Source organism: Nomascus leucogenys, chromosome 17, assembly GCF_006542625.1.
Source record: "Nomascus leucogenys isolate Asia chromosome 17, Asia_NLE_v1, whole genome shotgun sequence".
NCBI lineage: Eukaryota > Metazoa > Chordata > Mammalia > Primates > Hylobatidae > Nomascus > Nomascus leucogenys.
In genome coordinates this window covers 38,801,153-39,020,517 of record NC_044397.1, presented here as the reverse complement: position 1 = coordinate 39,020,517, position 219,365 = coordinate 38,801,153, and the positions used below count along the sequence as shown (strand labels likewise).

Sequence of the window (219,365 nt, the reverse complement as noted above, 5' to 3'; positions counted from 1 at the left end):
GGGGCGGAGGTTGCATTGAGCCAAGGTTGCACCACTGCACTTCAGCCTGGGTGACAGAGTGAGACTCTGTGTCAAATTAAAAAAAAAAAAAAGTGAAATTGTTTTTAAAAAAAAAAATAGTAGGGGATTGAATGTGGATCTAGGGGGCAGGCAACAGCTGGCTGGGTCTGTGGTTCAGCAAGATCAGCCTGGATTGGGGCTCCGATCTGTTCCGTTTTCTCACCAGCAGTTCCGCTGTGCCTTAAGGCATTAGTAAAGGGATGAGTGAAGGTTGGAGAGTGCTCTTATCTGCTATTATCCCTCGCCTTCACCATGATTCTGACATCTAAGGCTGAAGAAAATGACAAGACTGTCCGGGCGGGGAGGCTCATGCCTGTAAACCCAGCACTTTGGGAGGCCGAGGCAGGCGGATCACTTGAGGTCAGGGGTTCGAGACCAGCCTCGCCAACATGGCGAAACCCTGTCTCTAATAATAATACAAAAATTAGCTGGGGGTGGTGGTATGCATCTGTAGTCCCAGCTACTCTGGAGGCTGAGGCAGAAGAATTACTTGAACTCGGGAGGTGAGGTTGCAGTGAGCTGAGTTCTCGCCACTGCACTCCAGCCTGGGTGAACAGGTGAAACTGTGTCTCCAAAAAAAAAAAAAAAAAAAAAAAAAAAAAACAAAAAAAAAAAAAAAAAAACAAAGCAGAAAGAAAGAAAAAAATCCCATGGGATTCGCCACACAGCTCTGTCCAAGCCTGTAGTTCTCAACCAGAGATACTTGCCCCCTAGGGGACATTTGGCAATGTCTAGAGACGTTATTGGTGGTCATAACTGGGGCATGCTACCGGCGTGTAGGGAACAGAGGCCAGGGATGCTGCTAAATACCCTACGATGCATAGGACAGAGCCCCGGAACAAAGAATTATCCCACCTAGAACCTCAGTAGTGCAAGGTTAAGACAGTGCTCTAAAGCAATTCTCCTCGCTCATTTTTTCTCATCATCAACAGCTGGGGCCTCCTTTTATAAGTTCTGATGTAGGTGAATTGCCTAGTACTGCCTTGTAACTCACAGGACTGTAGATTTGTGATCAAGAGGCAGCATCAGCCAGGTGTGGTGGCTCATGCCTGTAATCCCAGCACTTTGGGAGGCCGAGGTGGGAGGATCGCTTGAGGCCAGGAGATTGAGACCATCCTGGACAACATAGTGAGATTCCCATCTCTACCAAGAAATATATATCTATATTTTTAATATTTTATATATATTTATATATTTTTAAAATATTTATATATGTATTTATATATTTTTAAAATATTTATATATATTGATATTTTAAAAAAATATTTTATATATGTATATTTTGTTTCCCAGGCTGCAGTGCAGTGGTGCATTCTTGGCTCACTGTAACCTCCGCCTCCCGGGTTCAAGCGATTCTCCTGCCTCAGCCTCCTGAGTAGCTGGGATTACAGGTGCCCACCACCACGCCCAACTAATTTTTTTGTATTTTTAGTAGAGACGGGGGTTTCATCATGTTGGCCAGGCTGGTCTCGAACTCCTGACCTCAGGTGATCCACCTGCCTCTGCCTCCCAAAGTGCAAGGATTACAGGCGTGAGCCACCACGCCTGGCATATATATATATATATATATATATATATATATATATTTTTTTTTTTTTTTTTAATTGGCCAAGCACAGTGGCACACTCTGTAGTCCCAACTATTCAGGAAGCTGAGGCAGAAGGATTGCTTGAGCCTGGGAGGTCGAGGCTGCAGTGAGCTATGATTGTGCCACTACACTCCAGCCTGGGCAACAGAGCAAGACCCTGTCTCAAAAAAAAAAAAAAAAAAAAGGCAGCACCTTGCAGTGGCTGAGACCCAAGTTCCAACTCTGACTTGAGCAGTAACCAGCCTGTGGCCCTGGGCAAAGCCCTTCCCTCCCTAGCTTCAGTTTTCTCATCTATAAAGTGTGAGCGGCCAGGCGCGGTGGCTCACGCTTGTAATCCCAGCACTTTGGGAGGCCGAGGCAGGCGGATCACGAGGTCAGGAGATCGAGACCACGGTGAAACCCCGTCTCTACTAAAAAATACAAAAAATTAGCCGGGCGTGGTGGCGGGCGCCTGTAGTCCCAGCTACTCGGAGAGGCTGAGGCAGGAGAATGGCGTGAACCTGGGAGGCGGAGCTTGCAGTGAGCCGAGATTGCGCCACTGCACTCCAGCCTGGGCGACAGAGCAAGACTCCGTCTCAAAAAAAAAAAAAAAAAAAAGTGGGAGCATAAGCCCCAGGTGTGGGAGTCACAGCGGGAAATGTTGGGAATCATGGTTTGGGTAGGGGTTGGGGGGACATCCTTCTTTGGGTCACTCCTGGAATGTGGCCCTGGGTCTAGCTTTGGGAAGAAGATTAAATAAAGCTTGGAGCATCAGTGTTTTGAGGGTGGGGATTGAACCAGTGTGGTCTGAAGCAGGGGGCGGGGTGTCCTCATGACCCTTCCACCCCAAGGTGCGCAGCACTGGCCTTTGGAAGGCATCTCCATGGCATGGGATTATGGTGACAACCAGTGCTGCAAGCCTCCCCCTCCAACGCTGTGTCTGTCTCATGTTGAGGGAAGCTCAGAAACGGGGACTTCTAGGCCAGGCGCGGTGGCTCACGACTGTAATCCCAGCACTTTGGGAGGCCGAGGCGAGCAGATCACCTGAGGTCAGGAATTTAAGACCAGCCTGGCCAACATGGTGAAACATCTCTACTAAACATACAAAAATGAGCCAGGCACAGTGGCTCACGCCTGTAATCGCAGCACTTTGGGAGGCCAAGGCAGGCCGATCATTTGAGGTCAGGAGTTCAAGACCAGCCTGGCTAAAAGGGTGAAACCCCATCTCTACTAAAAATACAAAAATTAGCTGGGTGTGGTGGCAGGCCCCTGTAATCCCAGCTACTCGGGAGGCTGAGGCAGGAGAATTGCTTGAGCCCGGGAGGCAGAGGTTGCAGTGAGCCCCCACTGCACTCCAGCCTGGGTGACAAAGACTCCATCTCAAAAATAAAACCTGGGACTTCTCTTGCCCTACTTCTTCTTTTGCTCTGCCTGCGGGGGAGACATTGATCAAACCCTCCAGGTCCGATGGGAAAACATTTGCCTTCTCCTTTTGTGGGGTCCTGGGGTGAAGAACAGGAGGGGAGGCTGGAGGGTGGGTGACACCACGCCCCCAATGGGCGGCAAGAGAGCCAACAGCCAAGTCTTGCCTGTGATGCCTCCAACTCACCACCAGGTGTCACTCTCGGCCCTCTCACCGCGGCTTGTCCATTCCACCCTCTGGTCTAGGCTGGGCTTTAGGGCTGCAGGGCTGGAGACACAGGCCAGCTTTACACGTGGGAGCAACAACGGGAACCCAGGTTTCCCGGCTCCTGGTCCCAGAGCTCCCTGTCCCTGTTGCCCCCCAGACTTGGTTCAGGTCTCTCTGTGAGTATCCGTGTGTGTCCACACTTCCATTCCTGGGAAAGAGGCCGGCCAGGGTGGGGACATTCATTCCCTCTCTGGGATCGCGCCAGGCCAGGACTGCCCTGGCCTCCCTCCTCCCGCACAGTGCTGCGTCCCCTCCCTGCAGGCTGGGCTCCCTCCACAGAGCTGACCCTGGCCTGCCTTCCCGGTCCTGAACCCTCCCATCACGTCCCCCTTGCCAACCTCAGCTGGGCACTCACCCTGGTCCCACTCCCACTCCCCAAGAGAGGCTGGGAAGTGTTTTGAGACTGAAGTTGGGGTCCAGTGTAAATTCAGAAGGAACATGGTATAGGACGAATAACCAGGATGCTCAGTTCTAGAAGCTTCTCTGGAACCTTGGGTAAGGCGTTGGGCCCTTTCTCTGGAGCTACCAGCAAAGGGAAGGACTTGCTGCCTCCAGGGTGGTTCCAGCCCCGTCTAGACCCGCTCCCAGCCGCCCTCTCCCACTGCCACAGGTTCCAGCTGGCCCCACGCACAGCTGTGCCTCGGTTTCCCAGCAGCTCCAAGCCTGGAGTTCACCAGGAGCACCTTCACAGCCCCGCACCGGGTCCACAGCCTGGGTCCATCATATTCATCACACTCTGGGCCCTGTCCCCCACCCCCAGCTCAGGCCTCAGATCCTGCCTCCAACCCCACACCCCTAGGCCTTTCCAAGTGACCCACACACATGCATACACACACACACACACAGATACATATACACATACACAGAGACACACATACATGTACACATCATATATACACACACACACAGAGACACATATACACACATACACACATATACCTGTACACACGTACACACATGCATACACATATACATACACAAACACTACAGACACATCTACACAGACACACACAAATACATACACATACACACAAACTCATACACATACACACACAAACACATAGACACATACACAAACACTACAGACACATGTACACATGCACAAATACATACACATACACACAAACAGGCACACACAGACATACATGTACACATATACACATGTACACAGGTACACACATACACACATACACGTTACACACAAAGATGTATACTCACACATACACATATATACATACAAATATACACATAAATACTTATACACATACACACATGCATACACACATACACACACGCATATACATGCATCTACATCCACACTTGTGCACACATATGCACATGCACACACACACTTTTTCTTCACAGCCTGCAGAGACGCGCCCATCGGGGACTTGGTTCTCACCTCTCTCCCTGGAAGGGAGTGCGCTGTGTGCCCCGCAACATACCTCTAACCTCTTTTTCTAAATTGACAAAAATTGTATCTATTTATGGTGTGCAATATGATGTTTTGAAATATGTATAAAGTGTGGACCAGCTACATCAAACTAATTAGCATATGCATCACCTCATTTGTCTTTTTGTGGGGAGTGTGCTGAAAACACTTAAAATCCACTCTCTTGGTACTTTTCAAGTTTAGAACACATTGTTATCAAGGATAGCCACCATGTTGTACTTGGATCTCTTGAACTTATTCCTCCTAACTGAAATTTTTGTGTGTTTTTCTCCTTGTGTGTGTGTGAGACAGGGTCTCACTCTGTTGCCCAGGCTGGAGTGCAGTGGTGCAGTCAGCTCACTGCAGCCTTCATCTCCGGGCTTAAGCCATCCTCCTGCCTCAGCCTTCCAAGTAGCTGGGAGTACAGGTGTGCACCACCATGCCCAGCTAATTGTTTGTATTTTTAGAGAGATGGGGTTTTGCCATGTTGCCCAGCCTGGTCTGGAACTCTTGGGCTCAAACGATTGGCCTGTCTCAGCCTCCTAGATTGCTGGGATTACAGGCATGAGCCACCACTGCCACCCCCATATCTCTGACTCTTAGCCCAGGTCGTGGCACACAGTAGGTGCCCATGAGTGGCTGTCAGATGGATTGATCAATTCCGCCACTGCACACACTTCCACCTTCAATCTTGCGCTCCTCCTTAACTGCTTTCCCAGAGCTCCAGACACTGCCAGCTTGCCCCCGCATCCTGACAAACTGTCCTCTTTCTGTACCCTTTCCAAGTCACCTAATTGTCCTCATTTTTGTCTTCTTTTTTTGTAATTTGAGTTTATTTTACCATCTTGATCTGAAATGTTCAAGCTTTTGGCTATTGTTTTCTTCATTTATTTATTTAATATTTTTAGTAACTCTATTAATTAATTGATTTCCTTCCTTCCTTTCCTCCCTCCCTCCTTCCCTTCTTCCTTCCTTCCTCCCTCCCTGCCTCCTTCCTTTCTGCCCTCTTTCTTTCTTTCTTTCTCTTTCTTTCTTTCTTTCTTTCTTTCTTTTTCTTTCTTTCTTTCTTTCTCTCTCTCTTTCTCTTTCCTCCCTTCCTTTGTCTCTTTTTTCTTTCTTTCTTTTGCCTTCTTTATTTCGAAGTGGAGTCCCACTCTGTCACCCAGGCTGGAGTGCAGCGGCGTGATTTCTGTTCACTGCAACCTCTGCTTCCCGGGTTGAAGCGATTCTCCTGCCTCAGCCTTCCAAGTAGCTGGGACTACAGGCATGAGCCACCATGCCCAGCTAATTTTGTATTTTTAGTAGAGAAGGGTTTCACCATGTTGGTTAGGCTGGTCTCAACTCCTGACTTCAGGTGATCCACCCAGAATTGTTTTCTTTAAAACAACTTTTCTGTACTGGACATGGTGGCTCACACCTGTAATCCTGGCACTTTGAGAGGTCGAAGCGGGAGGATTGCTTGAGCTCAGGAGTTCAAGACCAGCCTGGGCAACATGGTGAAACCCCAGGCATGGTGGCACATGCCTGTAATCCCATCTACTGGGGAAGCTGGCGTGGGAGGATCACCTGAGTCCAGGAGGCCAAGGCTGCAGTGAGCTATGATCACACCACTGCACTCCAGCCTGGATGACAGAGTGAGACTCTGTCTCAAATAAATACATAATAAATAAATAAATAAATAAATAAAGCAGTTTTTCTCTTTCTTTCTTTCTTTCGTTCTTTCGTTCTTTCCTTCTTTCTTTTATTTCAGTCTTCTTTACTTGAAAGTTTATCTCTTGTTCAAAAAATAAATATGGGCCAGGTGCGGTGGCTCATGCCTGTAATCCTAGCACTCTGGGAGGCTGAAGCAGGAGGCTCACTTGAGCCCAGGAGTTGGAGATCAGTCTGGGCAACATAGTGAGACACTGTATCTTTTTGGGATTTTTTTTTGGAAGGAGTCTCACTCTGTCACCAGGCTGGAGTGCAGTGGCGTGACCTCGGCTCACTGCAACCTCTGCCTCCTGAGTTCAAATGATTCTCCTGCCTCAGCCTCCTGAGTAGCTGGGACTACAGGTGCGCGCCACCACACCCAGCTAATTTTTTTGTATTTTTAGTAGAGACGGGGTTTCACCATGTTGGCCAAGATGGTCTCAATCTCTTGACCTCGTGATCCGCCTGTCTCGGCCTCCCAAAGTGCTGGGATTACAGGCATGAGCCATCACACCCTGCCTGACCCCCTGTATCTTCTTAAAGAAAAAAGAAGAAAAGAAAAGAAACATGATATTCTTTCTCCCTAACGCCGGTTCTTCATCTGTGGTCCCGTTCTCTGCACCGTCTCTCCGTCTCCTGGGTGGTCATCTCCATCTTCTCAGACTTACAGCTTTAATGTTTGTATTTTTAATCTTTTAATCCCAGACCTCAGGCACTGATCATCTATCTTCTTAAATCACATTTATTTTGTCACATTATCATTATTTTAAACCTCTTAACTTTTATCTCTTGTGGAGAGTAACTTTTAAGACCAACTTCATAGCTGTTCATTTTAATTTTATATTTGCTGATTTTAACTTTGTAATACACATTAGCCCTCTCGTTTATAAAGTATTCATCTTATTGGTGCTAGTCTTTTAATTTCTTTCATCTTAACTATTTTTCATGATTAAAAAGAAAACTCTTTTTTAAATCTTTGTTGTCTTTTTTTTTTTTTTTTTTTTTATTATTATACTTTAGGGTTTTAGGGTACATGTGCACAATGTGCAGGTTTGTTACATATGTATCCATGTGCCATGTTGATTTCCTGCACCCATTAACTCGTCATTTAGCATTAGGTGTATCTCCTAATGCTGTCCCTCCCCCCTCCCCCCACCCCACAACAGTCCCCGGAGTGTGATGTTCACCTTCCTGTGTCCATGAGTTCTCATTGTTCAATTCCCACCTATGAGTGAGAACATGCGGTGTTTGGTTTTTTGTCCTTGCGATAGTTTACTGAGAATGATGTTTTCCAGTTTCATCCATGTCCCTACAAAGGACACGAACTCATCATTTTTTATGGCTGCATAGTATTCCATGGTGTATATGTGCCACATTTTCTTAATCCAGTCTATCGTTGTTGGACATTTGGGTTGGTTCCAACTCTTTGCTATTGTGAATAGTGCCGCAATAAACATACGTGTGCATGTGTCTTTATAGCAGCATGATTTATAGTCCTTTGGGTATATACCCAGTAATGGGATGGCTGGGTCAAATGGTATTTCTAGTTCGAGATCCCTGAGGAATCGCCACACTGACTTCCACAATGGTTGAACTAGTTTACAGTCCCACCAACAGTGTAAAAGTGTTCCTATTTCTCCACATCCTCTCCAGCACCTGTTGTTTCCTGATTTTTTAATGATGGCCATTCTAACTGGTGTGAGATGGTATCTCACTGTGGTTTTGATTTGCATTTCTCTGATGGCCAGTGATGATGAGCATTTCTTCATGTGTTTTCTGGCTGCATAAATGTCTTCTTTTGAGAAGTGTCTGTTCATGTCCTCTGCCCACTTTTTGATGGGGTTGTTTGTTTTTTTCTTGTAAATTTGTTTGAGTTCATTATAGATTCTGGATATTAGCCCTTTGTCAGATGAGTAGGTTGCAAAAATTTTCTCCCATTCTGTAGGTTGCCTGTTAATTCTGATGATAGTTTCTTTTGCTGTGCAGAAGCTCTTTAGTTTAATGAGATCCCATTTGTCGATTTTGGCTTTTGTTGCCATTGCTTTTGGTGTTTTAGACATGAAGTCCTTGCCCACGCCTATGTCCTGAATGGTATTGCCTAGGTTTTCTTGTAGGATTTAATGGTTTTAGGTCTAACATATAAGTCTTTAATCCATCTTGAATTAATTTTTGTATAAGGTGTAAGGAAGGGATCCAGTTGCAGCTTTCTACATATGGCTAGCCAGTTTTCCCAGCACCATTTATTAAATAGGGAATCCTTTCCCCATTTCTTGTTTTTGTCAGGTTTGTCAAAGATCAGATAGTTGTAGCTATGTGGCATCATTTCTGAGGGCTCTGTTCTGTTCCATTGATCTATGTCTCTGTTGTGGTACCAGTACCATGCTGTTTTGGTTACTGTAGCCTTGTAGTATAGTTTAAAGTCAGGTAGCGTGATGCCTCCAGCTTTGTTCTTTTGGCTTAGGATTGACTTGGCGATGCGGGCTCTTTTTTGGTTCCATATGAACTTTAAAGTAGTTTTTTCCAATTCTGTGAAGAAAGTCATTGGTAGCTTGATGGGGATGGCACTGAATCTATAAATTACCTTGGGCAGTATGGCCATTTTCACGATATTGATTCTTCCAACCCATGAGCATGGAATGTTCTTCCATTTGTTTGTATCCTCTTTTATTTCATTGAGCAGTGGTTTGTAGTTCTCCTTGAAGAGGTCCTTCACATCCCTTGTAAGTTGGATTCCTAGGTATTTTATTCTCTTTGAAGCAATTGTGAATGGGAGTTCACTCATGATTTGGCTCTCTGTTTGTCTGTTATTGGTGTACAAGAATGCTTGTGATTTTTGTACATTAATTTTGTATCCTGAGACTTCGCTGAAGTTGCTAATCAGCTTAAGGAGATTTTGGGCTGAGACAGTGGGGTTTTCTAGATATACAATCATGTCATCTGCAAACAGGGACAATTTGACTTCCTCTTTTCCTAATTGAATACCTTTTATTTCCTTCTCCTGCCTGATTGCTCTGGCCAGAACTTCCAGCACTATGTTGAACAGGAGCGGTGAGAGAGGGCATCCCTGTCTTGTGCCAGTTTTCAGAGGGAATGCTTCCAGTTTTTGCCCATTCAGTATGATATTGGCTGTGGGTTTGTCGTAGATAGCTCTTATTATTTTGAGATACGTCCCATCAATACCTAATTTATTGAGAGTTTTTAGCATGAAGGGTTGTTGAATTTTGTCAAAGGCCTTTTCTGCATCTATTGAGATAATCATGTGGTTTTTGTCTTTGGTTCTGTTTATATGTTGGATTACATTTATTGATTTGCGTATGTTGAACCAGCCTTGCATCCCAGGGATGAAGCCCACTTGATCATGGTGGATAAGCTTTTTGATGTGCTGCTGGATTCGGTTTGCCAGTATTTTATTGAGGATTTTTGCATCAATGTTCATCAAGGATATTGGTCTGAAATTCTCTTTTTTGGTTATGTCTCTGCCAGGTTTTGGTATCAGGACGATGCTGGCTTCATAAAATGTGTTAGGGAGGATTCCCTCTTTTTCTATCGATTGGAATAGTTTCAGAAGGAATGGTACCAGTTCCTCCTTGTACCTCTGGTAGAATTCGGCTGTGAATCCATCAGGTCCTGGACTCTTTTTGGTTGGTAAGCTATTGATTATTGCCACAATTTCAGAACCTGTTATTGGTCTATTCAGAGATTCAATTTCTTCCTGGTTTAGTCTTGGGAGGGTGTATTTGTCGAGGAATTTATCCATTTCTTCTAGATTTTCTAGTTTATTTGCATAGAGGTGTTTGTAGTATTCTCTGATGGTAGATTGTATTTCTGTGGGATCGGTGGTGATATCCCCTTTTTCGTTTTTTATTGCATCTATTTGATTCTTCTCTCTTTTCTTCTTTATTAGTCTTGCTAGCGGTCCATCAATTTTGTTGATCTTTTCAAAAAACCAGCTCCTGGATTCATTAATTTTTTGAAGGGTTTTTTGTGTCTCTATTTCCTTCAGTTCTGCTCTGATTTTAGTTATTTCTAGCCTTCTGCTAGCTTTTGAATGTGTTTGCTCTTGCTTTTCTAGTTCTTTTAATTGTGATGTTAGGGAGTCAATTTTGGATCTTTCCTGCTTTCTCTTGTGGGCATTTAGTGCTATAAATTTCCCTCTACACACTGCTTTGAATGTGTCCCAGAGATTCTGGTATGTTGTGTCTTTGTTCTCGTTGGTTTCAAAGAACATCTTTATTTCTGCCTTCATTTCATTATGTACCCAATAGTCATTCAGGAGCAGGTTGTTCAGTTTCCATGTAGTAGAGCGGTTTTGAGTGAGTTTCTTAATCCTGAGTTCTAGTTTGATTGCACTGTGGTCTGAGAGACAGTTTGTTATAATTTCTGTTCTTTTACATTTGCTGAGGAGAGCTTTACTTCCAACTATGTGGTCAATTTTGGAATAGGTGTGGTGTGGTGCTGAAAAAAATGTATATTCTGTTGACTTGGGGTGGAGAGTTCTGTAGATGTCTATTAGGTCCACTTTATGTAGAGCTGAGTTCAATTCCTGGATATCCTTGTTAACTTTCTGTCTCGTTGATCTGTCTAATGCTGACAGTGGGGTGTTAAAATCTCCCATTATTATTGTGTGGGAGTTTAAGTCCCTTTGTAGGTCACTCAGGACTTGCTTTATGAATCTGGGTGCTCCTGTGTTGGGTGCATATATATTTAGGATAGTTAGCTCTTCTTGATGAATTGATCCCTTTACCATTATGTAATGGCCTTCTTTGTCTCTTTTGATCTTTGTTGGTTTAAAGTCTATTTTATCAGAGACTAGGATTGCAACCCCTGCCTTTTTTTGTTTTCCAGTTGCTTGATAGATCTTCCTCCATCCCTTTATTTTGAGTCTATGTGTGTCTCTGCATGTGAGATGGGTTTCCTGAATACAGCACACTGATGGGTCCTGACTCCTTATCCAGTTTGCCAGTCTGTGTCTTTTGAATGGAGCATTTAGCCCATTTACATTTAACGTTAATATTGTTATGTGTGAATCTGATCCTGTCATTATGATGTTAGTTGGTTATTTTGCTCGCTAGTTGCTATAGTTTCTTCCTAGTCTCGATGGTCTTTACAATTTGGCATGTTTTTGCAGTGGCTGGTACCGGTTGTTCCTTTCCATGTTTAGTGCTTCCTTCAGGAGCTCTTTTAGGGCAGGCCTGGTGGTGACAAAATCTCTCAGCGTTTGCTTGTCTGTAAAGTGTTTTATTTCTCCTTCACTTATGAAGCTTAGTTTGGCGGGATAGGAGATTCTGGGTTGAAAATTCTTTTCTTTAAGAATGTTGAATATCGGCCCCCACTCTCTTCTGGCTTGTAGAGTTTCTGCTGAGAGATCAGCTGTTAGTCTGATGGGCTTCCCTTTGTGGGTAACCCGACCTTTCTCTCTGGCTGCCCTTAACATTTTTTCTTTCATTTCAACTTTGGTGAATCTGACAATAATGTGTCTTGGAGTTGCCCTTCTCGAGGAGTATCTTTGTGGCGTTCTCTGTATTTCCTGAATCTGAATGCTGGCCTGCCTTGCTAGATTGGGGAAGTTCTCCTGGATAATATCTTGCAGAGTGTTTTCCAACTTGGTTCCATTCTCCCCATCATTTTCAGGTACACCAATCAGACGTAGGTTTGGTCTTTTCACATAGTCCCAAATTTCTTGGAGGCTTTGTTCATTTCTTTTTATCCTTTTTTCTCTAAGCTTCCCTTCTCTTTTCATTTCATTCATTTCATCTTCCATCAGCGATACCCTTTCTTCCAGTTGATCGCATCTGCTACTGAGGCTTCTGCAATCTTCGCGTAGTTCTCGAAACTTGGCTTTCAGCTCCATCGGCTCCTTGAAGCCCTTCTCTCCATTGGTTATTCTAGTTATCCATTCTTCTAATTTTTTTTCAAAGTTTTTAACTTCTTTGCTGTTGTTTTGAATTTCCTCTCGTAGCTCAGAGTAGTTTGATCGTCTGAAGCCTTCTTCTCTCAACTCATCAAAGTCATCCTCCATCCAGCTTTGTTCCGTTGCTGGTGAGGAACTGCGTTCCTTTGGAGGAGGAGAGGTGCTCTGTTTTTTAGAGTTTCCAGTTTTTTTGGTCTGTTTTTTCCCCATCTTTGTGGTTTTATCTACTTTTTGTCTTTGATGATGGTGATGTACAGATGGGTTTTTGGTGTGGATGTCCTTTCTGTTTGTTAGTTTTCCTTCTACCAGACAGGACCCTCAGCTGCAGGTCTGTTGGAGTTTACTAGAGGTGCACTCCAGACCCTGTTTGGCTGGGTGTCAGCAGCGGTGGCTGCAGAACAGCAGATTTTCGTGAGACCACAAATTCAGCTGTCTGATAGTTCCTCTGAAAGTTTTGTCTCAGAGAAGTACCGGGTTGAATGAGGTGTCAGTCTGTCCCTACTGGGGGGGTGCCTCCCAGTTAGGCTGCTCAGGGGTGAGGGACCCACTTTAGGAGGCAGTCTGACTGTTCTCAGATCTCCAGCTGCGTGCTGGGAGAACCACTACTCTCTTCAAAGCTGTCAGTCAGACAGGGACATTTAAGTCTGTGGAAGTTCTTGCAGAGTTTTTGTTTGTCTGTGCCCTGCCCCCAGAGGTGGAGCCTACAGAGGCAGGGAGGCCTCCTTGAGCTGTGGTGGGCTCCACCCAGTTGGAGCTTCCTGGCTGCTTTGTTTACCTAAGCAAGCCTGGGCAATGGCGGGCGCCCCTCCCCCAGCCTCGCTGCTGCCTCGCAGCTTGATCTCAGACTGCTGTGCTAGCAATTAGCGAGACTCCGTGGGCATAGGACCCTCCGAGCCAGGTGCGGGACACAATCTCCTAGTGTGCCGTTTTCCAGGCCCGTTGGAAAAGCGCAGTTAGGGTGGGACTGACCCGATATTCCAGGTGCCGTCTGCTTCCCCTTTCTTTGACTAGGAAAGGGAACTCCCTGACCCCTTGCGCTTCCCGAGTGAGTCAATGCCTCTCCCTGCTTCGGCTCGCGCACAGTGCGCTTCACCGACTGTCCTGCACCCACTGTTAGGCACTCCCTAGTGAGATGAAACCAGTACCTCAAGCAGAAATGCAGAAATCACCCGTCTTCTGTGTCGCTGGGGCTGGGAGCTGGAGACTGGAGCTGTTCCTATTCGGCCATCTTGGCTCCACCAGAAAACTCTTGATTTTAAATCTTTGTTGTCTTTTTTTTTTTTTTTTTTTGAGACACGGTCTCACTCCATTGCCCATGCTGGAGTGCAGTGGAGTGATCTTGGCTCACTGCAACCTCTGCCTCCTGGGTTCAAGCAATTCTCCTGCCTCAGCATCCCACATAGCTGAGGATACAGGCACGCGCCACCACGCCCAGCTGATTTTTGTATTGTTAATAGAGGTAGGGTTTCACCATGTTGGCCAGGCTGGGCTCCAACTCCTGACCTCAAGTGATCTGCCCTCCTCGGCCTCCCAAAGTGCTGGGATTACAGTCGTGAGCCACCGTGCTTGGCCTGGCTCTTTCATTTTCTGAGCCTGAAAAGTCCTTATTTTTCTCAGTGATTACTTTTTAACCTTCCAGGCATTCATTCAATCCTCACAAAACTCTGTGTGGCCAGCCCTGTTTGTGTGTTGTTGTTCTTGTTGTTATTTTTTTAGAGACAGGCTCTCACTCTGTCGCCAGGCTTGAGTGCCATGGTGTAATCATCATTCTGCAGCCTCGACCTTCTGGGCTTAAGCGATCCTCTTGCCTCAGCCTCTTGAGTAGCTGGGACTACAAGCACGCACCACCACGCACAGCTAATTTTTAAATTTTTTGGCCAGGTGCAGTGGCTCATGCCTGTAATCCCAGTGCTCTGGGAGGCTGAGGTGGGAGGATCGTTTGAGCCCAGGAGTTCAAAGCCAGCCTGGGAGACATAGCAAGACCCCGGTCTTTATGAAAAAAAAAAAAATTATATGTATAATTTTTTATTCTGCACTCCAGCTCTGTTGCCAGGCTGGAGTGCAGTGGCGCAATCTTGGCTCACTGCAACCTCCGACTCCCAGGTTCAGGCGATTCTTCTGCCTCAGCCTCCCGAGTAGCTGGGACTACAGGTGCGTGCCACCACGCCCAGCTAATTTTTACATTTTTAGTAGAGATGGGGTTTCACCATGTTGGCTAGGACGGTCTTGATCTCTTGACCTCGTGATCCACCCACCTCAGCCTCCCAAAGTGCTGGCATTACAGGTGGGAGCCACCGCGCCTGGCCTTATAATTTTTTTAACTTCCTGTAGAGATGGGGTCTTGTTCTGTTGTCCAGGCTGGTCTCAAATGCCTGGCCCCAAGCAATCTTCCCACCTCAGCCTCCTGAGTAGCTGGGATTAGAGGCATGAGCCACTGCACCTGGCTGAGGGAGGGCTTTGGAGAAGAAAGGGCAGAGGTAAAGGGAGAGAAGGACTGGGGAGCCACTCGGCTCCCTCTTCAAGGAGAAGTGTGACATTCCGTGGCAAACTGTGACAAATCCACCTCTCCAAAACCCCGTTCAAGTTTGCTGTTCTCAGAGAAATAGGAAATTCTGCCATCTTGGTTTGGATTTTCCAAAAGCAGAGCCAGAGAATTTGGGTGCCGTGGTTTGGGAGGTGATCCCAGGACACTGGTGAGGAGTGGGACAGGGAAGAAGCCACTAAAGGGGGCATTTATGACCAAGCATGGTGGCTCACACCTGTAATCCCTGCACTTTGGGAGGCCGAGGTGGGAGAATTGCTTGAGCTCAGGAGTTCAAGACCAGCCTGGGCAACACAGTGAGAACCCATCTCTATTAAAAATTTTAAAAATTACCTGGGTGTGGTGGCTCACACCTGTGGTCCCAGCCACTCAGGAGGCTGAGACAGGAGGATCGCCTGAGCCTATGAGGTTGAGGCTACAGTGAGCTGTGATCACGCCACTGCACTCCAGCCCGGGTGGCAGAATGAGACCCTGTCTCAAAAAATAGTAACAGTAATAAATAAAATTTAAAAAATAAAAATAAAGGCCGGGCGCAGTGGTTCACGCCTGTAATCCCAGTATATTGGGAGACCAAGGTGGGCAGATCGTCTGAGGTCAGGAATTTGAGACCAGCCTGGCCAACATGGTGAAACCCCATCTCTACTAAAAATACAAAAAATTAGCCGGGCCTAGTGGTGCATGCCTGTAATCCCAGCTACTTGGGAGGCTGAGGCAGGAGAATCGCTTGAACCCGGGAGGCAGAGGCTGCCGTGAGCCGAGATCGTGCCACTGCACTCCAGCCTGGGCAACAGAGCAAGACTCCATCTCAAAAATAATAATAATAATAATAATAATAATAATAAAATAAATAAATAAATAAAAATAAAGAGTGCATTTATGGGCCGGGCATGGTGGCTCGCGCCTGTAATCCCAGCACTTTGGGAGGGCCGAGGCAGTTGGATCACCTGAGGTCAGGAGTTTGAGACCAGCCTGGCCAACATGGTGAAATCCTATCTCTACTGAAAATACAAAAATTAGCCGGGCGTGGTAGCGGGTGCCTGTAATCCCAGCTACTCAGGAGGCTGAGGCGGGAGAATTGCTTGAACCAGGGAGACAGAGGTTGCAGTGAGCCTAGACTGTGCCACTGCACTCCAGCCTGGCCGACAGACGGAGACTCTGTCTCAAAAAAACAAAAACAAGGCCGGGCGCGGTGGCTCACGCTTGTAATCCCAGCACTTTGGGAGGCCGAGGCAGGCGGATCACGAGGTCAGGAGATTGAGACCATGGTGAAACCCCGTCTCTACTAAAAATACAAAAAATTGGCCGGGCGTGGTGGCGGGCGCCTGTAGTCCCAGCTACTCGGAGAGGCTGAGGCAGGAGAATGGCGTGAACCCGGGAGGCGGAGCTTGCAGTGAGCCAAGATCGCGCCACTGCACTCCAGCCTGGGTGACAGAGCAAGACTCCGTCTCAAAAAACAAAAACAAAAACAAACAATCATAAAGAGTGTGTTTATGAGCAGGTGAACTTTGGGGGTAGCTGGGGATGGGTCTTGCTGGGAATCCTCCATGAGGCTGGGGACGGGATGCCTCAGGCTCGTAGCTGGGATGTGTTTGGTTGCCAACTCCACCCCTCAGTGGTTGAGGTTCCCCTGGCATTCAGCCAGACTCCCTCTGAGAGAACAGATCTGTTTCCTCTGTGCCCAGGGTCTGCCGCTGTGCCCTGCCCAAAGCAGGTGCTCTATGTGATGCTAGCGGAGACGTGGACCTCAGAAGCAAAGTGACTTCAGATCCCCAAGTGCCTTATGGAGCACCAACAGTCACTTCAGCCCCACACAGGGAACTCCTGGGGAAGGAGTCATGGGTCACATAGAGAAGACAACACAGTCCCTGCCCTCTGGGAGTGCCCAGCCCTTTTGAAGAAAGGTGACCTGTGTCAGCGCCCACTGGCCAGGTGGTCCTCCTATAACCTGTCATCCCAGCACTTTGGGAGGCTGAAATGGGAGGATCGCTTGAGTTCAGGAGTTTGACACCAGCCTGGGCAACATAGCAAGACCCTGTATCTAAATAAATAATAATAATAATAATAATTGTTTTAAAGAGGAAATGCAGGTATTCAGAGACTGCCAGTCCTCTTTGCCCAGGTCTGTGCCAGGCCACATGTGGGACTAGGAGGCACAGGGGCTGAGAAAGAAAGGGACTCGGCTGGGTGCAATGGCTTAAAGCTGTCATCCCAGCACTTTGGGAGGCCGAGGTGGGAGGATCATTTGAGGTCCGGAGTTTGAGACCAGCCTGGGCAACATAGTGAGACCCGTATCTACAAAAAACTAAAAAATTAGGTGTGCATGGTGGTGTCCACCACTAGTCCCAGCTACTCGGGAGGCCGAGGTGGGAGGATCACTTGAGCCCAGGAGGTTGAGGCTGCAGTGAGCTGAGATTGCATCACTGCACTACAGCCTGGGTGACAGAGCAAGACTTTGTCAAGAAAAAGAGAGAATGAGAAGAAAAAGAGGGAGGGAGGGAAAGAGGGGAGGAAGGAGGGAGGCAGGGAGAAGGAAGGAAGGAAGGAAGGGAGGAAGGCAGGGAGGGAAGGAAGGAAGAAAGGAAGGAAGTCCATCCTAACTCTTTTTTGTTTTTTTTCTTGAAACGGAGTCTCTCTCTGTCGCCCAGGCTGGAGTGCAGTGGCTCGATCTCAGCTCACTGCAACCTCCTCCTCTCAAGGTCAAGCAATTCTTGTGCCTCAGCCTCCCGAGTAGCTGAGATTACAGGCATGCATCACCATGCCCTGCTAGTTTTTTTTTGTAGAGACGGGGTTTCACCATGTTGGCCAGGCTGGTCGCGAACTCCTGACCTCAAGCAATCTAGCCGCCTCAGCCTCCGAAAGTACTGGGATTACAGGAGTGAGCTGCCGTGCCTAGCCACTGTTTTTTTTTTTTTTTTTTTTTTAATTGAGATGGGGGTCTCGCTATGTTGCCCAGGCTGGTCTGGAACTCCTGGGCTCAAGCAATCCCCCCACCTTGGCTTCCCAAAGTGCTGGGATTACAGGCATGAGCCAGTGCACCCAGCCTCCATACCAACTCTTGATGAAGCCACAGTCCAGGGAGGGAGATGGGAGCTTCCTGAGAGAAGGGAACCACCTGAGAGGTTCAGGTCATATGGTCAATGCAGACAGGAAGGGAGGAAGTAGCTCAGAGAAGCAAGAAATCTAGGAAGACTTTCTGGAGGAGGCAGTTTGGGGCTGAGATCTGGAGAACAGAAAGTAAATGTTTCCTGGTGGCCCCAGCCCTCAGGGACCATGGCCCTGGCTTGCCCCACTTTTCCTCTTATTGTACTCCCGTGAGGATCTGCTCTCTCCAAATACTGCAGGAGTTCATAAAGCCTACATGATCCTGCTGTGTGAGATACAGGGACCAGGTCTAATTCCAGCACTGAAGCCCTGAATGGCCTTGGGCAAATCTGTCCCCTTCTCTGAGTCTCCATGTCCTCATCTGTTAAATGTGCTCATCAGGCACTTCACCCTTACACATTTGTTGTGAGGCTAAGGAGATCACATGTGGTTTCTGAGCCAGAGGTGAGCAAAGCTCTGTAGTGATCACACCACCCAGCTCCCTTAATTCACTGATGGGGAAACGGAGGCCCAGAGAGGCAAAGGTCACCAGGACAGCTACATCATCTTTCAAGCCTTGGCTCAAAGGCACTTTCTGGTGCCTCCAGGCCAAGCTGGTTGCTTCTGGCTTTGCTGTTTTGTTTTGTTTTGTTTTGTTTTTCTTTTTTGAGACAGTCTTGCTCTTCTGCCCAGGCGGGAGTGCAGTGGCAAGATCTCAGCTCACTACAACCTCCATCTCCCAGGTGCAAGCAATTTTCCTGGACTCAATCAGGCTCCACAAGCTGTGCCTGCGACTGCGCCTTCGGAACGAAGGGAGTGTGCACGTCTCCTGAGAAGCTGGGTTCCTCCCAGGGTTGGTGGTGGAGGGGGGTGGGGGGTCCCCACCTGGGGAGGCGGGGGCTGCTGTCTTCTTTGGCACCTCGGAAATGTTAATTGAGTGAAATTATACAAAGGAGCCCAGATTGGAAATGCTCATTTGGACCTCAACAAGGTGGCTACATTAAAAATAGCAAGAGGGGCTGGGCGAGGTGGCTCACACCTGTAATCCCAGCACTTTGGGAGGCTGACGTGGGTGGATCGCTTGAACCTGGGAGATCGAGACCAGCCTAGGCAACAGGGTAAAACCCCGTCCCTACTAAAAATTAGCTGGGCGTGGTGGGTGCATGCCTGTAATCCCAGCTATTCAGGAGGCTACTCAGGAGGCTGAGGCAGGAGAATCGCTTGAACCCGGGAGGCAAAGGTTGCGGTGAGCTGAGATTGTGCCACTGCACTGCAGCCTGGGCAACAGAGTGAGATTCTGTCTCAAAAAAAAAAAAAAAAAAAAAGTCAAGAGGAAGGAGTTCAGTTTGGGATTGGAGAGAGGATGCCAGGCCCTTTGTCCTAAGAGGTCCGGGCTCCTGGGCCCCTGAAGGGTCATCAGGACTTGGAGCCTGAGCATGGACCCTGGCTTTAACAGCCTGTGACCCCCACTGCACTCCTGCCCACTGTAGTTCCTGCACTACAGCCCTTTCACACTCTGGACATCCAAGCAACAAATCTAACAATCAGATTGGTAGCTGACACCTGTAATCCCAGCACTTTGGGAGGATCGCTTGAGCCCAGGAATTCAAGACCAGCCTGGGCAACAGAGACCCCCTGTCTCTACAAAATAAAATACAACAATTAGCCGGGTGTGGTAGTAAGTACATGTATTCTCAGCTACTCAGGAGTCTGAGGCCAGAGGATCACTTGAGCCTAGGAGGTAGAGGCGTCAATGAGCTGAGATCACACCACCGCATCCAGCCCGGGTGACAGAGCAAGGCCCTGTCTCATATAAAAATATTTTAAAAAATTTTTAATCAGATATGACCATGTCAATCCTCTGTACATAACCTGCGAAGGCTCCCCATTGCCCTCAGGATAAAGCCAGGCCTCTTAGTCCTGCACTCAAGGCCTGTCCTGCTGGGTCTCTTAGTCTCATCTCCTACCACATCTCACTGCTACCAGGAGCTCCATCTGCCAGCACCTCCCTTCCGATCCCCCAGCCTCACCCTGACTCTGAGCCTTAGCACAGGCCGTTCCTACCGCCTGGAACAGCAGCTCCTCTTTGTCACCAGAACAGCTACATCATCTTTCAAGCCCCGGCTCAAAGGCACTTTCTGGTGCCTCCAGGCCAAGCTGGTTGCTTCTGGCTTTGCTTTTTTTTTTTTTTTTTTTGCTGTTGTTTTTGAGATGGAGTCTCACTCTGTTGCCCAGTCTGGAGTGCAGTGGTGCAATCTCAGCTCACTGCAACCTCCACCTCCCGGGTTCAAGCGATTTTCCTGCCTCAGCCTCCCATGTAGCTGGGATTGCAGGTGTGCACCACCACACCTGGCGGATTTTTATATATTTATTTATTTATTTATTTATTTATTTGAGACAGAGTCTCACTCTGTCACTCAGGCTGGAGTGCAGCGGTGCTATCTCAGCTCACTGCAACTTCTGCCTCACGGGTTCAAGCGACTCTCCTGCCTTAGCCTCCCGAGTAGCTGGGATCACAGGCATGCACCACCATGCCCAGCTAATTATTTTTTATTATATATATATATTTTGTATTATATATATATATTGTGTGTATATATGTATATATATATACTATATATATACATATATACACACAATATATATAATACAAAATATATATAGTATATATATATACATATATATACACATACTATATATATAGTATATATATATACATATATATACACATACTATATATATATATAGTATTTTTAGTAGAGACAAGCTTTCACCATGTTGGCCAGGCTGGTGTCGAACACCCAACCTCAAGTGATTCACCCACCTCAGCCTCCCAAAGTGTGGGGATTACAGACGTGAGCCACTGCGCCTGGCCTGGGTTTGCTGTTTCTCCAGCACCTTCCAGAGGCTTCTCCTGTAGCACATGCTCTTGGGATTGAGGTGTCTGTGGGTTTGGATGTCTTGGACTACATGTTCCCTGAGGTCGGAAGCTGTGTACAGGACATCACCTGGACCTAGCCCAGCTGACAGCCAGCTCCTCTATCCTGCCCAATGTATGGGGCATCTGATGGCAAATGACCCCAGGGCTGCCTCCCCGTGCCCTGCCCTGCATCTTCCCTTCAGAGACAGCTGAACCAGGCCCTGTTGACTTGCCCCCCGCCCCCGCCCACACCTCATCCTGTCCTCAAGGGCGCTTGGGGGACGGGAGGGACGTGTGGAGGGAGGCTGGTTATTAATTAAAAACCAAGTCATGCACAGATCCTGCTTCATTCCAATAAAAACCGTCAAGGGTATTAATTACCAGATCTGGCGATAGACGCGGGTTAGGTTTACTCAGGCCCGGTAAGGATGCTGGTGGCCAGAATATCAATGAACACCCGGACTCCTCGGCTCAGGGCCCTGGGCTGAGCATGGGCTGGGCAGGCGCAGGGCACCTTGGGGAGGACGAATCGTGATGAAAATAACATCGACGCCACTAAATGCTTCTCAACCAGCACTTCCCAAGTTCCAAGCAGGGGGCCACATACCACGGCTACATGCCTGATATCATCTCACTCCCGAAAGCCTTGTGAAATGGATTCTATTTTTATCCCCATTTTGCAGCTAAGGGCATTAGGGTACAGAGAGGTTTTGTAATTCGATGGGGTCACACAGCTGGCAAGGGGCAGTGCTGGGATACCAGCCTGGGCTCTTTTTATTTTTGTTATATTTATTTATTTATTTATTTTTTAGGACAGGATCTTGTTCTGTCACCCAGGCTGGAGTGCAGTGGCACAATCACAGCTCACTGCAACCTCGAACTCCTGGGCTCAAGTGATTCTCCTGCCTCCACCTCCTGAGTAGCTGGGACTACAAGGACATGCCATCGCGCCCAGCTAATTTTTTTTTTTTTTTTTTTGAAACGGAGTTTCACTCTTGTTGCCCAGGCTGGAGTGCACTGGTACAATCTCGGCTCACTGCAACCCCCACCTCCTCGGTTCAAGTGATTCTCCTGCCTCAGCCTTCCGAGTAGCTGGGATTACAGAAACCCACCACCATGCCCAGCTATTTTTTTGTATTTTTAGTGGAGACGGGGACGCCATATTGGGTAGGCTGGTCTCGAACTCCTGACCTCAGGTGATCTGCCCACCTCGGCCTCCCAAAGTGCTGGGATTACCTGCATGAGCCACTGTGCCCGGCCACACCCAGCTAATTTCTTAGTAGAGATAGGGTCTCGCTATGTGGCACAGGCTGGTCTCAAACTCCTGGCCTCAAGCGGTCCTCCCCCTTCAGCCTCCCAAAGTGCTGGGATTACAGGTGTGAGCCACCATGCCTGGCAGCCTGTGCTCTCAAAGTCCCAGAGGAGCTGGGCTGCGTCATCAAAGCAGCCCTTCCTTGGACAAATGGGGAAACCGAGGCAGGAGAGGGCATCGCTTGCAAAATCACACTCCACATTGGAGGAATGTCGACCATGTCCCCTGAGGCCCAGTATTGGACTCTCCTCCCACCAGACTAAGTGTGTATATGTGGGGGTGGGGATCCTTGCCAGAAAGGGAGGGGTGAGGTCGGGCGTGATGGCTCATGCCTGAAATCCCAGCACTTTGGGAAGCCGAGGCGGGTGAATCACCTGAGGTCAGGAGTTTGAGACCAGCCTGGCTGATGTGGTAAAACCTCATCTCTACTAAAAATACAAAAAAAAAAAAAAAAAAATTAGCTGGGCATAGTGGTGGGCGCTTGTAATACCAGCTACTCGGGAGGCTGAGGGAGGAGAATTGCGTGGACCCAGGAGGCGGAGGTTGCAGTGAGCCGAGATCGCGCCACTGCACTCCAGCCTGGGTGACAGACTGAGACTCTGTCTCAAAAAAAAAAAAAAAAAAGAAAAGAAAAGAAAGAAAATAGAAAGGGAGAGGGTGTAGGGGTCCCAGATAGGCCAGGATTTGGGGGTCAAGGCCACCTGCCACTTCCTGCCTCCCTCCTCACTTGCCTCCCTCCTCCCTTCATCCATCCATCCTCTCCAAACCCTCAGCAGCCCAGCACTCCTCTGTGTCAACCCTGGAAGGCGGTCTCAGCCCGGCACAAGTCCCCAGCGGCATTAAAATAGGCCTGACCTAAATACAAGCACAATGCCAGCGCTGAAAACACGGCTGTGTCAGCGGAAACTCCAGCTGGGTAGGAAAAAAAATACACTTTGGGATTCGCGCCATCCCCCCACCCCAGAAAGGGGGCCGGGCTGCCCCAGGGCCAGGGCCAGTGCCACCTACAGGACCCTGAGCACCAATAGTTTCCCTAAACGTCCCCAAGTGTGGCAAAGTGGTGGATGAGAGAGGACTCTGCTTCTGTGGCCTGACAGACGGCGAGCTCACAAGGGGGTCAGGCAGCCCTCAGCAACCACTGCTGTCACTCTGGGGAAACTGAGGCTCTCAGAGGGGAGGTGGCCACCCGAGGTGGCACAGCTTATAAGCAGCGGGAGTGGGGCAGCTGCTTGATTTCCAGGCAGGAAGAGGAGAGGGACAGCAAACAGGCTCCTAATGCAGAAGCTTGGGCCTGTGACTCAAAACAAGTATTAGGTGAACATGTTCTATCAAGAGGCCATTCATGCCTGTAATCCCAGCACCTTGGGAGGCCGAGGTTGGGGATCACTTGAGGTCAGGAGTTCAAAACCAGCTTGGCCAACATGACGAAACCCCTTCTCTACTAAAAATACAAAAATTAGCCAGGGGTGGTGGTGCACGCCTATAATCCCAGCTACTTGGGAGCCTGAGGCACAAGAATTGCTTGAATCCAGGAAGTGGAGGTTGCAGTAAGCTGAGATCGCGCCACTGTACTACAGGGTGAGACTCTGTCTCAAAAAAAAAACCGAAAAATAAAAACAGGCCCTTGACAGCCTTGAAGACCTTACTTTTAATTTTTATTTATTTATTATTATTATTGTTTTTGAGATACGGTCTTGCTCTGTCACCCAGGCTGGAGTGCAGTGGTACGATCATGGCTCACTGCAGACTCGAACTCCTAGGCTCAAGTGATCCTCGAATCTCAGCCTCCTGAGCAGCTGGTTCTACAGGCACATGCCACCACACCCAGCTAATTTTTTGTATATTTTGTAGAGACGGGGTCTCTCTATGGTGCCAAGGCTGGTCTCAAACCCCTGGCCTGAAGCGACCCTCCCACCTCAGCCTCCCAAAGTGCTGGGATTACAGGCATGAGCCACTGCGATTGGCCTGAAGGCTCTAACTTTCTATTCAAACCAGAACTTGGCCGGGCGCAGTGTCTCATGCCTGTAATCCAAGCACTTTGGGAGGCTGAAGCAGATGGATCACCTAAGGTCAGGAGTTCGAGATCAGCCTAGCCACCATGGTGAAACCCCATCTCTACTAAACATACAAAAAAATTAGTCAGGTGTGGTGGCACACACCTGTAATCCCAGCTGCTCGGGAGGCTGAGGCACGAAAATTGCTTGAACCTGGGAGGCAGAGGTTACAGTGAGCCCAGAATACGCCACTGCACTCCAGCCTGGGTGACAAAGTGAGACTCCGTCTCTAAAAAAAATAAAAATAAAACCGGGCAGGGCACGGTGGCTCATGCCTGTAATCCCAGCCCTTTGCGAGGCTGAGGCAGGTGGATCAGGAGTTCAAGACCAGACTGGCCAACACAGTGAAACCCCGTCTCTACTAAAAATATAAAAATTAGCTGGGCATGGTGGCACACGCCTGTAGTCCCAGCTACTCAGGAGGCTGAGGCAGGAGAATCACTTGAACCTGGGAGGCAGAGGGAGCCTGTGCAACAGAGCCAGACTCTGTCTCAAAAAAAAAAAAAAAAAAAAAAAAAATACATTATTTGCACACGAGGCACAATATGAATTGTGTAGATTTGGCGATTCTGCTCACGAGTGAAATGCTCTTATAGCTACACTTAAAGCCAGCATTGAATGATATAAAGATAAATGGTAAAGAATGAAATGGTAAAAGACTAATCATTTAGCATTTTAATGTTTCTGTATTAAGAATGACATTAAATAGCAAATAGCAATTTTTTTCAAAATCCTGATGTCAAGAGAGTCAGCCCAAGGATGAAAGGAAAAAGTTTTGTATTTTAGTACCTTCGAGGACACATTTTTCCTGCTTTTTGAACAATGTGCCCCACAATTTCCTCTTGCGGTGATGTAGCCAGCCCTGGCCCTGGATGTGCACCATTCAGGGTAGGAAAAGAGAAGCATGTCTTCAGTGGTTTTCTTTTTCTTCTTTTTGTTTTTGTTTTGGTTTGGTTTGTTTTTTGAGACGGAGTCTTGCTCTGTCACCCAGGCTGGAGTGCAATGGCGCGATCTCGGCTCACTGCAACCTCTGCCTCCTGGGTTCAAGAGATTCTCCTGCCTCTGCCTCCTGAGTAGCTGGGATTACAGGGCACCTGCCACCACGCCTGGCTAATTTTTGTATTTTTTTGTAGAGACGGGGTTTCGCTATGTTGGCCAGGCTGGTCTCAAACTCCTCACCTCAAGTGATCCACACGCCTCGACCTCTGCCTCGACCTCCCAAAGTGCTGGGACGATAGGCATGAGCCACCACTCCCGGCCGGGTGGTTTTCTTTTTCTTCTTTATTCAGTTCTTGGCAAACTAGGATAAGGAGGGGCCTCCTGCCCCCAGACCCACCCTGTCTTGGGGCTTGTAGTAAAGAGGTGGCAAATTTTCTGCTACATTTCAGGCAGGCTGGGATCCGGAGCACCAGGGAGCCCAGACATGCGAGCGGCAGAGCTGAGGCTGGCTGAGGAGGAGGGGCTCTGTCCTCTTTACAGAGCAATCTCGTTCTTCTGGCCTTGTGGCTGGCCCACCTGACACTCCCCAGATGGCACAACCATCCCCATCCTGAGTATAGGAAACGAAGGTTTGAGGACTGGGTGCGGGGCGCACGCCTGTAATCCCAGCACTTTGGGAGGCCATTGCAGGAGGATCGCTTGAGCCCAGAATTTCGAGACCAGCCTGGGCAACCTAGTGACTCTCCATCTCTACAAAAAATAAATAAATAAAATTGGCTGGGCACATGCTTGTAGTCCCAGCCACTCAGGAGGCTGAGGTGGGAGGATCATTTGAGCCTAAGAGGTGGAGGCTACAGCGAGCTATGATTGAGCCACTTTACTCCAGCCTGGGTAACAGAGTAAGACCCTATCTCTAAATAAACAAATGAATAAAGAAACTGAAGTTTGGGCAGAGAAGGTGATAGGCAGAAAATCCCGTGACTGCATCATATATGCAGATGTACACAGGACAGGTGGGGTCCACAGAAATGGGTCACACACAGGGATGACTCCATCTAACCCAGCACCTTTCCCAGTGGTGGCCCAGTTAGGGAGCCCAGCCAGGTAACACCAAGCATGTGAGGGCCAGGGCAGCTGGGAACCTGAGCCTGTAGAACCCCGGGGCTTCCAAGAGGCCAGCCCAGGAAGGTGAGTGGGGCTGGTAAGTATTCCCAGGGGTTGGGCCTGATTTTTTGTTGTTGTTTTTGTTTTGAGACAGAGTCTCACTCTTGTCACCCCGGCGGGAGTGCTGTGACTCAACCTCGGCTCACGGCAACCTCCGCCTCCCAGGTGCAAGTGATTCTCCTGCCTCAGCTTCCCGAGTAGCTGGAATTATAAGTGCCCACCACCACGCCCAGCTAATTTTTGGATTTTTAGTAGAGATGGAGTTTCACCATGTTGCCCAGGCTGGTCTCGAACTCCTGACCTCAGGTGATCCCCCTGCCTCGGCCTCCCAAAGTGCTAGGATTACAGGTGTGAGCCACCGTGCGCGGCCTCATTTTTAATTTTAAATAGAGATGGGGAGAACACCGACTCTTACTAAGGTATTCCGGGGAGGAAGCTGAGCCAGCCGGCAGTGGAGACAGCTCCTGGACAGCAACCTCTCTCCGGGCCTTCTGAGTTGTTTCTCCCGAGTAGACAGCAGGACCTGAGAGTCACAGCCCCCCCCGGTGTCCCTCCTGAGCCCCCAGCCCCTTCGCCTGCCTCTCACAGCTCCTGCCTTTAGCCACTTGCTCCAGCAAAGCCCTGGCAGCCTTAGACACTGGGTCAGGCCGTATGCTGGGTACAGGGACTCAGAGAGCCCTCAGACAGGGCCCCTGCTGGAGAACCTCATGGTCCAATGGGGAAGGCAGATGGTTTCAAAGCACTGTGGGCTTGGGACACCCAGACAGGCACCTGACCAGCCTGAGATCAGGGGCTCCTTCCTGGAGGCAGTGACCTGGGAGCTGAGCCTGCAGAGGCGAACAGAGCATTGCCAGGCAGACAAGAAGGCAGGGAGGACACCTACCCAGGTGGCCACTGTCTAAGACCCTCAAGGTTCTCTGAGTGCTGGCTGGTGTTGACTTGTATATCTGCCCAACAGCATCTCCAGGACCAGCCCCCAGTGATCCGTGGAAGCTCATGCCTCTCTAGCGCTCTGAGTTCAGGCTGTTTGTGCTGCTGTAACAAAATACCTGAGACTGGGCACAGTGGCTCACACCTGTAACCTCAGCACTTTGGGAGGCCAAGATGGGGGATCCCTTGGACCCAGGAGTTTGAGACCAGCCTGGGCAACATGGCGAAACCCGTCTCCACCAAATACAAAAATTAGGCCGGCATGGAGGTGCATGCCTGTAGTCCCAGCTACTTGGGAGGCTGAGGTGGGAGGATCCCTTGCACCTGGGAGTGGGAGGTTGCAGTGAGCTGAGATCATGCCACTGCACTTCAGCCTGGGTGACAGAGTGAGACACCCATCCCAAAAAAAAAAAATTATATTTAAAAAAAACATAAAAATAAAAACACAAAATAAAAAATATTTTAAAAGACAAAATACCTAAAACTGGAGAATTTATAAAGAGCAGAAATTTATTTTCTCATGGTTCTAGAGGCTGGGAAGTCCAAGATCAAGGAGCCAGCAGGTTCACTGCCTGGGGAGGACCCTAGTCTCTGCTTCCAAGATGGCACCTTTTGGCTGCATCCTGCGTGGGGGATGAACTCTGCTCACACATGGCAGAAGGTGGAAAGGCAAAGGGGCCTAAGCTAGTTCCTTCCAGCCCTTTTATAAGGCACTAATCTGTAGGCTTATGCTTTCATGACCTAATTACTTCCCAAAAAGGCCCCACCTCTCAATACCACCACCACCATGAGTAAGTCTCAACATGAATTTTGGAAGAGACATCATCATTCAAATCATAGCATTCTGCTCCTGGGCCCCCAAAACTCATGTCCTTTTCACATTCACATATGACATACATTCATTCCAGCCAGGCACAATGACTCACGCCTGTAATCCCAGCACTTTGGGAGGCCAAGGTGGGAGGACCACCTAAGCCCAGGAAGTCGAGGCTGCAGTGAGCCACGATTGCGCCACTGCACTTTAACCTGGGCAACAGAGTTAGACCCTGTCTCAAAACAAAACAAAACAAAACAAACAAACAAACATACTAGTCATTTTATCCCAGTAGCCCTGAAAAGTCTTAACTGATTCTACCATCAACTTTAAAGTCCAAGTCCATAGTCTCATCTAAATATTATCTACCTCAGATATGGGTAAGATGCTAGGGTGTGTTTCATCCTGAGGCAAATTGTTCTCCTGCTGAGTCTATGAATCAAACAAGTAAAGTGTTTCCAAAAGACAACAGTGGGCCAGGTACAGGACAGATGTTTCCATTCCAAAAGGAGGAAGTAGGAAAGAAGGAAAGGATTGAAAAAAAATAGAACAAGGGAAGAAGGATAGGATAATAGATCCTAAGTAAGTCCCAAACCCAACAGGACAAACAACATTAAATTTTCCTGCTCTGTCACCCAGGCTGGATTGCAGTGGTGCTAGCATAGCTCACTGCAGCCTCAGCCTCCTGGGCTTAAGTAATCCTCTGGCCTCAAGTGGCTGAGACCACAAGAACATGCCACCATGCCCAACTAAATTTTTTTTTTGGTAGAGATGAAGTCACACCATGTTGCCCAAGCTGGTCTCGAAATCCTGGGCTCAAGCAATCCTCCCCGCTCAGCCTCCAGAGCAGCTGGCACTATAGGCGTGTGCCACCACACATGGATAATTTTTTTTTTTTTTTTTTTTTTGAGACAGAGTCTCACTCTGTCGCCTGGGCTGGAGTGCAGTGGTGCAAGCTTGGCTCACTGCAACCTCCGCCTCCCAGGCTGAAGCAATTCTTGTGCCTCAGCCTCCTGAGTAGCTGGGATTACAGGCATGAGCCACCACACCCTGCTAATTTTTGTATTTTTAGTGGAGACAGAGTTTTGCCATGTTGCCCAGGCTGGTCTCAAACTCCTGGGCTCAAGTGATCCACCTGCCTTGGCCTCCCAAAGTGCTGGGATTACAGGTGTGAGCCAACGTGCTCAGCCTCTTACTAATCTTATTACCCTTGATATTTTCTCTCTCTCTGAATGCAATGGTGCGATCTCGGCTCACTGCAATCTCCGCCTCCTGGGTTCAAGCGTTTCTCCTGCCTCGGCCTCCTGAGTAGCTGGGATTACAGGCGCACACCATCACACCTGGCTAATTTTTCTATTTTTGGTAGAGACGGGGTTTCACCATGTTGGTCAGGCTGGTCTTGAACTCCTCACCTCGTGATCCACCCACCTCAGCCTCCCAAAGTGTTGAGATTACAGGCATGAGCCACCGGGTATTTTGTCTTAAACACACTTTTACAACCTGGCCAGTCTGAGAATTTTTCAAATCTTTATTCTGCCTCCCTTTTTATTATAAATTCTGTCTTTAGTTAATCCCTCTCTTGTTACATTTTACTATCAGCAGTTAAGAGCAACCATGTAGCACCCTGAACACTTTGCTTGGAGATTTCTTCCAACAAATATATTAGTTCATCACTCTTAAATTCTACTTTCCACAAAGTACTAGGACATGGACAAAATTCAGCCAAGTTCTTTGCCATCTTGTAACAAGGATGACCTTTTCTCCAATAAAATATTTCTCATTGCTGTTTAAGACCTCATCAGAATTGCCTTTACAATCCACATTTTTACCACCGTTCTGATTATGACCACATAAGTAATCTCTAAAAACATTAAGGCTGTCCCTGCAGCTTTCCTTTTCTTCTGAGCCTTCACCAGAATAGCCCTTTACAGACCAGCCTCTACCTATTAGCCAGTTTCAAAGCTGCTTTCACATTTTTAGTTGTTGGTTATATAAACACCCCACTCCTGGTACCAATTCCTGTCTCACTCTGTTTGTGCTGCTATAGTAAAATACCTGAGACTGGATAATCTATATAAATAATAGAAATTTATTTCTAATAGTCTGTAAGCTGGGAATGCGAAGATTAATGCGCCAGCAGGTTTAATGTCTGGGGAAGGCCCCAGTCTTTCCTTCTAAGATAGTGCCTTGAACACCATGTCCTCACATGGCAGAAGAGCTGGATGAGCAATAAAGGGCCTACACTAGTTCTTTCCAGCCCCTTTGTAAGGCACTAATTCATTCATAAGGGTAGAGCCCTCATGAGTTCACAAGCATAAAGCTCTCAACCATTTACCCCAAAAGGCCCCACCGCCCAATACCACTACAGTGGAGATGTTCAACTACAATGGAGAGACCCACACACCACCCCTCATTTAATCATTAAAAATCTATTGAACTTGGCCGGGTGTGGTGGTTCACACTTGTAATCCTACCACTTTGGGAGGCCGAGGCAGGTGGATTTCTTGAGGTTAGGAGTTTGAGACCAGCCTGGCCAACATGGCAAAACTCCATCTCTACTAAAAATACAAAAATTAGCTAGGCGTGGTGGTGCACGCCTGTAATCCCAGCTACTCGGGAGGCTGAGGCAGGAGAATCGCTTGAACCCAGGAGGCAGAGGTTGCAGTGAGACGAGATCATGCCACTGCACTCCACCCTGCGCAACAGAGCAAAGCTGTCTCAAAATCTATTGAAAAATCTATTGAGCTTCTTCAAGCAGTGTTTTAGATGCGAGACATAGATCAGAGAACAAGACAGATCAGAGCTCTGCCCTCATGGGGGCACCCAGCTGGAAGGGTGTGAGAAGTTGGAGAGAGATAATTTCAGCCATCAGAGGTGACAGGAACCCCCAGGTCCCACAGGGCTTCAGATGGAGAAGACCTAGACAGACTGTCTCTCAGAGTTGAATGTTGCTTTCAGGGAGCTTGAGCAGGAGACCCAGAGGTCCAAAAGAATTATGGAGCACCTCTAAGGAGGTTCCAGCAGTCAGCGGACTGGAGACCCAGGGCAAGCTTCTGAACAAATTAGAAAGTGGCCCTGCTCGGCTGGGCCCGGTGGCTCACGCCTATAATCCCAGCACTTTGGAAGGCCGTGGCAAGCAGATCACGAGGTCAGGAGTTCAAAACCATCCTGGCCAACATGGTGAAACCCCGTTTTTACAGGTGCGCCTGTAGCCCCAGCTACTTGGGAGGCTGAGGCAGGAGAATCGCTTGAACCTGGGAGGCAGAGATTGCAGTGAGCCGAGATTGTGCCATTGCACTTCAGCCTGGCGAAAGAGTGAGACCCGTCTCGAAAGAAAGTTAGAAAGAAAGGCCGGGCGCGGTGGCTCACGCCTGTAATCCCAGCACTTTGGGAGGCCGAGGCGGGCGGATCACAAGGTCAGGAGATCGAGACCATCCTGGCTAACACAGTGAAACCCCGTCTCTACTAAAAATACAAAAAATTAGCCTGGCGAGGTGGCGGGCGCCTGCAGTCCCAGCTACTCGGGAGGCTGAGGCAGGAGAATGGCGTGAACCCCGGGGGGCAGAGCCTGCAGTGAGCCGAGATCACGCCACTGCACTCCAACCTGGGCGACAGCGAGACTCTGTCTCAAAAAAAAAAAAAAAAGAAAGAAAGAAAGAAAGAGAAAAGGAAGGAAGGAAGGGAGGGAGGGAGGGAGGAAGGGAGGAAGGGAGGGAAAGGAAAGAAAGAAAGAGAAAGAAAAGAGGCCCTGCTCTAGGCAGATACTGTAGTGGGGTGCCAAGCCTGATGAGCTGACCAGTGGGGGCAGGTCCACTCCACTGAGACTTGGTGAGCTGAGTGTATCTGCACTTGAGCTTCCAGTTTGACCCTGGAGCACAGTCTGCCTAACCCCTAAGCCCTGGCTCAGCAGGTCCCCAGGCTGAGGTCCAGGCATTCACTATGTCTGTCCTCTCAGGTTCCTGGAATGCCTTCCCCCTGGGCCACTTAAGATACAGGGGTCTGGGGCCGGGGCCAGGTCGTGCTCCTGACCTCAGGTGATCTGCCCACCTTGGCCTCCCAAAGTGCTGGGATTACAGGCATGAGCCACGTGTCCGGCCTAAATTAACACTTTCATCTTTGATGCACCCTCTGGTCCCATGACTGCCTGGGCATTTCCAAGGTCCCTCCCCCAAAAGTTTCCTTTTTCCTTTTCTCAGGAGTCCCCTTCTACACTCTAGTTATGTCACTGCAGAGGCCTTCTCTGTCACATGTGCCTCTCAAGGGGCTAGTGGAGAGGGGCAGGCAGCTCGGGGACAGGGGGGCTGTAGGGACAACTTCCAGATCATAGAGACAGGAGCATTGTGCCTCTTTAAAAAAAAATTTTTTTTTTGACCAGGCATGGTGGCTTATGCCTGCAATCCCAGCATTTTGGGAGGCAAAGGCAGGAGGATTGCTTGAGGCCAGGAGTTCAAGACCAGCCTGGACAACATGGTGAGAGCCCATCTCTACAAAAAATACAAAAAGCTGGTCATGGTGGTGTGCATATGGTCCCGGCTGCTCAGGAGATTAGGGTGGTAGGATGGCTTAAGCCTGAGAGGTTGAGGCTGCAGTGAGCTGTGATCACGCCACTACACTCCACTAGGTACCCGAATTGAGACCCTGTCTCAAAAAAATTTATTTTTTGGATTGGAAGCAGTGGCTCATGCCTGTAATCTCAACACTTCAGGAGGCTGAGACAAGAGGATCACTTGAGGCCAGGACTTCAAGACCAGCCTGGGCAACATAGCCAGACCCTGTCCCTAAAAAAATTTTAAAATTAGCCAGGCGTGGGGATGCAAGCCTGTAGTACCAGCTACTCAGGAGGCTGAGGTGGGAAGATCACTTGAGCCCAGGAGTTTGAGGCTGCAATGAGCTATGATTTCGCCACTGCGTTTCAGCTGGGATGATGGAGCGAGATTCTGTCTCTAAAAAACATTTTAAGCCACGAAAGCAGCAGTTAAGTGTCTGTCCACCCCTGCGAGTTGCTGAGGTGGTCCCTGTAGTCCTAACCAGCTTCCTAGTTCCTGGAGGATCCCCAGGTTGGGCTAAGTCCCCAGGGCCAGGGTCACCTGGGAGAGTAGGGAGTAGGCTGTCCCTGGGCTGGGGGCCTCGGCCAAGGGATCAGAAACAGGTCGTCTGCAAGCTTTCCCAGGGCTCTGAGAAGTCACGGCCCCACCGCCTCCATGTGAGCCTGCATTCTCTGCTCGTTTATTTATTTTCAGAGCAGGAAAGTGGATTTGAAACGCTCCTTCTGAATGTTTACCCCTGGGGGAATGTCGGGTTTATGAATAATGCACCACGTCAGGGACTGGGGGCCCCGTCGGGCTCCATCCTGTCCCAGGAAGGCTGCAAAGTTGCCACAGACAGGCCCTGGACAGATTCCTGCCCCACCACTTGCTGCTCTGTGAGTCTCGGCGAGTGTCTCTAAGACTCAGCGTCCCCAACTGAGCCGGGGCGTAGCCGGGTGCAGTGGCTCATGCCTGTAATCCCAGCACTTTGGGAGGCCGAGGCAGGTGGATCATTTGAGGTCAGGAGTTGGAGACCAGCCTGGGCAACATGATGAAACCCTGTCTCTACTAAAAATACAAAAATTAGCTGGGCGTGGTGGTGCGTGCCTGTAGTCCCAGCTACTCTGGAGGCTGAGGCAGGAGAATCGCTTGAACCCAGGAGGCAAAGGTTGCAGAGAGCCGAGATCACGCCACTGCACTCCAGCCTGGGCAACAGAGTGAGACTCTGTCTCAAAAAAAAAAAAAAAAAAAAAAAAAAACAGGGGTGTCTGGCCAAGCATGGTTGGCTCATGCCCGTAATCCCAGGACTTTGGGAGGCCAAGGAGGGAGGATCACTTGAGTCTAGGAGGTCAAGACCAGCCTGGGCTGGCCAGGCACCGTGGCTCACGCTGGTAATCCCAGCACTTTGGGAGGCCAAGGCAGGAGGATTGCTTGAGGCCAGGAGGTCAAGACCAGCTTGGGCAACATAGCGAGACCCCATCACTACAAAAAATACAAAAATTAGCTGGGCATGATGGCATGCATGTGGTCTCAGCTGGTCAGGGGACTGGGGTGGGAGGATGGCTTTAGCCTGGAAGGTTGAGGCTGCTGTGAGCTGTGATTGCGAGGATTGCTTGAGCCTAAGAGTTTGAGACCAGCCTGGGCAATAAAGCAAGACTTCATCTCTAAAAAAAAAAAAAAAAATTATTTTTTAAATTACTTTATTTTATTTTATTTTATTTTTTTGAGACAGTCTCACTCTGTCGCCCAGGCTGGAGTGCAGTGGCACTATCTGAGCTCACTGTAACCTTCACTTCCCGGGTTAAAGTGATTCTCCTGCCTCAGCTTCCCCAGTAGCTGGGACTATAGGCGTGTGCCACCGTGCCTGGCTAATTTTTGTATTTTTTATTTTTTAATTTTTTTAGACAGAGTCTCACTCTGTCACCCAGGCTGGAGTGCAGTAGCATGATCTGGGCTCACTGCAAGCTCCGCCTCCTGGGTTCTTGCCATTCTCCTGCCTCAGCCTCCCGAATAGCTGGGACTACAGGTGCCCACCACCATGCCCGGCTAATTTTGTATTTTTACTAGAGACCGGGTTTCACTGTGTTAGCCAGGATGGTCTCAATCTCCTGACCTTGTGATCTGCCCGCCTTGGCCTCCCAAAGTGCTGGGATTACAGGCGTGAGCCACTGCGCCTGGCCTAATTTTTGTATTTTTAGTAGAGACGGGGGTTCACCATGCTAGCCAGGCTGGTCTTGAACTCCTGACCTCAGGTGATCTGCCTGCCTTGGGCTCCCAAAGTGCTGGGATTACAGGCATGAGCCACCATGCCCAGACAAAAGAAGAAAGAAAGAAAGAAAGAAAGAAAGAAAGAAAGAAAGAAAGAAAGAAAGAAAGAAAGAAAGAAAGAAAGAAAGAAAGAAAGAAAGAATCCTTTGGAGCAGGGTGGAGAGTCAGGCTGGGAGCAGTGGAGGAGCCACAGGGCCACAGGACCCCAGGCACACGGCACTCCTGTCTCCACCCGCTCCTTCAAGCTCTGAGAGGCAGTGACCTCACGCTACTTCCTATCACAATATTTACCAACAGCGCCGCAATTGAGCCAAGCAGCTTGGCAATTATAATCATGTTATCATTATTGCTGATAATTCTGATCATAAGCATAAATTATAAACAGGATCAAGGCACAGCGGGTAGGAGCAGGCGGCGGGGACACCTCTGGGAGGGTGTGGGAGTGAGACGGGCCTCCCTTCCCACTCAGCCCCTCCTGCTTCTGGCCAAGTATTCCCTCCTGAGGTCCGGCCCAGGGATACTGACCATGACTCCAGGTGGGCCTTTTCCTGCCAGGGTCCCGGGCTGTCCTGACCACCTCTCACAGAACCCTGCTATGCCTCACACAAACTATTAAGGTGCAATTATTGCGGAGACGGTCGTTCCAAATTGATCTTTCAGTTACTCCACAGCTGCAACCATGGAGACGGCCCCAGCTCAATTACATGCCTCTCTCTGTTCTTTAAAGATTGCAGCGGAGGAGAATTGGAGAAGAATAAGGCAGTGGTATCGGGTGCAGGGACGCCGAGAGCCAAAGGCGACGGAGCCAGAGACGCGGGTTGGGGGCAGATAGAAAGCAGGGAATATGGAGACCCCCAGAGACAGAGAGACAGAGACGGCGGAACTAACCGAAATGGAGAGAGAAGCTCAGAGATACCCCAGGAGAGACACAGACCAGAGACAGAGAGAGACAACAGATCTGAGGTAGCTGGGAGAGATACAGGCTCAGAGATGGAGGTTGGGGAATGACAGAGAGCTGATGTAGACAGACAGACAAAGGCAGAGAGATTGGAAGCAAGAGGGCTGGACAGGAAGGATCAGAGGCCAAGGCAGAAACAAGAGACTAGAAACAGAACCCCCTCTATATCCCCCACATCTTTTTCAATTTTTTTTCTTTGGAGATAAGGTCCAGATTTATCGTCCAGGCTGGAGTGCCATGTTGTGAATTTGGCTCACTGCAGCCTCCACCTCCCGGGCTCAAGCCATCCTCCCTCAGCCTCCCAAGTAGCTGAGATTACAGGTACGTACCACCATGCCCAGCTAATTCTTGTATTTTTAGTAGAGATGGGGTTTCACCATGTTGCCCAGGCTGGTCTCAAACTCCTGGGCTCAAGCAATCCTCCTGCCTCGGCCTCCCAAAGTGGTGGGATTGGAGGCGTGAGCCACTGTGCCCGGCCACCCCGCTGCATCTTACATCATGAGAGGACTGCATAAAAGACGGCAACAAACAGGTGGAGAGAAACAGAGAAAAACAGACCAAAGAGTCACCCGACAGCAGACTGACGGAGACTTTTCACTCATTCATTCATGCATTTGTTCATGCAGCAAATGTTTGCAGAGTTTACCATAGCTGGCATGGGGGACACCAAGGTGCTCACAGACTCCTCAAATCTGCCCCCACATGGAGCTTAGAGTTTAACGGGTGAGTCAGACAGGGATCAAATAGGCACTCAAGCAACATAAAATTTTCACTGGGGTTGGGCGCGGTGGCTCACGCCTGTAATCCCAGCACTTTGGGAGGCCAAGGCAGGAGGTTTGCTTGAGGCCAGGAGTTTGAGACCAGCCTGTGCAACATGGTGAGACCCCATCTTTACAAAAAATAAAATAATTAGCTGGACGTGGTGGTGTGTACTTGTAGCCCCAGCTATTAGAGAGGCTGAGGCAGTAGGATCACGTGACCCCAGGAGGTCAAGGCTGCAGTGAGCCATGATCATGCCACTGCATTCCGGCCTGAGCAACAGAGGAGCTAAGGCTTGGTGGAGTGGCCTGGGGAGGCGGTCAGGAAGGCCAAAGAGGACATGGGTAGAGGCAGAGTGAACGCAAAAACATCGTGCAAAGGCCACTGTCACTCACTAAAGGAAAGCAAAGGTTTGGATCCAAAGTTCTGGGATCACAGGCATGAGCCACCGCACCCGGCCTTTGGAAATAAATATTCTCACAGGCCGGGCGCAGTGGCTCACACCTGTAATCTCGGCACTTTGGGAGACTGAGGCAGGTGAGGTCAGAAGTTTGAGACTAGCCTGGCCAACATGGTGAAACCCTGTCTCTACTAAAAATACAAAAATTAGCTGGGCATGGTGGCAGGCACCTGTAATCCCAGCTACTCCGGAGGCTGAGGCAGGAGAATCGCTTGAACCAGGGAGGCAGAGGTTGCAGTGAGCTGAGATCGTACCAACGCCCTCCAGCATGGGTGACAGAGTGAAACCCTGTCTCAAAAAAAAAAAAGAAATATTCAATTACCTTGATTTGATTATCATAGTGTATATATGTATTGAAACATCACATTGTACACCATAAATACAATCATTATGTGTCAATTAAAAATAAAATAATTACAGGTGTGAGCCACCAAAAAAAAAAAAAAAAAAAAAAAAAAAAGAAATATTCTAGCATGTGCTGAAACTCCTGGCCCAGTGGGTCTCTGGTGTGGAGGGGAGAGCAGCATATTGAGTTGGTTCACGATTCGCATAGGGCGGGAGGGACGTGGCCTCGGCATCCCCCACTCCCTCCCCAAGCTGAATAGGGTGCCCTCTCTGGTCGCCGTGCCCAGAACCCCTTCATCACTGCACGCACCCCACCTGCTGACCCAGAGCTCCCAGGGGCAGGGACTGGGTCTACGTGATGCCCAGCACAGAGAGGGTGCTTGGTGGAATCATGTCTCAAGGCCAGCGTGGCCCAGCCAGATGCCAGACCTGGCTGCTGGTCTGGGCCTGGGCAGCCGGTGTCAGAGGAGCTGGTGCTGGGAGCTTGCTGCCTCAGGGGACGTGGCCCCAGTAGACATGGCTGTGGGCTGGTGCTGCACAAATGTCAACGTTTAAATGGCCCTCCAAGGACATGGAGGTCCATGTACCCCAAACTTTAATGTGCATTGGAAAAATCTGGGGACTGTGTTTTATTTTATTTTATTTATTACTTTATTGAGACAAGGTTTTGCTTTGTTGCTTAGGCTGGAGTGCAGTGGTAGCACACTGCAGCCTGGAGCCTCCGGGCTCAAGCAATCCTCCCACCTCAGCCTCCCAAGTGGCTGGGACTATAGGTATGTGTCACCATGACCAGCTAATTTTTTCCTTTTTAAATATTTTGGGGCTGGGCATGGTGGCTCACACCTGTAATCCCAGCAGGAGGATCACTTGAGGTCAGGAGTTCGAGACCAGCCTGGCCAACATGGTGAAACCTCATCTCTGCTAAAAATACAAAAATTAGCCAGGCGTGGTGGTGTACGCCTGTAGTCCCAGCTACTTGGGAGGCTGAAGCAGGAGAATCGCATGAACCTGGGAGGTGGAGGTTGCAGTGAGCCGAGATCGCGCCACAGCACTCCAGCCTGGGTGACAGAGCGAAAGTCTGTCTCGCAATCTGCCAGCCTCGGCCTCCCAAAGTGCTGGGATTATAGGCATGAGCCATGACGCCCAGCCGCATGTAAAGTTTTTAGCAGCAATAAATTAGAGTCAGCATTCAATAATTGTCAGTTGCTACTTCAGCATTTTCTTTTCTTTTGTTGTCTTTTCTTTTCTTTTTGAGATAGGGTCTTACTCTGTTGCCCAGACTGGAGTGCAGTGGTGTGATCACAGCTCACTGCAGCCTCAAATCCTGGGCTCAAGCAATCCTCCTGCCTCAGCCTCTCGAGTAGCTGGGACTACAAGCATACGCCACCATGCCTAGTGAATTTATTTATTTATTTATTTATTTATTTATTTATTAGAGGTGGGGTCTCACTATGCTGCCCAGATAGGTCATGAATTCCTAGCTTCAAGTGATCCTCTCACCTTGGCCTCCCAAAGTGCTGAGCTTACAGGCATGAGCCACCACTGCCAGCCTCAAGTCTTATTTTTAAAGAATAAATAGCAATGTATCAAATAAACTTGTCATCCTGAAAAGACAGGGAAAGCCAGGGAGACAGGAAAAAGGAATGGCAGGTGTCTGGCCAGGAGCCTTAAGGGCCACACGCTGCCTCCACACACTCCTGGGCTGCTGTGGGTTTGGCCTGCTTTTGCGGTCCTGCAGTTTGCTCCCCTTGAGGGCATTGAGTTCACCATCCTCACCTTTGGTCCTTTGTGGTCACATCTGGGGCAGCAAAACCCAGGTTCACTCTGAAGTTGCCCCCAGGTGCAGAGAACGGTTACCTTGTTAGAGATGATGGGGCGATCCATCTACCTGCTCCTAGGTCCCCTTGGCATGTTTCCTTCAAGGAACCAAGCGAGAGGAGGGAAGAAGTGGTCCAGGATTGGGGGAAATAAAGTGACGCTTACAGGAGGTCAGGGACCCAGCCGTGAGCCCGAATGCCAGAGGAGCTGAAGGCTAGGTTCATATAAGCATTGCTTCCTGGTGGCCAGTTCTGCACTGGGCCAGGAGGAAGAGGCCAGCTCGTCCTTAGGATGCCCAGGTACACACTCACTTCTGCAAATGACCTGCATCCTGCATTCCCATCTGTGAAATGGGATAGTCCCACCCACTGGCCAGAAGGTCCTCAGTAAGGTTCAGTGAACAAGAGTGTGGATAGCAAAAGCTTTACCAGGCCTCAGTTCCTGTGACTGTGAGGCAGCAGAGAGGAAGGCATGAGAGGGGCCTCAGTTTCGATATCTGCCTAGTAGGGGGAACCTGGCCAGGGCCCACAGGAGAAGAGCTGGGGCCTGTGAGGGGCAGAGGTGATTGGAGTCTGGCGATGTGGGGTTCTTTGTGGTCAAGGGGCTTGACAAAAGGAAAAACTTCTATGGATGGGGACAAGCCACTGGCAAGAATTTCTCTTTTTTCTTTTTTTGAGACAGAGTCTTGCTCTGTCACCCAGGCTGGAGCACAGTAGTGTAATCACAGCTCACTGTCATGACAGCCTTGACTTCCCCAAGCTCAAGCCATCCTGTCACTTCAGCCTCCTAAATAGCTGAGACTACAGGCACGCACTACTACACCTGGCTAATTTTAAAATTTTTTGTAGAGATGAGGACTCGCTCTGTTGCCCAGGCTGATGTTAAGCGATTCTTCCGCCTTGGCCTCCTAAAGTGTTGGGATTACAGGTGACAGCCAGTCCAAAACCACCTTATCTTATCTTTCCTTTCCTCTCTTTCTTTCCTTCTTTTCTGTCTCCCCTCCCTCCCTTCTTTCCTTCCTTCCTTCCTTCATTTCTGTTTTCGACAAGTTCTCACTATGTTGCCTAGGCTGTTTTCAAACTCCTGTGCTCAAATGATCCTCCTGTCGCAGCCTCCTACAGTGCTGGGATTACAGGTATGAGCCACTGCGTCTGGCCAGAATCTCACCTCTCTTCTCTTCCCTTCTCATCTCTTCTCTTTTCTGTTCTCGTCTCTTCACTTCTCTTTCCCTTCCCTCCCCTCCTGACCCCTCCCTCCCCTCCCCTTCCCTACCCTCTTCTTTCTTTTTCTTTCTTTCTTTCTTTCTTTCTTTCTTTCTTTCTTTCTTTCTTTCCTTTCTTTCTTTCTTCTTTCTTTCTTTCTTTTTTCTTTCTTTCTTTCTTTCTTACTTTCTTTCTTTCTTTCCTTTCTTTCTTCTTTCTTTCTTTCTTTTTTCTTTCCTTCCTTCCTTCTCTTTCTTTCTTTTCTTTCTTTCTTTCTTCCTTCCTTCCCTCCTTCCTTCCTTCTTTCCTTCCTTCTTCCTTTTTCTCTCCTTCCTTCCGTCCTCCCTCCTTCCCTTCCTCTCTTTTTCTCTCTCCCTCCCTCCTTTTTTCTTTCTCTCTCCCTCTCTCTCTTTCTCTCTCTCTCTTAGAGACAGAGTGTCACTATGTTGCCTAGGCTGGTCTCAAACTCCTGGGCTCAAGCGATCCTCCCGCCTCGGCCTCCTAAAGTGCTTAAGCCACTGTGCCCGGCAGTGTTTGCTACCGTGGGTTACAGTAACAGAACATTTTTCCACTAAACTCCTCTCTCAGTGAAGGGAGCCATTGTTGTCCTTCTCAGGAGAAGGAACTGAACTCAACAACAATGTGAATAATCTTGACCTTGTCCTTAGCAAGAGCAATTCAAGCTAAAACTCTGAATTGGACTTAGTTACTAGATGAAGCCAACCAATAAAACAATCAAGAACTATCCTTGATCGTTTACTATGCACCAGACACCACGCAAGACATTTTTCCTCCATTGTGTGTCATTTGACCCTCACAGCGATCTTACAAAGCCAGTTCTATCTTAACTGCATTTTACAGATGAGGAAGCTGAAGCCCAGAGAGGCTGGTTGACTTGGCCTAGGATGCATGTGGAGCCAGATGTCATTCCCAGATGTGGCCGAGTGGGGGCTGGACGTGCCAGTGTTGTACCACACTGCCCCCTGCTCTCTGCCTGGGTGAGGCTGGGGTCATGCTGGCTGTTTGGCTCCCAGGGAGCAGAGAGGTCTCCCAGAGGCTGCAGGGAGCACGCCCCTTGAATCACCCCTGTTCCGGATTCTACCTGCAGAGGGCAGTATTGAGCATACACTGATGCTTCCCTACCAAGCCTCAGTTCCTCCAAGCCCTGGGGTGTAGGACTTGGGGTCAGGGAAACATTCGGCCTTCAAACCAACTGGGCCCACGGAGGGCGTGCCCTAGCCCTGACACCGCACAGGCCGGTACAGACATCATGGGGGTACCACAAGTCAGTGTGCGGCAGCTCCATCCTTTCGCCCAGACCCAGCAGCTCCACTCGCAGGGCCGCATGTTTTTTGTTTTTTGTTTTTTTTTTGGGGGGGTGGGGAGACAGAGTCTCGCTCTGTCACCCAGACTGGAGTGCAGTGGCACAATCATAGCTCCTTGCAGCCTCCAACTCCTGGGCTCAAGCAATCCTCCTGCCTCAGCCTCCTAAGTAGCTGGGAATACAGGTGCGCACCACCACCCCCAGCTATTTTTTTTGTATTTTTAGTAGAGACAGGGTTTTGCCATGTTGGCCAGGCTGGTCTCGAACTCCTGACCTCAGGTGATCCACCCACCTCGGCCTCCCAAAATGCTGGGATTACAGGTATGAGCCACCACACCCGGCCAGGGCTGCATGTCTTTAAGTACGTGACTTTACCCCACTGTAACATGAGGCCAATAGTACCCACCTGACAGGCTCAGCGCAAGGCTTAGAGAACTTAAATGCAACCAACCCAGCACCTAGGAGATGCTTGACAAGCAGGGGCCAATCACCAGTGGTATCTACCATGGGGGCCACACTGTGGTCCAATGAGAAGTTGCAGGAGGAGGGAAGTGGAGACTCACAGAGGAAAACTGACTTGCTCAAGGTCATGCAGGTGATTAGACAAAGAGGCAGGGGCCAGGTGCGGTGGCTCACACCTGTAATCCCAGAACTTTGGGAGGCCGAGGCGGGCAGATCACGAGGTCAGGAGTTTGAGACCAGCCTGGCCAACATGGTGAAACCCTGTCTATACTAAAGATTAAAAAAAAAAATTAGCCCAGCGTGGTGGCGCACGCCTGTGATCCCAGCTACTCGGCAGGCTGAGGCAGGAGAATCGCTTGAAACTGGGAGATGGAGGTTGCAGTGAGCCGAGATCATGCCATTGTACTCCAGCTTGGGTGACAGGGTGAGGCTCCGTCTCAAAAAAAAGAAAAGAAAAAGAAAAAGAGAAAGAGGCAGTGGGGGAGAGGACCTGGGTCTCAGGGGGCCACACAGGAGGGTGCCTTGAGATGTCCCAGGCCTCCTTACAACAGGAGGGTGGTGCGGGATGGAGGGAGCATTGGTGACCTCATTCCCAACCCTGACACTGCCCAACATCCTCTGTGGGCATGAGGGCCCCTCTACGCCCTGCTTTGTGCTGGGCACTGCAGATGTGGCCTGCCTGGGAGGAGCTCTCAGTCTGATGGGCTTGTGGGTTTCCTATAGGAGACCTGGTCAGCCAAAGTTAACCCTCACTAAGTTCCTGGTGTGTGTCCAGGAGAGACCCCAGTGTAATTGTCTGATGGGTATTCCTGCCGCTGCACAGGAAAAATTCACTGAGACCATGGTATTGCAGCAGAGAAATAGTTTTATGTTTCTTAATTTTTAAAATTTTTTAGACAGTCTTACTCTGTCGCCCAGGCTGGAGTGCAGTGGTGCGATCTTGGCTCACTGCAACCTCCACCTCCCAGGTTCAAGCGATTCTTATGCCTCAGCCTCCTAAGTAGCTGGGATCACAGGTGCCTGCCACCACGCCTGGCTAATTTTTGTGTTTTTAGTAGAGACAGGGTTTCACCATGTTGGCCGGGCTGATCTTGAATGCCTGACCTCAGGTGATCCACCCGCCTTGGCCTCCCAAAGTGTTGGGATTACAGGCGTGAGCCACTGTGCCTGGCCTAATTTTTGAAACAGAGTCTCACTCTGTCACCCAGGCTGGAGTGCAGTGGCTCAATCTTGGCTCACTGCAACCTCCACCTCCTGGGTTCCAGTGATTCTCATGCGTCAGCCTTCTGAGTAGCTGGGATTACAGGCATGCACCACCACACCCGGCTAATTTTTGTATTTTTAGTGACCGGGTTTTGCTGTGTTGGCCATGCTGGTCTTGAACTCCTGACCTCAAGCAATCCACCCACCTTGGCCTCCCAAAGTGCTGGGATTACAGGCATGAGCCACTGAGCCCAGCCAAAAGCATCTTATTAATGCAGAGCTAGCCAAGCAGTAGGACTGGAGTTATTACTCAAATAAATCTCCCCAAGAACTCAGAGGCTAGGGTTTTTATGGATAATTTGGTGGGCGAGGGCCCAGGGAATGGGTACTGCTGATTGGTTGGGGATGAAATCACAGGGGTGTGGCAAACGGTCCTTATGCACTGAGTCGGTCTCTGAGTGGGGGCCACGGGATGGGCTGAGTCATGAGTCACACAGGTCCAGGTGAGTCAGTCGGTTGCCAGAATGCGAAAGTCTGAAAAACATCTCCAAAAACCAATCTCAGTTTCCACAATAGAGATGCTATCTATAGGAGGAAGTGGGGAACTCACAAATCTTGTGATCTCTGGCCACATGACTCCTGAGCAGTCAGATTATAAAAACGATGCGTAGGTTTTAGCAGCGTCCAGGCCCCTCCCGTAATCCTAGTCTCACGGCCTTTCGTTAGTTTTACAAAGGTGGTTTTGATCTCTTGTATAAAAAGCAGGTTAGGTTTAAGGAGTAACTATTATCATCCTTGTTTCAAAGTTGAACTATAAACTAAATTCCTCCCCCGGTTAGCTTGGCCTATGCCCTGGAATGAGTGAGGACAGCCAGCACGTGAGGCTGAAAGCAAGATGGAGTCAGCCACGCTAAACTTCTCTCACTGTCATAATCTTTGCAAAGGCAGTTTGGCCAGGAGGCTGTGGGGAGACCTTGTGGGTTTTGCTAGGACCTGGGAGATTCTCGATCTATGTTTGGCTGTCCTTCTAAGCCAGAAGCTCCCTGGGGTTGGGGCCTGCCTGGGGTGAGTCCCTCCCTCCCTGCTATGCCCAGTCTAGCCAAGGCCTAGTTCAGGGCTCAGGGCACCACGTGGGGGAAGGACTGTGTTCCTTGTGCTGAATTAGGATTTATGGCTTTGGGGCCGGATGGGAGGCGTGCGCACTGATTCAGTAGGAGCGCTGCTGTGGTGTGTGTGTGTGGTTGGTGGGAGCGGGGCGGGCGGGGGACGGGGGCGCTGGTTGGGGGGACAGGGGTAAAAGCCTATCAGAGGGAGGTCCCATCAGACAAGATGGGACCAAGAGTCCAGTTGGCTCTGCTGCGACCTTCGGCATGTCACTGCCTTCCTACACATCTCAGGAATGGGAGGGGGACAAAGGCTGTAAGAGGTACCTGGCCCAAGCCTTAGGACTAAAACCTGGGCCAGGCGGGAGTGACCAGCCGGGACACTCAGGGCCTCCGCGCGTTCCAGCTGGGTGACCTTGATCCTCCAACTTCAGCCCCCTGCGCCCGGCTGCTCTCCCAGTGGTGGTGGGGGGCGGTGGGGGTAGATGGGGGCGCGCCCAGGCTTTTCTAATCCGGCGCTGGTCGGGGGGAACCGAGGGCGCCACCGCCCCTCCCAGCAGGTCCGGGGCCGAGGGGTGGCGGCGCGCTCTCCCCACCGCGGTGCCCAGGTCCCTGGGACGCAGGGGCGCTGGGTAGCAAGAAGGGGGGCGCAGGGGCGCGGGACGCGGGGCGGGCTAATCCCGTATGTAAATGGCAGCCAATGGAGGGTGGTGTTGCGCGGGGCTGGGATTAGGGCCGGGGCGAATGGCTGGCAATCTTACTGGGATTACAGAACAAAGAGCCTCCCCGCGCTCCCGCTCTCCGCTCCGCTCCCCGCGCCGCCCCGCCCTCCGCCGCAGCCCGCGCCGGGGGTGGGGGCCGCCGAGCGCCAGCCCCCCGGCCGGCCGATCCCCCCCGCGCCCCCTCCCCGCGCCTCCCTCCCCGCCCTCGCCGCGCCGCCGTCCTCGCCTCCCTCTGCCTCTCCTTCCCCCATTCTCCCGGATTAATTAAGGAGGCAGCGGCAGGAGGCTGAGTCCTGGCCGCGGGCCGGGGCCGGGGCGCCGCTGGCAGGAGCGCTTGGGGATCCTCCAAGGTAGGAGAAACTTTTGCGGGGGGCGGGCACCGAGGCCCTTCTCCCCTTCCCCCCCACCCCCGTCCCCGATCCCCTCCGCCTCCCCCGGAGGGGGGGTCCCCGCCCCTCCCCCTCTCAAGGTGTTACAGGAGCTGGGGCCGGCTTTTGGGTGCCCGGGGAGGCACGTGACTGAGATTATAATTCGGGCCCGGGAGAGGGGAGGGACGGCCGCCCCCCACCTGCCCGGGAGGGGCCGGGAGCTGGGAGCTGTCACCCCCTCCCTCCTTGCCACTGGCTCTTCTGGAGGTGGGGGGCGTCCCGGGCCGGCTCCCGCAGGCTGCTGCAGTTGGCGAATGAGGTCAGTCGCGCTGCCCGCGGTGGCGGGCGCCGGGGTGGGAGCAGAGGGGGCTGGGAAGGCCGCGGTCCCCGCCTTTCCCCCCCTCCACCTTCTCCCGGGCTGGGCCAGCCCCTGGCCCGCGCCCCCAACTCCCAGGCGGAGTCCAGTCCAGCCAGGATTGCCCCAGCAGGGTGGTTTCTGTTGTGGACCACCCCCCCTCCGCCCCGGGGAGGGGGCTGGCCTGTGTGGTGGTGGCCTCTGAATCCCGGGTGGAGGGGACTCAGGAGGTGGCAGTGGGGGGAGCACAAAGGGTTCAGAGGAGTAAGTTGGGGGTACTCGGTCTGTGGGTGGTCTCTGAGTTCCTGCAGATGGGTGGAGAGGACAGAGGAGGGGCCACAGGGTGCTGAACACCCACCCGCCCCATCCTAAGTACCCTGGGCATGATGGGCTTGACACCTCTTCTGGGCTCCGCACCCCGGCCAGCAGCCAGGGAGTGAGACCCTGCCCCACCTGGCGTGGGCCCAGGGAAGGGGGCCGCTGTGCCGCTGAGAGAGAGTTCCACCCTCCTGGCAGTGCTGGCGGGGGCTGGAGCTCTGGCGTCTGGCCTAGTGACCCTGCCTCCCAGGACCAAGGTCTTGCGGTGGGAGTCTCCTGTGTCCCCATCCCAGCTGAAGCAAGGGTGCTGGGGCACAGGGGTCTCGCTGCAGGGCCCGTGGGGGGAGCACTGGCTCTTGGATGGAGAATGTGCCAAGGGGTACCCCAGGATGGCCCTGGGCCTGGCGGGTGGGAGTGGAGGGCAGGCCCCCACAGTTTTTGGAGGAGTGGGCATTTGCGGGGGTTTCTCTTAGAAGAGGAGAGGGGTGTCTAGAAGCCACCCTGGCGCGCCACTGCCATGGTCAGCCTCTGTGTGTCTGGCTGCCCCGTGGCCAGGACTGTTGACTCCTTGGCACTGGCCCGGGGCCTTGGGGCTTGGAAGGTGCCCCAAGCAGCTCATTTATTTCAGCAGTGTCATTCCAGAGGGGAAGGGCACCAGCATCGATTATTTATTCTAAGCAGGAGGAGGTGGCTGGAGGCTGGTGGCTGCTGGCAGGGAGGGGCTAGGTATAAGGTAGTTAGGTGGCCGTCATGAACCGCCCTATTTGGGGCCCAGGAGGGTGTGAGATAGACTCTGACCTCTTCTGAGCAGGCACCTGCGGACCAAGGGACAGGCTTGGCCCCAAGGTGACAGGGTATCGGATCCCCCATCCTGCCTCTGGGGTGTGGGAGGCTCAAGTCCACACCTCGTTCTTCCACAGCCTGTTCTGAGGGTGACCTAGAAATTGGCAGTTCTGACTCAGAGGGTCCCACAGGACCCCACAGAGGAAACTAGGAAGGAAGTGTTGAAACTCCACAGCCACTCAGAGCCTGCACTCTTAAAATGTTCGAGAACTTAGGGCCGACGGTTGTAAAACTGGGTCTTGAAGACAGCTTTGTAGGGGGCACGCTAAACCTACTTAAAAGGACTGTTCTCTCGATGCTGGGAGAAGGGTCATTTACTTGCAATATGCTAATCACAAATAATTTTTATCTGTTCATCGAAGGCAGCCTCCCGGGAGCCCAGCTAGCCTTCTGATGAGGCGGTAGTCATCAGCGCTTGGTGTTTGGCAATAGTCTGAGTGGCAGCTGTAATCTAGGGTCTTGGAGGTAGCTGTTTTTGCAGCCTGCTTGACTCCAGAGGCCAGGCCATCCACGGTTTGGTGACAGCTTGGTTGTTGGACCTGGGGTCTTGTGGATGGTGGGCGATGGCTTGGGACATTCATGTCCTAAGCATGACCTTGGAACCACAGACCGCAGCTCCCAGATGATTCTCATTCGGGGTCTAGTGTCTGACCACTCACTGCTTCCTCAGCCCACTCATAAATCCTGTAGTCTGGCTGGGCGCAGTGGCTCACGCCTGTAATCCCAGCAATTTGGGAGGCCGAGGTGGGTGGATCACGAGGTCAGGAGTTCGAGACCAGTCTGGCCAACATGGTGAAACCCCATCTCTACTAAAAATACAAAAAATTAGCTGGGCGTGGTGGCAGGCATCTGTAATCCCAGCTGCTCGGGAGGCTGAGGCAGGAGAATCGCTTGAACCCGGGAGGCGGAGGTTGCAGTGAGCCAAGACCGCGCCACTGTACTCCAGCCTGGGCAACAGAGCAGGACTCCATCTAAAAAAAAGAAAAGAAAGAAAAAATCCTGTAGTCTTGCCGTTTTCCTGAATGGCCTGGCTTCCCCCCACCCCTGGCCTCTGCACACACACTGTTCCTCTTCTCTCGAAGGTTCTTCTTGCCCCCCTGAGGAGGCTGGGGGGCTTCCTTTAATGGCCCTGCCTGGCTAGGGTAGGGGGTCAGGATTATAGAATTTGCCTCTTTTCCTCTCCTCCTTCAGGACTTGGCTTGGCTGTGGTATCTTTGGGCTGGAGACTTCCTTGTCCTCAGGGCTGGCCATGGTACCACCTTTGTATCCGCATGATGTCCTCTCTTTTTTGTCTTTTTTTTTTTTTTTTTTTGAGACAGAGTCTTGCTCTGTGCCCACGCTGGGGTGCAGTAGTGTGATCACAGCTCACTGCAGCCTCAAACTCCTGGACTCAAGCCACCCTCCTACCCACCCCAGCCTCCCAAGTAGCTGGGACCACAGACAAGGGCCACCACACCTGGCTAATGTTTTATTGTTTGTAGAGATGGGGTCTTGCTATGTTGCCCAGGCTGGTTTCGAACTCCTGGGCGTGAGCAGTCCTCCCACCTTGGCCTCTCAAAGTGCTGGGATGACAGGAGTGAACCACCGTGCCTAGCCAACATCCTTTCCTTCCTTTGTCCCAACATTGATCTTACTCAGATATTTACATCTCTCTCCCCAGTTGCACTAGGGACAGGTAGGGATGGAGGCTTGCTCCTCAAATACTTGTTAAATGGCTACATGTTTGAATGAATGAATGAATGAATGAATGAAATCCTGCTCTTGAGCCTTGACCTAAATGGCTAAGCAGACTCTCTCCTATTTTTCTTAAATGCTCATCTCTGGGGCAAGTTCCCCACCCTGGTAGGAGTCCCAGGGTCTCTCCCTGAACTTCCTGGGGCCCCCTCTCTCCCCAGGACCCCAGCCTGTGTCTTCTCCCAACCTTAACCCTGGGGGCTTTGCTCCCCTATGTCATCCTCTCTGTATCTCTCAGTTCTCTGACTCTCGCCGTTTGTAAGTATCTCTCTCTCAGATGCGTGGCAGCGAGGGTCACAGCCAAGTTCTTTGGGACAAGCCAGGGGTGTATGCCTAGCTCCATGGGGCCTGCAGAGGCTTCAGGGGACACCCATGGAACAAGACCAGCAGGGCCAATTTATAAACAGAGGAGCAGAGCAGGACCCAGGGCGTGGAATCCATGCTGAGTTACAATTTTTTTTTTTTTTTTTTTTTTTTTTTTGAGAGGGAGTCTTGCTCTGTCGCCCAGGCTGGCATGCAGTGGCGCCATCTCGGCTCACTGCAACCTCTGCCTCCCGGGTTCAAGCAATCTCCTGCCTCAAGTAGCTGGGATTACAGGCATGCTCTACCACGCCCGGCCAATTTTTGTATTTTTAGTAGAGATGGGGGTTTCATCATGTTGGCCAGGCTGGTCTCGAACTCCTGACCTCAAGTGATGTACCCGCCTCTGCCTCCCAAAGTGCTGGGATTGCAGGCGTGAGCCACCACGCCCGGCCCTGAGTTCAATTTTGACTGAGGGGCTTCCAGGATAATATGGGGCTGCTAGGACAGGGACCCTTAGTGTGACTGGAAGGGAATTTCCTGAAGGAACTCATAGCAGAGGTGAAGTGGTGGGAAGGATGGTTTCTGGGAGAACGGGATGGACGAACCTGGCCAGAAGACAGTATGTTGTGACAGGTGATTGCTGGTGAGGGGGTAACAGTCTCCAAGGTGTAGATGTTGGGGGCTCTAGATAGGGCAGGAGGGGCCTGGCCTCTCAGAATCCCCTCAGCCCCATCTCATAGAAACATGTGCTTTCTGCCCAGGCTCCATACTCCGGAAGGGAGGCAGGACCCTGTCACTTTCTTGGCCTACTTTGGATGTTCTCAGCCAGGTATCTCCAGGTGTGGCAGAGGGGCTTTGGCCTGTAGGGGGTGTGGTAATGTGGGTTTTGGAGGCAGAAAGCTTTTTAGGAAAGCCGCCTGGTCCATCACCCCTTTTTTTTTTTTAGATGGAGTCTTGCTCCGTTGCCCACGCTGGAGTGCAATGCCACAATCCTGGCTCACTGCAACTTCCACCTCCTGGGTTCAAGTGATTCTCGTGCCTCAGCCTCCCGAGTAGCTGGGATTACAGATGTGCACCACCACAACCAGCTAATTTTTGTATTTTTAGTAGAGACAGGGTTTCACCATGTTGGCCAGGCTGGTCTTGAACTCCTGACCTCAAGTGATTGGCCCTCCTTGGCCTCCCAAAGTGCTGGGATGACAGGCGTGAGCCCCCAGGCCCAGCCTCATCATCACTTCTTCATCCACCCTATTTTGGTAGCTCTCTCTCCACTCGTCCTGCAGAACTGATCCATTCCCGGTCCCATTCCCTTCTCTCTGGGCCAATCTGCACCTAGGTTTGTGGCTTCATGAGTATGGAGGGTCGTGCAGAAAGGGGCCAGGTCTGTAGGAACCTGGGTTCCTGCCCTGGAAATTTGCCTATTTAAGATAAGTTAGGGTGCGGTGGCTCATGCCTGTAATCCCCAGCACTTTGGGAGACCGAGGCGGGCGGATCACCTGAGGTCAGGAGTTTGACTAGCCTGGCCAACATGGTGAAACCCCATCTCTACTAAAAATACAAAAATTAGCCAGGTGTAGTGGCGGGTGCCTGTAATCCCAACTGCTCGGGAGGCTGAGGCAAGAGAATCGTGTGAACCTAAGAGGCGAAGGTTGCCGTGAGCTGAGATCGTACCATTGCACTCCAGCCTGGGCGACAAGAGTGAAACTCCGTCTCAAAAAAAAGAAAAAGAAAGAAAGAAAGAAAGAAAGAAAGATAAGATAGGTGTCCTGAATAAGACAGGTGAAATGGGTGAGGATGTACTTTATCTTACATGGTCTTAGGGAGTGTCTCAGGCGGTGAACAGAACTCTCTCGCCCCGAGCTGGGGACTGGCTGACCCAGAGCTATTTGTGTGACCACCTGTCACCCTCCTTCAGGACCACCTGCTTCGGGTTGCCAGATTTAGCAAATAAAAATAAGGATGCCCAGCTAAAATAGGATTTCAGACAAGCAAGGACTAATGCAATATTTGGGATGAACTTCTAGCTAAAAGTTACCTGTTGTTGATCTGTAGTTCAGACTGAACTGGGGGTCTTGCATTTTTTCTGCCAACCCTACAACTGCTGCCTCTGGGGTGGTGAGATGGATGGGGTTTGGGGAGGGGCCAAGGTGTGTGTGGCTGACCCTGGAGTTGGGATCAGGGCTCAATGGAGGCCCCAGGGATGATCTGGAGCGAGTTTGAATCAAGTGGAGCTGATTCACTGAATCATGGCCCCTTTTTTTTTTTTTTTTTTTTAATTTGTATTGAAATGAGGTCTCACTCTGTCACCCAGGCTGGAGTGCAGTGGCACAATCTCAGCTCACTGCAGCTTCTCCCTCCCCGGCTCAAGCGATCCTTCTGGCTCAGTCTCCCAAGTAGGTGGGACCACAGGCACACACCACCATGCCCGGCTAATTTTTTGTATTTTTGGTGGAGACGGGGTTTTGCCATGTTGCCCAGTTCCTGAGTTCAAGTGATCCCAAAGTGCTGGAATTACAGAAGTGAGCCACTGTACCCGGCCAGCAGGGTCCTTTTTCATTTTTATTTTATTCTATATTTTTTGAGACAGTGTCTCACTCTCTTTCCCAGGCTGGAGTGCAGTGGCGTGATCCTACCTCACTGCAACCTCCAACTCCTGAGCTCAATGTGATCCTCCCACCTCAGCCTCTGCAGGTATGCACCACCACACCTAGCTAATTAAAAAAAATTTTTTTTTTTTAGAGATGGGGTCTTGCTGTGTTGCCCAGGCTAGTCTCAAGCTCCTGACCTCAAGCAATCCTCCCTCCTCAGCTTCCCAAAGTGCTGGGATTACAGGCCATATCCTTCTAATGTCCTTGGTCAGGCCTCCTCCAGCCTGTGGCTCGAGGGTCTAGATCTCCTACTGGCCTGGGTGGCACGGAGGGTGTAGTCTAGGTGGCCTGAGGGGTGCCCAGGGATCCCCAGTTTGGGAAGTCCTTGTCTTCAGGGATTTCTGGCCAATGTGGTCCATATATTTAGAGATGCTGGGAGGAGGGAGTGGGAAATTGCTGGAAACACTCTATTATACACCAGATAAGATTTTCATGTAGGATTGGCAAGGCCTGAGCGCTGGGAAAGTGTCTGTAATGCCTACCTTTCAAAGCTGGAAGACCCCGCCGTGGGGATGGTTATGGACTTGAGGGGCTGACCCCATAGCACGGAGGCTGCTGGGAATTCTTGCACCTTTGCCATGCTGCCGCCTGAGGCAGGTTCCCAGCACCTGAGCTGCAGCCTCTAGAGTGGGGGTAATTGGGGGGCAGGTAAGGGGCCGGGGTCATGGGGTCCATGTCCGCCTTCCACCCACCTGGGCAGTTTGCTTGGATGTAAAAGGGAGATGGCTCTCCCCAACCTGCCTCGGTCCCAGGGCGGTGCTGTAGTCCAAGGGACTCAGTGTGGCCCCATGGGGACACCACAGAGTGGGTGTGTGGGACCCCTGGGGGCAGGTCTGTGGTGGAGACAGGGTGGGAGGGCCTGGTTTGAGGGCTTGTGGTCCTGGGCACCTGAGGATGCAGAAGAGGCTGCGTGGTTGGGGAGGGCGGGTGAGTCGGGGGCAGCTTGGCCCTTTTCCCTCCTGTTCCCTGTCGCAGAGGGGAGACCCTCCAGGCTGCTTGTGTCTTAGATGGTTGGCCAAGGATAGGCCTCTTTGCTGGCTGGGGTCTAGCAGGGTCTCAAGGTGCATTTTCTGGCTACTGGCGGAACCACCATCAAAGCAAGTCCGTATCTTTTCGTCCATCCATCTGTTGTTCCACCAGCCAGTGAGAACCTTACAGGGGAGTTAGGCCTCAGGGGGTCTCATTAGGTCCTGGTCCCCAGCCCCCAGTTGGCACATGAGAAGGGCCCACTTTATATTTTATTTTATTTATTTATTTGAGATGGAGTCTCACTCTGTCACCCAGGCTGGAGTGCAGTGGCGCGATCTCGGCTCGCTGCAACCTCTGCCTCCCGGGTTCAAGCAATTCTCTTGCCTCAGCCTCCTGAGTAGCTGGGATTATGGGTGCATGCCACCTCACCCAGCGAATTTTTGTATTTTTAGTAGAGATGGGGTTTTGCCATCTTAGCCAGACTGGTTTCGACCTCCTGATCTCAAGTGATCCGCCTACCTCGGCCTCCCAGAGTGTTGGGATTACAGGCGTGAGCCACCATGTCCAGCCCCACTTTATATTTTATGATAAATATCGTTGAGGATTGAGGGCTATGCTATACCAGGAACTTGCCTGGCTCACACCCTCCTGTCGTCCAACCCCCATCAAGACATAGAACGGCACTTTGGGAGGCTGAGGCGGGAGGATGGCTTGAGGCCAGGAGTTTGAGACTAGCCTAGACAACATAGTGAAACCTCCATCTCTACAAGAAGTACAAAAATTAGGCAGGTGAGGTGGCTCATGCCTGCAGCCCCAGCTACTCAGGAGGCTGAGGCAGGAGGATCACTTGAGGCCAAGAATTTCAGACCAGCCTGGGCAACATAGCAAGACCCTGTCTCTTAAAAAAAAAAATTAGCCAGGTGTGGTGATGTGTGCCTGTAGTCCCAGCTACTTGGGAGGCTAAGGCAGGAGGATTGCTTGACCCTAGGAGTTAGAACAATCCTGTAACCCCTAAAAGTTTTTGAAGCCCGTTTGTTCATCCTTGTCTCTTGTCCCAACCCCAGCAACCACTGATCTGTCTTCTGTATATGGTTTTCCGTTTGTACAATGTCACATAAATGGAATCCTACCGTCCACAGCCTCTGAATCTGGCTTCACGCAGCGTAATGCATTTACGGCGTTGCTGGGTACACGGGTAGCTGGTCCCTTCTGGTCCCTGAGTAGTGTTCCATGGTGTGGATATGCCACATACCTCTAGCCACTCTCCTCTCTAGGGGAATCTAGCAAACTGGCTTGGCCGGCCCTGCATCAGCTCGGGACCCCCCAGAAGAAGGTGGTTCCTCTTTCTCATTTTCACAAAGGCACCATCTGGCTGGCAGGGGGCCTGTGGCCTGCACCCCATCACTACCCGCCCCCAACATCGAGAGCTGACCCCAAGCCGGGGGAGCCGCTCGTCTCCGCCCTCAGAGCTGGAATTTCATCTTCTGTTTCTGGTGACTCATACTGTGAGCCCCGCGATGAAATTACACCTGCCTGCCGCTGCCCTCCGGGCCTCTGGCCCCATGCGATCTTCCCGCCGCCATCCAGGTGGGCTCTGGAGTAATTGAGGCTACGGGGCCAGAACAGCTGGAGGTTGAGGGCGGTGCCAGGGAGGGGAGCTGTCTGTGCCCTGGGGTGTCTTGCCCATCATCTTATGTATGCCCACCCTCTGGGAGTCTGGGGGTTCCTAGTGGTGCGTCTCTGGTCTTCACTCCCACAGCTGTTTCGCTTGGGGTAGAAATTCCATGTTTGCCTGAAATAAGAGCAGGACTTCTGAGGGTAGGGAAGGAGGGTGGTGAAGCCGCTGTTGCAGGCAGGAGCATGAGTTAGGATCAAACGGAACAGGGCTGGCCAAGTGATGTCACATCTCTGGGCTTTGGTTTGTTCATCTGTTCTTATTATTATTTTGAGACAGGGTCTCGTTCTGTCACCCAGGCTGGAGTGCAGTGGTGCAATCATAGCTTGCTGCAGTCTCGAACCCCTAGGATCAAGTGATTCTCCCACTTCAGCCTCCTACGTAGCTGGGCTTGCAGGCACTTGCCACTACACCCAGCTAATTTTTTTATTTTGTAGAGTTGGGGGTCTCGCCATGTCACCCAGGCTGGTCTCGAACTCCTGTGTTCGAGTGATCCCCCAACCTCAGCTTCCCAAGTGCTGGGAACAGGCCACTGCGCCTGGCCTGTTCGTCTTTAAATGGGAGAACAGAACACTAGGTTTGCAGGGCTGTGAGACTCAGCTGAGGGTAATGTGAGCGTGTGGATTACCACAGAGCCCTGGAGGGCCCCAGGGGCCACCAAGGAGTGGGAGGTGGGGACATGTGAGGCTCAAGCCTCCTGTGCCCCTTTGGGCCAGAGTAGGACCTTTTTTTTTTTTTTTTTTTTTTTTTTTTTAGACAGAGTCTCACTCTGTCACCCAGGCTGGAGTACAGTGGCATGATCTTGACTCACTGCAACCTCCGCCTCCCGGGTTCAGGTGATTCTCCTGCCTCAGCTTCTCGAGTAGCTGGGATCACAGATGCGTGCCACCACACCCAACTAATTTTTGTATTTTTAGTAGAGGCAGAGTTTCACCATGTTGTCCAGGCTGGTTTCGAACTCCTGACCTCAAATGATCCACCCATCTTGGCCTCCCAGAGTGCTGGAATTACAGGTGTGAGCCACCACGCCCTGCCCTAGGACCACTTTTACCGGAGTTACCTGTTAGAGCTCTAAATACAGTTCTGGTTGCTAAATGTGAGGAACCCACTGCTGCCTGAGGTGGGTCCTGTGTGAACAGTGGCTATTCTGGTGAATGTTTGTGTGGCCAGCGCCTAGATTATGGTGGTTCATGGACTCCAGCCTGTCACTTGCCTGAGGCTGAGCCTCAGTTTGACCCTCTAGAAGATGGAACCACAGCAGGTACCTCCACAGGGTTGCCAGGTGGGCATGAATGAAGCAGGGGACCCCAGCAAGAGTTTGTCAGTTTCCCATTGGCAAATCCATGAGTTTCCCAGGGCTCTCGGCGTCCTAAGGAGACAGAGCTTCCTGGGTGATCACATGTCTTGCATGGGCGTCTTGAGAGATTTGGGGGGTTTTTACTTTGTTGTTTTTGTTGTTGTTATTTGTTTGTTTGTTTTTGAGACAGAGTCTCCCTCTGTCACCCAGGCTGGAGTGCAGTGGTGGGATCACAGCTCATTGCAGCACCCTCCTCCTGGGTTCAGGCAGTTCTCCCGCCTCAGCCTCCCGAATAGCTGGGATTACAGGCACCTGCCACCACGCCCGGCTAATTTTTGTGTTTTTAGTAGAGACAGGGTTTGCCATGTTGGCCAGGCTGGTCTCGAACCCCTGACCTCGAGTGATCCACCTGCCTCAGCCTCCCAAAGTGCTGGGATTACAGGCATGAGCACGAGCCACCGCACCCAGCTGGTTTTTACTTTGTTACTTAATTTGTTATTTGTGAAATCGTTGTGGCCCTTCTCTAATGAAGGTTGCCCCAAGCACCTTTCCACTGTACCCCACCCTTGCCTCCCACCCCTATTGGGTTCCCCAGAGTCCTCAAAGGCTGGACCCTGGGGCCAGCACTCGGTGGGAAGCCTGGAAAGAGGTTAGCCCTGTGCAGGAAGGAAGGCCCTTGGGTGCTCCTGGGTGGCTCTCTGCAGCAGACAAGACCCCCCGCCCACCCACCTGGCTCCAGGGTGGTCCTGGCAGCTCCAAGGGGTCTTGTGACTCTCTCAGTCTGATGTCTCTCTCATGTTTATCCAGGAGCTGGTTTTTCAGGCATGGCCACTTCTTGCAGTGAGGCCAGGTGGGGAGAGGCAGGGCTTTGGGGAAGGAGGTAGTTACCCCTGCTCCCAGTGCACACCCTGGCTCCCAGCTGTGGGTGCAGCCCTCTGGGCAGGTGGGCAAACCACATCCTCCCTCTTTGATCCTGGTCCACCCCCCGACCTGCCCCGGGCCAGCAGCTCCCTGAGATATTCTCTTCTCAGCATATCCAAAGGAGAGATGCTCTTGGTGGCCCTGGGTCAGAAGCCGGGGCTCCCTCACTTCACAGCAGGGTGCAGTGGAACCATCAGGGTCTTTGAAGCCAGACACACCTAGGTTCAAATCCCAGCCTGACCGCTGAGCTGCTGTGTGACCACAGGCAAGTGACTGTACCTCTCTGAGCCTCATCTGAACAAACAAGGATAGTTTTCTTATATAGTATTGCCAGGTTCTTGGGAAAATCAGTGTATTCAGTTGCGGGGAGCTAGCTGCCATCTCAGTGAAGAATACTTTTTCAGCTTGTCACATGATGACCCCAGAAGCTGGCCCTGTGGGAGCCCCACTCCCCTAGACAGTGAACCTTGGACCCCATCATTCCAAGATCTGTTCTTATCTTCTGCCTGTCTGGGACACACCCCCTCTGTCCCTGGGGTGTGGGGTGTGGGGTTGGCATGCCTCAATTTATTTATTTTTTTTGAGACAGTCTTGCTCTGTTGCCCAGGCTGGAGTGCAATGGCAGGATCTCGGCTCACTGCAACCTCCATCTCCTGGGTTCAAATGAGTCTCCTGCCTCAGCCTCTGGGATCACAGGCGCCCACCACCATGCCTGGCTAATTTTTTGTATTTTTAGTAGAGACAGGGTTTCACCATCTTGCCCAGGCTGGTCTTGAACTCCTGGCCTCAAGTGATCCACTCGCCTTGACCTCCCAAGGTGTTGGGGTTATAGGCGTGTGCCACTGCGCCCGGCCAGCATGCCTCGGTTTCTGCTTCTGCAAACTGGGAAAACCTTAAAGGTAGAACTGATTGGTCCCCTTGGCCTGCTGACCCCTTAGCCCCTCAAGGTCACAGTCAGCCATCCCACTCATTAGAGGCCAGGCCCTGTTCTGGGGCAGGGGATACCTGTGGCTGCTTAGGGGACGGGAGACAATGCCACTCCCAGGTGTGTTTGATGGCAGCCTGCAGAAGTGGCTTTCTGCACGGCCCTGGAGGACGGGGATTTGGACAGAAGTGTAGGGACAGAGACAGGACGTGACGGTGGGGCTGCTGCATTGGCTCCAGGTGAAGATCTGTATCTGATGGCCTAACTCCCAGGCAGCTCAGGGGTTCCCGTGGCTCCTGGAAAAGCTGCAGACTAGGCATGGCCAGGCCCTGCCTGTGCCTCTCTGTGCCAGCCACGATGAGCCTCATCATTTCTAAAACGTACTGTCCTCCGTCTCGCTTCCCGGAACGCTGCTGCCTCTCCCCCAGAGCGTGCGTAATGCTCCCCGGCTGTGTCCCTGGGCCGATTTCTCGTTGCAGGTCTCAGCTGGGATGTCACTTCTCGCTGCAAAGCTTCCCTGACCTCATCTCCCTCTCCAGGTCACGTTAGGTGCCTCTTGTCTGTGTCCCCAGCCACAGCCCACATCACAAACAAGATTCTAATTGCCCTTGTGCTTGTCTGTCACCTTCACAGACAGAGTGTGACTTCCAGTGGGTCACGGCCCCATCATCATGTTGTCCTCCACATCCCTGCCCTTCTTAACACCCTGCCTGGTGCGGAGTGGGCATCCTGTGCAACCTTGTCAAATGAATTAGAAGCGAGCTCGGGGTGGGGGCCCATGAAGGGTGGGGGCCTCCTCCACCCTTTTTCTTTCTTTCTTTTTTTTTTTTTTTTTATGGAGACAGGGTCTCGCTCCATTGCCCAGACTGGAGTGCAGTGGCGTGATCTCGGCTCCGCCTCCTGGGTTAAAGCAATTCTGCCTTAGCCTCCCCAGTAGCTGGGACTACATGCACCTGCCAACACACTCGGCTAGTTTTTGTATTTTTAGTAGAGATGGGGTTTCATCATGTTGGCCAGGCTGGTCTCAAACTCCTGACCTCAAGTGATCCACCTGCCTCAGCCTCCCAAAGTGTTGGGATTACAGGGGTGAGCCCCCGTGCCCGGCCCCCCTCCATCCTTCAATCCCAGCTCTCATTGGCGCTCCTCTCCCCACCCCAAGAGCTGCTTCTGCCGGCCTGGCTGTGGCGTTCAGAGGCATCTGGAGGGCAGTGGCTATGGCAGTGGGGGCAGCTTGTCTCTCTGAGCCGGGTACAGCCCAATTTGGGGTGTTTCCCTCCAGGAAAGGCAGCTGATGTGTGCAGACAGCACAAGTGTGGAGTGCCAGAACAGTTAATCCTCTGGGCTATTTATTTATTTATTTATTTTGTTTTGTTGTTGAGACGGAGTCTTGCTCTGTCACCCAGGCTGGAGTGCAGTGGTATGATCTCGGCTCACTGCAACCTCTGACTCCTGGTTTCAAGCGATTCTCCTGCCTCAGTCTCATGAGTAGCTGGGATTACAGGCGCCCGCCACCGCTCCCGGCTAATTTTTGTATTTTTAGTAGAGACGGGGTTTCACCATGTTGGACCAGACTGGTCTTGAACTCCTGGCCTCAGGTGATCTGCCTCTGGGCTATTTAGACACACATGCTTGTGTGCACGCATGGGTGTGTATATGCACGTGTATGTGACATTCCTGAGGCCACCGGCGGTGATGAGGCCTGATTACTTGACATTCTGCTGAATCCTGACTGCCAGCCTGGAGCTTTACTCCCCAGTGTACAGAGCTCCCCGAGTCCTGGTTAGTGGCAAAGAGGGGACCGTCCCCTGTCATTTAGGGCTGCATTTGGCTACAGGTAATAAAACACCCAACTGTAAATATAGCAGATATCTAAATATTAAGCCAGGTCAGGTGCAGCGGCTCAGGCATGTAATTTTAGCATTTTGGGAGGCCGAGATGGGCAGATTGCTTGAGCTTACGAGTTTGAGACCAGCCTGGGCAACGTAGTGAGACCCTGTCTCTATAAAACATAAAAATAATTTAAAAGAAAGAAAGAAAGAAAAAAAACCAGCCAGGCCACAGTGGCTCACGCCTGTAATCCCAGCACATTGGGAGGCCGAGATGGGCAGATCACGAGGTCAGGAGTTCAAGACCAGCCTGGCCAACATGGTGAAACCCCATCTCTACTAAAAATACAAAAATTAGCCGGGCGTGGTGGTGCATGCCTGTAATCCCAGCTACTCAGGAGGCTGAGGCAGGAGAATCACTTGAACCTGGGAGGCGGAGGTTGCAGTGAGCCAAGACTGTGCCACTGTACTCCAGCCTAGCGACAGAGCAGCGAGACTCTGTCTCCAAAAAAAAAAAGCTATATATATATGTATATATAGCCTGGCAGACTTTAGATATTAAACCTGACAGTTAAACAAAGAGGAGTTTATTTATTCCTCATAAGAAAATATGGAAGGGCCAGGCGCGGTGGCTCACGCCTGTAATCCCAGCACTTTGGGAGGCCGAGGCAGGTGGATCACGAGGTCAGGAGATCGAGACCATCCTGGCTAACACGGTGAAACCCCATCTCTACTAAAAATACAAAAAAAATAGCTGGGTGTCATGGTGGGTGCCTGTAGTCCCAGCTACTCGGGAGGCTGAGGCAGGAGAATAGCGTGAACTCGGGAGGTGGAGCTTGCAGATCGCACCACTGCACTCCAGCCTGGGTGACAGAGCGAGACTCTGTCTCAAAAAAAGAAAGAAAATATGGAAGATATTTGGAGGATAGGATGGGTACTTATGAGTAGGTATTTGGAGGCTGGGATGGGTACTTGTGAGTAGGTATTTGGAGGCTGGGGTAGGAGCGTGGTGATGCGTTTCGGGGTTCAGTGATGTCTGCAGGGACTTGATTCTATTCTTCTCTACCATGTTGGATTTTTTTTTTGTAAGTTTATTTTAAAACTATTCCTTTAAAGTGTGTATAATTCAGTGTTTTTTTAAAATATATTCACGGAGTTGTGCAGTATTCATCACTGTCTAGTTTCAGAGCATTTTTATCATCCTAAGAATCTCCCCCCATTAAGCAGTCAGCCCTCATTCCCTCCTCCCCCATCCCCTGGCAACCACTAATTTACTTTCCATCTCTGTAGATTTGCCTATCCTGGACGTTTCTTGTAGATGGGATCATGTAATATGTGGTCTATTGAGTCTGGCCTTTTCTCAGTGAGTATAATGTGTTCAAGGTTCATCCACGTTGTAGTGTGAGTTAATGTGCCTTTCTTTTTATGGCCAAATAATATTCCATTTAATGGATATATCATATTTATCTGTTCATGAGTTATGGACATTTGGGGCGTTTCTCCTTTTTTTTTTTTCTGAGACAGGGTCTTGCTCTGTCACCCAGGCTGAAGTGCTTTGATGGGATCATGGCTCACTGCAGCCTCAAACTCCTGGGTTCACAGGATCCTCCTGCCTCAGCCTCCCAAGTAGCTGGGACTGCAGGCACCAAGCCACCATCCTTGACTAATTTTTAAATATTTTTTTGGTAGAGACAGGGCATATGTATTAGCAAGGCCCTGTCTCTACCAAAAAAATATAAAAATTATCGTATTCTTTATTATGATATCATTATACCATAAAATTCACCATTTTATTTATTTAGTGTTTTTAGAGACAGGGTCCTGCTCTGTTGGCCAGGCTGGAGTGGCAGTGCTGCAGTCATGGCTCACTGCAACCTCCATTTCCCACCCTCCAGCTATTCTCCTGCCTCAGCCTCCTGAGTAGCTGGGACTACAGGTGTGTGCCACCATGCCTGGCTAATTTTTGTATCTCTTGTAGCTGTGTTGCCCAGGCTGGTCTTGAACTCCTGGACTCAAGCAGTCCACCCACCTCAGCCTCTCAAAGTGCTGAGATATATAAGCATAAGCTACCACACATGGCCAAATTCACCATTTTGAAATACGCTGTGCAATATTTTTAGTATCTTCATGAAGTTGTGTGACCATCGCCACCATCTAATTCCGATCATTTTCATCACTCTGAAAAGAAGCCTGTTACCTCATTAGCAGTCTCTCCATTCCCCAGCACCCCCCACTCCAGCCCCTGGTAATTGCTAATGGTTGTCTCTCTGGGTTTTTGACAGCTTCTTTATAACGTTAAGCCTTCACCTGCCATATGACTAGGTATTTACCTATGAGAAATGAAAGCTCAAATTCACATAAAAACCTAAAGAGGAATATGTATAGTGGCTTTATTCATAATTGCCCCAAACTGGAAACAATTCAGATGTCCAACTGCCCAGTGAATAAACAAACTGGAACATCCATACTGTGGAGTATTAGTCAGCAGTGAAAAAGGATGAATGATGGCTACCACACCACCACGGGGAAACCTCACAAGCATTGTGCTAAGGAAAGGAAGCAGACTGGAAAGGCCACTTCCAACCTGGTTCTGTTCTTATGTGGGTTTTTTTTTTTTTTTTTTTTTTTTTTGAGACGGAGCCTTGCTCTGTTGCCCAGGCTGGAGTGCAATGGTGCGATCTCGGCTCACTGCAACCTCCGCCTCCCAGGTTCAAGCAATTCTCCTGCTTCAGCCTCCCAAGTAGCTGGGACGACAGGTGTGCCACCACACCTGGTTAATTTTTTTTTGTATTTTTAGTAGAGATGGGATTTCGCCATGCTGGCCAGGCTGGTCTTGAACTCCTGACCTCAGGTGATCCGCCCGCCTCGGACTCCCAAAGTGCTGGGATTACAGGTGTGAGCCACCGTGCCAGGCCTCCGGTTCTAGTCATATGATGTTCTGGAAAATGCAAGATTAGGGACAGGGTTTGCCTGGGAGTGGGAGAGTTTTTGGGGAGATGGAACTGAAATGCGTTTTGATTACAGTGGCAGTCACCTGACTGTATGCATTTGTGAAAACTCATAGAAAACTCTGGCCATAGAAATATGGCCAGAGGCAGTGGCTCATGCCTGTAATCCCAGCACTTTGGAAGACTGAGGCAGGAGGATTGCTTGAGGTCAGGAATCTGAGACCAGCTTAGACAGCAAAAAAAAAAAAATTAGCCGAGTGTGGTGGCACACGGCTGTAGTTCCAGCTACTCGGGAGGCTGAGCCAGGAGAATTGCTTGAGGCTGGGAGTTCAAGCCTGCGGTGAGCTATAATTGTGCCACTGCACTCTAGCCTGGGTGACAGAGCGAGACCCCATCTCTACAAAAATATTTAAAAATTAGCCAGGCACCGTGGCTTGCACTTGTATTCCCAGCTACTCAGGAGGCTGAGGTGTGAGGGTGGTTTGAGCCCAGAAGTTTGAGACCAAACTGTGTTGCCTGGATAACATAGCAAGACCCCTGTCTCTTATTTTTTTGAAATATTTAAAAAAAAAAAAAAAAAAAAAAAAAAAAAAGGCCGGGTGCGGTGGCTGACATCTGTAATCCCAACACTTTGGGAGGCCAAGGCGGGCAGATCATGAGGTCAGGAGATTGAGACCATCCTGGCCAATGTGGTGAAACACCGTCTCTACTAAATTTACAAAAATTAGCCAGGCTTGGTGGCAGGTGCCTGTAATCCCAGCTGCTCAGGAGGCTGAGGCAGGAGAATTGCTTGAACCCAAGAGGCGGAGTCTGCAGTGAGCCGAGATCGCGCCACTGCACTCCAGCCTGGGCGACAGAGTGAGACTCTGTCTCAACAACAAACAAACAAACAAAACAGAAAACTCATAGAACTGTATGTCAGAAAGAATGAATTTGTTGCATGTATATTACACTCCAGGTAAAAAGGGGCCTGGACTGGAACTGGCCTTTCCAGAGTAACTCCATTTGGAGTTCACCATCTCATTTGTTCTAGTTGGTGCCACCATCCCTTCTACGGATAGTGAGTTTTGGTCTGTCAAGTTGGCCAACCTGACTTGTGCGTAGGGCCGAGGCCAGGTGCTGCAGTGCGGCCCCCCTCTTTCCCCTTCCTTGGGCATCCTAACCCCTCTTGGGGTTTCCCGAGCCTCTTGGATGGAGGGAGCCATAGAATGTTAGAACTGGGCCGGGCGCAGTGGCTCACGCCTGTAATCCCAGCACTTTGGGAGGCCGAGGCAGGCGGATCACTTGAGGTCAGGAGATTGAGACCATCCTGGCTAACACGGTGAAACCCCGTCTCTACTAAAAATACAAAAAATTAGCTGGATGTGGTGCCAGGGGCCTGTAGTCCCAGCTACTTGGGGGGCTGAGGCAGGAGAATGGCACGAACCTGGGAGGCGGGGCTTGCAGTGAGCAGAGATCACGCCACTGCACTCCAGCCTGGGCAACAGAGAGAGACTCCGTCTCAAAAAAAAAAAAAAATGTTAGACCTGGAAGGAACCTCAGAATATACTGGCCTCTTCTCTATTTCGGATGGGGAAACTGAGGCCCAGGGCTGGGAAGACACTTGACTAAGGTTCTAGAGTTATGAGGATCAAGATCTAAAACCACACCTGGCCAGGCGCAGTGGCTCACGCCTGTAATCCCAGCACTTTGGGAGGCCGAGGCAGGAGGACCACTTGAGGTCAGGAGTTCGAGAACAGCCTGGGCAACGTGGTGAAACCCCATCTCTATTAAAAATACAAAAAAAAATTTAGCCAGGCATGGCGGGGGGTGCCTGTAATCCCAGCTACTTGTGAGGCTGAGACATGAGAACTGCTTGAACCCGGGAGGCGGAGATTGCAGTGAGCTGAGATCTCACCACTGCCCTCCAGGCTGGGCAACAAGAGCGAAAATCTGTCTCTAAATAAATAAATAAATAATCAATCAATCAATCCACATCCATGACTCTTGGTCTAGGCCTCCTTGCCCTCCTGCAGATGCCTCTGGAGCCTCCCTCGTCTCCTGCTCCTGGTTCGGGAGGCTGGACAGGCCCATGCTGGCCCCACAGCCGGTGAGAGGCTTTGCAGCAGCGTACCCTGGACAGGGCAGAGGTGGGTAGGGAAGGGAGAGTGGTCAGAGCATCTGCAGCACCGCAGCGGAGGAGAGGAGAGAGTGCAGTGAAGACTGGCAAGTGGTTGATTGTGGGGAGCTGTGAGAATGGTTGATGGCCCCCCAGGGACAGACAGGAGAATGGAGCACTGGTTTCTGCTCTTTGGAGCTCCTGACGTCACCTGAAGTAACCCCCAAGCCTCGCGATGTGTTCAGGTAGATCCCAGCAAATGCAGAATTGGGGTCAGCCTGGTTGGGATGACAACCAGAAGAGCTTCCTAAGGGAAGGACCCCAGGAGAACCTGGTGGGGGCAGGGGAGAGATCTTGGCCGGTGTCCCTTCCCAAGGGAGGAACCCAGTCTCAGGGACATAGTCCCCCCCGCCGGTTTATTCTGGTATTGCTGTGTCCACCAGCTTGGGGCTGCCAAGAGCTCTGGAAACTTCTGTGAGCATGGGCGTGGAGGTTGCATGGTGGCAGCTCAGGCCTTTTTTTTTTTTTTTTTGAGATAGGGTCTTCCTCTATCACCCAAGCTGGAGTACAGTGAAACAGTCATAGCTCACTGCAGCCTCAAACTCCTGGCTTCAAGTAATCCTCTCACTTTGGCCTCCCAAAATGTTGGGATTACAGGCATGAGCCACTGCTCACGGCTTTAGGGATTCTTATTGGCTGTGAACCCGTGACTCATTGCTCCTGTTTTCTTGGTTTAGTGCCCACTCCTGCAGATGAGGGGAGGCAGACTGAACCTCTTGGAGTCTGGGGTCTGGGTGGTGAGCCTGCCCATTTCCAGGAACCGTCCATAACCCACCCACCATCCCGGACAGCCCGTGAACTTGGTAGCACAGGACAATTTTGCCTCAGAAAACGATATCTTCAGCTGGGCGCAGTGGCTCATGCCTGTAATCCCAGCATTTTGGGAGGCCGAGCTGGGTGGATCACCTGTCAGGAGTTCAAGACCAGCCTGACCAACTTGATGAAACCCCGTCTCTGCTAAAAATACAAAAATTAAGGCCGGGCGTGGTGGCTCATGCCTGTAATCCCAGCACTTTGGGAGGCCAAGGCGGGTGGATCACCTGAGGTCAGGAGTTCGAGACCAGGCTGGCCAACATGGCGAAACCCCGTCTCTACTAAAAATACAAAAAAAAAAAAAATTAGCTGGGCATGCTGGTGGGCGCCTGTAATCCTAGCTACTTGGGAGGCTGAGGCAGGAGAATTGCTTGAACCCGGGAGGTGAGTTCAACCAGTGAGCCGAGATCGTGCCACTGCATTCCAGCCTGGGCAATGAAGTGAGACTCTGTCTCAAAAGAAAACGATATTTTCATACCTATGCGGTCCCTCTGGTTTTCAGGACCCACAATGCCTGCAGGAAGCCCACCTCAGGTCTCACCGTAGCCCCCCTGGTGGGGAAACCCCTCTGCCTCTAGCAGGGCAGGCAGAAAAGATGTGTTTGGAATAAATAATGAGCCGGTGGGAGAGCACTCCGCCATGGTGCAAATATTTGTGTGCGAATCACTGATCTGGACAGTGGGACTGGATTGTGGGGTTGACAGCCATGCCTGGGGGGCTGTGCAGGGGACATTGTAGGGGCGCAGGGCCATGTTTACTCCAGATCCCAGCAGACTTCACTTTGAAGCTGGCCCCTGACTCTTTGTGCTGTGTGACCTTGGGCGAGTTGCTCAGCCTTTCTGAACCTCTATGTCCTCATCCGTAAAATGGGGAGAGTACTGTTGTGTTTGTAGGATTGCTGAGGGGGGTTGCAAGGTGCCCATCAGCAGCACAGCTTCTGCCACTGATGGCTGCAACGTAACTGTGGTTTCTTGGAAATGTCATCCCAGGCCCAGCTAGCCCTGAGGCCCAGGTAGGGTTTTGAGGGAAAGGGATCTGGCCGGGAGCAGTGGCTTGGGCCTGTAATCCCAACACTTTGGGAGGTTGAGGCAGGAAGACTGCTTGAGTCCAGGAGTTTGAGACCAGCCTGGGCAACATAGCAAGACTCCATCTCTACAAAAAAAAAAAAAATTAAAATTAGCCAGATATGGTGATGTGTGCCTGTAGTCCCAGATACTCAGGAAGGAGTTGGGAAGATCACTTGAGGCCAAGAGTTTGAGACCAGCCAGGGCAACATAGCAAGACTCCATCTCTACAAAAAATAAAATAAGTAGCTGGACGTGATGGCACACACCTTTAGTCCCAGCTACTTGGGAGTCTGAGGCAGGAGGATCATTTGAACCCAGGAGTTGGAGGCTGCAGTGAGCTATGATCACACCACTGCAATCATAGGCTAGGTGACAGAGCAAGAGACCCTGTCTCTTAAAAAAAGAAAGAAAAGAAAAATGATCCTCAACCCCTGTCCATTGGGCCTGACTCTCACCTCCCACCTCTACTTTGTGAGGAAGGGACAGGGTGTTATTATGTCTTCATTGGAGGGTTCTGGGGCCCAGAGAGGGGAAGGAAGTTCTCCAGCATCACACAGCCACTCGAGGCTGAGCCTCCACTAGACCCAGACCTCCTGGGGCCTGGCCCCATGTGGGTTCCTGAGACTACAGGGTTTTGGTGAGGGGCTGCCCTGCCATCTGTTGCTGTACCCTAGGGAGGGGAGAGTGTGGCCCAGGCTGGACACCTCCAAGTTGCTCTGTCCCTGGGTTTTGGAAGGGGAGGGGCCGCTTCATGAAATTGCACCACCTGGCCAGAGGCTCGGGCAAGCCCAGGTTGGATGAAGGTGGCCAGGCTTTTCTGACAGGTGAGGGCAGAGGTGGAAGTAATGCAGGCGTTCAGAGAAAGGGCCGGATGTGTGTGCATGCGCACACCCAGCTACAAAACAAGGGGTGCCATTCCTCGGGGACCAGGCCGTTAACGTGAGCCACCCGTCTGATGCGCAGTCACCCGCCGGGGTGACGGGGGACTTCCTGGACTGTGCGGCCCGATCCTGCCTGTCTGGTGACATTCCTGATCTGGAGTACACATTGGGCCTGCAGTGGGTGCTTTGGTGTTTGTGGAATGAATGAATGGGCTGGCGGCGCCCACTGATGAGCATCTGCCGAGATGTCTGTGTGCGTGGAGGTGGTAGGTGTGGTCCAGATACCCAATAACGGATAGACACCTGTACAAAACAGCCTCTTCTCCAATGTGTGGTGGTGGTGAGGGATGGGGGTGTGGCTATTTTGCAGTTGGACGGTGTGGACACTTACAAGTCAACTAATCCCGATGCTCTGGACTCCTGTCTGTAAAATGGGATGGCGTAGGTGTGGGCTGGTGGTGCCTGGTGGGTCCCGCCCAAGCCCCAGAGAAGGGGCTGATGGCAGCTAGTTGTTATTTTTATTACTAAATCATGGCTCAGCCCAGCCTGGCCTGGCAAGCCCAAGTTCCTGGTGGATATCTGCCTCTTCCACGCCCGCTTGGAAGCCTTCTGAACCTCCCTTTTTTTTTTTTTTTTTTTTTTTTTTTGAGACGCTCTGTCGCCCTGGCTGGAGTGCAGTGGCGCGATCTTGGCTCACTGCAACCTCTGCCTCCCAGGTTCAAGCGATTCTCCTGCCTCAGCCTCCCGAGTAGCTGGGATTAGAGGTGCACGCCACCACGCTCGGCTAATTTTTGTATTTTTAGTAGAGACGGGGTTTCACTGTGTTGGCCAGGCTGATCTCAAACTCCTGACCTTAAGTGATGTGCCTGCCTCTGAGCCTCCCAGATTTCATCGGTTCCCCACCATATTCTCCTGCCTCCAGCCTTTGCCCAAGCTGACCCTGGCCCCAGTCTTCCCCACTGAACGGCCACCCAGCCTTTGGGGCCAGTGCTCATGGGCCAATGCCAGCCATCCATCCTGGATGTGCCCACGCCTGGTCACTCCCCACATGAGGAGCTGATGATCTTTGGTCACCGTTTATAAACTTCAGCTTCTCTTTCCTCACCCAGGAGCTCGGGGGCAAGGAGTGGGCCTGATTCACCCCCGTTCAGGGTCTGGGTCCTAACAGGTGTGGTGAAAATGAGCATTTAGTCAGCGTCCCACAGCATCTAAAAGACGAGAACAAGGGCTGGGGATGTGGGCAGGCCCAAGACTGGAAATGGGGAAGCCTCTGGAATGGGGACTAGAAGATGAAAGGGCTCTGGAAGATGTGGCATCCAAGTGTTTAAAGCAAGAACGGGGCTGGGCGTGGTGGATCGCCCCTGTAATCCCAGCACTTTGGGAGGCTGAGGGAGGATCACTTGAGGCCAGGAGTTTGAGACCAGCCTGGCCAACATGGTGAAACTCCATCTCTACTAAAAATACAAAAATTAGCCAGGCATGCCGGTGCACACCTGTAATCCCAGCTACTCAAGAGGCTGAGGCAGGAGAATCACTTGAACCTGAGAGACGGAGGTTGCAGTGAGCTAAGATCGCACCACGGCACTCCAGCCTGGGCAACAGAGTTTTGTTTTTTTGTCTCTAAAAAAAAAAGAGGCATGGGGAGGGCCAGAGGGCATTTGGGGTGGGACAGGGTGGGGCAGGGCTGGGTGACTGGAATGGGGTGACTATAATGAATGCTTTGGAGTAGGTCAGGGCAGGTGGGGAGGCCAGATGCCAGGGGAGGGAGGAGACATGGTGATCCTTCCATCTGGGGCTAAGGATGGCAAGGCCCTCGGACAACTTCTAGCCCAGATTCTCCACTGACAGATGGAGAAACTGAGGCCCAGGGAGGGGCAGTGCCAATGCTGAGGTTTTACATAGCAGGTGGGCTGTTCCCCCACCCACTGCAGGGCATAGCCTTCCCTGGGACACCTGTCTTCACCCCTGTTGGCTCAGTGGTTGCAGGGGCATGGGTGAGTAGAGGTCGGGGAGTGAGCCGGCCCAGGCAGGCAGGGCTGGGGGCCCCGTGAGCCAGCGCCCCAGGATTAGATCACCCACGAGTAATGGGCTTTTTTCCGTCCAGCCTTTTCCCGACAAGAAAAGGCCTGATGTTCCTCATCCGTGTTGTTCTGAGAAGGCATGTTTATGTCTGGCAAGCGAAGGGTTCTTGGGAGACAGAATCCCAGGGCCCCCCCCTGCGCTGCCTGGCCCCAGGGGTTGGCACCGCCCCGGAGCTGGTTTCCTCCCACCATCTCCTGACACCCAGCCCCCACGCTTTTCAGATGCCTGCCTGAGAACAAATAAATACTTCTGCACCATGCACATGAGCTCAGATAAGCGGCCGAGGCTCAGCCAGAACTGGGGGCACAAAATGCCCGGGTTCCCTGACCCCTAGCTGGGTGCCAAGCCTGCATTTCCCACCCAGCACTCCCCAACCGCCCCATGCGTGGAGGGACAGAGATATACTGCGAGCAGCAGGGGACCTGATGTCAGGGGTAGACAGCAGTTCGGCGGGTGATGTCAGCGTGAGCAATCGTCCCCGTCATCACTGCTGTTAAGTGAGTGGGCACTTGGCGTCCCCAGGCCCAGCGCCAGGCCCTATTCACGCATTCTCACGTGGGGCTCTCACAGAGCTGAGAGCAGTAGAATTACCGTCACCCTTTTGCTCAGTGGGGCCAGGAAAGTTTGAGCACTGGGTGTGTGTGTGCGTTTAGAGACAGGGTCTCACTCTGTCACCCAGGCTGGAGTGCAGTGGTGCGATCATAGCTCACTGTAGCCTAGAACTCTTGGGCTCAAGCGATCCTCCACCTTATCCTCCTGAGTAGCTGGGATTACAGGCACATGCCACCATGCCCAGCTAATTTTTATGTTTTTAGTAGAGATGGGGTTTCACCATGTTGACCAGGCTGGTCTCAAACTCCTGGGCTCAAGTGATCCACCCGCCTCAGCCTCCCAAAGTGCGGGATTATAGGCATGAGCCACCAGCCCCACCTTTTTTTTTTTTTTGAGATAGGGTCTTGCTGTATTGTCCAGGCTGGAGTACAGTAGCGTGATCATGGCTCATTGCAACCTCTGCCTCCTGGGCCCAAGCAACCCTCCCACCCCAGCCTCTGGAGTAACTGGGACTACAGGCACATGCTACCACACTAGGCTAATTAAAAAAAAAAAAAATTGTAGAGATGGGGTCTCACTATGTTGCCCAGGCTGGTCTCAAACTCCTGGGATCAGAAACCTGGTGGTCATTCCAGGTGCCTCCCTTGGGAACCTCCCTTCGCCAGCTCCTGATCCCAAAGCTCTGCCCTGTCCTCCATCCCCTGCTGCTGTCTGCTTCATGCCCAGCTGTCTCTGGCCTGGGCTGTCACAGAGACTTGGCAACTCGTGGCTCCCTGGCTCTGAGCATGACCCGACAGTTCCTCTGCCGTATCTTCCTGGGATCCCCCACGATGCCCACGTCTCACCCCTGCCCCACACCCTGCAGTGAGGCTGACCTTCCGAGGTCCTTGGCCTCACCCCAATGGCCACGCTGGTCTCTGCCCACCACTTCCTGCCCTGCCCTGCACACTCCAGCCATGCAGAGCTGGATTGGTTCCCCACCCACCCACCCACTCCCACAGCCTCTGGCCCCGCTCAGGCCCGACCAGGACACGTGGGCGGCCCAGGCTGGCGGTTGGGTTTCCTGGGCAGCCAGTAATTTGGCACTCCTTCAAACAGGTCTTTATTTATTCAGCATTTATTTCTAGGGGAGGTGGGTGCTGCGGCAGGGCAGGGAAGGCGCCTCCCTTATAGAAGAGCTGGGCCTGGGCACAGTGCCCGTGTCCCCTCCTCACCTGCAAACGCAACTCCCCTGGGAGGCTCCCAGCAGCTCAGGTGTCACCTCCTCCAGGAAGCCCCACCCTAACTGCCTCACCCGCTGTCCTGGGCTTCTTCCATGCCACTTATTTTTATCTTTCACTGAAGCATAATTTACTTCCAGTAAAGTACATGAGTACATGAATCTTTTTTTTTTTTTTTGGAGACAGAGTCCTGCTCTGTCATCCAGGCTGGAGTGGCGCGATCTTGGCTCACTGCAATGTCCCCATCCTGGGTTCAAACAGTTCTCCTGTCTCAGCCTCCTGAGTGGCTTATAGGCGCGTGCCACCACGCCCGGCTAATTTTTGTATTTTTAGTAGAGACGGGGTTTTGCCATGTTGGCCAGGCTGGTCTCAAACTCCTGACCTCAAGTGATCTGCCCCCCTCGGCCTCCCAAAGTGCTGGGATTACAGTCGTGAGCCATCGCGCCCGGCCCAAGTACATAAATCTTAAGCATCCCCCGTGATGAATTTTCCCCCGACTTGTATACTCATGTAACCATCACTCAGCTCAAATCCTTGCCCTGTGTTTTAATCTTTTTTTTTTTCCCCAGTAGTCTATTTTTTTGGTCATTTTCCCTGCCAGCCTGGGAATCCTTCAAGGGCAGGAGCACCTGCTGTTGGGCCCTGTGCGGTGTGGGACACAGTGTGAGAGCGTATGGGTGCCTGTGAGCCGGTGGCTGTGTCCCCACCCGTGTGATTGTCCCCACGTGTGTGTGTGACGGAGGCTGTGGCCGTGGGAACATGTGGATCTGTGAGCCTGGCCAGGCGCCCCCTCCTCCACTGGAAGAGAGCCTTGTCCGATCCCCCAGCCAAGGGCCTTTGCAGGGAGCCATGGCCCTGCTGGAGAGTCCCTGCCGGCTGACAGCCCGGAGATTAGTCTCCAAGGCCACGACGCCAGTTGCCATAGGCACGCAGGCCCGCGTCAGGACTGCGATTTCTCATCCTGGTCACGCAGGCAGGCGGCCGCCCCTGCCCGCCTGCCAGGAGCCAGGCCCAGGCTTTAAATAACAAGGGTGGAAACCTGAACCGCGGAGCCGTCTGCCTGGCAGATCCTGGCCTCCCCTCCTGGTAGAGCAGGCATGGGGCGGCCTGGACCCCCGCATACTGCTGGCGGTGGGGGAGTCCCTCCATGCCCACCCTGGGGGACACGAGAGAAATGGAGAAACCTGAGTTTGGGGGCTCTCTCTGAGTGCTCCTAGTACCTGATGCACGGCCCTAGCTGAGAGGAGACAGCCTGTTTTCCTAAATCCCGTCCTCCACGTGGAGGAAGGACGCCCTACCTTCCAGAAGCCTAGATGAAGGGCAGATGGGGCTTCGCATGGCCGGGCCTCAGATCGGCTCCCCCCAGCCCCTCCAGGGAAGAGACAGGCAGCCTCACTTCCCCTTGGAAGGCAGCATGAAGCCCTGTACTTCCTGGAACTGCCCTTTTGCCCGGGCCTGGGGCCGACTTTCCTGTCCTGGGGTGGAGCAGCTGTGTTGGATGGTTGGTTTTGCTTTTTGTTTTGCTCTATTTTTTATTTAAAAGAAAAATTTTTTTAGAAATGAGGTCTTGCTCTATCGCCCAGGCTGGAGTGCAGTGGCACAATCCCAGCTCGCTGCATTCTTGAACTCCTGGGCTCAAGCCATCCTCCCACCTCAGCCTTCCGAGTAGCTGTGACAACAGGCGCGTGCCACCACACCCGGCTCATATTTTAAATTTTGTGGTAGAGATGGGGTCTTGCGATGTTGCCCAGGCTGGTCTCAAACTCTTGGCCTTAGGCAATCCGCCTGCTTCTCTGGCTCCAGAGTGTTGGGATTACAGGAGTGAGCCACCACGCCCAGCCTGGTTTTGTTTTTAAAGGATGAGGTTTCTGTTGTTTCTTTCCAAATTGTAAAAGTAATACTTACCCTAGGTGACTTAGAAAATACAGAAAAGTAGAGGGAAGCAAAGTCAGGCATGGATCCCAGCCTGAGATGCACGGTCTGGAGTTTGCATCCTGGGCTGCACTGTGTATGCTCCTGAGGTCATCCTGTCCAGTGTTGGAATCAGCCTCTGCTGGGCATCGGGTTGCCTGCACCTTCTCCTTGTTTATACGTGGGTGTGTGTATCCGTGGATGTACCAAGTGAAAGCTTTGGGGAAACATCTTTGCATGTAAATCTTTGCATTTGGGATAATTAACTCAGGATTAATTTATAGAATTATAAGTCCTGGAGCGAAGGGTGGGAACAGAGTTAAAATTGAACTTCCTGAAACACGTCACAGCATCACCAAATCGCTTCGCTGGGAGGACTGTGTGCACCCAGGGTCCTTCTGTGGGGTGGGCTGGGATTTAGTGTGAAACTCATGGCTGCTGGGCTGCTGGGCTGGGAAAAGCTTGACCACAGGTGTGGGGTCTTGTCTCCAGTGACATTCCCGGCTGGCTCTTGCAGCCCCTGCCCTGGTGACAGGATGGGGTGAGGGGGCTGGAAGAGGCTGGAGGTGGAGCCCTGCCTCTAGGTGGAACTGTACCATCTGTACTTGCAGGGCAGGATTAAAAAGGGGACAGTTTTGCTGTTTGTTTGTTTGTTTCTGTCATCTGACTGGGTGTCCCAATACCTGATGTCTTCTAAAACTTTTTTTTTTTTTTTGAGATAGGTCTCCTTCTGTATCCCAGACTGGAGTGCAGTGATGCAATCTCGGCTCACTGCAGCCTCAACCTCCTGGGATCAAGCAATCCTCCTGCCTTAGCCTCCCGAGTAGCTGGGACGACAGGCATGTGCCACCACACATGGCTAAATTTTAAATTTTTTGTAGAGTCAGGGTCTCTTTATGTTGCCCAGGCTGGTCTCAAACTCCTGGGCTCAAGTGATCCTCCTGCCTCAGCCTCCCAAAGTGCTGGGATTATGGGTGTGAGTCACTGTTTCTGGCCTTAGGCACACTTTTCATTGAGAACAAAGTTATTTGTTGTAAGGGAACACCTTGATAACTGTTCACACACTAAACTACCCAGGTAACCAGCACCCAGATTAAGAAACAGCATTGACAAGCCCCTCTCACCCCCTTCCAGTTACTACCACTCTCCCTGACCCACCACGATAACCGCCGTTCCATCTCCTGGCTTCAGAATTTGGCCTCCTTTTGAACCTTACATAAATGGAATTCTACCGTGTGACCTCAGATTCTTTCATCATCCTTGCGAGATTCCGCCGTGGTGTTGCGTGTCTTTGTGGTTTGCTCGTACGTCTGATGCCATTTCCAATAGACGGGGCACCTGGGAGGAGTCAGTGGAAACACGTGGAAACAGATCAGGTCTTGCGCTGAAATTCGGATACCTCTGAATTATTGCCCATCATCAAAGAAATAAAGTTTATTTCCCTAAAGGATGTTTTGTGGTGAATAGGAAAGAATGTGCAATCAGCGTAGCTGTTAAGCCCACAGGAGAGCATGTTGTATTATGTTGTGAGCCTGGGTTGGGTGTGCAGAGATCTGGGGTTCAGTCTGACCCCTGTGGGCCTTGGTTTCCCTAGGTGGACATGCAGGTGGTTAGATGAGGGGCCCATCTAGCTCAGTGCTGCGACGCTAAGCATATACTTCGCAGTGCTAAGAGGTTGTTTTCCAAAGTGTTTGAAGTTTGCTCTTAAGATCTTATTTAGGCCGGTCACAGTGGCTCATTCCTGTAATCCCAGCACTCTGGGAGACGGAGGCAGGATTGCTTGAGCCCAAGAATTTCAGCCCAGCCTGGGCAACATAGCAAGGCCCCATCTCTCCAAAAATAATTTTTTTTTTTAATTAGCTGGGCATGGTGGCATGTGTCTGTAGTACCAGCTACTTGCAAGGCTGAGGAAAAGGATCGCTTGAGCCCACGAATTTGAGGCTGCAATGAGCTATGATTGCACCACTGCACTCCAGGCTGGGTGGCAGAGCAAGACTGTCTCTACAAAAAAATGTTTAAAAACCAGGCGTGGCAGCGCGCACCTGTAGCCCCAGCTACTTGGGAGGCTGAGGCAGGCGGATGGCTGGAGTCCAGGAATTTGAGGCTGCAGTGAGCCGTGATTGCGCCACTGCATTCCAGCCTGGGTGACAGAGCGAGACTCCATCTTTACAAAACATTTTTTAAAAAATTAGCAGGGAGCTACTCGGGAGGCTGAGGCTGGCGGATGGCTTGAGTCCAGGAGTTTGAAGGTGCAGTGAGCCATAATCACGCCATTGCATTCCAGCCTAGGTGGCAGAGCAAGACTCTGTCTCTTTAAAAAAAAAAAAAAAAAAATCTTATTTACCAACTTGGCTCATTTCTAAGTGGAGCAAAAATGCACTGTCTCACTTCTGCTCTGCCTGAATTACCCCCAGGCCAGATTTCTTGGTGCAAGGAAGGAGCCGTGTAGATAGAGCCAGAGTCTCCCAGATGCAAAGACCCTCTGAGAGGCCTTGATAAGTGGGCAGCTTCCACTGAGCAGCCCCCAGAGATGGAGTCCCAGTGCCCACACAGCAGCTTGTTCTTCCATTCTAGGACAGTTCTTCCCATTAGGAATGTTCCCTTGTGTTAGCTGAAAGCCTGTGTCCCTAAATTCTCTATCAACGTAATGGCAATGAACCTGGACTTGGGTCTTCAGGAACCAAAGCTGTGGAGTCAAGGATTTGGAGAGATGGTATATGCATCACCGGGCCTAACATGATGGTCTTTTGTTTATTTTTAAATTGAGACAGGGTCTCACTCTGTCACCCAGGCTGGAGTGCAGTAGTGTGACCTCAGCTCACTGCAACCTCCACCTCCCAGGCTCAAGTGATCCTCCTGCCTCAGCCTCCCAAAGTACTGAGATTACAGGCGTGAGCCACCACACCCGGCCATCCTTCTTTTTTTTTTTTTTTTTTTTTTTTTTGAGATGGAGTCTCACTCTTTCACCCACCCAGGCTGGAGTGAAGTGGTGCGATCTTGGCTCACTGCAACCTCCGCCCCCCGGGTTCAAGCAATTCTCCTGCCTCAGCCTCCTGAGTAGCTGTGATTACAGGCACCTGCTGCCACACCCAGCTAATTTTTGTATTTTTAGTAGAGACGAGATTTCACCATGTTGGCCAGGCTGGTCTCAAACTCCTGACCTCAGGTGATCCACCCGCCTCAGCCTCCCAAATGTGAGGATTATAGTCATGAGCCACTGCGACCAACCTGTCTTTCCTTTTTAAGGCTCAGTAATATTCCATTGTATGGATAGACTGTGTTTTTTAATCCATTCATCATCGGACGCTTGGACAGGTTCTGCCTTTTGGCTATTGTGAATACTGATCCTATGAACATGGCGGTACAGATGTGTCTTTGAGACTATTACTGTTTTATTAACAACATTGCTATAATGAGGGATCTCAAATCTGGAGTGGATCTGAGAAATCGCCTCTTTCAACCCCTTATCCAATGCTTGAGTCCGTCCTTCCAGAATCCCACTGAGACTTCTTCTGGCCTCAGATGCGTGGGTGGGAGGCATGCCACCTCCTGACACCTCTGACCAAGGGCCCGGAGCTGGGTGGCTTAGGGTGCAGGAAAGAGGCTTGTGAGTGGGATCATGGCAGAGGGATGTGCATCAAGGCATCCTCTAGCTACAGATGCCCCAGGGGAGGCAGCAGTGGGACTGCTGCAGGAGAAACCTAGAATGGATGTTTGGACACACTTTCCTCAATGGCCAGGATTGATGGACAGTGGAATTCATCAGAGGAGTCTTGGAGACCGAGGCCTTTAAAAATAGATGCAGCTGGCCAGGCGCGGTGGCTCACGCCTGTAATCCCAGCACTTTGGGAGGCTGAGGCGGGCGGATCACGAGGTCAGGAGATTGAGACCATCCTGGCTAACACCGTGAAACCCTGTCTCTACTAAAAATACAAAAAATTAGCCGGGTGTGGTGGCGGACGCCTGTAGTCCCAGCTACTCGGGAGGCTGAGGCAGGAGAATGGCATGAACCTAGGAGGCAGAGCTTGTAGTGAGCCGAGATAGTGCCACTGCAGTCCGGCCTGGGCGAAAGAGTGAGACTCTGTCTCAAAAAAAAAAAAAAAAAAAAAAAGATGCAGCTGGGAGCAGTGGCTCACACCTATAATCCTGGCACTTTGAGAGGCCAAGGCGGGTGGATCACTTAAGGGCAGGAGTTTGAGACCAGCCTGGGCAACATAGCAAGACTCCGTCTCTACTAAAAAATTTTTTAAAAATTAGCCAGGTGTGGTGGTGCACTCATGTAGTCCCAGGTACTCGTGAGTCTGAGGCAGGAGACTTGCTTGAGTCCAGGAAGGTGGGGCTGCAGTGTGCTATGAAAGTGCCTCTGCACTCCAGCCTGGGTGACAGAGTGAGACCCTGTCTTAAAATTAAAAAAAAAAAGAAAGAAGAAAGAAAAGAAAATGCATCCCGTGGAATCTGTTTCTTTCTTTTTTTGAGATGGAGTCTTGCCCTGTCGCCCAGGCTAGAGTGCAGTGGCATGATCTTGGCTCACTGCAACCTCTGCCTCCCAGGTTCAAGCAGTTCTCCTGCCTCAGCCTCCTGAGTAGCTGGGATTATAGGTGCCCAACACCACACCCAGCTAATTTTTGTATTTTTAGTAGAGATGTGGTTTCACCATGTCGGCCAGGCTGGTCTCGAACTCCTGACCTCAAGTGATCCGCCCGCACCACCGTGGATTCTATTTCTGTTAGGAATGTGTTTGTTGCAAGCAATCTGAGAAACAAAGGCTTAGGAGGGAGGGGTATCTCGTGTAACAGGAGGCATGGGTGGGTGGTCCAGCCGCGGGCAGCTGCTCAGGCACATCAGAGGGGCCTGCGCTGTCTCTCTCTCTCCTCTGGCCGAGGGCTTTGGTCATCCTGGCCTAAAGCGGATGTCAACCACCAGGCAGGGCATAGAGAGTAAGGGATTGAGCCCCCCATTGCCTCCTTCCAGGGAAACTCTGCTCTTTTGTTTGGGAATGCCTCACTGGTTAGACTGTGTCTTGTGGTCATCTCTGGCTGCAAGAGAGTATAGGAACGGGAGGATTTTGTGTTGTGGCCCCTACAGAAGAGGAGAGCAAGGGAGAAGTTGGTTATATGGGGATCGAGGTACCAGCCACACAGCGTCTGTCTGCCTCACAATCCCGGCACATTCAGCTGGGCATGGTGGCTCACGCCTGTAGTCCCAGCTACTCAGGAGGATCGGTAGAGCCTAGGAGTTCAGGACCAGCCTGAGCAACATAGTGAGACCCTGTCTCTACAAAAAAAAAAAAAAAAATGAAAAAAATTAGCCAAGTGTGGTTGTGTGCACCTGCAGTCCCAGCTACTCAGGAGACTGAGGGTGGCATGGGGAAGATCCCTTGAGCCCAGGAGTTTGAAACCAGCCTGGACAACATAGCAAGACCCTGTCTCTAAAAACAAAGAAATGAGACACATTAGACAAAAGTTATCAAAGGTTGGACTCAGTGATGTAGATGACAGAATTATAAGATAATTTTTTTTTCTTTTTTTTTTTTTTGAGATGGAGTCTCTGTGAGGTGGAAGTGCAGTGGCGTGATCTCGGCTCACTGCAACCTCCGCCTCCCAGGTTCACGCGATTCTCCCTGCCTCAGCCTCCCGAGTAGCTAGAATTACAAGCGTCCAACACCATGCAGGGCTAATTTTTGTATTTTTAGTAGAGATGAAGTTCCGCCATGGTGGCCAGGCTGGTCTTGAACTCCGGACCTCAGGTTATCAGCCCGCCTTGGCCTCCCAAAGTGTTGGGATTACAGGCGTGAGCCACTGCACCTGGCCGAGATAACTTTTCTTTGTCTCTATTCCCTTTCTGAATATGAAATCTTTCCAGTTCTACTTGATATTGTAAGAAACACTAAGTCACCCAAAGTATAACACCTGTTTTTTGCAGTCTCCTATCTAAGAACTAAGCAGACCCCACTCTGCTTAGCTTCTGAGATCAGATGAGATCAGGCTCTTTCAGGGTGGTGGGGCCGTAGACTGTTTTTGTAATCTCTAGGAAATTTTTTTTAAAGCCAGAGAAAGATAAATTATCCACATTACTTAAAGAATTTTTAAAAATATACAAGAAAGCCTAGCTTATTTAAAGCCCAAAACACTGTAATTCCATTGGTAACAAAGATGTTAAACATTTAAAATGTGATTAAATCTAAAATTGGTGACTTCTGAATAAACTGTAGTTTTGAATTTGATATAGCAAATCTGTGGCAGTGTTGAACAAAACAACTTATACATAATGCATTTTTATATTTTAAACTAACAAAGATGCTTCAGAAATATAGAGGACATTTTTAAAAGAATTACTTATATTTTAATCTTTTCAAATTTTCCATTTTGTTTCCATCACTTCCATTTTTTTCAGAATATTGTGCCTCCTCAAACATCATGGTAAGAGGGTGGTGGGACTAGAGATGGAGCCCTCAGCATAAAAAATAAAGTTAGCCAGGTACAGTGGCTCACACCCATAATCTAGCACTTTGGGAGCCCAAGGTGAGAAGATCACTTGAGGCCAGGAGTTCAAGATCAACCTGGGCAACATAGTGAGACCCTATCTCTAAAAAGTAAAAATAAAAACTTAGCCGGGTGTGGCGACGCACGCTCTGGTCCCAGCTACTCAGGAGGCTGAGGCGGGAGGATCGCTTGAGCCCAGGAGTTGGAGGCTGTAGTGAGCTATGATGACATCACTTCACTCTAGCCTAGAGACAGAGCGAGACCCTGTCTCAAAATAAAGAATTGTAGCACACTCAGAATCTTAGAATCTTGCTCTGGGTATCAAAATCGGATGTAGGCTCTTTAGCTGCAGTTGGAAAGGAAATTGTAAAATAGACCTGGAGTCAAAAACAAATGGGTGGCTTTACAACTGGTAAAGACTGACTTAAGTAGGATGCTTTTAGCTGCAAATGAAAGAAACCTCGGGCTGGGCACGGTGGCTCACACCTGTAATCCCAGCACTTTGGAAGGCCAAGGCAGGAGGATTGCTTGAAACCAGGAGTTCAGAACCAGCCTGGGCAACATAGTGAGACCCTGTCTCTAACAAGATTTTTTAAGTGAGCCAGGTGTGGTGGCAGGTGCCCGTAGTCCCAGCTACTTGGGATGCTGAGGCTGGAGGATTGCTTGATTCCAGGAGAGATCAAGATCGAGGCTGCAGTTAGCTATGATTGCATCACTGCACTCCAGCCTGGGTGACAGAAAAAAAAAAAGAAGAGAGAGAGAAGAAAAGAAACTGTAGTCCTGGGGAAAAAAAAAAAAGGAAAGAAGAAAAGAAACCTCTACTAAGAGTGCCTTAAGAAATACGGACTTTTGCCTGGGCACGGTGGCTCATGCCTGTAATCCCAGCACTTTGGGAGGCCAAGGTGGCGGATCACCTGAGGTCAGGAGTTCAAGACCAGCCTGGCCAACATAACAAAACCCCATCTCTACTAAAAATACAAAAATTAGCTGGGTGTGGTGGTGGGTTCCTGTAATCCCAGCTACTCAGGAGGCTGAGGCAGGAGAATCATTTGAACCTAGGAGGCAGAACTTGCAGTGAGCCAAGATCGTGCCACTGCACTCCAGCCTGGGCAACAGGGCGAGACTCTATCTCAAAAAAAAAAAAAAAAAAAAAAGACTTTTACTGTTTCACCCAAAGCTTAGAGATGGCAGATCTGGGGTCATACAGGACCAAGTTCTTCCATGAGTTCACCCTGCTGTCCTCAGATACCCTCACCTCCCGGGCTGATTCTTTTCATGTCTCTAGTTGGCTGTCATGGTTGGGGGTGTCACATGCAGGAGAAGGACACCCCTGGTTTCAGTCCCTTTTTTTTTTTGAGATGGAGTCTCGCTCTGTCGCCCAGGCTGGAGTGCAATGGTGTGATCTCGGCTCACTGCAACCTCCGCCTCCCGGGTTCAAGCGATTCTCCTGCCTGAGCCTCCCAAGTAGCTGGGATTACAGGCGTGTACCACCACACCTGGCTAATTTTTATATTTTTAGTAGAGACAGGGTTTTGCCATGTTGGCCAGGCTGGTCTCAAACTCCTGACCTCAGGTGATCTGCCCACCTTGGCCTCCCAAAGTGCTGGGATTACAGGTGTGAGCCACCACTCCCGGCCTGGTTTCAGTTCCTTTCTAAGGGCAAGGATAGCTCTCCTAGAAGTCCCTAATGTCTCAGTGGCCAGAATTGGGTTCTGGCCTCTCCTTACACCTGTCCCAGCTAGGGGAAAAGGAGTGCCTTGCTCTGAGCCTTGGAGAATCACCAAATTTCCTCCCAGGGACTGGGAGGGCCTAGCTGCCCCAAGCACTGGTTGTTGGGACAATCCAGCAAAGATTGTCCCATCTTTAGATACCAGGACACGACGGGGGGATTCTGTTAGCAGGGAGTGGGGCAGAGGACTTGGAGGACAGCTTTTGGGGTCAGATACAGGACTGGAACTCAGATTATTAGTATTTTTTTTTTTTTTTGACAGGGTCTAGCTCTGTCCCCTAGGTTGGACTGCAGTGCTGCAATCATAGCTCATTGCAGCCTTGACCTCCCGGGCTCAAGCTATCCTCCTGCCTCAGCATCCCGAGTAGCTGGGACAACAGGCACGCACCACCACACCTGGCTAACTTTTTTGTTTTTTTGTAGAGGTGGGGTCTCACTGTGTTGCCCAGGCTGATCTTGAACTCCTGGGCTTGATCCTCCTGCCTCAGCCTCCCAAAACACTGGGATTACAGGCGTGAGCCACTGTGCCCAGTGAGACCCCAGGTGTCTTAACCATGACCCCAGACTGCCTTCTACTGCACTGCGGCTGGGTGTAAGACCCCCTCCCGCTGCCCAGCCCAGAGCCTGGCCTGAGCAGATACAAATGGAAGGCCAGGGCTGTGACTGGCAATGTTCTTCCCAGCTACAGTGACAGTGGGGGTGGGGAGGGCAGGAATCCAGGACCCCCAGGCCACTCTACCCCACTGGGGAGCCTCTGGGACTAGAGAGGGAGTATTCAGTGGGAGGCTGAGGCTGCTGGGGAGAAAGGATACCCCCCCTTCCAGAAGGGGAGAAATTTCTTTTTTGTTTGTTCTCTCAAGCTTCTTTTTCAAGAAACAAGCATATGGCAGCGGATGGTGCGGGGGCCGTGTTTGGGTGGGGTGTGTGCCTGCCTTTGCCTTTTACGTGGTTGGGTGTATTTTTTTTTTCTCCATCAGCTCCAACGCCCCAGCTGGTCCATAGGGCAGTGAGACTCGAATCACAGAGGCACTTCCCTGGTGTCCAGAAAAATCCGGCTCTTTCTAGTGGTGCTTCCAAGAGGGAAGAGATTGGAGAGCTCTCCAGCAAACCCAGGCCTGAGCTTTGCAGAGGTCTGAGCTGAGGACTGAGTGTCCAAGGGGCTGAGGATGTGGACTGTCTTTGTGAGGTGGGGTACAGCCAGTGAAGGAGCCGGTGTTAATTTCCTGAAGCTGCTGTAACACGGGCCACAGACTTGGTGCCTTAAAACAACAGAAATTTCAGGCTGGGCGCAGTGGCTCATACCTGTAATCCCAGCACTTTGGAAGGCTAAAGTGGGCAGATCATGAGGTCAGGAGTTCAAGACCATTCTGGCCAACATAGTGGAACCCCATCTCTACTAAAAATACAAAAATTAGACGGGCGTGGTGGCGGGCACCTGTAATCCCAGCTACTCAGGAGGCTGAGGCACGAGAATCGCCTGAAACCTGGAGGTAGAGGTTGCAGTGAGCTGAGATCCCACCACTGCACTCCAGCCTGGATGACAGAGTGAGGGAGAAAAAAAAAATTCTTTTTTTTTTTTTTTTTTACTTTAAGGTTCTTGGGTACAAGTGCAGGTTTGTGACATAAGTAAACTTGTGTCATGGGGGTTTGTTGTACAGATTCTTTTTTCACCTAGATATTAAGCCCAGTACCCAACAGTTATTTCTTGTGATCTCCCTCCTCCCACCCTCCACCTTCTGAAAGGCCCCAGTGTGTGTTGCCCCCCTCTGTGTGTCCATATGTTCTCATTGTTCAGCTCCCACTTATAAGTGAGAACATGCAGTATTTGGTTTTCTGTTCTTGTGTTAGTTTGCTAGGGATAATGGCCTCCAGCTCCATCCATGTCCCTGCAAAGAACATGATCTCGTTCTTTTTTGTGGCTGCATAGTATTCCATGGTGTATATGTACCACATTTTCTTTATCCAGTCTATCATTGATGGGCATTTAGGTTGATTCCACGTTTTTGCTGTTGTGAATAGTGCTGCAGTAAACATACGTGTGCGTGTGTCTTTATTGTAGAATGGTTTCTATTCCTTTGGGTATATACCCAGTAAGGGATTGCCGGGTCCAATGTTATTTCTGTCTTTAGGTTTTTGAGGAATCACCACACTGTCTTCCACAATGGCTGAACTAATTTACAATTCCAACAGTGTATAAGTGTTCCTTTTTCTCCACAACCTCACCAGCATCTGTTATTTTTTTGTTTGTTTTTGTTTTTGTTTTGAGACGGAGTCTTACTCTGTCGTCCAGGCTGGAATGCAGTGGTGCAGTCTCAGCTCACTGCAACCTCTACTGCCTGGGTTCAAGCACTTCTCCTGCCTCAGCTTCCCGAGTAGCTGGGATTACAGGCATGCACCACCATGCCCAGCTAATTTTTTTTGTTTGTTTGTTTTTGTTTTTTTTTGTTTTTTTTGAGACAGAGTCTCACTCTGTCGCCCAGGCTGGAGGGCAGTGGTGCGATCTCGGCTCACTGCAAGCTCTGCCTCCCAGGTTCATGCCATTCTCCTGCCTCAGCCTCCTGAGTAGCTGGGACTACAGGTGCCTGCCACCACGCCTGGCTAATTTTTTGTATTTTTAGTGGAGACTGAGTTTCACCATGTTAGCCAGGATGGTCTTGATCTCCTGACCTCGTGATCAGCCCACCTTGGCCTCCCAAAGTGCTGGGATTACAGGCTTGAGCCACCGTGCCTGGCCCAGCATCTGTCATTTTTTGACTTTAATAATAGCCATTCTGACTAGTGTGAGATGGTATCTCATTGTGGTTGTGATTTGCATTTCACTCATGATCAGTGATGTTCAGTCTTTTTTCATAAGATTGTTGGCTGCATGTACATCTTTTGAAAAGTGTCTGTTCATGTCCTTTGCCCATGTTTTTCTGAGAACAAGAGAAATTTCTATTCTCACAGTTCTGGAGGCCAAAGGTCCAAAATCATTACCACTGGGCCAAAATCAAGGTGCCAACAGTGCCATGCTCCCTCCAGAGGCTCTTGGGGGGAATCTGTTCCTGGCCTCTTCTAGCTCCTGGGGGCTGCCAGCAGTCCTGGGCTTGTGGCCGCATCACTCCAGTCTTCAAGGCCAGCATCTTCCAATCTCTCTCTACTTCGTCTTCACTTGGACTTCTCTTCTATATGGATGTTCAGTCTTCCTCTACCCTATGTTTAAAAAATTTTTGTAGAGCCGGGGTCTTGCTGTGTTGCCCAGGCTAGTCTCAAACTCTTAGCCTCAAGTGATCCTCCTGACTTAAAGTGATCCTCCTGCCTTGGCCTCCCAAAGCACTGGGATTACAGGAATGAGCCACTGTGCCTGGCATGACCTCTTCTTCTTTTTTTTTTTTTGAGATAGGGGTCTCACTCTCTTGCTCAGGCTGGAGGGCAGTGACATGATCTCAGCTCATAGCATCCTTGACCTCCTGGGCTCAGGTGATCCTCCCATCTCAGCCTCCCGAGTAACTGGGACTACAGGCATACTCCACCACACCCAGCTAATTTTTTTTTATTTTTTGTAGAGATGGGGTCTCACTATGTTTCTCAGGCTGGTCTCAATCTCCTGGGCTCAAGCAATCCTCCCACCTCGGCCTCCCAAAGTGCTGGGCTTACAGGTATGAGCCACCATGCCCGGCCATGACCTCTTCTTATAAGGATGCATGTGATGACATTTAGAGCCTACCCGGCTAAGCCAGAATAATCCCCTACCTCAAGATCCTTAATCACACCTGCAAAGTGATTTTGCCATATAAGGTAACACAGGCTCTGGGGATTAGGACGTGGCTGTCTTTTGGGGGTCATTTTTCTGAGCCTACCTCAGGTCTCTAAGGGCAAACTCCAGCAGCCATTCTAGTAGACTGGTTCTCCTGTGATAGATGCCGGCCAGGTAAAGGAGACAAATGGAAGATCCCAGCTGACCCACCTCGGCTCTGTCCCCTCTGAGGGGACCTTATTCTCATTTATGTGGACTCCCTAAGCCATATATCTAGGCTGGAGTGCAGTGGCATGATCTTGGCTCACTGCAGCCTTGACCTCCTGGGCTCAGGGGATCCTCCCATCTCAGCCTCCTGAGCAGCTGGGACTACAGGCATGTGCCACCACACCCAGCTGATTTTTTTATTTTTTGTTGAGATGGGGTCTTGCCATATTACCCAGGCTGGTCTCGAACTCCTGAGCTCAAGCCGTGTCCACTCTCCCAAACAGCTGCCCCACCTTGGGGGGGTACGGCAGCGTCAGCCTGGTGTGCCCTCAGGGTGTATCCATTATTTATCTTGACTGCATAAACCAATAGCCCAACATTAGCAGTGTCAAACAATAGTCATTTCTTCTTTTACTCTTCACAGTGTGAGAGTTGTCTGAGCTTAGCCAGATGGGTCTCACTCAATCTCTCCTACAATTGCAGTCAAAAGGTTGCCAGCAGGAGCTGGAGGCTGCAGTGAGCTACGATCGCACCACAGCACTCCAGCCTGGGCAACAGAGCGAGATCCTGTCTCTAAATAAAAAGTTAGCAGGGCTTGCGGTCATTTTGAAGATGTTTCCCTTGCTGGCCCAGGGCCTGAGCCGAGGAACAGCCGGGGCCCCTTGGGCTTCTCTGATGCCCCTTGGCCCCTCCAGCACGGTGGCCTCAGGATAGCCGGGCTTCCCACATGTCAGCTCAGAGTCCAGGGGCAAGGGTCTGAGAGTGAGTGAGCGGCTGGGGGAAGTCTAGCGCCTTTGGGGACCTGGCTGCAGAAGTCACATGTTGGCGCTGTCCACACATTCTGTTGGTTCAAAGTGGGTCCTTATTCAAATCACGTTCAAGAGGAGAGAATTAGATGACACCACTTGTTGGGAGAAGTATTAAAGAACTTATTTATTTATTTTTTTCACTTTGGGAGGCCGAAGTGGGAAGATCCTTTGAGCCCAGGAGTTCGAGACCAGCCTGGGCAATATAGGGAAACTCCCATTTCTATTTAAAAAAAAAAAAAAAAAAAACTTATTTATTTATTTTTTAGAGACAGGGTCTCGCTCTGTCACTCAGGCTGGAGCGCAGTGGTGTGATCACAGCTCACTGTAGCCTCCACTTCCTGGGCTCAAGTGGTCCTCTTGCCTCAGCCTCCCCAGTAGCTGGGACTACAGGTATGCACTACCATGCCTAGCTAATTTTAAAAATTTTTTGTAGAGATGGGGGTCTCACTGTGTTACCCAATCTGGTCTTGAACTCCTGGCCTCAAGCAATCCTTCTGCCTCAGCCTCTCAAAGTGCAGGATTACAGGCATGAGCCACCACACCTGGCCAAAGAATGTATTGTCAGATTTAAAACCACTGCAGGAGGATGGACCAGAGAAGAGGGCCCTGGGGCGCCAGAATGGGAGTGTATCTGCCAGCTGGATTCCAGGGGTCTGAGTACCCAGGTGTCTGGGGTGGGAGAGTGGGTGCAGGCTCCAGGTGGGCATGTCCCCTTTGGGAAGGGTGGGACAGGGCCCTCCAGAGCCCAGGCCCAGGCTCTGGGCTGAGGCTAGGAGAGTCTCAGAGCATTTCCCGCTGTACAGCCCCAGAATCTGACTGCAGTCTGTGCCAAGAGCACTTAGCGTTCTGCTCCACTGCCTGCCAGCCCCACCACAGACGCCACACCCCATCGGGCTCATTCGTGCCTTAGTGCCTTTGCCCGAGCTGTCCCCTCTGTCTGGACTGCCCCATCCCTCGACATTCACCTTCTTCATGTCTCATGATTCTTCCAAACTTGCATCAACGGCCCCTCTCTTCGGAGGCCTTTCCAGGCCTTGTTATGTGTAGCAGCCCGGGCACACACAGATGAAAGCAATCAGCCCTGTTCTCCAGGAGGCAGTGCATGGGGGCTCTGACGCCTCCACATCCTGGAGGAGGAGGGAAGGAGGGGCTGAGGGAGCCCAACCAAGGGGCACAACGGGAGGTGCTGACGAGCCCACAACAGCTAAGAGGGAGCCAGCAGCGGGGAAGGGGATTTCTTAAAAAGGGCACAGCAGGTGCAAAGGCTTGAGCGAGAGTGCAAGGCCCACCCAGGGGCCTGCAGGCTGGAGTGTGGGGCTCTGGAGGGAAGATGGGTTCAGCTTACTCTGTGGTGTGACTCCTGATGGGACAGTGAGCCTTTCGAGGGTGAGGTCATGCCCTGCACATCTCTGTGTCCCAGCATGACTGCGGCTGGGGCCAGCCACCTTCTCTGTGAAGGTTTTCACTGCATTCAGACTGTGCTGGGACTGGCCCCAGGAGGACTTGGACTAGCGTGTGTGTGTGTGTGAGTGTGCATATGTGCACGCATGTATGTGTATGTGTGTGGACATGCATGCGAGTTTGCATGCATGTGTGTGCGTATGTGTGTATGCTTGTGTATGTGAGTGCATTGTGTGCACAAGTATGTGTGTATGCATGAGTGGCTATGCGTGCATATGTGTGTGGGGGTGTCTGCGTGTGGGTGTGCATGCACGTGTGTGGATGTCTGCATATGTGTGTATGCATGTGAGTGGGTATGCGTGTGTGTATGTGGGTGTGCATGTATGTGTGTGTGGGGTGGGTGTGTGCATGTGGGTGTGCCTGTATGTGCGTGCGTGTGGGCGTGTGTGTGTGTGCATGTGCATGTATGTGGGTGTGTGCATGTGGGTGTCAATGTGTGCATATGTGTGTATGCATTTGAGTGTGGGTGTGCATGTGTGTTCATGTGGGTGTGCATGTGTGAGTATCCATGTATGTGTGGGTGGGGGGTGTGCACATGTGGGTGTGCATGTGTGTGTGCATTGTGGGTGTGTGCATGCGTGTGTGGGTGTGCATGTGTGTGTGCATGTGGGTGTGCATGTGGGTGTACGAGTGGGTGTGAGTGTGCATGCATGTGTGTGTTGAGTTGCTAGTGCTCGCACTTACCTCTGGGGCAGAGATGTGCTTGTTAGGTGGCCCCTCCCTCTCTCCACTCCATTCCAGCAAAGGTCACTGAGTATCCTCTCTAGTCTTAGGAATGACACTCGACAGTGGACAATGAGAACAACCAAACACTTCCTTCTCTTCCCCCCTCCCCCCATTTTGAAAAATTATATTAAGGCCAGGCATGGTGGCTTATGCCTATAATCCCAGCACGTTGGGAGGCTGAGGTGGGAAGATTGTTTGAGGCCAGGCGTTCAAGGCCAGCCTGGGCAACATAGCAAGACCCCATCTCTACAAAAAAATTTAAAATTAGCCAGGCATGGCGGTACACACCTGTAGTCCCAGCTGCTTGGAAGGCTGAGGTGGGAAGATGGCTTGAACCCAGAAATTTGAGGCTGCAGTGAGCTATGATCACACCACTGCAATCCAGCCTGGGCAACAGAGTGAGACCCTTTCTAAATAAAATATAAAAACGGAAGTACTATACAATTCAACAGTTCCACCTCTGGGTATATACCCCAAATCATTGAAAACAGGTTTGCCAAGTGATTTGCATACTCATGTTAATAGCAGCATTATTTGCAAGAGCGGAAACGTGGAGTGCAGTTGCACAGTCACAGCTCACTGCAGCCCCAACCTCCGCAGGCTCAAGCCATCCTCCCACCTCAGCTTCCCAAGTAGCTGGGACTACAGGTGTGCACCACCACACCCAGCTAATTTTTGTATTTTCTGTAGAGATGGGATCTTGCCATGTTTCCCAGGCTGGTCTCGAACTCCTGAGCTCAAGCAATCCTCCTGCCTCAGCCTCCCAAAGTGCTGGGATTACAGGCCTGAGCCACTGGACCTGGCTGGTAGTCCTATTTTTAATTTTTTGAGGAAACGCCATGCTGTTTTCCACAGTGCCTGTACCATTTTGCATCCCTACCAGCAGCGCACAGGGTTCCAATTTCCCCATGTTCTCACCAGCCCTTGTTTTTTTCCTGTGTGTGGTTTTGTTTGTTTTTTGTTTGTTTGTTTTTTGTTTGTTTTAGACAGAGTTTCACTCTTGTTGCCCAGCCTGGAGTGCAATGGCATGATCTCAGCTCACTGCATCCTCCACCTCCTGGGTTCAAGCAATTCTCCTGCCTCAGCCTCCCAAGTAGCTGGGATTACAGGCATGTGCCACCATGCCCAGCTAATTTTTGTAATTTTAGTAGAGACGGGGTTTCACCATGTTGGTCAGGCTGGTCTCAAACTCCTGACCTTAGATGATCCGTCTGCCTTGGCCTCCGAAAGTGCTGGGATTACAGGCGTGAGCCACCGCGCCCTGCCTTCTTGTGTTTTTTATAGTAGGTATCCTGGTGGGTGTGAGGTGTTTAGATTTGCATTTTGCTAATCTTTAGTGATGCTGGACATCTTTTCATCTGTTTTCTGGCCATTTGTATATCTTCTTAGGGGAAAGGTCTACTTAAGTCATTTGCCTATTTTTTAATTGGATTATTATTGTTAATGGAGACGATGTCTCGCTCTGTTGCCCAGGCTGGTCTCGAGCTCCTGGCCTAAAGTGATCCTCTCACCCTGGCGTCCCAAAGTGCTGGGATTACAGGCGTGAACCACTGCACCCAGTCTTAGTTGTTGAGTTTTAGGAGGTGTCTGCATATCCCGGATATTAATCCCTTACCGATATGCTATTTACAAATATTTTCGCCCATTCTGTGGTTTGCCTTTTTATTCCGTTGATTCTGTCCAAAACTTCTCTTTACTCACAGAGCAAAGGTTATATAGCTCTAAGCCAAGCTTCTTCCCTTTGCTTCTCTCCGTGGAAACAACAGTATATTATCCTTCCACTCCTGTACCCAGAGAACTCCTATTCACTCTTTTCACTCTTCAAAACCCACCTCGACAGTCATCAACTCAGGGAAGCCTTGTTTGTCAGGCCCCTCCTCCCCCAAAACTAAGTAAATAAAACATTTAAATAAAACATAGGTAACCCCTTTCCCCAGTGTCAAGCTCTGTGCCTGGGCGAGCTTCTCTGCTTGTCCTTCTTTCATGGTCCTGTAATTCTTTTTTTTTTTTTTTTTTTAAATAAGATGGAATCTCACTCTTTCACCCAGGCTGGAGTGCAGTGGCAAGATCTCAACTCACTGCAAACTCCAACTCCCAAGTTCTAGCAATTCTTCTGCCTCAGCCTCCCTAGTAGCTGGGACTATAGGCGTGTACCACCACCCCCGGCTAATTTTTTGTAGTTTTAGTAGAGATGGGGTTTCACCATGTTGGCCAGACTGGTCTCAAACTCCTGACCTCAAGTGATCCTCCCACCTCTGCCTCCCAAAGTGCTGGGATTACAGGCATGAGCAATCGCACCCAGCCTGGTCCTGTAATTCTCTCTGGACACACTGGCCCTGTGAGCTGGAGGAGGGCAGGTGGAGCCTGGCACAGAGCAGCCTCTTGGTAGGTGTTGAGTGAATGAGTGGGGGTGGTGAGGGGAGGCCAGGGAAGGCACCCAGGCTGTGTTCCTCCCACCCCCAGCCTTGCCACGACCTACCAGGCTTCCAGCTCCTGCTGAGCTCTTGCAGGGTGGCCCCTCCCCACTTACAGCTCACTGCCTTGGACTAGGTCCCAGCCAATGGCCCGGCGGAGGTGTCTTCACTGTTCTTACCCAGTACGACCTAGGCGGGAGCCAATAAGTACAGGGAATGAGTATCACCCTGAGGGTTCAAAAGTGTGCAAGGAAGGAAGGGAGGAAGGGAAGGAAGGAAGGAAGAGAGAGAAGGGAGGGGGGGAGGGGAGGAGAAGGGAAGGAAGGAAGGAAGGAAGGAAGGGAGCAATGAATGAATGCACACATCAAGGAATGAATGAATGCATATACACAAAGGAATGAATGCACACACCAAGGAATGAATGAATGAATGCACACAAAGGAATTAATGAATGTACACAAAGGAATGCATGCGCACACACCAAGGAATGAATGAATGCACACATGAATGAATGCATGCACACGAAGGAATTAATGCACACACCAAGGGATGAATGAATGCATACACCAAGGAATGAATGAGTGAGTGTTCACACCAAGGAATGAGTGAATGAATGAATGCACACAAAAGAATGAGTGAGGCCGGGCGCGGTGGCTCAAGCCTGTAATCCCAGCACTTTGAGAGGCCGAGGTGGGCGGATCACGAGGTCAGGAGATCGAGACCATCCTGGCTAACAGGGTGAAACCCCGTCTCTACTAAAAATACAAAAAATTAGCCGGGCGTGTTGGCGGGCGCCTGTAGTCCCAGCTACTCGGGAGGCTGAGGCAGGAGAATGGCGTGAACCCCGGGAGGCGGAGCTTGCAGTGAGCCGAGATCGCGCCACTGCACTCCAGCCTGGGGGACAGAGCAAGACTCCGTCTCAAAAAAAAAAAAAAAAAAAAAAAAAAAAAAAAAAAGAATGAGTGAATGTACACACCAAGGAATTAGCGAATGAATGCACACACAAAGGAATGAATTAATGTACACACCAAGGAATTAGTGAATGAATGCACACACAAAGGAATGAGTGAATGAATACACACAAAGGAATGAATGTACACACCAAGGAATTAGTGAACGAACGCGCACACAGAGGAATGAGTGAATGAATGAACGTGCCACTTGTGAAGAGTGAAAAAAGCCTGAGAAACCCCCAGGTGAGGGAGCCCCCAGCTGTGCCCCTGCTGTTGAGAGGCCTGGACATGCTGGTGCATGGGGGAAGGGCTTGGGCTTGGGCTGAACTGGCTCACAGGCGACCCATCAAGTGTCACAAATGACCGTGAACCGCTGCCACAAATGACCTTGAGCAGCACGCTTCCCCTCCCGAGCCTTAGCCTCCCCAGATGTAACATGGATTAGAAGAACCACCTCATGGTGCTTTTCTGAAAATTTGGTGGGCCTAACGTGGTGGCTGACGCCTGTAAGCCTAGCACTTTGGGAGGCCAAGGTGGGTGGATCGCTTGGGCTCAGGAGTTTGAGACCAGCCTGGGAAACATAGTGAGACCCTATCTGTTTTGTTAAAAAAAAAAAAAAAAAAAAAAAAGGAAAAAGAAAATTCGGTGGGGTGATGGGTGTGCCAGTTGGAGAGCTGTGACATTTGTTTTTTTGGTTCAACCCCAAGCCAGTGCAGACAAGTGACCCTCCCCAGCCAGCGAGCCAGGCCTCTCAGTGTCACCCTGGCTGAGGTTGTTCGTGTATGTGTGTGTGTGTCCCTTTCTTTACTGTCCTCATTCTTTGCATCACGTGTGTGGTCTTTTCTGTCTCATACACACACACCCGTCGTATTTGCATGCTCTGACACACAGACACACATTGATGCTTCCTTTTTAAATTTTTTTATTTTTGGAGGCACGGTCTTGCTCTGTCGCCCAGGCTGGAGTGCAACAGCATGATCACAGTTCTCTGTAGCCTTGAACTCCTGGGTTCAAGTGATCCTCCTGCTTCAACCTCCTGAGTAGCTGGGACCACAGGTGTGGACCACCACACCTGGCTAATTTTTTTTATTTTTGTAGAAGTGGGGTCTTGCTATGTTGCCCAGTCTGGTACACTCCTGCTTCTTTATGTATGTATGTATGTATGTATTTATTCTCTTTTTAGAAAATTATTTCATTGAATCCTCCTTTAAGCACAGACTTTTCTGAAGCTCTGGGGACACTTGGGGAGAAGAGGAGGGGAGGGTTCTAGATGCCCTGTAGGGCCACATTGGCCCTGGGTGCAGGACAAGCCCACGCAGGAGAAACGGACCCTGCTGAGGGGTCTCCTCTTTGCCTCTTCCCTGAGTCCCAGATGGGTGGTCTCCCCTGTTCACTGCCGGGCAGGGTTGGGCAGTGCAGAGCCGAGCCCACCACTGTGCCATCATTCCAGGGGGGAAGGGGCTTGAAGGCTGCGTCGTGGGGTGATGGGAACCCGGATTTAGTTGGTATGACCTGAGCTCAGGTTTCGGCTTTGCCACATCCTTGTGGTGGGGTCTTCAGGTGGGAATTCCTCCGTAAAATGAGAGCTTGTGAGAATTAAACTGGTCCCGGCGTTTAGGAAACAGCCCTGTGACTCCTTCCGTCTGTTCCCTCTGGAGGGGGCAGTCCTTGAGCTCTACTGAGCCCATGCCAGTGAGAGTCATGGCCGAGCCCCTGGGCCAGATGCCAAGTTCCATGCCACCTTGGCACTTAACTTTTTTGGCTCTGGGCCTCTTTGGCTGTCCCCTCTGTGAAGGGCATCTAAGGTGGTGGGTGGGGGAGGGGAGTTTGGTTTTTTTGTTTGTTTGTTTTGGTTTTTTCTTTTTTCCAAGGAGTCTCACTCTGTCACCGGGGCTGGAGTGCAGTGGCGTGATCTCTGCTCACTGCAACCTCCACCTCCTGGGTTCAAGCGATTCTCCTGTCTCAGTCACTTGAGTAGCTAGGACTACAGGCACCTACCACAGTGCCTGGCTAATTTTTAAATTTTTAGTAGAGGTGGGGTTTCACCATATTGGCCAAGCTGGTCTTGAACTCTTGACCTCAAGTGATCCACCCACCTCAGCCTCCCAAAATGCTGGGATTGCAGGTGTGAGCTACCGCGCCTGGCCTTTGTTGTTGTTTTGAGACAGGGTCTTGCTCTGTCTCCCAGGCTGCAGTACAGTGGCACAATCATAGCTCACTGTAGCCTCAAACTCCTGGCTCAAGCGATCCTCCCGTCTCAGCTTCCCGAGTAGCTGGCGCCACAGGCATACACCCGGCTAATTTCTGTATTTTTTGTAGAGACAGGATTTTGCCATGTTTCCCAGGCTGGTCTCGAACTTCTGGCCTCAAGCCATCCTCCCACCTTGGCCTCCCAGAGTGCTGGAATTAATAGGCGTGAGCCACCATGCCCAGCCAGGAAGGGGAGTTTATTTAAATGGGCCGAGCCGGGAGCTTTGTCTTAGCCTTGCTCTTTTGTCTACATGCCCTTTTCCCACCTCCCACTAGGCTGCACTTCACTGGGGTAAATCGGTCAGAACCAGCCCAGTGGGAACAACCTGTAACACCTGTTTCCAGACATCCAGGCTTTGGGCTGCAGAATCGGCTCGCGCCTGTTAGCTCACTCTCTGCTAGCCTCCTAGCTGGCCCTGAGCACCGGGTGCAGGGTGTTTGGGATTGGAAATCACAGCTGGATTTCTGTTAGTTCACTGTCACCCTGGCCCCAGGGCTGGAGAAAGTGGGCTCTCTGGGCCGGACTCCTATGGGAGTCCTCCAGCCTGGAGGCAGCCCTGCCTTGAGTCAGGGCAGCACTGATTCAGACGTGGCCACAAGCGCTTGGCTAATTTTTGGCTTAGGGTCCGGGCAGGCCTCCAGCTCTCGGCGGCCGGCAAATCTGCTGCTGTCTGGGCAAGGAGTCCCTGGCAAGACATGGGGCAGGCGGCAGGCAGGCAGGGAAGCTGAGCTTCTTGGAGTCTGGAACAGGGAACATCCCTGAGGATGACCCAGGCCCTGCACCTGGCTGGGTGTAAGAGTCCCCTGTGAGCTTAAAAATACAGTGTCCAGGGCCGGGTGCAGTGGCTCATGCCTGTAATCCCAGCATTCTGGGAGGCCGAGGCGGGTGGATCACCTGAGGTCAGGCATTCGAGACCAGCCTGACCAACATGGTGAAACCCTGTCTCTACTAATAATACAAAAATTAGCCGGGTGTGGTGGCGCACGCCTGTAATCCCAGCTACTTGGCAGGCTGAGTCAGGAGAATCGCTTGAACCTGGGAGGTGGAGGTTGCAATGACCTGAGATCATGCCACTGCACTCTGGTCTGGGCAATAGAGTGAGACTCCATCTCAAAAAAAAAAAAGAAAAAAAAATACAGTGTCCAGGGCCCCGCTGCCCAGGGAGCAGTCACCTCTGATGAGGTGGGGTCCAGGAGCCTGGGCACTGAACAGCAGGTGTTGGCAGCAGCTGGGCTACCAGCCGTCCTTGCTTCACAGGTGGGTGGAGCAAAATCGAGAGCTGGGTGATGGGACAGATGTGACACCGGCTCTTCCACAGTTCTTGGACTGTAACCTGGGATCTTACCAGCGGACTTCCTCCACCCATCCCAGCTCTGCCTTTTGGGGGCTTCAAGTCTCTCACATTATTATTATTACTTTAATAATTTCAACTTTTAGGCCGGGCTGTAATCCCAGCACTTTGGGAGGCCGAGGTGGGTGGATCACTTGAGGTCAGGAGTTCGAGACCAGCCTGGCCAACATGGAGAAACCCCGTCTCTACTAAAAATACAAACAGCCAGGCGTGGTGGTGGGCACCTGTAATCCCAGCTACTGGGGAGGCTGAGGCAGGAGAATCTCTTGGACATGGGAGGCGGAGGCCGCAGTGAGTCGAGATGACACCACTGCACTCCAATCTGGGTGACAATGAGACTCTGTCTCAAAAATAATAATAATTTTAACTTTTATTTTAGATTCTGGGGGTACATGTGCATGTTTGTTACAAAGGTATATTGCATGATGCTGAGATTTGGGATACAAGTGATCTCGTCACCCAGGTAGTGAGCATAGCACTCAATAAGTAGTTTTTCAGCCCCTCCTTTTCCCCTCTCTCCCTGCTTTTGGAGGCCTCATCGTCTGTCATTCCCATCTTTATGTCCGTGAGTACCCAACGTTTAGCTCCCCTTATAAGTGAGAACATTCGATATTTGGTTTTCTGTTTCTATGTTAATTTGCATAGGATAATGATGTCCAGCTACTTCCATGTTGCCGCAAAGGACATGATTTTGTTCTTTTTTATGGCTGCATAATATTCCATGGTGTGCATGTACATTTTCTTTATCCATTCTACTGCTGATGGACACCTGGGTTGATTCCATGTCTTTGCTATTGTGAATACTGCTGCAGTGAACAGACGCGTCTCTCACCTTATTAAGGGAAGTTGACTTTTTGAACCCAAAGGATGGACATTTGGGACATTTCTCTTTCTTGCGAGTGTCTGCATTTTGGGCTGCTGAGAGAGGCTTCTGGGCTCCTGTTCCCGTTGCTCCCTGTGTTGTGGTGTGACCAACCATCCTAGGTGGCCTGGGACTGAGGGGTTTTCCAGGAGACGGAACTTTCTGTGCTAAACCCAGGAATGTCGAGTTGGGCCCACTTGGCTGTGTGTCAGCTCTGCGTGTGAGCAGCTGGTCTGTTCCCTGCATCCCTGTGAATGTGAGAAGCGTGGTCTTCCTACCGCATGGTGACAGCAAGGACACCAGCAAGGTTGGAGACAAGACAGCCTTCTTCCCCGCTGTGCACTGGCTGAGGCCTGGGGCAAGTGTCTTTCTCATCTCTAAAATAGAGTGATGCTGGAGGAAGGACAGTAGCTCATGCGGGCCAATGCTGCCATCAGAATTTTTACTTTTTTTTTTTTTTGAGGGAGTGTTGCTCTGTTGCCCAGGCTGGAATGCAGTGGCACCATCTCGGCTCACTGCAACCTCTGCCTCCGGGGTTCCAGCGATTCTCCTGCCTCAGCCTCCCAAGTAGCTGGGATTACAGGCGCCCGCTACCATGCTCGGCTAATTATTGTATTTTTAGTAGTGTTGGGGTTTCATCGTGTTGTCCAGGCCGGTCTCAAACTCCTGACCTCAAGTGATCTGCCCGCTTCACCCTCTCAAAGCGCTGGGATTACAGACGTGACCCACTGCACCCAGCCCTGCTATCAGAATTTTTATTTTTTATTTAAAAGACAAGGTCTTGCTCTGTCACCCAGGCTGGAGTGCAGTGTCGCCATCATAGCTCACTACAGCCTCAAGCTCCTTGTCTCAAGCAGTCCTCCCGCCTCAGCCTCCCAAAGTGCGGGGACTATAAGTGTGAACCACCGCACCCGGCCTCTGCCTTCATTTTCTGTTTAGAACCATTCCCACTTTACAAATGAAAAATCTCGGGGTTTCAGGACTCATCCGAGGTGGTCCTAGCAGACCTAGGCCTGGGTCTCATCTTCCCCCGCTTCCCCCGCTGCATTCTTGCTCCAGGCACGTGGAACCTGCCTCTCCCTCCATCTGAGGTCCTTTGCAGGGAGTGGCTGTCTCTCTCTGTGCTCCCCAAGTGCACCCACCTGGGCTGTGGCTCGGGACAGAGGGTCCTACAAGCCCAGATGACTGGGACAAGGAGCCGGGGATGGCCCACAGCCCAGCCCCTCTTCCCTGTCTCTGTCCCTCCCTCCTGGAGTCCCTGGTTCCTTCCTAAATGGATTAGAGCCTTTACCGGAAGGAGCCAGCCGCTGTCTGGGGCAGCTGGGGGGCCAGGGCTGGATGGCTGTCTGGTGCCTCCTGCTTTGCCCTGATTCAATTTGGGCCTCAGCAGCTGGGAGGCTGGCAGCCCTAAGGCCTTTCTGGGAATGGTTCAAGGGACCGGCTGGCAGAGGGTGGCTGGGGGGAGGGGGACACCTTCCAGCCCCCAGGCAGGCAGACCTCTCAGCTGGATCTTTTATGAAGTCCAGTCGCATGCAAGACCCTCCAGCGGGCTTCCTGCCATGGAACATCCCCAGCTGTGGCCACTGGCCACTTCTTGGTTCATCAGCAGGTGTCATCCATGTGTCCCATCCATGGCCTGTCACCCCCTCCGCATCCCTTAATACAGCAGATTTCAAACTTCTATAAAATTGCAACCCAGAAGAAGAAATGTCTTTTATAAACATTTAGCAGCAAACTCAACATACATTTTGGCCAAACGCCCACCGGCCGGTTGTTTAAATCAATATTTATCCACAGCCAAAAGCAGAGGAGAGCCAGAACTGAGGCCAGAGCCGAGCTCTGATGCGTCTCTCATTTCTCGGGATGTTTCTGTCCCTGAGGTTGGACACCTCTGGCCTTGTGAAGTATGATGCACTCTCACATCTCCTATTCTGTGTCACTGGCCAATGATCATATATCATGACCTGCTGGAAGGCCTGTCTGTGGCTGGGACCGCACGCCTTGGGCCTCATGCACACTGGGCACTGATTGGGGTCCTGGAGTGCAACAGTGACAGGCAGACCTGGTTTCTGCCCTCAAAGAGCTTACAGATGGCAGGGGCACCCGTGGCGGCAGAAGACACCCCAGGCCTGGTGCCCTTTGTGGCGCCAGCCCCACAGTCCTCCTGCCTGGGCCTTCCCTACCCCATTGGGTGCAGAAACTCCTTGTCTGCAGGTAGGAGACAGGGCAGGTTTTCAGGCTCCCTTGGGACCTGCAGCCCAGCTCTCTGCCGTCAACACCCAGCAGGGGCCACACAGAGAGCACCGGGACTGAGCCCAGAGAGGGGAACCGAGAGTCCCCTGCCTCTGGTCTCTGCCTTCTTTGCTTGGATTGGTGCAGGGACAGCTGCCTTGAGAGCAGGCCCTGGCACTGGGACAGCCTGTGGGTGCCCCCTGGGTCGAGAAGGAGAGGGGCAGGGTAGAACCAGGAGCCGAGGGAGGCTGATCTTTGTATCTCATGGGTGCCCAGCTGGGCACTGTCATACCCAGGAAGCCTGTGCCATGCCATAGGGACCCACAATTGGGGGCCCTGGACTTCAGGGGGAGGATACAGCTCTGTCCCCAAGGAACCCCATTGCAACAGGACACAGTCCTGCCCTGGGGAGCCCCCGACCTGAGAAAAAGCAGCCTCAGCCCTGCTGTATCTTTCTATACCCCTGAGGTCAAGTCTCCTGGCTAGTAGGGAAACTGAGGCTAGAAGGCCTCGGCGGGAGTGGCATTGGCCTTGGGAGCATGTGACTTGATGCAGAAATGTGACGGCAGAGCTCAGAGGCATGTGGAAGGGAGGGGAGGACATCACCGGATCCTCACCCAGCTGGGCTTCAGGTTGGGGGTACAGGAGGAGGGCTAGCAGGTTGGACAATTAAAAGCTTCGATGAGGCTGGGTGAGGTGGCTCATGCCTGTACTTCCAACACTTTGGGAGGCTGAGGTGGGTGGATCAACTGAGGCCAGGAGTTCAAGACCAGCCTGGCCAACAATGGTGAAACCCCGTCTCTACTAAAAATACAAAAATCAGCCAGACGTGTGGAGGCACCTGTAATCCCAGCTACCAGGGAGGCTGAGGCAGAAGAATCACTCAAACCCAGGAAGGGGAGGTTGCAGTGAGCCAAGATTGCGCCACTGCACTCCAGCCTGGGCAACAGAGCGAGACTCTGTCTCGAAATAAAATTAAATTTAAAATTAAAAAAAGCTTCAAGGACCACCAGCAGATGATGGCAGGCCCAGGAAGGGTGCTTGAGGCAGGAGGAACTGAACCCGCACAGACTAGGGAAGCACGAACATCGGTACATCTGGGAGTGGCACAGCTTAGAGGGCCTGGAGCATGGAGTGTGAGGGGGAACTGGAGTGAGGGACAGGAGACCAGGTAACTAGAATACCAGGCTGAAGAGTTGAGCGCTAATGTGGGCAGTAGGGGGCCATGGAGGGTGTGTGAGTGAGGGAGGGCTGTGGCCAGAACTGCACACGGTGGGAGAGGTGGCATTTGGGGCCTGCCCAACAGACTGGTCCTGGTGCTGGGCTCAGCTTGGGTCAGCAGACTTAGGAGGGTGTGCCACAGGGTATGAGTTATCCTGCCACCTGTGCCCAGGCCTGTGCAGGCCCTAATCCCATCACACATAAAGCCCTTGGGCCCAGGGAAGGTCGGCCCTGGATACAGAGGTGGCCCTGGGAGTCCGGGGGTCAGGTGGATTGGGGTGGGCGGCCACCACATGAGCCAAGCCCCCTGCCTTGTGCCCACCACTACTACCTCCTCCCTCCCCACAGGCGACCATGGCCTTGCTGGGCAAGCGCTGTGACGTCCCCACCAACGGCTGCGGACCCGACCGCTGGAACTCCGCCTTCACCCGCAAAGACGAGATCATCACCAGCCTTGTGTCTGCCTTAGACTCCATGGTGAGTGTCCCCACCCACCCAAGAGGAGGGGACAGGGTGAGCGTCCCCACCTGCCTTGTAGCTCAAGTCCTACCTCAGCCACTCAAAGGAGCTTTCACTGACCTGAGCCTCAGTTTATCTGACTGCAGCTAGGGCCACGATGCCTGTGTCAAAGGTGTGAGACTTCAGTGAGATCCAGTACATAAAAATCTAGCCCTGGGGCCGGGCGCAGTGGCTCATGCCTGTAATCCTAGCACTTTGGGAGGCCGAGGTGGGTGGATCACGAGGTCAGTGGTTCAAGACCAGCCTGGCCAACATGGTGAAACCCTGTCTCTACTAAAGATACAAAAAATTAGCTGGGCATGGTGGCATGCGCCTGTAATCCCAGCTACTTGGGAGGCTGAGGCAGGAGAATTGCTTAAACCTGGGAGATGGAAGTTGCAGTGAGCCGAGGTCGTGCCATTGCACCCCAGCCTGGGTGACAGGGCAAGACTCCATCTAAACAAAAAAAAAAATCTAGCCCTGGAATAAACACTGGCTCCCAGCCCTCGTCCTCTTGTCCCTTCACCCCTCTTGCCATTCCCACTTTGTCCCTGGAATGAACAACGTGCCTGTCTCCTAGCAGGTGACCTGGGGGATACTGTGTGGGGAGCCATTCACTAGAAAGATGGAATCCCCAACGTTAAAGCAAGAGTTCTAACTGCATCTCGGGCGAGAAGAGAGAAACCGGACTTTGTATAATACGTCACTCCCGTGGCGCTATTGCCTACATACCTAGACCTATAGCAATTTATCCCAAATGAGGACATCGTAATATCATTTTCCTCCAGCCTTTTCCTGGGGGAGGTTCTGTGATGGAAGTGTTAAAAAAAAAAAAAAACTAGCCCAGCACGGTGGCTCACGCCTGTAATCCCAGCACTTTTAGGGGCCGAGGCAGGTGGATCACTTGGGGTCAGGAGTTCGAGACCAGCCTGGCCAACATGGCAAAATCCCATCTCTACTAAAAATACAAAAGTTAGCTGGGCGTGGTGGCGCATGCCTGTAATCCCAGCTACTCGGGAGGCTGAGGCAGGAGAATCACTTGAACCCTGGAATTGGAGGTTGCAGTGAGCAGAGATTGCACCACTGCACTCCCACCTGGGCAACAGAGGGGGACTTCGTCTCAAAAAAAATAAATAAAAATAAAAAAATTAGACTGGCATGGTGGCACATTCCTGTAATCCTGCCTACTCAGGAGGATGAGGCAGGAGAATTGCTTGAACCTGGGAGGTGGAGGTTGCAGCGAGCCGAGATCGTGCCACTGCACTCCAGCCTGGGCAACAGAGCAAGACTCTCTCAATTAAAAAAAATTTTTTTAATAAAAATAAAATTAAAAATTTGTCTAACATCAGTTAGCTGCTGTGCCCCTGCATTTTAGGATGATGAAGCACAGAGAGGGTAGTACCTTGCCTGAAGTCACACAGCATGACCAGTTTTTTTTTGTTTTGTTTTTGTTTTTGTTTTTGAGACGGAGTTTTGCTCTGTTGCCAGGCTGGAGTGCAGTGGCATGATCTCGACTCACTGCAACCTCCACCTCCCAAGTTCAAGCAATTCTCCTGCCTCAGCCTCCCCAGTAGCTGGGACTACAGGCCCCCGCCACCACACGTGGCCAGATAATTTTTGTACTTTTAGTAGGGACCGGGTTTTACCATGTTGGCCAGGATGGTCACAATCTCTTGACCTTGTGATCTGCCCACCTCAGCCTCTCAAAAGTGCTAGGATTACAGGCGTGAGCCACTGCGCCTGGCCCAGCAAGACCAGTTTTTAAAGTGAATTTCTGGGTACAAAGTCTCCCCCAAAAATAAAGGACCTCCTTCAAGCTGTTCCTGCTGTAGGTGGCTCAAGGGCTGCTTAAGTGGTGTTTGGGGCAGTGGTGGGAGACACCCCTGGAAAAGGGGCTGGGTGCCACACTCTCTCCATGACGACCCCTCCCCTATGCAGAGTGACATTCATGAGGAGGGGGCCCCAGGAGCTCAGCCCTGTGTCCGAAAGCACTGTGAGCTTGGCAGTGATGGAGGTGTGGCTGACGTGGGCAGTGATGGGCGATGCCATGGCCACTAGCGACATGTGGCTATTTGCAAGTTTTTTTTTTTTTTTTGGAGAGAGGGTTTTGCTCTGTCACCCAGGCTGGAGTGCAATGGCGCGATCTTGGCTCACTGCAACCTCCGCCTCCTGGGCTCAAGTGATTCTCCTGCCTCAGCCTCCCTTGTAGCTGGGATTACAGGTGTGTGCCACAACACCTGGCTAATTTTTTTGTATTTTTAGTAGAGACAGGGTTTCACCATGTTGGCCAGGCTGGTCTCAAACTCCTGACCTCAGGTGATCCACCTGCCTCAGCCTCCCAAAGTGCTGGGATTACAGGCGTGAGCCACCGCGCCTGATTCATTTAAATTTGAATTCGTTAAAACGAAATAAACTCAGTTCAGTTGCACCAGCCTCATTTTATGTGCTCAGTAGTCAGAAGTGGCTGGTGTCTATGGATTGGACAGTGCAGACGTAGAATGTTTTCATTGTCGTAGAAAGTTACACTGGGTTGGCCACGCGCAATGGCTCACGCATATAATCCCAGCACCCTGAGAGGCTGAGTGGGGCAGATCACTTGAGGCCAGGAGTTTGAGACTAGCCTGGCCAACATGGTGAAACTCCATCTCTACTGAAAATACAAAAATTAGCCAGGCATGGTGATGCACGCCTGTGGTCCTAGCTATTCGGGAGGCCGAGGCAGGAGAATCGCCTGAGCCTGGGAGGCGGAGGTTACAGTGAGCCGAGGTCGTGCCACTGCACTCCAGCCTAGGTGACAGAGCAAGACTTTGTCTTAAAAACAAACAAACAAAAAAGTTCTACTTGGCAGCAGTGGTCTAGCGAGTGTTTCAGAGCCTCCTTGGAGGAGCACATGACCCTATAGTTATCCTAGCAGTGTGAACAAGACAGGCTCCGCCTGTCCCTGGGCCTTGTAAGGATTTCTTGAGGGACCCTCATGGGTGACAATGACATTTGCTTAGCAGTGACCTAAGTCCAGCCTCCTCCAAATGCCAGGGTCTTTTGGTGGCCTGTAGGGAGGGTGGGCTGAAGGGATGTGCCTTCGTCACCCGCCCCCAATCTCAAATCCTCTTCCCCACCCACTCTGGATGCCTTTAGGTGGGTGAGTTTTCTGCCATGGTCTCGGCGTCTTCAGCTGAGCGGTGACTGTGGGATGAAGCAGCTCTTTCAGCTGTGATGGATGAGAAACAGCTGGATTTATTTGTTTTATTTTTTGTTAATAGTCTACAGTGTTCCCGCGCAGAAAGGGAACAGCAAGCTTTTGTTTTCATCTTAGAAGAAAATGAATGCCCTGTGTTTTAATTTTCCAATAGGGACCCTGGAGGACAGGCCTCCTGGCCCCACGCCGCCCGCACCTTCCTAAGCAGAGCGACTCCAGGCTGGGGCTGGCACAATAGGCAAGATTATGGCCCAGAGAGGTTACCTGGCCCAGGCCACACAGCACAGAACTGCAATTGGAAGCCAGACTTTATAGCTGCCAGCACTACCTGACTCAGATGAAAACCAGCATTTATTAGGCACAACTGCCTGCCACAGGCTTCACAGTCAGGGTTTTCCTGATGGGGTAGGTCAGAGACCTGAGATGCTGGTGGTCTTGGTTGCAGGGACCCCCTATATTAAGGCCTTTGAGCTATGGGGCTGCAGACCTCGACTCTGGGGCCATGAGGATAGCCAGCTGCTTGTGTACCCATACAGGGTGTCCCAGTTTAGAGATCTTTTTCCTCCAACCATTGAATCCCCATACCCAAGCCCAGTGGCACTGTGGAACTGGGCTGCTTGTCCCCAATTCTACAGATGTGGAAACTGGCCATGCAGAGTGGCTCACGCCTGTAATCCCAGCACTTTGGGAGGCTGAGATGGGCGGATCACCTGAGGTCAGGAGTTTGAGACCAGCCTGGCCAACATGGTGAAACCCCATCTCTATTTATAATACAAAAATTAGCGAGGCGTGGTGGCGGGCGCCTGTAGTCCCAGCTACTCGGGAGGCTGAGGCAGGAGAATCGCTTGAACCTGAGAGGCAGAGCTTGCAGTGAACCAAGATTGTGCCACTGCACTCCAGCCTGGGCGACAGAGTAAGACTGTGTCTCAAAAAACAAAACAAACAGATGTGGAAACTGGAGCCCAGGGGAGGGATGTGACTTGCTCAAGTCCCACAGCAGAAGCGGCTGAGGTGGGATTGCAGCCCCAGTCTGCCCAATCCCCGCCTCTCCTGCAGTTCTTCCCACCTCCTCCTCATCCAGGACTTGAGAGGGGCCAAGAAAACCCAGCACGGCATTGTCCCTGGGGCTGGGGCTAAGGTGAGCTTACCCCAATGAGGAGGACCTTGGAGGGAGGAGCAGAGGACACTTGTCCTCCTCCAGCCCCCCATCGCCAATCCCTGCAGGGCCATTCATTCAGTCCCACTACAGAATCTGAGACCAAGAACAATAGAGGGGCCGTCTGTCCCTGGAGCTGCTGCTGGGGTCTCAGGCAGCTGGGAGCTCACATCCCACCCCCAAAGTGGGTACTAGAGGTGTTCAGAGTCTGGGGAGCCCTTCCGCTCACACACCCTGCTCTTCCCACAGTGCTCAGCGCTGTCCAAACTGAATGCCGAGGTGGCCTGTGTCGCCGTGCACGATGAGAGCGCCTTTGTGGTGGGCACAGAGAAGGGCAGAATGTTCCTGAATGCCCGGAAGGAGCTACAGTCAGACTTCCTCAGGTTCTGCCGTGAGTACCCCAGGGCTCCAGAGGGCCGGGCCCGCCCTTTCCCGAGGGCAGGCGCTCTAGCCCATCTCTGGGTCCCCAGCCCTGTCTAGCCAGGGTGGCGGTGTGTCGGGGGTGAACCTAACAAGCTAGGTTGTCTGAGATTCCCGATGTGGTGTTATTGAGGCAGCCACGGTTTTTGCTGGAATCATTCAGCAGCCCCTGAGTTGAGAGAGACTGGCTGGGTGAACCCCAGTGTAGGCCAGAGCCAGCCACTTCCATCCGCCTTTTCCAGATGGGGACACCAAGGCCAAGGTTGCTGCTCAGTTCTTCCCCTTAACTATGTATTTCTGAACACAAGGACCAAATGCGCTTATTCCAACACAATTTTTTTTTTTTTTTTTAATGAGACAGAGTCTCGCCCTGTCACCCAGGCTGGAGTGCAGTGGCACAATTTTGGCTCACTGCAACCTCCGCCTCCTAGGTTCAAGTGATTCTCCTGCCTCAGCTTCCCAAGTAGCTGGGATTACAGGCACCCACCACCACGCCCGACTAATTTTGTATTTTTGGTAGAGACGGGGTTTCACCATGTTGGCCAGGCTGGTCTCGAACTCCTGACCTCAGCCTCCCAAAATGCTGGGATTACAGATGTGAGCTGCCGCGCCTGGCCATGTTCCAATAAGATTTATTGAATGCCTGCTGTGCATGGCATCTTTTCTGATGCTAACTCACCTACCCTGACATCAACCTGAGGGGGCAGGCACTGTCATGGCTATAGTCACGGTTCACATCTTAGGCCAGGTGCAGTGGCTCATGTCTGTAGTTCTAGCACTTCGGGAGGCTGAAATGGGAGGATCACTTGAGCCCAGGAGTTGGAGACCAGCCTGGGCAACATAGCAAGGCCCCTGTCTCTACCAAAAATTAAAAAATTAACCAGGCTTGATGGTGCACACCTGTAGTCCCAGCTGCTCGAGAGGCTGAGGCAGGAGGATCACTTGAGCCTGTGCGTTCAAGGCTGCAGTGAGCTACGATGGCACCACTGCACTCCAGCCTGGGTGACAGTGAGTCCCCATCTCACAAGAACCATGGTATAGCATGACTTTAAGAGAACGGGCCGCCTGGGTCCACAACTGCTGTGCCTTGACCCGCTCATCTGTGAAAGGGGAGAACGGGTGGGCCTGAGGGTTAAACGAATTTGTACCTGACAAGCACTTAGGGCAGTGTCTGGCACTTGGTTCACACTCAGTAGACACCAGCTGTTGTTACTATTATTAGTATTCACATCACACCCCTAAGATCAGCTGTTTCAGGGACGGGCATCCCCCAGGGCTGGGCCTAGCATTACTGGTGTGCAGCCGCATCCCCAGCCAGCCCCCACCCCACTCAGCCCTCAGAGCCTAGACCTTCTCCAGGGCCAGGATGGGGGACTGGGCCGGGTAGAGTGGACAGCAGCAGGTTGTGTGGCACCCCAGCCGCCCAGAGCCTGAGGCAGTGCACCTGCCTTCTAGAGCCACGCAGAGCCGCTATTTATAGCACCAGGAACTCGGCTGGTTTATTTCAAGCTCCGCAGATCCCAGAGGAGAACAGGCTCCAAGCTGGGAGGGGGCCGCAGGCCCCTCCTCTCATCTCCTTTCCAGTGCAGCTTCTAGAACATTCCCCAAGGATCCACCAACACTCTCCGGTCCCCACCCTGGCCCAGCCTGGCATGAACCTGCTGTTTGCAACCCATGGCCTCCTCTGAGCAGGGGTTGGGGGGTGCCTGTTTTCTCTCCCTCCGGCAGAGCAGAAAACGGGGGCATAGATTGGTCAAGACAGTGTTCGTGTCAGAGCACAGAAAGGCATGGATGGGGCCGGGCACGGTAGCTCACGCCTGTAATCCCAGCACTTTGGGGGGCCGAGGCGGGTGGATCACCTGAGGTCGGGAGTTCGAGACCAGCCTGGCCAACATGGTGAGACCCCATCTCTACTAAAAATACAAAAATTAGCTGGGCAAGGCCGGGCGCGGTGGCTCACGCTTGTAATCCCAGCACTTTGGGAGGCCAGGCGGGCGGATCACGAGGTCAGGAGATTGAGACCATCCTGGCTAACACGGTGAAACCCCGTCTCTACTAAAAATACAAAAAATTAGCCGGGCGTGGTGGCGGGCGCCTGTAGTCCCAGCTACTAGGGAGGCTGAGGTGGGAGAATGGCGCAAACCCGGGAGGCGGAGCTTGCAGTGAGCCGAGATCGCGCCACCGCACTCCAGCCTGGGCGACAGAGTGAGACTCCGTCTCAAAAAATAAATAAATAAATAAATAAAATTAGCTGGGCATGGTGGCAGGCACCTGTAATCCCAGCTACTCGGGAGGCTGAGGCAGGAAAATCACTTGAACCCTGGAGGTGGAGGTTGTAGTGAGCCGAGATTGTGCCACTGCACTCTAGCCTGGGCGACACAGTGAGACTCCATCTCAAAAAAAAAAAAAAAAAAAAAAAAAGAAAGACACAGATGGAACATTCATCGAACCTCAGTTCAGAGCTGGAATGTGGCCTCCTGTGAACATTCACAGACTGAGGCTCAGAGAGAGAAGGGACTTACCCAAGGTCACACAGCAAATTGGAGGTGACCAGAGGTGAGGCCCAGCCCTGGGCCAGGCACTGGGAACTCTGAGATGACCAGCCGTGGCCCTCAGTGGGGTGGTTGGGATAGGGCTTGCTCACTCATTAATTCTTCATTCATTCATTCACTTGTGTATCACATTGTGTGCCAGTCTCCGCGGCTCAGCACAGGGCAGAGACATCCCAACTCGAAGGCCGGGTGGTGAGATGGGTGCTCACTGTGGCCTCGTGTGCTCTGTGTCCCACAGGAGGGCCCCCGTGGAAGGATCCGGAGGCAGAGCACCCCAAGAAGGTGCAGCGGGGCGAGGGCGGAGGCCGTAGCCTCCCTCGGTCCTCCCTGGAACATGGCTCAGATGTGTACCTTCTGCGGAAGATGGTAGAGGAGGTGTTTGATGTTCTTTATAGTAAGATCCTTCCTCATTCCATTTGGGGGCCCCAGGGAGGGTGGGAGCCTGGGTCCCCACCCAGCAGAGGGGGCCCCCTCCTGTCCCACTACGGGCCCTGGGCAAAGCCAGACCCCAAGGCATGGGGGTACTGGCTACCCCAGCCCTTCCTCATCGCTGCATTCCCAGACACAGATGTTCTGCTCCAGCCGTTTTCCAAACCTCCACCCCCACTGTCCCTGCCCTGGCTCAAGTCACTGCCACCTCTGGCCTAGAAATAGCCCCGGGCTTGCCACGGTCTCCCTGCCTCCAGACCAGCTCCCCATACCTGCCCTGCAACCAAGGGCATCTTCTCAAAGCACAAGCCTGACCATGAATGAAGCTCTTCTCTCCACAGCCTTCAGGGGCTCCCCATCTCCCTGAGCATGGCACAGGGGCCCACACACCCATCCTCATCCCCTCCACACCTTCTTCTCCCACTAGGTGACAGGGCCCTACTGACCTCCCTACAGAATCACTTCCTGTTCTCCAGCACTTGCTGGTTCATTTCACATGCCCTGGCCTTCATGCTGTTGTATCTCTTGAGACTGCCTTTCCCCTCCTCTGTCTGGCGGACACCTGCGTGGCACTGAGGCTCTGCTCCTGGAAGCCCCCTCACAGTGGGTTTAGGCCCCTCTCTTGGCACCCACAGTGCCCCGTCCCCTCACCAGCCCAAGAGCTCTCCAGGGTCAGGGGCTGTGTCTGCCCTTTCTAGCTGTCTCCAGCCTACAGTTCAGAGCCCAGAAAAAGTAGGTGCTCGGAAAATGTTTGTTGAATGACTAAGTGAAGGCTGATTGCTCAGCCATGTCTTTCCTGCAGGGGAGAGGAGACCTGGCCTCCCTTGGGAAGCGTCAGGTTGCAGAGGGCCTCAGGGCCCTAGTGGTGGCCTTCACATGCCCTGGGAAACTTTGGGCAGAAACCTTGGGCAGGTCCCTTTGGTCCTCAGGGTCCCACCTCATTCATTTCTGATTTGGTTTTGTCCCTTCTCCTACTGTAGCTTTTGGTTTTATGGAGCAAAGGTCTGCGAGGAAACTTCTGCTCTTCTTATGTCAGAAGGAGGGGTACCCAGTGGCCCTAGGTGGTCACATTGGCCACCCTGGGATGGGGGACTTGCCATGCATGGTTGGCTGTGCCCCTGTCGACACTTTTGCCAGCTGCAGGGCCCATGCGCAAAGCCCCCCGTACCCCTGCCCGCCTTGCCCTGGCCCCCCTTGTCCACTTTCGGCAGAATTCAAGGAGGCTATGAGAGGATGGGCCTCTTTCTGGCCCAGGGTGGGGGCTGTAGCATGGAGGTGACAACAGATATCCCAGTGCCCAGTCCTCAGTCCCCAGCCTGCCTCCCCTCCTCTGTGCCCCCAAGCCCCCATCTTTGTTCCTGCGTCTTCTCAGTCTGTCTCTTCCTCCTCTCTCCTGTCTTTTTCTGTTGCTGCTGCTGTTGTTGTGTTGTTGTTGTTGTTTTGAGACAAAGTTTCGCTCTGTTGCCCAGGCTGGCGGGCAATGGTGCAGTCTCGGCTCACTACAACCTCCGCGTCCTGGGTTCAAGCGATTCTCCTGCCTCAGCCTCCTGAGTAGCTGGGATTACAGGCGCCTGCCACCACACCTGGCTAATTTTTGTATTTTTAGTAGAGACGGGGTTTCACCATGCTGGCCAGGCTGGTCTCAAACTCCTGACCTAAAGTGATCCACCTGCCTCGGTCTCCCAAAGTGCTGGGATTACAGGCGTGAGCCACCACACCTGGCCTCTCCCATCTTTTTCTGAATCCCCTATTTTTGCTCCCTCTCCACTTCCTCTTCTTCTTGCTTTCTCTCCCCACTCTTGGTCCCTCTGGCCTTAAACAATCCTCCCACCTCAGCCTCCCAAAATGCTGGGATGACAGGCGTGAGGCACTACGCCAGCCCTTACAGCTTTTTCCTTGCAGCCTGGCTCATGCAAGTCCCCACTTCTCCATCCCTTCTACCCTCTTTTCTCCCACCGGATTGTCTGCCTCTGCTCTGTCCTCTGGGCCCTTGTAGTCCCCGGTTTCCCCTCCAGCCAGGTGCCCAGAGTGGAGAGGGGCTTGGCCGGGGAGGGCAGCAGGGAACCTGCTTGGTGGGGGAGCCCCAGCCCCCCAGATGCAGACAATGGGGCCTTGTCCACAGCACCCACCCCCAGCCTACAGGCAGTTATTCTGCACAAAGTCTGCAGTTATGAGGGGTCCATGGGAACCCCGCACCAAGGGGAACCACTCAACACTGCCCCCACTCTGGGGCACAGCAGCCCTGACCCCAGCCTGGCTGCCCTCTCATACCAGGCCCCTCTCCTGGACTCTCCCCTACAGGCGAGGCCCTGGGAAGGGCCAGTGTGGTGCCACTGCCCTACGAGAGGCTGCTCAGGGAGCCAGGGCTGCTGGCCGTGCAGGGGCTGCCTGAGGGCCTGGCCTTCCGAAGGCCGGCCGAGTACGACCCAAAGGCCCTCATGGCCATCCTGGAACACAGCCACCGCATCCGCTTCAAGCTCAAGAGGTGAGTGAGGCAGCCGGCCCGGGGCCGGGCCAGGGCCAGGCCAGGGCCGGGGGCTGGAGGCAACTTAGCCAGAGGGGAAGGGACTTGAGATGCCCATGGGGGACCCTGATGTTGAAAGCTCCCAGTCTGATGGTGGAGGTGAAGTGAAAGCGAAGTCATAGAACAGGATCTGAGCCAGGTCATTAAGCCTTGAAGTCTTCCCAGTGAAGTTGCATTGCAGAGAGACTTGAAGAGACATGACTTGGGACAAAATAGCACCAAAGTGGTCGGGTACAGTAGCTCATGCCTGTACTTTGGGAGGCTGAGGTGGGAGGATCACTTAAGGCCAGGAGTTTGAGACCAGCCTGGGCAACATACCAAGACCCTGTCTCTGCCAAAAAAAAAAAGAAAAATTACCCAGGTGTGGTGGTGCACAACTGTCATCTCAGCTGTTCAGGAGGTTGAGGCAGGAGGCTTGCTTGAGCCCAGGAGTTTGAGGATGCAGTGAGCTGTGATTGCATCACTGCACTCCAGCATGGGCAACAGAGCAAGACCCTGTCTCTTAAAACAAAAAATGTGGCATTTTAGGCGTCAGAAATGGGAGAACCATGTCCTGTGCTTGCTCAGGTTGTAAATCTAGTGTTAATTAGGGACCCAGGGAGATTAGGTTGTTGAGGCTGGTCTGAGGCAGTACTAGTTGTCAGGAGAGCCAGGAAGGCAGCCTGAGGGCTTAAGGTTAAACCCATCTCTGCTAAGTGCCCCAGGCAGTGCAGAGGCAGGAAGGGGAGGGGTGCAGCGGGAGACAGGAGGCAATCAGCTGCACCTGGCGGGATCTGATCAGTGGATTGGAGCAGAGGGGCAGGGCCCAGGTCCTCCGGTGGCCTAGCTCTGTGGCCCTGGGCACACCATTCCCACCTCTAAGCCTGCATCCCCACTTGTGAAGTGGAAGAGCAGCTCCTGTCCTGCCCTCCTTATGGGGCTGTTATGTTCTGCAGAGGGCAGGGATGCGGGGTTGCGGGGGAAGAGCTGCAATATGTGAAACAGATGTACAAAGCTGTCCATGTGTCCTCTCCTTTACTCAGGCCACTTGAGGATGGCGGGCGGGACTCGAAGGCCCTGGTGGAGCTGAATGGTGTCTCCCTGATACCCAAGGGGTCACGGGACTGTGGCCTGCATGGCCAGGCCCCGAAGGTGCCACCCCAGGACCTGCCCCCCACCGCCATCTCCTCCTCCATGGCCAGCTTCCTGTACAGCACGGCGCTCCCCAATCACGCCATCCGAGAGCTCAAGCAGGAAGCACCTTCCTGCCCCCTTGCCCCCAGCGACCTGGGCCTGAGCCGGCCCATGCCAGAGCCCAAGGCCACCGGTGCCCAAGACTTCTCCGACTGTTGTGGTAACATTGCTGCTGGGATCTCCAAGTCTAGGGGGTGGGGACAGAAGTCACTCATGCAGGGGACATCCTCCAGGGGCAGGTCAGGATGCCTGGGCCCTCTTAGGTTGGAAGGAGCCATGTCTGGGCATGGGGGTGGGACTGGACAGATGGTGTCCTGGCTGAGACCCCTTGGACCTTGGGTCTCTGCTCAGCCATCTGTGAATGATGTCCTTGGCCTTGGACTAAGAGGACGCCTGTGAGGACTCCTTGGGTCCCAGCTACTCGGGAGGCTGAGGCAGGAGGATCGCCTGAGCCCAGGAGTTTGAGGCTGCATTGAGCTATGATTGCACACCTCTGCACTCCAGCCTGGGTGACAGCACAGCTCTGTCTCAAAAAAAAAAAAAAAAAAAAAAGCACCAGCAATATTTCAGGTGTCAAAAGTGGGAGATCTACATCACATGCTATAAAGGAAGTAAGCATACTAGTCATCCCCATGCATTCCGTGAGGACCCACTCCAATTGAATGAGCACCCACTGCATACCCAGCCTGATTGAGGGCACTGGGGGAAGTAGGTCCTGGGATGGACAGGACAAAAGGAACAGCTGCAGGTAAGGAGCACCTGGATTCATATCCTGGCTCCTCTACTTAGTGGCTATGCATCCTGGGGCAAATCTCTACTCTCTGAGCCTCAGTTTCTTCCTCTATAAAATGGGGGTGCTAGCGGTACCTGCTTCCCAGAAGAAGTGTGATCATAATTAAATGACAGATCAGTGGCAGTAGCATCTCCTGAGAGGGTTAGAAATGCATATTCTCAGGCCCCACTGCAGTCTTGCTGAATCTGAAGCTTTGGGGATGGGACCCAGTAGTCTTTTTAGATAACTCTGCCAAGTGGTTCCAATGTGCTCAAGTTTGAGAGTTGCTGTATTAAAGCACTGGATCTGGCCAGGCATACCTATAATTCCAGCTCTTTGGGAGGCTGAGGTGGAAGGATTGCTTGAGCTCAGGAGTTTGAGACTGGCCTGGGTAACATAGCAAGATCCTATCTCTACCAAAAAAAAAAAAAAAAAAAGCATTTGGGTCTAATGCTTGGCCTGTAGTAGGTGCTTGTAAGTTATATATACTCTTATTATTATTATTATAAGGGGGAAAAAAGCCCAAATATGTGGGCTGACCAGGGCTTCGAGCTTATACACGTAAAACAAGTGTTCTTCCCTGGAAAAGGTGACCTCCGACATCCCTTTCTTGTTAACCTGGCGTTTGGCTAGCAGATTCTGGTGCAGAATGTCTTAGGCCTCTGGCCAGGGGCCTTGCCTTGAGTTTGTGATCACAGGAATCAGTTATTGGATGTCCCTGGCAGATGAGGCTGTTACCCCAGAGCCAGGGCCTGTGCAGTGGGGCCAGATCTGGGGAACCCTCTTGGGTCCCACCTGGAACCTGCTTCCTTCTCTCCCTTGTCCAGGACAGAAGCCCACCGGGCCTGGTGGGCCTCTCATCCAGAACGTCCATGCCTCCAAGCGCATTCTCTTCTCCATCGTCCATGACAAGTCAGGTAGGACAGCGCCCATGCAGCACCCCGGACTGAGTGGGAATCTGAGGTTGGAGGTGGTGCTCATTGAAATGGAAGTGTATCTCCTGGGTCTTTGTAAAAGAAAGGAGGAACAGCTCTGCTCAAGGGGCTGCAAGTAAACTGGGGTGTAATAGTTATCTACTGCTGTGTGATAAACTACCCCAGACTAGGCATGGTGTCTCATGCCTGTAATCCCAGCACTTTGGGAGGCCGAGGCAGGAGGGTGGCTTGAGGCCAGGAGTTTGAGACCAGCCTGGGCAACGTAGCGAAATGCTGTCTCTACAAAAAATAAGAAAAATTAGTGGATATGGTGGTGCCTACCCATAGTCCTAGCTACTTGGGAGGCTGTGGCGGGAGGATCACTTGAGCCCAGGAGTTGGAGGCTACAGTGAGCTATGATCGCACCACTGCACTCCAGCCTGGGCAACAGTTAGACCCTATCTCTAAAAAAAAGTTGTAACAGAAAATAAAATAAATAACCCTAAAATGGAGCTTAAAACATCAAGTGTTTATTACCTCACAGTTTCTGGGGGTTGGGAATTCAGGACTGGCTGAGCTGGGCAGTGCTGGATCAGGGTCTCTCATGAGGATGCAGTCAAAATGTCAGCTGGGGCTGCTGTCATCCAAGAGCTCAACTGGGGCGGGAGGAGACGTTTCTGAGCTCATTCACATGGCTGTTGGTAGGAGGCCTCAGTTCCCCACCACGTGGGCTAGCCTTGACGGGGCTGCTTGAGCATCCTCACAACATGGCCGCTGGTTTCCTCCAGAGTTCTTGATCCAAAAGAGAGGAATGAGGAAGCCACATGGTTTTTATGACCCATCCTTAGAAATTGCTGTCATATTCTATCTGTTAGAAGCCAGAAACATGATCCAGCCTACCCTCTGTGGGAGAGGAATTAAACTCCACCTTTTAAAGGCAGTGATATATTAAAAAAAAAAAAAAATGGACAGATTTTTAAAGTATCACACAGAAGGCCTGAATGTAGGAAAGTTTGGGATTCAGTTGTACCAAGAAGGAATGCAGTAGGACTTGCCAGCAGTTTTGCTTTGAGGGCCTCAGCCTCACCTCCAGGAAGAGGTTCTGTAAGAAAACCCAGTCCTAGGCCAGGTGTGGTGACTAACACCTGTAATCCCAGTGCTTTGGGAGGCTAAGGTGGGAGGATGGCTTGAGGCCAGAAGTTCTAGACCAGCCTGGGCAACCTAGTGAGACCCCATCTCTACAAAATTTTAAGAAAGAAAGAAAAAGCCCAGTCCCCTGGGATCAGAATGGAGGACCACCCCCACAACAACCCAACCTGCCACTGCCCCAAACAAGGGCCAGCCCTGGCAGGGAGGAGACGTGAATGTCCAGATGGAACAGCATCATGACAGGCCCATGGGCCAGGGGCACAAGCTGGGATAGAATCTCACTGGGTTATCGCAAGCAAGATACTCAGCTTCTTTGAGCCTCAGTTTTCCTATCTGCAAAATGGGAATAATATCTCTGTTTAAAACTTGTCATAAGGAATTAAATAGGATATTATTATATATATAAAGTACTTAGCACAGATAAGCACTTAACAAATTAAAGTTGTTACTTTTACTGATTATAAATGAACCAACGATCACTTGTTATTATTCAATCAAGACAGAGGTTTTGAGAGAAAGACCAGCAGAGCTGAGAGTTTGGGGGAAGCCAACAAGGCCAGTGCTGAGTGAGACCTCAGATGTAGGAGGTACAAGGGTTAGATTCTCAAGATCAAGACTCAGCCCTTAGCCAGACATGGTGGTGGGCACCTGTAGTCGCAGCTACTCAGGAGGCTGAAGCGGGAGGATCGTTTGAGTCCAAGAGTTGGAGGCTGCTGTAGCTATGATCACACCACTGCCCTCCAGCCTGGGCAACAGAGTGAGACGCTGTCTGTAAAAAACAAAAAAAAGAAAAAACACAGCCAGGAGTGTTGGCTCATACCTGTCATCCCAGCTGCTTGGGAGACCGAGGCAGAGGGATCACGTAAACCCAGGAGTTCAAGGCTACAGTGAGCTATGATTGCACCACTGCAGTCCAGCCTGGGCAACAGAGTGAGACCCTGTCTCTATTTTTTAAAAAAAATTTAAATTAAAAAATAAAATACTCGACCTTAGGCTGGACATGGTGGCTCACACCTGTAATCCCAGCACTTTGGGAGGCCAAAGCGGGCGGATCACCTGAGGTCAGGAGTTCGAGACCAGCCTGGCCAACATGGTGAAACCCCATCTCTACTAAAAACACAAAAATTAGCCAGGTGTGGTGGCAGGTGCCCTATAATCCCAGCTACTCGGGAGGCTGAGGCAGGAGAATCGCTTGAACCCAGGAGGCGGAGGTTGCAGTGAGCCAAGACCACGCCACTGCACTCCAGCCTGGGTGACAGAGTGAGACACCATCTAAAGAAAAAAAAAAAAAAAAGTAAGACTCGACCTCTTTTTCTGCTGAAGGGACTGCTCTTCCAGCCTCCTGTATGTCTTGGGCAGGATGGGCTTAGGATGGGCTTGGGATGGACAGGCTGAGCCTGTTCTGACACCACACCCGTGGGAGAGGCCAGAGACAAATGTTAGGGCAGGAACGGGCAGACGGGAGACCATCAGAGCACCCTGAATTGGTGTATGGTCCGAGGTGGGAGAGGGTGGAAGGACTGGGGGCTGGGGCTGGCCTCGGGGGCTCTGGGGTGAAAGCCCAGTGGTCATGACCGGTGGAGTGCATGTGACCGTCCCGTGGGGCCCTGCTCACTTGTGCCTCCTGTGTTTTGATAGAGAAGTGGGACGCCTTCATAAAGGAAACCGAGGACATCAACACGCTCCGGGAGTGTGTGCAGATCCTGTTTAACAGCAGATATGGTGAGTGGGCGGCGCGGCCCGCCGTGTGGCCCCAGCAGCCGTGTTGAGCATCTCATTACGTGGCAATCACTCGTGTTCCCCAACACGGCAGCGGGAGCCATATGCTGGCTCCCGCGCGCCGGCACCACTAATGTCATCCGTCGCGGGCTCCTCCTGTCTGGGTAGGGGGTGGTTGTGTCAATATTTCCCTTCCAGATTCTTCAGGGGGCGGAACTGATGGCAAAGCCCCAGACCTGGGCTCAGTGGTGGGGAGCGGGGCAGGTTGGGGGCAGAGATTACCCATCTGGAGGCCGGGCGCGGTGGCTCATGCCTGTCATCCCAGCACTTTGGGAGGCCATAGTGGGAGGATCACCTGAGGCCGGGAGTTCAAGACCGGCCTGACCAACATAGTGAGACCTCCCATCTCTACGAAAAAATATTTTTAAACTAGGCTGGGCGCGGTGGCTCATGCCTGTAATCCCAGCACTTTGGGAGGCAGAGGCAGGCGGATCACCTGAGGTCAGGAGTTCAAGGCCAGCCTGGCCAACATGCCGGAACGCTGTCTCTACTAAAAATACAAAAATTAACTGGGTGTGGTAATACACGCCTGTAATCCCAGTTACTCGGATCCTGAGGCACGAGAATCACTGGCACCTGGAGGCGCAGGTTGCAGTGAGTCGAGATCGTGGCACTGCACTTCAGCCTGGTGACAGAGTGAGACTCTGTCTCAAAAAATATAAATAAATGCAAATTAAAAATTAAAAAATTAACCCCACACCTGTGGTCTTAGCTATTTGCAGGCTGAGGTGGGAGGATTGCTTGAGTCCAGAAGGTTGAGGCTACAGTGAGCTATGATTGTACCCCTGCACTCCAGCCTGGGCAACAGAGCAAGACCCTATCTCTACAAAAAAACAACAAAACAGATTGCCCATCAGGGGAACTATCCAGAAAAATCTCTGTTGGCCTCATGTGCAAGTCCCCACAGTAACACACCATTTCCCACCTCCCAGCCTTTACCTGTGCTGTGCCCTCTGCCTGGCACAGTCTTTTCACATTTTAGGGACAAATTCCTAATTGTTCTTTGAGACTCGCAGGAAGCCTTTGGGTCCCCAGCTTGGGCCAGGTAGGCCTGGGTACCCTGGTGGTTCCCTCTCTGTGACACATTGGGAGCTTGACGCCCCCTGCCTGCTGCTGTCTCCCTGAGAGCCAGGACTGCGCCCAACCCCTCTCTTTGTCCCTAGCACCCAGGACAGAGTCAGGCTCATAGCAGATGTCAGCCCACCGCACTCTGGAAAGAAAACACAAGTGGTGGGCGCTGTGGCTCACGCCTGTCATCCCAGCACTTTGGGAGGCCGAGGCGGGTGAATCACTCGAGCTCAGGAGTTCAAGACCAGCCTGGCCAACATGGTGAAACCCCATCTCTACAAAAATACAAAAATTAACCGGGCGTGGCATGGTGGCATGCACCTGTAATCCTAGCTATTTTGGGAGGCTGAGGCAGGAGAATCACTTGAACCCGGGAGGCGGAGGTTGCAGTGAGCTGAGATCATGCCACTGCACTCCAGCCTGGGTGACAGAATGAGACTTTCTCTCGAAAAAAAAAAAAAAAATCATTAAGAAAAGAATTTAAAAAGAAAAAAAAAGAAGGGAGGATAATTCCAAGGAAGAAACAGCCTCAATAGGCTGGGAAGTCAGGGGTGGCTTCACGGACGAGGTGTCTTGTGACCACATCTGGGGCAGCCTCTGTGTGTGGGCTGGACCTTCCATATTGACATGGGGCTGAGCAAGACTCTGGAGGCCTTAGTGAGGAGCCTGGGATAGCCGGCTGCCTTTGATGTGGCCACCCTGGCCCAGCCACACCTCCTCACTCCTCAGCGCTGCAAAGGGCTGTCTGCACCTGCCCCTGAGTCTCTCCCCACCCCAGGCAGGTGTGAGCCAGGCGGAGGCTGGGGGAGGGGAACCAGGGAGGAGCCGGCTCTGCCTGCCTTGGGAGGGTTCTGCCCAGGCCAATGTTCTGGCCTGTCCCACGCTCTGGACTTTCCAAAATGCCAAAAGCCTTTTCCAAATGTCAGTTCCTGAGTCACATCCAAAGAGTGTTGGGTGTGGAGTGGTCAAGACCTTGTTCCCCATAAAGCCAGAGCTCCCTCTGGGGAGCTGCGTGGGGGAGAAGGCAGCTGCCCAGGAGTACTGGGGACCCCCCCGGATGGTGGCATCGGCGTTTGGCAGCCCAAGGCATCCCACAGATCGTGGGTGAGCAACCCCTGCTCCCAGCTCTACCAGCCACCAAATCTGGGTGAATTGGGCCAGTGACGGTGTGGGTGGTGCAGAGGAGGAAGAAACAGAAAAATAAGAATTGGGGGAAATGTTAGGCTTTAGGAAGCCTTGAGGACATGTCCTCTGGGAAGATGCTGGGACCAGGTGAGGGGCCGAGGAGGGTGCAAGGTGGCACTGCATGAAGGCAGCCCCTTCCCAAGGGGCAACAGCAGGGTTGGGGGGTTGGCCCTCTGTCCACTGAATCTCTCCACTGCTGAAAAGACAGGCCCCAATAAACCAGATGAACCAGATGGAGATGAATTCACAGGCACTCAAAGGACCAATCGCTCAAGGGCTGGGGCTGGGGGTGGCTGCTGATGTGGGAGGTGGGGGGGTTGTGGGGAGAGATGCTTTGCCAGCTGTTGAGATTTCAAAGGTTTCATTTGACAATGAGCTAAGTGTGACATCTCAGTGGGATCTGGATGCCAAAGCCACCAACGCAGACCTGGGCCGCTGCGTCAAAGGAAAACTGTCAGAGGCACCCAAGGGAGGGCCCAAGTGGGGCTGGACGGAGGTCCAGCTCTGGGCTGGCACTTACAGGAACACAGACAAAGCATGGTGTGGCCAGAGAAGCAGGGCTAGGACAGGGAGGGGCCTGAAGAACAGCCAGGAGATACAGAAGCTTGGAGGGAGGACAGTGTGTGGAGGCCCCATCCGTGGTCACACGGGGAAGCAAGACTGAAGTGGATACTCAGGTCAGGGGAAGGGGGACCCATGAAAGCACTTGCTTAAGGCCAAGAGCAATGGCTCATGCCTGTAATCTCAGCACTTTGGGAGGCTGAAGCAGGTGGATCGCTTGAGCCCAGGAGTTCAAGATCAGTCTGGGCAACATAGCAAGACCCCATCTCTCAAAAAATAAAAAAATAAATAGCTGGGCATAGTAACACATGCCTGTAGTCCTAGCTACTCAAAAGGCTGAGGTAGGAGGATCACTTTAGCCAGAAGTTGAGGCTGCAGTGAACAATGATTGTGCCACTGCACTTCAGCCTGGGCTGTTAGCAAGACCCTGTCTCTAAAAAAGAAAGAAAGAAAGTACCAGCTTGTATTAGGAACATAGCAGGTGCTTAAAAAGTATTTGGTGTGGGGCCAGCCACTGTGGTTCATGCCTTTAATCCCAGCACTTTGGGAGGCCAAGGCAGGCGGATCACCTGAGGTCAGGAGTTCGAAACCAGCCTGGCCAACATGGTGAAACCCTGACTCTACTAAAAATACAAAAATTAGTCAGGTGTGGTGGCACACGCCTGTAATCCCAGCTACTTGCAAGGCTGAGGCAGGAGAATTGCTTGAACCCAGTCAGGGAGTTTGCAGTGAGCCAAGATTGTGCCGCTGCACTCCAGCTGGGCAACAGAGCAAGACTCCGTCAGGGAGGAAAAAAAAAAAGTATTTGATGAATGAATGAATGAATGAATGAAAACGTGTAGCTGGGGTGGAAGTGAATGACTGAAATGGCACAAGTCTGGGAAAACAGAGCAAGTAGCCTGGGCATGATCCTGGATTCTGTCTGCTTGGCTGTTGGCAGAGCCGTCAGCTTCTGGGGTGTGTCTTGTTTATGGCGCTGGTGAATGAAGGGCGTGCCGAGCTCCTCCCTGGAAGAAGGCACACACCTGTGCTCACCTGTGCAACTACTCGCCTGCCAGGAGCCAACCTCAAGCTTGGGCACTTCCTTTAGCCATTTGTATACTCACTATGCAGAAAGCACTTGGTGTGTGCCCAGCCCCACTGAGGTCGCAGGGGTAAGGCAGAAAACAAAACCCCTACCTTTTTCAGACAGTCTCGCTCTGTCACCCAGACTAGAGTGTAGTGGTGCAATCACAGGTCACTGCATCTTCGAACTCCTGGACTCAAGCAATCCTCCAGCCTCAGCCTGCCAAGTAGCTGGGACTACAGGCCCACGCCCGGCTAATTTTTTGTATTTTTATAGAGGTGGCTTCTTACTGTGTTGCCCAGGCTTGTCTTGAACTCCTGGGCTCAAGCATTTCCCAACCACTGTAGCCTCCCAAAGTGCTGGGATGACAGGCATGAGCCACCGCACCTGGCCAAAACCCCTGTTCTTATGCAGTTTCCTTTCTAGACAGTGAGCACACGTAGAGATGAGTGTGGATGTAGTGTCAGGTGATGACCAGTGGATGACAGACACAGCAGGGGAGGGAATGAGGGATGGAGGAGGTTGTGTTAGGCTGCCAAGTGCTATTTGAGCAAACACCTGAAAGGAGGGAGGGAGGGAGGGAGGAAGGAAGGGAGGGAGGGAGGGAAGGAAGGAAGGAAAGATGGGTGGATGGGTGGGTGGGTGGATGGATGGATGGATGGATGGACAGATAAAAGGATGGATGGATGGATGGATGGATGGATGGATGGATGGATGGGCAGATGGATGGACAGCCGGGTGGGTGGATGGATGGATGGATGGATGGATGGATGGATGGATGGATGGATGGATAAAAGGATGGATGGATGAATGGGCAGATGGATGGATGGATGGATGGATGGATGGATGGATGGATGGATGGATGAACGGGTGGGTGGATGGATGGATGGATGGATGAATGAAAGGATGGATGGATGAATGGGCAGATGGATGGATGGATGGATGGATGGATGGATGGATGGATGGATAGATAGACGGATCGATGGATGGATGTTTATGGATTTCTGGGAGAAAGGGATCTGAGCAGACAGAAGAGCAGGTACAAAGGCGTTGAACAGAGTGTATGCTCCTGGCCGGTAGGGGAAGCACCAAGTGGGCGGCAGGGGTAGGGGGAGCACACAGAGGCATGAAGGGGACAGATGAGGTCAGAGGTGATGAAGTCACATAGGTAGGACTTTGGCTATCACCAAATGAGATGGGAGCCACTGGACATTTTTTATTATTTTTTTTGAGACAGAGTCTCACTCTGTTGCCCAGGCTGGAATGCAGTGGCATGATCTTGGCTTACTGAAGCTTTGAACTCCTAGGCTCAAGTGATTCTCCCGCCTCAGCCTCCCGAGTAGCTGGCACCACAGGCGTGCACCACCACACCTAGCTTTTTATATTTTACTTTCTGCAGAGATGGGGTCTTGCTGTGTTGTCCAGGCTGGTCTTGAACTCCTGGGCTCAAGCCATCTGCCCACCTCAGCCTCCTAGAGTGCTGGAATTACAGGCATGAGGCACCACACCCAGCCCAGCCAATTTCCTAATAGAAAAGTGACATGATTTTGACATTTCTGCAGGATCCCTCTGGCCGCTACATGGCCAGAGTGGAGTGGGGACAGTGGGAGGTGATGGTGACCGCAGTCCCCAGGTCCTGTGCATCCAGCAGCCTGTCTCACACTCAGTCTTGCCATTTGGTTGTCTTTCCAGCGGAAGCCCTGGGCCTGGACCACATGGTCCCCGTGCCCTACCGGAAGATTGCCTGTGACCCGGAGGCTGTGGAGATCGTGGGCATCCCGGACAAGATCCCCTTCAAGCGCCCCTGCACTTATGGAGTCCCCAAGCTGAAGCGGATCCTGGAGGAGCGTCATAGCATCCACTTCATCATTAAGAGGTGCGGGTGGGGCTGGGCGCGGTGGCTCATGCCTGTAATCCCAGCATTTTAGGAAGCCAAGGCAGGCGGATTGCTTGAAGCCAGGAGTTCGAGACCAGCCTGGTCAACATGGCAAAACCCCGTCTCTATTAACAATACAAAAATTAGCCAGGTGTGGTGGTGGGTGCCTATAATCCCAGCTACTTGGGAGGCTGAGGCAGGAGAATCTCTTGAACCCGGGAGGCAGAGGTTGAAATGAGCCAAGATCACACCACTGCACTCCAGCCTGGGTGACAAAGTGAGACTCTGTCTCAAAAAAAAGAGGTGCAGGTGGGCGTAGGGGACTGGCCTTCCGCTCCGGGCTTGGCTTGGGCTCTGGGTTTTGGGGCATCTGGGCTAAGCAGGGGCCTGGGGAGGCAATGATGGGGCAGGGGCAGAATGAATCGTTCTCTAACTTAACAAAGAGAATCAGACGGGTCTGGGAGAGAATTCTGTTATAGCTCCTTGCATAGCTGTGTGGCCTCTTCCTTCTGGGCCTTTTGAGGATTGAATGGAAAATGCAGGCATGGTGTCTGGCCTAATCAGGCACTTGGTAATTTTTTTTTTTTTTTTTTTTGAGTAGAGATGGGATCTTGCTATATTGCCCAGGCCTGCATAGCCTGAGTGTCAAAGCAAGGCCCTGTTTCTTAAAAAAAAAAAAAAAAGGGAGGGGAAAAGGGACAATGATGGCCCCCCCCCCGACCCAAGTTTTCCTAACATAAAATGAAAAAGTGGATGAAACACACCTGACATGTAGCAGATGTTTAATAAGCATGAGGTGTTTTTCATTGACCTCATTTCCCTCGTGAATTAAAACATCATTAAGTGCATCGGTGCACCTGAAGACATTTCCGACCTGGGCGTTCTTGGGCAAGTTACTTAACCACTCTGTGCCTCATTTACATAAACCAGGCCTGATACCAGCCCAGGCAACATGGCGAGACCCCATCTCTGCAAAATATTTAAAAAGTTAGCCAGGCATGGTGGCAGGTGCCTGTAGTCCCAGCTACTTGGAGGCTGAGACGGGAGGATCACTTGAGCACAGGAGTTCGAGGCTGCAGTGAGCTATGATCGTGCCACTGCACTCCAGCCTGGGTGACAGAGTGACACCCCATCTCAAAAAATAAAAAATAGGCCAGGCATGGTGGCCTGGATTATGCCTGTAGTCCCAGCACTTTGGGAGGCCGAGATGAGTGGATCACCTGAGGTCAGGAGTTCGAGACTAGCCCGGCCAACATGGTGAAACTCCGTCTCTACTAAAAATACAAAAATTAGCCAGGCGTAGTGGCACACACCTGTAGTCCCAGTTACTCGGGAGGCTGAGGCATGAGAATGGCTTGAACTCAGGCGGCAGAGATTGCAGTGAGCCAAGATGGCACAACTGCACTCCAGCCTGGGTGACAGCAAGAATCCATCTCTAAATAAATAAATTAAACGTAGAAAAACCAGGCCTGATAATTGTCCGTGCCTCATAGTGTTGATCGGAGAGTAAATGACCAGATGTGGATGAAATACTTAAAACAGTGGCTACAGCTTCAGAGCCTCCAAGTACATTTTTTTCTATTACACACCCCAGCCTCATCATTTAACCATCTGAGATGATCCTGGCAAAAGTGAGTCAGGAGAGAAGAGGGCTTAAAAAGGAGCCAGGGACCAGGCACGGTGGCTCACGGCCTGTAATCCCAGCACTTTAGGAGGCCAAGGTGGGCGGATTACTTGAGCCCAGGAGTTCAAGACCAGCCTGGCCAACATAGCGAGACCCCATCTCCAAAAAAAAAAGTCGGGGGAGCCGGGAAGTAGAGTCTCTGCCCTGGCCCAGGTATCTGCAGGGTATGCACCGTCTGGGAGTCAGAAGTGCTTTCTACAAGGCCTGAGGGTCTTGTTATGGGTGGTACAGCTCTCTGCCCCCACCTCCGCCCCAACCCCAACTCATGCCAAGTTCTGGCCTCCTACTTCTCATGTCTGTATTTCTACTGGGATACAATAGAATCCCCCAGGGCTGTGGGTTCACATCTCAGGGGCAGATATATTGGTTCTAGCTAAGCCAGAACTTAGGAGGAGAAAGTGTCTGGAGAACATTTCTAGAACTCAGAACTGTGCTTAGAGGCTGGCCAGACCCCTTGGTCAGTGCCTATCATGTGGGCCTTCCAGTCCAGGCAGCCCGTGAGGGCATCTGACTGCTCCCTGACATCTGCCTCCACCCCCAATGCCCCCCCCAGGGAATGGTGTAAGTCCCCGATGCTGTCTCGAACCCACCTCTCCCCGACCCTGTTCTCCCTGATAAATAAATAAAACTGTAAATAATAAAACTGCAGGCTGGGCACAGTGGCTTACACTTGTAATCCTAGCACTTGGAAAGGCTGAGACAGGAGAATTGCTTGAGGCCAGGAGTTTGAGACCAACCTGGGCAATATAGTGAGACCCTATCTCTACAAAAAATAAAATAAATAGCCAGGCCTGGTAGTATGCACCTGTAGTCCTAGCTACTGAGGAGGCTGACGGAGGAGGATCACTTGAGCCCAGGAGTTGGAGGCTGCAGTGAGCTATGATCACGTCACTGCACTCCAGCCTGGGTGACAGAGCCAGACCCTATCTCTAAAAACAATAATAAAACAACAACCGGTGCTGGCTCTGTCTCCATCACTGGGTGGGGCTGAGGAAGCAGGCCTCAGAAAGGAAGCCAGTTTTCCCCCAAAATTATTCCCTGAGGCTGCCTCTGGGCCTGTGGATCCAGATGTGTGGGGGCCTTCAGGAGTGGCAGGGGACTGGGCCTCCAGCGTGAAAACAGAAGTCACCGTCAGCCTTGCACCCCCGGCTCTGCCTCCCAGGACTGGTGTTTTTGCCTCTGTTTTAATTTCCTGCTGGGTCCTCCCTTGGACATTGTCAGGTATGCAGGCTGGGACATCCCTTCTTTCCTCCTACATTCCCCCTAGAGCCCAAGGCTCTGTCCTTGGTCCAGCCACTCCATGGCAGGGAAGCTGTACCTCTATAATCAGCTGCCTGAGGGCCCCTGACCCACCACCAGGCACCGCCCTGGTGGGACTGAGGTTAGAAGGGAAAGAATGCCAGAATGCCAGTCCTGGAGGCAGGAGGGCGTGTGAGCCCAGCCCCGCCCTCTCAGACTCTCAGACCTTTATTTCATCCTCGTTTTTCTGGCTAGAGATTCCGTGCATCTTTTTTTTTTTTTTTTTTTTTTTTTTGAGATGGAGTCTCACTCTGTCACCCAGGCTGGAGTGCAGTGGTGCCATGTTGGCTCACTGAAACCTCCACCTCTCAGGTTCAAGCGATTCTCCTACCTCAGCCTCCCGAGTAGCTGGGATTACAGGCATGCACCACCACACCTGGCTAGTTTTTGTATTTTTAGTAGAGACGGGTTTTCGCCATGTTAGCCAGGCTGGTCTCGAACTCCTGACCTCAGGTGATCCACCCGCCTGGGCCTCCCAAGGTGCTGGGATTATAGGCATGAGCCACCACGCCCGGCTGGTTCCATGCATCTCACCTGGATGGCTTGGGTCCCTAAATGGGCCCCTGGGTGCCCAGCCTCCCCTCCTCCAAGACATTCTCTGACAATCTGACCTTGTCATGACCATTGGAGCACCTGTTGCCCACAGGGTAGAGGCCAGGTGCCTGAGGACAGCACTGAAGGCTGTGCAGCTCCACCTCCAGCCTCCAGTCACCTCGCCTAGCACACTGCTCTCTCCCCTGCAAAGTCTCTCCTGCTTCCCTGCCTAAGGGAAGGGCTGGCCACTCACTGCTTGGGCCCCCTTGATTTCTAAGACACCTGTGAAGGGTCCCACGAGGCCAGGTGCAGTGGCTCTTGTCTGTAATCCCAGCACTCTGGGAGGCTGAGGCAGGAGGATCGCTTGAGGTCAGGTGTTCACCTGGACAACATAGTGAGACCCTGTCTCTACAAAAAAATTTAAAACTTAGCTGGCATTGGTGGCGCATGCCTATAGTCCCAGCTACTTGGGAGGTTGAGGTAGGAGGATTGCTTGAACCCAGGAGCTCGAGTCTGCAGTGAGCTATGATTGCACCACTGTACTCCAGCCTGGGTGATAAAGCAAGACCTCAACTCAAAAAAAAAAAAAAAAAGGGTCCCACGGTTCACCTTGTGCTGCCGCGATTGGTTGGCAACTCTGCTTTGTGCCATCCTGTGCCTGTCACTGAGTAAGACGCAGGAGAAGTTGGGCAGAAGCCCTCAGGATAAATGAACAAGTCATTCAGAGTAGGTGCTGGTGGGAAATGGGCTTGAGTCACTCACCTGGGGCCAGAAGAGGCCCCCAGGGCGTTGTGAGGAGATTAGACCCTCCAAGACTGCCCCAGGGGTTGGCCCATGCTTTCCCTAGCTGTGCAAAAATGGTTTGGGATAGGCCGAGTGCCGTGGGTCATGCCTGTAATCCCAGCACTTTGGGAGGCTGAGGCAGGTGGATCACCTGAGGTCAGGAGTTCGAGACCAGCCTGGCCAACATGGTGAAACCCCGTCTCTACTAAAAATACAAAAATTAGCCGGATGTGGTTGCACACGCCTGTAATCCCAGCTACTCAGGAGGCTGAGGGAGGAGAATCCCTTGAACCCGGGAGGCAGAGGTTCATGGGGATCCCAGCAGGAAATTAGAGGCAAAAACGCCAGTCATGGGAGGCAGAGCTGGGGGAGCGAGGCTGACAATGACTTCTGTTTTCACACTGAGAGATCCCACTCCCCGCCGAGATCGCGCCACTGCACTCCAGCCTGGGCGACAGAGCAAGACTCCATCTCAAAAAAAAAAATTAATTAATTAATTTGATTAAAGTACAACAATTAGCAGGGCATGGTGGTGCACGTCTGTAGTCCCAGCTACTCAGGAGGCTGAGGCAGGAGAATCGCTTGAACCCTGGAGGCGGAGGTTGCCGTGAGCCGAGATCGCACCACTGCACTCCAGCCTTGGCGACAAAGTGAGACTCTGTCTCCAAAAATAAAAATAAAAATAAAACGGTTTGGCATGTTCTGAGGCTCCGGACATGCCCTCTCCTGCCTGCGTGTCTGCCGGGTGCCCAGGTCTGTAGCTGTGCATGTGTCACTTAGTGACCATCACCAAAGGGAACCTGGAGGCATCTCCCCGAGCCCTGGGAGGGTCCTCCAGCCTGCACCATTCTCATGCCTGTCTCTCTTCTCTCCCCAGGATGTTTGATGAGCGAATTTTCACAGGTATGTGGGGACCATCTAGTCCATTCTGAAGTTTCCAGGTTGGTTCCCCAACAGAACCCGAGCTGCCACCGACTTGGTCCTCCTGAGCGCCTCCCCTCAGGCAGGGAGGGAGGCTGGGCTGTGGCTTCTGTGTCCTGGGACAGAAATGGGTCCCGGGCTCCTCGGTGCTGACAGACTGTCAGGACAACCCCTCCCAGCTTCAAATGCCCTGGACAGAGAGTACTAACGCTGGATGCTAACCTGTGACAGGTTGGTGAACCTGAACCTGTACCACGCTGTCTTTGAAGCTGCCAGCATATTTTATTTTAATCTGATTCCAACAGTCCTATGAAGGTAGCCCCACTCCTATCCTCACGTGCAGACAGACGAACGGAAGCCCAGCTGGTGAGCATGGGTCCCTGCTGCATGCCCAGCAGTGTGACTCCAGAGCTCATACAGTGGCCCGTGGGCCAGTACACCTGTCCCAGGAGGAAGATGCGGGCTCTTCCTGGGGCAGCAAAAGCATCATGGATCTTAGGGTGATCCTGGCACCCCAGTTCCAGTCCCGCCTCCCACCAGCTCTGTGACTTTGGGCAAGGTCTTGTGGGCTTCAGTTTCCTCATGTGTGAGATGAGGATGATAAGAGCGCCTTCCTCTGGGCTCCTGGCACGATGAAATGAGTGCCTGGTCCTGTGATGCAGCCGTGGGGAAGCCCCGGCCCTTTTCTGAGGGCTCCTCCCCCATAGTGTGTTGGAGGGCAGAAGAACCATCTCTGGTTGCTGCCTCCCATTGCTCCTGCCCCTTGCTCTCCCAAATCTCTGGCCACCTCTGGCACCAGGGCTGCTGTTCCTCCTTCTGGCAGCAGAGTCTCTCCCCAGGACCCATTCCTGGCTGTTGGCTGGACATGGCACCCACAAGGATGGGCAGAGGCCAGGCCCTATCCCCAGGATTCCCCCAGCTTCACATATGGAGACCTTTGCCCAGGGACCCTGCAGCAAGAGGAGGCCAGAGGGCCTTCACCCTGACCTCCCTGACTCTCCCCACAGGGAACAAGTTTACCAAAGACACCACGAAGCTGGAGCCAGCCAGCCCACCAGAGGACACCTCTGCAGAGGTCTCTAGGGCCACCGTCCTTGACCTTGCTGGGAATGCTCGGTGAGGCCCTGCCCCTGGCCCCGGAGGCCCACAGCCAGCCCTGCTCTGGGCTGAGGCAGTGTTACCTGCAAGGGGGGACCCAGGGCGGCTCCCACCACACCACCACCCCTCGAAGGTGCAAAGGGAGGGCAAGGGAAAACAGACTCCACCTACTTCCCTCTGCCTAGAGAACTCTCACCTAGAGAACTCTCCCACCCCCAACATCTAGCCAGATGTCACCTCTCTCAGAAGCCTCTAAATGCCCGCATTAGGCCAGGTGTGGTGGCTCACACCTGTAATCTCAGCACTTTGGGAGGCCGAGGTGGGCGGATCTCTTGAGGTCAGGAGTTCGAGACCAGCCCGGGCAACATGGTGAAAACCCCATCTCTACTAAAAACACAAAATTAGCCGGGTGTGGTGGTGCGCATGTGTAATCCCAGCTACTCGGGAGGCTGAGGCAAGAGAATGGCTTGAACCTGGGAGGGAGAGGTTGCAGTGAGTTGAGATTGCACTACTGTACTCCCGTCTGGGTGACAGAGCGAGACTGTCTCAAAATAAATACACGCCCACACCAGGCCGGGCTTGGTGCCTCACTCCTGTAATCCCAGCACTTTGGGAGGCCAAGGTGGGTGGATCTCTTGACCCCTGGAGTTTGAGACTACTCAACATAGTGAGTAGTGCCTGGGCAACAGAGTGAGACCCTTGTCTCTACAAAAAGTAAAAAGTTAGCTGGGCGTAGTGGCTGGTACCTGTGGTCCCAGCTACTTGGGAGGCTGAGGTGGGAGGATAGCTTGAGCCTGGTTGGTCAAGGCTGCAGTGAGCTGTGATCGCACCACTGCACTCCAGCCTGGGCAACAGAGTAAAGACCTTGTTTCAAAAATACAAACATGTAGCTGGGCGTGATGGCTCACGTCCGTAATCCCAGCACTTTGAGAGGCTGAGCCAGGCAGATCACCTGAGATCAGGAGTTTGAAACCAACCTGGCCAACATGGTGAAACCCCGTCTCTTCTAAAAAAAAAAAAAAAAAATTAGCCAGGCATGGTGGCGCATGCCTATAGTCCCAGCCACTTGGGAGGTTGAGGCAGGAGAATTGCTTGAACCCCAGAAGCGGAGGTTGCAGTGAACCAAGATTGTGCCACTGCACTCCAGCCTGGGTAACAGAACAAGACTCCGTCTCAAAAAAAAAAAAAAAAACTTGGATGCATACATACATACACATACACACCTACATGCGTACATACATACCAACCCCAGGTCTGATGCCTGTCCTGAGTGCCCACCAGACCCTGCCCCCAGCACTCAGCTTGGCTACCATCCACCAACACCCCCCAAGCACATTCTGACCTCTTAGGGGCAGGGGTGGGCCGTTTATCCCAGAATCCCCGCATCATATCAGGCTTCTCCCTGCAGTTCTCTTGGAGGGAGGGAATTAACCAAATCATCTGTCCCAGGGTTCCTGCCTCCTTCATTCTCCAGCCCCCTCCCCAGATTCTTAACACTTTCCAGGCCCTGCAGGTCTCAGTCCCCCACAAGCCGTGATCAAAACCCCCAGTATGCCAAGCCCAGGAGCCCCAGATCTCCCAGATGGTGAGGAAGGGGGATCCCCAGATGGTTCACCCCAGGAGAGTGAGCAGGCACCTGGCTCGGCCACCCCTGGAGATTGTGGTCCCTTGAGACAGGGCACGGGGAAACTGTCTCCCTGGTGGAGGTGGGGAGCACCATCCTGGAGGGCCAGGGCCTGATGGGGACAGGGATGCCTTCTGCAGTGGCGACTGTGGTGGGCCCCGACCGCCCGGAGGGGCAAGGCTGGGGCAGGGTGGCCCTGGACTTGGCTGACAGGTGTCATTTCCTGCTTCCCTTCACAGCTCAGACAAGGGCAGCATGTCTGAAGACTGCGGGCCAGGTGAGAAGGAACAGGGCCCACTATGTGTGTCGTGGGCCGGGAGGGCAACCACCAGCCCTACCCGGCAGCCTTGGGGAGGAGATCAACTCAGCCCATGAGCCTGGAGTGCTAATGAGCCTCCTCTGCCCACCTGCATACCCCTGGCCTCGCAGCGCGGAGGTGCAAGGCATGCTGGGAGCTTACTGGGGTCGGGGACATGGAGAGCTGGGTGCTGGCATCACCACTGCCTCCTGTCAATGCCCAGACCCAGGCTCCAGGTTCTTGGCCCAGCAGCCTCCCCTCTGGGGGGCCTCAGTCACCAGATCTGTAAATTGGAGCCCCTAAGCCTGGCCTGAGGGCTCCCCTGACCTCCAGTTCCAGTCTGGGCAGGAGCCAGGGGGCTGACATGACTTGTCCTAGGTAGGGCCTCAATAACAAGTTACAGACACCAGAATGTTCTGGAAAGACTCACTCTGCCCAGTCAGGCTTGTGCCAGACTTGACAGGATCCTTCCTTTCCACCTTGCAGGAACCTCCGGGGAGTTGGGCGGGCTGAGGCCGATCAAAATTGAGCCAGAGGATCTGGACATCATTCAGGTCACCATCCCAGGTAAGGGATGGGCATCTGACCAACCCTTGCAGAAATCAGGGCCGTACCATTAGCCTCCCAAGGGTCTGCCCTGGTGAAGAAGAGTCCTCCAGGCCACTGTTTCTCTCCATGGATTCTGAGAGCCATCAGTGTATTGTGAATGCTTTTTCTGGCCACATCTGCCCCCTGCATTGCGAATCAGTGTTCTCAGCTCTGACGTTCCAGAAGGTCCCCTCAAACTTCACCTCCCTGGCTTGGCTTGCCTGGGATTTGTGAGGCTGGAGAGAAGAAAAAGGCATGAGTGTGAGGCTCTGAGTTGGACCCTACCCCCTGCCAAGGCTCATTTTCCACATCTTCAGAGGAGAGGGTAGATTTGGGCGCTGGAGCCTCAGTATGGGGTGACTGTTAGAAGCGAAGAGGGTGCCGGGCACAGTGGCTCATGCTTGTAATCCCGGCATTTTGGGTGGCTGACACGGGAGGATGGCTTGAGGCTAGGAGTTCAAGACCAGCCTGGGCAACATAACAAGACCCCCATCTCTACGAAAAATACAAAACATTAACCAGATGTGGTGGTGTGTGCCTGTCGGTGTAGCTTCTCAGGAGGCTGAGGCAGGAGGATCACTTGAGCCCAAGAGTTGGAGGCTGCAGTGAGCTGTGATCCCACCACTGCACTCCAGCCTGGGCAACAGAACGAGAACCTATCTCAAAAAAAAGAAATGGCTGGGTGCAGTGGCTCACGCCTGTAATCCCAGCACTTTAGGAGGCCGAGGCGGGTGGATCACCTGAGGTCAGGAGTTAGAGACCAGCCTGGCCAGCATGGTGAAACCCCATCTCTACTAAAAATACAAAAACAAGCCAGGCGTGGTGGCTCACGCCTGTAGTCCCAGCTACTCAGGAGGCTAAGGCAGGAGAATCGCTTGAACCCGGGAGGCGGAGGTTACAGTGAGCCAAGATGGCGCCACTGCACTCCAGCCTGGGCGACAGAGTGAGACTCCATCTTGAACAACAAAAAAAAAAGAGATAGAAAGAAAAGGACTGTTGTCTGTGGGGAGACTGGGCTGGGTGGTCCCTGAGGGACTGTGACAGGAGTATGACAGGCAGAAGACACCCATGTCATTTGGAGTTTTGTCTTCAGACCCCTCGCCAACCTCTGAGGAAATGACAGACTCGATGCCTGGGCACCTGCCATCGGAGGATTCTGGTTATGGGATGGAGATGCTGACAGGTAAGAAATGGACCTGGGCTGGTGGTGCTTGGGACTCAGCTCTCCAGGGTGCAAACGGAAAGGGGTGGGCCAGGCAGTCCCCAGGCTTTTCTTGGTGTCAGCCATCTCTAGTAGAGGAAATATATGCCTGACCCTAATCCAAGGCTGGGTTCCTTTTGGAAACCTCAAGTAGGCTCTATTTATTTATTTATTTATTTATTTATTTATTTATTTATTTCGAGACGGAATTTCACTCTTGTTGCCCAGGCTGGAGTGCAGTGGTGCAATCTCGGCTCACCGCAACCTCTGCCTCTCGGGTTCAAGAGATTCTCCTGCCTCAGCCCCCTGAGTAGCTGGGATTACAGGCACCCGCCACCACGCCCGGCTAATTTTGTATTTTTAGTACAGGCAGGCTTTCACCATGTTGGTCAGGCTAGTCTTGAACTCCCGACCTTGGGTGATCCACCTGCCTCGGCCTCCCAAAGTGCTGGGATTGCAGGCATGAGCCACCGTGCCCGGTCATAGGCTCCATTTATAACAAGGCCCAGCATCCTTCCCAGGAGCCACCTGTTGGGATTAATTTGTCCGTTTATCCAACGACTATTTATTGAGCATCTGTTGTGTACCAGGTCCTGTGTAAGGGGCTGGAAACAAAGCAGTAAACCAAGCAGAAGTCCCTACCTCCTGGGGTGCACATCCTCCTGTGAAGAGATAGATGGATAGTAAGCAAATAAGTAAAATAGGCAGGGTAAGGTGGCTCATGCCTGTAACCCCAGCACTTTGGGAGGCCAAGGCAAGGGGATTACTTGAGGCCGGGAGTTCAAGATCAGCCTGGACAACATAGAGAGACCCATCTCTTAAATTTTTTGAGATGGAGCCTCACTCTGTCGCCCAGGCTGGAGTGCAGTGACGCGATCTCAGCTCACTGCAATCTCCGCCTCCCGGGTTCAAGCACTTCCCCTGCCTCAACCTCCTGAGTAGCTGGGATTAGAGGCACCCGCCACCACGCCTGGCTAATTTTTTTTGTATTTTTAGTAGAGACGGGGTTTCACCATGATGGTCAGGCAGGTCTCGAACTCCTGATCTCAAATGATTTTCCTGCCTCAGCCTCCCAAAGAGCTGGGATTACAGGCATGAGCCACCACGCCCTGCCTCAACAAATATTTATTGAGCACCTGCTGTGTACTAGGTCCTGCGTAAGGGGCTAGGGAAAAAGCAGTGGACCATACAGGTGTCCCCACCTGCTGGGGTACACATCCTCGTGTGGAGAGATAAACAGTAAGCAAACAAGTAAAATAGGCAGGGCAAGGTGGCTCACACCTGTAATTCCAGCACTTTGGGAGGCCAAGGTGAGGGGACTGCTTGAGGCCAGGAGTTCAAGACCAGCCTGGGCAACATAGCAAGACTCCATCTCTACAAGATTTTTTTTTTTAATTGACTGACACAGTGTCTCACACCTATAATCTCAACACTTTGGGAGGCCAAGACAGGAGGATTGCCTCAGCCCAGGAGCTTGAGACCAGCCTGGGCAACATGGTGAAACCCTATCTCTACAAAAAATACAAAAATTAGTTGGGCCTGGTGGTGCATGCCTGTAGTCCCAGCCACTTGGGAGGCTGAGGTGGGAGGATTGATTGAGCCCAGGAGGTTGAGGCTGTGGTGAGCCGTGATGGTGCCACTGAGCAAGACCCTATCTTAAAATAAATAAATAGGTCAGGCACGTTCGCTCACACCTGTAATTCACCAGTTTGGGAGGCTGAGGTGGGCAGATCACTTGAGGTCAGGAGTTCAAAACCAGCCAGGCCAGCATGGTGAAACCCCTTCTCTACTAAAAATACAAAAATTAGCTGGGTGTGGTGGCAGGTGCCTGTAGTCCCAGCTACTCAGGAGGCTGAGGCAGGAGAATCACTTGAACCCAGGAGGCAGAGATTGCAGTGAGCCAAGATTTTGCCACTGCACTCCAGCCTGGACGACAGAGCAAAACTGCCTCAAAATAACTAGATAGATAGATAGATGATAGATAGATAGATAGATAGATAGATAGATAGATAGATAGATAGATAAAAATCAGACAGGCACGGTAGGACCTATGTGTAGTCCCATCTACTCAGGAGGCTGAGGCAGGAGGATCCATTGAGCCCAGGAGTTGGAGCCTGCAGTGGGCTATGATGGTGCCACTGCACTCCAGTCTGGGTGCCACAGTAAGACACCATCTCAAAAAAAAAACAAAAATAGGCCAGGCATGAAGACTGAAGACTGCATAATCCCAGCACTTTGGGAGGCCGAGGTGGGCAGATCACCTGAGGCTAGGAGTTCAAGATCAGCCTGGCCAACCTGGTGAAACCCCATCTCTGTTAAAAAGACCAAAAAAATTAGCTGGGTGTGGTGGCAGGCACCTGCAGTCCCAGCTACTTGGGACACTGAGGCAGGAAAACCTCTTGAACCTTGGGAGGCGAAGTTTACAGCCGAGATCATGCCACTGCACTCCAGCCTGGGCAACAGAGTGAAACTCTATCTCAAAAACAAACAAATAAACAAAAAAAGGCAACAAGGATGGATGCTTAGGATATAACACTAAGCAAAAGAAGAAAAATTGATTGTGCTTTGCTTACAACTGTGTTGCAAACGTAATCACTGGGGAAGAACAAGGGTATAGCCAAACAGTAGCAGTGTTAGGCAAAATGATTTGCCTTTTTTATTTTCTAAATCAGTTATGATGCACTTCTAATACTTTGGTAATGAAGAAAAAAATATGATTTGTCCAGCACAAACTGGGCATGACCAGACTTGACAACAGTTTGTGGTGTAGCTATCCAGAGAGTTTGGTTGACACCAAGCTCAGGCTGAGATGACAGCATGGCGTGGCGGCTAAGGAACTGGCACGGTGCCCAGCTGGGTTTGCAGTGGCCTTAGAAAACACCATAGAAGCCTCCATGCAGCACTCACAGCCAGAGGCTGGGTGGCACTGCAGGGCTGGGGGCCTTGGATGAGCACAGCATCATTGCTGTTTGTTTCACAGAGCAGAACACAGGCTCAGCAAGGCTCATCCACCTCCCCAAGGTCACACAGCCTTGGGCTGGAAAACGTGTTTCCTATGCAGGGCTTCTTCCCAGGCACCCCAGTCAAACCTGATGAATTAAGAAAATTCTGGCTGGGCGTAGTGGCTCACGCTTATAATCTCAGCACTTTGGGAGGCCAAGGCGGGTGGATCACCTGAGATCAGGAGTTCAAGACCAGCCTGGCCAACATGGCGAAACTCCATCTCCACTAAAAATACAAAATTAGCTGGGCATGGTGGTGCGCACCTGTTATCCCAGCTATTTGGGAGGCTGAGGCAGGAGAATCACTTGAACCCAGGAGGCAGAGGTTGCAGTGAGCCAAGATCACACTATTGCACTCCAGCCTGGATGACAAGAGCAAAACTCTGTCTAGAAAAATAAAAAAAAAAGAAAAAGAAAATTCTGATGGTAGTACATACCTGTAATCCCAGCTACTCAGGAGGCTGAGGAAGGAGAATGGCTTGAACCCTGGAGGTGGAGGTTGCAGTGAGCTGAGACTGCACCACTGCACTCCCACCTGGGTGACAGAGTGAGACTCTCTCTCAAAAAGTACAAAACAACAACAAAAAAAGAAAATTCTGAGATGTCCAGGACCACCACAAATTAGAGGATTTTGCATATGTGTGCTTTGTCTGTTTACTCATGTATGATATGAAACAGTTAAATGATACAGAACTGTGTAACACATTGAGCAGGTACAGTGGCTCATGTCGGTAATCCTAGCACTTTGGGAGGCCAAGGTGGGAGGATCGCTTGAGCCCAGGAGTTCGAGACCAGCTTGGGCAACATGGCGAAACCCTGTCTCTACAAAAAAATTTTTAAAAGCAGCCAGCCGTGGTGGTGCATGCCTCTAGTTCCAGCTACTGAGGAGAATGAGGCGGGTGGATTGCTTGATCCCAGGAGTTTACAACCAGCCTGGGCAGCAGAGCAAGACCCCATCTCTACAAAAAAATAAAACAATTAGCTGGATGTGGTGGTACCTACCTGTAGTCCCAGCTATTCAGGTAGCTGAGGAGGGAGGATAGCTTGAGCCTAAGAGGTTGAGGCTGTAGTGAGCTGTGATTGCACCACTGCACTCCAGCCTGGGAAGAGCAAGACCCTGTCTCTTAAAACAAAACAAAAAACTATGTAACACACGAAGGAAAAAGCTCCAATCACATCCTCCTCAGGCAATCACTAGTATTCCTAGCATCTACCCTTTGTATGTTTTTATCTGTGTGCTAACTCATGTGATGACTGTTTTAAACAAATTGTCCCTTGTATTCTCACCTGGAGGTTTTTTTGTTTGTTTGTTTGTTTGTTTTTGAGACGGAGTCTCACTCTGTTGCCCAGGCTGGAGTGCAGTGGCATGACCTCGCTGCAACCTCCGCCTCCCAGGTTCAGGCGATTCTCCTGCCTCAGCCTCCCGAGTAGCTGGGATTACAGGCATGCGCCATCATGCCCACCCAATTTTTGTATTTTTGTGTTTTTAGTAGAGACACTGTTTCCCCATGTTGGCCAAGCTGGTCTCAAACTCCTGGCCTCAAGTGATCCACCCACCTCAGCCTCCCAAAGTGCTGGGATTACAGGCGTGAGCCACCGTGCCCAGCCGAGGACTTTGTCTTGTACCCACGTGTCCTCAGTGTCTAGCTTGGGAGATGCACGCAAAATGATCTCAGCCTGCTTTCGTGTGAAGGCCAGGGTAGGCACCTGTATGGAATCGGGGTCCCTGATCCCATTGGAGTGGACGCCATGCTTCAGAGTTGGGGCCCCCTGGCCTGCCATTCCCCAGCTATCTGGCCTGACGTCGGCAGTGCATGGCTTAGGAGATGATGAATGTGGCTTCCCGGCATCCTCTGTTCTCTTTTAGACAAAGGCCTGAGTGAGGACCCGCGGCCCGAGGAGAGGCCCGTGGAGGGTGAGGCCCTGTCTACCCCCGACATTTTACGCCCACCCCCACCCCATCTCTCCTCCCCTGCCGTCCACCTCCCCTTGGCCTCTGGGTCTCTTCCTTCTCTCCACCTCATCTCTCTCCAGCACCCTGGTTTGGGGGTGGGAATCCTGTGGGCTGCATGATATGGGAGGAGATTTAAGGACTTGTCTTCTAGAACCAGGAGGTTCCTGGTCAAAGGTGAGAGCAGTTCCCACTGCTAAGGAAAATTGTAAACCTTTGTTTTTATTACACACCCTGCTGCTTTCCACAAAGGTTTTAAGAGTGGGAACTGAGCCTCCTCTATCTGAACAGGTAGAATAGAGGCCTCAAAGCACAAAATTGGCTTTGTGTCCAGCAGACACGCCCATTCTCAGGAACGTAAGAATTCCCTCCCTGCTGAGAATGGAAGTAGGACAGAGAGAGAGGGAGGCCAGGGTGAGGGTGGGTCTGTTTCATCTCTGTAGTATCCTGGAATGGAATGAGTGTCAGAGGAGAGAATTGTAACTTCCCCAAACCCAGCCTGGCAGGAGGTACCATGAAGTCTTAACACAGTTCCACTGCCACCTGGTGGCAGCCTGCTCAATTTGCAGGCTTAGCTTGTACCCACTAGTTCTGTCACATACTATACTCAGTCACGTACTCAGTCACATGGTTAGTCACATACCTAGAAAGACCCATGGTCACTCCTAGTCCACAGAACCTTCCAAATCTTCATTCAGGCTGGCGGCACCCTAGATTTGATTTCACAAACAAGAATGTGAGCCCAGGAATTGTGGACCTGTCTGCGTGTGCCATTTCTGAGGAAATAAGTTACCCACCGCTACTGCCCCAGCCTTCCCCCATTCCAAGATCCCACCACAGGGCCAATCTTGGTACCAGCAGAACAGGAGCATCAGCCAAGAGGCTGCCACCAAAGAGCCTCAACAGACTGCCTTTTGCCTTCCAGACAGCCACGGTGATGTGATCCGGCCCCTGCGGAAGCAGGTGGAGCTGCTCTTCAACACACGATATGGTGAGCAAGAAGTGGAACAGGGTCTGGGGGCATCCCAGCCCCCTCCAGTTGCCCTGTTTGCAGAAGGGCTTTGGACGCATCCCCTTGCCTGTTCCCATCCCAGCTGCTCTCTGGGCAGGGACAAGGGAGAGAGAGAAGGGAGGAGCTGGGACCCATCATGAGGATGGGGACACTAGAGAGGCTGCCACTCAGGCTCCCTGGCTCACTCACTCACACTCTGCCTCAGCCGCAGGTTGGAGAGGCCACTCCCTCCCCTGTAATATCTCCAGCCCTCAGCCCTCTGCCCTCACCCTCACCCAGGGTCCAAAAGAAGACTCATAATAAGAAGATAAGATAACCTCAGTGGTGTGCCGGGCATGAGGCAAGGTGCTTCCCCATGTTCTTCTTTTGTTTTTCTTCCCCCCCCCCCACTTTTTTTTTTTGAGATGGAGTCTCATTCTGTCGCCAAGGCTAGAGTGCGGTGGCGCAATATCAGCTCACTGCAACCTGCGCCTCACGGATTCAAGCAATTATCCTGCCTCACCCTCCCGAGTAGCTGGGATTACAGGCGCCCGCCACCATGCCCAGCTAATTGTTTGTTTTTTTTTGTTTTGTTTTGTTTTGTTTTGAGACGGAGTCTCACTCTTTCGCCCAGGCCAGAGTGCAGTGGCGCGATCTCAGCTCACTGCAAGCTCCGCCTCCCGGGTTCACGCCATTCTCCTGCCTCAGCCTCCCGAGTAGCTGGGACTACAGGCGCCCGCCACCGCGCCCGGCTAATTTTTTGTATTTTTAGTAGAGATGGGGTTTCACCATGTTAACCAGGATGGTGTCGATCTCCTGACCTCATGATCTGCCCGCCTCGGCCTCCCAAAGTGCTGGGATTACAGGTGTGAGCCACCACACCCAGCCTGTATTTTTAATAGAGACAGGGCTTCACCATTTTGGCCAGGCTGGTCCACCCACCTCAGCCTCCCAAAGTGCAGGGATTACAGGCGTGAGCCACTGCACCCAGCCCCTCGTGTTCTTGTATCCCATCTCACAAAATCCCCATGTCCTAAGACCCACTTTACAGATGAGGAGAACTAAGGCCTAGTAAAGGGGTGTGACTTGTCCAAGGCCCCACACTACTCAATGGCAGAGATCGGTCTCATTCCAAGGCGTGGTGTTGGGCTGCATGTGGGGTTGCTTATGGTGGCAGGAGGGACACTTGGGGGGCCCTTCTGGAAGGGTGAGGCCCAATGGACTTAGGGGGAAGCAATGCCGAATCTCAGCAGCCATTAGTGGTGGCTTCTGTGCTGCCTGGGCATGAGGGCATGGATCCAGCCTGGGCCTTGGGGTAACCGTGGGTTGAGTTCTTATCCCCTGGCTCTGCTGTTTAGTGGCTCTGTGACCTCAGACAAGTCACGTCCCCTCTAAACTCCAGGTTCCTTTCCTGCAGGCTGGGGGGGCCACTCTTTCCACCTCCCAGGAAGGCTGGCAGGCCCTCAAAAGGGCTCTGGCAGCTTTGCCCCCCACACAGGCACAGGACACAGGGGTTGAGGCTCCTGGCCCCGTGGCACCGGGTGGCCTTACAGCAGCCATGTCTCTGCAGCCAAGGCCATTGGCATCTCGGAGCCCGTCAAGGTGCCGTACTCCAAGTTTCTGATGCACCCGGAGGAGCTGTTTGTGGTGGGACTGCCTGAAGGCATCTCCCTCCGCAGGCCCAACTGCTTCGGGATCGCCAAGCTCCGGAAGATTCTGGAGGCCAGCAACAGCATCCAGTTTGTCATCAAGAGGTAAGACCCGACCAGGTCCGTGGGAGACAGCACCAGGCCTGCTCAGCACCCAGGGGCAGAAGCAGCACCAAATTGCTATCAAGCGATTCTTGTGCCTCAGCCACCCAAATAGCTGGGACCACAGGTATGTGCCACCATGCCCAGCTAATTTTTTGATTTTTTTTTTTTTTTTTTTTTTTTTTTTTGAGACAGAGTCTCACTCTGTGTCCCAGGCTGGAGTACAGTGGTGCGAACTTGGCTCACTGCAACCTCCGCCTCCCGAGTTCAACTGATTCTCCTGCCTCAGCCCCTTGAGTAGCTGAGACTACAGGTGCGCACCACCACACCCAGCTAATTTTTGTATCTTTAGCGGAGACAGAGTTTCACCATGTTGGCCAAGCTGGTCTTGAACTACTGACCTCAAGTGATCCAGCCACCTCAGCCTCCCAAAATGCTGGGATTATAGGTATTAGCCACCGCACCAGGCCTTTCTTTTCTTTCTCTCTCTCTCTCTTTTTTTTTTTTTTTTTTTTGACAGCAAGGTGTTAGATGGGTTTGGCTGCAGTTGGCAGACACGAGGCTGCCCAGGCCTGCCAGACCCAAAGCCACCTAGCTGACCCCTCTCACAGTCTCAGGAGAACAGTGTTCAGTTTGCCCAGATGCAGAATGGGAATGTCCCATTAGCTCATGGGTTCTCCAGGCTGGAGTGTTAGTGTCCTGGGCCAGGGGCTGGGGGCGGTGCCCCATCGTCCCAGGATGGGAAAGTCCGGCAGCGGCTTCTCCAGGCTCTTTCTGTTTCTTTGAGCATGTTGTGTTTTTGCCAGCGAGGGCCCGGGGCAGCACCCGTGGATACACCCTGTGTGCCCAGCTAGGATAAAAAGTCCCTTTGGAGAAGGTGGTGGCAGTTATTGAGTAAAAATGTGGTTGGGGGATTTCAGGAACAGTGGCTCATGCCTATAATCCCAGCACTTTGGGAAGCTGAGGTGGGAGGATTGCTTGAGCCCAGGAGTTCAAGATCAGCCTGGGCAACATAGCAAGACTCTGTCACTGCAAAAAAAAATTTTTTAACTCTGGTGTGGCAGCACATGCCTGTAGTCTCAGCTACTCAGGAGGCTGAAGCAGAAGGATCACTTGAGGCCAGGAGTTCAAGACTAGCATGGGCAACATAACGAGACCCTGTCTACAAAAATTTTAAATTAGCTGGGCATGGTGGTGCACACCTGTAATCTCAGCTACTTAGGAGGCTGAGGTGGGAGGATCACTTAAGCCCAGGCGGGGTTTGGAGGCTCCAGTGAGCTATGATTGCACCTCTGCACTCCAGCCTGGATAACAGAGCAAGACCCCTCCTCAAAAAGATAAAAAAACAAAACAGGGAATGGGAGGATCATATTTCCATTTTGTGTTTGTTACTTCTACGTTACTGTAATAGCACACGTTTAGGCTTGGTTTACGGCTGGGCACGATGGCTCATGCCTGTAATCCCAGCACTTTGGGAGGCCAAGGTAGGCAGCCACTTGAGGTCAGGAGTTCTAGACCAGCCTGGCCAACATGGTGAGATCCCATCTCTACTAAAAATACACAGATTAGCCAGGCGTGGTGGCTCACGCCTGTAATCCCAGCTGTAAGCTCTCTGTCATCAGGAGACTGAGGCACGAGAATCACTTGAACCTGGGAGGCGGAGGTTACACTGAGCTAAGATCGCACCACTACACTCCAGCCTGGGTGACAGAGCGAGACTCTGTCTCAAAAAAAAAAAAAAAAAAAATTAGACTTGGTTTGGTTGAAAGCAGCAAGAAAGAAGAGACTCTTAAGGGTTTGTTCCTCCAGGGGAATAGATGGTTCTCAAACTGGGAGACTCACAGTGGCGAGGAGATCCTCTGGGACAGGGAGCTCTACTGCAGGGCCTGCTCTATGCCAGGAGGGAGGCTGCTGCAGATAGCAAAAAGCTACGCAACAGGGCTGGAGAGCAAAAGTCGTGCTTTGTGCAATAGAATCAAAGGCTTCAGCAGGCCAGATGAAATGCAGCCACATGCCCAGTGTGTCTGGGCATATTAAAAGGAAGATTGAGCCGGCATGGTGGCTCATGCCTGTAATCCCAGCACTTTGAGAGACTGAGGTGGGCAGATCACTTGAGATCAGGACTACTGAAAGTACAAAAATTAAGGCCGGGCACGGTGGCTCATGCCTGTAATCCCAGCACTTCGAAAGGCCGAGGCAGGCAGATCACCTGAGGTTGGGAGTTTGAGACCAGCCTGACCACCATGGAGAAACCCCATCTCTACTAAAAAATACAAAATTAGCCGGGCGTGGTGGCGGGTGCCTGTACTCCCAGCTACTTGGGAGGCTCAGGCAGAACTGGCTTGAACCCAGGAGGCAGAAGTTGCAGTGAGCCGAGATCATGCCATTGCACGCCAGCCTGGGCAACAAGAGCAAAACTCTGTCTCAAAAAAAAAAAATTAGCGGCCGGGCACAGTGGCTCACGCTTGTAATCCCAGCACTTTGGGAGGCCGAGGCGGGCGGATCACGAGGTCAGGAGATCAAGACCACGGTGAAACCCTGTCTCTACTAAAAATACAAAAAAAAAAAATTAGCCGGGCGTGGTGGCGGGCGCCTGTAGTCCCAGCTACTCGGAGAGGCTGAGGCAGGAGAATGGCGTGAACCCAGGAGGCGGAGCTTGCAGTGAGCCGAGATCGCGCCACTGCACTCCAGCCTGGGCGACAGAGCAAGACTCCGTCTCAAAAAAAAAAAAAAAAAAAATTAGCCAGGCATGGTGGCATGCACCTGTAATCCCAGCTGCTCGAGAGGCAAAGACAGGAGAATCGCTTGAACCGGAGAGGCGGAGGTTGCAGTGAGCCGAGATCGCACTCCTGCATTTCAACCTGGGGGACAGAGTAACACTCTTGTCTCAAAAAAATAAAAAAATAAAGAGGGAAGATCGCATTTCAGGTGGTTTAAGGATAAACTCGTGATAGACATATAGCCCATCAGATGTGTGAAAACAGGGAAATAAAGATTCACAAGAGAATATGTGTAATTATAGTACAGTAATTGGCTCTACTATATACATGTATAGTACTGTACTGGTTGAAGGAGGGCTTCCTTCAACAAATTCCCAGCCTGAGCAACGTGGTGAAACCCCATCTCTAGGGAAAAAAAAAAAAAAACATTAGCCAGGCTTGATGGTGTGCACCTGTAGTCCCAGCTACTTGGGAGGCTGAGGTGGGAGGATTGCTGGAGCCAGGAGGTCGAGGCTGCAGTGAGCCACGATTGCACCACTGCACTCCAGCCTGGGTGACAGAGTAAGACCCTGTCTCAAAAACAAGTTTTTTTAAATTTTAAAAAAAATACATTCTGTCCAGGCATGATGGCTCACACCTGTAATTCCAACACCTTGGGAGGCCCAGACAAGAGGATCGCTTGAACCCAGGAGTTTGAGAGCAGCCTGGGCAATGTATCAAGACCCCATCTCAAAAAAAATTTTTAAAATTCTCACACCTGTAATCCCAGCACTTTGAGAGGACAAAACAGGAGGGTCGCTTGAGGCCAGGAGTTCGAGACCAATCCGGTCAACATAGCGACCCCATCTCTATTTTATTTTTAAAATTAAAAAATTAGCCAGGTGCAGTGGTATGTGCCTGTAGTCCCAGATAATTGGGAGGCTGAGGTGGAAGGTGGAAGAATCGCTTAAGCACAGAAGGTCCAGGCTGCAGTGAGCTATGATGGCATCACTGCACTCCAGCCTGGGTGACAGAGCAAGACCTCGTCCCTTTAAAAATACAACCGGGCATGGTGGCTCACACCTGTAATCCCAGCACTTTGGGAGGCTGAGGCAGATACATCACTTGAGGTCCAGAGTTTGAAACCAGCCTGGCCAACATGGTGAAACACCATCTCTACTAAAAGTACCAAAAATTAGCTGGGCGTGGTGGTGCACACCTGTAGTCTCAGCTCCTCAGGAGGCTGAGGCTCGAGAATCACTTGAACCTGGGAGGTGGAGGTTGCACTGAGCTGAGATCGCATCACTTCACTCCAACCTGGGTGACAGAGCGAGACTCCTTCTCAAAATAAATAAATTAAAAATATATATATAATATAGAAATATATATAATATATATTATATTAATATATATAATATATAATATATAAATATTTATTTATTATAATAAATATATATTATTTATTATAAATAAATATTTATATATAAATATTTATATATATAATATTTAATAAATATTTATATATAATATATTTAATAAATATTTATATATAAATGTTTATATATAAATATATATTATATATATAAATATATATATAATATATATATATTAAAAAACACAAAGAGACAAACAAACTAAAAAACCATCCTGGGCACTTGCCAGGTCCCAGGCTTGCCGCCCAGCAGTAAATGCCACCAAGTCCTGCCCTGGAGCTGCCGATGTCACCCAGACAAAATCAAAATATCATGTCAGGTAGAGATAACTGCTGTGACAGGATATAATGCAGAGTGAGGGGGAGAGAGAGACAGGAGGAACCTGGATAAGGAGGTGACATTGAAGCGGTGACCCAATGAAGGGAGAGGGCCAGCCAGGTGCATAAAGAGTGTGGGAGCAGGCCAGGTGCGGTGGCTCACGCCTGTAATCCCAGCACTTTGGGAGGCCGAGGCAGGCAGATCACGAGGTCAGAAGTTCGAGACCAGCCTGACCAACATAGTGAAACCCTGTCTCTACTAAAAATGCAAAAAATAGCAGGGCGTGGTGGCGCATGCCTGTAATCCCAGCTACTCAGGAGGCTGAGGCAGGAGAATCGCTTGAACCCAGGAGGTAGAGGTTGCAGTGAGCCGAGATTGCGCCATTGCACTCCAGCCTGGGTGACAGAGGGAGACTCTGTCTCAAAAAAAAAAAAAAGACTGTTGGGACAGAGAAAAAGTCATGCAAAATCCCTGAGGCAAGAATGTGCTTGTGTGTTTGAAGGCTCGCAAGGTGCCCTTGTAGCTGGTACAGGGTGAGTGAGGGAACGATGGTGAGGTTGAGGCCCAAGAGGTAGCAGGGGACCAGGCGTGTGGCCCACGCCTGTAATCCTAGCACTTTGGGAGGCTGAGGCAGGAGGATTGCTTGAGCTCAGGAGTTTGAGACCAGCCTAGGTAATATAGTGAGACCCTATCTCTATAAAAAAGAAAAATAGGCCAGGAGCGGTGGCTCACGCCTGTAATCCCAGCACTTTGTGGGGGTTGAGGAGGGTGGATCACCTGAGGTCAGAAGTTCGAGACCAGCCTGCCCAACATGGTGAAACCCCGTTTCTAAAAATACAAAAATTAGCCAGGCGTGGTAAGGGGGGCCTGTAATTCCAGCTACTCGGGAGACTGAGGCAGGAGAATTGCTTGAACCCAGGAGACAGAGGTTGCAGTGAGCTGAGATCACGCCCCTGCACTCCAGCCTGGGCAACAAGAGCAAAACTCTGTCTCAAAATAAATAAATTAATTAATTAATAGGTAGCAGGGGCCAGATCACATGGATTTTGGGCCAGCTTAATGAGTTTGAATTTTATTTTATTTTTTAAAAATTCTTAGAGACAGGCTCTCATTCTGGTTTGTTTTTGTTTTTGTTTTTGCTTTCAACACTCACTCCCTCAAACCATAAACCAGGGGCACCCGGGCAGCTTGAGGTTAGGTGCCAATTCAACAGCAAGTCCTCATGAATGACATTTTTTATGGTTTTGTGCAGAGACACCTTGTGCTCATGAGCATTGGTTTTTGGTTTTTGTGATTGCTTTTTTTTTTTTCTCTATTTTTTGAGACAGAGTCTCACTCACTCTGTTGCCCAGGCTGGAGTGCAATGGCGCGATCTTGGCTCACTACAACCTCCGCCTCCCAGGTTCAAGCGATTCCCCGGCCTCAGCCTCCTGAGTAGCTGGGATAACAGGCGTGTGTCACAATGCCTGGCTAAATTTTGTATTTTTAGTAGAGACGGGGTTTCACCATGTTGGTCAGGCTGGTCTTGAACTCCTGGGCTCAAAGCAATCCCCCTGCCTCAGCCTCCCAAAGTGCTGGGATTACAGGTTGAGCCACTGCTCCCAGCCTTGAGCATTTTTTAAAGTCACGATGGCTTTCTCCACCTGTCATTTGGAAAGGGAGGCAGGTTAGCGCAGTGGCCGACGGGAGAGGCCGTCTGGTGGGTTTGAGGCCAGCTCCTCCTGTTACTCCCTGTGGCCTTGGCAGCCGGCTGTGCTGTTCTATTTAAGGAGAAGCACTGTCGCTACTCTGGCCTGGGACTCAGGGACTCTGCCCAGCTTCTGCCTCTCTAAGGTTACTGCTGAGTTCTCCCATAAAGAGGAGGGGCCTAAATGCAGTCCGAAGCCTTTTCTAGCTCCTGAGACTGTGGTTCAAGGTAGGGCTATGCTTCCCCTCCCAGCCCTGGCCCCGCGACCCCAGCTCTGTGCCTGGCACTGTACAGAAAGAAGCCTAAGAGATGCCCACCGCCAGAGCGGGCACCAAATCCTCATCTACTGGGGACCCCAGGGGTGCCCTCCCTGAGAGTTTGGCCTGTGGGCTCACTCCCAGGCAGAGATTCCTCAGAGTTGCTGCTTGATTACCCCTGTGACAGAGAGCTCATTACCTCTCCAGGCCTATTACCTCTCCGCTCCATATCCCACCCTGCCATCCCCCGACAGCCGCCCTCTGGCCAGCATGATTTTCCCAGTGTCCTGTACCCACCACAAACCCCAGCCCCCCAACAGGCTTGCTCTAACAGGACAAATTGTGCTGAAGACGGAGACTTTAGAAGCAGTGCAGTATGATAAAGAAGGTTGATTCATGTCTGGGCAGGGCTTTCTGGAGTCTGGAGCTAAAGACATTAGTATAATATAAAGCTGGGCTTGGTCACTGGCGCTTCCGACTGCAGTGACACAGCAGCTCTCAGACGTGAGCCGTAGATCTCAGACCTTTCCAGAAGCTTGGAGTTCTTGCTACGTAGTGGGCCCCAACTGTTTCTACTCTTTTCCTTTCTTTTCTTTCATTTCGAGACAGAGTCTTACTCTGTCACCCAGGCTGGAGTGCAGTGGTGCTATCTCAGCTCACTGCAACCTCCGCCTCCTGGGTTCGAGTGATTCCCCCCCTCAGCCTCCCGAGTAGCTGGGATTATGGGCACCTGCCACCACGCCCAGCTAAGTTTTGTATTTTTAGTAGAGACGGGTTTCACCATGTTGGCCAGGCTGGTCTCAGACTCCTGACCTCAAGTGATCCGCCCTCCTCAGCCTCCCAAAGTGGTGGGATTACAGGCGTGAGCTGCTGCACCCGACCTTGTTTCTAAACTTTAAACCAGCTCCACGGGAGGCCCCCTGAGGCCACCTGTTCCAATCCCAGGCAGTGACAATCGTGCAATGTCCCTGGAGCAGGAGTGAGATATCAGACGGACCTGTTTAGGACTGGGCGGGTCTCACTCCCAGCTGGATCCTTCAAGCCCAGCGCAGCCCCCCAGATTCCACATGTGGGGCGGCAGGGACTCCAGGCCTAACTGTGTGGAGCCAGGAGGGTCCATTGCAGGGATGTGCAGACCGAGGCCCAGAGAGGAGGGCTGGGCAGTCCCAGAGATGCTTGGAGGGACCTCTGTGATAGCCCCGCTTATGTTTTCCAGGCCCGAGCTGCTCACTGAGGGAGTCAAAGAGCCCATCGTGGATAGTCAAGGTACCCAGCGCGGGGTCGCGGGCCATGGTGTGGGCGTGCAAGGGAGGGCCCCAGGCCTCTGCCACCAGCCCCTCTTCCTGCTGCCTCTGTCCTGCTCCCATCCTGGCCCTGGCATTCTCCCCACACCCCTGCATTGGGTTTCCCCTAACGATGCCATCTTGGGTCCCAGGAACTGCCTCCTCACTTGGCTTCTCTCCCCCTGCCCTGCCCCCAGAGAGGGATTCCGGGGACCCTCTGGTGGACGAGAGCCTGAAGAGACAGGGCTTTCAAGGTAAGGTTGAGCTCACGGGAAGGTCTGTTGTCCCAGCACCAGGACCTTGACCTGGTTTGGGTTTGGAGGGCCAGGCTGGAAGTGGGGAGGAGCTGGCCCCCAACTTCAGGGCCTAAGGGACCAGGCAAGCCAGGTTGGCAGCCCAGGCCCGGCTGTACCCTGCCAGCTCTGTGTTAGAGACTCCAGGGGAGAGGGGGTGCCTACAGGTGGATGGTGGGGGGAATTGGGGGATGGGAGGGTACAGGGCCCAGGAGCCTGCCTGCTCCCTCCCTGCCCCACCCCCAGAGGTAGCTGACACGCCCACTCCTTTTTCAGCAATTAGCTGTGGTCTTAGTGCTTTGAAATCAGAATAGGAGCCAGACTCGGCACCTCACGCCTGTAATCTCAGCACTTGGGAAGGTCAAGGCGGGAGGATCGCTTGAGGCCGGGAGTTCAAGACCAGCCTGGGCAACATAGAACCAATCTCTATGTCTATTTTAAGAAAAGAAATCAGAGGCCAAGTGCAGTGGGTCACGCCTGTAATCCCAGCACTTTGGGCAGCCAAGGCAGGTGGATCCCTTGAGGCCAGGAGTTCAAGACCAGCCTGGCCAACATGGTGAAACCCCGTGTCTACCAAAAAAAATACAAGAATTAGTTGGGTGACGTGGCGTGCACCTGTGATCCCAGCTACTAGGGAGGCTAAGGCGGGAGAATCGCTTGAACCCGGGAGGCGGAGATTGCAGTGAGCCGAGATCGTGCCACTGCACTCCAGCCTGGGTGACAGAGCAAGACCCTGTCTCAAAAAAAAAGAGAGAGAGAGAGATGGTGGTCTGGGATCCCTCCAGCACATGCTGGCACTTGTCTTTGTTTGTTTGGATGGAGTTTTACTCTTGTTGCCCAGGCTGGAGTGCAATGGCGCAACCTCAGCCCACTGCAACCTCTGCTTCCCAGGTTCAAGCAATTCTCCTGCCTCAGGCTCCCAAGTAGCTGGGATTACAGGCACACACCACCACACCCAGCTAATTTTTGTATTTTTTTTAGTAGAGATGGGGTTTCACCATGTTGGACAGGCTGGTCTTGAACTCCTGACCTCAGATGATCCACCCACCTCAGCCTCCCAAAGTGTTGGGATTACAGGCGTGAGCCACAGCACCCAGCGTTTTTTTTTTTTTTTTTTTTTGAGCCAGAGTCTTGTTCTGTCCCCCAGGCTGGAGTGCAGTGGTACGATATTGGCTCCCTACAACCTCCACCTCCCAGGTTCAAGGGATTCTCTTACCTCAGCCTCCCGAGTAGCTGGGATTACAGGTACGCACCACCATGCCTGGCTAATTTTTGTATTTTTAGTAGAGATAGGGTTTCACCACATTGGCCAGGTTGGTTTCCAACTCCTGCCCTCAGGTGATCCTCCCACCTCGGCCTCTCAAAGCGCTGGGGTTACAGGCATGAGCCGCCACGCCCGGCCACACTTGGGGATTTTTAATGAACACTTTCTGGGTGAGGGTGTCTCGGTGTCTGATGCCTGTAATCCCAGCACTTTTGGAGGCTGAGGCAGGCAGATCACTTGAGCTCGGGGGTTCGAGGCCAGCCTGGGCAACATGGCAAAACCCCATCTCTACCAAAAACACAAAAAAGAAATTAGCCAGGTGCAGTGGCGCATGCCTGTGGTCCCAGCTACTCAGAAGGCTGAGGCAGGAGAATCGCTTGAGCCTGGGAGGTGGAAGTTGCATTGGGAGCTGCCAGGCCCGTCCCCTGTGTCTGTGGGGACTGCCCATCCTCCACCATCTGCTGGATCAGCTGGGCTTCCGTTCCCTCCGTTGTCTCCAGCCCCCTAGTGACTTCATGAAGCCCCCACCCCCTGCCCACCAGCCCAGGGCACAGGACTCCGCACTCTATGATGTCCCTCCCCTCCGGGGCTTATTTATTGGTTTGGTGGTTTTCAAATGTCATCAATTAACTTAATTTCCAACTCATCACTGTTGTGGCAACAGTGCATGTCCTTCTGAAAAAAACACATCTCCATCAAGACGTCAGTACTGAAGGACCTGAGGGGCCCACTCCAAAGATCCTTTAATTGCCGGAGAAGGAGTTCCCCATAATTAGAAAATCATCTTCCTTAAAAGTCACCAAGTGCCTTTTCACTGAACAGCCGAAACCCATAATCGTTTTGCGCTTTGCAGAAAATTATGATGCAAGGCTCTCACGGATCGACATCGCCAACACGCTAAGGGAGCAGGTCCAGGACCTTTTCAATAAGAAATACGGTAAGCAGTGCAGAACCCCCGGGGAGGGACACGCAGCTGCTGTGCGCAGAGAGGTGGGAGGCTTCCCAGTTCCAGCCGAGGGCATTTCTGGGGAAACACTTCACCCCTTTACATGTATTTCTTGAGCATTTACTACATGCCAGGCACTGTCTCAGGCACTGGGGATATTGCTGTGAATAAAACAGACACAGTCCCTGTACTCATGAGCCTTGCAGACCAATGAGGTGAGATACACTTTCAACAACTACACACAGAATTTAATAGACAGGGGCCCGGCTTGGTGGCTCATGCCTGTAATCCCAGCACTTCTCACTCTGTCACCCATGCTGGAGTACAGTGGCGTGATCATGGTTCACTACAGCCTCAAACTCCTGGGCTTAAGCAATCCTCCTGCCTCAGCCTCCCAAGTGGCTGCCCTTCTACAGGCATGCACTACCATGCCCAACTATTTTTTAGAAATTTTTAGTAAAGACAGGGTCTTGCTATGTTGCCCAGGCTGATCTCGAACTCTTAGACTTAAGTGATCCTCCTGCCTTGGCCCCCCACAATGCTGGGATTACAGGCATGAGCCGCCATGCTGGCCTTTTTTTATGTTCTGATCGAATAGCTCAGATTGTAATGCCTATACCTTTCCACGGTGCTTCATGAGAGCTTTCTCATACTATTCACTCTCCTGCACGCATGTCTTTCCATCACACCCCTGCAATCCCATGTACATACACCCCACGCTGCCTCTCACTCCTGATGGGCAGGACCCTGCCTCTTGCCCACAGGGGAAGCCTTGGGCATCAAGTACCCGGTTCAGGTCCCCTACAAGCGGATCAAGAGTAACCCTGGCTCCGTGATCATCGAGGGGCTGCCCCCAGGAATCCCGTTCCGAAAGCCCTGCACTTTCGGCTCCCAGAACCTGGAGAGGATTCTTGCTGTGGCCGACAAGATCAAGTTCACAGTCACCAGGTACTCAGGGAAGGGTGAGGGTGAAGAGGGAGGACGAGCTCAGATGGGGGCTTGCACCTGCGAATCCTTAGCCTTTCCCTAGGTCCTGCCCTCCCCCCGGACAAGGCGGCTCTCCTGGCACCATCCTGGGTCCTGGGAGTGGCTGGAGAGGGACTGCAGGCCAGCCCGAGTGCAGGGAGCCCTTCAGAAGTGGGACTGGTCACCCCACCATGGCAAGGGCAGCCTTCAAGGGCATCTTCACCCTCTTCAGCAACACCCACTCACTGCACCCCCAGCCCCCGGGAAAGTTATTCAGCCCCCATCAGAAGGATTTGCCCAAGGTCCCAGGGCCAGCCAGGGCAAAGCCTGCACAAGGCCCAGGTCTGCGTCCTGCAGAGTGACACTGCCAATGCCAGCACCCGGCCACATCATCTCAGTGTCATGTGCATACAGAGCCCCAGGGCAGCTTGTTAAAATGAAGACTCTGCTGCTGTAGGTCTGGGGTGCTCCCAGGGGAGACCGAGGCCACTGAATCCCAGGGGTGTCTTCCTCATCCCCCAGGCCCTCCCCATGACACCCGTGCCTCTGTTTCTCTTCTAGGCCTTTCCAAGGACTCATCCCAAAGCCTGGTAAGAGGCACTGGCTGTGGAGGGGGCACTGGGAATAGGGCCCGGTCATGGTGCTGGGAGCTGGCGCTAAGCCTGCTGTGGGGCACAGGTTCTGGGGTCTGGGAATAGAAGCCAGGCCCCTGCCTTTCTTTGTTTTGTTTTTTTTTTTTTCTGAGGCAGAGTCCATCTCTGTCACCCAGGCTGGAGTGCAGTGGCTCGATCTCGGCTCACTGCAACCTCTACCTCCTGGGTTCAAGCGATTCTCCTGCCTCAGCCTCCTGAGTAGCTGAGATTACAGGCAATTGTCTCCATGCCTGGCTATTTTTTGTATTTTTGGTAGAGACAGGGTTTCACCATGTTGGCCAGGGCGGGTCTCAAACTCCTGACCTCAAGTGATCTGCCCACCTCGGCCTCCCAAAGCATTGGGATTACAGGCGTGAGCCACTGCACCCGGCCTAGGCTTCTGCCCTTCTGTTTAGCCACCTTACCTGGGCGCCTGCCCCAGGTAGATGGAGGAAGGCCAAGCTTGAATGTGGCCCCAGATCCTGGGGCAGAGAAAGGGGTGGTGGCGCCAGTGACTTCTAAGTGTTACCCAGTCTGGGTTCAGGAGGGAGGGGCCAGGCCGGGTCAGTGCACCTGCTCCTCCTGATAAAGGGGGTCTGGCTGACCTCAGTGAACAGATGAGGTTGGAGGCGAGTGGGTTCCTAACCACAGAAAGAGGGGTATCTGGGTCTGCATGGGGACCACAAGCATGTTGGTAAGATGTGGGTGGTGCCTACCCTGCCTTAAACAGTGCAGCGCCTCTCCTGACCCTTTTTTTAAAAAATATTATTTATATATAGATAGATATATTTGGAGAGAGAGAGACCAAGTCTCACTTTGTTGCCCAGGCTGGAATGCAATGGCACTATCTCCACTCACTGCAAACTCCACCTCCCAGGTTCAAGCTATTCTGCCTCAGCCTACCAAGTAGCTGGGATTATAGGTGGGCACCACCCTGCCCGGCTAATTTTTGTATTTTTAGTAGAGCTGGGTTTCACCATATTGGCTAGGCTGGTCTCAAACTCCTGGCCTCAAGTGATCCTCCTGCCTCGGCCTCCCAAAGTGCTGGGATTACAGGCATGAGCCACCACACCCGACCTCCTGACCCTTTTTAAGGCACCCATCCACTTCTGTTTCCACCATGGACTGTGTCCTGGCCTCCCAAACCCAGATTTGCAGGGGCTGTCCCTGCGGGGCGACATGCCACTTGGTGAGCACTAAGGGCTGGCTGGAGCGTCCAGGGTGGGCCGGGCACAGTGGCTCACACCTGTAATCCCAGCACTTTGGGAAGCCAAGGCAGGAGGATCACTTGAGGTCAGGAGTTCAAGATCAGCCTGACCAACATGGTGAAACCCCATGTCTATTTAAAATCCAAAAATTAGCCAGGTGTGGTGGTGCACACCTGTAATCCCAGCTACTTGGAAGGCTGAGGCAGGAGAATAACTTGAACCCGGGAGGCAGAGGTTGCAGTGAGCCGAGATCGCGCCACTGCACTCCAGCTTGGGCGACAGGACAAGACTCTGTCTCAAAAAAACAAAAAAAAAGTACTTAGGGTACAGTGATATGGCGGCTGCCGACGGGCCATGGGAACCCCCAGAAGGGGGATCAGGAGGGTGAGGGGTAGTTGGAGAGGGTTTCCTGGAGTAAGGAAGGCCCTGCTTGGGCCTCAGGGGAAGATGGGATTTTGAGAGGCAGAGAGGAGGGTGGGTTGTGTTTGGCGGGATGAACAGCAGGGGTTGGGGGGTTCACTGGATGCCAGAAGTGTGTTTCCGGAGCTCTCGGAGGGGCAGAGTGGTCAGATGATGTTGGAAAGGTGGAGACAGTGGAAGCTGCAGCAGCACAGTGCAGTGAGTGTGGCTCCGGAGGACACCGGCTGAGAGGTCACTGGGTTTCTGGCCCTGCGCTGGATGCTTTATGCGGGTGCCTTTCACGTGTATTTCTGGAGGTCCTGCTGGGGCAAGGCGGTATTCTAGGAACTAGAGTTACAGTGGAGTGCAGACAGAGGAGGTATCTTATTTAGTCTTCATAGCTAGGAGGTAGACGCTAGAGCCCACCTTACAGAGGGGGAAACTGAGGCTCAGTGTGAGTGACGTATTAATACTCTGTATCCCAGGGCTAGCAGGTGGCCGTGGCCTCAGCCCTCAGGGACGGACCTGCCAGCCCCTTTCCAGGTATTGGCACCCAAGCCAGGTATCTGCCTGGAGAACCAGCTCCACACTTACTCATGCCACTAGTCATGCTGGGCTGGGAACATGTCCAGGCTCCTGGGAGTCTCCGAGGGTTCACCAGAGGTCACTGAGTGCTACTCCTGCACCAGAATGGGCTTTTCTCAAGCCCTCCCTCGCACAGTCCCCAAAGCCTGGCCTGGGCCAGCACCGGCAGTTCCAGGGTGAATCAGAGTGGAAGCTGGGGTCTGCTGGGGGAGGCAGAGGCAATAGCAGGCCCCTTCATCTGGAGGCAGGTGTCCCAGGGCAGGTGGAGGGGTGGCAGGTAGTTGCAGAGAGGCAGGTGGCTAGGGACAGTGCCCAGGAGTCAGCCTTCAGGGTCCCAGGCAGTATGTGGGCCATGAGAAAGCGCCATCTTGTTCAAGTCCCTGTACCAGCCTGACTAGCCGTGGGAATCTGAGCCTTCACTTCCTTACCGCTAAGATGGATAAGCATACCTGCCTCGCCATGTGATCTGAATATGGAAAAAGATGGGCAGTGCTAGGTGAGCTGGGAGGACTATTTTCCCCCAATTGCCCCCTTTTTCTTTTTTTTGAGCTGGAGTTTAGCTCTTGTTGCCCAGGCTAGAGTGCAATGGTGTCATCTCGGTTCACTGCAACCTCCGCCTCCCAGGTTCAAATGATTCTCCTGCCTCAGCCTCCTGAGTAGCTGGGATTATAGGCGTGTGCCACAGCATCCGGCTAAATTTTTGTATTTTTAGACACCCTAACATGGTGAAAGGCCAGGCTGGTTGGCCAGGCTGGTCTCCAGCTCCTGGCCAGCCTCAAGTGATCCGCCCATCTTGACCTCCCAAAGTGCTGGGATTACAGGCGTGAGCCACCGCGCCCAGCCGCCTTTCTTTTTGTCCTCATTTGCAAATACAGAATGGACCTTAGTCTGCAAACTCAGAAGTGCGAGACATGTATTTTTATTTTTCTAAAATTGAACTGGACTCCTACCAAAAGCCCCCAATGCAGAGTGGCAGAAACTTTATCTGAGTCCATTTTGGATCATCGTTTCCCTTGAGCTTGCACCAGGGCCTGGAACCTTCTGTGATGCCCACCCACTAGACACTTCCACACCACAGAGAGACTGAGCATGAGAAGGTCCATGCTTGAAAAAGGCCTAACAGTGGGATCTCGGTGCAAGGATGGGAGAGTGGAAACAGAGTGGTGAAGAGATGACTGTGGCACTCAGCAGGGAATTCCCATGAGGGTGAGGCTTCGGGAACTTTCCAGGGGGACAAACCCTGTTAAGAATGGCTCTAGGGCCTGGCGTGGTGGCTCAAGCCTGTAATTCCAGCACTTTGGGAGGCCGAAGTGGGCAGATCATGAGGTCAGGAGTTCGAGACCAGCCTGGCCAACATGGTGAAACCCCGTCTCTACTAAAAATACAAAAAAAATTAGCTGGACATGGTGGCAGATGCCTATAATCCCGGCTACTCGGGAGGCTGAGGCAGGAGAATCTCTTGAAACTGGAAGGCGGAGGTTGCAGTGAGCCGAGATCACGCCATTGCACTCCAGCCTGGGCAACAAGAGTGAAACTCTGTCTCAACAAAAAAAAAAAAAAAAAAGAATGGCTCTAAACCAGGAACGGTGGTTCACCCCTGTAATCCCAGCACTTTGGGAGGCCAAGGTAGGAGGATCGCTTGAAGCCAAGAGTTTGAGGCCAGCCTGGGCAACATAACAAGACCCTGTCTCTACAAAAAATTTAAAAATTAGCCAGGCATGGTGGCACGCACCTGTAGTCTCAGCTACTCAGGAGGCCTAAGCGGGAGGATGGCTTGAGCCCAGGAGGTGGAGGTTGCAGTGAGCTGAGACTGTGCACCTGCACTCCAGCCTGGGTGACAGAGCATGATGCTGTCTGGAAAAATAAAAAATAAAAAGAATGGCTCTGAGATTTTTTTAGTTCACTTATTGAAGGTTCCCATGGAAGCCTTTCCTAACAGAACCACCCTGAGAAGGTAAAAATTCTGAAAGAGATTATGCTTTTTTGTTTTTGTTTTGGTTTTTTTTTGTTTGTTTTAAGATGGAGTTTCGCTTCTTGTTGCCCAGGCTGGAGTGCGATGGCACGATCTCGGCTCACTGCAACCTCCACCTCCCGAGTTCAAGTGATTCACCTGCCGCAGCCTCCCGAGTAGCTGGAATTACAGGTGTGCACCATGACACTCGGCTAATTTTTGTATTTTTAGTAGAGATGGGGTTTCACCGTGTTGGCCAGGCTGATCTCGAACTTCTGACCTCAGGTGATCAGCCCGCCTTAGCCTCCCAGAGTGTCGGGATTACAGGCGTGAGCCACCGCACCTGGCTGACATTGTGCTTTTTTGATGATGAATCAGTCATTAAATTGCAAGAGCCCCACTGCACCCTGGAGCTGTGAGCCTCCCCAGTGTAGGGTGAGAGTACAGCCACTCCTGGACTGGTTTTGTTCTGGGTCAAAAGAGATGACTCAGGCCAGACGTGGTGGCTTGTACCTATAATCCCAGCATTTTGGGAGGCCAAGATGGGAGAATCACTTGAGCCCAGGAGTTTGAGACCAGCCTGGGCAACATAGCAAGATCCCATCCTGCAAAGACATTTTTTTAAATTAGCCAGACATGGTGGGGACGAACGACTGTATTCCCAGCTACTCAGGAGGCTGAGGCGGGAGGATCTCTCGAGACTAGGAGTTGGAGGCTGCAGGGAGCCATGATTCCAGTGTGTGTGACAGAGTGAGGTCTTGTCTCTAAAAAAGAGAGAGAGAGAGAGAGATAAGCCCAGAATGTCTTTAATGTTTTCCCAACTGGGGACATGACATTTGCCTTCAGTGCCTCAGTTTCCCCACTAAAATCTAGAGGCCCTGCCTGCTCTGACATGCTGAGTGGCAAGCAGGTGTCTAGCTGGAGAGGAAGGCATACTTGGACTTGCACCAAGCCTCAGAGGGCAGTGGGTGAATTTCAGGCCTCAGGTCAAGGGAGCTGTGGGCTAGGGGTTTCTGGGGGCCAGGGGTGCTGGAAGGCACCAGGCTGAACCGGAGGGGACCTGGTCGGGGGCCTCGGGTTGCAGAGAGATGGAGGGACTGGGTCCCCCAACTCATACCAGAAGGAACTCCAGCCCTGCCTGCAAGGGGCTGAGAAAACCCACGCTCGACCCTGGGGGCTGAACACCATTGGTAGCTGGTAGCTCTATACTGCCCAGCCAGGCCACACCCCACCTGCCTGCAGTGGCACTGAATTAAATTAGGGAGACTCAGCCGGGCACGGTGGCTCATGCCTGTAATCCCAGCACTTTGGGAGGCTGAGGTGGGTGGATCATGTAAGGTCAGGAGTTTGAGACCAGCCTGGGCAACATGGTGAAACCCCGACTCTACTAAAAATACAAAAATTAGCCAGGCATGGTGGTGCATGCCTGTAATCCCAGGTATTTGGGAGGCTAAGGCAGGAGAACCTTACTTGAACCTGGGAGGCGGAGGTTGCAGTGAGCTGAGATTGCACCACTGCATTCCAGCTTGGGCAACAGAGCGCAACCCGGTCACAAAAAAAGAAAGAAAAAAGAAAACCCAGGACAGCTAATGGGGGCTGTTCAGGATATGCTGCAAAGAAGTGGTGGTGACTACGGTGGGAGAAACCCTCTACCCAGGTAGCTGCTGTAATATTCCATCCGAAGAACATTCTAGTAGGTCATAAAAACCTAAAGGGGGCCGGGCATGGTGGCTCATGCCTGTAATCCCAGCGCTTTGGGAGGCCAATGCAGGAGGATTGCTTGAAGCCAGTAGTTGGAGATCAGCCTGGGCGGCATAGTGAGAACCCATCTCTACAAAAAAAATTTTTTTTTAATTAGCTGGGCATGGTGGTGGGTGGTGGTGCATGCCTGTAGTCCCAGCTACTAGGAAGGCTGAGGCAGGAGGGTCACGAGCCCAGGAGTTTGGGGCTGCAGCGAGCTATGATCACAAAGCTCACATCACCTCACTTCAACCTGAGTGACAGAGTAAGACCCTCTCTCTAAAACACACACACACACACACACACACACACACACACCCTAAGGAGAAATGCAAATATATGCCCATGGTAGAAATTTGGAAAATACAGAAATCTAACAACCCAGATGGCTGTTCATTTTTATGATGATACATTTCTTCCAGATTTCCCCCCAAGCTTATTAATTTTACATCTCACTGTTCTTCTTTCTATAAATTTACACATTTAACCTTAAAACATAAACATATTCCCATGTCTTTAAAAAGCTCTGTTCCCTCTTCAGGCTGTATCATGGTTATGTAACTACCCTGTCCCCCAATTATGGACATTTGAGCAGCCCTTCACACCACAGACACCTAACACTCACGTCACACTTTTCTTTTTGAGACGGAGTCTTGTTCTGTCCCCCAGGCTGGACTGCAGTCGCGTGATCTCAACTCACCGTAAACTCTGCCTCCCGAGTTCAAGCGATTCTCCTGCCTCAGCTTCCCAAGTAGCTGGGATTACAGGTGCCCACCACCATGCTAGGCTAATTTTCCTATTTTAGTAGAGACAGGGTTTTGCCATGTTGGCCAGGCTGGTCTCGAACTCCTGACCTCAGGCAATCCACCCGCCTCGGCCTCCCAAAGTGCTGGGATTACAGGTGTGAGCCACCGCGCCTGACCACGTCACACTTACAGTTTGCTCGTTACAAAGCCCACTCAAACGTTACCACATCATCTCCCCAAGTAGCCGGCCTTATTGAGGGGACTGAGGCTCAGAGAGATTAAGCAGCTTTCTCAAGGTCACACAGCATAGTGTGGCAGAGATTTGAACCTAAGTCTTTACCATTTTATTATACTTCGGAACCCAGGGCAGGCTCTACCACTAGCCTAGGGCTTGTTGTGTGTCCCTGAAGTGGGCTGCGGCCGCACCCTCTTTCCCCGCCACCCCTCTGGTCTCATCCACACTGGGTGGCTCTTTGCTGTCCCCTCCTGGCTACCAGCAGCTATTACACTGGTCCTACCTGTGTAAACCTTTAGGCTTGTAGTTAATCCTTTGGGTTCATTTATTTGTACAACAAAAACATATGGTGGTCCAGGCGCAGTGGCTCATGCCTGTAATCCCAGCACTTTGGGAGGCTGAGGCGGGCGAATCACACGGTCAGGAGATCAAACCATCCTGGCCAACATGGTGAAACCCCGTGTCTACTAAAAATACAAAAATTCGCCGGGCATGGTGGCGCATGCCTGTAATCCCAGCTACTTGGGAGCCTGAGGCAGGAGAATCGCTTGAACCCAGGAGGCAGGGGTTGCAGTGAACTGAGATTGCACCACAGCACTCCAACCTGGTGACAGAGTGAGATCCTGTCTCAAAAAAAAAAAAAAAGGAGAGAGAGGAGAGAGAGGTGGAAAGTCTGCAGGTGAAGCCCAGGAAGAAACTTACTAAAGAGGGTGATTGGTTGCACCAGCCTCTGCTGGGAGGTCAGTCCTAATGCCTGAGAGTAGACGGAGGGGCTAAGCAACAGGTTGCAGTGGGATGGTTCAGAGCAATTTTGGGGGAAGTGGTGGGGACCAGAGTGGAATAGTGGACTCAGGAGAGAATGAGAAAGGCAAGTGATTGAATCTGCCAAGGACCAAGCACCAAAGTGCCAGCTCACTGCCACCCTTAGTAAAGACTAACTTGCCCTTTTCCCCAACTCCCCTCCCAGAAGTAGCTTGCTCTCCTCTGCCTGCCACACATCAGGGGGTCAGGTCTAAAAGGATCACCTTTTAGAGGGCAGGAGAGAATGAACAAGAGTGGAGAGTGGAATAGCGGCAGAGAGGGCTTTATTTTTTTGGCGGAGGGAGGGGACAGAGTCTCACTCTATCGCCCAGGCTGGAGTGCAGTGGCGTGATCTCGGCTCACTGCAACCTCCGCCTCCCAGGTTCAAGTGATTCTCCTGCCTCAGCCTCCCGAGTAGCTGGGATTACAGGCGCGTGCTATCACGCCCAACTATTTTTTGTATTTTTTAGTAGAGATGGGGTTTCACCATGTTGGCCAAGCCAGTGTCAAACTCCTGACCTCAAATGATCCACCTGCCTCAGCCTCCCAAAGTGCTGGGATTACATATGTGACCCACCACACCCAGCCAAGAGAGGGTTTTAGAGGTAGGAACAGCAGCTGCATGATCTTCAGCAGATTCAGTAGAGAGGGAGGTGAGTGGTGGGAGAGGAAGGAGGATGGGGGGAATGGCAAGAAAAGGAACACCCTGCTTAGAAAGGGAACGGAGCTGGGTGTGGTGGCTCACGCCTGTAATCCAGCACTTTGGGAGGCCAAGGCAGGAAGATCACTTGAGCCCAGGAGTTTGAGACCAGCCACATAGCAAGACCCCATCTCTATTTTTTTAAAAAAAGAAAAAAAAAGAAGAAAGGGCCGGGCGTGGTGGCTCACGCCTATAATCCCAGCACTTTGGGAGGCCGAGGCGGGCAGATCACAAGGTCAGGAGATCGAGACCATCCTGGCTAACAGTGAAACCCTGTCTCTACTAAAAATGCAAAAAATTGGCATGGTGGTGGGCACCTGTAGTCCCAGCTACTCGGGAGGCTGAGGCAGGAGAATGGCGTGAACCCGGGAGGCGGAGCTTGCAGTGAGCCGAGATTGTGCCACTGCACTCCAGCCTGGGCGACAGAGCAAGACTCCGTCTCAAAAAAAAAAAAAAAAGAAGAAGAAGAAAGAAACAGGATGGGTGGAAGAGGGTTGCTGAAGGCTCAGGCAAGCTCCTCTCTGCCTGCTCCTTCTCTCAGGGAGGGACAGGGGAGGGTGATGAGTCAGTGGACTAAACGTCCCCATGGGGATGAAGGACAGTTGGGGTCAGGGTCCTAGAGGGAGGGCTGGAAGGAGGGAAGGAGATGGCCAGAGAAGGATGTAGAACACAGAGGTGCCACCATGGATCACCAAGAGGTTCAGGACTGGCCAGAGGAAGGAGAGGAGGTCAAGGTACATGTGGGGCACTTGGATGACGCATCTATGCCTGCACACAGCTGAAATCCCCAGGAAATAAGACGGGAGTAGGGTGGGTTTCTGCAGCTGAGGTGAGACCAAAGTGTCAGCTCACTGCCACCCTCAGTAAAGACTAACTTGCCCTTTCCCCCAACTCCCCTCCCAGAAGTAGCTCACTCTCCTCTGCCTGCCACACACTGGGAGGTCAGGGAAAGCTCCCCCTTCCTGGGGAGCTGGTGTTCCCTAGGCCAGGGGCCAGTCCCTGCAGAGACGAGGAGCTGGGAAATCCCCTCCTCCCATCCCGCACGTCCACGCGTGCCAGACGCTGTGCTGTGGGCTTTTCACACACAGCCTCTTAGACGCTTAGCCTGTGAGGCGGGTGCTGTTGTCCTTCCTTCCCATTTTGTAACTGAGCAAACAGCCTGAAACAGACAAAAATCAGGTAGTTAGCATGAGGCCAAAGCCACTTCCTGGTCTATGCTATTCGGCAGCCTGAGCCTGGGGTGGCCAAGCGGGGTTGTGCAGTGGGGGAGAAGGAAAATAGCCCCCAAAAATGCTACCAGAATGGTAAAGGGCCTAGACTGCAAAGCTAGTGACTTGAGCTTTATTTTGTGGCACTGGCGGTTTTTCCAGTCATTGTAATGATACAATCAGATTTGCATTGTCTTCAGGTTACCATGGTAACCATATTTCCACCCACCAAGGGTGGATTAGAGAAGGCAAAACTAGGGCAGAGAAGCCAGGGAGTGTTGAGAAGGTCTGAACCCAGGCAGTGGGCAGCCGGGCCCCACGATGGATGGGGTTAGGATCTAGAGGCAGCAGCAGGGTGTGAAGAGGGCGGAAGGTTCTGGAAGGGTGATGGTGGCGCTCGTCCCCAAGGCTGGGTCTGTGGGCTTGTGAGACACATCCAGGGGCCCATAGTGAAACCTGAGTGGTATTTAGTGCAGGCAGGGTGGCAGGCAGGCTGGGAGCCTCTCAGAAGCATGGATCTGGCAGAGAGAGACCTGCCCGGGGCATCAGAGGAAAGGGCGACTGTGCAGGAACAGAGTAGATGAGGTGGGGGAATCTTTGGGTAAGAAGAGCTGTCAGGAGCATTGAGGCAGCGGTTTTCAAACCTCAGAAGCAACAGCAGGGCCGGGCGTGGTGGCTCAGCCTGTAATCCCGGGATTTTGGGAGGCTGAGGCGCGTAGATCACCTGAGGTCGGGGGTTCGAAACCAGCCTGGCCAACATGGTGAGACTCTGTCTCCACCAAAAAATACAAAATTTAGCCAGGCATGGTGGCAGACGCCTGTAATCCCAGGTACTCGGGAGCTTGAGGCAGGAGAATCACTTGAACCTGAGATGCAGAGGTTGCAATTAGCCGAGATCACACCACTGCACTCCAGCCTGGATGATAGAGCAAGACTCTGTCTCAAAAAAAAAAAAAAGGCCAGACGCAGTGGCTCACGCCTGTAATTCCAGCACTTTGGGAGGCCAAGGCAGGAGGATTGCTTGAAGCCAGGAGACCAGCCTGGGCAACATAGTGAGACCCTGTCTCTACAAAAAATGAAAACATTGAGCCAGTATGGTGGCACACATCCATAGTCTCAGGTACTCAGGAGGCTGAGGAGGGAGGATCGCTTGAGCCCAGGAATTCAAAGCTGCAGTGAGCTATGATCACACCACTGTACTCTAGCCTGCGAGACAGAATGAGACCTTGTCTTTCAAAAAAAAAGAAATTCTAGAATTGTTCTTGAATAGCAGTGGTTAACATTTTTTAAAAGCTTTAGAAGGTAGTAAACTCCCTGTCACTGGAGGCATTTAAGCAGAGGTTGAGCTGCCACTCACAGAGAGGCCGCTTCCTATAGGGCTTGCTGCAGGAGAAGAGAAAGGGACAGGAGAGCCCTGCCTGTTTGGGAGGGGCTGCGGGGAGGACTAGAACCAAGGAAAGGCCTCTCTACCCACCAAATCCACTTCTCTTTGCTGTCCCACCGCCAGCTCCCCACAGCTCCTCCCTGCATATGGGCCCAGCCACCCCTCTCCAGTTCCCTTTTGGGCAAACACAAGGGCTCTCCCCGGACCCAGGCCAGCTTCTGCTCCTTCTAGTTCTCCTCTGACCCTGGGGGTACAGCCGTCCCTGCCAGCTTGAGGGGACTGTGGGAAGGCCGCGCCCCACCTCTCCTTCCCCAGAGCAGGGGCCCCAGACCCCAGGGATGTGGCAGAGCTGCCAACTTCCTGTGTGACTCCAGCAAGTCAGGCTTGCCTACCTGGGCCTCAGTTTCCCTACTTGTAAAATGGGAAGAATTGCCCACGCCACATCTGCCTCCCCTGGGGCCACCCTGGAGTTCATGACCAGGTGAGGAGGAGGGATTGGCTGTCATGAGTGGGAGGTGGTGAGGCAGGGAGACTGGCCAGGATGGAGTGTGGACGGCCTGGGAGGCCTGACTTTGCAGCATGGACTGGGCCCTTCAGGCCTGGCCCTGGCAAGCTCTTCTGCTGACGTCCCCATAGCGGAGGAACCTGCCTGGGAAACATAAAGAGATCCTGTCTCTACAAAAAATAAAAAATTAGCTGGGCATGGTGACGTGTGCCTATAGTCCCAGCTACTCAGGAGGCTGATGTGGGAGGATCGCTTGACCCTGGGAGTTGGAGGCTGTAGTGGGCTATGATTTTGCCACTGTACTCCAGCCTGGGCAACAGAGTGAGACCTTGTCTCAAAAAAAAAAAAAAAATTACATGTCACCGAGGAAGATCATTCCACTTACAGTCACCTCTCACCCCCACCAGAATTGTTTGAGGCCCATTTCAAGAAGCTCAGCTGTGGGTGAAACGCCTGCCAGGCAGAGGGCTGTGATCCCTTGTCAGGGGGTACAAGTGGAGAAAGGCCAGAAGCCTCAAATACAATAGCACCACTTGTCATTGTCCTCTTTGATCTCCTGCTAAGCCTCTCTCTTCTGTGGGGTCTCCTGTCATCCAGTGGGTGCTGTGGTGGGATGGGCTTCCTGGATAGGATGACCTGAGCCAGGCCTGGATGCTAGTGTAGGATTGACCTCTGCAGAGGGTACTGGGGTGGACACAGGGAGGGACTGAACAGCGGCAGGCACAGGAACAGGTCCCTTTTTGCCTTCTCAGGAAGAAGTACCATCACTTCTGAGCTGTGTGATCTTGGATAAGTTAACCTACTATCTCTGATCTTGGATAAGTTAACTTGCTATCTCTGATCTTGGATAAGTTAACTTGCTACCTGTGATCTTGGATGAGTTAACTTACCATCTCCGATCTAGATAAGTCAACTTACTATCTCTGATCTTGGATAAGTTAACTTGCTTGTCTCTGATTTTAGGTAAGTTAACTTACTGTCTCTGATCTTGGATGAGTTAACTGTCTTTGGGCCTCCATTTCTTTGAGGTGATACAGAACAAGGACATCCTCCATGATCCTCCCTTCTGCTGCCCAAGACCTGAGAGTCATTTCCTTGTCCCCAGTCACACACAGGCACACACCCTCTGACCCCTGCCTCCTTCTCTCAGCCTTCCCCACCCCCTCTCCACCCTTCCAACTCTGTCTTGAGCTCTTGAGAGCTCTTTTGCTCTTGAAAACTCAAAATAAAGCCGTCCTTTCTCAAGTTTCTAAAGATATCACAATTCCAGCACCAGCCACATGTTTCTCCACTGAATTATCTCTGCTTGTCTTTGTTAATTAGGGTTCAGTAATGATCTCCCTTCTGCCTTCCCAGGGAGAGCTGGCATCTGTGGGGCGGGGCTTGGAGGCCTTTGTGGGCAGACGAGACGCCCTACTGCCGGGCCCAGAGTTGGCCCGACGCCTCCTTTCTTCTGAAGTGGCAGAGTAGGCCATGAAATGATGGCATGTTAGGGAGACCCTGCCCTTTTCTGGCTGGTGGGGACTTAGCTGAGGTCATTGCAACACCATCCTGCCCCCCAACCTTCCACACGTCGGGGAAGGGAACCCCAAGGTTTTTAGCCTTTATTAGACAGGGGCTTCCAGGCTAGGCATAGTTGCTTACACTTGTCATCCCAGCACTGTGGGAAGTTGAGGCAGGCGGATTGCTTGAGCAGTCCTGGAGTTCGAGACCGGCCTGGGCAACATGGCAAAATCTCATCTTGACAAAAAATGAGCCAGGCATGAGGGCACATGCCTGTAGTCCCACCTACTCAGGAGGCTAAGGCAAGAGGCTCACTTGAGCCCAGGAGGTTGAGGCTGCGGTGAGCCGTGATCGTGCCACTGCCCACCAGCCTGGGCAACAGAGCAAGACCTTCTCTCAAAAAAAAAAAACAATTAAAATAAAAATAGACAGGGGCTTTCTGGCCCCAAAAGGGAGCAGGGTTGGGGGCGCCTTTAGAGTCTCTTGCAATATCCCAGAAAGCCTCCCAGAAACCCTTTCCCCAGCAGAGACCACCCAAGCTGACAAGAGCAACCAGCACCTTTATTTGGGCTGAAATGAGATCAGCACCGAGGGGTCGCCAGGCACCTTGTGTGGAACAGAAGCTGATGCGTATGTCTGAGCCACAGAAGTAGAGCAGGGGCCGGGCGGTAACCATGGCTCAGCACATGTGGTTTACTGGGTGTACCAGATCCTTCCAGCCTTGTGGGGAGGGGTGTGGTGACAAAAGAGGAGGGAGGTGGAGGTGGGGGGCCATGCAGGCCTAGCCCTCTAAGAACCTTCCCATCATGGAGAGGGCTCAGCACCACCCACAGAGGACTTCATGCGGCCCCAACAGAGGCCTTGGGGGCGCAGGTGCAGTCACTCATTTGGGCACAGGCACAGGTGTCTCACTGGGGCCAGCACTGTGCCAGATACTGGTCTTTTATTATTATTTCATTATTCTTTTTGTTTGTTTTTGTTTTGTTTTGTTTTTGAGACAGAGTTGCGCTCTAATTGCCCAGGCTGGAGTGCAGCGGCGCAGTCTCAGCTCACTGCAACCTCCACCTCCCGGCTTCAAGTGATTCTCCTGCCTCAGCCTCCTGAGCAGCTAGGATTACAGGCATGCACCACTACAACCAGCTAATTTTTTTTTTTGTATTTTTAGTAGAGACGGGGTTTCACCATGTTGGCCAGGCTGGTCTCGAACTCCTGACCTCAGGTGATCCACCCGCCTTGACCTCCCAAAGTGCTGGGATTACAGGTGTGAGCCACTGAGCCCAGCCTCATTATTCTTATTTAATATTTTTGTAGGACAGCGTCTTGCTTTATTGCCCAGGCTGGTCTAGAACTCCTGGCTTCAAGGGATCTCACCGCCTTGGTGTCCCAAAGTGCGGGAATTACAGGCGTGAGCGACTACACCCGGCCTAGATACAGGACTTTTTTTTTTTTTTTTTAAGGCAGGGTCTCTTTCTGTCACTCAGGCTGGAGTGCAGTAGTACAATCACAGCTCACTGCATCCTCGACCTCCCTAAGCTCAAGTGATCCTCCTGCCTCAGCCTCCCAAGTAGCTGGGACTGGAGGCGTGCACCACCGTGCCAGGCTAATTTTTGTATTTTTTTGTAGAGACGGAGTTTTGCCATGTTTCCCAGGCTGGTCTGGAACTCCTGGGCTCAAGTAATCCACACACCTCTAACTTCCAAAGTACTGGGATTACAGACATGAGCCACCATGCCTGGCCTATGCTGGACTTTTAATCAACACTGATTTAAAAAAAAAAAAAAAATCCTGGCTGAGTGCGGTGGTTCACGCCTGTAATCCCAGCACTTTGGGAGGCCGAGGTGGGCGGATCACCTAAGGTCAGGAGTTCGAGACCAGCCTGGCTAACATGGTGAAACCTCGTTTCTACTAAAAATACAAAAAATTAGCGTCATGACACACACCTATAATCCCAGCTACTTGGGAGGCTGAGGCAGGAGAATCTCTTGAACCTGGGAGGCAGAAGTTGCAGTGAGCCACGATTGCGCTATTGCACTCCAGCTTGGGCAACAAGAGCGAAACTCCATCTCAAAATACAAAAAACAAAAAAACCCAGCCTCACGGAGCTTACATGGTGGGGCAGGGGGGATAAACAGAAAATCTGCAAAGCGTAAACCATAGGAGCAATTGTATTTATTTTTAGGAGATGGCAACATTATTTAGGTGATGACCAGAAGGAGGCCTTAGAGTAAAGGCCTGAAGGGGCAGCAGGGAACAGCACTGCAGGCAGAGAGAACAGCAGCTGCAAAGCCCCTGAGGTCACCTGCCAGGTATTGGAGGAAGGTCAGGGGAGGTGAGAGATGAGATGGAGATGGACAGGGAAGATGGTACGTGGCCAGATAAGGATTTTGACTTTTGCTCAGAGTGAGCTTAGAGTCAGTGCAGTTCTGAGCAGAGGGGAACAGGATCCAGCTTGTTTTAACAGGATCCTTCTGGTTGCTGGCTTGAGGACAGACAAGGGTGGAGAGACATAAGGAGGTTGTAATAATCCAGGTGACGCCTGTGGCGGCAGTGGGGTGGTGAGTCACTGACTCTTAGGTGAGTTGGCTGAAGCCAACAGAATGTGCTGATGTAAGCTGTGAGAAAGTGAGGAGCTGACTTTGACTTCAGAGATTCAGGCTGAACTTGGGGAAGGACGGAGGTGCCGTGGGTGGAGACAGGGAAGATGCAGGAGAAGCTGGTGGGGCAGGAGGTGGCGGATCAGGCGTGTTCAATCTAGGGTCTCATAAAGTCGAAGTTGGAAGCAAGTTGGGGCTCAGGGGAGCAGTCCAGGCTTGAGATATGATTTGGGGAATCATGAATTTATAACTGGTATTTCAAGCCTTAAAACAGTCCGGGTCCAGTGGCTCACGCCTGTAATTCCAGCACTCTGGAAGGCTGAGACAGAAGGGTCACTTGAGCCCAGGAGTTCGAGACAAGCCTGGGCAACATAGCAAGACCCCATCTCTAAAAAAAAAAAAAAATAGCTGCACGTAGTGCACACCTGTGGTCCCAGCTACTAGGGAGGCTGAGGTGGGAGGATGACTTGAGCTCAGGAGGTCAGGCTGCAGTGAGCCATGATTGTGCCACTGAGCTCCAGCGTGGGCAACAGAGTGAGACCCTGTCTCAAAAAAATAAATCAATTACCTAAATGTAGTGGCTTAAAACACACAAACGTTTTAAGTTTTGGAGGTCAGAAGTCTGAAATGAGTCTTCTAAGGCTAATGTCAAGGTGTCAGGGGCCAGGTGCGGTGGCTCACGACTGTAATCCTAGCACTTCGGGAGGCTGAGGCAGCCGAATCACTTGAGGTCAGGAGTTCAAGATGAGCCTGGCCAACGTGGTAAACCCCGTCTCTGCTAAAAATACAAAAATTAGCCAGGTGTGGTGGTGCGCACTTGTAATTCCAGCTACTCGGGAGGCTGAGGCAAGAGAATCCCTTGAACCCAGGAGGCGGAGGTTGCAGTGAGCTGAGATCGTGCCATTGCACTCCAGCCTGGGCTACAAGAGCGAGACTCCATCTCAAAAAAAAAAAAAAAAAAAGGTGTCGACAGGGCTGATCCTTCTGGAGGCTCTAGGGAAAAATCCATTTCTTTGTCTTTTTTTTTTTTTTTTTTAGACAGAGTCTTGCTCTGTCCTTCAGGCTGGAGTGCAGTGGCACAATCACTGCAACCTCTGCCTTCCAGGTTCAAGCAATTCTCCTACCTCAGCTTCCTGAGTGGCTGGGATTACAGGCACATACCAACGTGCCCGGCTAATTTTTTCTATTTGTAGTAGAGATGGGGTTTCACCATGTTGCCCAGGCTGGTCTCGAACTCCTGACCTCAAGTGATCTGTCCACTTTGGCCTCCCAAAGTGCTGGGATTACAGGCGTGAGCCACTGAGCATGGCCCCCTGTTTTAAGCATTAAATGAATGAATCCATGCAAAGATCAAAGAGGAGTGCCTGGCACAGAAGAGCTCAGATTCTCTGAGTTACCAAGTGCCCGTGATGGGTCGGGCATTTTTGTTTGTTTGTTTGTTTGTTTTGAGATGGAGTCTTGCTCTGTAGCCCAGGCTGGAGTGCAGTGCCACAATCTCGGCTCACTGCAAGCTCCGCCTCCTGAGTTCAAGCGATTCTCCTGCCTCAGCCTCCTGAGTAGCTGTGACTACAAGCTCGCACTACCTTGCCCAGCTAATTTTTTGTATTTTTAGTAGAGACGGGGTTTCACCATGTTGACCAGGCTGGTCTTGAACTCCTGGCCTCAAGCGATCCACCCGCCTCAGCCTCCCAAAGTGCTGGGATTACAGGCATGAGCCAATGCGCCCAGCTGGGTTCAGTAATTCTTAGCATATTGCCAATTTTCCCTGCTTTCTCTCTCTCTCTCTCTAACACTAACACACACACACGCACGCACACACACACACACACACATAATTTCTCTTTATTTTTCTCCATTTGAAGTAAGGTGCAAACATCTTGACTCTTCATGCCTAAATATTTCAACGCACATCTCCTAAGAAAACACTGTTATCTTACATACTCACAATAGCATCATCGCACTTATACAACTTAATAATTCCCTGTCATCTAATATATGGTCTTTATTCAAATTTCCAAAAATGTCTTTTATGCCTGTTCTCCTCCATGATATAATCATTTTTCACTGGTTGATTTCTTTTTTATTTATTTATTTTTTTAAAAACAGTCTCCCTCTTGCCCAGGCTGGAGTGCAGTGGCATAGTCATAGCTTACTGCAGCCTGGACCTTCTAGGCTCAAGCCATCCTACCACCTCAGCCCCTTGAGTGGCTAGGACTACAAGCACACGTGCTACCATGCCCAGCTCATATTTTATTTTTTATTTTTGTAGAGAGAGGCTGGAGTGCAGTGACACTATCATAGCTCACTGTAGCCTCCAACTCCTGGGCTCAAACAATCCTCCCGCATAAGCCTCCCAAGTAGCTGGGACTGCACCCGGGTACCACTGCACCAGCTACTTTTAAATTTTTTGCAGACAGAGCCTCTCTATGTTGCCCAAGGCTGGTCTCCAACTCCTGCCCTCAAGTGATCCTCCTGCCTCGGCCTCCCAAAGTGCTGAGATTATAGGTGTGAGCCACCATGCTGGGCTCACGGGTTAATTTTTTTTTTTTTTTTGAGACGGAATCTCGCTCTGTCGCCCAGGCTGGAGTGCAGTGGCGCAATCTCGGCTCACTGCAAGCTCCGCCTCCCGGGTTCACGCCATTCTCCTGCCTCAGCCTCTCCGAGTAGCTGGGACTACAGGCGCCCGCCACCACGCCCGGCTAATTTTTTGTATTTTTTAGTAGAGACAGGGTTTCACCGTGGTCTCGATCTCCTGACCTCGTGATCCGCCTGCCTCGGCCTCCCAAAGTGCTGGGATTACAAGCGTGAGCCACCGCGCCCAGCCAATCTTTTTTTAAATTATGTTATTGCGTGTAATGTTTGCCTAAACAAAAATTATTTCATTTTGCTTATAATTTTACTTTCTTTTTTTTTGAGACAGAGTCTCGCTCTGTCGCCCAGGCTGGAGTGAAGTGGTGTGATCTTGGCTCACTGCAACCTCCACCTCCCAGGTTCAAGTGATTCTCCTGCCTCGGCCTTCCGAGTAGCTGGGACTATATGCGCCTGCCACCACGCCCAGCTAATTTTTTGTATTTTTAGTAGAGACGGGGTTTCACTGTGTTAGCCAGGATGGTCTCCATCTTCTGACCTCATGATCCGCCCGCCTCGGCCTCCCAAAATGCTGGGATTACAGGTGTGAGCCACCGCGCCCAGCCTATAATTTTACTTTTATGACAAAGGCATGTTATTGAATAGAGTCTGGGACTCGCTGTTTTCCACTTAGCTTTGGTTGACATAATGCTGAAGTGCGTAGCTGTAGCCTCTTAGTTCTCATGGCTCTATAATCTTCCATTGAGTGGAATTTTACCATGACGCAATTCCTCACTCTCCTCTCCTTGGGGATTGGGCTGCTTCCATTGTTTTGCTGTTACTAAGAATGCAATTGACACTTATAGCCGGGCGCGATGGCTCATGTCTGTAAACCCAGTACTGTGGCAGGCCACGATGGGAGGATCCCTTGAACTCAGGAGTTTGAGGCCAGCTTGGGCAACATGGCAAGACCCCATCTCTACTAAAAATACAAAAAAATTAACCAGGCATGATGGCACGCTTGCTATTCAAAAGGCTGAGGTGGGAGGATCACTTCAGCCCAGGAAACAGAGGTTGCAGTGAGCTGAGATCACACCACTGCACTCCATCCTGGGCGACAGAGCGAGATCCTGTCTCAAAAAAAAAAAAAAGCAGAGGAAGAGAAGCATAGATCCATTAAAAAGTTTAAGGCCCAGCCTGGTTGCTCACCCCTGTAATCCCAACACTTTGGGAGGCTGAGGCGGAAGGATTGCTTGAGGTCAGGAGTTTGAGATCAACCTGGGCAACGTAGCAAGATCCTGTCTCTACAAAAATTTTAAAATTAGCCAGATGTGGTGTGCACCTGTAGATCCATGTACTCAGGAGACTGAGGCAGGAGGATGAGGTCAAGGCTGCAGTGAGCTAGGATCGCACCACTGCATGGGTGACAAAATGAGACTACATCTCTAAAAAAAGTTTTTTTTTGAAAAGCAGAGGAAGAAGGCCAGGCGCAGTGGCTCACGCCTGTCCTCCCAGCACTTTGGGAGGCCAAGGTGGGTGGATCGCTTGAACCCAGGAGTTCAAGACCAGCCTGGGCAACATGGTAAAACCCCATCTCTACTAAAAATACAAAAATTAGCCAGGCATGGTGGTGCACACCTGTAATCCCAGCTACTTGGGAGGCTGAGGCAAGAGAATCGCTTGAGCCCAGGAGGCAGAGGTTGCAGTGAACTGAGATCACGCCACTACACTCCAGCCTGGGCGACAGAGCAAGAGTCCATCTGAAAAAAATAAAAATAAAAAGCAGAGGAAAAGAAGTGGAGATTCCCCCATTCCAACAGCCTCCTTCCCACCCCCACTGGAGTTTTGGATTTAGAGGTTTGATGGCTCTGGCATGTCTAGGCCCTTAGAGAGGTTCAGAAAGAGGGGTTTTGGGGACCCAGAGAGTACTTCAACAACTCAATCCCACTTTAAGACAGTTCCCTTTGGGCCACCAGCACAGTGGCTCACGCCTGTAATCCCAGCACTTTGGGAGGCCGAGGCGGGCGGATCACCTGAGGTCAGGAGTTCAAGACCAGCCTGACCAACATGATGAAACCCCGTCTCTACTAAAAATACAAAAATTAGCCGGGCGTGGTGGCTCGTGCCTGTAGTCTCAGCTACTTGGGAGGCTAAGGCAGGAGAATTGCTGGAACCTGGGAGGTGGAGGTTGCAGTGAGCCCAGATCATGCCACCGCACTCCACCCTGAGTGACAGAGCAAGACTCCATCTTAAGGAAAAAAAAAAAAACTACAGTTCCCTTTGTAAAATGGGTTTTTGGTAGAGACAGCATCTTGCTGTCATTCAGGCTGGAGTACAGTAGCTGGGACTACAGGTGTGGGCCACCATGCCCAGCTAATTTTTCCATTTTTTGTAGAGATGGGATCTTGCTATGTTGCCCAGGCTACATTTTTTTTTAATCATGAGTTTTTGAAGGAAATGGGATAGGGCAGGCTCTGGTAGGGGATGGATTGGACGAGCCCCTGCTTGAATGCCTGCATACAGTGGGGAAAAGGGGGATCAAAATGGGTCAAGCCTTAAGGGCCCCTCCTGCACGCAGTGTCCAGGCATAGGTCTGGGATGGCAGAAGAACCACAGGCTCATGAGCGCTGGCCTGGGCACAGGTCCACAGGTCTCTGCCCTGCTGCAACTTGGCCCTCCTCTCTCCAGGCCTCTGTTATCTCATCCATGAAATGGAGTTGATGGAATTCCTGCTAAACCTGTGCACAGGCCCTACAAGGGGTTAAAAGCTGAACCTGAATGTACCTTTTTTATTTTTTCAAGACTGGGTCTCGCTCTGTCACCCAGGCTGGAATGCGGTGGTGCAATCGCTGCAGCCGTGAACTCTGCCCAGGCCTGGCAGGGAGTTGGGGCTCTGTAAAGTGGTTCAGGAGGGGAGAGAAGGACCATTATCCCATGCTTCTGCTACAGATCACAGTCTCTCCCCTCTAAGCTGCCCTTGCCCTTCACTGGCTGCATCTCTCTGCTGTGAATGGTCATAATTACCAACGTGAGATCGTCAGTCTGAGCTGAAGTCCTCTAACTAGGCAGGGAGAGTCAGGGCTGGCCAGGGCTCTTGCACTTTGCCCCGGGAGAGAGCCGTGGAGCCAGCCCAGGCATCACCCGAGCCAGTTGGTTTAAAATTGTGTACATAGCATGGCTGTGATTCAGTGAGCTTGGTTGTCTTTTGTTTCCCCCTTGGCAAAATTCAGTTACTCTTTGGGCTAACAGACAGCAGGTTGGAAAAGATAAGCTGAGAGTTGCCTAGGCAGCATTAAAGAGAGAGAGGAGACCGCAGAACAGGAGGAGCAGGAGGGGGCAGGAAAAATGTCAAGGGAAGGCCTGTCTACCAAAGGCGTCACTGTCCAGGGGCAGTGGGCAGGAGGTCGCTGCTGCGGGGATGGGTTCTTTCAGCAGGACTTTCTGCACAGCACTGGGGGCAGAAACATGAAGGTGAAACCCTGCACACACTGAGTTCTAACTATGACATTTCCAAACAGAGAACACTCTGAAATGTTTGCAACTGTGGGTGTCATTTACAGCCAGCCTGGGTTCAAGGAAGCTCAGGCAGGTCGTCCCGAGAATAGGTTTGCTGACTTGGCGTTCTGGACAGTAAACTAAACCCCCTTTTTTTGGAGGGGGTTGGGGGTAGACGGAGTTTTGCTCTTGTTGCCCAGGCTGGAGTGCAGTGGTGCCATCTCGGCTCACTGCAACCTCCACCTCCCAGGTTCAAGTGATTCTCCTGCCTCAGCCTCCCAAGTAGCTGGGATTACAGGCACCCGCCACCACACTTGGCTAATTTTTTTTTATTAGTAGTAGAGATGAGGTTTCACCACATTGGCCAGGCTGGTCTTGAACTCCTGACCTCAGGTGATCCACCCACCTCAGCCTCTCAAAGTGCTGGGATGAAAGGCATGAGCCACTGCGTGCCCGGCCCATTGCTGCTTTACAGATGAGGACATCTAGTGGTTCAGGGACTTGCCCAGGGTCGTGAGCTGATAGCAGAGCTGGGATTTGAACCCAGGCAATCAGTCTTGGGTAGACCACTGGGCTTGTGGCCCTGGCCTTGCAGGGCCCGGTGTTGCTCCTGCCCCCGCAGTGTCCTCAGCAGCTCTCTGAGGCGGTTCTCTGATCCGTGTTTTGCCCGTGAGCAGACTAGACTCAGAGGTGACCGGGCGTGCTGGAGCTGCCCTGCCCCACCTGAGGCCGAGGCCACCACTGCCCACAGCAGTCCTTGGGGAACTCCCTGGTGGCGACCTGGTGGTGGTGGCAGGCGCCTGGCTCTGTCGGGAAAGGGGACTCATGACCCCACCTGCAGCTCTCCGAGGTGCTCAGCTGGTCTGGGCACGGTGGCTCACGCCTGTATCTCAGCACTTTGGGAGGCCAAGGTGGGTGGATTGCTTGAGCTTAGGAGTTGAAGACCAGCCTGGGCAACATAGTGAGACCTTGTCTCTACAAATAACACAAAAATTAGACAGACATAGTGGCACACACCTGTAGCACCAGCTACTCGGGAGACTGGGGATGGAGGATGGCTTCAGCCCAGGAAGCGGAGGTTACAGTGAGCTGAGATTGCTCCACTGCACTCCAGCCTGGGCAACAGAGCCAGACCATCTCAACTCAAAAAAAAAAAAAAAAAAAAAAAAAAAAAAGCTTGGCTGGGCCATCTGGGTTAGCAAGGATCTTAGCATTCTCCCTCGGGGCTAACCAGGGTGCGTGGGTGAGCTGTCTCAGTTGCAGCGGTGGCCACGATTCCTGTCGGGAGAGACTGGCGCCAGCCTGCACACCTCAGAGCCCAACAGGAATATCTGTTCAGATCGAGACGTTGCCCTTTCCCCTTCAGGGTATGGCTACAGCACAGACACAAACCCAGTGTCAGGTCCCCAGACACGGCAGGGGACAGGGGAGTTGGTCTTCACCTGTGTGGTTCAGGTTCCCTCCCAGATAGTGAGTCACTTATTTGCCCAAGGAGCTGCCTCTGGTGCACTCACAGTTCCTAGAGGAGCTGGGATGGGACTACAGGTGTGCACCACTATGCTCAGCATTTTTTCTTTTTTTTTTTCTTTTTTTTGGTAGAAACAGGGTTTCCCTATGTTGCCCAGGCTGGTCTTGAACTCCTGGCCTCAAGCAATCCTCCCACTTCAGCCTTCCAAAGTGCTGGGATGACAGGCATGAGCCACTGTGCCCAGCCTGCAGTGCTTTTTGATATGTGAGATTAGATCCAGCAGGCCCAGAGTCCCAGTTGAGGAATGTGGAAACAGGCTCAGAGAGGTTGAGTGACTTTCCATACACCACACAGCATTAAGGATTAGAATCAAGATTGCCTTCCAGTCTGATGAGCCAGGGACTTTCCCCATCCCTGGCCCTGGGGATCCCCCTTTTCCCCACTGTATGCAGGCATTCAAGCAGGGGCTTGTCCAATCCAGCTCCCACCAGAGCCTGCCCTATTCCATTTCCTTCAAAAACTCACGATTTAAAAAAATGTAGCCTGGGCAACATAGCAAGATCCCATCTCTACAAAAGATGGAAAAATTAGCTGGGTGTGGTGGCCTACACCTGTATTCCCAGCTACTGCACTTCAGCCTGAATGACAGCAAGACCCTGTCTCTACCAAAAAAATAATTCTTTTTCCTCTAAATTAAATAAAAAGAAAGAGGTAGGAAAATGCTGCAAGAGCAGCTACAGAGAAAAATCAGTGTTCTTCCTGAGTTTGATGTTGACTGAGCTAGAGAATCCCACAGACAAGGTATATTGTGGGCCTTGCAGTGTCTGCACGTAGTATGTGCCAAGCTTGTTTTTTATTTTTTAATTTTTGTTTGATTGTTTGTTTGAGACAGGGTCCAGCTCAGTCGCCCAGGCTAGAGTGCAGTGGTGCAATCATGGCTCACTGCAACATTGACCTTCCAGGCTCAAGCGATCCTCCCACCTCAGCCTCCCGAGTATCTGGGATTACAGGCACACACCACCATGCCCAGCTAATTTTTCTTTTTTTTTTTTTTGTAGAGACAGGGTCTTGCCATGTTGCCCAGGCTGGTTTCAAACTCCTGGCCTCAGTCTCCCAAAGTGCTGGGATTACAGGCGTGAGCCACTACATCCGGCCAGTTCTTGGTGTTATTGACAAAGGCATTTAGCCCCACTCCACCCCTCCCATACTCTGGAGGTGGTCAGGACGCCTCCCCAAACCGCCAGCCCCCTCAGCCAGCCCGGGCGGCCCCACTTTCCTGACATGCACACTCCCACCATTTCTGGTTCACCGCCTGGGACCTGTGCTCCATATAGAACTGCCATAGTGTCCTATCAACTGCCCCGTAGTGTCACTCCTGGTTAGCTGCAGCCTGGTTTAGGGTTGCACTTCTTCCCAGACCAGGCAAGACTTGGAAGGAAGAGGGGAAGTTTCCTGATTGTCTAACGCATGTTGAGCACCTGAAATCACAGGATACTACAAGTTTCCTTGTGTCTTACTCGCCTCTCACAACTGCCTTGGAGGTCCGTGTGATGAGCCCCAGCGTGCAGATGAGCCCACATCGTTGGAGCTTTGGGCCCCGTGTGGTGGTCACCTCCTCTGGGAAGCCCTCCCTGACTCCCAGCTGGGTCAGGATCCCTGCTATAGGCTCCCGTGGGCCATGTAAACCAAAAAGTGCCTGAAACACATCTCAATCGATTTAAAGATTTATTTTGCCGTGGTGGAGGACACAGCCAGGAAAAAGAGACGCAAGCGGCAGTAGGGTCTGTGGCCTGTGCTTTTTTCCAGAGAGAGTTTTGAGGACTTTGGTATTTAAAGGGGAAAGAGGGGCTGGGTACGGTGGCTCACGCTTATAATCCCAGCACTTTGGGAGGCCAAGCCAGGTGGATCACCTGAGGTCAGGAGTTCAAGACCGGCCTGGGCAGCATAACAAAACCCCATCTCTACTAAAAATACAAAAAATTAGCCAGGCGTGGTGGCGGGTGCCTGTAATCCCAGCTACTCTGGAGGCTGAGGTATGAGAATCACTAGAACCCGGTAGGCGGAGGTTGCAGTGAGCCAAAATCATGCCACTGCACTCCAGCCTGGAAAACAGGGAGACTCTGTCTCAAAAAATAAAAAAATAAAGGGGGAAGAGGAATAGTTAATGATACATTCATCCTGTGCTCAGTAAATCTGCCTTTTACATAAGATTAAGTAAACAGAATAGAGGAAGTCAAATAGGCATTTGTCTTGGTTAGACAGGGCAATGATTTCTATTCTTGTCTTTGTCCCCTGCCTGTGAAGATAAGCTGTGAATTTACATGGCCAGGGTGAGGGAGGCCACCAGGGGAGCTAGGTGGCCTTCTATCTTGCAGCCATCTGCTTAGGGACAAAAGGCTATTATGTGACTCAGTTCCCAAGCTTAACATTTCCCTTTGGCATAGTGAGTTTGGGGTCCCATGTTTTTTGTTTGTTTGGTTTTTTTGTGTGTTGTTGTTGTTGTTTTGAGACAAAGTCTCGCTCTTGTCCCCCAGGCTGGAGTACCATGGCGCGATCTCGGCTCTCTGCAACCTCCGCCTCCCAGGTTCAAGCGATTCTCCTGCCTCGGCCCCCGGAGTAGCTGGGATTACAGTCACCTGCCACCACACCTGGCTAATTTTTGTATTTTTAGTTGACACAGGGTTTCACCACGTTGGACAGGCTGGTCTTGAACTTCTGACCTCAGGTGATCCACCCACCTCGGCCTCCCAAAGTGCTGGGATTACAGACGTGAGCCACTGCGCCCAGCCTGTTTGGTTTGGTTTTTTTTTTTTTTTTTTTTTGGAGACAGAGTCTTGCTCTGTTGCCTAGGCTGGAGTGCAGTGGCGCAATCTCAGCTCACTGCAACCTCCACCTCCCAGTTCAAGGGATTCTCCTGCCTCAGCCTCCTGAGTAACTGGGATTACAGGCATGCACCACCACGCCCAGCTAATTTTTTGTATTTTTAGTAGAGACGGGGTTTTACCATGTTGGCCAGGCTGGTCTGGAACTCCTGACCTCAAGTGATCCACCCGCCTCGGCCTCTGAAAATGCTGGGATTATAGACATGAGTCACCGTGCCCAGCCTGGGCCTCGTCTTTGAGAGGCCTGCTAAGCTTTTTTCTGTCCTGCAGGTTTCATAGAGCTCTGACTTTGAGTCTCGCTCTGTCCTGGCACAGGAGAAGACAGAGGTGTGGCATTGTGGGCTGAGAGCAACAGATTAGAGGAAACTATCTTAAAGATTAAGCCTTCTTTCTACAGCTACTGTAGGGGAGGCTGGGCATGGTGGTTCACGTCTGTAATCCCAGCACTTTGGGAGGCCGAGGTGAGTGAATCACCTGAGGCCAGGAATTGGAGACCAGCCTGAGTAACATGGTGAAACCCCATCTCTACTAAAAATACAAAAATCAGCCAGCCGTGATGGTGGGTGCCTGTAATCCCAGATACTCGGGAGGCTGAGGCAGGAGAATCATTTGAATCCAGCAGGCAGAGGTTGCAGTGAGCCAAGATCGCACCACTGCACTCCAGCCTGGGTGACAGAGCAAGACTCTTCCAAAAAAAAAAAAAAAACACTGTAGGGGAATCTGAGACCTCAGGAAACCCAGGGCTCATGGTAGAGTGGAAAGACCAGGGCTTTGGGGTCGACACAGAGTACTCCTGGTGCTTAGTGGCTGTGTGACCTTGGGCAAGTTTCTTTACCTCTCTGAGCCTCTGTGGCCTTGGCTGCAGTGTCTAGGAAAGCACCTGCACACAGTGATGTGTGTGGTCCAGGCCATCCTTTCTCTGTTCTGTGCACTTATGGCCGTGCCTGCTGAGAATCCTGCCACCAAAGATTCCTCGGTGGCATGGGGACAGATGGAACGTGCTGTTGCTTCCCTGCAGGTTCTAGGAGCTGGTCTTTGGGCCCAGGACTCCATCACTGTTGTCTGCACAGGATTTGGACAAGGGTGGCCTTGATCCTTCCCACATCCTAGTCCTGAAAGGAAGGCCCGTGTTGGGCCACAGGAGAAGACGAGGGTTCTAGGGGATGTGGAGCGTGGGGTCTTGGTGTGGCTGAATTAGAGGCATTACTCCACGAGATAGGGACACGGGAGGAGGACGTTGTCTGAAATGGCTGATGTTTGCGGTGTCTCTGGGCACCAGGGGGGCTGGAGGGCCATGCCTGAAAACAGATCAGCAACTGAGAGATATGCGGAGATTCTTGAGTGTGGGTGTGGACGGACCAGGCCAGGGACCTGCAGGGTGTGGGAGGACCTGAGGTGGTGGGTGTTGGAGCCCTGGGAAAAGGAGGAACCAGGCCAAGCAGGTGCCCAGCCTCTGTCCTGTGGGAAGCTCCCTGCTCTTTGGGGCAGCCTCCACACTGGGAACGGGGCCTCCATTCTGGCAGCTTGAGCACGGGAGGCCAAGCCACCCAGACAGGGTCAGCAGACTCCAAGCAGCACAGAGCACCAGCCCAGGAGATGCAGTTCCCAAGGCAGCCTCCTAAACAGAAGTGAGCTCTTGCCAGAGTTTTTCAAGATTAAAAGAGCCAGGCACAGTGGCTCACAACTGTAATCCCAGCACTTTCGGAGGCTGAAGCAGGAGGATCGCTTGAGCTTAGGAGTTCGAGAACAGCCTGTGCAACAGACAGAGACTCTCTCTACAAAAAAAATTTAAAAAAACTTAGTCTGGCACAGTGATTCATGCCTGGAGCCCCAGCTACTCAAGAGGCTGAGCAGGGAGGATTGCTTGAGCCAAAGAGTTCAAGGCTGCAGTGAGCCATGATGGCACCACTGTACTCCAACCTGGGAAACAGGGTGAGACCCTGTCTCAAAAAACAGGAGTCAGGCCGGGCACAGTGGCTCACGCCTGTAATCCCAGCACTTTGGGAGACCGAGGCAGGCAGATCACCTGAGCTCAGGAGTTCGAGACCACCCCGGCCAACATGGAGAAATCTCATCTCTACTAAAAATACAAAAATTAACCAGACGTGGTGGCAGGCGCCTGTAGTCCCAGCTCTTAGGAGGCTGACGCACGAGAATGGCTTGAACCTGGGAGGCAGAGGTTGCAGCGAACCGAGACCGTGCCACTGCACTCCAGCCTGGGCAACAGAGTGAGACTCTGTCTTGGAAAAACAAAAAGAAAAAAAAACAGGAGTCATTTTGCTCCAAAGACCCATCAGTCTGCTCTGCCCTGAATCATCCGGCCCTGGCTCCCTGCCTGCTTCTAGCTCCACCCCCCCAACATCTCACCCTTACCCAACCCGCCTGCCCCAGAGGCCCAGCCCATGTGACCCCACGCTTCTCAGAGAGATTTCCTGTTGGACATGCAAACCACCCTTCCTGCAATCCCAGCCCCCTCCTCAACCCTGGCACAAGCCCACAGGCTGCTGCAGAGCTCTGCCCCAGACCCCATCTCCAGCCCAACCCCCATCAGCCTTACAGCCCAGCTCAGGCCCCATCTCCAGGGCTAACTGACCCCAGCAGCTCCTCTAGGCTACAGGGAGGGGAGAGCAGAGCATGCCAGGGCTCAAGCAGCAGATAGGCCGTGACGGTTACCTGGGCAGTGAGCAGGGAGAATGCATGGCCCCCACACTCCCAGACACGGTCTGTTTCCCATTCACAGACCTTGGTCAGCAAGCAGTCAGGGGATTCCCAACAACCCAGCACAGTCACATCGGCCCCTGTGCACGGACCCCACTAGGCCCATCAGTCATCTGCCCTGTACCACCCCAAACTTCAGCACTTCCAGGACACAGGATCCTTCTCTTTTTTTCTTTTCTTTTTTTTTTTTTTTTTTTTTTTTTTTTTTGAGATGGAGTTTCGCTCTTGTCGCCCAGGCTGGATCACAGTGGCGCAATCTCAGCTCACTGCAACCTCCGCTTCCTGGGTTCAAGCAGTTCTCCTGTCTCAACCTCTTGAGTAGTTGGGATTACAGGTGCCCGCCACCACACTCGGCTAATTTTTGTATTTTTAGTAGAGACGGGGTTTCACTATGTTGGCCGGGGTGGTCTCGAACTCCTGACCTCTGGTGATCTGCTCATCTCAGCCTCCCTCAGTGCTGGCATTACAGGCGTGAGCCACCGCACCCGGCCAACACGAGATCTTTCACGCTTGAGTGCCTATGCATGGCTGGTCCTTCTGCCCCGGTGTCTTCTCACTGCCACTTCGTCCTTCACAAACTCCTACCTGCCTTTTCAGAGCCCGTTTTTGTTTTTTGTTTTTTTTTTTTCATTTTTATTTGAGACAGGTCTCTGTCTGCCAGGCTGGACTGCAGTGATGTGATCTCTGCTCACTGCAACCTCCACCTCCCAGGCTCAAGCGATTCTCCTACCTCACCCTCCTGAGTAGCTGGGACTACAAGTGCCCGCCACCACGCCCAGCTAATCTTTTTGTATTTTTTGTACAGACGGGGTTTTACCATGTTGGCCAGAATGGTCTCGAACTCCTGGCCTCAAGTGATCTGCCTGCCTCTGCCTCCCAAAGTGCTGGGATTATTGGCATGAGCCACCATGTGAGGCCTTGAGAGCCCATTCAAGCATCCTTCTCTCCTGGGGGAGGTCTCCCCAGACTGGCCCAGACAGGGTGGGCACCCTGATTCATGCCCCTTGTCTCCTAAGTGTGTCCTGTTGTACTTTGGTGACCAGATGACACCCCCTCTGGCTGGGAGCCCCTCAGGGAAGCAGCCCTGCCTCTTCTCTTTAGGTTGTTTTGTGCCCAACACAGGGCCTGTGCTAGGGACACTGATAAAAAAATGTGGGATGGGCTGGCCGCTGTGGCTCACATCTGTAATTCCTGAACTTTGGGAGGGCAAAGGAAGAGGATCACTTCAGCCTGGGCAACATAGTGAGACTCCATCTGTACAAAAACTTTAAAAAATTAGGCATGGTGGCACACATCTGTATTCCCAGCTACTCAGGAGGCTGAGGCAGGAGGATCACTTGAGCCTGGGAGTTGGAGGCTGCCGTGAGCTATCTATGATCCACTGCTGCCTTCCAGCCTGGGTGACAGAGCAAGACTGTGTCTCAAAAAAAGAAAAATGGATGGATGGACAGACCAACAACTGATGCTAGAAACCAGCTGCAGCCGGGCACAGTGGCTCACACCTGTAATCCCAGCACTTTGGGAGGCTGAGGCGGGTGAATCACCTGAGCCCAGGAGTTTGAGACCAGCCTGGGCAACATGGTGAAACCCCATCTCTACTAAAAATACAAAATTTAGCTGGGCGTGGTGGCACGTGCCTGTGATCCCAGCTACTTGGGATGGTGAGGCAGGAGAATTTGCTTGAACCCAGAAGGCGGAGGTTGCAATGAGCTGAGATCACTCCACTGCACTCCAGCCTGGGCGACAGAGTGAGACTCTGCCTCAAAAAAAAAAAAAAAACAGCTACATGGGAGTGGGTGGGCCCTGCATAGAATGCAATGTTTTGGCAGGTCAGGGACACCTGCTGAGAGAAGCAGCAGGTCCAGTGGCCAAGCCAGTGCCAACTCTCATGCCCCCTTGTCTTGCTCTTATAGATGAAGATGACGCCAACAGACTCGGGGAGAAGGTGATCCTGCGGGAGCAGGTGAAGGAACTCTTCAACGAGAAATACGGTCAGTGCCTGTGGTCGGTGTCAGCACACCAAGCCCTCCTCCCGGGGTTGGTGGGGGGCCTCCCTCTGCAGCCAGCCTCACTTTCAGGAGCCCCCAGCTGGCTGCCTGCTCCCTGGGGACATGGCTGCTCTGCCCATGACCCACGTTTTGTGTATGTTGATTTTTTTTTAAACAGGGTCTCACTCTGTTGCCCAAGCTAGAGTACAGTGGCGTGAGCTCTGCTCACTGCAGCCTCCACCTCCTGGGCTTAGGTGATCCTCCTGCCTCAGCCTCCCAAGTAGCTGGGACTACAAGCGTGCGCCAACACTCCTGGCTAATTTTTCTATTTTTAGTAGAGACAAAGTTTCACTATGTTGCCCAGACTGGTCTTGATCTTCTGGGTTCAGCGATCCTCCTGCCTTGGCCTCCCAAAGTGCCAGGATTACAGGTGTGAGCCACCATGCCCAGCCTGTAGGTCTTGATTTTTTTTTTTTCTTTTTTTCTGGAGACACAGTCTCGCTCTGTCGCCTAGGCTGGAGTGCAGTGGCGGGATCTCCACTCACTGCAAGCTCCACCTCTCGGGTTCATGGCATTCTCCTGCCTCAGCCTCACAAGTGGCTGGGACTACAGGCACCCGCCACCACGCCCGGCTAATTTTTTTGTATTTTTTTAGTAGAGACGAGGTTTTACCGTGTTAGCCAGGATGGTCTCGATTTTCTGACCTCGGGATCCTCCTGCCTCGGCCTCCCAAAGCGTTGGGATTACAGGCATGAGCCACTGCGCCCGGCCAGGGTCTTGATTTTTAAACTCTCTGGATGTGATGGCTGCTGGGCTAGGGTGGACCAGACTCCAGCCCTTTCCCTAGAGGGCTTTGCCGTTGACAGGAGACATCATTCCTCACTGTGACTTCCTGTGCCCTCTAGGTGAGGCCCTGGGCCTGAACCGGCCGGTGCTGGTCCCTTATAAACTAATCCGGGACAGCCCAGACGCCGTGGAGGTCACGGGTCTGCCTGATGACATCCCCTTCCGGAACCCCAACACGTACGACATCCACCGGCTGGAGAAGATCCTGAAGGCCCGAGAGCACGTCCGCATGGTCATCATTAACCAGCTCCAGTGAGTGCCCGGCCTCTGGAACGGGGAACACAGATGGCGAGGCCATGGGGAGGGTAAAAGTCAAGGTCACAGTGGGTCAGCTGGGATCCAGACCCAGGTGTACTGTAATAGTTCCTGCCTCTTTCTCCTGAAACATACAACTTCAACACTCATGGACATTTACTTATTTTTAAAGATTTTTTTTAGATATTACATTTGTTCTCTGGGGAAAAAACAAAAATGAAACATGTTTTAATTAAATTTGACTTTTTCTGACTGTACAATTCTGATTTTTAACATATTTAAATATAAATGTTTATATTTAAATATGAATATTTATTATATATTTTAGAATAATTATAATTCCATAGTGTCAGTGATTCTCTTTTTTTTTTTTTGAGACAGAGTCTTGCTCTGTCGCCCAGGCTGGAGTGCAGTGGCACAATCTCAGCTCACTGCAAGCTTCACCTCCTGAGTTCAACCGATTCTCGTGCCTCAGCCTCCCAAGTAGCTGGGATTACAGGTGTGCACCATCACACCAGCTAATTTTTGTATTTTTTGGTAGAGATGGAGTTTCACCATGTTGGCCAGGCTGGTCTTGAACTCCTGACCTGAAGTGATCTGCCCACCTCAGCCTCCCAAAGTGCTGGGATTACAGGCATGAGCCACTGCACCCAGCCTCCGTTATTACTATTATACCGTATATCCTTACAATCTTTTGGGTTTTGGTTTTTGTTTTGAGACAGGGTCTCACTCTGTTGCCCAGGCAGGAGTACAGAGGTATGATCATGGCCCAGTGCACCCTCAACAGGGTCTCACTGTATTGCCCAGGCTGGTCTTGAACTCCTAAGCTCAAGTGATCCTCCCACCTCGGCCTCCCAAAGTGCTGGGGTTACAGGCGTGAGCCACCACACCCAAACTGTGCGGCCTAGTTTTTTTTTTAAATACAATAGATTATTTGATTATTTTCATAATAATACACAAAGCAACCTGGAAAATACAAAAAGATAGAAGAAAAGAAGATAGCTGTAACTCTCCTACTGAAAGTCAACACTGTGATGCATTTCTTTATATTTTTAAATTATTATTTTATTAATGTGTTATTACTTTCTTTCTGAGATGGACTCTTGTTCTGTCGCACAGGCTGGAGTGCAGTGGCATGATCTCAGCTCACTGCAACCTCCACCTCCCAGGTTCAAGCAATTCTGCTGTCTCAGCCTCCCAAGCAGCTGGCACTACAGGCACATGCCACCACACCTGGCTAATTTTGTGTGTGTGTATTTTTAGTAGAGACAGGGTTTCACCATATTGGTCGGACTGGTCTCAAACTCCTGACCTCAGGTGATCCAACCGCCTCAGCCTCCGAAAGTTCTGGGATTACAGGCATGAGTCACCGCGCCCAGCACCCCCCGCCCTTTTTTTTTTGTGTTGCACAGGCTAGTCTCGAACTCCTGGGCTCAAGCCATCCTCCCACATCAGCCTTTCAAAGTGCTGGGATTATGGGGGTCAGCCACCACACCTGGCCTGTGGTGTATGTCTGTTTTTTTCTTTCTTTCTTTCTTTCTTTCTTTCTTTCTTTCTTTCTTTCTTTCTTTCTTTCTTTCTTTTTTCTTTCTTTCTTTCTTTTCTTTCTTTCTTTCTTTTTCTTTCTTTCTTAGATGGGGTTTGCTCTTGTTACTCAGGCTGGAGTGCAATGGCACGATCTCAGCTCACCACAACCTCCATCTCCCAGATTCAAGCAATTCTCCTGCCTCAGCCTCCCGAGTAGCTGGGATTACAGGCATGTGCCACCACCCCAGCAAATTTTGTATTTTTAATAGAGACAGGGTTTCTCCACATTGGTCAGGCTGGTCTCGAACTCCCGACCTCAGGTGATCTGCCCAACTTGGCCTCCCAAAGTGCTGGGATTACAAGCTTGAGCCATGATACCTAGCCCGCCTTCAATGTTATATTATGTGTTTTGTTTCTTCATTTTTTTGAGATGAGGTCTTGCTCTGTCGCCCAGGCTGGAGTGCAGTAGCACCATCTTGGCTCCCTGTAACCTCTGCCTCCCAGATTCAAGCAATTCTCGTGCCTCAGCCTCCCAAATAGCTGGGATCACAGGTGCCCACCACCACACCTGGCTAATTTTTGTATTTTTGTAGAGACAGGGTTTCACCATGTTGGCCAGGCTGGTCTGGAACTCCTGACCTTCAGTGATTCGCCTGCCTCAGCCTCCCAAAGTGTTGGGATTACAAACATGAGCCACTGTGCCTGGCCGACATGTTTTTTAAAATTAAGATAATATTTGCATGTGTCAAAAAAAAACAAATTGTTCAAAATCAAAAAGTGGAGGTTTTCTTTCTCCCACAGATAGTTCACCCCCTGAAGTAACAACTAGAAAATGCAGGAAAACAGCCAGGTGTGGTGGGTCACGCCTGTACTCCCAGCACTTTTGGAGGCCAAGGTGGGTGGATCACCTGAGGTCAGGAGTTCGAGACCAGCCTGACCAATGTGGTGAAACCTCATCTCTACTAAAAAAAAAAAAAAAAAAATACAAAAATTGGGCCAGGCGCGGTGGCTCATGCCTGTAATCCCAGCACTTTGGGAGGCTGAGGCTGGCGGATCACAAGCTCAGGAGATCGAGACCATCCTGGCTAACATGGTGAAACCCTGTCTCCACTAAAAATACAAAAAATTAGCCAGGCGTGGTGGAGGGCACCTGTAGTTCCAGCTATTCGGGAGGCTGAAGCAGGAGAATGGCGTGAACCTGGGAGGCGGAGCTTGCAGTAAGCCAAGATAGTGTCACTGCACTCCAGCATAGATGACAGAGCGAGACTCTATCTCAAAAAAAAAAAAAAATTAGCCGAGTGTGGTGGCATGCACCTGTAGTCCCAGCTACTCAGGAGGCTAAGACAGGAGAATTGCTTGAACCTGGGAGGCAGAGGTTGCAATGAGGCAAGACTGCGCCACTGCACTCCAGCCTAGGCGACAGAGTAAGATTCTGTCTCAAAAATAAAAATAGGCTGGGCGTGGTGGCTTGCGCCTGTAATCCCAGCACTTTGGGAGGCCAAGGCGGGTGGTTCACAAGGTCAAGAGTCCGAGACCAGCCTGGCCAAAATAGTGAAATCCCATCTCTACTAAAAATACAAAAAATTAGCCAGGCATGGTGGTGCACGCCTGTAATCCCAGGTACTCGGGAGGCTGAGGCAGGACAATCGCTTGAACCCGGGAGTTCGAGGCTGCAGTGAGCTAGGATGGCACCACTGAACTCCAGCCTGGGCAAAAGAGTGAGACTCTGTCTCAAAAATAATAATTGATAATAATGCTGTGATGAATATCCACTTGCATAAATCTGGGCACACATTTCTGATCACTTGGTCAGACAACATCCTCGCTTTATAGATGAGGACAGCAGACCCAGAGGGAAGATTTGCCAGCACAAGCCCATCATCCAGGGCCTATATGGGGGATGCTCTGTTGGGACGGTGTGCCCCCCATTTTTATTTGGGTCTTACCGGGCTCCCCCAGCAGCAGCAGCAGCACATCTCAGGGAGCAGGTGAGAAGGAGGGGAAAACGGCCAGACGCAATGGCTCATGCCTGTAATCCCAGCACTTTGGGAGACGGAGGCAGGCAGATCATCTGAGGTCAGGAGTTCAAGACCAACCTGGACAACATGGTGAAACCCCGTCTCTACTAAAAATATATAACTTAGCTGGGCGTGGTGGCGCGCACCTGTAGTCCCAGCTACTTGGGAGGCTGAGACAGGAGAATGGCGTGAACCCAGGAGGTGGAGGCTGCAGTGAGCCAAAATTGTGCCACTGCACTTCGGCCTGGGTGACCGAGTGAGACTCCATCTCAAAAAAAAAAAAAAAGGAGGGGAAAACCTCATTTTCTAACTGCTACCTCATTTCTTTCTTTTTCAGACCCTTTGCAGAAATCTGCAATGATGCCAAGGTGCCAGGTGAGTCGGAGGTGAAGAAGCCACCCTTCTGCCCCGTGGGGACTAGAGACTGTTCCTTTTGAAAAAAGGTAGAGCCGGGCGCCGTGGCTCATGCCTGTGATCCCAGCACTTTGGGAGGCCGAGGCAGGCAGATCACTTGAGGTCAGGAGTTCAAGACCAGCCTGAGTAACATGGTGAAACCCCGTCTCTACTAAAAATACAACAATTAGCGGGCGTGGTCATGGGCACCTGTAATCCCAGCTACTCAGGGGACTGAGGCAGGAGAATTGCGTGAACCCGGGAGGCGCAGGTTGCAGTGAACTGAGATCGCACCCCTGCACTCCAGCCTGGGTGACAGAGCAAGACTCCATCTCAAAAAAAAAAGAAAAGAAAAGAAAAGAAAGAAAAAGGCAGAGATACCAGGAGTTGGAGGCTGCAATGAGTTATGAGTGTACCACTGCACTCCAGCCTGAGCAACAGAGCAAGACCCTGTCTCTAAACAAAAAAAAAATTTTAATAAAAAAATTTTTTAAAGGCAGAGATAGATGTGGTCCAGGTGGGCATGCAATAGATGGCTAACCACCTTGAGAAAAATATAGCCCCTCTCCACTCTGGGACCTCCCCAGGGAGCCTGAGGTCTCCATGAACAGAGCCAGGTATCCCCAAGAGGCCCCCAGAAACCTGCAGGTGCCCTGCAGAGGGGAGGTCCTGCCATAGCACCAATGAGTGTATGAGGTCAGCTAGAAGGACAAGAGGCAGGCTGGGCCTCAGGGAGGATCATGGAGGCCTCCTGGGTAGCAGAGGGGTAGCATGTGACCAACAGGGGTGAGGCAGGCAGGCACTGCCTGCGACTGGCCGGACCCCCTCCGTTCTGCTGGCATCTGCAGGGTATACAGAACCTTTCACTAGGCACCTGGGGGCCGCCTGGCATGATGGTTCTAATTAAGGTGTATGATGGGACTTGGGAGAAAGTACTCCTGGGCGACTATGACGTGCACCCGATTAAGAAACACTGATTGGGCCAGGCACAGAGGCTCACACCTGTAATCCCAGCACTTTGGGAGGCCAAGGCAGGCATATCACTTGAGATCAGGAGTTTGAGTCCAGACTGGCCAACATGATGAAACCCCATCTCAACTGAAAATAGAAAAGTGAGGGCTGGGCGCAGTGGCTCACGCCTGTAATCCCAGCACTTTGGGAGGCCGAGGTGGGTGGATCACCTGAGTTCAAGAGTTCGAGACCAGCCTGGTCAACATGCTAAACCCTGTCCCTACTAAAAATACAAAAATTAGCCAGGCATGGTGGTGCGTGCCTGTAATCCCAGCTACTAGGGGGCTGAGGTAGGAGGATCGCTTGAACCTGGGAGACAGAGGTTGCAGTGAGCCAAGATTATGCCACTGCACTCCAGCCTGGGCGACAGAGCAAGACTCTGTCTCAAAAAAAAAAAAAAAGAAAAAGAAAAAAAATTAGCCTGGCATGGTGGTGCACGCCTGTAGTCTCAGCTACTTGGGAGTCTGAGGTGGGAGAATCACTTTAGCCCAGGAGGCAGAGGTTGCAGTAAGTCGAGATCACACCACTGCACTCCAGGCTGGGTGACAGAGCAAGACTCTTGTCTCAAAAAGAAAAAGAAAAAGAAACACTGATTGGCCAGATGTGGTGGCTCACGCCTCTAATCCCAGCAGTTTGGGAGGCCTAAGTGGGAAGATTGCCTGAGTCCAGGAGTTTGAGACCAACCTGGGCAACATAGTGAGACCTTGTCTCTACAAAAAGTTTTTTCTCCCATCCAAGTACTAACCAGGCCCGACCCTGCTTCACCTCTGAGATCAGGCAAGATCGGCTGCGTTCAGGGTGGTATGGCTGTGGACAAAAAAGTTTTTTCTAAAAATTAGCCAGGCATGGTAGTAGGCACTTGTAGTCCCAGCTACACAGGAGGCTGAGGCCGGAGGATCACTTGAGCCCAAGAGTTTAAGGCTGCAGTGAGCTGTGATTATGCCATCCTGCCTGGATGACAGAATGAGACCCCATCTCTTTTTTTTTTTCCCGAGACAGAGTCTCGCTCTGTTGCCCAGGCTGGAGTGCAGTGGCACGATCTCGGCTCACTGCAACCTCCACCTCCTGGGTTCAAGCAATTCTCCTGCCTCCGCTTCCCAAGTAGCCGGGGTTACAGGCGCCTGCCACCACGCCCAGCTATTTTTTTGTATTTTTAGTAGAGACAGGGTTTCTCCATGTTGGCCAGGCTGGTCTCAAACTCCTGACCTCATGATCTGCCTGCCTCAGCCCCCCAAAGTGCTGGGATTACAGGTATAAGCTACTGCTCCCGGCCTTTTTTTTTTTTTTTTTTTCCAAGACAGAGTCTCGCTCTGTCACTCAGGCTGGAGTCAATCTTGCAGTCTTGGCTCACTGCAACCTCAGCCTCCTGAGTTCAAGCAATTCTCATGTCTTAGCCTCCCTAGTAGCTGGGACTTCAGGCATGCACCACCATACCCAGCTAATTTTTTGTATTTGTAGTAGAGGCGAGGTTTCACCATGTTGGCCAGGCTGGTCTCAAACACCTGACCTCAAGTGATCCTCCCACCCCAGCATCCCAAAGTGCTGGGATTACAGGCACAAGCCACTGTGCCTGGCCGAGACCCCATCTCCTAAGAAATAAAAAAGAAGAAGAAAGAAAAAATACTGATCTAATCTTACCCCACCTCATTGTACAGCTGAGAAGCTGAGGCACAGAGATGCCCAGGGACTTGCCCAGGCCACATAGTGAGTCAGATGCTGTGTAGACCCTGCTCTCAGGACCACCCATCTGAACCATAGACCACCATGGGCCACACAGCCCAGTATGGCTGCTCAGCGGGGACAGTGATAGGATTCAGCAAGTCTACGCCACAACCCGGCCTGAGACCCAAGGCCCTGACTCCTGTCAGGACCAGGTTCACCTGGAACTCCACAGCCTGGGGTGGCACAGCCCAGCTAGAAGCCACCGCCTTCCATCAAGAGCTGGTCACAAGCCTGGGCCATAAAGTGAAACCCACCCCCGTCTCTGCAAAAAAATTAAAAATTAGCCAGGCATGGTGGCATGTACCTGTTGTCCCAGCTACTCAAGAGGATGAGGCAGGAGGAATGCTTGAGGCTGGAAGGTGGAGGCTGCAGTGAGCTATGATTGTGCCACTGCGCTCCAGCCTGGGTGACAGAGTGAGACCCTGTTTCCAAAAAAAAGAGCCAGTTACAAGGGTCAGACCTGGCACTGAACACACGGATCTGGAGGTGATTTGGTTTACTCCAGGTCAAAGGCAGAGACGAGGCTGGTCGCGGTGGCTCACGCCTGTAATCCCAACACTTTGGGAGGCTGAGGCAGGGAGGCAGGTGGATCACCTGAGGTCAGGAGTTTGAGACCAGCCTGGCCAACATGGTGAAACCCTGTCTCTACTAAAATCCAAAAAAAAATTAGCCGGGGGTGGTGGTGGGCGCCTGTAATCCCAGCCACTCAGGAGGCTGAGGCAGGAGAATCGCTTGAACCCAGGAAGCGGCAGTTGCAGTGAGCCAAGATCACGCTACTGTACTCCAGCCTGGGGAACACAGCCAGGCTCTGTCTCAAAAAAAAAAAAAAAAAAAAAAAACACGGCAGAGACACAGAAGGCCACATGAAGGCCTCAGGAGGATTTGGGACAGATGCCCAGAGGGTGGATACTGTCACCCACATCCACCACTCCCTCCAATGTGGCCATCTGTCATGGTGACTCAAGGATGGCCACAGCCCATGGACCAGTCTGAGACAGAGGGTGGGGCACCCTCTGACTTCTTTTTCATGTGGAATCTCCCACAAAAATCCCTCTGACTCATAGCCTGGGCTTCTTCTGCTTCCAGGGTCTTCTCTTTCCCAGGGTCTCTATGCCTCATCACAGACCCCCAGTTTCTGACTTCCTCACCAGTTGAAAAGACATTTACCCCATGGACCCAGCCTCCCCTTACTCTGTGTCATTAAGACCCTTCTGGTGGGCTGAGTGCAGTGGCTCACTCCCAGCAGTGAGCTGTAATCCCAGCACTTTGGGAGGCTGAAGCAGGAGAATTCTTTGAGCCCAGGAGTTCAAAGACCAGACTGGGCAACATACAGAGACCCCATCTCTACAAAAAATTAGCCGGGCAGGGTGGTGTGCACCTGTAGGGAGGCTGAGGCAGGAGGATCGCTTGAGCTTGGGAGGTGGAGGTTGCAGTGAGCCAAGACCACACCACTGCACTCCAGCATGGGCAACAGAGTGAGACCTTGTCTCAGACAAAAAAAGCCCTTCTTTATTGGGCTGGGCGAGGTTTCCATGCAGTAATCCACCCAATCAGGACGTGCTGCTCAAAGTCTTACATCTTCACCTCAAGTTAATTCAGCAACCACAAAACACCTGCCGACCCCTGCTCCATGCTGAACCAGGTGCTGGGTTCTTTTATGCATGTGGTGTTTTTTGAGTCTCACATCACACTGGTTTCCCCATTTGACTCAGAGAGGTTCATCAGTTTTCCCAGATTCACATAGTGATAATAGAAAGCGGCCACGGTGAAATTTGAACTTAGGACTTCTGATTCTAAACCAGAGTTTCTTTCACTGGGGCACTGCCTGTCTACTTGGACCTGTGAACTCTCCCCTCAGGACCACCATACATCAGTGATAACCATAGCAATACAATTTTTTTTTTATTTTAGTAGACACATGGTTTCACCATGTTTCCTAGGCTGGTCTCGAACTCTTGACCTCAGTCAATCCATCCACCTTGGTCTCCCAAAGTGCTGGGATTACCAGCGTGAGCCACTGCGCCTGGCCCCAGGTCCTCTTTATACCCTCCCTGGACCACCTAGCCTGCAGTCCCAGCCTCCCCAGAACTCCCAGAGCCTCTCCTGGGGCCCCACATCCCCTTGCAGCCTTAAAGAGCCCAGGAAGGAATGTGGCCTCTGGAGCCACACAGACTTGGCCTTGGAGAAAGTCCTTTAACAGCCCTGCCCCTTCGGGTGCTCATGAGTGAAATGTGAATAGGATCTTGGAGGGTTGCTGGGAGGATCCCAGGAGACAATGTGCAAAGCATTTAGCACAGTGCCCAGCACCCAGAAAATACTCAGAAACTGAGAATGCAATTAATATTGTTGCCATGAGCCAGGCACGGTGGCTCATGCCTGTAATCTCAGCATTTGAGGAGGCTGAGGCAGGAGGATTGCTTGAGGTTGGGAATTTGAGACCAGCGTGGGCAACATAATGATGCAAAAATACAAAAAGTTAGCCGGGCATGGTGGTGCGCACCTATAGTCCCAGCTACTCGGGAACCTGAGGTGGGAGGATTGCTTGAGCCCAGGACTTGGAGGCTGCAGTGAGCTACGATTGCGCCATTGCACTCCAGCCTGGGCAACAGAGTGAGACCCTAAAAAACAATATAGGCCAGGTTTGATGGCTCACGCCTATAATCCCAGCACTTTGGGAGGCCGAAGTGGATGGATCACTTGAGGTCAGGAGTTCAAGAGCTGCCTGCCCAACATGGTGAAACCCCATCTCTACTAAAAATACAAAAAAATTAGCTGGGCATGGTGGCAGACGCCTATAATCCCAGCTACTTGGGAGGCTCAGGCACTAGAATCACTTGAACCCAGGAGGCGGAGGTTGCAGTGAGCCGAGATCGCGCCACTGCACTCCAGGCTGGGTGACAGAGTGAGACTCCGTCTCAAAAAAAAAACAGAAAGAGAGGACGTAGGGCCTGAGGGGTGAGCTTGCTGGGGAGGAGGAGGGACACATGGAGATGAGGATACGGTGTTAGCAAAGGCAGGCAGGCCAGCAAGAGCAGGAGGCCGGGGAGAGTGGGCCCTCAGGCTTGCTTTGGGAAGGAGGCTGGACATGTGGGCTCTGGACAGGTGGGCCCTGACCCCCAGGGGATCAGGAGCCTGAAATCCTGAAAGGGGGACTCGAAATCTTAAGACAGAACACTTTTCCAGGGAGCTCAGGAGGCTGAAACAGAAAAGCCTCAGCTTCCAGTGTCAACAGCCTTTTCCCCTCCTTCCAGCCAAAGACAGCAGCATTCCCAAGCGCAAGAGAAAGCGGGTCTCGGAAGGAAATTCCGTCTCCTCTTCCTCCTCGTCTTCCTCTTCCTCGTCCTCTAACCCGGATTCAGTGGCATCGGCCAACCAGATCTCACTCGTGGTAAAGTTGCACAGATTTGGACTCCGGCACTCGTCTCTGTGGCCCTCACCCCTCTGTCGGGCAGGGCCGTCTACTCTGGGATATGGGCCCAGGGGACGGGGAGGCACTGGGCTTTGAGGGGGAACCTTCCAGCCTTGGAGGTTATAGATGCATCCACCTGTCTCACCCAAGAGGTAGCCCATCCTTCTCATGGGGTACTCACAGGCACTCAGGCAGGAATTCACATCCCTGCTGGGCAGATGGGCCAGCCAAGGTCCAGGAAGGGACCTGTCCACGCCCTTCAGCTGCACCAGAGCTGGAGACATGAAAAGAAATGTCACTGGCCGGCGGGTGCAGTGGCTCACGCCTGTAATCTCAGCACTTTGGCAGGCTGAGTCGGGTGGATCACCTGAGGTCAGGAGTTCGAGACCAGCCTGACCAACATGGAGAAACCCCATCTCTACTAAAAATACAAAATTAGCTGGGCATGGTGGCACATGCCTGCAATCCCAGCTACTCAGAAGGCTGACGCAGGAGAATCACTTGAACCTGGGAGGCGGAGGTTGCGGTGAGCCAAGACTGCGCCACTGCACTCCAGCCTGGGTGACAAAGCAAAACTCCCTCTCAAAAAAGAAAAAAAAAAAAAAAGAAAGAAATGTCACTGGCCGGGCGCAGTGGCTCACACCTGTAATCCCAGCACTTTGGGAGGCTAATGTGGGTGGATTGCCTGAGGTCAGGAGTTCGAGACCAGCCTGGCCAACATGGTGAAACCCCGTCTCTACTAAAAATACAAAAATTAGCCGGGCGTGGTGGTGCATGCCTGTAGTCCCAGCTACTAGGGAGGCTGAGGCAGGAGAATCGCTTGAACCTGGGAGGTGGAGGTTGCGGTGAGCCAAGATTGTGCCATTGCACTCCAGCCTGGGCAACAAGAGCGAAACTCCATCTCAAAATAAATAAATAAATAAAATTTTTTTAAAAAAGAAAGAAAAGGCTGGGCACGGTGGCTCACGCTTGTAATCCCAGCACTTTGGGAGGCTGAGGCGGGCGGATCACGAGGTCAGGAGATCGAGACCACGGTGAAACCCCGTCTCTACTAAAAAATACAAAAAATTGGCCGGGCGCGGTGGCTCACGCTTGTAATCCCAGCACTTTGGGAGGCCGAGGCGGGCGGATCACAAGGTCACGAGATCGAGACCACGGTGAAACCCCGTCTCTACTAAAAAATACAAAAAATTAGCCGGGCGTGGTGGCGGGCGCCTGTAGTCCCAGCTACTCGGAGAGGCTGAGGCAGGAGAATGGCGTGAACCCGGGAGGCGGAGCTTGCAGTGAGCCGAGATTGCGCCACTGCACTCCAGCCTGGGTGAAAGAGCAAGACTCTGTCTCAAAAAAAAAAAAAAAAAAAAAAAAATACAAAAAATTAGCTGGGCATGGTGGCGGGCGCCTGTAGTCCCAGCTACTCGGAGAGGCTGAGGCAGGAGAATGGCGTGAACCCGGGAGGCGGAGCTTGCAGTGAGCCAAGATTGCGCCACTGCACTCCAGCCTGGGCAACAGAGTGAGACTCCGTCTCAAAAAAAAAAAAAAAGGAAAGAAAAAAGGCCAGCCACAGTGGCTCACACCTCTAATCCCAGCACTTTGAGAGGCTAAGGCGGGCGGATCACCTGAGGTCAGGAGTTTGAAACCAGCCTGACCAACATGGAGAAACCCCTTCTCTACTAAAAATGCAAAATTAGCTGGGCATAGTGGCACATGCCTGTAATCCTAGCTACTCGGGAGGCTGAGGTTGGAGAATTGCTTGAACCTGGGAGGCAGAGGTTGCAATGAGCCGAGGCCGTGCCATTGCACTGCAGCCTGGGCGACAAGAGTGAAACTCTGTCTCAGAAAAATAAAAAAATTAGCCAGGCATGGTGGCACGTGCCTGTGGTCCCAGCTACTTGGGAGGCTGGGGCGGGAGGATCACTTGAGCCCAAGGGGATTGAGGCTGCAGTGAGCCAAGATCATGCCATTGCACTCCAGCCTGGGCAAGAGAACGAGACTCCATCTCAAAAATAAATAAATAGGCTGGGTGTGGTGGCTCACGCCTGTAATCCTAGCACTTTGGGAGGCCGAGGTGGGCGGATCACTTGAGGTTCAGGAGTTCAAGACCAGCCTGGCCAACATACAAAACCCCGTCTCTACTAAAAATAGAAAAATTAGCCGGGCGTGGTGGCGGGCACTTATAATCCCAGCTACTCGGGAGGCTGAGGCAGGAGACTCGCTTGAACCCAGGGGACCAAGGTTGCAGTGAGCCGAGATTGCATCACTGCACTCCAGCCTGGGCAGAAGAGTGAAACTCCATCTCAAAAAAATAAAAAGTATAAATAAATAGCCTCTGAGAAAGCCCATCCAAAAGCAGAACTAAGCATTTTGGGTTTGTTCCGCGTCACCTGGAGTCCTAACCCAGTCCCTTTGTCCCTCTCTCTAGCAATGGCCAATGTACATGGTGGACTATGCCGGCCTGAACGTGCAGCTCCCGGGACCTCTTAATTACTAGACCTCAGTACTGAATCAGGACCTCACTCAGAAAGACTAAAGGAAATGTAATTTATGTACAAAATGTATATTCGGATATGTATCGATGCCTTTTAGTTTTTCCAATGATTTTTACACTATATTCCTGCCACCAAGGCCTTTTTAAATAAGTAAAAAAAGAAAAAAAAAAGTGTTGCCTTTACTTTTACGGTCACCGTTTCATGTTCTCATTTGGATTGTGGCCGCAGCTGTCACTGGGGACAGGGTCGGGAAACGCAGCTCAGGTGGCCTGCCAAGGCCCTCCTTCCTCATCACAGCAGAGGTAGTGTCCAGGAAGACCTCAGAGCTCTCTGTGCTCCTGGGAGCATGTGACTTCAAGAAGAAAAGCCACGGAAGGAAAATGTGCCATGGGGCCGGGCGTGGTGGCTCACACCTGGAATCCCAGCACTTTGGGAGGTCGAGGTGGGTGGATTGCTTGAGGTCAGGAGTTCGACCTCATTGGCCTGTAATACCAATGCTTTGGGAGGCCAAGGTGGGAGGATTGCTTGAGACCAGGAGTTTGAGACCAGCCTAGGCAACATAGTGGAACCCTTTCTCTAGAAAATGTTAAATGTGGCTCACACCTGTAATCCCAGCACTCTGGGAGGCTGAGGCGGGTGAATCACCTGAGGTCAGGAGTTTGAGACTAGCCTGGGCAACATAGGGAGACCCCGTCTGCATGAAAATACAAAAATGAGGCCGGGCATGGTGGCTCATGCCTGTAATCCCAGCAGTTTAGGAGGCCAATGTGGGTGGATCACCTGAGGTCAGGAGTTCGAGACCAGCCTGGCCAACATGGTGAAACCCCATCTCTACTAAAAATGCAAAAATTAGCCAGGTGTGGTGGCAGGTGCCTGTAATCCCAGCTACTCAGGAGGCTGAGGCAGGAGAATCACTTGAACCTGGGAGGCAGAGGGTGCAGTGAGCTGAGACCACGCCATTGCACTGCAGCTGGGGCAACAAGAACAAAACTCCATCTCAAAAAAAAAAATACAAAAATTAGCCAGGCGTTGTGGTGCACACACCTGGAGTCCAGCTACTCAGGAGGCTGAGGCAGGAGGAGGACTGCTTGAGTAAAGATGGTTGAGGTTGTAGTGAGTCGTGATTACACCACTGCACTCCAGCCTGGGCGACAAAGCAAGACCCTGTCTCAAAAAAAAAAAAAAAAAAAAGTGTTAAATATGGTAAATGTCAGAGAGGGAGGGGCCCATCTGGTGAAGCACTGTGGCTGGATGGGAGGCATCTTCAAAAAGGGATTTGGAGACCGGGCACGGTGGCTCATGCCTGTAATCCCAGCACACTGGGAGGCCAAGGTGTGTGGATCGTCTGAGGTCAGGAGTTCGAGACCAGCCCAGCCAACATGATGAAACCCCATCTCTACTAAAAATACAAAAAAATTAGCCAGGCGTGGTGGCGCGCAACTGTAATTCCAGGTACTTGGAAGGCCAACGCAGGAGAATTGCTTGGACCCAGGAGGTAGAGGTTGCAGTGAGCCGAGACTGCACCATTGCACTCCAGCCTCAGCAACAAGAATGAAACTCCATCCCAAAAAAAAAAAAGGGCGGGGGGCGGTGGGGGCAGGACAACTTTTCTTTTTTCAGAGGCAAGTTCTTTCTGTGTCCCCAGGCTGGAATGCAGTGGCACAATCATATCTTCCTGCAGCCTCAAACTCCCGGGCTCAAGCAATCCTCCTGCCTCAGCCTCCAGAGTAGCTGGGGCTACAGGTGTAAGCCACCATACCCAGCTAATTTTTTTTATTCTTTGTAGAGATGGGGTCTTGGGCTATGTTGCCCAGGCTGGCTTCAAATTCCTGGGCCCAAGCCATCCTCAGAGTGCTGGGATTAGAGGCGTGAGCCACCATGCCCAGCCTGAGATGATTTTGGATAGAGCTCTGGATACTTGACAAACAGAGTGATGGGGTCCCAGCTGTGTCTCAGAAAGACCACTTTAGGGGCAGGTGGGAAGTTGAAGGAAGGGACAAGACTAAAGGCAAAAAGACAAGTCACAAGAGCGTGGCAGGCGTCCAAGGCCTGGCACCCAGTCCCTGCTTACTGGGTGACACATATTTACTGAGCCCTGCCCTTCTGGCTGGGAGGCCAAGCAGCTGAATGTCCTGACTGGGAAGCGGCTGCCAGGGAGTACAAAACAGAGTAAGGCTGGTGCATTGGCTCTGGCCTCTAATCCTAGTGCTTTGGGAGGCCAAGGTGGGAGGATCGCTTGAGGCCAGGAGTTCGAGACCAGCCTAGACAACATAGTGGAACCCTTTCTCTAAAAAATGTTAATTAGCTGGGTATGATGGTGTGTGCCTGTAGTCCCAGCTACTCTGGAGGCTGAGGCAGGAGGATTGTTTGAGACCAGGAGTTTGACACTGCAGTGAGCCGTGATTACACCATTGCTCTTGAGCATGGTCAACAGAGCAAGACCCTGCCTCTGAAAAAACAAAGCAGGGGGGCCTCACCTAGTGCAGAAAGTAGGAAGAGTCCTTGAAGCTGAGGCTTGAAGAGCAAGTGAGGCTTTGGGGGGACAAAGAGAGGAGGGCTGAGGTAGGTGGGTGTTTAAGAGGAGAGCCATGTGGGCAAAAACGGAGCTGGACAGGGACTGGGTGTGTTCCAGGAATAAGAAGGTGTCGTCAGAGCAGACGCAAGGTGGCTGGAGGTGACATGTCGGGGCAGGTGTGGACTCGGTCAGGGTTCCCGAGGACACTCAGCAGGTGTCTCCTACACATGATGCTGGGCTGAAGTGGTGGGCAGAGGCGGACATCCAAGCTGGGTTACATCTGCCCAGCCATGCACTCTGGGACAGAGCTGCGTACTTTTTCTCACCGACCCACGTGTAAGGCCTCATAAGCCTGGCCAAGGCAATTTCCGGAAGGCAAATGAGACCCACAACAGGAAGTACCTGGGGAAGAGCCAGGCCTAGGTCTGCATTTTGGAAGGGTGCCCCTGCCCGCTGAGAGACGTCAGAGAAGGAAGGGAGAAATAAATCGGAAGACCACCTGGGAGACTCCAACAGAAGATAGCAGTGGAGGCCAGGTGCAGTGGCTCATGCCTGTAATCCCAGCACTTTGGGAGGCTGAAGTGGGTGGATCACCTGAGGCCAGGAGTTCAAGACCAGCCTGGCCAACATGGTGAAACCTCGTCTCTACTAAAAATACAAAAATTAGCCAGGCATGGTGGTGGACACCTGTAATCCCAACTACTCTGGAGGCTGAGGCAGGAGAATCTCTTGAACCCAAGAGGCAGAGGTTGGCAGTGAGCTGAGATCGCACCACTGCACTCCAGCCTGGGCAACAGAGCGAGACTCCGTCTCAAAAAAAAAAAAAGAGAAAGAGACGGCAGTGGTTTGGGCCAGGTGGAGAAAATAACTAAAGGGTCAGCCAATCGGATGGACGAGGGGTTCTGGAGAGTCAGGGGTCAGGGTGGCCCCAGGATCTGGCTCTAACCATCCACCCAGGGCCCAGAATGAGGCCTGTGGCTTGGAGGGACTGAGTTCTGAGTCAGCTGAGGAAATGGTCAAAACTTTAGTCCAGGGCTTCTGCCAGCCCTCGGGGTCAGTCCCATCCATGCCCAGAGCTGGGAGGAAGGCCCCATCCCAGCCTTCCAGACCACACTTCCTCCTGGAAAGATGCTAGAAACCACGTGCCTGGCACAGCCACCCCTCTCTCGCTGGTGCAAACCCCCCGCCCAGTCAGCTGCCAGCCTCACCCTCCTCCCTCCCACCTCCTAGTGGCTCCCAGTGCCACCAGGCGCCTCCACTCCACCCTCAGCCCCTGCCCTGGGCCAGGCCCACTTTTTCCACTCCAGGATGGGGGCAGGGGTGACCTCCTCAACTGGCCACCACCTCCAAGCAGAAACTGCCTACGATGTCAAGATTATCTGAAGAGTCCTTGCAGCTGTCACCTTGCCTTCGACCCTCACGTCCTATAACCCATCCCCCACCCCCGATCCTGTGACTGGATTTAAAATCTGTTTTGCTTTCCTTGCACCAAGTGCAAGCATCTAGGCGCGGCGTTCCAGGCGCCTCGCTGGGTGTCGGGGTCCCCAGCCTTCTGTCACACCGTTCAGTCCCCTGGGCCCGGCCCACCTGGCGCCCCCTCCCGCCCGCCACCGCCCGCTGGCGCCTGTCGGTCGTCTAGACCCGCCGCCCCCGCTCCACCGCTCAGATCCGCGGCCAGAGCCGGAAGTGGCTCCTGCCCGGGCCGGGAGCGGCGGGGCTGAGACTGTGCCCGCGGGCACTGCCATCCCGTGCATGGAGAGGGCGCAGAGCCCGGGGGTAGAGCGGGCCCGGGGAACCCGATCCTCCTTCATCCTTGCAGAGGCCCGCGAAGCTCCCCATCTGTTCTCTTTCAGGCTCACTGTGCAGATGGCGTGCAATTAAGTGGATCGGTGCAGCAAACCCTGGTGTCCTCCTGCTTCCCTAAAAGCAGAGAATTGAACCACTGCACACCAGCCTGGTCAACACAGCGAGACCCTATGTCTTAAAGAAAGGGCAGAAGTGGGGACCCCTCTCCCACCCGCTTCCCCTGCTCCAAGCCAAACCCTTTGAAGCAAGAGGTTGCCTCCTGTGAGTTTCCCCCAGTCCCTGGAGGCCTGGGCTTTGGGAGGTGTGTCCAGGCAGAGGACAGAGGTCTCGTGCAAAGGGCCGCTTTTCCCTTCGCCCGCCCTGCGCCCGCCAGCCCCTTATCGGATGGGAAAGCCTTACTGACTCTTTTCCTCGCAGAAGCGCCCAGATGCTGTTTATGCAACCTCTCCAGAATCTCAGTGTACTGTACTTTTTAAAAAGTGATTTGATTCAAAGCACTCATTCTTTAATTAAACTTCATTTAGCTGCCATCTGTCTCGGTTCGAAATGGCTTCGTGTTTTGCAACTCTAAATGAGAATTGTTATTGGATTTGTAAACACATCCCCAAAAAAATCACAAAACACTTTCAAAAGTAATAAATGAAGGACGGTTAGGAGCTGCATCTTAAGCGTTCTAATTGCCGGGGAATGTATTCTGGTGGGTACACAGTCATTTTATATACAAATCTTTGTACAAAAATCTGGTATCAATGAAAAGATCAAGATTATAGAAAATGCTGGAATTATATCTGACTGAAAACAGTAATAAAGCAATAATTGGCGCAGGGACGGGCCACAAAACGAGACGGGGCACCTGGTCCCCTTGGGCCACCCTCCCGCACCGCCCAGGTGCCTGGCTTGGCACTCAGGGGAGGGTTGGTCCTGAGCTCTCCTGGCTGGGGCTTCCAACGGCCCTGCGAAGTACCTCTTTTTAAGGAACCAAAGCATTATTTGTCTTCATTATTAATTATTACTTTTTTTTTTTGTAAGAGACAGGGTCTCTGCCGGTCGAGGTGGCTCACACCTGTAATCCCAGCACTTTGGAAGGCTGAGGTGGGCGGATCACGAGGTCAGGAGTTCAAGACCAGCCTGGCCAACATGGTGAAACCCCGTCTCTACTAAAATTACAAAAATTAGCTGGGCATGGTGATGGATGCCTGTAATCCCAGCTACTCGAGAAGCTGAGGCAGGAGAATCGCTTGAAACCAGAAGGTGGAGGTTGCAGTGAGTGGAGATCGCACCACTGCACTCCAGCCTGGGCAACGGAGCGAAATCCCATCTCAAAAAAAAAAAAAAAAAAAAAAAAAAGGCTAGGCGCAGTGGCTCACACCTGTAATCCCAGCACTTTGGAAGGCCGAGGTAGGCGGATCATGAGGTCAGGAGATCTAAAAAAAATACAAAAAATTAGCCAGGCGTGATGGCGGGCACCTGTAGTCCCAGCTACTCGGGAGGCTGAGGCAGGAGAATGGCCTGAACCCAGAAGGCGGAGCTTGCAATGAGCCGAGATAGCGCCACTGCACTCCAGCCTGGGCGAGAGAGGATACTCCACCTCAAAAAAAAAAAAAAAAAAAAAAAAAAGAGACAGGGTTTCTTTGTGTAGCCCAGGCTGGACTGCAGTGGCTTGATCACAGCTCACTGCACCCTGGAACTCCTGGGCTCAAGTGATCCCCCACCACCGCCACCAGCCTCCCAACTGGCTGGGACTACAGGCACATGCCACCATGCCCAGCTAATTTTTCTTATTTATTGTAAAGACAGAAGTTCACTATGTTGCCCAGGCTGGTCTTAAACTCCTGGCCTCAAAGGATCCTCTCACTTTGGACTCCCAAAATGCTGGGATTACAGGTGTGAGCCATTGCACTTGGCCTCTGCCCTGTAATTTTTAAATTTCATCTCCTTCCTAAAACTCATGGCAGGGCATGATGGTGGGCACCTGTAGTCCCAGCTACTAAGGAGGCCAAGGTGGGAGGCTCACCTGAGCCCAGGGATTCAAGGCTGCAGTGAGCTATAATTGTGCCACTGTACTCCAGCCTGGGCGACAGAGCAAGACCCTATCTCAAGTAAATAAATATCATTTTATTAATATCAAGTATTATACGTTCTTTTCTTTTTTTTCTTTTTTTTTTTTTTTGAGGTGGAGTCTATTCCGTCACCCAGGCTGGAGTACGTATCGGGATCTTGGCTCACTGCAACCTCCGCCTCCCAGGGTCAAGTGATTCTCCTGCCTCAGCCCCCTAAGCAGCTGGGATAACAGGCTCACGCCACCACGCCCGGCTAATTTTTGTATTTTTAGTAGAGACAGTGTTTCACCATGTTGGCCAGGCTGGTCTTGAACTCCTGACCTCAAGTGATCTGCCCGTCTCAGCCATCCAAAGTGCTGGGATTACAGGCGTGAGCCACTGCACCCAGCCTATAATAACTTATTTTCTGTGTCATTATTTTCTGCGTCATTATTTTCTGCTTGTCTGCCTGCTTTATGCTTTATGATGTCAAGGACTGTGTCCATTTTAGCCACTGTTCTATCCTAGCGCCTACGCCCAGGACATACAAGGTACTCACTAAATGTGAGCGAGTTGGATGAAAGAATATAAACTACACCGGTCTCCTGGAAAATAAGAGAGCCCTTAAATTTTTTTTTTTTTTTTTTTTTTGAGACAGGGTCTCACTCTGTCACCCAGCTGGAGTGCAGTGGCACGCTCCTAGCTCATTGCAGCCTCCAACTCACAGGCTCAAGTGATCCTCCTTCCTCAGCCTCCCAAAGCACTAGAATTACAGGCACATGCCACTGCACCCAGCTGCCTTAACTCTTTATTATTATTATTATTTTTTGAGATGGAGCTTCACTTTTGTTGCCCAGGCTAGAGTGCAATGGCGCAATCCTGACTCACAGCAACCTCCACCTCCCAGGTTCAAGTGATTCTCTCGCCTCAGCCTCCCGAGTAGCTGGGATTACAGGTATGTGCCACTACGCCCAGCTAATTTTGTATTTTTTAGTAGAGATGGGGTTTCTCCATGTTGGTCAGGCTGGTCTCGAACTCCTGACCTCAGGTGATCTGCCCGCCTCAGCCTCCCAAAGTGCTGGGATTACAGGCATGAGCCACCACGCCCAGCCTGCCTTAACTCTTTAAATCCTCCTGCCCCAGTGATTCCAGTAACCTCCTTCCCCCAACCTCACGTCCAGAATACATCTGTAGGGGAACTATGACTGGTGCCTCCACCATTAGAATTTGCTTTCTCTATTTCTGGTCATATATTGGGACTCCATAAATTGGGACTCCATAGAAGTCCTATATTTCTTTCTCTTTTTTTTTTTTGAGACGGTGTCTTGCTCTATCACCCAGGCTGGAGTACAGTGGCACGATCTCGGCACACTGCAACCTCCGCCTCCTGGGTTCAAGCTATTCTCCTGCCTCAGCCTCCCGAGTAGCTGGGATTACAGGCACCCGCCACCAGGCCCGGCTAATTTTTGTATTTTTAGTAGAGATGGGGTTTCACCATATTGGGCAGGCTGGTCTCAAACTCCTGACCTCAAGGGATCCGCCCCCCTCAGCCTCCCAAAGTGCTGGGATTACAGGCATGAGCCACCATGCCCGGCCCATTATGCAAGAACTTTTGTGTGCTCTGTTAATCCTCACAGCCCTGCAAAGTAAATATTATTTCTTCATTTCACAAATGAAGAATCTGAGGTTCAGGAAGATGAAGGGTTGAGCCCAGGGTTACACAACTAGAAAAGATGAAGCACCAAGCTTGGCTTCAGAGGAGACCGCCAGACTGACTCAGGCCGCTGAGCACTTCCCCAGGCAAACCCGGCAACTTGGGGCTGGGCAGAGCTTCTCTTCCGGTTTCCCTACTGTGTTTGAAAGAAAGTAACAGAGGTACATTTGAAAAGAAAAACAGAGGGCCGGGTGCGGTGTCTCTCGCCTGTAATCCCAGCACTTTGGGAGGCCGAGGCGGGCGGATCACGAGGTCAGGAGATTGAGACCATCCTGGCTAACACGGTGAAACCCTGTCTCTACTAAAAATACAAAAAGAAATTAGCTGGGCGTGGTGGCAGGCGCCTGTAGTCCCAGCTACTTGGGAGACTGAGGCAGGAGAATGGCGTGAACCTGGGAGGCAGAGCTTGCAGTGAGCCAAGATCGCACCACTGCACTCCAGCCTGGGCGACAGAGCGAGACTCCGTCTCAAAAAAATAAAATAAAAATAAATAAATAAATAACAAAACTGTTTTTGTGGGGATTTGTTTGTTCGTTTGTTTGTTGTTTTGAGACAGAGGTCTTGCCTTGTTGCCTAGGCTGGAGTGCAGTGGTACAATCTCCACTCACTGCAACCTCCGCCTCCTGGGTTCAAGCAATTCTCCTGTCTCAGCCTCCCGAGTAGCTGAAACTACAGGCGCCCGCCACCCCACTTGGCTAATTTTTCTATTTTTAGTAGAGAGAGCTTTTCATTATGTTAGCCAGGCTGGTCTCGAACTCCTGGCCTCAAGTGATCTGCCTGCCTCGGCTTCTCAAAGTGTTGGGATTACAGGCAGGAACCACTGCACCTGGCAAAAAAGAACCGTTAATTAGGGCTGGGTGCCGTGGCTCCCACCTGTAAACTCAGCACTTCAGGAGCCCAAGGTGGGAAGGATTCCTTGAGGCCAGCAGTTCAAGAGCAGCCTGGGCAATGTAGCCAAATCCCATCTCTACAAAAAATAAATGAGCCAGGCGCGGTGGTGTGTGCCTGTAATCCCAGCTACTCAGGAGGCTGAAGCAGGAGGATCACTTGAGCCTGGGAGGTCGAGGCTGTGGTAAGCCATGATCGCATCGTTGCATTCCAGTCTGGATGACAGAGCAAGACTTTGTCTCAAAAACACATACCGAAAAAAAAAAAAAAAAAAACCTGTCAATTAGAGGTGTTGCCACAATCCCAATAGTAGCACAGTGCTTGACTCACAGATATTAAGAAGTTGGCACTTGAAAAATAAAACGAAGCAGTAAGAAGACATTCTCCCCAGCTCTGACCTGCCCGTTCCTGCTTAAGCACAGCCATGCGAGCCTCCACTGCCTCCAGGAGGAAACCCACAGGCTTGAGTCTGGCATCAGAGACCTGGCCCCAATAGCTCACTTCTTCCCTGTCCCCCAGGGAGCCTTGGGTTCCAGCCAAACCAGGCCACCTCCCCCATTCACCAGTCTCAGATCATTCTAGAGCCTCTCACACCTCCAAGCCTTTTGCCTGGCTGGTTCTTGCCTTTCCTTTGCCTGGCCATGATCCAGCTGAAATGTCTTCTGTCATTGCAGCCTCCCCCAGCGGCCCAGGCCCAGCAGGCGCTCTCAGAGCATGTCACACAATGTGTCATTGTCCCTGCAGAAATGGTTTATTGAACACACAGCTTGAAACACAAGCTCATGATACCGTCTAAATACCTCCCAAGCGAAAAGAATGTTCTTTTCTTTTTTTCTTTTCTTTTTTTATTTTTCCTTTTTTTGTGTGTGTGTAACAGGGTCTCACTCAGTTGCCCAGGTTGGAGTGCAGTGGGGCCATGATAGCGCATTGCAGCCTCAACCTCCTGGGCTCAAGCCATCCTCCCACCTCAGCCTTCTGAGTAGCTGGGACTACAGACATGCACCACTGTGCCCAGATTTTTTTTTAATGGAGTTTCACTCTTGTTGTCCAGGCTGGAGTGCAATGGCATGATCTCAGCTCACTGCAACCTCCGCCTCCCAGGTTCAAGTGATTCTCCTGCCTCAGCCTCCCGAGTAGCTGGGATTACAGGCATGCGCCAGCACAGCCAGCTAATTTTTTGTATTTTTAGTAGAGACAGGGGTTCTCCATATTGGTCAGGCTGGTCTTGAACTCCTGACCTCAGGTGATCCTCTCGCCTCAGCCTCCCAAAGTGCTGGGATTACAGGCATGAGCCACTGCACCCAGCATTTTTTTTTTTTTTGAGACAGAGTCTCACTCTCACTCTGTCACCCAGGCTGGAGTGCAGTGGTGTAATTTCGGCTTACTGTGACCTCCACCTCCCAGGTTCAAGAGATTCTCCTGCCTCAGCCTCCCAAGTAGCTAGGATTACAGGCACCTATCACCACGCCCACCTAATTCTTGCATTTTTAGTAGAGACAGGGTTTCATCATGTTGGCCAGGCTGATCTCAAACTCCTGACCTCAAGTGATCTGCCTGCCTCAGCCTCCCAAAGTGCTGGAATTACAGGCATGAGCCACCATGCCTGGCCACAGCTAATTTTTTTTTAATGTTTTGTAGAGATAGGAGTCTCACTATGTTGCCCAGTCTGGTCTCTAACTCCTGGCCTTAAGGGATCCTCCTGCCTTGGCCTCCCAAAGTGCTAGGATTCCAGGTGTGAGCCACCACCCCTGGCCCAGAATGCTCTTTTCTTCTTCATAGCCTTCAGGCTTCATGCTCAGAACAGAGTCTCACTCTGTCACCCAGGCTGGAGTGCGGTGGTGCGATCTTGGCACCCGCCTCCTGGGTTCAAGCAATTCTCCTGCCTTAGCCTCCCAAGTAGCTGGAACTACAGGCGTGCACCACCATGCCTGGCTAATTTTTGTATTTTTATTTTATTTTATTTTATTTATTTATTTTTGGATATGGAGTCTTGCTCTGTCACCCAGGCTAGAGTACAGTGGCGCCATCTCGGCTCACTGCAACCTCCCCCTTCCAGGTTCAAGCAATTCTCCTGCCTCAGCCTGGGATTACAAGTGCCTGCCACCTCGCCTGGCTAGTTTTTGTAATTTTAGTAGAGATGGGGTTTCACCATGTTGGCTAGGCTAGTCTCAAACTCCTGACCTCATGATCCACCTGCCTCAGCCTCCCAAAGTGCTGGGATTACAGGCATGAGCCACCTCATCCAGCCGACCCCATCTCTAACATAAACATTTTTTTAAACTGGTGGGGCCTTTGGGAAGAGATAAGGTCATGAGGGTGGAGCCTTCATGAATGGGATTAGTGCCCTTATAAAAGGGACCTACTTAAGCTTGTTTGCCCATTCCGCCATATGAGGACATGTGAGAAGGGACCATCTATGAGAAACGGTTCCCTTACCAGACACCAAATATGCCAGCACTTTGACCTTGGACTTCCCAGCTTCCAGAACTGTCAGAAACCGGCCAGGCACAATGACTCACATCTGTAATTCCAGCATTTAGGGAGGCCAAGGCGGGCAGATCACTTGAGGTCAGGAGTTCGAGACTAGCCTGGCCAACAGGGTGAAACCCTGTCTCTACTAAAATACAACCAAATTAGCTGGGTGTGGTGGCACACACCTGTAATGCCAGCTACTGGGGAGGCTGAGGCAGGAAAATCACTTGCACCTGGGAGGCAGAAGTTGCAGTGAGCTGAGACTGAGCCACTGAACTCCAGCCTGGGCGACAAGGCGAGACTCTGTCTCAAAAAAAAAAAAGAACTGTAAGAAGAAAATGCTTGTTGTTTATAAGACACCCCCCAGTATATGGTATTTTTGTTGTAACAACCCATATGGACTAAGATACTTGGGTTGGCTCTCAGGGCCAGGAGGTGAAAGTGACCACGTTGTCTTCCGAAGAGGCCATAAGCCCAGTGCTAAGGGAAATAAGCCATAAAGAACAATTCAATGGCCGGGCACGGTGGCTCACGCCTGTAATATCAACACTTTGGGAGGCCGAGGCAGGTGGATCACTTGAGGCCAGAAGTTCAAAACCAGTCTGGCCAACATGGCGAAACCCCGTCTCTACCAAAAAAAAATAAATAAATAAATAAAATAAATAAATAAATAAAATTGAGACTCTGTCTCAAAAAATAATTAATTAATTTTTTAAAAATCTAGAAATTAGCCAGGCCTGGTGGCACATGCCTGTAATCCCAGCTATTGGAGAGGTTGAGGCATGAGAATTGCTTGACCCTGGGAGGTAGAGGTTACAGTGAGCTGAGATTGAGCCATTGTACTCCAGCCTGGGCGACAGAGCAAGACTTCATCTCAAAAAAAAAAAAAAAGCAAGCATAGAAGAAAGAGTGGAAGGGAGTGTAGAAATATAAGTAGTAATTATCTTTCAGTAGTGGGGTTATGAGTGTTTTTATTTTTTCCTCATGCTTTTCTCTTTGTATACTTTTCTTTCTTCTTTTTTGTTTTTTTTTACATTTTTCTAAAATTGGCACATATTACACTTCTAATCAGGCAAAAATCAATGAGCGTTTTTTGGTTTGTTTGTTTTTAGACAAGGTCTCATTCTGTCACTCAGGCTGGAGTTTGGTGGCATGATCATAGCTCACTGCAGCCTTTGAACTCCTGACCTCAAGCGATCCTCCTGCCTTAGCCTCCCAAAGCACTGGGATTACAGGCATGAGCCACCATGCCTGGCCAACTATTGTTTTCCCATAGCACATTGTGCTTTGAATCAGAGTTGGCTGATACATGTCTCTTTCCCTTTGTCTTCTCTTGCCCCGACCATGGACCCAGCGCCTAGAAGGCAGAAGCCATCTATGACCTTGGGGACCACAGTGACACTCTGGAAATAGGGCGCATAAGGAGACAGAATGTGTGTTTCAGCAGCTGCTGCAGCCTGCACCATCTAACCCTGAGCTGCTGTCACCCAAGAAAAGTGAAACTCATTTCTTATTTAAGCCACGGTTTGCAGGAGCTGAATGCAATCCTGACTGATCACCATATGTTCCATTTTCATTAAGCTAGAAAATTAGCCAGCCGTGGTGGTGCATGCCTGTGGTCCCAGCTACTCCGGAGGCTGAGGCTGGAGGATCGCTTGAGCACAGCGGATAGAGGGTGCCGTGAGCTATGATCATGCCACTGTACTCCAGCCTGAACCACAGAGCAAGACTCTGTTTCATAAAAATAAATAAAGAAGACAAGGTAGAAAAATTACATGTGTATGTGTGATCACTTACATGAGCATAAAGATGCTGAAGGATACATATCTTGCCATTAACATCGATAGTCAATATCAAGGGATAAGATTAGAGACAATGGAGAGATTATGAGATTTCTATTTTTTAATTAATTAATTAATTTTTTTTGAGGTAGAATCTCGCTCTGTCACCCAGGCTGGAGTGCAGTGGTGTGATCTCCGCTCACTGCAACCTTTGCCTCCCGAGTTCAAGCAATTCTCCTGCCTGAGCCTCCCAATGGCAAAACTCCGTCTCTACTAAAAATACAAAATTAGGCTGGGTGCGGTGGCTCACACCTGTAATCCCAGCACTTTGGGAGGCCGAGGCGGGCGGATCACGAGGTCAGGAGATCGAGACCATACTGGCTAACCCGGTGAAACTCCGTCTCTACCAAAAATCCAAAAAAGAAATTAGCCGGGTGTGGTGGTGGGTGCCTGTAGTCCCAGCTACTCGGGAGGCTAAGGCAGGAGGATGGCGTGAACCCGGGAGGCGGAGCTTGCAGTGAGCCGAGATCGCACCACTGCACTCCAGCCTGGGCGACAGAGCAAGACTCCATCTCAAAAAAAATATATATATATACACACATATATATGTGTGTATATATACACATATATGTGTATATAGACACATATATATGTGTATATATACACATATATATGTGTCTATATACGTATATACACACATATATATGTGTCTATATACACATATATACGTGTATATAGACACATATATACGTGTATATAGACACATATATACGCGTATATAGACACATATATACGCGTATATATACGTATATATATACGTATATATATACGCGTATATATACGTATATATATACGTATATATATATATATATATACACAAAATTAGCCGGGCGTGGTGGCAGAGTGTGGTAGGTGCAGGCCTGGGGAGACTGAGGACATGGAAGGTTCGGTGGACTTTTCCAGTTTGAGCCCAGGCCACCAGATTCAGAGTTGCTCCAAATTCCTTGGTGCAAAGGGTCAGGCCCCAGTTCCATTAGCCTAATGCAGCAGGCATCCAGGAGACCAGCAGGGCCCTGCCTGGGGACATGAGACCCAGAGGGGCAGGTGCAGCCTGGCAGAGGAGCAGAGTGACAGCTGTGGCATGTGGCGCTGGCCCCAGGCTCCCCAGAGGTGTGCCCTGGCTCTCATGAGCAGACCCAGTTACCCGCCCTGCTCTGGGGCTCTGAGATGGTGGCTAGATCCCACCTTACATGCAGCTGAGCTGGGCTGGGGCACACAGGAGCCAGGCGTGTGCCCAGTAACAAACAAAACCATGTGGCCATACTTGCACATGATCCATGCCTTCTTGGTCAGCCGCTCTTTGCTGCTCAGAGCCTTCATGGCGCCTGCCCTGTGAAGCCACGTGGTGGGGACGGGGGTGGGGGTGGGGATCACAGTGCTGCAGGCCCAAACCCCCTCCCACACCCCTGCCTCCCTGCTCCTATTTCCTCTCTCGAGGCAGCCAAGGGTTTCCTGTCTTTCTGGCTGTCTGAGCGGCTTCCTCATTTATCTCTCAACATCTTGCAGCAGGTGCCATCATTGCTTCTGTTCTTGGAAACTCAGACAGGCTGGGACCAAGCAGAGATCTGCGGGGATTGTTCGGAGGAGAGATGGCAGAGGGAAACAGCAGTGGGGTTAGTTTTGCGGACCCAGCTAGGTTCTGGGGGAGCCAGCAGAGAGAAGGGTTTCTTTCTTCTGTCTCTCTGCTTTTTTTTTTTTTTTTTTTCCTGTCTTTAGAGACAGGGTCTCACTCTATCCCCCAGGTGGAGGCGCAGTGGTGTAATCACAGCTCACTGCAGCCTTGACCTCCCAGGCTCAAGTGACCCGCGATACTCCTGCTTCAGCCTCCTGAGTAGCTGGGACCACAGGGGCATGCTACCATGCCCGGATAATTTTTATTTTTGTAGAAATGGGGTCTCACTATGTTTCCCAGGCTGGTTTCAAACTCCTGTCCTCAAGAGGTTCTTCTGCCTTTTGGGGCCAAATTCCTGAAACCTGGACTGACTCCTGTGCCCCCTCCTCCTCTCTGACCCAGTAAAAGTCTTCTCTTTGCAGCTTCTGCACAAGGACAAAGTGAAATTGCTAACATAGGTCGGGCACAGTGGTTTACACCTGTAATCCCAGCACTTTGGGAGGTTGAGGCAGGCAGCAGATCATTTGAGGTCAGGAGTTTGAGACCAACCTGTCCAACATGGTAAAATTGTGCCGGGTGCGGTGGCTCACGCCTGTAATCCTGGCACTTTGGGAGGCTGAGGCAGGCGGATCATGAGGTCAGGAGTTCTAGGCCAGCCTGACCAACATGGTGAAACCTCGTCTCTACTAAAAATACAAAAATTAGCTGGGCCTGGTGGTGGGTGCCTGCAATCCCAGCTACTCAGGAGGCTGAGGCAGGAGAATCCCTTGAACCCAGGAGGCGGAGGTTGCAGTGAGCCGAGCTCGCACCATTGCACTCCAGCCTGGGCAACAGAGCAAGACTCCGTCTCATAAAAAAAAAAAAAAGAATTGATTAAATGCCAACATAGTGAAATCTCATCTCAAAATACAAAAATTAGCTGGGCGTGGTGGCCCACACCTGTGGTCCCAACTACTTGGGAGGCTGAGGCAGGAGAATAACTTGAACCTGGGAGGCGGAGGTTGCAGTGAGCCAAGATCATGCCACTGCACTCCAGGCTGGGCGACAGAGTGAGACTCCATCTCTGGAAAAGAAAAAAAAAAAAAGCAATTGTTAACAGAATCATGGCTCCGAAAGTAGGGTTGCCAAATAAAATACAAGAAGCCTAGTCAAATGTGAATTTCAGATGAACAACAAATAATTGTTTTAGTGTAAGTTATGTCCATATATGCACATGGAACATGATTGCACTCAATAATTATTTGTTGTTTATCTGAAATTCAAATTCAACACAGCATCCCCTGTTTTTATTTGCTAAATGTGGCAACCTGATCCTAAAACGGCTCAGCTTTCAAAGTTCTAATCAGATTTCTCAGAAAGGAAAGAGAGGGAGGAGGAGAGGGAACAAAAGAACAAATCACCCCCTAAAGAAAGAAATCACTCCGTGTGCCTGAGGAATTGAGGGGCCTCCTCCCGCAGGCCCAGACACAGATGCCACAGGAGAGAGGGCCAGGCTGCGTGAGGCACTTAGGTGCTAATACTGGTTCAGCCACCAACTTCCCACCTCGCTGTAGGTCATCCCCGGGCAGTGGCTGGGATTCCCTGGGCTCCCAGGCACCTCCTCGCTGAAGATCCACAGGCCCTGGTGTCCCGGGTGCCGTCCTTTCATCGCACTAGTTCCCAGCACCCCCTCTGTCTACAAAGGCCAGGCCCTGGGAGAGGAGTGAGACTCCTGGGCCCCCGAGCAGCTGGCTAGCAGGCAGATACAGACCCGTAAACAGATCTCCAAGATCCAAGGGGGAAGAATGTCTGCCTTCTACTTTAGACAGAGTTAGTCCCTGCTGAGCCCCGTACCTGTCCTCTCCCCTGTGCCAGTGGCCACTCAGGGATCTGCAGGGGCTGCCTACAGGTGATACTGGCTGCAGTGGCCCTAACATCATTGACAAAAAAAAGCTCTCCATGGAGGCTGGGAGCGGTGGCTTACAACTATAATCCCAGCACTTTGGGAAATTGAGGCGGACGGATCACCTGAGGTCAGGAGTCTGAGACCAGCCTGGCCAACATGGGCGAGCCCCATCTCTACTAAAAATATAAAAATTAGCCAGGCAGCCAGGCGAGGTGGCTCATGCATGTAATCCAGCACTTTGGGAGGCCAAGGTGGGTAGATCACCTGAAGTCAGGAGTTTGAGACCAGCCTGGTCCACGTGGTAAAACCCCATCTCTACTAAAAATAAAAAAATAAAAAATAGGCCGGGCGCTGTGGCTCACGCCTGTAATCCCACCACTTTGGGAGGCCGAGGTGGGCGGATCACGGGGTCAGGAGATCGAGACCATCCTGGTTAACACGGTGAAACCCCGTCTCTACTTCAAGTACAAAAAATTAGCCAGGCAAGGTGGCACATGCCTGTAGTCCCAGCTACTCGGAAGGCTGAGGCAGGAGAATCGCGTGAACCCAGGAGGTGGAGCTTGCAGTGAGCAGAGATCGCGCCATAGCACTCCAGCCTGAGCGACAGAGCAAGGCTCCATCTCAAAAAATAATAATAATAATAATAAATAAAAAATAATTAGCCAGGCGTGATGGTGGGCGCCTATAATCCCAGCTACTTGGAAGGCTGAGGCTGGAGAGTCACTTGAACCCAGGAGCCAGAGGTTGTAATGAGCTGAGATTGCGCCATTGCACTCCAGCCTGGGCGATAAGAGTGAAACTCCATCCCCCCTAAAAAAATTAGCCAGGCATGGGCCGGGCACAGTGGCTCACGCCTGTAATCCCAGCACTTTGGCAGGCCAAGGCTGGCGGATCACCTGGGGTCAGGAGTTCGAGACTAGCCTGGCCAACATGGTGAAACCCCATCTCTACTAAAAATACAAAAATTAGCCAGATGTGATGGAGGGGGCCTGTAATCCCAGCTACTCGGGAGGCTGAGGAATGAGAATTGCTTGAACCCAGGAGGTGGAGGTTGCACTGAGCCAAGGTCACACTACTGCACTATAGCCTGGGCAATAGAGCAAGACTCAGTCTCAAAAAAATAAATAAATAAAATAAAAATTAGCCAGGCGTGGTGACAGCTGCCTGTAGTCCCAGCTACTTGGTAGGCTGAGGCACAAGAATCATTTGAACCTGGGAGGCAGAGGTTGCAGTGCGCCAAGATTGTGCCACTGCATTACAGCCTGGGCAACAGAGCGTGACTCCATCTCAAAAAAAAAAAGCTCTCTATGCAGTCCCCTCATTCTTTCTTTCTTTTTTTCTTTTAGCATTAGGATCCTTCTCTGTCCCTCCTGAGCAGCTGGATTACAGGCTCCTGCCACCGCGCCCAGATAATTTTTGTATTTTTAGTAGAGACGGGGTTTCACCATGTTGGTCAGGCTGGTCTCAAACTCCTGACCTCGTGATCTGCCTGCCTCAGCCTCCCAAAGTGCTGGGATGGTAGGCGTGAGCCACCGCGCCCGGCAATCCTTGTCTTTTTGTTATTGAGTTATAGTTCTTTACATGTTCTAGATCCAGTCCTGGATCAGATATATGATTTGCAAAAATGTTTCCCTGTTCTGAGATTTTCTTCTCACTTTCTTAATGGTGTCTTTTAAAGCATTTTTTTTTTGAGACCAAGTTTCGCTCTTGTTGCCCAGGCTGGGGTGCAATGGTGCAATCTCGGCTCACCACAACCTCTGCCTCCCAGGTTCGAGTGATTCTCCTGCCTCAGCCTCCAGAGTAGGTGGGATTACAGGTATGTGCCACCAAGCCCGGCTAATTTTGTATTTTTAGTAGAGATGGAGATGGGGTTTCTCCATGTTAGTCAGGCTGGTCTTGAACTCTTGACCTCAGTGATCCACCCACCTTGGCCTCCCAAAGTGCTGGGATTATAGGCATGAGCCACCGCGCCCAGTGTTTTTTGTTTTTTTAAATAGTCTTGCTCCGTCGCCCAGGCTGGAGTGCAGTGGTGGATATTGTCGTGGTGCAATATCAGCTCACTACAACCTCCATCTCCCAGGTTCAAGTGATTCTCCTGCCTCAGCCTCCCGAGTAGCTGGGATTACAGACATGCACCACCACACCTGGCTAATTTTTGTATTTTTAGTAGAGATGGGGTTTTGCCATGTTGGCCAGCCTGGTCTGGAACTCCTGACCTCAGGTGATCCACCTGCCTCGGCCTCCCAAAGTACTGGGATTACAGGTGTGAGCCACCGTGCCCGGCCCCCTGTTTGGTTTTAAAAGGACATATTGATCAGCACAAATGTTCATCACTGGGCTATTTATAATACTCAAATAGAGGGAATATCTAAATGTTCCACAGTAGGAGATGGCTAAGTGGATGTTGATGACAATGATGATGATGACAACGAATATTCCTCATGGCTTATTCTGTGCCAAACACTGTGCAAATGACCTTATATGAAAATCATCAGCCAGGCATGTTGGCTCACACTTGTAACCCCAGCACTTTGGGAAGCCAAGGCGGGCGGATCACCCAAGCTCAGGAATTTCGAGACCAGCCTGGGCAACATGGTGAAACCCTATCTCTACAAAAAATACAAAAATTAAAAAAAAAAAAAAGAAAGAAACACAAAAATTAGCCAGGCATTGTGGCACGTGCCTCTAGTCCCAGCTATTCAGAGACTGAGGCAGGAGAATCTCTTCAGCCTGGGAGGTGGAGGTTGCAGTGAGCCAAGATCACGCCACTGCACTCCAGCCTGGGCGACAGAGCAAGACCTTGTCTCAAAAAAAGAAAAGAGAAGGAAAAAGAAGGCGGGGCGGAGGGGAGGGGAGGAGAGTGGAGGAAAGGAGAGGGAAGGAGAGAAGAGGAGAGGAGAAAAATTACTATTAAGTGTAAGTTATCATTTTCCAACCTGATAAAGGGCATCTACAGGCTAGGCACAGTGGCTCATGCCTGTGATCTCAGCACTTTAGGAGGCTGAGGGAGGAGGGCTGTTTGAGGCCAGGAGTTCAAGTCTAGCCTGGGCAACACAGCAAGACTCCATCTCTACAAAAAAAATTTTTTTTTTTAATTAGCCAGCTGCAGTGGCACATCCCTGTGGTTCCAGCTACTCAGGAGGCTGAGACAGGAGGATCGCTTGAGCCCACAAGTTGGAGGCTGAAGTGAGCTATGATCACACCACTGCACTCCAGCCTGGGCAACAGAGCAAGATCCTCTCTCAGAAAGAAAACAAAACAGGAGAAAATTTGGACACAGAGACAAAAGGAAGACTAGGTAGGGAGACTCAGCAAGAACACCACGTGAAGGCGCATGTTTGGAGCAATGCATCTACCAGCTGACGAATGCCAAAGGTTGCAGGAAACCACCAGACCCTAGGTCAGAGGCATGGGACAGATTCTCACCATCATCATTGTCATCATCACCCACTTAACACAGCCCACACAGGGAATCAACCCTGCTGACATGTTCACTTTTGGGCTCTGGCCTCCAGACCTGCAAGACAATAAACTTCTTTTTGTTGTTGTTGTTGAGACAAGGTCTCACTCTGTTGCCCAGGCTGGAGCACAGTGGTGCAATCTCGGCTCACTGCAACCTCCACTTCCCGGGTTCAAGCGATTCTCATGCCTCAGCCTCCCGGGTAGCTGGGATTATAGGCATGCACCACCACGCCCGGCTAATAATAAACTTCTTTAAAAAGGATGGCCGGGCGTGGTGGTGCATGCCTGTAATCCCAGCTACTCGGGAGGCTGAAGCCGGAGTATCACTTGAACCTGGGAGGCAGAGGTTGCAGTGAGCTGAGATTGTGCCAGTGGGCTCCAGCCTGGGCGACAGAGTGAGATTCCATCTCAAAAATAATAATAATAATAAAACACACACACACACACACAATTATTACCAAAAAACTGATACAGTGCTACATCAGTAAATACGGTAATAATAAATATGACCCTAGCGGCAGGCACTAAATCCGGTAGAAACAAAGAGGAGAACACAGCCCACCCTGCCAGGATGAGTTGAAGGACATTTCCAAGGAAGAGCCAATCTTTAGCTGATCCTTGAAAAAAGAATTCTCCACCGGGCGCGGTGGTTCACGCCTGTAATCCCAGGACTTTGGGAGTTTGTTATGAGCTGGGCATGGTGGTGCACACCTGTAATCCCAGATACTTGGGAGGCTGAGGCACAAGAATCAGTTGAACCCAGGAGGCAGAGATTGCAATGAGCTGAGATCTCACCACAGCACTCCAGCCTGGGTGACAGAGCAAGACTCCATCTCAATTAAAAAAAAAAAAAAAGAAATTTTTTTTTTTTATTTCTAAGCACATTGTTAGAATATTCTAACCACTTTCAAACTGACCCACAATGATAAAACTGCAGTTTCAGGCCAATGATTCCCAGGGGGAATAAGGGAACTTTACACAATGGTGTTGACCAGAGGAACACTCTGGAAGACAGCGAATGTGGATTCTTGCCTAAACTGGAAGTTTATAAAAATTTTCCATGAGGTGGCAGCAGTTCTTCAAGTAGTTGTGAAAAATGATCTTGTTTGAAATTTATATTTTCTTTTCTTTTTTTTTTTTTAGAGACAAGGTCTTGCTGTGTCACCCAGGCTGGAGTGCAGTCCTGCGATCATAGCTCACTGCAACCTTGACCTCCTGTGCTCTAGCAATCCTCCTGCCTCAGTCCCCCAAGTAGCTGGGATTACACGTGCAAGCCATCATGTTCAGCTAATTTTCTTGTTATTTTTTTGTAAAGATGGAGTCTTGCTCTGTTGCCCAGGCTGGTCTCAAACTCTTGGCCTCAAGAGATCCTCCCAGTTTGGCCTCTCAATTAGATTTTCTTTCTTTCCTTTCTTTTTTCCCTGCTTCCCTCCCTCCCTCCCTTCCTTCCTTCCTCCTTTCTCTTCTTTCTTTTTTTTTCTTTTTTTTGAGACAGAGTCTCACTCTTGTTGCCCAGGCTGGAGTGCAATGGCACAATCTCAGCTCACTGCAACCTCTGCCTCCTGGCTTCAAGCAATTCTCCTGCCTCAGCCTCCCAAGTAGCTGGGATTACAGGCACCCGCCACCACACCTGGCTAATTTTTGTATTTTTAGTAGAGACGGGGTTTCACTATGTTGGCCAGATTAGTCTCAAACTCCTGAGCTCAGATGATCCACCCACTCCCTCCCTCCCTCCCTCCCTCCCTTCCTTCCTTCCTTCCTTCTTTCCTTCCTTTCTTCCTTCTTTTCTTCTTTCCTCCCTCCTTCCCTTCCTTTTCTCTCTTTCTTCTTTCTCTTTCTTTGCTTTGCTTTGCTTTCTTTTTCTTTCTCCACCACAGAGGTCTCTTTCATACACTTGGATTTGTCTGTTTAAATAAAACCTATGATTTAAAATATATATATAAAGGCCAGGCACAAAGGCTCATGCCTGTAATCCCAGCACTTTGGGAGGCCGAGGCAGGTGAATCCCTTAAGGTTAGGAGTTCAAGGCCAGCCTGGCAAACATGATAAAACGCCGTCTCTACTAAAAATGCAAAAATTGGCCAGGTGTGGTGGCATACTCCTGTAATCCCAGCTACTCAGGAGGCTGAGGCAGGAGAATCACTGTACCTGGGAGGAGGAAGTTGCAGAGGGCCGAGATTGCACTACTGCACTCCAGCCTGGGCCACAGAGCAAGACTCCATCTCAAAAATACATACATATATATATTTTGTTTTTTTAGACAGTTTTTTTTTTTTTTTTTTTTGAGACAGAGTCTTGCTCTGTCACCCAGGGTGGAGTGCAGTGGGTCAGTCTCAACTCAGTGCAATCTCTGCCTCTGGGGCTCCACCATCCTCCCCCCTCAGCCTCCCAAGTAGCTGGAACTACAGCTGCACACCACCATAACTGGCTAATTTTTGTATTTTTTGTGTGTGGAGATGGGAGATTTCGCCATATTTCCCAGGCTGGTCTCAAATTCCTGACCTTAACTGATCCGCCTGCCTCGGCCTCACAAAGTGCTGGGATTACAAACATGAGCCACCTCGGCCAGACCAATTTAAAAATATTTAAAGTCTTTTTAAGTGTCACTCTTTTCTTAACAGTATTTTCTACCAATTAATGCCAACTGAGGTTCTTCTATCTTTCAAGTCCATTTCCAAACAGTCTAAGGAAAGATGCAAAATTCAATTCCCACTCCAGCTACTGGAAAGCAGTATTTAATTTTAGTCCTGCCAAACAAAATGAAGCAAGCGGTAAGTGATTGTGGCACGTGGAAGTGTTTCATGCCTCACACCGATTGAGTTTGTTGTCCTTTACTTTCCACTCTGAGGCTGGCTGCCTTGTTAATTTCCATTTTCTCAGGGATTACACTGATCTCAATTTACACTGTAATAATAATAATAATAAGAAAATAATCAACCTAAGTAAATTACAGCAGAGAGCAAAACGTGGACTGGATGGGCCCTTACAGAAGAGACTTGTTTTCAGGCTGAGAACAAAGGAGTGTGGATGGATTAGAACAGCCTGAGTCCAGCCTCAGCCTCTTACCATCTGGGCTCCTCACCTGATCTCTCTAAGCCGGTTTTTTCAAGCACAAACAGAATGACAACAATACCTACTTAGAGGATTTGGGAATGCAAAGAGGAGAAAAAATATCCATGAAAATACTTGAAAAAATTTTCCGTGCCGCACACGTTGGCTGCAGTTAGATCAGATATTTATCAAGTCACCTAAATATTTTTACCCACCAGCTTTTCTCTCCTCCTACTTTTTGCCTGTCTCCCACACCAGAGAGACAAAGGAAGTAAAAACCAAAGTCCTCTTCCTCTTCTCAATCAATTCATTGGCTGGTTCTCATCCCTGGCTGCAGATCAGAGACCCCAGGGAGCCTTCGCCCCACCCCAGGGCCATTGCAACAATCCCTCCGGGGTGGGGCATGGGCTT

The 219,365-nt window shown here is 51.6% G+C and overlaps 1 protein-coding gene across 6 annotated transcripts; it reads left to right on the top strand.

The window, feature by feature from the left end:
- Window positions 1-45,220: 45,220 nt before the first annotated feature.
- GTF2IRD1 (GTF2I repeat domain containing 1) lies at window positions 45,221-195,828 on the top strand. Of its 6 annotated transcripts, none has more exons than XM_030796243.1 (27): window positions 45,221-45,605; window positions 99,852-99,980; window positions 104,603-104,744; window positions 107,564-107,719; window positions 110,056-110,239; window positions 111,301-111,611; window positions 113,051-113,140; window positions 115,925-116,008; window positions 121,638-121,821; window positions 126,999-127,024; window positions 128,050-128,158; window positions 130,004-130,041; window positions 130,549-130,629; window positions 131,744-131,833; window positions 136,721-136,768; window positions 137,730-137,795; window positions 139,366-139,549; window positions 147,157-147,206; window positions 147,376-147,477; window positions 149,634-149,717; window positions 150,491-150,674; window positions 151,254-151,282; window positions 181,928-182,005; window positions 182,908-183,100; window positions 186,986-187,023; window positions 193,026-193,162; window positions 195,603-195,828. In XM_030796243.1, exons 2-27 carry the CDS (start codon window positions 99,858-99,860, stop codon window positions 195,669-195,671), a joined length of 2,880 nt encoding a protein of 959 aa, XP_030652103.1. In that variant the 5' UTR covers window positions 45,221-45,605; window positions 99,852-99,857; the 3' UTR covers window positions 195,672-195,828. The 6 variants fall into 6 exon arrangements, with proteins under 6 accessions (XP_030652103.1, XP_030652104.1, XP_030652106.1 ...); XM_030796244.1 differs by having other exon boundaries at window positions 45,337-45,605; window positions 147,421-147,477; XM_030796246.1 differs by lacking the exon at window positions 147,376-147,477 and having other exon boundaries at window positions 45,385-45,605.
- Window positions 195,829-219,365: the final 23,537 nt, after the last annotated feature.

What these genes read in the sequence shown, in the direction of transcription:
- GTF2IRD1 (XM_030796240.1), top strand. Translation starts at nt 99,858, where the DNA reads ATGGCCTTGCTGGGCAAGCGCTGTGACGTCCCCACCAACGGCTGCGGA. An exon ending in CATCGTCCATGACAAGTCAG is followed by an intron (nt 113,141 to 115,924) that starts GTAGGACAGCGC and finishes GTGTTTTGATAG; the next exon opens with AGAAGTGGGACGCCTTCATA. An exon ending in CAATGATGCCAAGGTGCCAG is followed by an intron (nt 187,024 to 193,025) that starts GTGAGTCGGAGG and finishes CCCTCCTTCCAG; the next exon opens with CCAAAGACAGCAGCATTCCC.